Source organism: Martes martes, assembly GCF_963455335.1.
Source record: "Martes martes genome assembly, chromosome: X".
Taxonomy (NCBI): Eukaryota; Metazoa; Chordata; class Mammalia; order Carnivora; family Mustelidae; genus Martes; species Martes martes.
The window spans coordinates 42,031,779-42,320,136 of NC_137897.1; the positions used below are offsets into that span (position 1 = coordinate 42,031,779).

Consider the following 288,358-nt stretch of genomic DNA (forward strand, 5'->3'; position numbering starts at 1 on the left):
CAAAATTTATATTAGCTACCAATCTAATTCCTTATTTATTTTAAAGCTTTTAAGTTTTATGGAGATAAAATTAATAGCTCTATAATTAATTTTTGTTGTATTTTGATTTTGCAACAATAGATAAACATTTATCCTTCAATTGATAGAATTAAAACGCACAGAACATACAATATTTTTCTCCATGTTACATCTAGAATGCTTATCTATGTTTAAAGTGAGTATTAAGATAGTAACAATAAATCCAATGACTTCCCTTGTTCATGTTATTGTCATTGTTATGCTAAGAAGGCAACCAGACCACTTTCTTATACCAAACACAAAAATAAATTCAAAAAGAATTAAAGATCTAAATGTGAGACCTGAAACAATAAAAATCCTAGATGGGAACACAAACAATAACTTCTTTGATATTGGTTGTAGCAACTTCCTTCTAGCTATGTCTCCTGACACAAGGAAAACAAGAGCAAAAATAGAATATTGGGACTATATTAAAATAAAAAGCTTCTGCCCAGTGTAGGAAACAATCAAGAAAACTGAAAAGCACCCTACAGAACGAGAGAAGATATTTGTACATGACATATCTGATAAAGAGTTAGTATTCAAAATCTGTAAACAACTTATCAAGCTCAATAACCAAAAAACAAATAATCCAATTTAAAAATGGGCAGAAGACATGAATAAACATTTCTCCAAAGAAGACATACAGATGGCCAACAGACACATGAAAAGAAGCTCAACATCACTGATCATCAGGGAAATACAAATCAAAGCTACAATGAGACATCGTCTCACCCCTGTCAGAATGGCTAAAATCAACAACACAAGAAACAACAGGTGCTGGCAAGGATGTGGAGAAAGGGGAACCCTCTTGCACTGTTGGTGGGAAGGAAAACTGGTGCAGCCACTGTGGAAAATCATATAAACTTTCCTCAGAAAGTTAAAAATAGAACTACCCTACTATCTGGCAATTGCACTACTAGGTATTTACCGACAGAATACAAAAACATTAGTTCAAAGGTATACATAACCCCCAATGTTTGTAACAGCATAATTTACAATAACCAAATTGTGGAAATAGTCAAATTGTGGAAATAGCGTCCATTGACTGATGAATGTATTTTATATACATATACATATACATAGAACAGAGCCACACACTAGATTTTGAATGTATTTGGGTCTGTTAGAAGAAACTGCCTCCCAAAATTTTAAAGAAAGAAAAAAAATACACACACACACACACACACACACACACACATAGGGGTAAATATGATGGGATGAAATATGACTATAAAGGTGAAAATTTAAAAAATATTTCAAAAAAGGAATTGATAAGATGTTGGTTGAAAAAAGAAAGAAAAAAATTACAAAAATGAGGAGAGAATGTGATCAGGTGGGAGACTAGAACAAATCCATACACTAAATTTAGGGTATATTTTGGTCTGTTAGAAGAACCAGTATCCCGAAATTTTAAAGAAAGAAAAACTTACATATATACAAAAAATAAGGTTAAATACAATGAAAGGATAGAATATGACTGTAAAAATGAAAATTAAAACAGATTTTTAAAAAGAACAGTGTGGAGATTCCTCAGGAAATTAAAAATAGATCTTCCCTATGACCCTGCAATTGCACTGCTGGGTATTTACCCCAAAGATACAGATGTAGTGAAAAGAAGGGCCATCTGTACCCCAATGTTTATAGCAGCAATGGCCACGGTCGCCAAACTGTGGAAAGAACCAAGATGCCCTTCAACGGATGAATGGATAAGGAAGATGTGGTCCATATACACTATGGAGTATTATGCCTCCATCAGAAAGGACGAATACCCAACTTTTGTAGCAACATGGACAGGACTGGAAGAGATTATGCTGAGTGAAATAAGTCAAACAGAGAAAGTCAAGTATCATATGGTTTCACTTATTGGTGGAGCATAACAAATAATATAGAGGACAAGGGTAGATGGAGAGGAGAAGGGAGTTGAGGGAAATTGGAAGGGGAGGTGAACCATGAGAGACTATGGACTCTGAAAAACAACCTGAGGGTTTTGAAGGGGCGGGGTGGGAGGGTGGGGGAACCAGGTGGTGGGTATTAGGGAGGGCACAGATTGCATGGAGCACTGGGTGTGGTGAAAAAACAATGAATACTGTTACGCTGAAAATAAATAAAAAATTAAAAAAAAAAAAAAAAGCATGTGAAGGGAGGGCACAGATTGCATGGAGCACTGGGTGTGGCGAAAAAACAATGAATACTGTTACGCTGAAAATAAATAAAAAATTTAATTTAAAAAAAAATATATGTATATGTATATAAAGCTATATATATAAATATGTATATGTTTATATGTTTTATATCTATATAAAACATATAAAAATATATGTATATAAAACATATAAAATATGTATATATGTATATATGTATATATGTACATATGTATATAAAACTCAGCCATAAAAAGAATGAAATCTTGCAATGACATGGATGGAGCTAGAGAGTATGGTGATAAGTGAGATAAGTCAGTCAAATGCCATGTGATTTCACTCATATGTGGAATTTAGGAAACAAAACAAAGGAGCAAAGGGGGAAGAAAGAGAGAGGGAGGGGAAACAAAGAAACAGACTCTTAACTATAGAGAACAAACAGATTGTTACCAGAGGGGAAGTGGGTACGGGGTTGGGTAAAATAGGTGATTGCAATTAAGGAGTGCCCTTGCTATGATGAGCACTGGGTGTTGTATGGAAGTCTTTAATCACTATATTGTACACCTGAAACTAATATAACACTGTATGTTAACTAACTGGAATTTAAATAAAAACTTAAAAAAAAAGAAAAAGAACATGGGGAGCCTGAGTGTCTTCGGTCAGTTAATCATCTGACTCTTGATTTCAGCTCAGGAAATTATTTTAGGGTCCTCTGCCCCTTTCCCTGCTCATGCATACACACTCTCTCTATCTTTCTAAAATGAAAACAAAAATAAAATATTTTATTAAAAAAGGAGAACGATAAGTCTAAATGACTTCCCTTGTCCATATTATTGTCATTGTTATGCTAATGAATAGCAGACAAGGTGATCACATGATCATTGATCATTACAAGCTTAAGAATGACAGAATTTAAGTTTTTGCTAGATTGTATTATGTGTTCAAAATTATTTCTTCCTGATACTGTAGACAGAGTATACTTCCCCATTGTCCTTGGGATTGCCTAGCCACATGACTAACTTCTGTCAACAGAATGTAAGTAGATGTGATGTACAGTCTCCAGAATGGCCTCAACAATCCTCATCTGCTGGTGTTCATATGCTTGTGCAATTCCTTCCCCTTGAATGTGGCTGGGAATTGTGACATGCTTCTAACTGATAGAATATGGCAAAGGCGTTTGTGATTAAATTACATTATATAAGCTCTAGTCTTGCTTAGCAGATTTACTTTAGAGAGTTTATGCTAACTTCATGAAGTAATCAAAAAGTAGCTACATTGCACTGAACTGCAGGAAGACCTCTAGAAACTACAAGTGGCATCTAGGACTATGGGAAGCTCCTAGAAGCTGAGGGAAACCTATAAGCAATGAGGGTAGCCTTCAGCTATCAGGCAGCAAGTGGCCAGTGAAACCATTAAGCAGAGAACCCAGTTAAGCCATGTCCAGAATCCTGACCCACAGAAAATATGAGATAATAAATATATGTTGTAAGCAACTATGTTTCGGTAATTTGTTAGATAACAATAGATAACTAATATAGTAGACATAATATACCCCAATATCAAAGCAGAAGTTTTAAATATCCTTTTATGTTTTGGTTCTGTATCCCTTGAGCTTTAGACTTCCAACAGGAAAAGAGTGTGCCCAGGAAAGGAGCAGTTTTTTTAGCAAGCATCCTTAAATGAAAAGATTCATGAAGCCACCTGAACCTAGCCAAATTCAAGAAATTTATAGGTAACCATTAGCCCTCATGTAAGATGAACAGGAACTGTTTGTTGCTGTAAGCCACTGCAATTTAATAGTTGTTTGTCGCTGCAAGAAAAGCTAAGTAATTCAAAGTTGAAGAAGATATTTGGTTATTCAGCCTTTAAATATCAAAGCTAAAGCTGAGGAATGATGTCACCAAGTAGGAGACTCCAGCCTCTGTCCTCTCACGAATATCAACAGATTACCTAGCAGTCCATGAATAAAAACAGTTCTCAGAGGCCACAGAAGTCCACTTAAGAAACTTCAGCAACACTGTAGAACCAAAAAGTTGAGAATAACCATACCAAAAAGGAAGGAAAAACAGCTTAATGGAGATATGTGAATTGCCTGACAAAGAATTCAAAATAATTTTTCTAAAGATTCTCAAGAAGCTTTAAGAGAACACAGATAAACAATGTAATGAAATCAGGAAAAATACAAGAACAAAATATGAAGTCCAACAACAACAACAAAAAAAATAAGGAAGATCAAACAGAGATTTTGGAACTGAGGATATAATGACTACACTGAAAAATTCAATAGAGAGCTTCATTATCAGACTGGAGCAATCAGAAGAAAGAATCAATGAGCTTGAAGACAAGATCATCTAAAATTATCCAGTCAGAGGAGGAAAAAGAAAAAAAAGGATCAAAAGGAATGAAAAAAGCCTCTAGGACTTATGGGAAACCATTAAAGGAAACAATCTATGATTCAGTGGAGTCCCAGAAGAAAAGAAGAAAAAATTTGACTTAAAAAAGTAATTGCTGAGAGTTTCCCAAAACTGAAGAAAGATTTGGAAATCAAAGTTCATGACATTAATAGGTAACCCCACAATTTCAATCTAAAACAATCTTCTTTAAGACATATTCTAATAAAATTATCTAAAATTAACTACAGAAGAGATTTTAAAAGAAGCAAGAGAAACAAATCTCATACAAGGGAACCCCCATAAGATTATCAGTAGATTTCTCATCAGAAACCTTGCAAGTCAGGAGAAAGTGAGATGATATATTTAAAGTGCTTAAAGAAAAACTGTCAACCAAGATTATTTTACCCAGCAATGTTGTCCTTCAGAAATGAAGGCAAGTTTTTGTTTCCCCCCCCAAAAAGCTGAGGGAGTTTATCACCACTGGACATGCCTGACAGGAAATGCTAAAAGGAGGTCAAGCTGAAATTAAAGTATGCTAATTAGTAATATGGAAACATAAGAAAGTATACAACACACTCATAAGAGTACGTATATAGTCAGATTTACAATACTTTAATACTGTAATATGGTGGTATATTGACCAATTAACTCTATTATAAATGTTAAAGGATAAAAGTGTCTAAAATAGCTATAATAATTTGTTAACAGCTACATAATATTAAAAGACATTAATTGTAACATTAAAAACATAAAATTTAGGGTAGTAAGAAGGTAGAGTTTTTATATGCAATCAGTGTTAGGTTTTTATCAGCTTAAATAGACTATTAGACCAATAAAATATTTCCAGTAAGCCTCAGGGTAATGACAAAACAAAATCCTATAAGATTTTTTTTAATCCTATACGATTTTAAGCTGATTTTAAGATTAAGGGAAAGGAATCAAAGCATAAGAATATGGAAAACCATCAATTCACAAAGAAAGATAGTAAAATAGAAAAAAAGAACAAAGGAGCTTCAAAACAGCCAGCAAACAATAGTATAGTAATACTATATAACACTATATAGTATATAGTGACTATATAGTAATATAGTCAATAGTAAGTTCTTACCTATCAATAATTACTTTAATATAAATGGATTAAATTTTTCAATCAAAAGTCATAGAGTTCCTGAATGGATAAAAAAATAAACAAGCAAGACCAAACTCTATATTGCCTACAAGAGACTCACTTCATCTACAAGAACAAATGTAGACTCATAGTGAAGGGATGGAAAAAGATATTCCACACAAATGGAAACCAAAAGAGAGCAGAGATAGCTATACTTAGACAAAACAGATTTTAAGTCAAAAATTGTAACAAGAGAAAAAAAAGGTCATAATAGTTAAATAGTAATAAAGATAGATAAGGATAAGGAGGTCAATTCATCAAGAGTATATAACTAAAGTAAATATATATGCACCCAATATTGGAAGACCTAACTATATTAAGCAAGTACTAGCAGATCTGAAGGGAATAATAAACAAAAATACAATAATAGTAGGGACTTCAATACTCCAATTTCAATTGTGAATAGATCAACCAGAGAGAAAAACAATAAAAAAATTGGACTTAAACTATATTTTAGACCAAATGACAGACACACAAACCATTCTTTCCAACAATAGTATATAAATTCTTTCCAAGCATGCATGGAACATTCTCCAGGATAGATCATATGTTAGGTAACAAAACAAATCTTAGAAAATTTAAAAAGATGGAAATCATACTAAGTATCTTTCCTAACCACAATGATACAAAAATAGAAATCCATAAAAAGAAAAAAGGAAATTTCACAAATATGTGGAAATTAAAAAACATTCCTAAACAATCAATTGGTCAAAGATGAAATGAAAAGGTAAATTTTAAAAAATCTTGAAATGACCAACAACAGAAACATAATATATCAAACCTTATGGGATGCAGCAAAAGCAGTGCTAAGAGGAAAGTGTTTAGTGATAAATGCCTACATTGAAAAAAAAGAATGATCTCAAATAAAGAACCTCAAGGAACTAGAAAAACAAACAAACTAAATCCAAAGTTAGCAGAAGTAAGGAGATGACAAAGACTGGAGCAAAAATGAATGAAATTAAGAACAGAAAAACAATAGAAAAGATAAACAAAACCAAGAATAATTTTAAAAATTCAATTAATTAATTAATTAATCAAAAAATATTTTACTTATTTATTTGACAGACAGAGATAACAAGTAGGCAGAGAGGCAGGTAGAGAGAGAGGAAGGGAAGCAGGCTCCCTGCTGAGCAGAGAGCCCAAAGTGGGGCTTGATCCCAGGACCCTGGGATCATGACCTGAGCCGAAGGCAGAGGCTTTAACCCACTGAGCCACCCAGGTGCCCCTTTAATTTAATTTAATTTAATTTAATTTTTTTTCAGTGTTCCAAAACTTAGTGTTCCCTGTAAGTTGCCTTTTAGTTTTGTTGACTGTTTCCTTTTCTGTGCAGAAGCTTTTTGTCTTGATGAGGTCCCAATAGTTCATTTTTCCTTTTGTTTTTATGCCAGTACAATGCTGTCTTGATGATCACAACTTTGTAATAGAGTTTGAACTCAAGCATTGTGATGGTCTCAGCTTTGATTTTCTTCTTTTTTTTTCTTTTTCTAAAAGATTTTATTTATTTATTTGACAGACAGAGATAACAAGTAGGCTGAGAGGCAGGCAGAGAGAGGAAGGGAAACAGGCTCCCTGCTGAGCAGAGAGCCAGATGCGGGGCTCAATCCCAGGACCCTGGGGATCATGACCTGAAGCTGAAGGCAGAGGCTTTAACCCACTGAGTCATCCAGGCGCCCCTGGTTTTCTTTTTCAACACTCCTCTGGCAATTCAGGGTTTTTTCTGGTTCCATACAAACTTTAGGATCGTTTGGTCCAGCTCTGTGAAAAATGTCAGTGTTAGGTGACTGGAACTGTATATTGTCTCTATTCCTTTCTGGTCTATGTTACTTTTAGGCTCTCTCTTTGCTTAGGGGACCCCCTTTCAATATGTCCTGTAGGGCTGGTTTGGTGTTTGCAAATTCTTTGAGTTTTTGTTTGTCCTGGTGCCTTTTTATTTCTCCTATTTTCAATGACAGTCTGGTTGGATATAGTATTCTTGGTTGCATATTTTTCTCATTTAGTGCTCTGAATATACCATGCCAGTCCTTTCTGGCCTGCCAGATCTCTGCTGATAGGTCTGTTGTCAATATAATACTCCTACTATTGTAGGTTACACACCTCTTGTCCTGAGCTGCTTTCAGGATTTTCTTTTTGTCTCTGAGACCTGTAAGTTTTACTATTAGATGACAGATTGTGGACCTATTTTTTATTGATTTTGAGGAGAGGGGTTCTCTGTGCCTCCTGGATTTTGATGCCTGTATCATTTCCCAAATTAGGGAAGTGTTCTGTTGCAATTTTCTGTGATATACCTTCTGTCCTCCTCTCTTCTTTTGGGATCCAAATTATTCTAATATTGTTGCAGTTTATGGTATCATTTATCTCTCAAATTCTCCCCTCATATTCCAGTAGTTGTTTATCTCTCTTTTTCTCAGCTTCTTTATTCTCCATCATTTGGTCTTCTATATCACTAATTCTCTCTTCTGCCTCATTTATGCTAACAGTAAAAACTTCCATTTTTAATTGCACCTCACGAATAGCTTTTTAAAATTTCAACTTGGATAGATTTTAGTTCTTTTACTTCTCCAGATTCTCTAGTATCTTCTATGGTTTTTTCAAGTGCAGCTAGTATATTTATAATCGTCATTCTGAATTCTAGTTCTGACATCTTAGTAAGGTCCATGTTGATTAGTTCCCTAGCAGGTAGTACCGCCTCTTGTGTTTTGTTTTTTTTTTTTTTGAGGTGAGCTTTTCTCCTTTGTGATTTTGTCTAGAGAAGAATAGATGAATAAGAGAACAAAATTCTAAAAGGGTAACAATAATCCTACAAAAATATACACTAAACAAATCAGAAGAGACTGAAACTAGGGGGAAAAGAAAGGAAAAAAAAACATATGAGCAGGCTGGTGAATAGAACAGAGCCACACACTAGATTTTGAATGTATTTGGGTCTGTTAGAAGAAACTGCCTCCCAAAATTTTAAAGAAAGAAAAAAAATACACACACACACACACACACACACACACACACACACATAGGGGTAAATATGATGGGATGAAATATGACTATAAAGGTGAAAATTTAAAAAATATTTCAAAAAAGGAATTGATAAGATGTTGGTTGAAAAAAGAAAGAAAAAAATTACAAAAATGAGGAGAGAATGTGATCAGGTGGGAGACTAGAACAAATCCATACACTAAATTTAGGGTATATTTTGGTCTGTTAGAAGAACCAGTATCCCGAAATTTTAAAGAAAGAAAAACTTACATATATACAAAAAATAAGGTTAAATACAATGAAAGGATAGAATATGACTGTAAAAATGAAAATTAAAACAGATTTTTAAAAAGAACAGTGTGGAGATTCCTCAGGAAATTAAAAATAGATCTTCCCTATGACCCTGCAATTGCACTGCTGGGTATTTACCCCAAAGATACAGATGTAGTGAAAAGAAGGGCCATCTGTACCCCAATGTTTATAGCAGCAATGGCCACGGTCGCCAAACTGTGGAAAGAACCAAGATGCCCTTCAACGGATGAATGGATAAGGAAGATGTGGTCCATATACACTATGGAGTATTATGCCTCCATCAGAAAGGACGAATACCCAACTTTTGTAGCAACATGGACAGGACTGGAAGAGATTATGCTGAGTGAAATAAGTCAAACAGAGAAAGTCAAGTATCATATGGTTTCACTTATTGGTGGAGCATAACAAATAATATAGAGGACAAGGGTAGATGGAGAGGAGAAGGGAGTTGAGGGAAATTGGAAGGGGAGGTGAACCATGAGAGACTATGGACTCTGAAAAACAACCTGAGGGTTTTGAAGGGGCGGGGGTGGGAGGCTGGGGGAACCAGGTGGTGGGTATTAGGGAGGGCACAGATTGCATGGAGCACTGGGTGTGGTGAAAAAACAATGAATACTGTTACGCTGAAAATAAATAAAAAATTTAATTAAAAAAAGGTTATTAATAAGATGTTGGTTAAAATAGGAAAGAGGAAAAATTCAAAAAATAGGATAAGAAAAAAGTAAAGAAAATTAAAAAAATATAACTTTGGAAGACTAAAGAATCATGGGAAAAAAGCCATGAAGTCTGTGTGCTGCATTCCCCTAGTGCTGGAGCTTTTGTGGTTCTCACTGATGGGTAAACTTGGTCTTGGGTGGCTGTTCTTGCTGATCTTCTGGGGGAGGGGCCTGTTGCAGGGATTCTCAAATGTCTTTGCCTGAGGCGGAATTGCACTGCCTTGCCAGGGTCAGGCTGTGTAATCTGTTTGGGTTTGCTCTTGTTAGCTTTTGTTCCCTGAAAGCTTTCCATAGATCTTTGGAGGATGAGAACGAAAATGGCAGCCTCCCAATCTCCAGCCCCAGAGGAGCCAAGAGCTTGGTGGCCCCCCTCTTCAGTGAAAAGCAGCCCTCAGAGAAAAGCAGTCAATCACTCTTGTCTCCCTGGTCTCCAGCCATACTCCATGCTCACCCAGCCTATGACTGAGCATTTTTATCTCTGGCACATGGCTCCGCTTGGGGTCTCCAAACCCAGCAGATTTCTGCACTGTGCTCCTATACTGCTCTTCCTGGTGGAGGAAGGGGTGGTCTCCCTGGGTCTGCCACTTGTGGGGACTCTGTTTGGAGAGTAGTGGCCCGACTGTGCCTGGGATCATGGTTTATGACAACCATGAACTGAGAGTCCACTCCTTGGCTCCGTCTTTGCAGCCGGCTTCCCTGCTCTGCTACCTGGGAGCTCTGCTACACTCAGGCACCCCTGGTCTTTCTGTGACCCTGAGGGCCTGGAGACCACACTGTCCCAGCAAGGATTCTACCCTTCACTTTAGCCACTGGAGTGATGTCCCTCAATGGAGAAGACTTCTAAAAGTTCTGATTTTGTGCTCTGCTGCTCTATCACTTGCCAATAGATGGTTGATGGAGGCTCCCTCCCCTCTTGACCTTTCTTCCTGTATATTGCCTTGGATTCACTTCTCCACACATCCTACCTTCCAGAAAGTGGTCGCTTTTCTGTTCATAGAATTGCTGCTATTCTTTTCTTCTGTTTCCTGTTGAGTATGTAGGTGGTCAGAATGGTTTGATAACTATCTAGCTGAATTCCTGGGACCAGATGAAATTTAGGTCTCCCACTCCTCTGCCATCTTGCTCCTCCCCTGCTTTACACTTATCAAAAATGTGGACAAATCAGGATGCAAATTATTTTTTTCCAGCACTTTAACTTATTCACATTTAACCTAATGCACTTTCAAGTGGAAAGATTTTTCACTCATGGCCTTTTCCCAAATTATTTCCATGGCACAAAATACAACCAATTCAGCACCTGAGAAAATGAGTTCCATTAATTACTCTTTTTTGATAGAAAATCAGTAGCTGGGAATAAAATGGGAATTCAAAACCGTGTAGTTTTACTCAGTTAACAACAGTGAGCAAATCCTGGGTGAAGGGCCATATTTAAGAAACTTAAACAGTTGACAAATAGAGCATCATCTGTTAAGGTATAAACTGCCCAATTAGAGAGAAGCTTTTGCCAGAGCTCTTTAGCCTGTGGTTATGTTTGAACTATGCACAAAATGGGTAATATTTCCATGTTATATGAGTTGTTGTCATTATCAAGATGGAATTCAACCTTTCTGTTTAAACTATCTTTAAATCCAACTTCCTTCAGTGACAGGTTTTGCCATCTTTTTGCTAATTAAAAAAATCCCATTACAAATTCCATTTAGTGAGAAAATAAGAATATGTCTGCTGAAAACTAATGTAAAAATATTTTAGTTATTGTGGTACCAAAAATTACCCTATTGCTAATAGCTGTGGAATCAAGGGAAAATCTGTTTTGCCTTGATGCACTAGAGTAAACAATGATTATATACATGTGTATATTTTTATATATAAAATATTATGTATTTGTGTAAGTCTCTTTTATTAGAACAGAAACTCCATAAAGGTGGGCACTTTGCCTATTTTGTTTACTTCTGAATCTTCTGAGCATAAAACCGTACCTGAAATACTGGTAGAATAAATGAATGGATGGCATTATGCACTTATATCCCTTTTGTTTAGCTGACAAACAAAAATGTTGCTACGTCAAGCCACAGAGGTATTGTAAAAATTAAATAAGAATTTTTGCTAAAAAATTGTATATTCAGACTTTAAAAAGAGTAAAAGTGAAGATATGTGAAAGGTAAGCAACTCAATAATACATTAGTTGACCCCAAATCTAAAGAGGGGTTTGAGAAGAGGATTTCCTTAAACCATTCTCAAATTCAAGCCCAAGTATTTTACAGATGAAATTGTTCTTTCCCTACTCTTATGAATGGGGTATTTTCTTAGGAATGTAGGTGGTCATCTTGCCAGCAGCTAATAGATGATGCTGTTCCCATCAGATGGTAGTGTTGAGATTGCCAAAACTGTCTTCTAAACTGAAACATTTTCCCTGCGAGTCCAAAAAATCTTGACCTGGGGCACAGAAAAGATGGCTGAGGAAGGGAATCACCATTTATTGAGGACCAACCACATGTTCAGCTTTACTAAGGGTCTCATTTGTTTCCTATCTTAGCTTTATAATAATAGTTAATATTCATTGAGTACTTTGTGTTAGGTACTTTACGTGGATTAACTCAATAATTCCTCACACCAACTCAAGGAGGTAAGTATTTTGTCACCTCCAGTTGACAGTAGAGGACATTCAGTCACAGAGAAGTTATATATGCTTAGTCACACAATTTGTAAGTGGTGGAGCCAGTATTCAAACCCAGGTGGTGTGGATTCCAGTGTCCATTTTTAAAAACTGCCTCCCTAGAGGAAAATTATTACCTTTATTATTACAGAGGAGCTACAGTTTTATAAATGAAGTGACTTCCCAAGGTCATATTAACAGAGCTGTCTGACTCCAAAGCTGAGGGCACTTTACTTTTCCTTGTATTGTTTTGGCTTTAATCTCACCTCAGTAAAAATAACAAATCTAGCATCTCACATTTACTGAATACTTACTGAATGGCAGGCACTATCTTCAGTATTTCACATGTACTATCTCATTGAATCTTCATAATAACACTTTAGATGGTGCTTTTACTAGCCCCCTTTTACAGCAAAAGTTGAAAGGGTCAAGTAATTTATAAAGGTGACATAATACGTTGATGGAATCAGGATTTAAAACCTGGTTTATTTGCCTAAAGAGATAAAGTTTTTAACCACTCTGCCTGCCTAGAAAGATTGTTTCTCTTTTCCAATAGGGCCTATCCATCTTATTCTTGCTAAAGTCATGAGACAGAGCTAAGACTACTCTTACTCTTTGTCTTGCTTGGTCTGCTAGGCCTGAAAGGGAAGGATATGATGAAAAATTCCCTCCCAAAATTCAAATGGTGTGACTATTGTACCCTTTGGGCTCAGGCATGAACTACATGCTTACCATCAATTCAGACTTTGTCAAGAAGAATGAGACTGAAAAATAAGCAAAAGTTATTTTTAACACCTTTATTGAGAAATCATATATCATACAACTCACCCATTTAAAGTATACAGTTCAGTGGTTTATGGTACAGTTACAGAGTTGGGCAACCATGATTACAATCTAACTTTAGAATATGTCTGTCACTCCAAAAAGAAACCCCATGCCCATTAGCAACCACTGCTCATTCTCCCCAGCTCTCAAGCCCTTGGCAAGCATTAATCTGCTTTCTGTTTTTATAGATTTGCTTATTCTAGGCTTTACCTATCAATGGAATCAATAATATGTGGTCTTTTGTGACTTATTTCACTCAGCATAATGTTTTCAGGATTCATCCAGGTTGCAGTATGTATCAGTACTTCATCCCTTTTTATGGTTAGACCAAATTTTATCCATTCTTCATTGATGGACATTTAGGTTGTTTTCACTTTTTGGCTATTATAAGTAATGACTCTTTGAACATTTGTGTACATGTGTTTTTTTTTCATGCTATGCTTTATCTTTTTTTAAGTTTTTATTATAATTCCAGTTAGTTAACATACAGTGTTATATTAGTCTCTGGTGTACAATACAGTGATTGAACACTTCGGTACAATACCCAGTGCTCATCCCAGCAAGCGCATTCCTTAATTCCCATCACCTATTTTACCCAACACCCCACCCACTTCCCCTCTGGTAACCATCTGTTTGTTCTCTATAGTTAAGAGTCTGATTTTTGGTTTCCCCTCCCTCTCTCTTGTCCCACCCTTTGCTCATTTGTTTTGTTTCTTAAATTCCACATATGAGTGAAATCACATGGCGTTTGTCTTTCTCTGACTTATTCACTTAGCATTATACTCTCTGGTTCTAGCCATGTCATTGCAAATGGCAAAATTTCATTCTTTTTATGGCAGAGTAATATTCCACTGTATATAGTAAGAACCACTTTACCCATTCATCAATCGAGGGACATCTGGGACATTTCCATATCTTGGCTATTGTAAATAATGCTGCTGTAGACTTCAGGGGGCATGTATACCTTTGAATTAATGTTTTTGTATTCTTTGGATAAATACCTAGTAGTTCAGTTGCTAGATGGTAGGGTAGTTCTATTTTTAACTTTTTGAGGAACCTCCATATGATTTTCCACAGTGGCTGCACCAGTTTTCCTTCCCACCAACAGTGCAAGAGGGTTCCCCTTTCTCCACATCCTTGCCAGCATCTGTTGTTTCTGACAGGGGTGAGGTGATGTCTAATTGTAGCTTTGATTTGTATTTCCCTGATGATCAGTGATGTAGAACATCTTTTCATGTGTCTGTTGGCCATCTGTATGTCTTCTTTGGAGAAATGTCTATTCATGCCTTCTGTCCATTTTTTAATTGGATTATTTGTTTTTTGGGTGTTGAGTTCTATTAAGTCCTTATACATTTTGGATATTAACCCTTTATCAGATATGTCATGTGCAAATATCTTCTCTCACTCTGTAGGTTGCCTTTTAGTTTTTTGATTGTTTCCTTTGCTGAGCAGAAGCTTTTCATTTTGATATACTCCCAATAGGTTTTTTTTTTTTTGCTTTTGTTTCCCTTGTTTTTTTTTTTAAGATTTTATTTATTTATTTGACAGAGAGAGATCACAAGTAGGCAGATAGGCAGACAGTGAGGGGAGGAAGCAGGCTCCCTGCTGAGCAGAGAGCCCGACGTGGGGCTCAATCCCAGGACCCTGAGTTCATGACCGGAGCCGAAGGCGGAGGCTTAACCCACTGAGCCACCCAGGCACCCCTGTTTCCCTTGTTTGAGGAGATATATCTAAAAAAAAAAATTGCTATGGCTCATATCAAAGAGGTTACTGCCTGTGTTGAATGCCTGTTTTTCAATGTGACCACACCATTTTACATTTCACCAGCAATGTATGAGTGTTTCAATTTCTCTGTATTCTCACCAACACTTGTTATTGTCTTTTTGATCATTACCCATCATAGTTTATGAAGTGGTATCTCACTGTTGTTTTATATTTCTTTAATGTTGAGCATCTTATCCTGTGCTTATTGTCCATTGCATATATTCTTTGGAGAAATGTCTATTCTGATCCTTTGCTTATTTTTTACTTATTTTTGTTATTGAGTTGTACCAGTTCTTTATATATTATGGATAAAAGACTAATATTAAATATGTGATATGTGAATAGTTTTCTGATTATGCAGATTATTTTTTCACTTTCTTGGTGATGTTGTTTGCAGCACAGAAGGTTTTAACTTTGATAGACTCTAATTTATTCATATTTTCTTTTGCCACTTGTGCTTTTGGAGTTCTGAGTAATCTTGCCTAACACAATTTCAAGATGATTTACTCCTATGCTTTCTTTTAAGCATTTTGTAAGTTTTTTTGTAAAAGTAATTCTTACATTTAGGCTTATAGTGCTTTAGTTAATTTTTGCGTGTGGTGAAGGGAAGGAGTCCAACTTCATTTTTTTTCTGTGTGGATACCCATTTGTCCCCACATCATTAGTTGAAAAACTATTCTTTCTCTATTTTTTATTGTCTTGGCACATTTACCAAAAATTAACAGATCCTAAATATGAGGGCCTCTTTCTTTTTTTCTTCCAAATATTTTATTTATTTATTTGACAGAGAGAGAAAGAGCACAAGCAGGGGAACAGCAGGTAGAGGGTGATGCAGGGTCCCTGTCAAGCAAGGAGCCTGATATGGGACTCAGTCCTGGGACCCTGGGATCACGACCTGAGCTAAAGACAGACGCTTAAACACCTGAGCCACCCAGGTGCCCCTGAGGTCTTATTTCTGTACTTTAAATAGTAATCTGTTTATTTACATGTCTGTCTTTGTATGTGTACCACACTGTCTTGATTACTGTAGCTTTGTAATAAGTTTCGAAATTGAGAAGTGTGAACTGTCCATCTTTTTTAAGACTGTTATGACTATTTTGGGTTCCTTGCAATTTCATATGAATTTTAAGTTTGACTTTTCAATTTCTGCAGAAAAGACAGCCAGTATTCTTATAAAGATTGGGTGGAATGTGTAGATCAATTTGGGGAATACTGTCATCTAACTACTAGATTTAGATTTTAGTCTAAATAATCTTTTAGATTTTATTTAATTTCTTTCAACGTTTTGTAGTTCCAGTATAAAATTCTTATATTTCTTTTGTTAAATGTATTCCTAAGTGTTCTGTTCTTATTGATGCTATTGTAAATGGAATTGTTTTCTTAATTTTGTTTCCAGATAGTTGATTATTAGTGTGTAGAGATACAAATGATTTTATGTATCAACCATATATCAGGCAGTCTTGTTGAACTCATTTAGGCAGGTAGTTGTGAGCAATATGAGAAGATCAGTAATATTCCTGGGATTACAAAAGAAAAAATTAGATAAATCAGGGCAAGAATAGTAGGTTACTATGCACTGAGCATGTTTATGATAGGTCAATGCTTCTCAAACTTTAATATGCATATAAATTTTCTGGGAATCTAGTTAAAATGCAGACTGTTGTTAGTGGGTTTGGGATGGAGCCAGGATCCTGCCTTTCTAACAACTTCTCAGTAGATAGGTGGTAGCTTTCATTTATTAAGCCACAACTATGCAAGATATACATTATTATTCCCATTTTATACATAAGAAAATAAACTCTAAAATTGAGCATATAACATAGATTCACAGAGTAAGTGGCAAAACCAGGACTTGCAAACTCTTCATGTTAATGTCAAAGCTGAACACTTTCCACTCTATCACACTGGCTATCTGGAATAGGAAGAGATCACTTGGGATAAAAATGATGTATATACTGAGGGAAAGAGTTCAGGGTCAGAGGTGCTGCCTGGAGTGCATTTGGGTCTAAACCTTGAGGTTATCTTGGAGAGTGGATCAGTGAAAACTGTGCTCTTCAGGTTGCTGAGAGGCAAAGTGTGAGACTGGACTATAAGGTAGATGATGACGCTAGTAGACAGAACACATAGCTGGAGGTGGTCTAGAAAGTGCCCCACCTCTCTGTTCAGGCTAGACTCCAGAACTGGACTCTGTACTGCTGAGGTCTACCTTAAGATTACACCTATTGTTGACTCTTCCTGAATTCTAAATTATTTTACTGGGGTTAATGAATAGTATAGCATCAGTGCTATCCCTCAGGGACCAGGGTAAGAGTAGGGATGTGGGTAAGGCTCTGGTCAGATGGTTACATATGAAGGATTATAGATAGGTAACCAAATTCCTTTCCAATATTTTTCAGTATAATATTGGAGAATTTCCATCACCTCAGTCAAAACACTTGAGATAATCTTATTTTTTTTTGTCCTTAGCACCCTTTATTGAAGTATAACCCTTGATGACAATCTGGCAGGCATATCAATGTCAGCCAAGACAGGAGTGGTGGAGGACACAATCGCAGAAACAATTAGGTTCAGAAAAATAATAGCTTCACATGGCATAGATGACCCCCAACAGCTGTACAACAAACACTGGTTCTTTATCTATAGAAATTGCCCTCTGCCCACCCCCCTCTAAATATCTACTAATCTTCAAAGACTATAATACACTGTTAAAGAACTGTTATTGGCATAGACAACTTCTTTGGCAAAGACAGTGGGAGTCACCAAGCTCCAGACAGGAGGAAGTGGCCATAAATGTGCTCAGCTTCCTCCATCTGGGACTTGCTGCTATGGGCAGAGCAGCACCTTCAGGGAGGCTGGGGTTCAGGTTGTGGTTCTGGTGCCCCCAGGGAAGCTTTCTGACACAGGAGGTTAAATGGAAAACAGAGCCTGAACCTGGGCTTGAAAAAGTCTTTTTCATCTTTCATCCTCTTAGCTCCTCTGCATCCAGTCTCTTCCTTTCTGGGGTTTCGTTTTTAGTGTGTCTGTCTCTCTTGGGTTCCCCTTGAGCATTTACCACTAAGCCCTGGCTGAGTCTGCAACTGGTGGGACTCAAGGAGACTCAACTACCCAGAGCCCGGGGTTGGGGTAGGGGAGTAAGAAGGGACAAGTGATAGTAACCCTTGCACAGATTCCTCTCTATCAACCTATTACCCACTGGGGCCTGTGTGAGTATTTGAAGAGAGAGGACAGAAGTCAGGACCAATAACTCTCTTTGGGGAAATCCTCTGGCCCACCTTCCACACGGCTACCCGCCTCAGACCTTGCCAGAGGGCTGAGCTCAGGAAATGAGAACAGGGGAGAGACACTGCATCTCAAATAATACTGGCAGCTCTGAAACACCATCATTCACATCTGTAGCTTGGGGCATTAGTTCCTGTTTAGTAGCAGACTTTTGTCTGCCAAGCTTCACTGCTCAGTATAGTTTTGGGGTTATCTTATTAAGTGCTTTAGAAACCGTCCTTCTGGTGAAAATGAGCATCCTTTTGTTCTGATTCCAACTCTAATCTCAGGTGGGATGAGGGACAGAAATAACATAGTCAATAGTACTTCTAGAGTGATAAATTTAATATACAACCAATCTAACGCTGACTAGGAAAATCCAGAATGTGATCTTTGTGTCCAGGTACTCTTTTCCCTGTGCCTGTGTTCCCAAAAAGCTGTTTTAGCACCCCCCCAAAATCTTAGAATGATGGATTATGTTGGCCTCAAATCCCCCCCCAACATAGGACATCTCAATTTACTCCTTATTTATCCTAGAGCCTGTTTAAGAAAAAAAAAAAAAGATGACAACAGCAGCCTCTATTCATAGCACTCCCCCACCTTCCTCAACCTTGGCTTGGGTAAGCCTAGCCCTTTACAAGCCATCAGCCTTCCTGAATAGAGTAGACTCCTCCACTTGAGGGGAGAATGGCAGGTTGACATTTTAACGGTGGTTCTGACAGCAGCAGTTTACTAAGAGCATACCCAGGGACCCCCTCAGGACACGCAGCTGGCCAAGATTCTTCCATTGTTTCCAAATACAATGAAGAGGAAACGGAAGCTAGAGAGCAGTATTTGTAGCAGCAGCAAAGTTCTCTGGCAAATTCTTTGGCTGAATGAGGCATCCCTGCTGCTACAGTTCACCTCCAAGGACCCTGGGGAACTCAGCAGTAACTAGAAGAGATGTCAGGGCTTTACTGGGCAGGGCTGTGTAACATGAACCAGGGGCTCCAGTGAGCAAGGAACAGGGAATGGAGCAGGATAATAGGCTAGAGCTTGGTCACAGCTCCTTTCCTGCTGTCGCCCACCTGAGGGATTTTCCAATTTTCTAGGACAGGACCTTGGCAACAATAGCAGCGTTCATTGTTTGTGTGCCTAAGATCCTGGCTGGGTCGTAAGTTGCTCTGGGCAGGGGTGGAGGGGTGGGGTTGTGGGTTGTGGGGGTTGGTGAAGGGGTGGCCCTGACTGGAGCTTCTAGCTACCATGAATTTCAGTTCCCAGGGTCAGGCCACAGGCTGGAAAAAGCAAATGTGAGATGGAAGATCTCTTCCTGAGCTCTCTTCTATCCAATTTCTTAGATGGGAGGTGGTAGAGAAATGGGTAAACCTTTAAAACTTAAAGCTGTTGGGGAATGCTAAGCTTATGGTTATCCTGATGTCAAGGAAAGTATAGGGCCAGGCCAGAGTAAGCTGAGTTCAAGGTGAAAACTCCTTTTGTAGACCCTTGTAAACTTCAGGGGAAGAATTCAAGACTTTGGCTCTTGTGGGGTTGGCAGGGGTGAAGAATTAGAGGCTTTGGCTTTTGCTCATCTAACCTTGGTGAAATTCAGGCTGATCTACAGAAAACACCTTCCTTCTGGGATTACTTTTCCCTCTCCGATTCCCCACTTCTCATCTTCTTAGTTAAAAAAAAAATGAAAAAAAAAATCAAAACATAAAAATAAATAAAATCTAAAGGTCATTTAAAATACAACAAAGAATCCCTTACCCCAATAATGGGGTAATATGTATCCAGAAGTCAGCTTTAGTGGAGCTCTTAATGGCCCATAGTGTGAAGACCTTAGGGTAGGCACCTATAACCCCCAGCAATGAAAGGCAGGAAGGGACAGGATGTGGTAGGCCAAAAATCTCAGGACAGGAGGAAGGCCACACTAGCCAGGGCTGAGAGTAGGCCTCCTTCCCCCTCAATCAGCTGCTGGGGAAAGTGGGGATGGAGCTAATTCGTGTAAGCCTAGCTTCTGCAGGGGCACCTAGGGATTTCCAGTCTTTGCTTACATTCTCTTTCATGTAATTTCTTCTTCTGTGCTTCCCACTGTAAAACTTACATGAGGCCCTTAAATTGCTGGTGACTGATACCTTCAAGACATTCAGATCTCTGTGGGAAATGGCTGGGCAATGAATCTTGGGCGGGATGGAGCTACACAGGCAGGTTCTCTCTGAGCCTCGAGAGGCTGATTGTGGTGTGTATGGGTGGTGAGTGCATGATGTCTTTGGAGTCCTGGTACCAAGAAGAATGAAGACATTTTTTGGTTGTGTGTGCAGTGAGTGCTTGCCTATGCAAACCATGGGAAGGAGAGTGTGGTTGTATAATCACACCTTGCTGCAGGCACCTCCTGCTTCTTGCTTCTCCCTAGGGTAGAAGTTTGGGGGCCTCCTCAGGGACTCCTAGCTGGTTGGGGGCATTGCTAGGTGAGGGGCAGTGACAGATGTCCAAGGTAGAGGCTATGGAACAAACTGCTAACTAACTGCTATCTACTTGCTAACAAACTGCTAACAACGGTTGAAAGCACTTCCCATTGTGTCTGGGCAGGGACGGCATGTCAGTCTGCTGGTGGATTAGAAATTGCTGGGCCCCAGGAGTAGGCTCTCCCTGAGACATTTGAGCTGCTCTTCCCCAAGCTTGATCTTCTCCTCCAGCTCTCGCTGTTCGATGATGAGAGCAGATTTCATCTTCACAAAGTGCTGGTAGTCTTGGAGCTGGTCCTGAGGCAGGTAGCGGGAGACCATGCCAAACACCAGCTTCTCCCGGCGGTCCACATGCTCCTTCAGCTCCTTGGCGTCTGCCAACTGCCCTGTCAGCTGCTGCTTCTTCTCTATCAGCACCAACTGAGGAATCAGATAGACCAGTTAAGAGCCATCCCAGTTCCCAGTCGGCTGCCTAACCCGTGGCTCCACCAGGGACGCTGCTGCCAATAGAGCCCCACTCTGTGCTAACTAATCATCCCTAGACTTCCTGCCATGAAGTCCACCTTCATGCAAAAGCCCTTCTTTCCTAGAGCAGGGGGGAGGATGAACACAACAGTGATTCTGGACAGGGCGATGTGCATTCACCCCTTTCCATCCCTAAACGGTCTTTCATCCATAGACCACCACCGGGGTTTGGGTGGGGGAAGGCTCTGACAAAGCCAGCTCATGCCCCTTCCATCCGGAGAACAAAGATCACTGTGACGGTGCTTTCAAAATGGTGTGTGTCTCTGTGTTGGTGTACAGGTGTGAGTGTACATATCTGTGTGTGTACGCATGTGCATATGTGCCTCTTATTGTGGATTCCAATTTGTATCCCAAACCACTTCTGTGTGGAAAGGTAATGCACTTTTGTGTCAGGGATATATGCAGAGTGGCCCAACCTGTGAAACTGATAGACTCCCAATCTCAGCTACTTGGTGAGACCTTGTCCTCCAACTCAGAGGGAAAATGAGGTGAACTTGGTGCTGCTGCTGCTACTACTACTATTACCACCAGCACCACCAATACCACCACAACTATTCCTACTACTACTCTTACTACCACCATCAGTACCAATACTACTATTACTAATGTTATTACCACTAACGCCAATAATACCACCACCACCACCACCACTACCACTACTACTATTCCTACCACTATCACTATCGATACTACTACTACTACTACTACTACTATTACTGGCAGGTAGCACTCATTCAGCTTTTACCCTGTTCCAGGCCCTGTTTTAAGTAATTAATATGGATTATGTTATGTATTTATTTAAGATTTTATTTATTTGAGGGAGGGAGACCACTGAGGGAGAGTGAGAGGGAGAAGCAGGCTTCCAGCTGAGCAGGAGCCCAATGCAGAACTCGATCCCAGGACCCTGGGATCATGACCTGGGCCGAAGGCAGACGCTTAAATGATTGAGCCACCCACATACTCTGGATTATCTAATTCAATTTTTAGAACCCCCTGAGGTATAGGTAGTGTGTTTTTGAAGAGACTGAGACAGAATACAGTTAAGTTGCCCACAGTCACACAGTTAATTTTTGGTAGAGCCAGAATTTCCAGGCACTTAAAAGCCAGTGCCCATACTATGCTTTATTGTCTCTCAGATAAGCCAAACTTGAAAGAGGGAGCCCTGAGAAGGAACAGATAGCATTTCCCCCATCTAACCCCCCAGAGACTCTACCTTCTCCTGGTTGGCCTCTGAATCGATGCTGTTGAGAGCATTCTCCACCCGGGCCAGTCGTCCAGACAGGGACAGCAACAGGTTGACCACTTTGTCCAGGTCCCCGATAAACAAACGGTATTTTTCAAACTCATTGGATTTACAGACCGCTTTTAGGTTGGCTTCCACCTCCTCCCCAAGGGCAGAATTGGCACCGATGTCCTCTAGCAGTCCTCGCTGGGCCTCCCGCAGGACAGAAAGCTTTCTGCTGATGCTCTCAATAAGCTGTATCTAGGAGAAATCAATAGGAGAAGGCAAAGGATGAGAATGGGGACTCACAGAAACTGATCTGTGCCTGTAACCTCTGTTTTGGGATCTCTGAAAGAGATGGTAGACTCTACGTGTCCTCAGAAACAAAGGAAACCCGAAGAAGTCACGAGCAATTCCAGTTTTCTGGACAGGCGTCCTCTCTCCCACCTATTTCTTCAGATCTCGTAGGAATCAGTCACCACCAAATTTCTTGGCATCAGATAAGTGGTACCCATGGGCTAATTCTCAATTGCCAGATGTAACTTAATAAATACTTGCTGAGACCACTTAATAAATAGGAATTGGAATACTTGTGAGAGCACGGGTTGGAAAAGCATTGTCATCAAGTGTTTGCCTTTGGCTTCATTGATTCTCCTTCAATCCACTCAAGTACCTCTTCTGTGCATGGCACTGTGCTGGCTCTTCACCCCCTCTCCGTTTGGCTTTTGAGGCCTTTTCGATAAGACTGTGGGTTCTGAAGTCCCCATAACTAGGTCTGACTTCTAGTTCTGCCCCCTTCCTGGCTGTGTGAACTTGGGCAAATTTCTTCATGGACTTTTACACTCTTGATTGGCAGAATGGGCATAATTGCAGTACCCACCTCATTGAATGAGATAATATGTGCAACGGGCTTAGCAGGGACTAAGTGTTTAATAAAGGCTGGCTGCTATTGGTGTCATTCAGCCTGGCCCCACCCTACCATTCCAATCTCAAGATTCAAGCTTTCAGGATTTGCCCCTCATTCCATCTGCATTTACAACACTCATCCATGCGTTCCTGATTTGCTTTATGCAGTTCTACCTGCTCTCCATCTCTGCCTTCACTTTGGCTAATCCCCTTCTTTCTTCAGAGCCCAGCTTTGCTCCCACCCTCCCTGCAGGAAGCTTCTGCCTCCATAGCCCTTCCTTTCAATGATCTCTTTTTCTGAACTCTCCTGTCTTTCAGAAATAGAACACTAGAGTGTAATTTGAAGTTGTTCATTCCCTGTTTCACATGGGTGCATCTGATCCCTCTTCTACTCATGATAAGTTTCTTTTTTAAAAAGATTTTATTTATTCATTTGAGAGAGAGGAAGAGCATGCATGCGTGCACGACAGCACAAGCACGGGTAGCAGAAGGCAGAGGCAGAGGGAGAGAGAGAAGCAGACTCCCCACTGAGCAGGGAGCCTGATGCTGGGCTCGATCCCAGGACCCTGGGATCATGACCTGAGCCGAAGGCAGACCCTTAAACTGACTGAGCCACCCAGGCGCCCTGATGATAAGTTTCTTAAGAGAAGCACTTCCTGTATCTTCTGATCTGTCTTGCCTCTGGGTGTAACCAGTTCTGGAACTCCACTCACAGGAAGGTAGTATAGTAGAGCAGCCATTTGGAGTCAGAGATGCCTGGATTCCAATTCCACCCCCTCCAAAGTGTGTGACCTTGGGAAAGATACCCAATCTCATGGAGTCCTCTGTTTCCTCATCTGTAAACTGGAGAAGCTTCTCCTCTCCTCTCCTCTCCCTCCCCACCACCATTGTGAGGGTTAAGTGAGATCATAGAAGTAAAATGCTTCGTATTTTGCCTGGCACCTTAAGTGCTCAATACTTGTTTAGTATTGCTGCTGCTGCTGCTGTTGTTATTATTATTATTATTATTATTATTATTATTAATCACGCACTCTGAGCTAGTAGATGCTTGTCTGGTGCACAGTCCTAACAAAAACTGAGCTGCCCCAGGTTGCTCACTGTCTCTGCTCAGCATCGCACTATGGTTAAGGGCATGGATGCTAGTGCCAAACTACTTGAGTTTGAACCCCAGTTCTGCCACAAAGCACCAGTGTAACCTTGAGCAAATCACTCAACCTTTCTGTGCTTCTAATTTCCCCATCTAAAAAATGGGATAACCATAGTACTTACCTCATAGTACTGTTCTGAGAATGAAACGAGTTAATACAGGTCACACACTTAGAACAGTATCTTGTATCTTGTGTATATATATTGACTTACTCTTCAGTGTTTGTTTTATATATATTTATATATATGTGTATATATATATATATGTGTATATATATATATATACTTAGATAGGGAGAGAGAGTGCACACGAGCAGGTGGGGAGGGGCAGAGAGAGAATCTTTTTTTTTTTTTTTTAATTTTTTATTTATTTTCAGCGTAACAGTATTCATTGTTTTTTCACCACACCCAGTGCTCCATGCAATCTGTGCCCTCCCTAGTACCCACCACCTTGTTCCCCCACCCTCCGACCCCGCCCCTTCAAAACCCTCAGGTTGTTTTTCAGAGTCCATAGTCTCTCATGGTTCACCTCCCCTTCCAATTTCCCTCAACTCCCTTCTCCTCTCCATCTACCCTTGTCCTCTATATTATTTGTTATGCTCCACCAATAAGTGAAACCATATGATACTTGACTTTCTCTGTTTGACTTATTTCACTCAGCATAATCTCTTCCAGTCCTGTCCATGTTGCTACAAAAGTTGGGTATTCGTCCTTTCTGATGGAGGCATAATACTCCATAGTGTATATGGACCACATCTTCCTTATCCATTCATCCGTTGAAGGGCATCTTGGTTCTTTCCACAGTTTGGCGACCGTGGCCATTGCTGCTATAAACATTGGGGTACAGATGGCCCTTCTTTTCACTACATCTGTATCTTTGGGGTAAATACCCAGCAGTGCAATTGCAGGGTCATAGGGAAGATCTATTTTTAATTTCCTGAGGAATCTCCACACTGTTCTCCAAAGTGGCTGTACCAGTTTGCATTCCCACCAACAGTGTAAGAGGGTTCCCCTTTCTCCACATCCTCTCCAACACACGTTGTTTCCTGTCTTGCTAATTTTGGCCATTCTAACTGGTGTAAGGTGGTATCTCAATGTGGTTTTGATTTGAATCTCCCTGATGGCTAGTGATGATGAACATTTTTTCATGTGTCTGGTAGCCATTTGTATGTCTTCCTTGGAGAAGTGTCTGTTCATATCTTCTGCCCATTTTTTAATATGATTATCTGTTTTGTGTGTGTTGAGTTTGAGGAGTTCTTTATAGATCCTGGATATCAACCTTTTATCTGTACTGTCATTTGCAAATATCTTCTCCCATTCCGTGGGTTGCCTCTTTGTTTTGATGACTGTTTCTTTTGCTGTGCAGAAGCTTTTTATCTTGATGAAGTCCCAGAAGTTCATCTTTGCCTTTGTTTCCTTCGCCTTTGGAGACATATCTTGAAAGAAGTTGCTATGGCTGATATCAAAGAGGTTACTCCCTATGTTCTCCTCGAGGATTCTGATGGATTCCTGTCTCATGTTGAGGTCTTTTATCCATTTCGAGCTTATCTTTGTGTACGGTGTAAGAGAATGGTCAAGTTTCATTCTTCTACATATAGCTGTCCAGTTTTCCCAGCACCATTTATTGAAGAGACTGTCTTTTTTCCACTGGATATTTTTTCCTGTTTTGTCAAAGATTATTTGACCATAGAGTTGAGGGTCCATATCTGGGCTCTCTACTCTATTCCACTGGTCCATGTGTCTGTTTTTATGCCAGTACCATGCTGTCTTGGTGATCACAGCTTTGTAGTAAAGCTTGAAATCAGGTAACGTGATGCCACCAGTTTTATTTTTGTTTTTCAACATTTCCTTAGCAATTCGGGGTCTCTTCTGATTCCATACAAATTTTAGTATTATTTGCTCCAGCTCTTTGAAAAATACTGGTGGAATTTTGATTGGAATGGCATTAAAAGTATAGATTGCTCTGGGCAGTATAGACATTTTAACGATGTTTATTCTTCCCATCCAAGAGCATGGAATGGTCTTCCATCTTTTTGTGTCTTCTTCAATTTCTTTTAGGAGTGTTCTGTAGTTCCTCGAGTACAGATCTTTAACCTCTTTGGTTAGGTTTATTCCAAGGTATCTTATGGTTTTTGGTGCTATAGTAAATGGAATCGATTCTCTAATTTGCCTTTCTGTATTTTCATTGTTAGTGTATAAGAAAGCCACTGATTTCTGGACATTGACTTTGTATCCTGCTACATTACTGAATTGCTGTATGAGTTCTAGTAGTTTGGAGGTGGAGTCTTTCGGGTTTTCCATATAAAGAATCATGTCATCTGCGAAGAGAGAGAGTTTGACTTCTTCCTTGCCAATCTGGATACCTTTTATTTCTCTTTGTTGTCTGATTGCTGTTGCTAGGACTTCTAATACTATGTTGAACAAGAGTGGTGAGAGTGGGCATCCTTGTCGTGTTCCTGATCTCAATGGGAAGGCTGCAAGCTTTTTCCCATTGAGGATGATATTTGCTGTGGGTTTTTCATAGATAGATTTGATGAAGTTCAGGAATGTTCCCTCTATCCCTATACTTTGAAGCGTTTTAATCAGGAATGGATGCTGGATTTTGTCAAAAGCTTTTTCTGCATCAATGGAGAGGATCATGTGGTTCTTCGCAGAGAGAGAATCTTAAGCAGACTCCACACCCAGCATGTAGTCTGACACAGGGCTCTACCTTATTATGACTCTGAGCTCATGACCTGAGCTGAAATCAATAGCTGAATGCTTGACTGACTGAGCCACCCACACACCCTGCTTCAGGGTTTGTTTTATTATTACTCACACCCAGGCACTGTGGGACCACAGGCTTGTTGTTTTCTAGCATGTGTTCCTTTCTAGTAGTTTATTTAGAAATGTCCAAGGAGAAATGTCCAGGAAATGTCCCAAGAGAGTCTGCTCTGGGTCCAGGGCCTGGTATCTATTTCAGAACCGGTCAGAAGTCAGGAGATCACCATGATCTTAAGACTGAAGCGTCATATGTTTACATGTAGGGAAAATTCTAAAACCCACTGGAATTAGGAATCAATGCTACAAAAGACATGACACAATTAATTAGATGCCAAGATGGTCCCAGTTATATCTCTCCCCTTTGCTTTCCCAAACAAAACTCAATGCCAGGGACAAGGGAGGGCTGGTGGTCAAACGATTAATTTGGAAAATCACCTACCCGTCATAGCTCTTGGGTTCCATCGTTCCATAGATCTGGAAGGATGCAAACGAAGACAGCTCTTTGTTCTTGGCACCTACCTTTGCAACCTGAACTTCAGTCCTGGGGAAAGGGTACTGGATAGAGCTGAGGAATCATCACAGACCCAGCTAGAGCAGGAGTTGCTTTTCTAGGATATTGCAAATTGGTGACCTTCTTTACCTGTCTTCCTCAGACAAAAGCTGTCCTAGCTTCCCCACAATCACTTTGAATCACTACCTGCTATTCCGTGCTTTGCCGTTTCTGGTCATTTTTCTCTTTTCCTGGTCAGACTCTTATTAGCTTTGCTCCTAATAAAAAGGTCCTGAGTAAGCCAGAAGCAGCCTTGCCATGCTCAGGGAACACAGAAGCCAAGGAGGCAGGCATCTGGATCAATACAACTCTGATACCACCATGCTTCCAATTCTTTCCCTGACATTTTGCTTCAGATTTGAAAGTGGTGGGGGGTCTCCTGCAAATGGCCTTGAGCTTTCCTACAGGTCATGTCCTGAATGAGAAGCATGGGCAGAGGAACAATTTCCATTGAGTTCAGATGTTCACAAACTGGTAAATTAGGCCTTTGGGGTTACCATGGAAACCCTATTTGCTTACGAAATAAAATGGGTAAGTGCAGGGAGGGCAAAGTGATTCCAGGAATTTGATTAGAAAACTAGCCTAGCGATGCTTACAGGAAGAACAGGGAGGCTTTGGAGCAAAAACATCATTTCTATCACTTGTTCTACTATTTTTGAGAGATTATGGATTGTTCTTGCAAATAAATACTAACATTTACCAGCCTCTATTTTCTCCTTTTTTTTTTTTTTTTGGCTTAGTCAGTCTATTCCCTCTCCCAGAAAGTGATACAGAGAACACAGTCAATGCCTGCTATTGGTTTGAGCTTGCTGGCAAAAACTGATGTGCCATGGGCAGCAAGTTACTTACAAGGCTGGCTAATTTCAGAGGGACTGCGCGGTAAAGTAGAAAGTGTGACAGTCTTGACTTCAAGTCCTGGATCTACCAGTAGGTCTATAACCCTGGGCAACCTAATCTTCTTAACTGGAAAAAAGGGGATCACTGTCTAGTTGTTTTAGGGATTCTAGAGACACAGTGACAATGATGATGATGATTTCTATTACTATCATTACTCTTATTGGCTGGATCAAAAAGAGACTGGAGTTGCATTTGTGAGGAACCCAAAGAGGCTAATTTGATGTCCATACTGAACGGGGACAACTTGGTACGGGGATGTACCAAGTTCTTCTGGAGAGTGCAGAGGGCAGGTCAACCTCCAATCACACAAATTAAATGCTAAAAATCTAAGACATATTAGAAAACTTCACCTTTTTTTGAGCCAGTTCATGGTCAACTTCTTCCTCTCCCAGGCCAATCTCTGCCATTTCGGGTTGGTCTTTCAGCTTGTTCAACAGTTCTGCCTTGGCCACAGAAATATTGTAATAGGCTGAGTAAGAGGTAGGCATCCCTGGGGCGCCCAGAGGAGGTGAGAAGTGCTGAAATTCTTGTCTGTGGAAACAAAGAATGACCATTTGAACATCTCTGTTGAGAGGCTCCTAAACTTTCTGCTTCTTAATTTCCCCATTTGTGAAAACAGGACCCTGCTTCACCAAGGAGCTATGGAATAAGGAAATGATGGACCAGGAATCACTGTTGAAATGTCAACCAGCCACATGAAGATTACCCAAAAGCCAAGGCAAGGCCAACTTTGAGAACTTAGAAGGCTATTTCTAGGCCCCTGACTTCAACAGGTAGGGGAAATTCTTTAGGGATTATTTGGTTTGGTCAGCGCCCCACTAAGATCCAGAAAGACTAGGAGGCTCCAAAGTTCTGAGCTTCTGATTTTCCATGATTCCCTTCAGTTCATGGCTCTGGCATATAAATCCCCAGGGAGGGAGGAGGTGGCAGGGATATATCTGAGACTTTAGCTATTCATCCTCCAAGACTGTTGGCTTCCCTCCTGCCCAGGCTGCATTGCTGTTCACTCCAGCTCTACCTAGTCTACTTGCTTACAAAGGCACCCCATGGCTTTCCTGGACACTGTCATAATTTATTCTTTCCTGGTGGTGCCACTCCTGATTGACGTGGCCCCTCCGCTGCAGATCACCCACAGCAAAGAGGTCACCCGTGACTTCAGCAGTGGTCACCATGCTGAAGGCTGGGGTTAACACCCCTGCCAGGGACTGGTCACAGGCTACCACATGTCTCATGAGCTCTTCTGAGACTGCCTGTGAGGCAGGCTTTCAGCCTGGGAAGGGATAGCATCTCTCCACTTTGGGCATATCCCCAATGGCCCCAGCCTCCTCCATGGTTGCAGAATGAAATGGGGAAGAATTGTAACCCGTGGCACCCAGGTGCTTGACAAGTGTAGCGGCAGACCCTGTTGTCTTGGGTTCACTGAAGCCCATGGGGCTGAGTTGCTGCTTCTCAGAGCCCCAGCCCACGAAAGAGAACTGCTCCTCAGGGAAGAAGTAGCTCTGGCTCCACGCTGGCTTGGGTTTGGACTCTTCTGCCATCGAGGCTTCTGGTCTAATATGAGGAAGGAAATAAAGAGAAATGCTTTCATGTCAGGTTTCAGTGACAGAAGGGCAAATAATTCTACCCATGGCTTATGCAACAGGGAGGCCCACCCCCACTATATTCTTGGAGCCTACCAGCCACCCCAACCCTCCACCTGTCTGTCACTGACCCTTTGCTAACCTTTAGCTATTTGAAAGGAAAAATAGGAGAAACTCATTAGTCATTTTTGCAGCTACTTGCAGCTCTTAGATAAAGGTCAAAAATAATGGTTAAAAGGCTCCACAGCTATTTACTGATTCATGCTATGCTGCCTCCTAATTCATCACACAAAAGAAACTTGGGCATGCCAATATTCCTCATCCAAGGTATTCATTTTACCTGTGGGTTTTTAAGATAATAACACTAATAAACGAACAACACTAGCTAATATTCAGACATGGCTTACTATGTCTTAGAAGCTGTCCTATGATGTGTTTTTCTGTATGTGAGGTGTGTGTGTGTGTGTGTGTGTGTGTGTCTGTGTGTGTGTACATAGAGATTAAAAATGCTCACAACAACCATTTTACAGATAAGGAACATGAGGCACTGAGGAAGTGGAAGAGGAAAAGTGACTTCCTCAAGGTCACCAAATAGTAAATGACAGACCCAAGATTTAGACTGAGGCGACCTAACTCCACTATGTCACTATGCTATCCTGCCAAAGTGACACTTGACATCATATAAAACCTTGCATGTAAGGAATTTTCTGGCTGGACTAGATCTTTGTTAGCAGACAAGAGAGAACATTCTGGAAGGAATATGAATATATGAACTTAGGGAATTCTTATCTATAAGAAAAAATATTTACGGCATGTGTGAGAGAGTTCAGAGTCAGAAAATGCTGAGAGAAAGTACAGAATTAAGGGGGAAAAAGGGATGTGGCTGCATGTCACTTATATTTCAATAAAACTGGAAATAATTTTTAAGGGATATGCTAATTATAGACTCAGATCGCAGCAGACACAGCCCTGTACCATGTCACAGTGCATCATATTAGGCATTATGTCTTAGTGCTCCTGTCCTCATAATCTCCACGGATAAGGCAGAAGTTACAGGAAATCTAAGAAACATACTCTGCATTTGATAAGGAACACTGAAGCAAAAATCAGATGCCTTCTGCAGAGCACTGAGAGGAAATGCATAGAGCTCAGAAAGTAAACTATACCTGTACTCAAACCAGAGTTAGGAGACTTAACACTTGAAAATTCCACTAACCTGCTTTCATATGTATCCCAGCAATTTGTAACTGAATAGTATGTGGGTTATGGAGATGCTCTGGTTTGACTTGACTGAAATTAGCATGTCTTTTTTTTTTTTTTTTTGCATTTTAGATTCAAAATACGATACATCTACCTATCCCTAAGACTTATCCCTTAAAAAATCTTAAAGCAACTTCCTTCCGGTTAGAACCCTATGCTCTCCCAGGGTCTGGAATATGATCTGGAGGAGTCCAGAGATCCTGGGAGGTTGTAATGGGGACAATGAGCCACACGACCTGCGTTCCGACACCCTGTGATCTTTAGTTCCCCTGTGCCACACTTTTCTCACCTACAAGATGTAGGACACCAATGGTAACTATTTCATAGGCTGGTTGTGAAGATTAAATCCATCAAAACACAAAAGTGCTTAGAACAATGCTTGGCACATAGGAAGTAGGCAAAAAAAAATATTATAACAAGACAGGAAACAACGTGTGTTGGAGAGGATGTGGAGAAAGGGGAACCCTCTTCCACTGTTGGGAATGCAAGTTGGTGCAGCCACTTTGGAAAACAGTGTGGAGATTCCTTAAGAAATTAAAAATAGACCTTCCCTATGACCCTGCAATTGCACTACTGGGTATTTACCCCAAAGATACAGATGTAGTGAAAACAAGGGCCATCTGTACCCCAAAGTTTATAGCAGCAATGGCCACGGTCACCAAACTGTGGAAAGAACCAAGATGCCCTTCAACGGACGAATGCATATGGAAGATGTGGTCCATATATACACTATGGAGTATTATGCCTCCATCAGAAAGGATGAATACTCAACTTTTGTATCAACATGGACGGGACTGGAGGAGATTATGCTGAGTGAAATAAGTCAAGCAGAGAGAGTCAATTATCATATGGTTTCACTTATTTGTGGAGCATAACAAATAACATGGAGGACATGGGGAGATGGAGAGAAGGGAGTTGAGGGAAATTGGAGGGGGAGATGAACCGTGAGAGATTATGGACTCTGAAAAACAATCTGAGGGTTTTGAAGGGGTGGGGGGGGTGGGAAGTTGGACCAGCCTGGTGGTGGGTATTGTGGAGGGCACATATTGCATGGAGCACTGGGAGTGGTGCATAAACAATGAATTCTAGTACACTGAAAAGTAAAAAAATAAAAAATTAAAAAAAATAGTAGCTTTGTTGGGAATAATGCTGTTCCTTAAATCCACACCATTCAAAGAGGCATCTATAACTGATTCTCTGCAACCACAGCTAGCTAAGGCTGTGTGCAAACAGATGTTTCCCCTTGCATCCTATAATCATTAAACAAAATAAATCTCTGGAATGGATTACAAGATCTCTAGTAATAGCAGTTTCCTTCTCTCTGGCCAAGGCACCAAGGTGAATGGAGGTACATAAAAGGAGGAAGGAGTAGGAGGCTGAAAGGGGCAAGTCTGGGGCCTGTAACTATGACCGCTGGGGCCCTCTGCCCTACAGGGGCCCAAAGGCCTCGTAAAGGCCTGGCTGGTTGCAAGAACAGGATCTTTCTGAGAGAGGCTGCCTAGGATGGCAAATGAAGCATAGGTTTTAGAGCATGCAGGTCTAGCTTTGGGATCGGAGTCCGTTAGTCCCTTATTTTCCTCAGCTGTAATTTCTTCATCTGTCAAATGGGAATCATCTGTCAAACGGCCCACAAGGCTATTGGGGGTTAAAGGAAATCATGGGTATAAAACAACGAGCCATGTGTGGCCCACAGCAAATGCTTAATACCCGTTCAGCTATTTGTTTATCTGTTCTGTCTTCTTAAATGTTAAGTGCCTACTCTCTGCTAGGTCACCTTCCCTTCTCCCTGCCGGGACAGGAAGCAACCACTGTCACTTTCCACAAAGCATGTTCTCATCACAATAAGAACACTCTCCAGCTAGATGGACAGCTCGAGAAGCAGCCATGAGGGCTCCAATGAGAGATTCTCATGGTGTCTAGGAGCTAGCTGGGCCCTGTTGCGCTGTGCTTGTTGCCCTGATGCTGGAAAACTCAACTAGGCCCAGATTGCCGGGTAAAGGAGCTGTGGGTGGGTAAGACAGGAAAACAAGGTACTTCTAGTAGCAACAGTGTCTCAGGCCTATTCCATCTGTAAGGGGATTTAAAGAAAGCACTTACAGTATAGACACCTGCCCCGCCGCCGCTCCCCCAGCAGAGTGTGGGCTGAGCTCTCTGCAGGACGCCCGGCAGAGCCGAAGCCAGAGCTCTTCTGCTTTGGAGCTAAGACGACAACCACCAGGCACTGTATGCCATGCTGATGAGCACAGGCACAGGGAGGCAAACAGACACCAGCAGACCTGTGGCCAGACTACCCTCCTGCTTTGGCCTCCCTGCCCACCCCATCAACTGCTGCCTATGGCCCACCGAAGCAAATGCAAAAAGGGAGGGTAACAGGGCGGGGAGTGTTGGAGAAAGTGGAAGAGGCAGCAAAGAGTGACCTTAACTGTTGTAAGGAATGGGCAGGGCATAAAGCACCCAGCCCCAGGAACAACTGGGGGAGGAGTTTCAAAGCCCAGACAGGTCTTGGAGCAGAGGCTGGTCAGGCTGTGAGCAGGCCTCTCCTTCTACAGAGTGAGCAAAAGAAAACGCAGGAAAGAGCCTGAGCCAGGCTTTGGGGAAATGCCAGGAGGCAACAACAGTTTAATGTGTTCTGGCTCAGGGGCCTGACACTGATGCATATCTTAAAGGCAAACTGAGAAATAAGATAGTATTTGGACAGTGATATTTAAGAACCTCAACAACTACCATTTACCAAGCCACCTACTATGAGCTACACACAGGGCTCTCTACTTTATAGAGCTTGTCTTCATCTTAATGACAACCATGTGGAATGGGTATCCTCATGCCCGTTTTCCTGGTGAGAAAAATGTGAGGCTGGGAACAGTTTAATTACTCGGTGAAGCCAATGTCACACAGGTGGTAAACGGTGGAGGTGAAGTTCAAACTCACGCTGCAGCTGTGTTGGGGACCTGTCTTTCATAAGCACTTACTTGGGGGAGTCGGCGATTTCCTTCTCTGATGTCCTCCAAAGCCTACCCGTACTGTAACAGCAAGGGGGCTGAGCCTTCTCAGGTTGAGATCCCAAGTGGCCCCTCACTGGAGGCAGGAAATCGCTGGGGTGGAGACCAGAGGATTCTTGCTCTGCTGGGTGGCTCTGTGAGCTCTGCCTCGAAGCCTCCGAGTGGCCAAAGCCCAGTGGTTGTGGCTGCTCCAGGACCTCTTCAGGATGGAGGGCACCGCTACCAGTGGTTTCTGAACTGAAATACTGGGGGGGCAGCTCCTCCTCCTCCCCTTCCTCCTCCCCCCCTTCCTCCTCTTCCTCCTCTTCCCCCTCTTCTTCCTCCTCTTCCTCCTCCTCTTGTTGCTGCTTCTGTTGTTGCTGCTGCTGCTGGGTTGCCCGGAAAAGCCTGTACTTCTCCCAGTTGGGAGGAGGAGGGCGAGGAGGAGGAAAGGCCTTCTTTCGGGCTCCCAGAGGATCCCGCTGGGTCTCATCAACTTTGGTAAAGAGCTCCCTCCTATGCTGCCCCCAGGACCCAGAGCTCTGCGGCTCCAAGCTGATGTGACTCTCTGAGAAGGCACGACTCCGCAGCGGGCGGGGCATGGAGGCCATGGAGCTTCCCTCCTCATAAGCGGAAGTTTCCTCTGTTTCTTTCGAGGAGTGCTTGAAGTCTCCGAGAAGGTCAAGGGAAGAGATCGCTCGGTAGCTTGACAAGTCCAGTGCTGGGTTCTCAAGGCAAGGACGGAACGGTGTTGCCCAAGACAAGCTAGCCTTGGAATGAGCCATTTCCCTGCAAAACAGTAAAATGGAGAGTGTGTAAAACAAGCAAGAGGCCGATGGCCCCATGTTTTGGATAACATCATTTCTGCGAACTTCAAGATGGCTATAAAACAATGCAAATATACATAGTAAATGCAATCATAATAGTAGTAATACTAGCACTCAGTATTGATAGCTAACTCTTAATCAAGTATGTACTAAATGCCAGGCACTATTTTAAGTGCTTTCTGTGTCCTAGTTAATATTCACAAATGACCCCAGGAGCTAGCTATTATTAGCATCTCAATTTTATAGCCAGGAAAACTGAGGCACGGACAGGTTAAGTAACTTGCTCTGGGTCATAAAGCTGGTAAGTGGTAGAGCTAGGATTTGAACCTGGACAGTCTAGCTCTAAAGACTGGATACACACAGTACCCCACGCTGTAGCACTCCGATTGAATGTGCTGTGTACTGGGACTTACAAGTCTGGTTATCCTGTTATATTGTTTTTGTTTGCTTTGGTTTTAATCATGAAAAATGTTAAATATTTAGAAAATACAGAGATTGCTATAATAAATATTCATGTTCCCACCTACTGCCCAGGATTAGCACATTTTAATACTCTGCCATCTATATTTGATGATTTTTTTAAAAACAAATACATAATACCCTTTGTTTTCACTCCCCACTTCTATTCACCTGCTGCCTCTCCAGATGCATGCTGTATCGTGAATTTGACATGCTTTCTGTTCAAGTTTTTATACTTGTACCAAAAAATATTAAGTAGGCAATTCAAAAATATCTACAATTTGGGGTTTAAAATAGCTCCTTCAAATGCAATTCTAGTCAGAATTCTCAACAGGAATTTTTAACTATAACCTTTTTTTATTAACTTGAAACTTAAAGTAAGATATAATATTGAGAAGTATTTTGCTACAGAAGAAATGGGGGTGAGGGATTAGGTATATTATAAAGCAATTATAATTAAAACAGTGTGTTACTGATTAATAGAACAGAATGGAAACTCCAGAAACACATCGATCTATAAAAACACTGTATTTAATTCACCTTCTATAAGAAGGAGATAAAGAATGATTCCTTAGGAAAATTTTTTTGGAGGGGTGCTTGTGTGGCTCAGTCGGTTGAGCATCTACCTTTGAGTCAGGTCATGATCTCAGAGTCCGAGGATCGAGCCCTGCATTGAACTCCCTGCTCAGTGGAGAGCCTACTTCTCTCTCTGCCTGCTGTTCCCCCTGCTTGTGCTCTCTCTCTCACTCTTGCTCTATCTTAAATAAATAAATAAAATCTTTAAATGAAATACTGTCTTAAAAATTTTTTTTTGAGATAACTGCAGAACAGCAATATTTGGGGCTGCACCCTCTATTATGTACCAAAATAAATTCCAGATTCAAGAGTTAAGGGTGTGTGTGTGTGTGTGTGTGTGTGTGTATTTTAATGTACGTGTTATATGTGTATATATGTATATATATTCTGTTTATAAGAAAAAAAAGTATAAACAGATTAAAAAGACCATCACCTGTGAGGCAAAATGAGATTCTCATCTTATAAGCAATTGAAAAAATATCCAAAGAAAGAAGTCCAGGCTGATTTAAATAAGTATAAAAATATGCATAAAAAGTCAAGCTTCTGTATAATAAAGAGTGACCAAAGACAAAGGACAGCTCTTTAGTCTCAGAGTATAAAGAGTTAAGCCTCTAAACCAGAAGATCTGGTTTCCTGCTGTAGCCTGTGAGCAATCAGCATCATGCTAAGTACTGCCTAGTGACAGGAAATTCCAGAAGTTCAATTAAATCATCAGACAGAATACCCATTCAATAGTCATACTAAAGACTGAGAATATTTCTTTAAAAAATAACCATACACATAACGGTAGCCAAACTCAGAGAGAATGAAGAACCAAATCTCATTCAGTGAACTCATCTCCAGTCCCCATTGTGGCTAGCTCATCACTCACATGCATTAGAAATTCACCTTCACACGTCCATCCACTATCCCTTCTTATTTGGGTCTTTGCCCGCCTATAGTTCCTTAAAAGTTTAAGTTCCTCCTTGTGTGCAAAGTGTTCCATCTGGCATTTTCTCCAGCAGGAAACAAACAAACAAGGTGGTGAGTAGAGAGTAAAAAGTTGACAAATGCTATCAGGCAGAGGACTTTCCTGACCTCCTTATCTAAACCAGAGATGGCTTATCCTTCTTTCTTTTGTGTTCTATCCTTTTTCTATCCTTTTTCTTTTGTGTTCTTTCGCAGAACACACATCCCCACTTAACATTATATCACATACCTACTTTTACCTGTTTATTTCGTGCTCCACTCTCTAACTAAAATGTAAGCCCCATGAGGGTAGGGATCTTATATGTCTCATTTATTTAGTATCTAGTGCCTGGCACACAGTAGGCATTTAATAAATTTTGTTTAATAAATGAATTAATGAATAGAAATATCATATGATCCATAAATTCCATTGGGTACTTACCCAAAGAAAACGAAGACACTAATTTGAAAAGATATCTGCACCTCCATGTTCACTGCAGCTTTATTTAAAATAGCCAAGATATGGAAGCAACCCAAGTGTTGTCAACAGATGAATGGATAAAGAAGATGAATGGATAAAAGATGGTACACACACACACACACACACACACACACACACACAGGGATATTACTCATCCATAAAAGAGGGTGAGATCTTGCCATTTGCAACAATACAGATGGACCTGGAGGGTATCATGCTAAGTGAAATAAGTCAGATAGAGAAAGATAAATACCATATAATCTCACTCATATGTGGAATCTAAAAAACAAAATGAACAAATAAATAAAAAGCAGGAACTGACCCATAAGTGCAGAAAACAGTCTGATGGTAGCCAGACAGGTACACGTCGGGGGAGAGGGGATGGGCGAAAGGGGTGAAGGGGAGTGGGAGATATAGGGCTCCAGTTACACTTGTGAGCACAGAATAATGTATAGACTTCTCAAATCACTATGTTGTATACCTGAAGCTAATGTAACTTTGTGTATCAAGTGTACTTCCATAAAATAAATGGATTCATGCCAAAAATGAAAAAAAAACCCGAACAACCATGATATTCATATCATAACAGAGTAGAATTATTTTTTTAAAGATTTTATTTGTCAGAGAGAGAGAGCACAAGTGGGGTGGAGGGAGAGGACCCACTGAGCAAGAAGCTGGATGTGGGATTTGATCCCAGGACCCCAAGATCATGACCTGAGCTAAAGGCAGACACTTAACACACTGAGCTACCTACAAAGTAGAATTAAAGGCAAAAATCAAATAATAAGACAAAGAGGGGTACTGTAAATTAGTGGTTAGAACACATGATTAAGATCTAACTACCCTAAATCTTTATGTGTCAAACAACATAGCATCAAAATTCATAAAGCAAAGCCATAGGAAATGCAAAGGTAGAAAAGGGAGCAATGAACTATGAGGCTGTTTCAGCTGATGACAGATATGACAGTCAAAACTAAGATAATGGGAACACTTAAATTTTCTATTTTCAAGGGTCCATTGAACGTTTCGTTTTTTTTTTTTTTAAGATTTTATTTATTTATTTGACAGACAGATCACAAGTAGGCAGAGAGGCAGGCAGAGAGAGAGAGGGAAGGAAGCAGGCTCCCCGCTGAGCAGAGAGCCCAATGTGGGACTCGATCCCAGGATTCTGGGATCATGACCTGAGCTGAAGGCAGAGGCTTTAACCCACTGAGCCACCCAGGTGCCCCTGAACTGTTCATTCTTAAATTGACTCCATATTAAGCCCAAAATGAAAGAAGTACAAATAATGGTGCCTAATGACAACATAACAACACAAGAAATTAGTAACAAAAATGAAAGACAAAAGCTTCTAGTACATAGAAAATAAAAGGGAAGAAAATATCCCGCAATATAGTCAAAGAAGGGATCTGATCTGAAGTTGAAGAATACCTAAAAAATTACAATGAAATATCAGAAGCTAGAAAATTTGACTGAATAAAGCAGTGGTCACAGGAAAATCTGTAGTCTTCAATGCTTACATTAGTACATAAGAACAAATTAAGATCAATGAATTAAGCATTGAACAAAAGATGTCAAGAAAACAGCCACAAAAATAAACCTAAGCAAAGCAGAAAGAAAACTAATGGCAGAAATTAATACACTGGAAAACAAGTGATAGAATTAATAATTAAAGCCAAAAGCTACTACTTCAAAAGAAAATATAAAACAATAAACAAGATAAACCACTTGTTAATCTAATTAAAAACCCCAAAAGCACAAAATTAGAAATGGAGAAATAACCACAGTTGCAGAGTTAATGAAAAGAGTAAGAGAATACTTTGCTCTACTCTATGAAAACAAGTTAGAAACTGAGGATGTTTTTCTAGGAAATTAAAAGTTACCAAGACCGATTGCAGAAGAATGGAAATATTTAAATGCACCTGTTATCATAGGAAACTATGTTGATAAATTTGACAAAAAAAAGATAGCACACTCACATGATCTTGTGTTAATTCTACCAACCTTCAAGGGAAAGACAACCTCGATGCTATTTACACTTCCTAGACTCTGGAATCTATTGGGGGAAAAGAAAATAATCCTGCATAATGTCAATACCAAAACCCAACAACTAGAATATACATAAAGACAAACGAGAAACCAGTCTCATCTAAGAACACTATTGCAAAAATGTCACCATTTTTTTGCATTTAAAAATATAAATATTAGGAAATTAGTACATATAAGGGATTTATTAATAAACTACCAACATATACTGAAAGTGCATGCTCCAAATTCCTTCTGAAGAGGGTGCATGATCCAAAAAAGTTGGAAAACACTGGTCTGGGAGAGTTGTTTCTAATCAAAATGGCTCTTGAGTGAAATTACCCAGAGTGGTTGTTGAAAATGCAAATTGGTGAGCCTCCCCCCCAGAAATTGGGAATTAGTACCTCTGTGGTGATGCCTGGGAATCTGCATTTTTAACAACTGACCCCAAAGGATTCTAATACAAGTGGTTCTGGGACCATACTATGGAAACAAGGGTCCAGGGTGAAAATGATGGGAGGGCTACAGTTTGGGATGGAGTTTGGGGGACAGAGTTCTTTGTTCCAGTTAGGTTTGCTTCCCATCTATTCAGCCTGTCTTCCACCCATCACCACACAGCTTCCCACCTTCTTTCCCTGCCTCTCTCGCTTCTCTGCCTTCATCTCCAGTCTAGCTGCATTATGAAATGCAGGTGATGACAGCAAGGTCTCCAAAGGCCCTCCCTGGGCGGATGTCCTGCAACTGGGGTGACAAGAGTACTCAAATTTACCACACTTTCCTCTTCCCTCACCAGAGCACAGGAAAGGCAAGGCAAGAGAGTAGAGTGGAAAGAACCCAGTGTCAGAAAGACTTGGGTCTGCATTCAAGTAAAAATGTAGAATCGGGCTCCATAACCCAAAAGCTGCATGACCTTGCAGGCAGCATTTAATTTATCTCAGTTTCAGGAAAATATTTATCTTACAACACCGTTGTGAGGATAACCTGTATAAAAAGGACCTAGCAGCAATGCTGGGTACATGGAAAGGTGATTAATAATGACAGATGACAGAACTATGTTTATTGTTAGAACAGAGTCCCTTACTCAGAGCCACTGCATATGGTTGTGCCAGTTGTGCAGTGTACAACCTTCACTGCTGTATGCTTTGGCCTTGCTCCTTGTTCTCACCAAAGGAGTTGGACTGTACTGTCCCCTAGTTAATATTCAGCTCTGCTCAACACCCAAGAAACCGGGAGATCTCGGGTCTCAGCTCAGCCACCTGGGTACCTAGCTAGGAGGCCCAAGCTAACCAAGGATTTTAACTCTGGGCTCATTTACTCACTCTGCTCATTTCCTTAAAAGGGACAGATAATTAAAAAAACAAAAAAACAAAAAAAACCCAAAAAAAACCAAGTTGAGGTTTCAGAGCAGTGTGAAAATCAAAAGGATTCGATATTCTAAGTTGCCTTGTTCAGGTACTAACCACTTATGTCAGCCTTACAGGATTTACCTATAGGTGGACAACTCCAGAATCAGTTGGAAGAAACAAACACGCCCTTCTAGATATTTGATGTCCTAATTCATGGCACTGTAACCTTACCTGGGGGCATTGTGCTCTGACAAGGCAACCTGGAAATTGCTATTCTCTGCAACACTCCTAATTTTATTTCAGTTTTTATGATTTTTTAAAGAAACATTTTTTTTTTTTTAGATTTTATTTATTTGACAGAGAGAAAGAGCACGAGCAGGGAGAGAGGCAGGCAGAGGGAGAAGAAGCTGGCTCCCCATTGAGTAAGGAGTTTGATGTGGGGTTTGATCCCAGGACCCTGGGATCATGACCTGAGCCTAAGGCAGATGCTTAACTGACTGAGCCACTCAGGCCCCCCATCAATCCCAATTTTAAAGTACTACCTCTCCCCACTTACATGGCCTGTGTAGGGCCAGCCTGAGCCTTGCAGAATCACTTGTATCAGGGGAGAAGAAGTGGGCATGACTCCGCAAAGAGAAAGGAGAACCTTCAATGGGATCAGCTGTGTCAGTGTGTGTGCAAGTCCTTCCACGCAGCAATTGAATATTTTACTGTCCAAGGTGGCCAGATCAAAGGGGGAGCAAAACTGACACAGTCCCTTCCTTGAGGCACTACAGCTGAAGCAACCTGAGGAATGGAAGGCTTCCACTGAAGTGTGTCAGGCTCAAATGAAGGTTACTGGCTTCCTAACAGTCCTATTTTCCAAGGGCTCAAGCTGTCTATATGCACAGAAATCTACAACTCTACTTTGGGACCAAGTGGAGTGGATGGAGTAAAGGATAAGGAGTTTCATTAAGGGAGATGAGCTATGGTTTCTTACTTCCTAGTGTGTATTAGGCACTGCTTTATGCACTTTCGTGTATGTATTTCTATTAATCTTCACATCAACCCATCAAAGTTGGTGCCATCATTGCCAGTGGACATGTAAGAATCCTGAAACTTAAAAGGGGGTAATTCAGGGGTGCCTGGGTGGCTCAGTCGGTAAAGTGTCCGCCTTCAGTTCAGGTCATGATTCTAGAGTCCTGGGAATCCAGCCCCATGTCATTGGGCTCCCTGCTGAGCAGGAAGTCTGCTTCTCTCTCCCTCTGCTCCCCCCGCCACTGCTTGCACTCTCTCTCTCTCAAATAAATAAATAACATCTTTTGGAAAAGCAGAGGTGGTAAATCACTTTCCCAGCTAGTAAGAAGCCCTTGTATCTAGGCTGGAACTTGCCTTATCTGACCCCAATGGGCAATCCCACTAGAGCGAGGACTCCTAAAGTGAGTCAAAAGGTACTCACACTGCAGTCGTCCCCAGGTGTCCATGGAGACATTAGCTCTTTGCATGGAAGCATGAAACCTAAGTGTAAGAAAGGGCTTTGTTGACACCAGTAAGAAGACTACATCTCAAAAACAAAAGCGAATTGCCTGCCAAGTCCTGGGCTGTTGTTCTCTTTTCCTCTTGGCACAGGTTACATTTTCTTCTGATGAATAGATTTTCTCCTTTTGTTAATATATATATATTTCTTGGCCCAATAGTGATTGAAAATGAAAACTAATATTTGCAGAGGATGAAAAAAAAATCTTCTCCTGCCTCTTCCTCCACTTTTCTGAAGTTTTCTTGTTTGGAAATTTTACTTTTAAACTCACCACAATAGCTTAGTATTCCAGGATCTCAGCAGCAAGGGTGCACATGTCCAGCCCCTCTCCCCTTTCCCTTTTCTCAGCAGCCAAAAGATAAGACTGCTCCAAGAGAAACAGCCACTCCCAGGTTATTGCTGAAGGAAATATTTGCAAGATCCAGGAAGTGAGACACAAGGAGGCTTACATTGGGAGGGGACAAGGGCCCAGAAGGATTGTTGTTGCCACCCTTCCCTGCCTCTGGGTCTACAGAACTTCAAGTAAGGAACAATTAGTCTGGCAATGAAAAATGCAAGAGGCAAGACTTGCCACTGCAGGCTGGTGCCAAGTGTCCTTTGAAGAGATCAGAGAAATCCTTGCTTTATTGGGGCTGTCCTGGGTAAAGCCTTGCTTCCCCTCTCCAATGGCCCCAACTTGGAATTTCCAAGAAGCTCTTCCCATTACTCCTCTGGATTTTACATAGTGTCATGGACATGGCAATAAGGGATGGTAACAATCGGTCTTATGTTTACTGAGAGTCCATCAGGCACAGGGCTGGACAGTTGACAGACCTGCTTTGATTTAACTCTTGAGACAATCTTCTGGAGTGGGTATTCTCTCAGCCGTATTAGAAATGAGGCTCAGGGAGGTTAAACAACTGGAGAACACAAAGGGAATAGTGGCCAAAATTTCCAGCTAAGGTCCATCTGACTCCAACACCCACACTTTTGTCCGCGCAACATGCTGCCTCTTCAGTGTTTGAATACCCTTCTCAAGAGACTTAATAGAAGACATTTTAGGAGTAAATAACACACTGTCAGGGGACCTGGAGGGTCTGACACAAGAATAATTCAGCTGAGGATCGGGCTGGCCAAGGTTATTAAGGCTCTATTTGCTGCTATCCAGAGGTAATGCAACCTGGGCATGCATCAGAACCATATGGAGGGCTTATTAAAACACAGGTTGCTGAGTCCTGTCCTCAGAATTTCTGATTTAGTAGGTCTGGGACAGGGTGGAGAATTGTTATTTCTAACAATTTCCCAGATGATGATGGTACTGCTCGTCCAGGATCACACTTTGGGCTCTACTGCTCTAATCAGTCGTTACCTACCAGGTTCCCAACTCATCGGGGTATCTTAAGAGGTATAAAGCCATTAAAAAAATTCTCAAAACAAAATTCATTTAATTAACTATATACATACCATCCATGTGACAACTGGGATGAAGATTTACAAAATAAAATTATGGGAATACTGGAGTTCCAAAAAGTTCTGGGAATCCTGATGTTATTCAAGGAAATTTGGTGCCCCACCATGGTTAAGCAATGGATGGGTCAGGGAAAGAGAGGATGTGCTGTCTATTTGAGTCCTCATGTATACCAGATATTAATGTAATGACTTTCAAAGACCTAGCATACAATGGGAAAGACTTAATACCAAAGTTATAAAGAACATGATTCTGTCTCAGATGGTTTAAATGGCATTCTTGTTGCTCAATTATCATTGTAGAGTAGTTCTCCTGGCCGCATGTACTTAACATTTAAGCTTTTAAACCTTTGAGAGTAACCCTAAAGATCCACGAAGTGTAGCAACTGGTCATTTTGCAAGGGGTATGTATTTGACTTCCAAAGCATCACAATACTGGTTGATAGGACAAGGTGCCCAGCAAAGGAGGAAGCCTCGTCAACTGCTTGGCACTGCCTGCCATCTCTCAACGCGGTTTGATCGGTCTCTAGTTGCTGACAAGGTACACAGATGCAGTAACCGTGGCAGAGAGAAAATATGCTTCTTTATGAATAATGGCACCAAAGCGCAAACTATCTACAAGCTAGTGTTGGTGATGGAAGTGATGGAACCGTCTTAAGAAAGTGATGATTCGGGGTGCCTGGGTGGCTCAGTGGGTTAAAGCCTCTGCCTTCGGCTCAGGTCATGATCCCAGGGTCCTGGGATCGAGTCCCGTGTTGGGCTCTCTGCTCAGCAGGGAGCCTGCTTCCTCCTCTCTCTCTGCCTGCCTCTCTGCCTGCTTGTGATCTCTGTCTGTCAAATAAATAAATAAAAAAAAAGAAAGTGATGATTCTGAGCTAGATAATACAGTGTTTATTGGTGGGGGTGGGGAGGTGCTATGTTGCAGTGGTAGCGACAGATTTGGAAATTTGAAAAGGTCTAGTGATGTACACCCCTAGGAATGTCAAAGTTCTCACAGACTTAAATATGTAGATGTGCTGGTTGATTGAGAGTTCTAGCAAATAAATTCTAGTTAACAGTGAGATCAAGCATGCCTGGTAAGTAACACTCTCTTATCAGTATGTAGATTTTTCCAAAGCCCTTGATCTCTAACTTGCTGGACCTAAATCAAACCAATCAATCCTCTTCCCTAGATTTCCTTTTTTTTATTATCAATTCCAGCAACTTGACATGTGCCCCCAAAACACCTTGTGTATTCAACTCCAGCTATTTACAGCTTACTAGCTGCCTTTCTGAGTTTTCTTTGTATGTGGCTACTATCAGATTCAACATTCAACATGTGATTTAGGATTTAGCCTTTCTGGGGTTAATATTATTACAAATACTCGTTTCTGTGCAAGACCCAATATTTTAATACCTGTCATTGTTAATAGCTGTATTCTGTTTCCATCATGATGATCTATTTGATGGGTAAATCTTTTCCATGATCATAAATAGCACTACTAAGAACATCTTTAAACAAATCATTTTTTTTTCCTTTTTTAGGTTATTTCCTTCAGGGTCTTCTGGGTCAAAGGGTGTGAACAGTTTTGTAACTCTTGTCACATATTTCTAGGTTATCCTCCAAGAAAACTGAGCCAATTTTATGTTGCTCCCAGGAATGGTTTCCTCACAGCCTTGTCAAGATAGGGTTTTATAATTTGTTGATCATTTCCATTAATTGTTGATAGTTTAAAAAGCAGGTCATGGGGCGCCTGGGTGGCTCAGTGGGTTGAAGCCGCTGCCTTCAGCTCAGGTCATGATCCCAGCGTCCTGGGATCGAGCCCCGCATCGGGCTCTCTGCTCAGCGGGGAGCCTGCTTCCTCCTCTCTCTCTGCCTGCCTCTCTGCCTACTTGTGATCTGTCTGTCAAATAAATAAATAAATAAAATCTTAAAAAAAAAAAAAAGCAGGTCATGATACGTGGGAGTTGTTTCTGCTTACATTTCTTTAATTGCTAGTAAGACTGTACTTTTCCATGCAGTGATTTTACCACCTTGAGTTTCTCACCTGTAAATTGCCTGCTCAGTTTCCTTGCCTTTTTTGAAGCCAAATCTGAAAGCTGACCTTCTATATCTATATCCATTCTTTATATTTTTTGGACAGTCAACTGTTATCAGTGATGCTGACCCCAGACATTTGCCTCATTCTGTTGTTTAGCTTTTTATTATATTTTGTTGTACAAAGGTTTTCCTCCCAACTTTTATATATTTAAAATCATCCATCTTGTCTCTGATGATATCTTCCATTTAACAGACACAAATTTATCTTCTATTCATAGTTGAAACAAATCTGCTATTCCACTGTCTGCTTTCTGGGATTTACTACAGAGTATTCAACATGCTATGGATCTAAGTTAATTATTCTCCATATTGATACCTAAGATTCCAACATTTATTAAAGAAAGAATGATTGCTTTCCCCAGTTCAGGGATGTTTCCAGTGTACTCTATATTCTTAGAATAGCTTAAATCTATTCCTAGAATCTCTTTTTATAAAAAAAAATTCACTGTTTTTGAAAAATTCAACCCCCTATCATACGGTTTTGATAATTGTCACCTTATGACAGGCTTTAAATCTAATAGGGTAAGTCTACAGCCATTGCCTTTTTAAACAAATGTATTATTTGGAATTCTTGCCCACTTATTCTTCCAGATAAATTTCACTAGGATTTTTACAAGTTCTATAAAGCATCCCACCATGACTCTAATCGGTAGTACATCACATCTATACATTAACTTAGGGAGTACTGTAATCATTGCTATATTTAGTCTCTCCAAATTGAAGCAGAGTAGAGCTATGCATTTATTCTGGTCTTTATTTCTCCCATTAGAGTTTTATAATTTTCCTGGAATAAGTTTTGTGAGCCCAGGATTACATTAATACCTAAGTATTTAAATTCACTTTGTCACACTTTTGAAAAATCCTTCCATGCCTCAGAAGACTGCATTCTTCTTGGGTGGCAAAGCCTTCCTGAAAAGTGTACTCTTCCTAATACAATGAAATTCAATTCTGAATTATCCATTTTCTTTCACTCAATCAGCAAATAAGAAATGTGTACTGGATATTCCACACTCTGCTCATGGTGTGGTTTGATAAAAGGAAACAAGAAAGCCCGAGGCAGAGAACTGAAAAACCTGGGTAGTAGTCTAGTTTTGTCACGTACTTGCTTTATAATCCCAGAAGCAAAGGGCTCTGGAATCCAGCGCCTCTTGGACCTTAGGCAAATGACTTTCATCTATCTGTAAGTTCCCTCATCTGTAAAAGTAGGTCAATTAATGGTAACTGTTTTGTGGGGTCATGATAAATCATAAATAATTTATCTGAAATGCTTATAGCAGTGCCTGATACATAATAAACACTTCATAAATGTTAGGTATTATACCTTTTGTTGTTGTTGTTAATAATAGTACAGCACTGCCTCTCCTGAGTCTCATCTTCCTTATCAGTGAAATGGGAAAAATCAAGCTCAACTGCATAGGGTTGTTGTGAGGATTAACTGTAGCCATGTATATAAAAGTGCTCTACACATTCTAAAGCTCTGTGCCAAGTAGAGAAATGGAAAGGATCACAGGAAGCAATCACAGGTACAGAAAACCAAAAGAGATAATCTAGAAAATACTTTCTTTCGGCTTTTAAATACATCACTTATGCATATAGATTTTCCTCCTGGCAGATCTACTCACCACTTTTTTCCCCTCCTGCTAATATTATAATGCATTTGCATTCTCTGCACACAAACCAAATAACAGTGGAGGAGACAACCAAGAGAGTAACTACCTGGAATTAAAATTCATTGCAGGCTTCCAGGCAAAAAGAGTGGCTCAAGAATATACATTTGATTCTCCCACCTACACCCATCATTCCAACTGTGACAGAATTGACATAAGAAATGTTAAAAATGTGGGGGAGGATTGGAAGGGAAGGTGAGCAGAAACTCGTCAAGATTTCTCCTCTTAGGGATACCTGGGTGGCTCAGTGGGTTAAGCCTCAGCCTTCAGCTCAGGTCATGATCTCAGGGTCCTGGGATTGAGCCCTGCATCAGGCTCTCTGCTCAGCAGGGGGCCTGCTTCCCCCTCTCTCTCTGCCTGCCTCTCTGTTCACTTCTGATCTCTCTCTATCCATCAAATAAATAAAACCTTAAAAAAAAGATTTCTCCTCTTAAATGTAATCTCTGCCCTTGACCTTTTCATCTTCCCTGAGGTCATAAAACTGTCATCCATCTTAAGCATCAATACTCTTTTTCTTTCCATTGACCTCTCTTTTCTGTTTTTAAATTTAAACTGGTTTCCCGAATCCTGACCAAACCTGTACTTAAACCCGTGGTTCTCAAAATTAGCTTGCATCAGAATCACTTGGAGGGCTTGTTAAAAACACAGATTGCAAGCCCCATCCTGGGTTTCTGATTCAGTAGGTCTGAGTGGGGCCTGAGGAATTGCATCCCCAACAAGTTCAGAGGTGATACTGAGGTTGCAGGTCCTGGGACCACATTTGGAGAACCATCAACTTAAACATTACTGCTCCCTCTAATTACCACTCCATTTCTCTCCCTCTCACCAGCCAATTTCTTCTTTTAAGATATTTTTAAATGTTCAACTATATTTTTAAAGTTCTTCTTTTAAAATATTTTTCTAATGACACAGTAACACTAACACATAATCATTGTATTAAAATTAATGAAAGGAGAAATGCCTGGGTGGCTCAGTTGGTGAAGTGTCTGCCTTTGGCTCAGGCCATGACCCCGGGATCCTGAATCCAAGCCCCACATTGGGTTCCCTGCTTGGTGGGGAGCCTGCTTCTCCCTCTCCCTCTGCTGCTCCCCCTGCTTGTGCTCTCTCCCTCTTCCAACTCTCTCTCTCTCTCTCACAAATAAATAAATAAATCTTAAAAAATAGAATTAAACTAATGAAAGGAAACTGAAACCTTCCTATGTTGCTTGTGGAAATGTGAAATGGTACAGCCACTTTGAGGAACAGGCTGTTCCTCAGAAAGTTAATAGAATTTCCATATGTCCCCCAAATTCCACCTTTTAAGTATATACCCAAGAGAACTGAAAACATGTCCACACAGAAACTGTACACAAATGGTCAAAACAGCGTTATTCACAATAGTTAAAAAGTGAAATAGTTAAAAATAGTTAAAAAGTGAATAGTTAAATAGTTAAAATAGTTAAAAAGTGAAAACAACCCAAATGTCCTCCAATAGATGGATGGATAAATAGAAAGTGTTATATCCATACAGTAGAATATTATTTGGCAAAGAAAAGACATGAAGTACTGATACATGCTACAACACAATGGACCACTAAAGCATGAGAAATGAAAGAGGCCACACACAGAAGCCTTCATATTGTCTCATTCCACTTGTAGGAAATGTACCGAATAGGCAAATCCACAGGAACCAAAATATGTTTGGCTTGCTTCAGGTTGTGGGTGGGAATGGGGAATGACTGCAAACGGGCACAAGGGATCTTTTTAGGGAGATGGATAGGTCTTAAAATTGGATTATGGTTTATAGGTCTGATCTGGTCCTTTTAAAAACTGAAGACTATTAATATCCCTTCATAAAATATTTTACAGACAAGCACAGTTATTAGGAACATGTGTTCTACACTCACAGACCAGGGACTAAGTGGATATAACTGCTTGCCATATATACTCATGGTCCTAGAAGTCATCAATTGTAGGTAATAAGTAAATACAAAGGTACCTTACTATTATAATATTGTATGGCCTATCATGTTAATCATAATTGTGAGTTTAGGGTGCTTTGTTATCTGACTTTGAAATAGGCCTAAATATTTAAATTAAAAATGTCTGCTTGTGATACCATATTACAACTTTGGATCAGTCAAGTGACCGAACAGAAGTACAAATTAAATTATAGGTTTGATGAGCAAAGCAAGATAAATTTGACTATTTGGAAATTGTTATCAACTATTAACAGTAACTGGTAATTAGACTTCCTCATATCTTTACAAGGAAATTTTTATTTATCTCATAAAGTTGCAAGATACATTTCAAGATTTTCTACCAACAAACGATTTAAGTTGGTTTAGAAACTTACTGATAAAATTAAACTGGTATCTAATCGAAGACTATGCTCAGTTGTTAGCCATTAATATATGTATACACACACACACACACACACACACACACACACACACACACACCTGTATATTCATACATATTCCTACTATTTTTTCAATGGATCTGAATAAGTTAAAGAATATATTGAAATTTAAATATAAGCTATAAAATGACTGATATAATTAGCAGGGTCTTACATATATGAATTTTCTTGAGACTGTGTAATAGAAATAAAATTCAGAAATAAAGGTAAATTATGAAGTTAAAATGGTAAAAAAAAATTGGATTATGGTGATGATTGCACAGTGCTGTAAATTTACCAAAACTCATTGAATTCCACACTAAAAACAGGTGAACTCGTGATGTGTAAAGCTCTGTGTATTTCTTTTCTAGGAATTCCCCTTACAGACCATCATGCTTTGTACTTTCCAGGCCCACCACTTTACTACACTTGTTTTCCTGAGGGTCACTTGCAATTCTAAATTGTCAAAGCCAATAGCGGTCTTCTCCTTACCCTCTGTCATGGTGTACTGGCCACATTGGCTGCTTGCCCCTTCATTTTCCTTTGCTAGGTTTTCTTCCTCATCCTACCCCCTGACTGGCTTATCAACAAACCTCCTCCAAAGAATCCACTTGTCTTCCTCACTAACTTCAAATTTATCATGTCCCAACTCAAATTTATCATCTGCACCAAGCTAGCTCCCCTTTCTCACCTGCCCCAGCTCTGTCAATAACTTTCTCTGGGTCATCTGGAGCTCAGAATTATTCTTGACTTATTTCCTTTCTGTCCCAACTTCTAGTCATCAGTTCTCTGTGCTTTTCCCTCAGAAGGTGTCACTTACTTGTAAGCAAATCATTTGAACAGACAATTCACGTGAGAAACAATGCAAATATTCAATAAACACATGAAAACATTTCAAACTAAAATAATCAAAGGAAGCCAGTGAAATTTATCCTAGGTGCCATTTATACCTATTGCATTAGAAATATTTTCCACAGATGGAAAGATTTTGGGGAAACTAGTATCCTTATATATTGTTAACGTCAGTGTAAAACGGCTCCTGGGGAAACAGTTTGGTGAAATCTATCATGAACAAAAAGAATGTTCATATTGTTTCAACTAGTAATCCCAACTCTGGATAATTGTTTTTAATGAGATAATTCAAAATGACAAAAAGATTATAACTACTCGAAATTTTTCTGCAGCATTACTTTATAATAGCAAGAAATTAGAAACAACCTAATTATCCAACAATTTGAGAATGATTAAGTAAATTACAGCACATTAAGCTGGTGAAATATGCAGCCATTAAAATTCATAACTATTGAACAAGACTGTATATCAACATGAAAAATTGTTTACCAAGTGATGCTTAGTGATGGAAGAAAAAGAAGCAGGACACACAATCACATCTACATAGTTATTATAACTGTGCCAGAAAAAGTCTCTATACCTATAGATAAAAGCTGGTAGGGAAATGAAAACAATCAGAGTATTAGGGTGGTAGGATGAAGGCTACTTTTTCTTCTGTCTTTAATTTCCTGTAATATAGTTCTCCTAATAAACATTTTCTCCCCCAAATATCACACATATTTATCTAGCTCTTCTGCTTTGTTCCTGTTCCCAATCCAGAGCCATACTCATTCATGCCTGGATCATTGACCCTAGCTGCTCTTCTTCAACCTATCTAGGCTGCAAAGGCAGCCCAGTTGCCTCAAGTGCCACATCATTATCACATCACTTACCTTATTGATAACCTTCAATAGCTTCTGTATTTGTGGCCTACCTATCCTGGTCCAAACCTCACTATTCATTCCTTTTCTCTGCTGTTGCTCCTGCTACTGCTCCCCCTTCTTCATCTATATTGTCACAACTACCATTTACCGAAGGTTTACTGCACTGGGTTTTATTCTAAATGCTTTATGCATATTTGTCATTTAATCCTAGCAACAATCAGAGGAAGTAGGTACTCTAACCCCAGTTTACAAATAAGCAAACTGGGGTGCCTGGGTTGCGCAGTCAGTTAAGCATCTGTCTTCAGTTCAGGTCATGATCCCGGGGTCCTGGGATTGAGCCCCTCATCAGGCCCCTTGCTCGGTGGAGAGCCTTCTTCTCCCTCTCCCTCTGCCTGCCACTCCCCTGCTTGTGCTCTCTCTCTTGTTATCTCTCTATGTCAAATAAATAAATAAAAATTAAAAAAAAAAAAAACAAATAAGGAAGCTGATGGGGCAGAGACAGAGCACATATGTGTGAGAGACAGGGAGAGGAAAGGAGGACCAGCCACTTGCCAAGTTCGTACAGCTAGAGAAAATAAGAATCTGGATTTGAACCCAGACAGACTAATTCCAAGGCGAGAACTCTTAAGTTTATTTCTTCAACATACTCTGCTTAGCCCCTCTGGGCCTTTCCTCCTGTAGGTCCCAGTCTTCAGTTTCCTTACCCTCCAAAAAACTTAGAGAACAATTTATCATGTATTGGCCCCATACCACGTGCCGGATGCTTCTTATTTGAACCACTTATTTGACATTTTTCGTCTTATGGCAACTCATCTGAGTTAAGCAAGAGCTGGGTTTCAATCCTGGTTTGTCCCTTTAGTAGCTGTGAGACCTTCACTAAATTACTATAACTTCTCCGAACCTCATGTCCTTTATCCGAGTCAGTGGTTCTCAGGGTGTGACCCCAGGACCAGCAGCGTCAGCATCACCTGGTGGAGCTTGTTAGAAATGTAATTTTTTTTTTGGCTCCTTTCAGAGTTTGGCCATGTGGACATTGCTGCTATGAACACTGGGGTGCATGTGCCCCCTTTTTTTCCACTACATCTCTATCATTGGGGTGGGGAGCTGAGATGCCCTTCAACAGATGAATGGATAAAGATGTGGTCCCTATATACAAAGAAGTATTACTCAGCCATCAGAAAGGATGAATACCCACCATTTACATCAACATGGATGGAACTGGAGGGATTATGCTAAGTGAAATAAGTCAAGCAGAGAAAGGCAATTATCATATGGTTTCACTCATATGTGGAATGTAAGGAATAGCATGGAGGACATTAGGAGACGGAAGCGAAAAATGAAAGGGGTGATATCAGAGGGGGAGATGAACCATGAGAGACTATGGACTCTGGGAATCAAACTGAGGGTTTTGGAGGGGAGGGGGTTGGGGGGATGGGTGAGCCTGGTGGTGGGTATTAAGGAGGGCATGGACTGCATGGAGCACTGGGTGTTATATGCAAACAATGAATCATGGAACAGTACCTCCAAAACTAATGATGTACTGTATGGTGACTAACATAACATAGTAAAATTTAAAAATGAAAATGAAAATGAAAAATGAAAAAAAAGCAAATTTTGAGTTTCACTCCATAAGTACTGGCAGGGGTTGTGGGGGCAGGGGTGGAATCTACCTGTCTGTGTTTTAACAAGCCCTCCAGATGTTTCCAAAGCACATTCAAGTTTGAAAACCACTGCTGTAGTTAGAATAATACCAACCTGACAGAGTGGGGGGGCATATAAAACATAACATAATATGTATAACTTAGCTGGCAGCACATAGGTCGTTTTGTAAGTGGTAATTTATTATTACTGCTACTTAACTTTGTGTGGGTTAGTCTTCCTTTGCTCAAGCTGTGGGTGGACAGGCATTGTGCTTCCTGATGCTCTTTCTCTAACATTCCCTCTGCTTGCCTAGAAAAAGGCAGTACATACACTAGATTTTGAATAAAGTCCTCTTCCTTCACTGACTGATTGGTAAGAGAACCAGTATGGAGAGGCACTGTAGGTTAGTCTAGTGTCTCTATAAGTAGACTACCTGGGTCTAGTCAACTTACCAGACCTGTGGAACTTCAGGCAAATGAATTTACCTGTGTATGCTTCAGTTTCTTCTCTCCATCAAACAGAGAGTCTAATAATAACTATCCCTTAGGGTTATGATGATAAATACAGTTGACTTTTGAACAATGGGGGGCGGGGTAGGGACACCACCCCTCCTCTCCCATGCAGTTGAAAATCCATGTGTAAATTTTGACTTGGCAAAAACTTAACTGTTAATAGGTTACTGTGGATTGGAAGCCTTACTGATAACATGGTTAATTAGCCCATATTTTGTATGTTCTAGGTATTATATGCTATATTCTTATGATAATGTAAGCTAGGGAAAAAGAAGATGTTATTAAGAAAATCATAACAAAAATATATTCATAGTACCGTATTGTGTTCATTGGAAAAAAACCCATGATAAATGGCCTCATGCGATTCAAACCTGTGTCATTCAAGGGTCAGCTGTAAATATCTGTGAAGTGCTTTAAATGGTGCCTATAATACAGCACTGTGCTCAAGAAATGCTAGTTAGCATTATTATTTTTGTGTCATTTCACCCATTCAGTGGTGGAGGAGGCTGTTTCTTCAGTTGGTAAGCCAATGACAAATACCTCTTGACCAAATTCTCTGGGTCAGGCACTATGTTAGGCACAGAGGAGAAGTCTGAGGAGAAGTCTACAGCCAATACCAGGTCTCCTCTCTCGAAGGTTTCAGTCTAATATGGGAAACTCAGCAGACCTACCAGACTGAAATGATCTCTCCAAGGACATGTTAAAAGTCAGATCAGATCAGGGGATCTGATCAGCCATAGAGTCTCATAATATCCCCGCACAGGCCTCAGACTTCTGAGATATGCTGAGGGATCCCTTTGAAAAGTTTCCTTAGGGATCCTACTTGATGTAGTTTTAAGGGGAAAAGCATAAACTTTGGGGCCAGACAAACCTGGGTCCCAATCCTGGCTCCATTGCTAACTAGATGTGGGACCTCAGCTAAGTTACATAATCTCTCTGGACCTCATCTATGAAATGGGTAATAAAATGAACTGTTGTGGAGAATAAATGAGACTGTGAGTTAAAAAGGGTCCAGCCCAGTGACTGACACATTATTCATAAATGTTGGGTTCTTCCCTTTTTTTTTTTATCGCCAACCAGAAAACTGATATGTTTCTCAGTCTTTGGAGTCAAGAGAGAGCTCAAATTATTCCTGAATATCCCACCAAATCACAGGGGATAATGTAGACCCCCTCAGAAAGAACCCTGGGCTCTTCAGGGGTCAAGAGACCCATATTCTAGTCCTCTCCCTTAGTGCCCCCACATAGGTACGGCTAAGGGCATTCTTGCCTATTCCCCCTTCATTTCTAGAGTTTCACTTAAAGAATCAATATTATTTAGGGGTGTCTTGAATAATTTGGCTTGGAGAAGAACTGGCTAAAAGAATATATTAAGGAGTTTCACAAAAAAGAGGGTCCTGCCAGGCTGATGGAGAGCAGCCCAGAGAAAGTAACTGTCCACTCCTTATAGACACCTATGGCAGGCAGGCTCATCTCTGGGGAACATGAGTTTCAGGTGCCAGGTTCCCCACATTACAGGAGCAGACTCTACTCTGGGCATTTTTTTTTCTTTTAAAAGCTTTGCCCAAGAAACTCTTTTCCTTCTAGTCCAAGCCATATGTGCCGTTTGCAAAAATGTCCCTGCCTTCTTCCAGGAATTTTAATCTATTATTAGTACTACCTGCCCCTGGACTTTCAGGAGCAGATCTTAATTAAGTTCCCAGCGAGTACTAGAAAAAGATGATAGCTGAGCCCAAGAAACAAGTGCCTCCCACAACTGAGGCAAAGGCACAGTGGTAGCTGGACAGTCTTACCTCCTCTCTGTTCTCTCCAATTGCCCAATGGCTGCTGGGAAGGTGGGCATCGTTTATGCCTTCTTATCTATATTTCAGCATGATCTGCTCCCACATGTCCTTGTGCCTGGGCAGGCCTGCCGCAGGCCTCTGAGCTGGTGGGCCCAATGTCCTACAATAATGCCTGACTACTCCATGTTCCAAAGTGTCCTAGTGGTCTGTAGCCCAGCTGCCTGGGGGGCAGGCTAGATTACATCTATGGTACCAAGCTCTTGGTATGGACACCAGGCCGGGTTCCTCAAAGGAAACTAAGCAAACACAAGATCTTAGCAATTTCTATAGAAGCCTCAGAGACACCAACTCGCCCCAACTCCCTGAGTGATCACTTACCTCCCTAACTGGCTGGTCTTCCTGTTTCCTGTTATTGGTTTCCATTTGTCCCCAGGAAATTCCTGCAAGGCAAAATTCCGATAAGTGAGGGAACTCTGAGCAGACAGGTATCCAGATGGCCTCAAAAATGTGAAGAGGGCAGGAGCCCGTCCCTGGCCATGCCCCACCCCCCACTGGTTTCTTCTACTCTGGCACAGGGGCTAGAGAAACATGTACCTGGAGGGCTGCCTTTCTTGTAAGGAGGCCTGGTGAAGTGCTGGGGGCATGCAGAGACTAAAGAGAGCACTCGGGTACCTGGACCGTGTGCTCTAGAAACTGCATTTCCCTCTCTTTCTCCACTCCCCTCCCAAACCACCTTATAAACCAGTTTAGCACGTTTGCTGTTTGTTCTGGCCCTTGTGAAGGAGGTCTTTTTGTTTGTTCTGCCGGGTGAACCTGATCACTCCTCTTGCCTCTTCTAACATAGAAAGCATCTTCTTGGAAGCCCTGGCCCTTGAGGGAGCTTTGAGGCCCAAGGCTCCTGCCGCAACCTTCTCCCAGGGTGAGGCAGATGGAGAGGACACGCATACCCCTGTATTGCACGGGCTCTTCCTCCCCCTCCTCCTCCTCCTCCTCCCAGCACCACTGGCAGGGGCCTAGCGGGTTCATCTCTGGGGAGCATAATCGCCATGTGCCACATTCTCCACATTATGGGAGTACACGCTCTACCCTGGGCATTCTATCCTTTTTTTTTTTAAATATTCTATTTATTCATTTGACAGAGAGAGATCACAAGTAGGCAGAGGCAGGCAGAGAGAGGGGGGGGAAGCAGGCTCCCTGCTGAGCAGAGAGCCCGACGCGGGGCTCGATCCCAGGACCCCGAGATCATGACCCGAGCCGAAGGCAGAGGCCTAACCCACTGAGCCACCCAGGCGCCCAGGGCATTCTATCCTTAAGGGCTTTGCCAAAGCAATCCTTTACCCTGTAGCCAAGCTATAGGTGCCATTTGTAAAAAAATGACCTTTCCTTCCTACTCTAGCTCCAAACCTGATGCAAATTTGCCTCTGACATTCTCCCCAGTTTTGCATTCAGCATCCCTCTATCTAGCAACTCAGAGCTTAGCTCTTCAGGAATGCACAATTCTTCCTAAACCTCACTGATCTTCCAAATTCCCTCTTTTTCTAATGCTATTACTGGTCCTGTTCAAAGTTGTATTACCTTTGCCCCAGTAAAACAATAACAAAAATGAAAATTTACTCCCTTTTTGGGGTAAGATATTTGGTGTCAGTCATACCAGCCAAGACACTTATTAGCTGTGTTATATGAGGGAAGTTATGTCACCTCTCTGAACCTCAGCTTCCTATCTGGCAAAGACTGTGCTATCAAGCCTTGCCAGCTTCCCAGGAGTGAGAACAAAGTGGGATGTGCACAGAGGATGCCTAATAGCACTCAGCATGTAGGGGGCTGTAGATGTTAGAAGCCATGGAAAAGACGAGGTTTACAGCCTTCCCAAGACCAGAGTGGTCCCTGCCTGTACCTGTCATGTTAGAGCAGCTCTGACAACTTGTTAGACTTCAGGCTCTGCCTTGACGCCCTTCTGAGATGTCTCTGCCCTCAAAGACACTATTACTCATTCAGTCACAGTGGGAGCCAGGATTTCCTGTCCATGCCCTGTGGAAAATGCTCAGTAAATAGCAGTGGCCAAACCAAACAAAGTCCTGTCCCAATTCACAGCCTCCTTCTCAGCTCCTCAGCATACCACCTTCCTTTTTTTCCCTTGAGCCACTTAGATTGCCATAAATTGCCTGCCCTCTTTGAACCAACAAGGGAGTTATCCCCATGGCTTGTTGCAGATGGGGATGGCCTGCCGCCCCCTTTGGAAGCTGTATGGCCTGAAGGCATCCCACCATGCTGGAGAAGGCCTGGGCTTTTTCTGTCAGCTTATGGAGAGGCAGTATAGCCCAACGAGGAGCTTGGTTTCTGAAGCTAGAGGACATGGATTCAAATCCCACACCTGCCCTTCACTAGCTGGGTGACGTCAGGCCAAGTACCCAGCTGCTCTTTAGCCAACTTCCCCCAGCTATTTCACAGACAGATCATCATAATAACAGGACCTATTTCCTGACTGCTTTGAGGACTAACTTAGTACCTGGTGCACTGTGGCTACTCAAATGTTAGTTACTATGATGATGTCCAAGTTTGGGCTTTGCCACTTATTAGATGGTTGACCACTCTGAGCCTCAGCTTCCCTGGCTATGAAGTGGGGATCCTATTATAGCTTATCTCATACAACTGGTCATTTGAACTGGGGTGTCCTATCCCATACTGTCAGTTTTCCCTCTGTCTGGGGTTTGTATGTATGTGTGGTCAGGTGGCAGGGGTAGAAATGGGCAGGAAGTGGCTCCATGCATCTGAAAGCCTAGTGTCTAAGCAGACCTGCTGAGCTGGTCTAACAGGCACTGGGAGCCCAACGTGTCCCCCCTCCTTCAGAGTACAAAATGAGAGGCATGGTGTGGGCACACCTGCTGCTGCCAACCACTGTAACCTGCAGCTTTCACCTCCTTCCCTTATGGAGTTACTAGCTCTGGGCTGCCACTTCCGCAAGCCATCATCTCCTCTCTCCCAGCTTCAGCCCCCTTTCTCCACTGTCCACCTGCAGGACCTTCTTTCAGCAAGCATTTCAAGCTAAGCGAAAATCTCCCTTGATTTTAGGAGAAAATAACTCACACTTCAAAGATGATTACTATCCAGTAGTCACTGTTCTAAGGGTTTTACACATGTTTCATCATTTAATCCTCATAACCAACTTATGAAGTAGGTATTGTTACCTGTGTTTTTTTTTTTTTTTTCAGATGGAAAGCTGGGGGTTTGAACACAGGCAGTCTGATTCCCGCATCAGTGCCCTTTAACCATTATTTTATATTTCCTCTCCTCTTTGCTTCAACATTTCATTATAAATATTTTCAGGCATACATAAAAGTTGAACAAATTTATACAATTACCCATAAGTCTACCACTTAGATTTAACAATTAATACTTAACTAAAACTACCTCATCCCATCCCTATTCACTCCTCTATGCATCCACCAATCCATCTTACCTTCTCGATGTATTTTAAAGAAAGTGACAACTTTATCCCTAAAATTTGAAAACATGAAGGAAATAGAAAGATTTCTTGACAAATTAGCAATGCTCACTCAAGAAGAAACAGGTGACTGAAATAACCTCTATCTAGTAAAGAAATGGAATTTGTAGTTTAAAATCTTTCCACAAAGAAAACTCCAGGTCCTGATGGCTTTGATGATACATTCTATTAAACACTTAAGGGAGAAATAATACCAATTGTACGCAAACTCTTCTTGAAGATGGAAGAGGAGGGGCCACTTCCCAATGTATTTGGTAAGGCTGGCATATTGACATGAAAACCAGACAAGGACAACATAAGAAAACTCCAGACTAAAATCTCTGATTAACATAAACACAAAAATCCTTAAGAAAATATTTGCAAATCAAATCTAGTAACATATAAAAAAGATACTATGTCATGACCAAGTAGGATTTAATCTGGCAATGCTATCTGGTTCTTATTTCAAAAATCAATCAATTATCATTCACCATATCAGTTGAGTAAAACAGAAAACTATAGGACCATTTCAGTAGATATAGACAAAGTTTTTTTTTAAAGATTTTATTTATTTATTTGACAGAGAGAGAGATCACAAGTAGGCAGAGAGGCAGGCAGAGAGAGAGAGGGAAGTAGGCTCCCTGCTGAGCAGAGAGCCCGATGCGGGGCTCAATCCCAGGACTCTGGGATCATGACCTGAGCCGAAGGCAGAGGCTTTAAACTACTGAGCCTCCCAGGTGCCCTAGATGAAGTGTTTTTAAAAAAATGCAGGATCCATTCCTGATAAAGGTTCTCAGCAAACTAGATATGAAAAGGAACTTCCTCAATCTGCCAAAGGGCATCTACGAAAAATGTATAGCTCACATCAAACTTAATAGAGCAAGATTAGGAACAAAGCAACACTAGCCACACTTACCACTTCTACGAAACAGTGTACTAGAGGTCCTAGATGGTGCAGTAAGGCCCCCCCTTCCCCTAGAAAAGGCATACACAATGGAAATGAAGGTAAAAACCAGCTTCATTTGCAGATAACATGATTGTCTATGTAGAAAATCTTTTAAAACCTACCACAAAGCTACCAGAACTAATAAGTGAGTTTTGCAAGGTTGCAGGGTACAAGGCCAAAATACAGAATTAAATTATATTTCCATATAGCATTAACAGTGAATTTGAACTTGCTATTAAGAAAACAATACTATTTACAATAGCATCAAAACCATGAAATCCTAAGTATAAATAACAAAATACGTGCAACATTTGTATGCTGAACACTGTAAGTTGTGTACATCAATGTAGCTCAAAAATGTCAGCATATGTGTCATTAAATAAGGTTTGCTATTTGTTTATAATGTTTTTAGGCAAAATTTACCTCCAGTGAAATGCACAAGAATGCATACACCTGTGTAACTCAAATGCTTATCAAAATACAGAACGTAATCACCATGTGACAAAGTTCCCTCAGGCCTTTTCCCACTCAGTCTCTGTGGCACCTTCCGTAGGCAGCCACTGTTTTGAACTTGTTTCCCACCGAAGAGTTGTTCTAGAATGTTACATAAAAGGAATAGTATATGCTCTTTTGGTAAGGCTTCTTTCGCCGCTAAGGTTCCCTTTTTCAAAGAACATGTCTATAGAAATTTCATACACTGAGTCATTCATAAGTGTCTGCCTATGCAACAGCAGTTCGACACAGGGAAGCCACAGGGCAGGAATGTGGTAGGGAGTCAGCAAGGACATAGGGGATCCTCTCAGAAATACCCTGGGGGATGGTGGTGGCCTGTGTTGGGGTGGTAGGCTGTAACCAGGGTATAGCAACAACTAGTCTAGCCCTGGGTCTCTGACAAAGATAGGCTGGAGAAGGGCGTAAGATTTATTCTTTAGGAAACCAGAGCGATCAAATCTCTAAAAGCAGAACCCGGGGGACATGTGCAAAGTTTGCAGCTCCAAGGAGTTTGTGAGCAGGAAATGGAAGGGAGTAAGTGCTATTTTCTGTCAGACACTGGGCCTGTTTTGATCCTTACAACTGATCTATGAGGCAGCCATCATGTCTCCCCTCTTTAGAGATGAGGTAATAAGACTTTTCTCAGGATTGGCCATTTTGTGAGGCAAAAATTCCCCTTTATGCCCTTTCAAAATCATGCAATTGCAAGTTTGGGTGGTTGTACAACTTGCTCAAGGTCATTCAGATACCCATTTTCACAGTCCGGATATAAATCCCGGTTCTGTCCATTTTGTAAAGAAAAAAAATTTATTTTCACCTAACTCTCAAGATGGGTTCACTGCAGTTGTGGTGGCTGAGTGGCTCGCCCAGGGTTATGAAGCCACCCTCTGGCAAAGCCAGGGTCTGTACTGTTTCCAGGGATGGTAAGTGTGGTATTTTCCAAAGCTCTCCCTTGCTTTCTCCTCACCAAGAGAGTAAGGAAGCAAACCCATCCAAGAACCAAGGCCTCACCTGCACTGTGGGCTTCCTGGGTTTCCAGGTGGTGCCAGGTGCCAGGCTGCTGTCCTCAGGGCCACTGTGCTGGGGGTTATGATAGCACGCTGCACACCGGATGCACTGGTGGTGGTGGCATCGACAGCTGTAGCAGTTGGGCATCATGTTTCTCTTCCTCAGAGCCGGGCAGAGCTCTCCAGGACAATAAAGGCAAGGGTCATGGACTACGGCTCCCTGGATGCCACAGGAGTAAGAGCAGGTCCTGCGGTACTCAAAATCACTGCAGTGCAGTGGCTTGCAGCACATGGATTGTTCTAGACCTTTGCTTGCAAAACATTCAGAGTAGGTGGGAGTTTCTGACTGAAGGGGTGACAGGGAATGATACGATTGGTCTGGAGCACGATATGGCTGGTCTGCAGAATGGTAGGACTGGTCCATCGGATGGCGCCTCAGTTCCCTGTAGCTGGAGCTCATTGGCTGGAAGTTTTGGTCTATAGGTTTTGGTCTCTGGGTAAAAGTCTTACTGCTGTGAGTGGTTAAACCTGGCAAATGAGATGCAGAGAAGGATTTGCTGCTCTCTTCAAAGAACTTTCTTCTGTCTGCAAAGGGCAAAAGGATGGCTTCCTCCCCAGCTTGGGTAGCAGAAGCCTTCAATTCCTTGCTGTCACCTGGGTTAGGAGGGCCTTCCATGGCTAGTGCCACATGTGGCTGGAGGTTGTGCTCTGGAGACCACCGCCAGTGACCTCCACGAACTCTGCGGTGAACACTTGTTTTCTCAGAGTCTGACAAGGAGGGCTCAGATGATTTCCACCAGGTGTTCAGGCCCACGGAGGGCTGTCCAGGCCTCTGGGCAGGGCTTATTTGTCCCTCCAAGCCTGTCGATTCACGGTTCTCCGGGGCTTGGCTGAGGCACTCTGAAGACTGAGCCCTGAGGATCATGCTCTTGTTGAAGAGCTTATCTCTGGGGCTAGGTGGTTTTTTACATGAGGACAGAAGAGATGAGTTAGAGGCAGGAAGTGGAGTACTTTCTAGGGGCTCCTCGGTCTCCTCTACAGGCTCCTTAGTGTCACACAACTGCGACAAGGGGTTCTTGCTTTTCTGGAGCTGGGCCTTCCTCCTCTGGATTTCATTACGCAGATTGGTAGCAAAACGTTCACTCTTCCGCCGGTTTTGGATTGAGCGGCCCCGGGGCCCTCCATTCCGTCTACCACCCACCCGGCCACACTCCCCTTCTTCAGTGGCCTCTGTGCTGCCAGCTCCTTTAGTGGTTGAAGAACAGTCCCTGGCTTGTTGAACAAGGGAGCCAGAGGCAGACGGCTGCTGGCTGGCTAGGTCAATGCCTGCTCGGCACGCTCTGTTTGGGTCCTGGAAACCTTTCTCTGGAGAGTGTCCATCAGCCTCTCTGTGTGGCGAACTGCTTGGGCTCTGATGCCCTGAACCCAAGGGCCCATCATCCCGTTGCCTGGCCTTTCTTTCTTTGATGGGCTGGTCCTGGGCTCCTCCTGGAGGGGGACATGGACTTATCTTCCCTGTATGGCTGCTATGCAAAGGTGACAGAGTCCACTCATGGCCATCTTGCCCAGCTGGGAGCTCTGTGCCCTTGCTGCCCCTGGCATCAAGGTGCACGTGCTGTAAGTGGGATGCCAGCAGCTGTTCTGGGGCACTGTGGCGATGCCCGGTGAGTCCTGTGAGGTGTGGAGGGCTGCCAAAAGAAGAAGTCTTAGCTAGCTCTGCCGAAGCCTTGTTGAGCGGGCTGGAATCTACGCTGGAAGCTTTATCATACACTTTTGGGAATCCGACAGCTTTGCCTGAGGCCTCCATCAGTAGATGCTCAGAGTCCTGCTGGCTGGATTCAGGAACTTGGCTGAGCTCACAGTTCTGCTGGCCCTCGTTTGCCACTTGGTCTTGCCCACTGAGGCAGCAGAACCTGCTCGGGTTCCTTGGGGATAGCATGGTGTCTAAGCTCACTTTCTCCTTCTGCTGCGAGGAGTCCCCAGGCTCAGATGCCCTGCGCTGCTCTCCATTGAGGAGCTGGGCTCTGGAAGCCTGCAGACTATCTCGCCTCACTGGAGGCTGTGGCGGGCCTCTGGCAGCCTTGGCAGGCCCTGAGTGGTGGGCCTCTTGTGGGCGGGATGACAGCTGGGCGCTGGGAGTCAGGGGTCCCCCGGTGGTACGCCGGCTACCTCCTGAGGTCTCGGCCACACTGGGCCGGCCATTAGGGGCTTTTGTTGGCCCCAGGCCTTGCGTGAGGCAATCTGCAGAGCCCGGCTCCTCTGGCCTGAGGGAAAGGGCGCAGTCAGAGGCATTCGAGCTGGCGGAGAAGGAGCTATAAGCTGAGTCGCGCTGGTTGGGGTACATGTTCTGATCTATGGGCAAGAGGTGGCCCTCGTAGGTAGCTTGGCCTGGTTGCTCCAGGCTCTCCATGCTGCCGATGGAGCTACTTTTCTCAGTGCTGCAGTGGCGGGAGAGTGGGCACCACTGCACACACACGTCACTGCAAGACACAGGGCACACTAGTTAGTCAGGCAAATGACCAGATCCCTTTCCCACCTTGGCCAGCCCTGCCAGGGGAAAAGGCAGAGCAACCCAGAGGCACCAGGCCACAAATAAGAAGGGGATCAGACCACAAAGGAAGGAAGGGAAACAGCGAAAGATATAGACACGGGAGCACCACAGAGATGTGGTAAAAATGGGACACAAGACAACATAAGGGAGCAAGAGAGGGCAAGATCCCAAAGACTAAAAGTGTAAGAACTCCATTGGGGCTTATGTTCTGTTTCCCTGCCGCCAGTGAGTCTAGAATTGCTTTTGGCCTGTCACTATCCTTAGGGAGTCAGCATGTGGCTCTCTGCCAGGACAGACAATCATAGAATATTAGTATCAGAGAGTGGGCTCTAAAGGGTTGATTCAATTTCAGCCAGCACATTTTGTAAATCAGTGGCTGCTGAGTTTGGGTGCATGTCAGGGAGCTCAGGGAGGGCTTGTCCAAACACAGGTTCCTAGGCCCCATCCCCCCCCCAGTGCTACAACTGGGTGCATCCTGAGAATTTGTCCTTCTAACAAGTTCCCAGGTGAGGCTGGTACTCTTTGCTGGTCCAGAGACCACATTACTGAGAACCGCTGGAGTGAAGCAAGCCCTTGCAAAAGGAAGTGATTCTGAGGAGGTGATTTTTCTCATGATCACCCAGCTGTGGCTCATGACCCAGACAGGGCCAGAATTACGGCAACCCCCTGTTCTCTGCTCGATACTAATAAGTCTGACCATTTGCCAAGGGCCTACATTGTGCTAGGCACTTTACAATGTCTCATATCAAAATGAAGGGGAGACATTATTATCCCCACCTTACAGTCAAGAAAATAAGCTTAGCGAGGTAAACTGACTGGCTCATGAAAGTGCTAAAGAGGCAGAGCTGGAATTTGAACCCAAGCCTCTGTGAGTCCAACGTCTTAGCTCTTCTGCTATACTATTTGTTAAATGGGACGAATAAGGGGTGCCTGGGTGGCTCAGTCAGTTAAGCATCTGCCTTTGGCCCAGGTCATGATCGCAGGGTCCTGGGATCAAGCCCTGTGTTGGGTTCCCTGCTCACTGGGGAGTCTGCTTCTCCCTCTGCCCTTCTCCCTGCTCGTGTTCTCTTTCTCTCTCTCTCTCAAATAAATAAAGTCTTAAAAAATGGGACTAATAATAATGTCTGTATCAGAAGATTGCTTTGTGGGTGAAATCAGTTAATAAACGTAAAGCTCTTGTCACAGCCCGGGCACCTAGAAAAGGTTCAGTACGTGGTAGCTGCTGTTCTTTTGCTTTTTGTTTTAACTGCTATTGTTATCAGTGCCCTCTATACCACTAGTGCTGACGTGAGATTTGCCACCTACCCATCCCTTCCTCATCCCCACAGCAAAGCCAAACCAGGGAGACCAAGGAAGGGACGGGGAGCAGACACAATCTTGAATTTTAAGTACCATTTCCCATAAACAAAGCCAAAGTGAGCCAAGTCATGCCAGTAACTCCCTATGACTAGAACCCCAGAGGTCACAGACTGTTCTCAGAAAGGCCACAGTTCAGAAAGCCAGAACTGAGCAGTGGCAGGGGCCCACAAGACCCTCAGATCAGCCTTCCTTAATCCTTGCTCCCTGCTCACCCTTAGCCACTCTGCTCACTTGACCTCTGGGCTAAGAATCCATCGATTCCTTGTTGGCAGGGGAACCTGCCCCCCACCCTACTGCCTTTTCTGCTGCAAATAACCACACCCCTACTCAAACAGGAGTCAAGCTCAGAATATATTTCAGTGTATTCTTCCAGAACAAAACTGCCTCCATCTCTGCGCGGAGCCCTTGTCTTCTGATGCCAAATACAGTCATTGACTGGGGGCAAACTCAGTGCATGGCTTCTCTGAGCCTCAACACCAGAAATTCCTCCTGAGAGGGAAGATCTTGCTGTGGACGGGAAAGGTCAGCTTTGCTCACTCTGAGTTTTTGCAGAAAGAGTTCTCTGTCTCTTCTGGGCTGTTGTTTTCACAACAGGCAATACCAGGCCACTAAACTGAGAGATCCTCATGGCAAGTAGACCCTGTCATTCAGGGAGGTGCCCAGTCTGAAGGCTTTGGCTCTGTGACAGAGCTGATGAACTCTGGATGAGATCACCAGTGAGTCACTGTAGCTAGAGAAGAGGACCAGAACTGAGCTCCGGTTCCCTCCTGCATTAAGAGACTGGGATGGGGGTGTGGGGGGGAATGTGGAAGAATCAAGGGAAAATACATCAAAGGAGCAGCCACTGAAGTAGGATGAGAAGCAGGAGAGTGTGGTGTTTTGCAAGCCACATGAAGTAAGTATTTCAAGGAAATATTTTCTAGAAGGAAAGGGACTGTCCCAAAATCAAAGAGATTTAGCAGTAAGTGGCCAAGGCCTAGAACCCAGGGACTACAGAGTCCCACTCCATTTTCCATTATAGCGCTCTGGACTCTGCAACATCCAACAGGCACTAGAGCAGAAAAGGGGGCATGGCCATGTTGTCTACCCTCCAGCCCATCTTGAGGGGAAGGTTCTAGACTCACCTCGTGTTGCAGCCGGAATGCCAGGACAAGCTGAAGGCTTCAGAAGGGAAATGCATGGTGGTGGCCGCTTCAGGGCATCCCTCCAGCAGCTTGGCCACATGCCATGAGTGCGGCCTACTGACAGGGGCGTTTCTCCTACAGCAAGAAAGGGACAGGAAGTCAGCTTAGGGAACCAGAGCTGAAATCACTTCCCATGCAGCTTCCGCCCCCACCCCCTCTTTCCCTTAAATGAAGTAGAACATCTTGCAAGGAGCTGATATAGGAATCTTAGTGGCCCTCCTCAGCTCCCAGCTTTCAAATTCCCTTCATCCTCAGGGTGAGGTGTGGCTATACAGAATGTTGGCTTCCCTGGGCTGTTTTGCTTGTGGGTGTATCCCAAGCACAAACAACAGTGCCAGACACCACAGTAGATGCTCAGTAAGTGTCTGTGGAAGAAATGAGTATTGCTGCCCAGTAAACACTGAGCTACCCCAAGTTTTCTTGGGGAAAAAAAATCAGTCTGGTCAGTCTTCCCATTTTTTCTAAGAAAAGAAGAGGCAAGTGATTAGAAGTTCAAACAAGTCAACAAGAGGCTGCAAATCCTCCAAATTTCACTTGTTCATTTGATAAGCATTTGTCGTATGTACCAACTGTGCACAGTTCTGGGGATACCAAGATGAATGAAACATGGTCTCTGCCCTTGAGAGCTTACAGATGAGTGAGAGTGAGAGAGCCAATACAAATAAAACCTGGCAAAGGCCCTGAAAGAGAAGGATAAGATGGGGACAGAGGTGAAATGCCTGCATTTGTAGGCAAAGGGGGGGGCAAAGAACCCCAACTCCTGCCAGGGAATATAGCACAGAGTAGTGAAGGTGCAGGGCGAGGCTGACAGAGGAGACTGGCCACTCAGCCTGGCAAGTGTACCTAAAGGGAAACAGGTTGGAGGCCAAGGCCCTGGATGTAATCACAGGATCCGTCTGGTGCTGGAGGCTGCTGCCATACTCTTGCACTGACCAGCTTAGACAAGACCCATTCCTCTCCTCTGGTATATTCCCCATGAAGAGACGTCACCCTTGCAAGTGGGGGCAGAATGACATGTGGAAAGAGCAGAGCACATGAGGGACATGGGTCATGCCAGAAGATTAGGAGAAGACTGATGAGGTAGAGGAGGGAGGGGCAGAAAGCAAGGAAGCAAGCAAGAAAGAGACAGATGTCAGAAGGACCAGGTGGATGATAGAGATAAGAATGAGAGAGGATTGGGGCGCCTGGGTGTCTCACTTGGTTAAGAGTCTGCCTTTGGCTCAGGTCATGATTCTAGGGTCCTGGGATCGAGTGCCACATCGGGCTACCTGCTCAGCAGTGAGTTTGTCTCTCTCTCTTTGTCTACCCTTCTGCCTGCTTGTGCTCTCTCTCTCGAATAAATAAATAAAAATCTCAAAAAAAAAAAAAGAGTGAGAGAGGATACCAAGAAAAATGAATGACAGAAAGGGAGAAAACTGAGATTATAGAGAAATACATAGTAAAGGGAAATGGGTGATAGAGAGAGAGATGAATGACAGAGTAAGAGAAAAGAATGACAAATAAGGAGATGAGAAAGGAGGAGAGAGAGCGGATAGCTTCTTTACTGATTTATGCAGCCATTTACTGTGGCTCCATACTAGACACTGAGGGTACAGAGTTGACTAGGATAAGGGGCCCTGTTTTGAACAATCTTGTTATCTAGTGAGATAAATCAGCTCTCTACCTCCCAGGAGCAGTAGTGGATAGACTTAAACTAGATTCCATCCTAGCTGGGAATGCCCCTCACCCCTGTGGAAACACAGAAAATCCCAGCGGTGAAAGGCTTTAAAGGCCCAAAGCCTAAAAAAGTAGTCCTGAGGAATTCTCCTCAGGCCTTGCTGGGGAAAACGTGGGTTGAGTGGTAACGGGCCAGACACAGACAAGGAGGTGTGAGAGGAAGGGCAAGGGAAGCTGCTTGTCAAAGGTCAGGAACCAGAGCCACAGGTCAGCACTGGCTAAGATTTATGGGCAGGAAAGCCAAGTGAGGCCCCCACTATTAACTATAGTGTTCTATTATGGGTTTCAGAGTACTCAGCAGGGAGGCTCGAGGCACAAGAAGACCTTGGCAGAGGAGGCAGTGGGGTGCCTGTTCCAGAGTCTCATGCACAAAGCCATGACACTAGAAATCTTTCCAGCTACTATTACCTGGTAGTCACTCATTAACAACTGTGTATAAAGCAGATCATGGAAGTAATATGAGCCATGTGTGTGAGTACTATGTACTATGCTTCTAGGCACTGAGGGAGGATACAGTAGAGAACAGGGTACCTTTCTTATTTGGGGCCCTTCTTCTACATCCAGGATTTCTAAAGTTTTTCTGAGTCCAGGGTTTAACATTTGGGTGGTTAGCCTTGATACCACCTTCTCCCCAACCATCCAATCCCTCCCTGAGTTCTACTGAGGTTTCTCTTATATCTTTCTGGCTTCTCTCTCTCCCTCTCTCTCTTTCTCTCTCTCTCATTTTCACTGAGACTATTTCACATAATCACACTTCTCCTCCACAGAACCCGCCACCACCCCCTTCTGGTCTAGTCCAGGCCCTTAACACTTTATATCCATAATAGTGTGTCAGTCTGCCAGCCAGTCTCCCCTTAGTCCACCTCCAGTCACTGCTTTTACTTTTTTAAGATTTTATTTATTTATTTGAGAGGGAGAAAGAGAGAAAGCATGAGTGGGGGAGGGGCAGAGGGAAGGGAGGCAGACTCCCAGCTGAGCAGGGAGCCCAGTGTGGATCTCAATCCCAGGACCCCGGGATCATGACCTGAGCTGAAGGCAGACACTTAACCGACTGGGCCACCCAGGTGCCCCTCCAGTCACTGCTTTTAAGATTACACTGTGTCAAACACTAATTGAATTGTGGCATTCATCTATTCAAGAATCTTTACTGGCTCCCTATTTCTTACCCTGTTCTGCAGCAAATAGAAACTGGATCTGACTTTCAAGGTCGTCTATAAGATAGCTTTACCCATCCAGCCCACTCTCCCATGGCTGTGCTCCAATCATGGCCTGCAACCAATTTTGTGTCTTTGCTGTTGGTTTCCCAATAGAATCTAGCACAGGCTCTGGAGATGGAGCACCTTGGTTTGAATTCCAGCTCCATCACTTAGGAGCTCTGTTGGTTACATAGGTGACTTCACTTCTCAAGAGCTCTTGTTTCTATTACAGTTAAATTGGGATAAAATACCTAATTTGTGCAGTTGTAAAGAACAAATGAGACAGTGCATTTCAGTTGCTTAGAACACAGTCTGGTAAGCCCTCAACCAATTGTAGATATTACTCTAACTGTCTCCTTTTCCTGGGATCCCCCTCTCATTTTGTCAACCTGAATCCCACCTGTTCTTCAAGGTGCTGCTCAAGTACTGTGTCCTCCCGGGTGCTTGTCCTTAGTAATTGAGTCCTCACAATTTAGCCAATAATAATATGATGCTTTTATATTGCTTATCATCATTTCATCCCACCAACTGTATTAGGTCAGTAAGCAAGAAGGCAGACACAAGTAGACAGATCTTTGTTCATATCCTAACTCTATCACTTTGGATGTGTGATTCTACACAAGTCACTTAAGCCATTTGAGCTTCGATTTTCTTATCTGAGAAAGGGAACAATAGTCCTTACCTGGCTAGGTTATTGTGAGGATTAAGGATAATATTCTCAAAGCATCTGAGACACAGCCTGATGCATAACAAGCAGTCAACAAATAATACATAGTCTCTAACAAGGGTTATCAGCTCAGACTTGTCCTTCTCGATGGTTCAAGAGTACTCCCACTGGGTTTATCTACCCAATGTCAAGGTTCTGCTACACCACTCTCTTGCCGCACTTTGAAACATAGCTTGCAAAAGGTCCCTACTCTCTAGAGTTTCTCCAAGAGTAGGAAACAATCCAAAAGGAGACAGAAGCAAGGCAGTAGGGACTTTGGGACCATGGGAAGAAAACCCCAAACAGGAGGAAGAAAAATCCTAGCAGAGGAACTACAGCTAGAACTGGGACCTTTTAGTGCTAGTTTGGGAAAGGAGAGGAAACTATCTATAGGGTGTGATACTTGGTCTAGTATTATTCCTAAACATCCCTATACTTGGAGACAGTCCATACTTACATTCCACTCCTAGCTGTGTGACCTTGGGCAAGTCACTTCCCTGAGTTGTAGATTCTTTATCTGTAAAATGAGGAAGATAACTATTCTTTACTACGAGTTGTAGCCTGGATTAAATGTGATCACATGTGTGAAATCACTTAGCAGAGTGCCTGACATACCATGAACTTAAAAAAAGAAAAAAAAGAACAGGTACCATTTATTGAATACTTAAGCTACGTCAGGCACTAAGCACTTTGTATCCATTGGTTGATTCTGTCCTCACTCCAACCTTATCGGTAAGAGCTATAATTATCCCCACTTTGCAGATGAGGAAACAGAGACACAGAAAGCTGAATTGCTTTGCCAGCTTCAGAAAACTGAAATTGCTTTGCCTTGAGGATGAGGCTTAGAACCTCCAGTCCTTTCTAGGATACCGCATGACCCCTCCTCCCCAAAGAGGGTCCTGTCTCAATGAGCTGGTATATCTGAGGCTCCTCTTGGCTCTTTCCACAAGAAGCAGTCAGAAAAGGAAAGTCCCAGTGGTCCTAGAGTTTAAAACCATACCCCCTTTAGGCAGTGGGGAAGACGGATGAAGAAAAATAAGGAGAGGCAAGAAAATGCCAACCACCAACCATGCAGATCCAGGCCTAGGCATGGAAGGATGACACCAGTGGCCTGCCCTTTCTCCCATGCCTGGCTCAGACACTGTCATTAGTACATACCCGACCATTCATTGTCCCAAAGTTCCTTTCTTAGGAAACAAAGAAAGGGATATTGAAGAAAGAAAGCTGAAGCGGGGAGAGGGGCAGCAGCCATGACTACCCGCAGTACCTACCATGGAAGTTGCCCCTCGTGGGGAGATGGATTAGGAGAAAGCTGGGTATCCAATCAGCTCAGGTGCCCAAGGACCCCTCCAGCCGGACCCCAAGGCTCCTTCCTGCAGGCTGGATCTTCCCTTAGCTGGGACCCATCTGCCTTCCTTTTAAGACCTCCTGAGATGATGGGCCATCAGCCCCAGCTCCTGAGTGTGATCCAAGGACCTCAGGCACAGTCAGGTCCCAGTTCCAAGAACAGAGAGGAGTAGCATTGAAGGCAAGGTATGGTCACCAACCGTTGGACCTAGATGTGGCCACAGCTGTAGGGACCGAAAGCCAGTGTCAGAGAGCAGGACTGAAGGAGTGAAGACGCTGCTCCAGAAACCAGCCAGCACCCTGGTGGCAAAGGGAAGGATGAAAGGCAGTCCCAGCAGCATAAACAGCCCCCCTGTTCCCTACTCCAGCCTCCTCTGGGCCCTGGCCCACCCCCTTCCACAGCTCAGGGGCCAATAAGGAAGCTGGGCCCCCAGCCACTGCTAGAACTCAGGAAAGGAGCAAGGAAATGATGTTTGGGAAAGATAAAGCGAGTGTCTAAAAAGAATTTTTAAAAATACACGTAAGTGAGAGAGAAAAATACCCCAGACACATACACTTAAAAGAATTCCTGTGCTTCCTGAACCAAGCTGACCCCACCCAGCCATCTCCGTAGGTCCGCTGGGCCCCAGAAAAGGGAAGCCCAGATCAGCCAAGGCTAGCAGCCTCCAGGTCCAGAAGAGCAAGTAGGAAGGACTATCGCTTATTTTACATAGCTGGGAGCAAGTGACCTAGAGATTTTCCAAGGGGAAGGTTCCGTTGAGGCAGAAAGACTTATAAACCAGTCTGGGTCATATTTTACAGGGTCTGCACTTCCTATGGGCACCTGAGCCAATCCAGGGAAAACCTCATTTTGCAGCAGGGACACCAACTCCAGAATAGTGGTGCTTGGAGTCAGCATCTCTGGCTCTGCTGTGAATTTGCTCTGACTTCTGACAACTTACTCCTCCTCTCTGAGCTTCTGTTTCCTCTCTGCAAAATAAAATGTTGACTCCATTGAAACAAACGACCCTTCCAGCTAAACATGCTCTGATGTAATAGTCCTGGGCCCCAGGCTGGGGCTTCAGATGACGTCCTCACTGACATGTGTGATAGCCAGAAACCAGAGCAGCCCCACGTGAGTTTCCTGTATATCCCAAGCCCCAAATCAGGCATCAGAGTTTAATTTCTCTCAGGGATTTAGAGTTGGGGGTTTCCCTTTGTAATATTCCTGATCCCCATTCCAGTTTCCCTTGGCCTCTGGTCCGAAGTCCAGCAATTTCTGGCCCAAGAGGGCTTATATGGGTCCCCTCAGGACAAGAAGCATGCCCAGGCTATTCCTCTCTGGGGAAATCGTTCCTGGAGGCCTCTTCCCCTCTCTTCCGTCTGTACCATCTGGGAAAGTCTGGGTTGACTTTTGTCTGCTCCCCAAAAGGCTGGTGCCATCCAAAGAAGCCCATGGGCCACCTTTTGGTAATTAGTACTGTATAGGGAAAGGCTGGGGATTTTATGGGCATATCAATCTGGCTTGGAGTTTCAGCTTCACCACTCACTCCTGGTTTGGCCTTGGGCACGTCACAGGGCTTCCATTTTCTTACCCACCGGCATTCAATAATTGGCACCTGCTGTTAATGTTATCTTCTACCCCAAATAATAACGGGCAAAAGTACTGTCAATAGCAAGAAAAATAACTTTCTCAATCCAAATGAAGATGAAAGAGAAAAGACTAGTTAAAAGAAGGTCCAAAACCAATGGTTACCAGAGGGGAGGTGGGTGAAATAGGAGATCGGGATTCAGGAGTGCACTTGTTGGGATGAGCACCAGGAGTTATATGGAAGCATTGAATGGCTATATAGTACACCTGCAACTAATTTAACACTGTATCTACACTGGAATTGAATACAAAACTTAATAAAAAAATTTTGAGGGGCACCTGGGTGGCTCAGTGGTTTAAGCCTCTGCCTTCGGCTCAGGTCATGGTCTCAGGGTCCTGGGATCGAGCCCCGCGTCGGGCTCTCTGCTCAGCAGGAGCCTGCTTCCCCCTCTCTCTGTCTGCCTCTCTGCCTAGCTCTGATTTCTCTCTGTCAAATAAATAAAATAAAAAAAAAAAAAAAAAAAAAACACGAAAAATATTTTGAAAAAAGAAGGTTCAAAAGCCAAACCTAGTATGTGGCTACTCAGAGCTTCTCAAACTTTAGTGGGCATACTAATAGCCTGGCCATCTTGTTAAAATGCAGATTCTGAGTCAGTAGGTCTAGAGTAGGCTCCAGATTTGATTTTCTCATAAGCTCTACGGTAATGCTGCTGCCAGTGGTGTGATCACCATTCTTTGACAATGCACAATACGGTACCATTAACGGTACACTACAGGATAACCCCTGGTCTGAAAAAGTAGCAGGATAAACAGTCTCTTCTCCTGTCATTACTCAGGCCTCAGTGCCAGGCCTCCCTAATCTTCTGGTCATCAAGTGCCTTTCTCCTTCCACTCAGGAACCCAGCACAAAACAGTGATTCCCTGATGAGGCCTGTTGATCCTCACTTCCTAACAAAATAAAGAAGGAGGAGTTTGATGGCAGTCTGGCCTTTTCAGTACCCAGGTGAGGTTGAGGAAATTATAACGAGAGGTGCAATCATGTTTGTGGGACTTCCTGAGGTAGGGGAGGTGGGGAGGGCAGATGAGCTAGGGAGTGACCAGATGAGGTAAGAGGATGGGCAGGTAGGCACAGATAGCTTATACTTGAAAAATCCATAGGCAAAGGAAGATAAAAGAGGAACACAAGCCATTTGGCCAATTTGGGATTTGGGAAAGAAGCTGGGGGAGGGGTTGGGGGTGAAAGGGGGATCCTCTCCCTTAGCAGGGCTGAGTTCCAGATTACATGACCAAGTATAACCTCCTACGTTTGGGGGAAGGTAAAGATGACTGCTTCCCTTTTTTTTTTTTTAAGATTTCATTTATTTATGTGTCAGAGAGAGGGGAAGAGAGAGAGAGAGAAACAGAGAGAGAGGCAGAGGAAGAAGCAGACTCCCTGCTGAGCAAGGAACCTAATGTGGGACTTGATCCCAGGACCCTGGGATCACGGCCTGAGCTGAAGGCAGATGCTTAACCAACAGAGCCACCGAGGCATCCCAAGATGACTGCTTCTTTTCCAAGCACTCAGAAAATAAGAACTTGGCATGGCTGCAAGAGGAGGATGAGCACATGCAAGTGAAAGTGGCAGATAAGCCAGAAGCTAGCTCCCAGAAGAGCCCTCTGATAAAAACTTCCGAGAGATGAGGAGATGGAGGCAGAAAAATTCTGGAATGAGTGCCCTAGTGGACTGTCACCCCAGTATCTTCTGACAGCACTACCTGTCTCAGAGCCTGGCTCCCAGCAGACCTGTCAAGCAATATGTAGAGGCAAACAGAGAAAGAGAACAATGGCTCTGCCTCAACCCAAGGCAAGAAGGAAAATATGGTCCGTGTTGCTGGGGATTGTGCTTAATCCAAGGTCTGGGCCATAACCTGTTGCAGGCTCTTTCCTCTTTTGAAAGTATTTAGATAAGGAGAAGTACAGAAGAGAGTCCTTAATTAGCTCTGTTTACTTTCTGTGGTTCTTCCAGCCTCTGCCTGAATATCACATTCCACCTGCCCCACACGAAGGAGGCCAAACCCATTCTGGCCAGCTCAGCAGGAAGGGAAGCCTGCACATGGACTGGCGGACAGAACAATGCACAGCTTGTTTATCTGACAAAATAGGGGAAAAGCTGCTTGATCGTCATGGAGGGATACAGAGCTATGAAGGCCCACTCACACCCCACTGTTAGTGGTGGGGGGTGGGGGCTTGCAGCCTGGTGATCCAGAGACCCCTTTTTTTACAGACCAAACCAACAGGAAACATGTATACGTGTGTGTGTATGATTTTAATGACAACTTTGACAACAGTGGCTTTCTTGTCAGTCTGGGGAAGTTATAATTTGGATCACCTGAAATGTGGGTATTTTATGTAGAAGGGGCTTTGGTATTGTTCTGCCTCCCCACCTTCCCCCACCTCCTCCAACTTCCCCTCACTTCTCTGAATATTCAGGTCAAGTACTTTCATATAAATCCACTGAATCCCCCTCTCCACCCTCCATGCTGGGGTCCATCCGTAGGTAAAAGGAAACCCAGGGTAGTGAATAAGAAAAGGGATGCTGTGGTGAAGAGACTCCCTCAAATGCTGTGGTGTGTGTCAGGGGGTGCCTTTTGGCTCTTCATGTAGACAGTGATACTTCATCTGATTTGACCTTCTGTCTTCATGTATCCATTTTTCACATTGAAATCTTTAAAACATGGGGACACCTCTTTTTCTAAAGGCTGGAAAGAGGCAAAATGTGAATGATGCAGGAGAGCCTTCCAAATAATGAGGGGCTAAAAAATGCTTAGTACTTTAGAAACATAGTACTTAGAATTCTCTTTCAGGGTGGGCTGGAGAGCATATTTTAGTTTTTCTATGTATAGTCTAATAAGACATACCCATCATAGACTGTTTATTGTCAGTGATCCTAAAGGCAAGGAGGTTAACAGTGCATATTACACAGCTTCTAAAAGCAAGGGAAGCAAGTCAACAATCTGAATAATGAAAGAGAGTTTTTCTCACTTTGCTGTTACAAAAGCTAAGAGTGCCCCACCAGAGGCCTGACGGAGACTTCTGGAGAGCACACAGAGAAAATGACAACAGGTTCATAGAGCACCATCTTCTGAGTCAGCTTCTGCTGTGATGCCCAATTTCCTAAACCAACACCCACAGTGATAAAGAAGGTAGAGGATCTGTCCTTCAGCTCTGGTTTCTATTAGTAGTATTTGTAGTATCCCGTGGGAAGGAGGTTATGGGAATAATACAAAATTTCCTTTCTTCTCCCTTTAAGCCAAATATCTTCTTCCACTCAAACTCAGTATTAGAGATACCACTTTTCAGGGAGATGATGGAACCCACAGAGGTTTCCCCCAAAGTCAAGTCTCAAAGCCCTCAGAATTACTTCTGGCCACTCTTCGACTCACCCCCACTAGTAAGGACATGAAGCCTTAGGACGATAGCCAACAATAGTGAATACCCCAGTAGAACAAAGAACACCCACACACTCTGCTTTGAGCAAACATGACAATGAGAAAGGGTCAATGTGCAGTGGACCTGGACTACAGTGAGCTAGGTGGACAGTAGTGGGAGATGAGGTTGCAAAAGTGCCAAGGCCAGGTCATTTTCAAAGGCCAAAGTAAGAAGCATACATTTAAATCTCAGTGCAGTGGGAAGCGAGTGGACACTGTTAATGTCCAAATGATCAAAGTTTTATAAAGATCTCACCTGGCTGATGGATTTAGGTAGGACAAGAGTAGAAGCCAGGGAACCAGTTAAAAAGGCTCTTGTAGGTAAGAGATCATGGTGGTTTTTTCTAGGGAAGAAGCAGTAGGGTAGAGAAAAGAAGCTTGATTAGAGATGTCTCAAAGAGGTAGAGCTGGCAGGATTTGTTGATGGATTGAATGCGGAGAGTGAGGGAAAAGGAAGCCATGACATTCGGGTCATCTGGCATCTGTACCTTCTTAGCACAGAATTCATTCCCGAAACTAAGTCATTAGTAGTGCTAAAAAAAAAAAAAAGTTGGCAGTCTTCACCATTCTTTTATTCAAACATTGATGGAGCTTCCATCTACATTTAAGGTGCATGGAAGGGTACTATGGCACATGCCAAAATGAAGACTCAGTTTAAACTGGAGGAGACTGGAGAAGTCATGCCAAGTTTTGCATAAACAAGAGGGGAGAAAGCAGGAATATGCTGAATGAAGAACGTACAGTTTCTATAAGGCACACGGGAAGTAAAATCAAAATGACAGTGAGAATACGGCAGCCCATAAGTGTTAGGGTAAAGCATTTACTTTATATAACCCAAGAGGCAAGAGAGAGGCTTTGGAGGCTCCAGGATAGGACAGCAACATGGTAAAAATCAGTGTGTGGGGAGGGTTATTCTGGTAGCCATGTGTAGGACAAATTATGTGGATAAATAGTGAAAGCATAGAGAAGTAAGCAGGCTGGCACCACACATACGATAAAAGGTAGAACTAGAGCAGGACAGTGCGGGGGGGGCAGCGGAAGGGAAGGCTGGGAGGGAGGACATGAGAATCAAAATCAACAAGGTTGGACTACTAATTAAATATGAAGGAGAGAACGGGGTTAATGTGACCATGAAACACGTGGGAGAGCAGTGGTATCGCTCATCTAAATAGGGAAGTTGGAGCAGGAGCTGGCTTTGGGAGAAATGTTTGATTTTTGACAGGAGTTTGTTTCATAGGCTGTCAAATTATGTAGATAGGCATGCCCAGCAAGAAGCTTAATGTCTGGGCTGCAGTGCTAGAAAGAGATTAGGGCAGGCTATGGACATGCGGTCATTATCCCGAGAGGAGGCAGCTGATGCTGCTGCATTGGATGTAACTGCCCGTGGTAAATGTGTGCAAAGAGGGTAGGTGACAGGTCTCTACAGAACAGCTAGAGTTCAGGTGGGAGAAGAAGAAAAGCTGATCAAAGAGACACAACAATAAAGTCATTTTTCAATGATATTGGCAATATGTATTTTTAAACTAGGTGTCCGCCAAGTGGCAGGACACAGGCGTTCTTACGCATTGCTAGGTAGGAAGGGATATGGGTACACGCTTGCTGCAGGGAAATGCAGTGTAGCAAGAGACATCAAAATGTTCCCACTGTGCTTGCTTCAGCCAACATACACTAAAATTGGAATGATATAGAGATTAGCATGGCCCCTGCAAAGGATGACATGCAAATTTATGAAGTACTCCATTTTTCTCCCCTGGAATTAGAGAACATTGCTGGTTGCATAACTTTGTGAATACACTGACAATCACTGAATGACACACTTGAAAGTAATGAATTTTATGGTATGTGAATTACATCTGTTTTAAAAAATGTTCCTACCCTTTGATCCAGTCTTCCCACTCCTGGGATTCTATCCTAAGAGAGCAATTAGAGATGCACACATTGATTTATGTACATGAAGTGTCATCTACTGCAGGGATATTTATGATGCTAAAAACAGGAATATTCTAAGTGTCTGACATTTAGGAAGAGTTAAGTGAAGTATCGTACATCTACATGAAGGAAAAATAATCTACCATTAAAAACCATGTTTCTCCAGACTACTTAATGATCCTGGAAAAGGCTCACAATATAATGGTAAGCCAAAGAAAAAGTATATAAACCTGTATGTAGTACCAGCCCAATTCAAAAAATATATATGCATGTACCTATATATTCATGTACAATCATACACTTATTAAAAGACTGAAAACAAATACACTAATATCTTCCCAGTAGGCATTTATCTCTATGTGGTGGAATTAAGGGTCATTCTTAATATTTCTTACACCTTCACAAAATTGCAAAGTTGTCTCTCTACACATGCATTATAGCTGAATGAGAAAAGGTTTTCAAAGAAAAAAGACACCATTCTACATGGAGATATCATTTACCCTGACAGTTGTCGGATATAACTTTCTGATACATTTAAGTTAGGAATCTGCAATTATACTTGTCATTTCACTTAACTATTTCAAACATCTAGATTTCGCCCTCAGGTAAATCAGCCTAGAGCCCACCAACTAGCAAAATGCTTCCCCAACAAATGCTTTGCTGCTTGGTAGTGCATTCCTCTGTTTATTTTACTACTAAAACAAAAACAAAAACAAAACCCAACCCTCCCCCAAAACCAAAACCCCCCCAAACTAAAAAAAATCCCCAAACCCCTGCATTTGACAGTTTACCCCAATATTAACACTGGAAACTGTTCTTTGCTGTGAGAGGTGGACAGGGCTGGAAGAATAAGGAGCAAGTTGAAGGGAGACCAGGCAAAGGAAAGGGGTCAAGTCAAGGTCAGCATCATGGCTGTGCCCAGTGAGTTGAAAAATATTACCACTCAAGGTCTTCTTCTTCTTTTTTTTAAAGATTTTATTTATTTTTTCATGAGAGATGGAGAGAGAGAGAGAGGGAGGCAGAGGCTGAGGGAGAAGCAGGCACCCTGTGAAGCAGGGAGCCCAATGTGGGACTGGAATCCCAGGACCCTGGGATCATGACCTGAACTGAAGGCAGCAGCTTAACTGACTGAGCCACCCAGGAGCCCTGCTCAAGGCCTCCTTGGCTATAGTTTCTTCCCAGGTGCCTGATGAACTTGGTTGGACAAAATTTCATGGAGAGGGAACAAGGCACAGGAAAATCTGGTGTGGGGTATGGCAGCAAGTACCATTTGTGAAGACATCTAATTTCTAACATTTGTATACAGTTCACAAGGAACTTTCATACACACCATTCCATTTAAGCCTTACAACCACCTTATAAACTCTACTGCTGGAAAGACGAAACTCAGGCTCAGAGGCGAAATAAATCACACAAAGCTTGAACTCAAGTTCTTCACTTTCAAATTCCTTTGCTTTTTCCCTAAACAGTGGTTCTCAAAGTTTTTCTATAGATCAGCATCAGCATCACTGAGAACTTGTTTAGAAATGAAATTCTGGAGTCCGACTCCAGACCTTCTGGATCAGAAACTCTGGGAATCGGGCCCAGAAGTCTGAATTTTAACAACCTCTCCAAGTGATTCTACTGCACACCCACATTTGAGAGCCATCACTCTAAAGAATGCTACCATGCATTTGAAAACAGATTTTCTAAGGAGGGCATGTATTGCATGGAGCACTGGGTGTTATACGTAAACAATGAATCTTGGAACACTACATTAAAAACTAATGATGTATTGTATGGTGACTAACATGACACAATTAAAAAAAAACAGATTTTCAAGCAGCTTCTTTTATATACTGGCTGCTGGGCACCTGGGTGGCTCAGTCATTTAAGCATCTGCCGTCAGCTCAGGTCATGATTCCAGGGTCTGGGGACTGAGTTCCACATTGGGCTCCCAGCTCAGCAGGGAGTCTGCTTCTCCCTCTATCTTTCCCAACTCCTTGTGGTCTCTCTTTCTCTCACTCAAATAAATAAATAAAATCTTTAAAAATAAATAAATTAATTAAATACTGGCTGCTGGTGCTTTGACTTATGTGGGGTCTTGTCTTCCAAGGCAGCCTGGGAGCCTTTCTTCAACTGTCAGTGGCTGTATATATAGTCGAGGGGGCTGCCTGAATAGAATTTGGGCTCCAGGGGCAGGTGGGAACACATTACTTCATGGTGAGGAAGGTCTCAGAACCAATAGGGCAATTCCCTGCTCACATCATCTCTGTTTGGAGGAGATATGAGCTGGTGAGCCGCTGCTATATATCTACCTCCCTTTCTGAAATTTCTCTCCGTGAAGGCTTTCATATGGTTCCACAATGTCCTGCATGAGCCCCTGGGAAATTTCCTGATCTGATCTATTTACATTTATAAACCTCTAGTTGCTCAAGATTTTCATTTCTTTGGTTTTCATTTTTTAAGAGAGGCTTTTCCAAACAGCAATTTAGAAAAAATGCAAGAATTGAAATAAAATTATTTTCCTTCTGGGGAATATGAATTCCCCTACTCATGCCGCTCAACTTACTCCCTACCCAGTTTCCTCACTGCAGGTAACTGCTTGCTCTCTCTCTCATGCATGCATGCACTCCTGCACTCAGTCATACACATTCCTTCCTCTTGGGATGGAGAATAAACAAATCTGTTATTTTTTTTTAAATTGGACTTGACTTAAATTGGATTTTAAATTTTGTCAAGGTAATGTTTGTAAAATTGAAACAAAACTCATACATAAATATAGATTTAATTCGAAAATACTAAAGCTAAAAGACAGAATCACAGAATGAAAATTTTAAAGTTTTGTTCTTTGTTCTTTGTCCCCAGCATCTTGAATAGTGCTTGCTTGGCTCTCAATAATTGAATGAGTCAATGAATGAATGAATGAATTCGATGCTAGTACCAATGTAAACAGGAAATATGAAAATACAAAAAAAAATATTTCCCTTCCTACCTAGGCATTGAAAAATGTTGGGAGTCCACAAGGATTATGAATGCAGAGCATTCAGGCAAGAGGGCTTTGACACGAGATATATCCTGTGGAACACTGAGAGACAGCAGAACTTTAGGGCATCTTGACCTGCCTAGTACAGAATACATAACGTCTACTAACCTGCAGGTAAAAAATCTACATAAAGGAGGTCATGCTTGAGGTCTGACCTTGAAAGAAGGGTAGGGATCGACTGAGATGAAATGTACTCCTATAGAAGGAATAGCATGTGAAAATCATGGAAATGGGAATTAAAAATGGTGTCCTGAGAGTAGGATGTGAGAGGAGGGGTGGTGAGAGGTAAGGCTAGAGAAGCAGGCTGGGCCAGAACATGGAAGACTAAGTTGCCATGTTAATGAGTTTGGACGTTCCCACAGGCACTGGGTAGTAAGTGCAAGATTTTAAGTATGACAGTGGCAGAACCAGATTTGCATTTTGGAAAGATGTTTCAGTTGACATTTTGTAGGGAGAAAAGAGGCAGGTGGACCACTTGGAAATAAAAGTTACAGTCCAAGTGATCTCTGATTCAGGGACAGAGTGGAGAGGTATATTTGAGAATTATCTTGTCTGGGAGGTAGGACCAATAAATCTTGGTGTCTGATTGGACAGATGTGAGGAGTAAAGAAGAGGAGGGAGTCCAGAATATCTGCCAGATTTCTCACTTCAGCAAATGATTCAGCCTGTCACCAATACAAGCAGAAGAATAGGGAGGAAATCAATCCAATTTTGGACAAGTTGATTTTTAAGTATTTTTTAAAGCAACACTTGCAGAAGGCAAACCATTCAAAGAGTACAAACAGTACAAAAAAAATGAGTCCCCCACACTACTAGGGAAACCACTGTTAACATTTTCTCATTTATCCCCCAGTAGCAGTAAGGTATAGTATTAAAATCATAAGCTCTAGAACCAGACTGGATCTGAATTCATCACTGCTAGCTGTATGGCCTTGAGCTAGTTATTTAACATCTCTGTCTCACTTACATGATCTGTAAAATGGAAATATAAAAATAGAACACCAAAAAAGCATACAAGAATACTGTTCAGAAACTTGATGTTTGTGGTTAAATAGATAATTTCATATCTGTGTGTACTTTTTCACAACTTTTTAAGAACTGGATAGTATTACACCATGCAAATTTTGTTCAGTTTATTTAACCTTTATCCAGTTAATGAATAGTGAGGTTGTGTCTATTTTTTTTTGTTAGTACAAATAATGCTGCAGTGAATATCTCTGTAATCTTTACACACAGATGATTATATCTATTAGATAAAGTGGAATTGTGGTTCACAGAATATGTGAATGTTTGTAATAAAGTCTCCTGAAATCCAAAGAGGTTATGGTAATTTGCACTTCCACCAACAATGTATTACAGCAATGCTTTTCAAACTTTAATGTGCAAACAAATCACCTGGGGATCTCATTAAAATGCAGGTTTTGATTTAGTAGTTCTGGGTTGGAACTGCATTTCTGACAATCTCTGGGTTGATACAGATACTGCTGGCCCAAGTATCACATTTTGAGTAGCAAGGTATATAGCAAGGTGTAAGAGTGCGTTTCTCTGCATGCCTGACAAAAAATAACAAATACTGAATGCTCTGATTTTTGCCATTCTCATAGGTTCATTCATAAGTTGTATCTTAAGGCATAAGTTGTTGCTTAAATAAATCTGTATTTCTTTAATTATGAGTTTTGGTGAGCATCTTTTCACTTGTTTTTATAGACCAACTTTTTTTTTTTTCTCAGTTTCCTGTTTAGGTCCTTTTCTCTCTTTTACAATGATTCGTTGGTATTTTCCTTAGTGATTCTCAGTCTCAAGAGCCCTGTATATATAAAGGGAACAAACTACCCTATCAGATGCAAAATCTCCTTCCCAGGCTTCTGTCTTTAGATTTTGTTTATACACTTATGTTTTGCTGTACATTTGAACTTTGGTGAAGTTGAACTTAAAGAGTTTTCTCCTTGATGGCTTCCTTTGTGTCTTGCTTAGAAAGACCTTTAATATTTCATGATAAAATCATATATTAAAGATTATATACTAAACTATGTCTTTGGATCAATTTCTAGACCTAATTATGGTCCATTGATTTGGCACATGAATATGTGCCAGTTTTAATTAAGCTGTTTTATTTATTGTAGTTTTATAATGTGTTAGAAAGCGACTGGTCCCTTTGTCCCTTATTACTCTTCTTTTTCAGACATTTCCTGACTAATCTTACAGATTTATATTTCCATATGTACTTTAGAATCACCTTGGGCATGCTAGTGTAATGTGCAGTTGAATCCAGAATCTTGGAGTGTGGTCTTCCCTGGATACAGGTATCTGGGAGTTATCAGCAGTACCTGAAGCCTCTCAAGAAAAGTTCATAGAATGAGAAAGAGGGTCTGAGACCAAACTTTAGATTAGTAGTTCTCAAAGTTCAATATTTAGACCAGCAGCACCAGCACTACCTGAGAACTCCTTGGCCCCTGATTAGATCAGAAACTGTGGGGAGATTGCATGGAGCACTGGGTGTGGTGCAAAAACAATGAATTCTGTTACACTGAAAAGAAATTAAAAAAAAAAAAAAAAAAAGAAACTGTGGGGAGGAGGGAGCCAATGTGTTCCTTAACAAATACTCCAGAGAATTCTAGTGCACGCTCAAGTTTGAGGACCACTGTTTTAAGGTATACCAGTAGTTAGGAGACAAATTAAGGAAAAAGAACTGAAAATAAACAGTAGGAAGAAAACCAGGAGAAAGAGATGTTTAATAATCAAAGAGAAGAAATTTCCAGAAAGAAGTATTCAACAGGGCTAGTACTTATTAAGCAACAACTACTTCTTTTTTTTTTTTAAGAGAGTTTGTTTACTTATTTGACAGGCAGAGATCACAAGTAGGTAGAGACGCAGGCAGAGAGAGAGGAAGGGAAGCAGGCTCCCTACTGAGCAGAGAGCCCGATGCGGGGCTCGATCCCAGGACCCTGGGGTCATGACCTGACCCGAAGGCAGAGGCTTTAACCCACTGAGCCACCCAGGCGCCCCTAAGCAACAACTACTTCTAAAGGGCTTTATACATATCATCTCACTTACTCATGTGACTCCATAAGGTTATAGAAATATTTGTACAGATCAGGAAATTGTGATTAAGTAACTTGCTAAAGGTTGGCCAGTTGGTAAATGGTTTGACACCAGTGTTATTATATGTCAGTGGCTACCTTCCTTCTTCTATAGTATACTGCTGAAAAACTCTATTAAAATTTCTCATTGGAAAAGGAGAAGGAAGATGCTCCTTCCCTGTTTTTTCAACCTGGAGGACACTAATGCACCCTGGAACTATACAGAGAAGAGTATTGTGACAGTGGAAGAAGCCAGACTGCAGGGGAAATGGGAAGGAAGAAAGGGAGATAAGGAATATAAGAATACTTTTCAAGAGCCTAAGGAGCTGGGCTGTGAAGGGAAAGAGAATCATTGTTAGAGGAGGATGAAGGTCAAGGGCAGATGATGCTTTCAGGAGAAAGTGACTACCTAAAGATACTTATGTGTAATTGAGACTAGTTTATTTTTTAAAAGATTTTATTTATTTATTTGACACAGAGAGAAAGAAAGCACAAGCGAGGGAAGTGGCAGGCAAAGGGAGAAGCAGACTCCCCACTAAGTAAGGAGTCCGATGTGGGACTCCATCCCAGGACCCCAGGATCATGACCTAAACCAAAGACAAGACACTTAAATGACCGAGCCACCCAGGCATCCCTTGAGACTAGTTTAGATTAGGAATAGCATTCTATGGGTCTAGAGCAATCTTTGGTACTGATCTCTCCCCTAAGCACCACACCAGTTCTACATATGCCCTACAACTGCAGTTGAATCTCTACGTATCTTATCAGTCAACTCAAACTGAAGAGAAAACCAAGGAAAAGCCAAACAAACATTAACATCAAGCCTAACTCTTCCTACTTTAGCTTTTAAAAAATCTTATTTGTTTGCTTTACATCTTTAAAAGTTTGACAGGCTGAAACCTTGTAACTACCATTTACTTCTCTTTTTCTTTAGCCTGTGTACTGAATCAGTCACAAAGTTCTGGCTTTGATATATCTCTCCCATTAACTCTTCTAGTCTACTCTACATAAACAATCACACCACATGGCCACCTTACATTCAGTCCAACCCACACCAATTTCCCACAAACACCAATTTCATTCTTATTCACCTACTCACAATCCTGCAGCAGCTCCCCACTGCCTACTGTATAAAGTTTGCTTTTTCTGGACTTTCCATAGATTTTTCAAATTTTCCTCTTACTGATTAAGTTGGATGGGCTTCCTTAATAGTCTCCAAACCTATGTTTCTCTCCATCCTCTTTTTATGCCTTCCTGTATATCATTCAGGAATTCAGCCAACCTCCTCCTCTTTTTATTTCTAATTTTATTAAATTTTGTTTTATTTTTTTTCAGTGTTCCAAAATTGTTTATGCACCACACCCAGTGCTCCGTGCAATACGTGCCCTCCTTAACACCCACCACCAGGCTCACCTAACCCCCACCTCCTCCCCTCCAAAACCCTCAGTTTGTTTCTCAGAGTCCACAGTCCTGATTTGTCTCTCCCTCTGATTTCCCCCTACTCACTTCTCCTCTCCATCTCCCAATGTCTTCCATGTTATTCCTTATGCTCCACAAGTAAGTGAGACCATATGATAATTGACTCTCTCTGCTTGACTTATTTCACTCAGCATAATCTCCTCCAGTCCTGTCCATTTTGATACAAAAGAAGGGCCATCTGTACCCCAATGTTCATAGCAGCAATGGCCACAGTTGCCAAACTGTGGAAAGAACCAAGATGCCTTTCCACGGATGAGGATAAAGAAGATATGGTCCACATATACAATGGAGTATTATGCCTCCATCAGAAAGGATGAATACCCTCCCCTTCTTTTTAAAATTTTTTGCAAGCTTTTTGTGTTATTCTTGCAATTTTCATAATCACTTGCTGCTGGTGCCACTCATTTTGACAATCATATATTTCCTTGCTCAACCATTTTACCTATGTATGTCTCATCTCCCTTCACTAGAGTTCAGAGCTAGAGCATACTTCTGCTACGACTGCCACCACATTGTTTAACATACTGCTACGTACATGCTAAGCACTCACACTCAAAAATATTTATTAAATCAATGACATTGTATTACAGGAACTTGCTATTTAGAGATATTTGGTGAATTAATGTTTAGAAAATGCCTATTACTTTTAAATTTTCAAATGCCATATTAAAAACTGTACATTCACTGGTGATATACCTGGTATCACGTATTGTTCTAGGCATGTTCTCATGAGGTACCTATTTAATCTTTACCAGATCCCTGTCAGGTGGGAAGTACAGCCCTGAATCACCCGTAAGAACAAGACTATGAGATGGTTAGAGACTTCCCTAGTATTTCCACGATTTCCACTGACTACTGAGTTTACACTTAAAACCCCCAATACCATTGCTCTATTCTTCATAACAGATTCCTTTCTTTCCATTTTTATTTTTACAACAGGGTCCCATGGTTCTTAATTGAATTATAAACATTATTCTTCTAGAGTCTTGGTGTAAGAAAAATTCTAATTAAGAAAATAGGTAAATAATGAGTATATTTATATCTTATATTTATATCTCAAGTTTAGTGTCTAATTACAGTTACTATGAATAATAAGAGAAAGTACCATTGTGTCTCTAAAGTAAATCTGTGCCATAATGCAAAGGGGGATGAGAAGCAGCAGGGTGCTGTATTAACATTCATAATTATGCATCTTATGTACCAAAAATGAATTGTTGTTTGACAGCAAGGGAAAATGACAATCATAAGAATTATGACAAAAACACATAAGGTTAATCAACATATAATTGACTCACAAATATGCACATTTTAGATGTTTTCTTTTATTGGTGTTTATGATTTATTATTTAGAAACACTGCAAACTAATCTACCAGAATATATTTCCCTATTAAAGATGCCTGAAATGAAAACACGCACACATAAAGTGAATTAATTTTTTATGACACACAGTAGCTATATCACTTAAGGGAGATTTTGTTCCACAAATGCAATAACCTACACATAATGAGGTGTTGACTTCTTCAGTGATATTTAGTCTAAAACACACATATACACATACAAACACACATTTTGGGGGCAACTTAAACCTATTGGGAGAAAAACACTAGATTAAAAACTCTTTTCTCAGTATCTCCTAATGCATGCTTTATTAAACACAGCACATCCCAAAGAAACAGGAGGAATGCAGAATACAAATGACAGTATTTTCCCAGTGACTGAGACTGACCCAGCTTCAGGTCAGAAAAGAAGATACCTTCACCCACCAGACAGCTATTGGATGACTTAATGTAAGAAGCCAACAATGATCAGTTCAGTTGCACAGACCCACACCTAGAAACTTAACTCTCACCCTATCTAAGAGCTGATTAACTCACTTTATTCTTCCATTGAGACTAGCAAGCATCCCAGGTCAAGGCAAAGCTAAAGCCCGGGTGACTAAGACTCAATTATCCTCTTAGATCAATTTACACTTGATTTTGCTCTGGGCTCTACTGGGATGCAAGGTTACAACTGAGGATACTACAGGGTGAGGAAAAGGAGAAAGCATGCATGGCCTAAAGGTTTTTCAAGTAATACAAGGATTTCTTGAAGATCTCAATTGAAATACTCAATTAAAGCCTCTGAAGATATTACTGAGACAGAAGCAAAGAAAGTAGGTAGGCAGGAACCAACTGAGGTGTTTAGAAAGCAAACAATATACAGTCAGACAGACCTCGTTATGAGACGGTAGATGTGCCAGTTACCTCATTTCTTTGTACTTCAATCTCTTCATCTGGAATATGGGGATATATTCATGCCAATACCTTATAAGAGAGCTGTCATGATTAGATAACATGATGTACTTGAGAGCTGCTAGCACTGCATCTGACCCATAGTAAGTGCTGAGATAGAGGGACAGAACTGACATTTACAGAGTGTCTATAACATCTGAAAGGAATCACGGTTCTGACTGAACCTCTTCAAATTTAGGTGCGAAGGTACTTTGGTGGAGCCTTTTCACCCGACTCCAAATTCCTAAGGAGAACGCAGTTCATTCCTTACTGGTATTAATATTTTCAAACCAACTATTGGGTAGAGGACTGATATAGCACTATCTCAGTAAACTATTGAACCATGCAAGTCCCAGTGAGTGGAATTCACCAAAACTCAGCAATGTTGATACTGGGATAATAGGTGGGTTCTGGGATCACACACAGAGACAGGATTTGAGTTCCAGCTCTGATGTTTATTAGCTATTTGGCTTTAGACAACTGGCATGTTCATTCTAAGCCTTGGTTTCTTCACATGATCCTACTTTGTAGAACTGTGGTGAGAATGTAAGGTGTTTTCACTATTATATTCTCATGATCACACAAGGTCTCAGGCCAAGGAAGCTGTTCAAATCCTGGGATATAATACACAAGCAACACAGAGCAAATTTCCCTGTCCAGCTGTGGCAAACCAATGGCCACTGCAAGTGATTACCTTGATAAGAAATTGGGAGGGGAGAAGAAATTCTTTTTACTGTGTCATGAAAAGGGCTTTCTAGCAATTCTTCCTCTTTTGGGGTATTCATCATAATAGTGACCCTGAATCACATATAAGAGATCAGCCATACTCTTCACGCATCTTTAAACTTTCCTTTATTAAACACCATGCTTCTCCGAAGAAGTACAGAGTAGGAAAGAATCACGCGCGCGCGCGCGCACACACACACACGCACACAGAGGGAGAGAGAGAAGGAGAGAGAGAGGACGAAGGATACCATAAGAGAAAAGTTTCCTAATCTCATATAAAACTCATGCACCAAAACCAGTTTTTAATTTTTATTCAAAATGTTCCATTCTGTTGGAAGGGCCATGGGTACTTTGAGAAATCAATTCCTGAAGTGCAAAGAGGGACAACTTCAGGTAAGTAACTTCAACTGTGAGTAAATTTAAGTCAAACAAACTTTATGACTGGGAAAAGGAGAACGACAGGTAATGTTCTGCTCTTTCCCTTAGGGAGAAAACCAGCACTGTATAACTTCTCAAAGACTATTCAAAGGCATACATTAACTTTATACTTAACAAAATTGAAGGACATTCTGCACCCTCATTACAGGGGAAAAAAGGGAAGAATATATCTTTGCATGAGCCAAAGACATAATCATTTTTAGCTGAACAAGGATGCTAGAATGGCCAACCAATGCTTTCCCTTTGATTAGTTGGAAAGCAATCAATGCACTCTTGCTAGATTGGAACTTTCACTCAAAATAGAAACTGGCCTGAAGTCCAGAAAGCTGGCAGTTCAGAGACAAATCCCCAGAAGGGATCCTGACACTTGCACTAAGATCCAGGTTTGGCATACTCATCAGGACCTAAGTTTAAGACTAGATCTTGAAGAAACTGTTAAGAAATAAGAACTGGTAAAACATACTGACCATCTTTAGGATTCATACATTTCTTTCATCAGCTAAAAGAAACACCTTTGGTGCTTAAGGTTTACTTAGTTTAGCTGTTTTTAATAAAGACATTAGATTTTTTTAAAAGATTTTATTGATTTATTTGATAGAGAGAGATCAGTAGGCAGAGAGCCAGGCAGAGAGAGATGGAGAAGCAGGCTCCTTGCTTGTGGAGCAGAGAGCCCGATGCGGGGCTCGATCCCAGGACCCTGAGATCATGACCTGAGCCGAAGGCAGAGGCTTAACCCACTGAGCCACCCAGGTGCCCCAAGACATTAGATTTTTCAGAAGAATATTCTGGCAAGGCACAGTTTTAGGTTTACAGTAAAATTAGGAGGAAATTACAGAGATTTCCCATATATCCCCTGACCCCACACATACATACCCCCCCCATTATCTACATCCCCCACCAGAGTAGTACATTATTTACAACTGATGAACTTACATAGATACATCATAATCAACCAAAGCCCACAGTTTACATTAGAGTTCACTCTTGGTCTTGTACTTCCTATGGGTTTGGACAAATGTGTAATGCCATGTATCCACCATGAGAGTATCATACAGAATAGTTTCTCTTCCCTAAAAATCCTCCGTGCTCTGCCTTTTCATCCCTCCCTCCTTCCTCTCTAATGCCTGGCAACCATTGCTCTTTTCACTATCTCCATAGTTTTGCCTTTTTCAGAAAGTCATATAGTTGAAATCATTGAGTATGTAGACTTTTAAGATCAGCTTCTTTCATTTAGTAATACGTGTTTATGGCTCATGGCTTGATAGCTCATTTCTATTTAATGCTGAATAATATTCCATTATCAGGATGCACCATGATTTATTTACTCATTTACTTACTGAAGAATGTCTTGGTTGCTTCCAAGTTTGGGAAAATACAAATAAAGCTGTTATAAACATCTCTGTGCACGTTTTTGTATGGAAACAAGTTTTCACCTCCTTTGGGTAAATACCAAGGAGTGCAATTGCTGGATCACATAGCAAGAGTATATTTAGTTTTATAAGAAACCACCAAGCTGTCTTGCAAAATGGCTGTACCATTTTGAATTCCCACCAGCAATGTATGAGTTTCTGTTGCTCCACATCTTTGCCAGCATTTGGTATTGTCAGTGTTCCAGATTTTGGCTGTTCTAATAAGTGTGTAGTTATATCTCATTGTTTTAATTTGCATTTCCCTGATGACATATGACATGAAGTATCTTTTTTATTTTTAATTTCTAGATCTTTTCTTTTAAAGATTTTATTTATTTATTCGACAGACAGAGATCACAAGTAGGCAGAAAGGCAGGCAGAGAGAGAGGGGGAAGCAGGCTCCCTGCTGAGCAGAGAGCCCGATGTGGGGCTTGATCCCAGGAACCTGAGATCATGACCTGAGCCGAAGGCAGAGGCTTAACCCACTGAGCCACCCAGGCGCCCCTGAAGTATCTTTTCATATGCTTATTTGTCATCTGTATATTTTCTTTGGTGAGTTGTCTGGTCAGGTCTTTGGCTCATTTTTTTAATCAGGTTTTTTTTTTTATTGTTGTGCTTTAAGAATTCTTTGTATATATAGTTTCAAATTCTTTATTTAAATTCAATTTAGTTAACATATACTGTATTATTAGTTTCAGGGGCAGAATTCAGTGACTTATTGGTTACATATAACACCCAGTATATTTTGAATCACAGTCCTTTATCAGACATATCTTTCAGAAATATTTTCTTCTAGTCTGTGTCTTGTCTTCTCATTGTTTTGACAATATCTTTTACAGAGCAGAAATTTTTCATTTAAATTAAGTCTAGCTTATCAATAATTTCTTTCGTGGATCCTGACTTTAGTCCTGTATCTAAAAAGTTATCGCCATACCCAAGGTCATCTAAGTTTACTCCTATGTTATCTTTTAGGAGTTATAAGGTTTTACATTTTACATTTAGGTCTGCAATCCATTCTGAGTTAATTTTTATGAAAGTGTAAGTTTTGTGTCTAGATTCATTTTTTGCGAGACATTTGATTTTTAGTAAAGATATTTAAGTTAAGCATTTAATTTTGAATTTATTAAATATATAAGGAGGTAAGGCTTATGAATCTCAAGATGAGGGATTATAACATAATTGAGACTTATGCTTCTGTGGAAATAGATAAACTTTCCCTTATTCCTCTCACTAAGTACAACTAAAAACCTTGGATATTACATGTAAAACAAGCATACGAAGACTCTCATACAGTTGCCTTTAATACCACTCATTAGGAGAAAATATCTGCAAAACACATGTATGACAAAGGACTAATATCTAGAATATAAAGAAGACTTAAAACTCAAGAGTGAAAAATGAACAATCCAATTAGAAGAGTCTTAATGTAGTAAAGAAGATTTCTATTACATTAAGAAGGTAGAATTGCTAGGGATACAGTGATAAGGTCCTCCTCTCACTATTTTTTTTTTTTTTTTTGCTTACATAGCACAGGTTTGGAGTTGAGAAGCAACAACCTGGAAATGCTAATGTACACAGACAAAATAAGTCCCAATGGAAGCTTGCTCTCTCTATCCTGAGAACCAGGAAAGGGGTGGCCTAGCAAGACAAAAAAATTTTAGGCAATAACTGCTTCACTCCAGTCAAACACCGTAGAAGAACTATGAACCCATCTCCATTCATGTCAACAAAGGCTGAGGGGAGAGCCTAGACTTCTACCCTGGCCAGGCTATAATAAGGTCTTTTCTGACATCACCATGGCCAAGATGATGGCAGAAAAGGCTGAACATGGAGACAAGACTTTCATCCATGATGGGTGGTAACAAGACCTCCCCTATTAACAATGTCGATAGAGGCCATGTGGGGAGCATGGTCAAGTACCCCCACCTCGTGGTAACAAAGAACCACTCCCTCTCGATACTGAGGTGTTGTCAGAGGAAGCCTATGGAGAGTCAGAACTTTCACCACTGCCCAGAAATAGGCACAGGGCATACAGCAAGGAAACATCCTACGTCTCCCAGCAAGGGAAATATCAGTAGTGATTGATAGGACAAAGGAGTCTCCCTCCTCAGATATTAATAAATGCCAAATAGGGAACCTGGACTTCTACCTCCATGTGGCTGTACTGAGGCAGTAACCCCTTTCCCTTGCCAGAGTGGTATTGGAGGAAGGTGGAAAATAGAAATTTTAAATATGACTCCAAGTTTCATAACATAATACTCAAAATTTCTATATTTCAATTGAAAATGACTTGTCATATTAAGAACAAGGAAGACCTCAAACTATAAGAAAAATAGATAATGGAGACCAATATCAAGATGATAGAAATGTTAGAATTAGATGACAAATGAGTCATCATAAAAAAATTTCAATGAGCAACAGCAGACATATATGAAACAAATGAAAAAATACAAATTCTAAGAAAAGAAATAGCAAGCCTTGACAAAGAAATAGAAGATATAAAGAAGAATAAAATGGAATTTTAGAGCTTAAAAATGCAATATAAAAAACTTAAATGAATAATCTCAACAGCAAAATGGAAGGGACATAAGAATCAGTGAACTTAAAGATAGAACAATAAAAATACCTATAGTTACCACTAAAAAATCAATATGAAGAAATATACCTAAAAACTATAGATAAATAAAAATTGAATTCTAATCAATATTTAACTCACAGTAAGGCACACAAAAAAGAAAACAGAGAAATGAAACATAAAAAAGTACATAGAGAAAATAAAATAAAATGTTAGATTTAAGTCCTACCATATCTATAATTACATTAAATAGAAATGGTCTAGATACATCAATTGAAAGAGACTGGCAAAATGCATAAAAACATATGACCCAACTATATACTGTGGAAAGAAATTCACTTCAAATAAAACAATAAAGGCAAGTTGAAAGTAAAAGGATGGGAAAACGTACTATGTAAATACTAATCAAAACAAGGAAGGAATGGCTATTTAATAGCAGATAATGCTGGTTCCAGAATGAGGAAAACTACTGGAGAAAGAGAGCAACACTGCAAAAATGACAAAAGGTTCAATCCACCAAGATGACATAACAATCCTAAATTTGTAAGTATCAAGCAACAGAATTGCAAAATACATGAATAAAAACTGATAGAACTGGAAGGAGAAATACACAAGTCCACAACTATACTTGGAGACTTCAGCACTCCTCTCTTAACAGTTAATAGAATAACTAGACAGAAAACAAACACAGATATAGAAGAATTCAACATTACCATCAACCACAAGATCTAATCTACAATTACAGAATACCTCCCCAATTACAGTAAGATACATATTATTTTCAAGTTCTCATGGAACATATACCATGATAGACTGTATCCTGGTCCATAAAACAAACCTGAACAGATTTTAAAAGAACTGAAATCATGCAAAGTATATTCTCTGAACACAACGAAATCGAACTAGAATAATAGAAAACAAATGGAAACTAAACAACATAGTTCTAATTAATCTATGGACCAAAGAGGCACTCTAGAGAAATTACAAACTACATTAATTAAATGAAAATGAAAACACAACATATCAAAATCTGTGAGACAGAGCTGAAATGGTGTTGAGGAAAATTTATAGCACTAAGTGCTTCTATTTGAAAAGAAGAAAAGGCTCAAAACAATAATCTAAGTTCCCATGGCAAAAAGCAAGGAAAAGAAGTATGAAAGAAACCCAAAGCAAGAAGGCGGCAGGATACGGTAAAAATAAAAGCAAAAATCGTAAAATTGAAAAAAAATATAAAAAAAAAACCAATGGGAAAAAAGCTGATTCTTAGAAAAAGCTAATAAAATTGAAAAACCTCTAGCAAGATGGACAAAGGAAAAAAGAGAGAAGGTATAAGTTACCAATACCAGGAATGAAACAGGGGCTATCACTATAGAATTTTTGGATATCAAAAAGACAATAAAGGAATCTTATGAATAATTTTATATACATAAATTTGACAATTTAGATGATTTGGACCTACTCCTTGAAAACTACAAACTACCACAGCTTACTGAATATAAAATAGATCATTTGAATACTCCTGGAATTATTAGGGAAATTTAATTCATAAATTGAAAATTATCACAAAAGAAACCCCAAGGCTAGATGGTTTTGCTGGAGAAATCTACCAAATACTTAAAGGATTAGCACCCATTCTACACAATATCCTCCAGAAAGTAAAAATGGAAGGAACACGTCTCAATTAATTTTATGAAGCTAGTGTTACCTTGATGTAGAAACCAGACAAAGAGAGTATAAACTACAGACCTCATGAATAATGATACTTTTAATTTAAAAATCCTTAACAAAAATCAGAAAATAGAATTTGGCAATATATAACAAGGGTTATATAATGTGGCCAAGTGAGGTTTATTCCTGTGATGTAAAGCTGGTTCTTTCAAAAATTAGTCAGTGTAATATCATATCAACAGGCTAAAGAAGAAAACTCATACAATCATACAGCGATACAGAAAAAGAATTAAATAAAATCCAACATCTGTCACGATAACAACTCTCAGCATACATGGAATAAAGGGAATTCCATCAACTTGATAAAGAGCATCTACAAAAATCCTACTACTAACATCATTACTTAATGAAAAACTGAATGCTTTTCCCCTAAGATCAGAAACAAGTAAATGGTATCTCCTCTCATGCTCTTATTCAACACAGCACTGGAATTTATAGCCAGCATTATAAGCAAGTAAAAGCAATAAAAACCATTCAGATTGGAAAGGAAGATATAAAATTATCCCTATTTGCAGGTGACATATGTAGAAAATCCCAAGGAATCTAAAAACAAAAACAAACAAAAGAAACTCCAGGAGCTCATAAATTCAGCAAATTTGAAGCATACAAGATCAAGACACAAAAAGCAATCACATTTCTATACACTAACAATGAACGTATGGAAACAAATTTTTAAAAATAACATTTACAATTATTACAAAGTAGATTAAGTACTTAGGTGTAAATCTTACAGAACATGTATTGGATGTGTATGCCGAAAACTACAAAACTGATGAAATAAATCAAAGATCTAAATAGAGAGACACACAGTATTCACGGATTGGAAAACTCAACATAAGAAAGATGCTAATTCTCCCCAAATTCATATTCAGATTTAATGCAATTCCTATTAAAAATCTCATCAGGATTTTTTTGCATGTATTGACACAATTATTCTAGAAAGGTGGAGGAGGAACTAGGAACAAAATAGAAAGTCCATAAATAGAACCAAACAGATATGCTCAATTTACTTCTGATAAAGTTGCAAAACCAATTCAATGGAGGAAAGATAGCCTTTTCAACAAATGATGCTGTAACAATTGGATAACTACTGGCCTAAAATTGAACCTCAATGAAGGTCTCATACACAAAAAAACTCAAAATGGATCATAGATCTATGTAAACATAAAACTACACGTCTTAGAAAAAAATAGGAGAAAATCTTTAGATTCTAGGATTAGGAAAATAACTCTTAAACTTGATGCCAGAACATGATCCATTAAAAGAAAGATTGATAAATTGGATTTAGAGTGTATCATTCATTCTTTATTAACTATTACCACAGACTATTACATACTAGGTGCTGTAACTTTTAAGATGATTACAATGCTGTCCCAGCCTTCAACAAGTTCAAAGTTTAGCAGGAAAAAAAAAGATACCTAAACTGATAGTTATGATGAGATATGGTAAGTTCACAGAGGAGAGACCCATGAGCTGTCATAGGGGAATGAAGAATTGCTTGTAATATATAGTAAGACTCTTTATCACTGAGTAGGGTCTTACCAGGTAAAGGAGAGGGAAACAATTCAAACAAATAAGCATAGAGATCAGTGTGTGTAAGGCAAAGAATTGTGAAAGGATACTGTGTGTTCAGGAAATGGTTAAGATGTTCAAAGAGGCTAAAAGTTCAAGGAGGCTAAAAGAAGACATATATTGAAGTAGATTCAAAAGGATTTGCTCACTGCTTAGATAAAAATGAAATGGGTAGCTAAGATAAAGGAGGGATCAGGTGCTTCTCTAAGTCTTACTTTAGGGAACTAGGACTACTCAATGAGATTGGGAACGAGAAAGAAAGGGGATTCTTATTTTTGGAATGGGGGGGACATATCAAGACATGCTAAGGTTGAGAAGTTGTGTTTCTAGAAAAGATGTCCTTTGAACAACTGGAAATATAGGTTGGTATTCAGAAAACAGTTCTGGGCTAGAGATTAATTGTGAGAGGCATCAGTATTCACGTAGTTGAAGCCATGGCAATAAATTATGTTGCATATTCAAAGGACAGACTGAGAAGCTGGGTGTGTGTGTAAGTGTAAGGGACAAAAAGAAATTGATGGAGCAAAGTCCAATGTTCTTTTTTTGACTGCTTGCCACTCAGCCTTCACAAAAGTAGTTTAGATTCCCCTCAATGCATTAACATTTAGAGAACTCTGGCTTGAATATAATAAAGGGATGAAAGGTTGTAGGTTCATCCATTTCTCAGCGATTGCTGCCAACTCACTTCTCCTCTTCAGTCTCAGCATGGCACCTCTGGGGAGGTAAGGATCTGCTGAGGTCAGTAAAGAAAATTCCATAGTTTTCTTTGATAAATTATCACTGACTACAGAAAGTGATTTGGAGGTCTCTAGAAGACCTCGCTAAAATACCCCTGCTGCAAATGATGCCATTTCTTTTTGTGCTGTCCTTAATGGGGGGGGGGCGGACAACAGACATCATGAATGTGTTTAATACCACAGAATGTGTTTTTTGGTATGGACAACATGAGAAAGTAGATTTTTCAAAAAAATTAAAAATGAAGTGGCTGATAGGAAGTCTTAGGGTTGACAGTGAAAAGGGGATGGATAGGGATGACCATGGGACTTAATTATGGTACTGTAGAAAAGCAAACCTTTTTTTCTAGAGAATTATTTCAATACTTAAAAGCAGTTATTAAGTCATTACTTCCTGTCTTATAAAACAAATATATAAAGAATCCAACACATAGCTTATTTACTTTGCAAGACAAAAATCCTCCATGAACAGTACATTTGTTGTGAAATAAATTAAGTTGGCATTTTTGTTTTTATTTTTTAAACTATCCAGGGCAAGTGGCTATTTCTAAGGGGCTGAAAACTTTCTTCTCTGATCGAATAATCTTGATTCTTTTGCAAAACCTTCACTTGGATGACTTTTCTATCCATTAATCATTTTATAACACTTCCTGGATTGCTCACAAAACTCTGCACCCATCTTTAGCCGTTATGATAAGATCACTTCAACTCTCTGATCAAAAACTGTGTTTAAATATTGTTCAAAAAAGCCCTTGAAGAAAACATTTCAGAGAAAAAAAGTATCAGACAGTGTTGCTAAAGGAGGTAAACTACCTTGGGATATTAATTAAGTCCAGTTATTGTGTTCAAATTAAACTGGTGTCTCCTAACTAGAGTTTAAAAAAGCAGCAAAGTGGAAGGAAGAAAAGAAATACAGAAAGAGAAAAATAGAAACTATCTCCTGCTTAAAGAAAGAGAGAAAAGAGATTTTTATTTCTTTAATGAATCTAATCTTTTCCCTGTAAATTCTGTCTGGTGTGGAAGGACAAAAAAATGATAGAAGGAAATCTGGAAGCAAGGAGGTTGAAAAAGTAAATTTGGAATTTCTCACTGGTTAGCTCCAATGGCTGAGGCTGGGGAAACAGCTTATCTGTAGCCAACATAGTGTGAATTACAGTTAATCTCTGAGAGAGGCAGAGTGGGTGTTTTGGAAACTGAGTGAATCCCCAGGATGAGAACATGTTGCCAAAGAGCTTTTTTATTTTGTTTGCATTAAGATTTGGGTTAGTTGATAAAAAGCCAAGTGAAAGTGTATCATACCTGGTAACGTCTTAGCTGTTTGTTGTTTTTTAAAAATTGCTCTAAAATTGGCCTCTGCGGTGTTAGTTACTGTTAACCTCAGCTGTTTTAACATCAATAGGTATTGTTATTTTAAGAGAAAAGGCATAATTTTTCTCTTCTCCCAATGTTGTTAAACATAAACAGAAAGTCTGACTTGTCTGTAGAGATTAAGTCTAGAAAAATAAAGGGGAAAGACAGGTAATACTTCTCAAGATGTTAAATTTCAAATATCTTATCTATATTCTCTCATTTCATCCCCAGAAGAACCTACGGAAAAGGTGAGAAAACTGACTCAGAGGTATTAAGGAACATGTTTAATCTGTCAGTCCACTGCTTGGATTATATTGGTATTCTATATTTTCTTCCCAAGGTGTCATTCATTCATTAATCAGCTGTTTGTTCATCAAGTACTATATTCCAGGCTCTTGAGTCATGTCCTGAAATCAGTGGTGAACCACACAAGGTCCTATCTTTAGGGAGTTTTACTTGTTTCTGACCAATCCTTCAACTTTCAGGTCAGTTTGAGTCTTCTCCAATCTGTTGGATTCCCAGTCCACATTCTGCCATCTGCCTAATCAATGGGCATTCTGAAATTTATATCCTTGTGGTCAATGTAAGTATGATTCACCCAACAGGAGGAAAACAAAATGTTCAACCAGACTTTTCTCTGACACAATCAACCAAATTAGTGTAGGAAAAAGCTATTAGGTCATATCCAGTCCAACCCTTCGGGAACTGAGCAAAACTGCCCCTTGTATAATGCCACATTATTTCTCAACTACATTGTCCTGCCTAATTGTAAATAATTATAAATGACTCAGTGTCAAGGTTTCCACTACTTCCTTTCAAAGTTTAGCCCACACTTCAGTACTTTTCAGTGTCAAGATGGTTTCTCTGATAGTCAGCCTAAAAAGACCTTGTCTTGATTTCATCTAATTATGTTCTCATCTACCCTAATTCCCAGTCTATGAAATCTTCATTTGTTGTTGTATTTATACCCTTCAAATATAGCTACATGGGTATCATACCCAATTCCCTCCCATCTCTAAGAGTCAGTTGGGTGACTCAAGATAAATTTGGCAGAGGAAACTCTGCAACCCCACCACAACATGAAGCCACCTCAGTATGTCCTTCTCTATGCAGAGAATGCCATCTACAGATGGTTCCCAACTTACAATGGTTCAACTTATGATTTTTTGAATTTATGATGGCGTGAACACAATACATACTCTGTAAACTTTGAATTTTGAGTTTTCACCTTTTCCTGGGTTAGCGATATACAGTATGATACTCTTCATGATGCTGGGCAGTGACAGTGAAGCAGTTCCCAGTCAGCCATGAAATTATGATGGTATTAAACCAATACACTTACAACCATTCTGTACCCATACAACTATTTTGTTTTTTCCACTTTTAGTACAGTATTCAATAAATTGTAAGCTATTCAATACTTTATTGTAAAATGGGCTTTGTGTTAGAAAATTTTGCCCACCTGTAGGCTAATGCAAGTATTCTGAGCATGTTTAAGGTAGGCTGGGCTAAACTATGATGTTTGGTAGGTTAGGTTTATTAAATGCATTTTCAACTTAGAATATTTTCAATTTATGATGGGTTTATCAAGACATAGCTCCATCATAAGCTGAGGAAGGTCAGTAATTTCTTACAGTTCTGGGGTCAGATCTTCCAGGTTTCTACCTATGCACTGGGCAGTGGTGTGAGTGTCCAGAGACCACAGATTACATTTGAACTACCTTCTTTGTCATTTCCATTCTTTTATTCCTCTAGGGTACAGAAGAACCTCTTCAGCTATTTTTTCCTCCAACTATATGTTTTGAGGATAGAACAGATCCAATTTCTCAAAAGAACATCTTGTTGACTCTGAGTGCAGAATTCATTTATTTACTCATATACCCAACTTTTATTGAAAACTAGCAGTGTCATACCCTGAACAAGTTGCTAGGTAAACCATGTGAATCCAACATATTCTTTCTCAAGGAATTTGCAGTCTAATAAAGGAGACAAATAAATCCTTCTCTTCAACTTATACCCCACCTCCTTTTCTAAAGATTATTGTGTTCATATGCAGTTCCTTACCTCCCATTTAACATTCACTGAAAGTGTTTTAATGAAGCCTCTCTGCCAACATCAACCAACAACCTAATTAGCAAACTGAATAGCGTCTTCTCAATATTCATACAACTTGAATGCAGGAACATTTAACAGTATTGATTAATGTCCTGCTCCTTCTTGACATCTTGCCCCTGCCCTTGGTTTTCATGACACCACTCTTTCATATGGCCCCTCCTACATCTCTTACTGCCTTTCCCCCCCTCTTTTATACCCCCTTTCTCCTCTCACTCTCAGCTGATGGCTTCCCTTACATTTGGTTAAAAAAGACAAGCACTGAGAACACCCTTATCTTTCCATTGTACATCATAAACATACTTTGTCTTACCTCTTCTTAATATATATAAAATATCCTTTTTTTAAAAAAAAATCAAAGTTCAATCTCCAACATTTGCTCTAACCTCCCCAAGGAAAGTGCTGGTAAAATTATCCCTTCTTTTCTAAACCATCAGTTTCTCCCTCACTACTGGGTTATCCTATTAGCAGTCAGATAATTAATTTACATTATTTAAAAGAAAATATCCCTTTCTTGATCCCAATTACCCTCCAGGTAATACTCCACTTTTCTTTATCCATTCACAGCTAAATGCCTAAAAAGACTTACTATCTTCACTTCTTCACTTCCCATTCTTTCATGAAACAATCCATTCAGGCTTTTGTCTCCAACATTTTATTGTCAAGGTTACCAATGACCTCTATGTTGCTAAAATCAATAGTCAATTTTCAGAATTACTGTCTCATCAACATTTGACACTGTTGACTACTCCCTTTTTCTTGAATCAGTTTCTTCACTTGGGCTGTGGAACACCACTCTCTTTTCATTTTCCTCCTGCCACACTGGTTACTTCTCAGTTTATTTTTCTGGCTGCTCTTTATCTGTACTATCTCTAAATCCTGAGCTCAGTCCAAGAATTTCTCCTCTTAGCCATCTACATTCAACTCATTAGACATTTCTTCTAGTCTCAAAGTTTTAATTCACAGAGGGTGGCTTCAAAATTTATATACTTAATATTGAATTATTTTCTGAACTTTAGACTCAGCTATAATTTCTTTCTTTTTTATTTTTTATTTTTTTTTGTAAGAGAGAGAGGCAGAGGGAGAGAGAGAGGTAGGGGGCAGAGGGAGAGGGAGAGGGAGAATATTAAGCAGGCTCCTTGCTGAGCACAGAGTCCAACATGGGGCTTGATCTCACAACCCTGTGATCTGAGATCATGATCAGAGTCAAAATCGAGTCAAATGCTTAACCGACTGAGCCACTCAGGCACCCCTCAGCTGTAATTTCTTACTAAACATTAGTATGTAGCTGCCCAATGAATGTCTCAAACTTTACATGTACAAAAGCAAGCTATGTATTTCTTACTTCTTCCCAACACTCATTAAACTTGTTCCTCTCCCGTCTTTCTCACCCCAGTAACTGGCCCCATTCAGTTATTCAGGCCCAAACCAAGGAAATTTTTATTCCTTGCCTACCCACTCCATACCATAACTCTTCCCAACTCACACTGAATCCATTAACAAGTCCTTCAAAACAAATCCCATATCCAAGTACTTTTCACTACCTCCACTACTAAAACCGAAGACCTAACCTATAACCACCTCTTGCTTGAATTATTGCAATTAGCCGTCTAACAAATTTCCCTGCTTTTCTCTATGCCCCCTATAGTCTATTTCCCATACAGCAACCAGGATGTTCATCTCAAAATCCAAAACAAATACCATTGTGCTGCTTAGAATACCTTCCCTCTGCAATTAGAATAAATTTGGACTTTTTTTTTAAGATTTTATTTATTTATTTGACAGACAGAGATCACAAGTAGGCAGAGAGGCAGGCAGAGAGAGAGGAGGAAGCAGGCTCCCCGCCAAGCAGAGAGCCCGATGCGGGGCTCGATCCCAGGACTCTGGGATCATGACCTGAGCCGAAGGCAGAGGCTTTAACCCACTGAGCCACCCAGGCGCCCCTAAATTTGAACTTCTTACCAGAGCTTATAAGGTCCTATATGACTGTGTTCTTGACTACCTCTTCATCTGCTTTTATGCTTCTTTTTGCTTACTACAATCTAGTTTCAGTAGCTTTCTTTTTTTTTTTTAAAGATTTTATTTATTTGACAGACAGAGATCACAATTAGGCAGAGAGGCAGGCAGAGAGAGAGAGGGAAGCAGGCTCCCCGCTGAGCAGAGAGCGTGATGTGGGGCTCGATCCTAGACCCTAGGATCATGACCTGAGCCGAAGGCAGAGGCTTTAACCCACTGAGCCACCCAGGCACCCAGTAGCTTTCTTTCTGATCCTTGAATATATCAGGTATTTTCCCATTTAATGGCCTTTATACTTAATTGCCTTTTGTCTGAAATGCTCTTCCTCTCAGATATTTATATGGCTACCTTTCTCTCATCATTTAATTCTTACTTCAAATATCCTCAGAGGGACCTTTAGCCAGTTCAGGGAAGGCCCCTCTGAAGGTCCCCACATACCCATATTCAGCCATTTTATATACTTTTTTTTTTCATTTTATATACTCTTATACTGCTTTGTTTTTCTTCATAACACCTATCACTAATATTATATGTTTCCTTGCTTGTGATTATGGTCAACTTCCTCTATCTCCATTAGAATATTAGCTCCAGGGGCACCTGGGTGGCTCAGTGGGTTAAAGCCTCTGCCTTCGGCTCAGGTCATGATCCCAGGGTCCTGGGATCAAGCCCCGCATCGGGCTCTCTGCTCGGTGGGAAGCGTGCTTCCTCCTCTCTCTCTCTCTCTCTGTCTGCCTCTCTGCCTACTTGTGATCTCTGTCAAATAAATAAATAAAATCTTAAAAAAAAAAAAGAGTATCAGCTCCATGAGGCAAAGGACTGTTTTGTTCACTGCTATATCCTCAGTTCCCACAAAAGTACCTAGCACTGAGTATGGCCCTAGTAAATATTTGTAGAAGGAAGGAAGGGAGGAAGGGAGGGAGGGAGGAAGGAAGGAAGGAAGGAAGGTTTCTTCTCCCTTAGTTCTTAAATATATGCTCCCCAAGATCTTGCTTCTGTCCTCTTTCCTTCCTTCTATACTAACCTTTTTGGAAGATCCTCCCCCAAACTCTGCTCCATGACTGCAATTACCATCTATCCAAATAACTCCCAGTCTAATTATTTAGTTCTTGTTTCTTCCCTGTACCCAAGAATTACAGTTACAATTGCCTGTGGACATTTCTATTCAGAGGTCTTACAGACACTTAAAACTCCCCATGTCTAAAATGAAACTCATTATTTTCCTTCCTTCTGATATAACATATACAAAATACTGAGTCAAATGCTCAGTACCTAATAGGCACTCAGTAAGTGCTAGTTCTTATAACTCCATCTAGTCTATTAAGTAAGAAATTTTGGACTCATCTTTGACTCATACTTATTTCCTTTATTGAACCCAATACCCCCGGTATTCTCAGCTTTTAATCCTCACTACAGTAACACTGATTGCCCTTGCCTGGCACACATTCATTCAATTCAATTAGCTATTCAATGAGTTTTGAGCTTGTAACCCTGTTAGGCACAATGATGGCTATGCAAGAGATATAAGGATAAATAACACATGGACACTGACCAAAATTTACAGGGGGAAACAGACGGATAACAGGCTGTTACAATAGCATAGTCAGTTCTAGATAGAAGAAATTAGATGATGTTGTTTAGGAGAGGAAAATTTAATGCAGCCCAAGGATGAAAGAGCTAAAGAAAAGTCTTTGAAGTGGTAAATTCTTGGTCAACTCTTGAGTGTTGAGTAAGAGCTAAATAAAGAAGAGGGAGCAGTGGTCATTCCAGGAATAAGGAGTGGAATGTGAAAAGACACAGAGATATGAAAGATGATGTTACTGTTGGTGGGAAAGCAAGCTGGTGTAGCCGTTCTGGAAAACAGTATGGAGGTTTCTCAAAAAGTTAAAAATAGAACTACCCTATGGCCCAGCAATTGTGCTACTAGGTATTTATCCAAAAGATACAAAAATAACTATTTGAAGGGGCACACACATCCCAATGTTCAATACAGCAAGGTTCACAATAGCCAAAATAGGGAAAGAGCCCAGATGTCCATGAATGGATAAAGAATATGTGATATGTATATGTGTATGTATGTATGTGTGTGTGTATATATATATATACATATATATATGTGTGTGTGTATATATATGTGTGTATATATATATACACACACACACACATACATACACATACATACATATAATTATATATAATATTCCCATGTATACATAGGAATATTATTCAGCCATCAAAAAGAATGAAATCTTGCCATTTGCAACAACATGGATGGACCTAGAGGATATTAGGCTAAACGAAATAAGTCAGTTAGAGGAAAACAAATAGCATATGATTTCACTCATATGTGGAATTTAAGAAACAAATAGATGAACATAAGGGAAGGGCAGGAAAAATAAAATAAGATAAAAACAGAGAGGGTGGCAAACCATAAGAGACTCTATAGTTAAGAGAAGAAACTGAGGGTTGCTGGAGGTGGATGGGAGAATGGGGAAATTGGGTGAGGCAACTAATGAATCACTAAATTCTATCTCTGATAATACAGTATGTGTTACCTAAATTGAGTTTAAATTTAAAAAAAATTTAAAAAAGAAACATGACGTTATAGTTAGGAAAGTACATGGAGTTGAATATGGCTGTAGTGTACAGTGGGAGCTTGTGTGGTGATAAATAAGAATTATATTCTAAAGGGCCTTTTGTTCAACCAAATTAGAGTTTGGATTTTTATCCTGAACACAATAGGGAAACTTGAAGGTTTTGGTGAGCAAGGGTTTCATGACTAGATTTACATTTAAAAAAAGGATTCCAGGGGCTCTTGGGTGGCTCAATGGGTTAAAGCCTCTGGGGGCACCTGGGTGGCTCAATGGGTTAAGCCTCTGCCTTCGGCTTAGGTCATGGTCTCAGGGTTCTGGGATCGAGTCCCGCATCAGGCTCTCTGCTCAGCGGGGAGCCTGCTTTCCTCTCTTTCTCTCTCTGCCTGCCTCTCTGCCTACTTGTGATCTCTGTCTGTCAAATAAATAAATAAATCTTTAAAAAAATTCTTAAAAGCCTCTGCCTTCAGCTCAGGTCATGATCCCAGTGTCCTAGGATCGAGACCCGCATCAGGCTCTCTGCTCAGCAGGGAGACTGCTTCCCCATCTATCTCTACCTGCCTCTCTGCCTGCTTGTGATCTCTGTCTGTCAAATAAATAAATAAAATCTTTAAAAAAATTAAAAAAAATTTAAAAAGGATTCTGTTTGCAGAGTGGAGAAAAAATTCAAGTAGGGAACATGGCAAGACTGGAGGTAGATAAACTAGTTGGGAGGCTACTCTAGTGAACAAACAAAAGAGAAGAAATTTGAGAAATGGTCAGTAGGTAAAAATTGCTAAGACTTGATCAATAGAAACAGAAGTGAATAGTTTAAAAGACTGAGTTCATTGTGAACTATTTACTTATACAGAGGTACCCAGGAGGAGAATCAGGTGTTGGAGGTAGAGGTTTATGAATTTAATATGTATGTGTGGAGATCATGAGATAACTATAGGGGCATTTAAATGGGGAAGTTCAGACAGAAGTGGGATATATGGGAAAATAGTGTGGGATGACATGAGATTTAGAAATCTTACTTGCTAAATAAAATCATGATAATAAAATTACTCAGACTGTGTAGTGTGAAAAGAGTAGAGAACATTCTGCTGAATTTTGAGTACATCTAATGAAGAGATAAACTCTTTTAATAGTTTCAGAAAGATAGTTTCAGCAAGATAAGGATAAAAAAGTAATTTAGACCCATCTATACAGGGTATTCAATGTTGGAATGAAGTTCTTGGACTTAATTCTAGAGGCAATTGGGGCCTTTTTTTTTTTTTTTAAATAAAGGGAATGATATGACCCAGGCTAAGTACAATCAAGATCTCGTAATTCATGAAGTTTATCCAGAGCACAATTACTGCTGATTGAAATGAATACAGAGATGTGCTTTAAGGAGATTCATTTGGCAGAATTGCAGAGAATGGAGTGGAGGGCATCCAGACAAGAGGTAATGAGTCCCTGGCAGTAGCGGGAAGAAGGCAAAGGAGACAGATGAGATGGATAATAGAAACACTGCAGAAGGAGCTCAGAATGGTTTTGAAGACTGGGATATAAGAGGGAATTGAAGAGGATTCTACATTTGTGAGCTTGACTTATAAGGATGGGAAATATACCATGGGAAGAAACAGAGATATCAGAGAGGGAGTTTGGTTGAGGGGTAATGCAGTTTGGAATGAAAGTTTGCTGCTTAGGAAGAAAATAAAGCTAGACAGAGCGATCTCGCATTCTCCTGTATACAGGAAAGGTGAAACCCTTGGAAGTGGATCAATTCATAAAGGAAGAGTTGGCAGAAGAAAAAGATAAGGTAAAGGATAGAATCATGAATGTACTTTGGGGTATAAGAAGGAAATTTCCCTCAAGTGCAGGAAGGCTTCCTAGAGGAGGTAGCAAATGTGAGACACCCCAGAAACAGAGGAAAGAATCCTTGACTGGTAAACAGAAGCTGCTGGTTTAGTCCTACCTCTATCACTTCCAAGCTGTGTGGGCTTAGAAAAGTCCATTTTTGTCCTGGCCCTGAAGATTTTTCCACCTATAAAGTGGGGTCTCTGAGTACAATGATTATAGAGACCCCCTTAGTTCTGACATTACATTTTCTTTTTCAACTTGACTTCAATGTATGGCCAGTCTTTGGTTTGGCAGAGAGTGATGGAAAACTTTCTACATCAAGGAAAATACAGAAAAGGCAAAGAGGCAGATTTAAGAAATGAGAAGTAAACTAATTTGGAACTAGTTGTTTTTCACACCTTGAGATACCCAACCTAACAATTATTCTGATTGCAATTATTAAGGTGCTAAATGATTGATAATAATATCTAATCTATGTTGTCAAAAGTGCTAGCCATTAAAAGGAAATTTGTTTAATTAAGTTTTAGCCAGTATTGTACTCCCTGTTAAAATAAGTACTGAAGAGTAAGTATTGCCTTTCTTTTATTTATTCAGGAAAATGAAAAGAAGAGTTACCAAATAACTACTTTTTATTTTGGGTACTTTCATATATTGGACTAAAAAGCAATTTCCATGAGGGCAAGATCTTCTTTTTTAAAATCTGTTGTATTAACTTCTGTATCACCAATACCTGGAATAGTGCTTAACACATAGTTGGAACTCAAATATTCATTGTATGACTTGGAAAAAATATATAAAATCTTACTTAATTCTTACAACAAACTTACAAAAGAAGCATTCGTATTCTCATTGTAAAGTTGGGAAATTCTGCCTAGATGGAAAAGAATGTCTAAAAGAGGTTCTATAAACTCAAAGTCTCATAGCTAGTAGGGTAGTACCGGGTCAAATAAAATACACTATAAGCTTTGTATGGGCAGGGAATAGATCAGTCTTATTCTCCACGGCATTCCCAGCAGCCAGTTAGTTCAGTTATATAGTTTACAGTAGCACTCAACAAATATCTTTTAATGGGAAGAAGCAAGTAAGCAAGCAAGCAAGCACATACTGATGTGAACACAACTAACACTCATTTTGCCTATACAAACCACACTGTCACCTGAATTCAAAAGAAAAGTACAGCATAGGGAATATAGTCAATAATATTGTAATAACATTGTATGGTGGCAGATGGTAATTACATTTATTGTAATGATAAGCACATTCTATATGTGATAATGTACAGAAGTGTTAATTCACTGTGTTGTACACTCCAAACTACCATTGTATGTCAACTACATTTCAATAAAGAAAACAATACTACAATCTCAAAAATTCACCAGTCTTCCTTGTGTGTTTGTTGGTTTAAACATTCTGTGATTTTTTATTCTTTCTCACTTATAGATTGTGATGGTTTTCTTTCAGTCTTTTTAGCCTTTATATACAGTCTCAAGGTCTTCTTTTTGGAGGATGTTTATACCAGGAGCCAGCAAACTTTTTCTGTAAAGGGCCAGGTAGTAAATATTTTAAGGTTTGAGGGCCATATTGTCTGTGTTGCAACAACTCAACCTTGTTATAGTGGTATAAAAGCAGAAACAGACAACATGTAAAAGGATGAGCATGCCTGTGTTTCAATAAAACTTTATTTACAAAAACAGATAGAAGGCTGGATCTTGCTTTAGAATATTACTTTGATTCCTCCATCTCTTGCTTTTCCAGGACTTCTCTAAAACTTCAACTAAATCACACACACACACACACACACATACACACACACACACAAAAGAATATGTCTCTCTCACAATGAACACAGAAATTAATTTTTTATAGAACATAAAACTGTCAACTATGAAACTCCTCCTATCCCTGAAATATACATATATTTTTATATTTTTAATTTAAATTTTTAATTATTTCAGTATTATTTTTAATTTTAATATGATTTTAAATTTATAATAATTTGACTTGTACCACACATTTTTATTTGTACACACTGAGAAGTGATCATCACAATAACTCTAGTTACCATTTATCACCATATAAATTTACAAAAGTTTTTTCTTCTTGTGATGAGAACATTTAAGATTTATTCTCTTAGCAACGTTCAAATATGCAACACAATATTATTGCCTGTGGTCACCATGCAAAGCATTATATCCTCATGACTTAGTGATTTTATATAACTAGAATATTGTACCTCTTGACCCTCTTTACTTATTTTGCCCAACCCCCAGGCACCACGATTTTGTTCTCTGTGCCTATGAGTTGTTGTTTATTCATTTATTTTGTTTTTTAGATTCCACATCTAAGTAAAATCATATAGTATTTGTCTTTCTCTGTCTTATTTAACTTAGCAAAATACCCTCAGGGTCTCTCCATGTTGTTGCAGATGGCAAGATTTCATTATTTTTTATGGATGAGTAGTATTCTATTATATATACATGTTATATATGTATATAAACATGCTATATATATAAAACATCTTCTTTTCCATTCATTCATTGATGGACACTTAAGTTGTTTCTGTATGTTGACTATTATAAATAATGCTGCAATAAGCAAAGGGGTGAATGTATATTTTCAAATTAGTGTTTTTGTTTTCCTTAGGTAAGTACCCAGAAGTGGAGTTCCTGAAACATATGGTAGTTATATTTTAAATTTTTTGAGAAACCTCTATGCTCAGACAAGATGGCGGGGAAGTAGGAGGAGGCGCCTTTTCAACCTGCACCCTAAAGTGAGCTGATTACCTACCAAAGAACTCCGATCACCCATGAAATCAGCCTGAGATCAGAATTATACACGTCTGGATCTCTACGGGGGCCAGAAGACGCCAGTGGGCAGGTAAAGTGGAGTGGGAACGTCGGACTGATATCGGAAGATAAACAAAAGGGGGAGGGAGCCACCAGAGGCGACCGACTGGAAAATAATACCCCAATACGAGAGTGCCCGGCATCTGGGGACCAGCATTAACTTGGAGTCTTGTTGAAAGCACTCAAAAGAGCAAAGACTCGAGCGGGGAAATTGTGGGAATCGGGGCGGATAGGGATAGGGGCTTAAGTCCCCAGACCCAGGGCAGCATCCCCTGGTGCTGAGCCGGAGAGTGCGGCGGAGAAACCTGGTCTTTGTCCCGGAGCCGCCAGTGCGCCCGAGAACGGGTGGAGTCCGGCTCCCGTGAGGGGCTGGGAGCCACACCAGACGGCAGAACGCGCACCTTACTGGAGATGCGCGCGTGCCTCAACCTCCCCTGAGAGAGGTGCACGCCCAGCCTGGTGTTCTGGGACCCACGCGGCGATACACCCACGCGGCCATAGAGCCGATAGAGCTGGAGGCGCCGCGCCCCAAACCATCCCCTGGGAGAGGTGCGCACAAGCACTGAGCTCTCAGCCCCAGCCAGCGGGAAAATCTCAGTGTGCGATCGCTGCTTGGAACCTCTCTGGCGGTCTGGAGCTGCCCAGACAGCCACAGCTGCCTTGGTTTTGCGTACAAGCAGGAGATCCTGCGTCCCCAGGGACCGTGACTCAGAACCTGCTCTGCCAGCGGCCCAGCGGCTGCAGCACCTGCAGGGGAGCAGACTGAGGCTTCTCTCTGAGAGGGAGGTTGGGGTGCAGTTTTCTTTCCTCTAAACCTCCAAAAACCATCAAAAGCTGTCAAGGCGAGAGAAAAGAAGTGAACAAACATAAAAACCTCCAGAGAACAAAAACCTGAAAAAAAACGTTTTTCTCAGAGCCCACCCCCTTGAGGGGGTCGGGAGGACTTAACTCAGGGAACATCATTGACTGAAAACCCACGTGGCAGCCCCCTCCCCCAGAAAACAAATCAGGAAAAAAAAAAAAAAAGACTACAAGAGAACAACCACCACTACTTCATAGATACAACTTTTATTTTTAATTCTTTCCCACTATTCTGGTTCATTTTTTTTCTTTTTTTATATAGATAATTTTTTAACCTATTTACCATCACAGTGAGATGTCCAGTACATCAAATTCCATGATAAACTTCTAACCTGAATTTTTTGATACATACACATGTGTTTTTCTTTTGCTTTTCTATTTTCTTAATTTTTAAAAAAAATTTTTAATTTAGTTTAGTCCAGTTTATTCCTTTTTTATTTTTATTTTCTAATATTCATATAGAGTTAAACTTCAAGGTAATCCCCTTTCTCCAAGCAATGCTACCCCTATAGGTGAACCAATTTTTAATCCCCCTTTTTCTTAGGAAAGTTGAGTCCTTTAACAAAGATATCAAGATACATCCAGGAAGAATCAAAATAACCTTCCTCGCCCACACCGAGAATCTATAACCATGCTCCCATCTTTTTCTTCTGCCAGTGTCTCTGTGTATTTATGTTTGTCCGGATAGTATATAAATCTTATACATGGGGTTCTTCTTGACGAGGCTCCTCCTTTTTTTTGCTTATATATATATATATTTTCTCTCGTCATATACTTTTATCAGTCTTTTTGTTTGTCTGTTTTTGTTTGTATATGTCATAAACCTTACCCTGGGGCCCATTTGGGCTGAACCTTCACTTTTATCTTCCCTTTTTTTCCTGTCTCTCTCTCTCCCTCTTTTTTCTTTTTCTTTTCTTTTTTCTCTCATTTGGGTGGGGAATCCTGAGTGCTCAGAAGCGTTCCAGGGTGCACCTTGACTGCACCACGGTCAATACATCCAGCTACATCTGTCCAGTCATCTCTCACCAAAATGACTAGGAGGAGGAATCCCCAACAGAAGAAAAATACAGAGGATGGGCCTTCTGCAACAGAGCTAACGGCTATCAACATAGACAATATGTCAGAAAGAGAATTCAGGCTAACAATTATCCAGGCAATAGCTAGGTTGGAGAAAGCCATGGATGACCAAACAGAATTGATTAGGGCAGAATTGAAAGCGACCAGAGAGGAGGTTCATAATGTTAGGGCAGAGCTGAAGGCCACCAGGGATGAGGTTCACAACGCTCTCAATGAGTTCCAATCTAATCTAAATTCTCTAAAAGCTAGGGTAACTGAGACAGAAGATAGAATTAGTGATCTGGAGGACAAACAAATAGAGAGAAAGGATCAGGAGGAAGCCTGGAACAAACAGCTTAGAAGCCACGAAAACAGAATCAGGGAAATAAATGATGCCATGAAACGTTCCAACGTCAGAATTATTGGAATCCCTGAAGGGGAGGAGAAAGAAAGAAGTCTAGAAGATATAGTGGAACAAGTTTTTCATGAAAATTTTCCCAATCTTGCGAATGGAACAAGTGTTCATGTACTAGAAGTAGAAAGGTCCCCCCCAAGATTATAAATTCAAAAAAAACATCCAGGCACCTCATAGTAAAATTGAGGAATCATAATTGTAGATACAATCTCTTGAAAGCCGCTAGGACAAAGAAGCTCCTTACATACAGAGGAAAGCCCATCAGAATAACGTCAGACCTGTCCACAGAGACCTGGCAAGCCAGAAAGGGCTGGCAAGATATATTCAGGGCACTAAATGAGAAGAACATGCAGCCAAGAATACTTTATCCAGCAAGACTGACATTCAAAATGGATGGAGAGATAAAGAGTTTCCAAGACCGGCAAGGCTTGAAAGACTATGCAACCACCAAGCCGACACTGCAGGAAATATTAAGGGGGGTTCTATAAAAGAGGAAAAATCCTAAGAATAGCATTGAACAGAAATATAGAGACAATCAACAGAAAGAAAGACTTCAAAGATAACACAATGTCAATAAAAACGTATCTCTCAATAATCACTCTCAATGTGAATGGCCTAAATGCACCCATAAAACGACACAGGGTTGCAGATTGGATAAAACGACAGGACCCATCCATATGTTGTCTACAAGAGACCCATTTTGAACCTAAAGATACACCCAGACTGAAAGTGAAGGGATGGAGAAGCATCTTTCACGCCAATGGGCCTCAAAAGAAGGCCGGGGTAGCGATTCTCATCTCAGATAAATTAGATTTTAAACTAAAGACGGTAGTCAGGGATACAGAAGGACACTACATCATTCTTAAAGGGACTATCCACCAAGATGATCTAACAATTGTAAATATCTATGCCCCCAATATGGGAGCAGCCAATTACATAAGAAAACTATTAATCAAGATAAAGAGTCATATTGATATGAATACATTAATAGTAGGAGATCTTAACACGCCTCTCAGAAATAGACAGATCATCGAAGCAGAAAATCAATAAAGAAATAAGAGCATTGAATGATACATTGGACCAGATGGACCTCATAGATATATACAGAACATTCCACCCTAAAACAACAGAATACTCATTCTTCTCAAGTGCACATGGAACCTTCTCCAGAATAGACCACATACTGGGTCACAAATCAGGGCTCAACCGATACCAAAAGACTGAGATTATTCCCTGCATATTCTCAGATCACAATGCTTTGAAACTGGAGCTCAATCACAAGGAAAAGTTCAGAAGGAACTCAAATACCTGGAAGCTAAAGACCACCTTGCTTAAGAATGCTTGGATCAACCAGGAGATCAAAGAAGAACTTAAACAATTTATGGAAACCAATGAGAACGAAGACACTTCACTCCAAAACCTATGGGATACAGCAAAGGCGGTCCTAAGGGGGAAATTCATAGCCATCCAAGCCTCCCTCAAAAAAATTGAAAAATCCAGAATACACCAGCTGTCTCTACACCTTAAAGAACTGGAGAATCAACAACAAATCAAACCAACTCCACACGTAAGAAGGGAAATAATCAAGATTAGAGCAGAGATCAACGAGGTAGAAACCAGAGATACAGTAGAACGTATCAACGAAACTAGAAGCTGGTTTTTTGAAAGAATCAATAAGATCGATAAACCATTGGCCACACTAATCCAAAAGAAAAGAGAGAAAGCCCAAATTAATAAAATTATGAATGAAAAGGGAGAGATCACAACTAACACCAAGGAAGTAGAAACAATCATCAGAAGCTATTATCAACAGTTATATGCCAATAAGCTAAGCAACCTAGATGAAATGGATGCATTCCTGGAAAACTATAAACTCCCAAAATTGAACCAGGAAGAAATTGACAACCTGAATAGACCGATATCTAGTAACGAGATTGAAGCAGTGATCAAAAACCTCCCAAAAAACAAGAGCCCAGGACCTGACGGATTCCCTGGGGAATTCTATCAAACTTTCAAAGAAGAAATAATACCTATTCTCCTGAAGCTGTTTCAAAAAATTGAAGCAGAAGGAAAACTTCCAGACTCTTTTTATGAAGCCAGCATTACCCTGATCCCCAAACCAGGCAAAGACCCTACCAAAAAGGAGAATTTCAGACCGATATCACTGATGAATATGGATGCTAAGATTCTCAACAAGATCCTAGCAAACAGGATCCAACAGCACATTAAAAAGATTAACCACCATGACCAGGTAGGATTCATCCCTGGGTTACAAGGATGGTTCAACATTCGCAAATCAATCAATGTGATAGAACAAATCAATAAGAGAAGAGAGAAGAACCACATGATCCTCTCCATTGATGCAGAAAAAGCTTTTGACAAAATCCAGCATCCGTTCCTGATTAAAACGCTTCAAAGTATAGGGATAGAGGGAACATTCCTGAACTTCATCAAATCTATCTATGAAAAACCCACAGCAAATATCATCCTCAATGGGAAAAAGCTTGCAGCCTTCCCGTTGAGATCAGGAACACGACAAGGATGCCCACTCTCACCACTCTTGTTCAACATAGTATTAGAAGTCCTAGCAACAGCTATCAGACAACAAAGAGAAATAAAAGGTATCCAGATTGGCAAGGAAGAAGTCAAACTCTCTCTCTTCGCAGATGACATGATTCTTTATATGGAAAACCCGAAAGACTCCACCTCCAAACTACTAGAACTCATACAGCAATTCAGTAATGTAGCAGGATACAAAGTCAATGTCCAGAAATCAGTGGCTTTCTTATACACTAACAATGAAAATACAGAAAGGCAAATTAGAGAATCGATTCCATTTACTATAGCACCAAAAACCATAAGATACCTCGGAATAAACCTAACCAAAGAGGTTAAAGATCTGTACTCGAGGAACTACAGAACACTCCTAAAAGAAATTGAAGAAGACACAAAAAGATGGAAGACCATTCCATGCTCTTGGATGGGAAGAATAAACATCGTTAAAATGTCTATACTGCCCAGAGCAATCTATACTTTTAATGCCATTCCAATCAAAATTCCACCAGTATTTTTCAAAGAGCTGGAGCGAATAATACTAAAATTTGTATGGAATCAGAAGAGACCCCGAATTGCTAAGGAAATGTTGAAAAACAAAAATAAAACTGGTGGCATCACGTTACCTGATTTCAAGCTTTACTACAAAGCTGTGATCACCAAGACAGCATGGTACTGGCATAAAAACAGACACATGGACCAGTGGAACAGAGTAGAGAGCCCAGATATGGACCCTCAACTCTATGGTCAAATAATCTTCCACAAAAGAGGAAAAAATATCCAGTGGAAAAAAGACAGTCTCTTCAATAAATGGTGCTGGGAAAACTGGACAGCTATATGTAGAAGAATGAAACTTGACCATTCTCTTACACCGTACACAAAGATAAACTCGAAATGGATAAAAGACCTCAACGTGAGACAGGAATCCATCAGAATCCTCGAGGAGAACATAGGGAGTAACCTCTTTGATATCAGCCACAGCAACTTCTTTCAAGATATGTCTCCAAAGGCGAAGGAAACAAAGGCAAAGATGAACTTCTGGGACTTCATCAAGATAAAAAGCTTCTGCACAGCAAAAGAAACAGTCATCAAAACAAAGAGGCAACCCACGGAATGGGAGAAGATATTTGCAAATGACAGTACAGATAAAAGGTTGATATCCAGGATCTATAAAGAACTCCTCAAACTCAACACACACAAAACAGATAATCATATTAAAAAATGGGCAGAAGATATGAACAGACACTTCTCCAAGGAAGACATACAAATGGCTACCAGACACATGAAAAAATGTTCATCATCACTAGCCATCAGGGAGATTCAAATCAAAACCACATTGAGATACCACCTTACACCAGTTAGAATGGCCAAAATTAGCAAGACAGGAAACAACGTGTGTTGGAGAGGATGTGGAGAAAGGGGAACCCTCTTCCACTGTTGGTGGGAATGCAAACTGGTGCAGCCACTTTGGAGAACAGTGTGGAGATTCCTCAGGAAATTAAAAATAGATCTTCCCTATGACCCTGCAATTGCACTGCTGGGTATTTACCCCAAAGATACAGATGTAGTGAAAAGAAGGGCCATCTGTACCCCAATGTTTATAGCAGCAATGGCCACGGTCGCCAAACTGTGGAAAGAACCAAGATGCCCTTCAACGGATGAATGGATAAGGAAGATGTGGTCCATATACACTATGGAGTATTATGCCTCCATCAGAAAGGACGAATACCCAACTTTTGTAGCAACATGGACAGGACTGGAAGAGATTATGCTGAGTGAAATAAGTCAAGCAGAGAAAGTCAAGTATCATATGGTTTCACTTATTGGTGGAGCATAACAAATAATATAGAGGACAAGGGTAGATGGAGAGGAAAAGGGAGTTGAGGGAAATTGGAAGGGGAGGTGAACCATGAGAGACTATGGACTCTGAAAAACAACCTGAGGGTTTTGAAGGGGCGGGGTGGGAGGGTGGGGGAACCAGGTGGTGGGTATTAGGGAGGGCACAGATTGCATGGAGCACTGGGTGTGGTGAAAAAACAATGAATACTGTTACGCTAAAAATAAATAAAAAATTAAAAAAAAAAAAAAGAAACCTCTATGCTGTTTTCTATAGTGGCTGTACCAATTTACATTTTCATTAAAAGTGAACTGGAATTCCTTTTCTCCACATTCTCACCAACACTTGTTATTTCTTGCCTCTTGATAATAGTCATTCTAACAGGTGTGAGGTGATATCTATTTGTGGCTTTCATTTGTATTTTCCTAATGATTAGTGATGTTGAGCAAATTTTCATGTGCCTGTCAGCCATCTGTATGTCTTCTTTGGAAAAATGTCTATTCAGATCCTCAGTCCATTTTTTAAAAATTAGAATCTTCTTTTGCTATTTAGTTGTATGAGTTATTTGTATGTGTTAGATATAAATCCCTTATCAGATATATAACTTGCAAATATTTTCTCCCATTCGGTAAGTTACCTTTTCATTTTGTTGATGGTTTCCTTTGCTGTGCAAAATATTTTTAGTTTGATGTTATCCCACTTATTTATATTTGCTTTTGTTGTCTTTGCTTTTGGATTTAGACCTAAAAGATCAAGGCAAAGACTGATGTCAAGGAGATTACCCCCTATATTTTCTTCTAGGACTTTTATGGTTTAAATTTGAGTCTTTAATCCATTTTGAGTTAATTTTTGCATATGGTGCAAGATAGTAGTCTAGTTTCATTCTTTTGCATGTGGATGTCCAATTTTCTCAGCATCATTTATTAAAGAGACTGTCTTTTCCCCATTGTATATTCTTGGCTCCTTTGTCAAAAGTTGATTTACCATATATATGTGGGTTTATTTCTGGGCTCTCTGTTCTGTTCTATTGATCCATGTCTCTGTTTCTATGGTAGGACCATACTGTTTTGATTACTATAGCTTTGTAATATATTTTAAAATTGAGGCCTATGATGCCTTTAGCTATGTTCTTGTTTCTCACTATTGTTTTGGCTATTCAGGGTCTTTTGTGTTTCCATGGACTTTTAGGATATTTTTTTCTATTTATGGAAAAAATCATTGGAATTTTGATAGGATTATACTGCATTTATATATTTCCTTGGGTAAATGGACATCTTAACAATGTTAATTATTCCAATCTACAAGCATGGAATTTCTTTCCATTCACTTGGGTCTTCTTAGATTTCTTTCATCAATGTATTATCATTTTTAGTGTGTAGTTCATTCACCTCCTAGGTTAACTTTATTCCTAGGTATTTTTTTCTTTCTGGTGTAATTGTAAATGAGATGTTTTCTTTCTTCTTCTGATAGTTCAATGTCAGTGGATAGAAATGCAACCACTTTTTTTTTAAGATTTTTAATTATTTATTTAACAGACAGAGATCACAAGTAGACAGAGAAGCAGGCAGATAGAGAGGGGGAAGCAGACTCCCTGCTGAGCAAAGAGCCCGATGTGGGGCTCGATCCCAGGACCCTGGGATCATGACCTGAGCTGAAGGCAGAGGCTTTAACTCACTGAGCCACCCAGGCGCCCCGCAACCAATTTTTTATATGTTGGTTTTGTACCCTGTAACTTTGCTGAATTCATTTATTAGTTCCAACAGTTTTTTGGTGGTGTCTTTAGGGATTGCTATACATTATTTTATGTTTTCCACAAATAGTGGCAGTTTTACTTTTTCCTTCCCAATTTAGATGCCTTTTATTTCCTTTTCTTGCCATATTGTTCTAGTTAAGACTTCCAAAACAGGCATGTCTCATTTTATCGTCCTTTGCTTTATTATGCTTCATGGATATTGGGTGTGGTTTTTTTTTTTTTTGTTACAAATTGAAGGTTTATGGTAACTCTGTGTTGAGCTGGATTATTGGTGTCATTTTTCCAATAACACTTGCTCACTTCATGTTTCTGGGTCACAATTTGGTAATTCTTACAATATTTCAAACATTTTCATTAGTATTATATTTATTATAGTAATTGTGATCAGTGATCTTTAATGTTACTATTATAATTGTTTTGAGATACCATGAACTGTGCCCATATAAGAGGCAAACTTAATCAGTAAATGTGCATTCTGATTGCTTCATCAACCAGCTATTCCCCTCTCTCCTTCTCTTTGGAACTCCCTATTCCTTGACACACAACTATATTGAAATTAGGTCAATTAATAACCATACAATGACTTCTAAGTGTTCAAGTAAAAGGAAGAATCATATGTCTCTCACTTTAAATCAAAAGCTAGAAATGGCTAAGCTTAATGAGAAAGCCATATCAAAAGCTGAGATAGGCCAAAATTTAGACCAAGTTTTGAATGCCAAGGAAGTTATAGGAAGTTAAAAATGTTATTCAAGTGAACAAACAAACGATAAGAAAGCAAAAGTCTTGGGAGGAGTCAAGATGGCGGAGAAGTAGCAGGCTGAGACGACATCAGGTAGCAGGAGATCAGCTAGATAGCTTATCAAACCATTGCAAACACCTACAAATCCAACAGGAGATCGAGGGGAAGAAGAACAGCAATTCTAGAAACAGAAAATCGACCACTTTCTGAAAGGTAGGACCGGTGGAGAAGTGAATCCAAAGCGATGGAAAGATAGACGGAGGGGGCGGGGGGTGGTGTCCGGCAAGCACAGAGCAACAGAGCACTAAATCAGGACTTTTAAAAGTCTGCTCCACTGAGGGACATCGCTCCAGAGGCTAAACCGGGGTGAAGCCCACGCAGGGCCAGTGTGGCCCTAGGTCCTGCAGGGTCACAGAAGGATCGGGGGTGTCTGAGTGTCACAGAGCTCGCGGGTATTGGCCAGGGGAAGCCGGCTACAGAGACAGAGCCCAGGAGTGAGCTCTCAGCTCGGGGTCACCTTGAACGGGTCGCAGCCTGGGTGAGCTCGGAGCACAGCTAGAGGCCAGGGAGACGGGAGTGACTGGGCTCTTTTCTCTGAGGGCGCACTGAGGAGTGGGGCCCCGAGCTCTCGGCTCCTTCGGTCCGGAGACTGGGAGACCGCCATTTTCATTCCCGTCCTCCGGAACTCTACGGAAAACGTTCAGGGAACAAAAGCTCCTGAAAGCAAACCCGAGCGGATTACTTAGCCCGGCCCCTGGTAAGGGCAGTGCAATTCCACCTCGGGCAGACACTTGAGAATCACTACAGCAGGCCCCTCCCCCAGAAGATCAACAAGAAATCCAGCCAAGACCAAGTTCACCTACCAAGGACAGCAGCAGAATTCCAGAGGAAGAGAAAGCAAAGCACGGCTTTCTCCCCATGATTCTTTAGTCTTGCAGTTAATTTAAAATTTTTTTTAATTTTATTTTTTATTCTTCTGCTAATTTTTTTTAACTTTTACCCTTTTCTTTTTTAACGTTTTTTAACTAGTTTATCTAATATATATATATTTTTTTTTTTCTTTTTTATATTTTTTCTTTATTTGTTTTCTTTTTTACTTTTTTTTTTCTGAACTTCTTTTTATCCCCTTTCTCCCCCCGCCCCACGATTTGGGGTCACTTCTGATTTGGTTAAAGTGCATTTTCCTGGGGTCTTTGCCACCCTTTCAGTATTTTATTTGCTCCTTCATATACTCTTATCTGGACAAAATGACAAGGCAGAAAAACTCACCACAAAAAAAAGAACAAGAGGCAGTACCGAAGGCTAGGGACCTAATCAATACAGACATTGGTAATATGTCAGATCTAGAGTTCAGAATGATGATTCTCAAGGTTCTAGCCGGGCTCGAAAAAGGCATGGAAGATATTAGAGAAACCCTCTCTGGAAAGAGAAAGCAAAAGTCTTATTGTTAATATGCAGAAAGTTTTAGTGGTCTAGATAGAAGATCAAACCAGCCACAACATCCTCTCAAGACAAAGCCTAATCTAGAACAAGACCCTGACTCTCTTCAGTTCTATGAAGGCTGATAAAGGTGAGGAAGCTGAAGAAGAAAAGTTTGAAGCTAACAGAGGTTGGTTCATGAGGTTTAAGGAAAGAAGCCATCTCTATAATATTAAAGTTCAAGGTCAAGCAGCAAGTGCTGGTGTAGAAGCTATACCAAACTATCCAGAATATCCAGCTAATTAATGAAAGTGGCCACGATAAAAAACAGATTTTCGATGTAGATGTAAAGGCCTTATTTTGGAAGAAGATGCCATCTAAGGTTGAGGAGGAGTTAAGATGGCAGAGTAGCAGAGGAGCCTTGAGCTTGTCTCATTTCTCAAACATAGCTAGATCAACATTAAATCACCTTGAACAACTAGGAAATTGATCTGAGGACTGAAAAAACTATCTGCACAATTAGAGGAAGAGAACATGGCAGATATGAGGTTAGGAGATACGAATTAGTAGAGAGAAAAGCCATGGTGCCACCAGGGGAAGGGAGCCCTTTCTACAGAGAAGTCAGGGAGAGAAAGAGAGAGTGGGAGAGAGAGCAGTGCATATGGTTTTCAGAAGACACTGTGGTGTGGGATCCCCTGGGTCACACTGGGAGACAATACTCCCCTTCCTGGGGTACATTTGGAAGAGGGTATTTTGCCTTTCCAAGGACACAAGGCCTGCTGGGCACAACTGAGTGGCCAGTCAACAGCAGGGGACAGAGTGCAGATAACCTGGTTGCAGCTTTTTGCTGTGCTTCATCATAGACTCCAGGCACCTACAAAGGCATGCAACTGCTTTTCTGGGACATAATAGTACAGCGAGTAGTGCTGTAAGGCTCTCCTCCAGGAAAGGGGAATGGGTAAATGCCTTGCTGGGTCCTTTAAAATTTGGAGTTTTGATTCCAAACTACCAGCCAGAGACAAAACACAGGAGAACTGTGGTGCCAGGTGTGCCAATAGCCTGTGCATAGACAGGTTAAGGGCAGTGATGTGATGAAAGCCCAGGACACAGGAAAAAAGTTCAATTTTTTGTGAGGTCCTCCTGAACAGCAGCAGCCAAGAATTCCCCTCCCTGGGGATGAGAGAGTGGGGTAATGCCATTTTCTACCACCGCTACCACCACCACCCCCTCCCATCCACACACCAACACTACCACCACCACCCCACTCTCCCATCCACACACCACCACTACCACCACCACCCTACACTCCCATCCACACACCAACAGAGAGAAACTGAGCACCTCTAGTGGAAGCTGGAGTCGCTTTCACCAAACCCAGCCCCCCTGTACCAGTCAGGGGCATCTTTACCATGGCAGGACTGACTGTGAGCAAGTGCAATGGGCCTCTCCCTCAGAAGACCAACACAGGTCTCCTGCATGTATTAACTCTATTGATCATAGAGTGTTCCAAAGCATCAGCTTCAGTTCTGGTGGAAATAGAACCAGGCTTTTTAAATTTTTTTTTTATATTTTTAAAATTATTTTTTATTTTATTTTATTTTTTTGTTGTGAAGGGAGAGGAAGAGAGGTAATATTAATCTTAAGCAGGCTCCATACACAGCATGGAGCCTGACATGGAGCTTGTTCTCACAACCCTGAGATCATAACTTAAGCCAAAATCAAGAGCCAGATGTTTAAGTGAACCATCCAGGCACCCCTTTTGTTTTATATATGCGTATGTATGTGTGTGTGTGTGTGTATGTGTGTGTGTGTATATATATATATATATATATATATATATATATATATATCTGAATCAGACGTATAGTTTTTTGTTGGTTTGTTGGTTTATTTGTTTCCTTTTCTCATTTTTTGGATTAGCTTTCTTCTTTTCTCTTTCTTTTTCTTTGGAATCAGGCTTTTACTTTTTTGTTTGTCAGTTTATTTGCTTTTTTTGCTCTTTTTCCTTTTTTCATTTCTTGGATCAGACATTTTTTTAATCTGGCTTATCTTAAAAAATGAATTAAAACACATCTAGTTAAAGGTCCAAGCACCCCACTGCAAGCAAGGAGGAACTCTGCAGAGGACTGACCTGTGGGAAAAAACAGCCGAACACAACAGCAGAGTGCACACAACACACACCAGAAACACTACCTGATGTGCCAGGCCCTGAACAGTTTATGGCCCTTTCTTAATATAGTACTACTCTCAGGAGCAGGAAACATAATAAGCTTTTATAATACACAAAAGACAGAAACGTAGACATAATGACAAGCTGGAGGAATTCTCCCCAAAAGAAAGCTCAAGAAGAAATTACAGCCAGGGATTTGCTCAAAACAGATAAACAATATATCTGAACAATAGTTTAGAACAACATTCATAAGAATATAAGCTGGGCTTGAAAGAACCATAAAGAACACCAGAGAAACCCAGGCTGCAGAGATAAAAGACCCAAAAACTAATCAGACCAAAATAAAAAATGTTGTAACTCAGATGTAAAACCTGTTGGATGTAATCACAATGAGGATGGAAGAAGCAGAGGATCAAATAAATGATACAGAAGATAAAATTATGGAAAATAATGAAGCTGAAAAGAAGAGGGAAAGAAAATGATTAGAGCATGAATATAGACTTAGGGAACTCAGCAATTTCACAAAATACAATAATATCCATACCACAGAAGTCCCAGAAGAAGAGATGGAAAAAGGGGTAGAAGGTTTATTTGAACAAATTATAGCTGAGAACTTCTCTAATCTGGGGAAGGAAACAGGCATTCAAGTCCAAGAGACACAGGGAACTCCCCTCCAAATCAACAGAAACAGGTCAACACCAAGACATATCATAGTGAAACTTGCAAAATACAAAGTCAGGAGAGAATTCTGAAAGCAGCTACAGACAAAATATCCTTAACCTACAAGGGTAGACACTTACGGTTAGCAGCAGACCTGTCCATAGAAACTTATCAGGCCAGAAAGCTGTGGCATGACATATTCAACATGCTGAACAGGAAAAATATGCATCCAAGAATACTTTATCCATCTACTCTGTCATTCAGAGTAGAAGAGGAGATAAAGTTTCCAAGACAAGCGAAAACTAAAGGAACTCGTGAAAACTAAACCATATCTGTAAGAAATATTGAGGACACTAGAGCAGGAAGAGCCCAAAAAAGCAACAGACTAGAAAGGAACAGAAGCAATCCATAGGAACAGCAACTTTACAGGTAATACAATGGCACTAAATTCATATCTACAAATAATTACTCTGAATGTAAATGGACTCAATGCTCCAGTCAAAAGACATAGGGTATCAGAATGAATTAAAAAACAAACAAGAACCATTGATATGCTACTTACAAGAGAATCATTGTAGACCTAAACATACCTCCAGATTGAAAGTGAGGGCATGAAGAACCATGTAACATATTAACTGACATCAAAAGACAGTTGGAGTAGCCATACTTGTATCAGGCAAACTGATTTTAAATGAAAAACTGTAATAAGAGTTGAAGATAGACACTATATCATAATAAAGGGGTCTATCCAACAAGAAGATCTAGCGATTGTAAATATTTATGTTCCCAGCTTGGGAGCAGCCAAATATATAAACCAATTAATAACAATCTTAAAGAAACTCATTGATATTCATCTAATAATAGTAGGGGACTACAATACCTTGCTCACAGCAATGGACAGATCATCAAAGCAGAAGATCAACAAGGAAAGAAGAGCTTTGAATGACATACTGGACCAGAAAGACTTAACAGATCTATTCAGAGTATTTTATTCTAAAGCAGCAGAATACACATTTTTTGAGTACATATGGAAAACTGACCAGAATAGATCACATACTGGGTCACAAATCAGCCCTCGAAGTATAAAAAGATTGAGATCATACCATGCATATTTTCAGACCACAAGGCTATGAAACCTGAAGTCAACCACAAGGAAAAATTTGGAAAGACCACAAATATAAGAAGGTAAAAGAACATCCTACTAAAGAATGAATGGGTTAACCAGGAGATTAAAGAAGAAAGTTAAAAAAATACATGGAAGGAAATGAAAATGAAAGCACAACAGTCTAAAACCTTTGGGATGCAGCAAAGGTGGTTATAAGACGGAAGTATATAGCAATACAGGCTTTTCTCAAGAAACAAGAAAAGTCTCAAAAATACAAACTAACCATACACCTAAAGGAGTGGAAAAAGAACAGTAAATAAGGCATAAAGCCAGAAAAGAAGGGAAATAATAAAGATTAGAGCAGAAATAAATGACACATACATTAAAAAAAAAACCCAGTAGAACATATCAATGAAATTAGGAGCTCGTTCTTCAAAAGAATTAACAAAATTGATAAATGCCTAGCCAAACTTATCAAAAAGAAAAGAAAAAGGACCCAAATAAATATAAATCATGAATGAAAGAGAAGAGATAACAACCAATATCAAGGAAATACATTTATAAGAGAATATTATGAGCAATCTTGTGCCCACAAATTCGTCAATCTGGAAGAAATTGGTAAATTCCTAGAAACATGTAAACTACCAAAACTGAAACAGGAAGAAAGAGAGAGTGTGAACAGACCCATAACCAACAAGGATGTTGCAGCAGTAATCAAAAATCCCCCAACAAACAAGAATTTGGGAGAATTACAGACCAATATTCCAGATAACATGGTTGCAAAAATTCTCAACAAGATACTAGCTAATTGTATCCAACAGTACATTAAAAAGATTTTTCATCATGATCAAGTGGGATTTATTCCTGGGCTGCAGGTGTGGTTCAATATCCACAAATCAACCAATGTGATACACCACATTAATAAAAAAAAGGATAAGAACCATATAATCCTCTGAACGGCTGTAGAAAAAGCATATGACAAAATACAGCATCCTTTCTTTATAAAGACCCTCAAGAACAAAGGAATAGAAGGAACATACCTCAACATCATAAAGGCCACATATAAAAGACATAGCAAATATCATCCTCAATGGGGAAAACTGAGAGCATTTCCCCTAAGGTTAGGAACGCAACAGTGATGTCCACTTTCACCACTATTGTTCACCATAGTACTGGAAGTCCTAGCCTCAGCAACCAGACAACAAAAAGATATAAAAGGCATCCAAATCGGCAAGGAAGAAGTCAAAATTTCACTCTTTGCAGACAACATTTCTATGTAGAAAACCTGAAAAAGTCCACCAAAAAGTTGCTGGAACTGATACATGAATTCAGCAAAGTCACAGGATATAAAAACAATATATAGAAATCTGTTGCATTTCCATACAATAATAATGATGCACCAGAAAGAGAAATCAAGGTATCAATCCCATTTATAATTGAAACCTCCCAAAAAAGATACATAGGAATAAACTTAACAAAAGAGGTAAAAGATCTATATGCTGAAAAATATAGAACATTTACGAAAGAAATAGAAGACACAAAAAATTGGAAAAACATTCCATGCTCATAGATTAGAAGAACAAACATTGTTCAAATGTCTATACTAACCAAAGTACATTCAATGCAATCCCTATCAAAATACTGCCAACATTTTTCACAGAGCTAGAAAAAACAATCTTAAAATTTGTATGGAACTAGAAAAGACTTCAAATAGCCAAAGTAATGTTGAAAAAGAAAAACAAAGTGGGAGACATCACAATTCCAGATTGCAAGCTTTATTAACAAAGCTGTAGTAATCAAGACAGTATGGTATTGGCACAAAAATAGACAGATCAATGGAACAGAATAGAGAACACAGAAATAGACCTACAACTATACAGTCAACTAATCTTAAACAAAACAGGAAAGAATATCCAATGGAAAACAGTCTTTTCAACAAATGATGTTGGGAAAACTGGTAACGTGAACAAAAATGAAACTGGACTGCTTTCTTACACCATACACAAAAGTAAATTCAAATTGGGTGAAAGAACTAAATGTGAGACAGGAAACCATCAAAATCCTAGAGGAGAAAACAGGCAACAAACTCTTTGTCCGTGGCTGCAGCAACTTCTTACTAGACACATCTCTGGAGGCAAAGAAAAAAAGGCAAAAATGAAGTATTAGGGCTTCATCAAGATAAAAGGTTCTGCACAGTGAAGGAATTAATCAATAAAACTAAAAGGCAACTGATGGACTGAAAGATGATATTTGCAAATGACACATCAGATAAAGGGCTAGTATCCAGAATCCATAAGGAACTCAATAAAATCAACACCCAAAAAATAAATAATCCAGTTAAGAATTGAGCAGAAGGCATGAATAGACACTTTTCCAAAGAAGATGTCCAAATGGCTAACAGACACCTGAAAAGATGCTCAACATCACTCATCATCAGGGAAATACCAATTAAAACCATAATGAGATACCACCTCATAGCTCAGAATAACTAAAATTAACAACTCAGAAAACAACAGATGTTGGTGAGGATGCGTAGAAAGGGGAGAACTCTTGCACTGTTCGTGGGAATGCAAACTTGTGCAGCTACTCTGGAAAACAGTATGGAGTTTCCTCCAAAAGTTAAAAATTGAATTACCCCATGACCCCACAATTGCACTACTAGTATTTACCCAAAGTATACATAAATGCTGATTTGAAGGGGCATATGCACCCCGATGTTTATAGCAGCAGTAACAACAATAGCCAAATTATGGAAAGAGACAAAATGTCCATCAATGGATGAATGGATAAAGAAGATGTAGTGTATATATAAAAGGGAATATTACTCAGCCATCAAAAATGAAATTTTGCCATTTGCAGTGATGTAGATGGAACTAGTATATTAGGTTAAATGAAATAAGTCAGTCAGAGAAATACAAATACCATATGATTTCACTCACATGTGGAATTTAAGAAACAAAATAGATGAACATAGGTAAAGGAATAGAAAAATAAAATCAGATAAAATATAACTAAGAGTCTCTGTTATAGAGAACAAAGTAGGGGTTGCTGGAGGAGAGAAGGGTGGAAGGATATGCTAAATGGGTGGTGGCCATTAAGGAGGGCACTTGTTGGGATGAACACTGGGTGTTATATGTAAGTGATGAACTACTAAATTTTATTCCTGAAACCAATACTTCACTGTATGTTAACTAGCTTGATTTAAACAACAACAAAAAGAAAGATGACATCTAGGACTTTCATGGCTAGATAGATGTCACTGTCTGGCTTCACAGGTTCAAAGGACAGGCTAACTCTCTTGCTAGGCATTGCTGGTGACTTTATGTTAAAGCCAATGTTCATTTACTTTTCTGAAAATCCTAGGGCCCCTAAGAATTGTTATATCTAGGCTGCCTGTGATCTATAAATGGAAAAATAAAGCCTGGATGTCAGTACATCTGTTTACAATACGACTTAATGAATATTTTAAGCCCACTGTTAAGATGAGATGAGAAAAAAGAAGAAAAGATTCCTTTTAAAAATATTACTGCTAATAAGCAGTAATAAGGACAATGTAAGGATAATGCACCTGGTCACCAAAGAGCTCTGATAAACATGTAAATGAGATTGTTATCTTCATGCTTGCTCACACAATATCCATTTTATAGCCCATGAATTAAGGAGTGATTTCAACTTTCAAGTTTTATTATTTAAGAGATACATTTTGTAAGACTATAGCTGTCATAGATAGTGATTCCTCTAATGGATCTGGGCAAATAAATTGAGAGCTCTCTGGAAAATATTCACCATTTTAGATATTATTAAGGACATTCATGATTGATGGGAAGAGGTCAGAATGTCAACATGAACAGGAGTTTGGAAGAAGTTGATTCCAACCCTCATGGATGACTTTGAGGGGGGTCAAGACTTACGTGGAGGAATTAACAGCAGATGTGGTACAAATAACAAAAGAGCTAGAATTTGAAGTGGAGCTTGGAGATGTTGAGTGAATTGGTATGATCTCATGATAAATCTTGAATGGATAAGGATTTGATTTTTATGGATGAACAAATAAAGTGGTTTCTTGAGATGAAATCTACTCCTGGTGAAGATACTATTAAGATTGTTGAAAAGACAAAAAATGTTTAGAATATTACATAAATCTAATTGATAATGCAGCAGCAGTTTGAGAGGACTGGTTCCAATTTTGAAAGAAATTTTGTGGGTAAAATGTTATCAAACCCATCTCATGCTACAAATAGATCATTCCTGAGAAGAAGAGTCAATAGATACGGTATACTTCACCGTTATTTTATTTTAAAAAACTGTCACAGCCACCCCAGCCTTCAGCGACCAACACCCTAATCAGTCAGCAGGCATCAACATTGAGGCAAGACTCTACCAGCAAAAATATTTCAACTCATTGAAAGCTCAGATGATAATTAGCATTTTTTTTTAAATTTTTTATTTATTTTCAGCGTAACAGTATTCATTGTTTTTTCACCACACCCAGTGCTCCATGCAATCTGCGCCCTCCCCAATACCCACCACCTGGTTCCCCCACCCTCCCACCCCGCCCCTTCAAAACCCTCAGGTTGTTTTTCAGAGTCCATAGTCTCTCATGGTTCACCTCCCCTTCCAATTTCCCTCAACTCCCTTCTCCTCTCCATCTACCCTTGTCCTCTATATTATTTGTTATGCTCCACCAATAAGTGAAACCATATGATACTTGACTTTCTCTGCTTGACTTATTTCACTCAGCATAATCTCTTCCAGTCCTGTCCATGTTGCTACAAAAGTTGGGTATTCGTCCTTTCTGATGGAGGCATAATACTCCATAGTGTATATGGACCACATCTTCCTTATCCATTCATCCGTTGAAGGGCATCTTGGTTCTTTCCACAGTTTGGCGACCGTGGCCATTGCTGCTATAAACATTGGGGTACAGATGGCCCTTCTTTTCACTACATCTGTATCTTTGGGGTAAATACCCAGCAGTGCAATTGCAGGGTCATAGGGAAGATCTATTTTTAATTTCCTGAGGAATCTCCACACTGTTCTCCAAAGTGGCTGCACCAGTTTGCATTCCCACCAACAGTGGAAGAGGGTTCCCCTTTCTCCACATCCTCTCCAACACACGTTGTTTCCTGTCTTGCTAATTTTGGCCATTCTAACTGGTGTAAGGTGGTATCTCAATGTGGTTTTGATTTGAATCTCCCTGATGGCTAGTGATGATGAACATTTTTTCATGTGTCTGGTAGCCATTTGTATGTCTTCATTGGAGAAGTGTCTGTTCATATCTTCTGCCCATTTTTTGATATGATTATCTGTTTTGTGTCTGTTGAGTTTGAGGAGTTCTTTATAGATCCTGGATATCAACCTTTTATCTGTACTGTCATTTGCAAATATCTTCTCCCATTCCGTGGGTTGCCTCTTTGTTTTGATGACTGTTTCTTTTGCTGTGCAGAAGCTTTTTATCTTGATGAAGTCCCAGAAGTTCATCTTTGCCTTTGTTTCCTTCGCCTTTGGAGACATATCTTGAAAGAAGTTGCTATGGCTGATATCAAAGAGGTTACTCCCTATGTTCTCCTCGAGGATTCTGATGGATTCCTGTCTCATGTTGAGGTCTTTTATCCATTTCGAGTTTATCTTTGTGTACGGTGTAAGAGAATGGTCAAGTTTCATTCTTCTACATATAGCTGTCCAGTTTTCCCAGCACCATTTATTGAAGAGACTGTCTTTTTTCCACTGGATATTTTTTAGCAATAATGTATTTTTAATTAAGGTATGTACATCATTTTAGATATAATGCTGTTGTACACTCCAGATAGGCTATAGTGTAGTATAAACATAATTTTTATATGCACTGGAAAACCAAAAAAAATTCATTTGTCTTGACTTATTTGCATTGTTGTAGTGTCCTCAAAACTGCATATTTCTGAGGGATACCTGTATTATGTTGAATAAAATTGTCAAGAGTGGGCATCCTTGTCTTGATCCTTTCAGCTTTTCACCATTAAGAATGATGTTAGCTGTGGGCTTGTAGTATATAGCTTTCATTATGTTGAGCTATGTTCCTTTTAAACCCACTTTGTTGAGAGTTTTTATTATAAATGGATGTCAAATCTTATCAAATGCTTTTCCTGCATCTATTGAGATGATCATATAATTTTTACCCTTCACGTTGTTAATGTGGTTTATTACATTGATTGATTTTCAGATTTGCTGAACTATCCTTGCATCCCTAGAATAAATCCCACTTGATCATGGTGTATGATTGTTTTAATGTATTGTTGAATTTGGTTTGCTAATATTTTGTTGTGAATTGAGGCATTGATCTTTATCAGGAATATTAGCCTGTAATTTTTTTTTTTTTAAAGATTTTATTTATTTATTTGACAGAGAGAGATCACAAGTAGGCAGAGAGGCAGGCAGAGAGAGTGAGAGGGAAGCAGGCTCCCTGCTGAGCAGAGAGCCCCATGCGGGACTCGATCCCAGGACCCTGAGATCATGACCTGAGCCGAAGGCAGCAGCTTAAACCACTGAGCCACCCAGGCGCCCTAGCCTGTAATTTTAATGTGTGTGTGTGTGTGTGTGTGTGCTGTCCTTGTCTGGTTTGGGTATCAGGGTAATGCTGCCTCATAAAATGAGTTTGAATGCATTCCCTCCTTTAAAAATTTTTGGAAGAGTCTGAGTAAGATAGGTATTGAATCTTCTTTAAATGTTTGGTATAATTCACCACTGAAGCCATCTGGTCCTGGAGTTTGTTTGTTGGGAGGTTTTTTATAACTGTTTCAATCTCCTTAACCAGTCTCTTCAGATTTTGTATTTCTTCATGATTCAATCTTGGTAGATTGTGTTTCTAGGGACTTACCCATTTCTTCTAGTTTGTTCAATTTGTTGATGTCTAATTGTTCATTGTAGTCTCTTATGAACCTTTGTATTTCTGTGGTATAAAATGTAACTTAACCCTTTTTATTTCTGATTTTATTTATGTGAGTCCTCCTTTTTTTCTTAGTCTAGCTAAAGGTTTGTCAATTTTGTTTGTCTTTTCAAAGAATGAACTCTGTTTTATTGATCTTCCTTAGTGTATTTTTAGTCTTTATTTCCCCTCTGATCTTTATTATTCCCTTCCTTCTCCTAACTTTAGCTTTTATTTGTTCTTCTTTTTTCTAGTTGCTTTAGGTGTAATGTTAGATTATCTGAGATTTTTCTTGTTTCTTGAGGTAGGCCTATATCTCTATGAATTTCCCTTACAACTGCTTTTGTTGCATCCCATAGATTTTTCTATGTTGCATTTCCATTTCATTTGTCTTAAGATTTTTTTTTAATTTCTCCTTTGATTCTTTCGTTGACCCATTGGTTGTTCAATAACACATTAATATACATATGCTTATGGTTTTTCTAGTTTTCTTCTCGTAATTGATTTCTGGTTTCATACCATTGTTATTAGAAGAGATGCTTGATAGGATTTCAATCTTAAATTTATTGAGACTTTTTAAAAAAGGTGTATTTATTAATTTTAGAGAGAGAGAGCACACAAATGGGGGAGGGGCAGAGGGAAAGAGAGAATCTCAAGCAGCACCCCCACCCCAGCCCAGAGCCTGACGTGGGTTTTAATCTTACAACCCTAAGATCATGACCTGAGCCAAAATCAAGAATTGGACACTTAACTGACTGAGCCACCCAGACACCCCAGACTTGTCTTGTTTAATGATTTTAGTTATTTATTTATTTTGAGAGAGAGAGTACAAATATGCAAGCTAGGGGAGAGGTGGGAAGGGGAGAGGTAGAGAGAGAATCTTGAGCAAATATATTTATCTTTATCAATGAGATTTTTACTTGCATACATTGTCTTGTTAATAATTATTAGTACCCTCTTTTTCAGCTTAAAGAAGTCCCTTTAACCTTTCTTATAAGGCCAATTTAGTGGTAATGAACTCCCTTAGCTTTTACTTGTCTGGAAAACTCTTTACCTCTCCTTCAATTCTCTATGATAAACTTACTGGATAGAATATTGGTGGTTGGAAGTTTTGTTATTTTTTTTTTTCCTTTCAGCACTTTGAATATATCATGCCACTGTCTTCTGGTCTGCAAATTTTCTGCTGAAATATCTGTTTATGGTCTTACAGGGGTTCTACTGTGTGTTAAAGTATTGTTTTTTTCTTGCTGCTTTTAAGATTCTCTCTTTAACTTTTGAAATTTTCATTATATTGTGTCTTGGTGTGGATATTTTTGAGTTCATTTTATTTGAAACTCTCTGGGCTCTCTGTATCTGGATGTTTACTTCCTTCTCTGAGTTGAGGTCTTCAGCCATTATTTGTTCAAATAAGTTTTCTGCCCTTTTCTCTCTCTCTTCTCCTTCCAGAACTCCTATAATGTAAATGTTATTCTGCTTGATGTTGCCCTGTAAGTCCTTTAAACAGTCTTCGCTTTCTAAAATTCTTTTTTTTTTTCACTGTTCTGTCTGGGTGAGTTCCACTGTCCTGTTTTCCAGATCACTGATACTTTCTTCTGCTCCATCTAGTCTGCCATTTAACTCCTCTAGCATACTCTTCAATTCAGTTATTGTATTCTTCAGCTCTTTTCATATATTTTCTATCTCTTTGTTGAAGTTCTCCCTGTATGCATCCATTCTTCTCCCAAGTTTGGTGAACATTTTTATGACCATTACTCTAAGTTCTTTATCAAGTAAATTACTTATCTCTGTTATATTAAGGTTTCTTTTTGAGGTTTTTATCTTATTCTTTTATTGGGAACATATTTTCCTATTTCTTAATTTGTTCAACTCTCTGTTTATTTCTATGTATTAGGTGAGAAAGCTACATCTCTCAGCCTTAGAAGAGTGGCCAGTATAGATGATGAACCTTATCATTTAACTTTGCCCTTGGTTTGGCTATCTCTGGAATATTTGTGATTATTTAAGTAGCCTGATTTATTTTTTATAGTTGAGGGTATACCAGATGTTGAGGGTATACCAAGACCTGTCATCTTAATCAGCACCTAGTTTTGGGCTGATTGGAGGCTAGCCCCTCAGGCAGCAGGTTTCAAAGTATGCAAATATATATAGTCATGTGGGACTGTGGTCATAATCCCTGCTGACCTCCTGTCCCAGCACTGTGGAGGTCTTCCCTAGGTAACAGATGCAAAAAATCAAGGCTCTGAACAAGGTATAAGTGCCTTTCTGGAGGGTACCAGCAAACTGGTACTGCCAAGCTTAGCCTGCCAAGATTGCTTCAGTCCTTTTGGGCCTACAGATGCAAGGCTCCTGCATGAGATCCAGGAGATCAAGTAGTATCTCCTGTGTGGACCACAAGTGCCCACAGTTTAGCAAGGCAGAGCAAGACTGCAGGGCCAGTCCATGCTCACTGGCTTTAGTGGAACAGTGGGAAATCACAGAGCTGGATCATGCCCACTGGCTTTTGTGAGGCAGCATATCCCTGGTATATTAATACATGACAGAATACTTACAGTTTTATTGAGTTTTAACAGTTTTAACCCCTTCTTTGTCCACCCTCATGCAAAGTCTCTTCACTTTTGAAATAAAATTTAATTGTAGATGGCATGTGTATAATGGCAACAACAGAGTAAAGTCAACTAGGGAAGCTGGCAGATAGCCAAAATATGGTAGTTCCTTTTCATATTCATGTTGGTCTAAGATCTGTACATCAGGTTTGCAGGATAAAAATTATTTTTTTTTCTGATCAGTGTGCTTAGAGTTGATCAGTTACTGAAAAACAGAGTCACAAATGAGCATACTCATAAAAGACTGAATGCAATCTCATCTGCCAATCTAGGTAACCTGGAGTAATGTAACTACCAAGTGGACCAGTTACTCATATTCTCTATTTTCCTGTATCAGATGTGTAAATAAAAAATTCTGAATCTTTCCAATAGGCCAAACATCTAGTAGGTGCTAGGGATATCATGATGCACACAAAGCAGCCCCTTCCCTCATGCTTCTGGTCTAAGAGCTGGAAAACAACTTTTGGGATTTTCAGGTCATACAGTTTCTGTCAGAACTATTAAATTGTACTGTTGTGTGAAAGCAGCCATAGACAGTACATAAATAGGCATAATTTTGTTCCAATAGAACTTTATGGACACTGAAATTTGACTTTCATATAATTTTCACATGTCATGAAGTACTATTTTTCTTTTGCTTTTTCCCTTCCCGACCACTTAAAATATATATTTTTAAAAACATACATAGCTTGCAAGCCATTCAAAAACCAGTGGTGGGCTAGATTTAGCCCATGAGCTAAAGTTTTCCAACCCCTGTCTAGTCTAATGCAGAAGATAAATACAGAAACAAATTATTTCTATACAGTGTGATAAAAGCTAGAGTTCTATGGTTCTGTGGGAACCAGAGGAAGGCCATCTATCTTAACCCAAGGCATCAAAGAAAGTATCTTTATAAACATCAATCCCAGAGCTGAGTCTTAAAGAATGTTAATATGAAGGCATTAACTAAGCAAAGAAAGGGAAAACTGTTACAAGTAGAAAGCAAAGAATGAACAGTCACAGAATTGATAAACAGCATGAAATTCTTGGGCAATGGTATTATTCTAGCACAAAATATAAGGAATGCCAGATGAAGTTGTAGGTAAGGGTAGGGATGAAGTTATAATATGTCTTATTTACCATGCCTCTGGGCAATGAAGGCCACTGACAAGTTTTCAGCAGGGGAGTGATATAATTGAATCTGTATTTCAGATTTATCTCTGTGGCAACACTTTGGCAGATAGATCTGAGAGAGCTGAAAGGCTACTGAAATAGTCCAGGGGTGCGGTGATGAGGGCCTGAACCAGGCAAAAGCAGTAGAAATGGAGAGAAGAGGATAAATTCTAGAAGTGTCTAAAAGGTAAAATTAACATGGCTTAACAAGGAGAGCAAGAAGTAAAAAATGATTCAGGTTTCTCACTTGAACGGCTAGGTGGATGAAAGTACCACCCAGTGCTACTGGAAAGTGAGAGAGTTTTATAAGCTAGATAAAGAATTCAGATTTATATATATTGCTTGCATTTACTGTTGAGTTTTCCTATGGAGGTTTTTACCAGGCCACTGTACATACGAATTTTGGGGACAAATTAGAACTAGAGATAAAGTTAGGAGCACAGATGTAGTAATTAAAACTATGAATGAGTGTAGTTGCTCAGATTCAGCACATAGAATAAGGAGAGTCATAGGCAATGGTGATTAAAGGAGACTGAAAGAATAGGAGAAAATATTTAAGGCCTTGATGATATTAAACAGTAGCTGTAAAGAGAATGGAGTATGAGAAAGTTAAAAGAAGAAGAGGTTGCCGTAAGAGAGGTGAATTTAGTCTTTCACAACGGATTCCTGAAAATTAATCCGTAATGCCTCGAGGAACAGTCTGTCGGATATTGGTATCAGAATGATGCTAGTTTCAAAATCAATGTGAATAATTCTGCAGGATTTTCAATTCTATAACAATATGGATATTCCTAGAAAATTTGAAGGAACTCACTGATAAAAAACATCTGGCCCTAAAGTATTTTAGGAAGTTCTCTTCGATAATTGTTTTCAGTGTTTCTACGGTTATAGGCCCATTTTGTTTTAAACTTCTTACTAATGCACAGTGTTTAACATTTTATTAGATATTTCAAATTTGCTGAGGTTTTCAAATTTATTAAGGTATAATTATAGTAGTTTCCCATAATTTAAAAAAGTTCTTTGTATTTGTTGTTCTATTCCATTTATCATTTAAATTTTATTTATAATTTATCTTTGTTTTCTTAATTAAATTTGCTAGAGGCTTATCTACTTAATTTATCTCCCTATAAAAACAATATACCCCTTGGCTTCATATTATATTGGATTCTTAACCATGTAATTTCATTCTTCATTTTTAATAATGAAATATTTAAGGTTATGAATTTACTTCTGAATATTGCTCTCAAAGTTTTGAAAAAATTGTGATCTCATTTTTGTTATTTTTTATTAGTCTGCTAGTGTTTCTTTTGGTTAATACTTGCATATAAATGTGTTTTGAAATACTAAAGCAGTGGAAGACTTTTGTTCAAATTTGTAGAAGTTTTACATTATCATCAGAGAACAGGGCAAGCCTGATTTCTACTTCTAACAGTATGCAAAGATTTTCTTTGTGGCATACCATATGATCATTTAAAAAATGTTCTCTGAATATTTGAAAGAGGGTTTATTCACTGTCAATCAAATATAATTTTTGTTATTAATTAAATCTGATGAATTGTGTTTTTTAAATATTCTAAGTACTTATTTTCTTGGTCTACTTTATCTGTCATATTTAAATTGTATGAGACTTCCACATAGACATTTCTATAGTTGTTCTTCTTTGTATTACAGTCTTTCCTTCAAATATTTGCATGTAAAAAATGTTTCATGAATATAATATCCTTAAAATAATTTGTATGTTCTATCAATATAAAATAAATCTTGTGGGACCAACAAGACTGTATGGTTATCGTTCCTGTTTCGTTTTGTTTCCAAATAGATAAGTGACATGACCAGATGCCTTATCTAGAGAATAGATTGATCAGAAGGAGGTGAGACGAGAAGATGAGAATCCAGTGAAAACACTCTTACAATAGTCCAGGTAAGAAATCATGAGCAATCGGATGAAGACAAAGGCTGCAGAGAGGTGTATAGCAAGTAGAATGACTAAGACTTGGAATTACTTAGATTGAAGAGGGTTGGGGCAAGAGTTGAGAGTTAACACCTAGATTTCTGACTTGGTTGACCATGATCTAAAAGGCAATATAGGAGAAAGAGCTGGCGTGGCTTTTCAGACTAGGCCATTTTCTAAAGTTCTTCTTTCTCATTATATTCATCCCGAAGGACTGGAGTCCAGACCTAAACCTCAGTGCTGAAACCAAAGTCTACCTTAGTACGAAACACTAGGCCAAATATTAAATTTCAGGGGATCACATTTCATTTATGTGCTAAGAGCTCCTTCATAAATTTGAGGAACCATTTGGACAAAAAAAGAGGCAATAAATGCCTGATAATACCATTCCTGGGGTAATCCATACACGAAGGTTAACTTTTCCACAAGAGGGCAGCATCACCTAATAAATTATGTCATTGAGGGCCTCCGCCAATAGGTGCTGGAGGAGGTTGAAAGGGTAGACAGGGAGCCATAGGACCTGCCACACCATGAAAACCAAAGGGCCCTACTATCTCCAAAGCCATAATTACAGCTACTCCTAAGTGACTCGTAAGGGCAAATGTTGCTACAGAGGGAACAAAGAGAACATGGTGTTCACCAAGGGAGGATGAGTAGGAGACAGCCTGATGATACTCATTCTTATGACTGGCTCAGAAGCCACCAGAGATGGTGTGTACATTCCCTCCAAGTGCTACTATCTCTGTATAACCGGTATCTCCCAGGGATCTTTATTTCATGTTGAGAGCTTTGTCACCCCAATGGTTTCTCTGCAAATCCGGTGCTGTGAAGATCAGGCTGCAAAGTACACTACAGTTCTGATGTTCTCCTTGTTTAATAATGTTTGGTTACGGGGCACCTGGGTGGCTCAGTGGGTTAAAGCCTCTGCCTTCGGCTCAGGTCATGATCCCAGGGTCCTGGGATCGAGCCCCACATCGGGCTCTCTGCTCTGCGGGGAGCCTGCTTCCCCGTCTCTCTCTGCCTTCCTCTCTGCCTACTTGTGATCTCTTTGTCAAATAAATAAAATAAAATAAAAAAATAAAATAATGTTTGGTTACTCCAATTGTGCTTCTCTTATACCCCAGGGAAAGGAATAGGAATGAAATTCCTTGAGACCTCATAAGTGAAAGGCATTTTAGATACATTGCCTCATTTAATCATCCCAACAATGCCATTATATAGGAATAGAACTAGGCAGTGCCATAAATGGGTCTATCTGAATCTAAAGCAAAAACGACCAAGCTACCTCTCCAAGAAGCCTTATTTAAAACCTAAATTACAACTGATTCAAGATTGAGTCAGTGGCAATGTATCTATTGTATAAGGAATTACTTATCATGTTACTTCCTATTCAGGTTCATGAACAGGGATGGCTTAACCTTAGGTGCCAGCAGGTAATCCAATAAATTAATGGGATCCTATGTAACCTCACCCTTACTAACTTAAAACTCTTTCCCCCTTATATATGCTCTCAAGATAAATCATTTGGATATAGAGCATGAGAATGGCAGAAGAATTAAGGATGGCTTCTGTGTTTTTGGTTTTGTTGACTGAATGCATGGTGGTCCCAGGCACTGAGATGAGGAGCTTGGGAGAAAAAAGCTGACATGTTAGGTTTTGAGCATGTTGTGCTTGAAATGGTTCTGAGACATCTAAGTATAAATGTCCAGTGGGAAGTTGACTATAGGAGACTGAGACTTAAGAGATATAGTCATAGATACATGTAAATGATAATTGAAACTCTGGACCTGAATGAGGTTTTCCATGGTATATTAATGACATTAGAAAGAGTGGAACTAGGGAAAACACCAACACATAAGGGATGATCAGAGAAAGAGCAGGTAGTAAAGGAACATGGTTTTTAAAAATGAACAGAAAGGTAGGAAAGTAACAAGAAAATGGGGCATCTTGGAAGCAAGAAAGGCGAGTTTCACAAAGGAGAACATAATCCAGAGCAACAATGGCAAATGCCATATACTACTCACACATGATAAAGACTGAAAACAACCCATCGACTTCACCAATTAAGAAGTAATAGTAGCTTTTGACAGAATAGTTTCAGTGGGGTTCTGAAGGTCAAATTCAGACTGTAGTGGGTAGAAAGCTAAATTGAGGATGAAGACAGTGATTATAGACTCTCCTTTTGAGAGACTGAGTATGAACAAAAGGAGAAAGATGGGGCAGTAGCCAGAGGGGGAGGGAAGTAGGATTATGGGAAGATGCTTTAAAAATATTTTTTCTAGTAAAAATTAATTAAGATGGTGAAGCTCAGGTTCGAGTATAGGATAAAGGAAACAAATAGAAGGGAGAAGTACAAGCTCCAATAACACAGAGCAAAGATACAGCAGCAAAATGGAAGAAGCCATATGGAAAGCTTACCAATAAGCAAATGTGTAATGGCAGCAGGGCAACTGCGCCCAAATATGTCCTTACCTTCCTTCTGCTTTGGCCACTCCACTTATCTGGAATGCCTTTCTCCTCCTGATGGCTTATTTGTCCAATTCTACCCACCCTTTAGCTCAAACTCCACTTCCTCTATGAACTCTTACCATACCAATCTCTTCTGATGTACTCTCTCTTTCTTTTGAATTCTAATAGCAATTTCTGTCCGAACAATCCATTGAACAAGCCTTTAGCCTATGAAATCCCCTATATTGTTTTTTTTTCAAAAAGGTATTGCTAACTTGTCACACGTGTGTCTTTTCTCCCCCATTTGGCTGTATTCTTCTCAAGGGCAGGGTTTCTATCTTAGAGTTTGCCAGTTTCCAGAATGCCTACTATAGCTGATAGTAGTAAGGTCTCTTTAAATCTTGTGGTTGATTTAAATAAAAACTTGAAAAAAATAAATCTGTGGTGGAACAGAGGCAGCCTGTCATGAAGGAGACAGAAAACACCAGGTTAAGTATGCCCTTGGTGTATATGGAATCATTTACTTCTCTCGGTAGCAAATAAGGAGACTGAGTCTTGCAGACCTAAAATAAATTTAACCAGGGTGCAGAGGTACTATGTAGCAGTGTCAGGATTTGAACCAAGGACCTTTTCTCTTATGCCATTCTGCTTCAGTTGTCTGCAAAATTCTGTTTATGTGAGACACCTCTTTCTTTGATGATGTTTAGATAGAGACATACCTCTCTTGAGGTTTTAGTACCAACCAAGCAGTTTCAGTGGCCACTATTCCTTATAGCAGCAAATCTCCCTGTACCTTACCTCCTGACAATCAGCTTGAGGATCCGGAAGGAGCCTTTGATGAGGATGAGGGCCTCCTGGCGGGAGCCATACAATGGAGTGCCATTGATATTCACCAGCTCATCACCAGTCCTCATCTTCTGGGACAAGGCTGCCTTGCCCCCATCTTCAATCTGTGTTGCAGAGAACAAAACAGAAAGCAGGTGGTGAGATGCCTCCTTACCCAAAATTCTACTTCCTGGTTCCTCCCAACGTCAGAGCCATAAGCAGTACTGGGGGATGGCTCCAGGAGGCTCCAGGAAACAGCTAAGAAGCTGGTCACAGGCTAGTATTTACCTTGGGCAAACACTTAAGGAAGGAAGCAATACCAAAATAATGGAATCTCTGCTCTGGAGGAATCCACATCCATCTGGTGAGACAAGAATTTCTAAATGAGAATGATGTTTGGAAGGAACATGACAGTGTCCGCTGAAGTAGCAGCGTGGCATAGCAAACTGTGAACACAAATTAGAGCCAGAAGAGCTAGGCTCCAGCAAAATGACCTTTAGCAAGTCCTTTCCCATCTTTGGGCAGCCTTTGAAGCCTGGTAAAGTTAAGTTTGAATCTTGGTTCTAGTACTTCCTATTTGAGTGACCTTGAGCAAGTTACCTAACATTTTTGTGTCTCAGTCACCTGATGGGGAAAAGTATGTACCTCACAGGGTCGTCAGCATAGGGAATATCTGAGAACATTTAAGTCCTCAATTAATGTAAGCTCTGATGATTATACCAAGGGAGGGGACTCTGAAAACCTTGAGCATCCAGCTCAATATTCTGTAAGTGGAATTGCATATTCAAAAGATACAACGGATGTACAACAATGTAACTGATCACTTATCTATGTCTCTTCAACAAGTGCCTAGTACAGTGCTTCTAGGATATGGAACACAGAGGGCATTCACCAAAATCTGGAAACATAGGTGTTCACGGGACCATCACAGCCTACAGAATTTCCACTGACCAGGGCAATCTTGGCAAGAAGGTAGTCAGGCTGGAGGGCATAGAAAGCAAAGGCAGAAATAATAGCAGAAATAAAAGGCAGAAATAAAAGCAAAGCAGAATGTCCCCCATGGGTCCTTGATTATGGTTACTTTTATATATAACATTCATTGTACCACAAAGGTGAGTTCTACCTAATAGGACATCAACTCCATCCGTGGTGGCAGGAGTCATCTCATTAATCTCATCTCATCTCATCTCCATTAATCATTCCTCAAATTTTTAGTGAATTTCTAGTATGCACAGGACAGCATACTAAAAGCTAGAGATAAAGAAATGAACAAAGGATGCATAGCTCTCAGCCTCAAGGTTAGGTTACTGTCTGAAGTTCATATGTCCACAGAGATGGTTATATTTAAAAAAAGGTCCACCCCACTGATGGACTCAGGAAGAGATGTTTGTTTTTCCCTAGGGGCAAGGAAGGTGAGGATGATTAAACCATAGAATCTTTAGGGAAAGAAAGATTCTAAGTGAGGCAACCAAAGGCTGGTCTTTGCTGTGGATGTTTTTATATTTCTACTCTTCTTCTAATTTTTTTCTCAGTCTTTCATAGAATCCCTCCAATCTATCCCTCACCATGAAAGTTAGAATATTGCTGAGCCTTAGGTTGGCTAGTTCATATGCAATTTGGCAGTTGAGACCTCCTGAGTGCAGAGAAAAATGTTAATTCAGGATTTTAAAAATCCCATCAAATAAATTGAAATTCTAAGTTAAATCACAGACTATTATTAAATTTATTGTTGCTAACCCAACAGTTTTTTTTTAAATTAACCTTTGTCTGACAAATCATAGGTTAGCCAAGTGACATTGAATATATATACCTTTGTTCCTGTACCTGGGCCACCACTCAAGATAAAACAAGCCAATATTGGTAAAAGGGGAAAAACTCTCAGCAAATAAATTAAGATCACATTCTAATTTCCATTGTCATTATCATTATTACTTCACAGTCACTGCTGCCTGCTGCCAAAAAAAAAAAAAAAAGGCAAAGTGCTGTACTTGAATTTCAGAAGTTCTATTTGAATGACTCATTGCTTTGGCATCCACAGAGGGCCCTCAGCATCAGGCAGGACTTTCAACAGGGATCAGCCATCTAAAAGGGCTTAACAAAGAGAAGAACAAAGACTAACAAAGAGCCACAAATAGGAGCCCAACTAATGAGTGCTAATAGATTTTCCTGTTGATGTACATTAGTCTTAATTCACTCTACCCATTTTTTATTCATACAACTCAATTATCCATATTACTGTTACCAATAGCAAGTCTCCCCTTGAATATGTGTTGATATTAAGTACCATCTCAAGTTAATTAAGCACTTTGTTACATCGACTAGATTTCTGTTTATTCTAGTCCAGAAAATGAAAGAGGGGAACCTTTTAAAAAAAATGATTATTGCTGCCGCAAAAGCTTAAGCATTTTGCATTCCGAACTGCCATCTGGGCTTTCACGGAGTCCTTGCAGGGACTCTTTCCTGGACTACAGCCTCAAGCTGACTATGAATGCCCCTTTTCTTTCTTTCTTCCTTTTTTAAAAAAAAGATTTTATTTATTTATTGAGAGAGAGAGAGAGAGAGCACATGTGCACGGGGAAGGGCAGAGATGGAGGGAGACTCTCCAACAGACGCCCTGCCAATATGGAGCTGGATACTGGGAGTCTGATCCCACAACCATGAGATCATGACCTGAGCCAAAACCAAGAGTCAGACGCTTAACTGACTGAGCCACCCAGGTACCCCACATGCCCCTTTTCTGTTTCCTGCCCCCTCTCAGTCATTAGCAGCCTCCTCCTCAGGACAGATGTGTTGAGTGTAATAATACCATTTAGCACAAGTACAAGAATTTGCAGACAAAAAAGAAGTAAATTATGGGCACCTGGCACAGTCCCAGAGTCCAGATGGGTCCAGATCAGGAAATGAAACTCCATTTGATTTGGACTATACTCCAAACTAGTCCTTTCCCAGACCCAGGGCATTTACTGAGCTATGCAACTGATTCCTTCTTCCTTCTCCTGACTTTTTAATGTTTTTAAAAATTATTGTTCACTAGTCTTTCTGGCACTCCACCTCTAGATTCCAGCATGTCTTCATTTATTGTTTTGTTTCCTGATTGCCAGTTCTCCAGGTCAGCGGCTCAACCACACATTTGTTTATAAAGAAGATAAAGCAGCTGCTCACTTTCCTATCAAGGCAAAGGAATGGAAAGGAGAGGAAGGAAGAAAGGAAGGGAAGGAGAGAGGGAGGGAGGGAAGAAGATGTATGTATTCTTTTATAAAATGTTTTCTTTCCCCTTTCCGCTGCCCCATGTACAAGTCTGGCTGAGGCCCAGGAAAGGTGTCAGTCAACAAACTTGTTGAGAATAACATGCCTTGCTTGATGGGCTGTGTATCATCATTTGATGCTGTCCATTCAGAAAGGCTGATCAACTTTCCAGCTCTTACTGAATCAGACTTTTAGGGTGGCTTTCTTGTTTCATTTCAAGTGTTGTGAATTCTCAGATTGTACCCAGACACATTGGAATGTCAGTATAAACACACATCCCAAAGCCCAATGTAAATAATAGTTAACTTATGTGTCATTTATTTTATCCAAGTGATTGCTGAGCTAAGCAGTGAGTGGCCCAAGTAATTGAAAATGGATTGCATAAAGGTCATATAATCAAAAGCCAGCTGGTGTCTGGAAAATTGGGAAGAGCTGATTGACCTTGGGTAAGTCCCTTTCCCCTCTTGTGGCTTCTTTTACCCTTACTGGTTAAAGGCAGGGGGTCAGACTAGATGATCTCTGAGGGCCTTGGAGCTCTGACATTCAGTGACCTGTGAACAGTTAACAAAATCATGCATTATCCTTCTGCTGACACAGGTAATCCTGGCTTTTTGCCCCATTATACTTTGTCTTCACCCATTTCTCACTCCTTGAAAACTGGCTAATTAACATCCATCTCTCATTTCCCTGTGGTATTTATCCATTGTTTTGGAGTGGTCCGTCAAGCCTGGAACACTTAAAAAAGCACAGTTGGGACATGGAGAGAAAGAGATTCCTGAAGCCCCATTTTGTGCTAATGAGCTAGCAATTTGGAAATTTTTGATGGATCTCCAATGAAGCATGAAGTACTCTGATAGCTGTCAACAAAGTGACAAGCTGGCCCCTTTAGAGTAAAGGCAAAGAAAAATGGACTTAACAACACTTACTGGCTTTTTAGTAGTAGCTTTTATTTAGTCCAATATTAGCAGATACTTGCTTGGGGCTTTTGAATAATCTTGGAAGATATGAGAGAGTGAGGGAAATAAGGTTTAGCCTGAAAAAAAAATGTAGTCAGCAGGAGAAACAGCATCTGCAGCAATAACCAACAGGTATCGAAAGCTTATTATAAGAGTGTAAGAGCCGCATTAAAAATCAATGGCATGATTGTGAATACCTCAGCTTGCTACAAGATATTTGTTGGAAAAACAGGCATTGACTGAAACTTTCCTGGCCGGTTCTAAGAGCCTCTGGCCAAATTACCAGCCCAAACGCCTACCTTGACCAGCTTGTCTATAGACTAAGAAGGCAAACAACAGCGTTAATTGTTTAAATTGATTTAATTTTTTGTAAATAGACAAGGCCCACCTGGAATAGTAGTTGTATTGCTTAGAAAACAGAACAGCCTCTGAATGTCTTCTTAACACCCTTTAAAAGATTTTCAAGTTTTGGGGCACCTGGGTGGCTCAGTGGGTTAAGCCTTGCCTTCGGCTCAGGTTATGATCTCAAGGTCCTGGGATCAAGCCCGCATCTGGCTCTCTGCTCAGCAGGGAGCCTGCTTCCCCCTCTCTCTGCCTGCCTGCTTGTGATCTTTCACTTTCTCTCTGTCAAATAAATAAATAAAATCTAAAAAAAAATTTTCAAGTTTTTAGTAACATTCTTGATCCCTCTTCAGCAATTTGGTCTTTCTGGGGAATCAACTGAGAGAACATGCAGAGAGGGAGATAAGCTGGATTTAAGAAGTCTGACTATGAGGAAGGAGGATCACCAAATAGTAGATAAAGTCTCTGCTTATTCTGAAACTTAGTTGAAATCTTCAGCAGACCATAGGTTGGGGACTGTCAATTTCTGACCTGCCCTCTCTCCCATATTGGTATGCCTTAGAATCTAATGCTAGAAGAGATTAATCAGGGTGCCCTGTACAGGGAAGACTGAGGCTTTGAAATTTCTACAGTCTCTTCACTGTGGCCCTGAACAGTCTGATGCCAGGCTGCAGACACACTGCCTGCCCTAACTTCTCTGTTTGAGCAACTCTCTCCCTTCAAAATCCCTCTCAAATTTCCAAAGTCATCTAGATTAGAAAAACAAGAAACTCTGCTATTCCTCATCTTCCTTACATTACCCAAAGCAAATCAGAAAACAAAACCTGACTCGTAAACAAGACTCCAAAAACAACCGCCAGTTAAAAAGATGTAAGTGGGCCTGGTTCTATGTGGTAATCCCTGTATGTAGATAGTTTGAGGAGGTGGACACCAAGGGAAGAGGTACTCTTTCCTCTACCAGCTAAGAAACAGATGCCCTGATCCTACATAGGGCTGCCCCGGAGTGTCAAGTTCAGTGGATCAGGCCCATGGTTTCCCCTGATCTTGGACCAGTGGAACTCTATTATGCTCCAAAGCATGACCTATCCCTACAGGCAGCGCCTTCTTCCTTAATCACCTATCCTTATAGACAGCTGCTTAATCACCATGTAATTAACTAATCCTCACAACAAAGGTCCTCTAAGCACCAAATCATTAAATTTCCCTAAGGATTAGCCCAAGTCAAATGCTAAGCATCTTTGCCAAAAACTCAGGCCAGAGTCAAGCTCAGTTCTAGGAATTTGGTGATGAGGAAAGGAGTAGAGTCAAAAGCACTGTATCTTATATCAGCAACCGAAAGCGAGTTAGCATCAGTGACTCCTACCAAGTCAGATCATCCTGTTGTCTCCTTAAATTAGGTAACGGGGAACAAACATCACTATGCAAGAGTAACAAACATCACTATGCAAGAGTAAGCTCAGGCTTACTGTGGTCTTATCCACACTTTCTCAACTCTAGCCATTTATTTACACTGAAGTCTTTTGCTGATATTAATATTATCAGTGTTCATTAAAAATGTCAGCTTTTGGTGGTTTAGAACAATGGTCTCCAGAGAAGGATGTATATATATCCCAGGCTATACACAAGATGATCCACTGAAAGGGGAGATATTTGAACTTCTGTTTATATTTACATTTATCCAAAATAATTTAAAAGTCAAGCATTATTAATATTTAATATTGGTAGTAGTAAATTATAACATTCAGAAATAAAATTATGTGTACTGGGGACACATACTCAGAACATTTTTGCTGGTGTAAATTTTTACTAAAACATTTATCCAAATCATAGACTTAAATGGGAGGGCTAAAACCAAAAGACCTTTGAGGAAAACATGAGAATATCTTTGTGACCTTGAGGTGGGCAAAGATTTCTTTTTAAAAATTTTTAAATTTTTATTTAAATTCAATTAATTAATATATAATGTATTATTAGTTTCAGAAGTAGAGGTCAGTGATTCATCAGTCTTATAACTGCTGTAAACCAGTACCCATTACATTATGTGCCCTCCTTAATGTCCAGTTACCCCATCCTCCGACCCCCTCCCCTCCAGCAACCCTCAGTTTGTTTCCTGTGATTAAGAATCTCTTATGGTTTGTCTCCCTCTCTGATTTTGTCTTGTTTTATTTTTTCTTCTCTTCCCCTATGATCCTCTGTTTTGTTTCTTAAATTCCACACACAAGTGAGATCATATGATAATCGTCTTTTTGTGATTGACTTATTTCGCATAGCATAATACCCTCTAGTTCCAACCACATTGCTGCAAATGGCAAGATTTCAGTTTTTTGATGGCTGAGTAGTATTCCATTGTGCGTGTGTGTGTGTGTGTATAGACACACACATGTTTTATATATATGTGTATACACACACACACACACACACACTGTATTACCACATAGAACTAGGCATATATATGTATGCCACATCTTCTTTATCCATTCATCTGTCAATGGACATCTGGGCTCTTTCCATAGTTTGGCTATTGTGGACATTGCTGCTATAAACACTGGGGTGCAGTTGCCCCTTCAGATCACTACATTTTATCTTTGGGGTAAATACCTAGTAGTGCAATTGTTGAGTTATAGGGTAGTTCTATTTTCAACTTCTTGAGGAACCTCCACGCTGTTTTCCAGAGTGGCTATATCAGCTTGCATTCCCTCCAACGGTGTAAGAGGGGTCCCCTTTCTACGTATCCTTGCCAACTTCTGTCATTTCCTAACTTGCTAATTTTAGCCATTCTGACCAGTGTGAGGTGGTATCTCATTGTGTGGGCAAAGATTTCTCAGACAGGATGCAAAAAAGCAATAACCATAAAAGAAAGAGTGCTATATTGGAGTTCATCAAAATAAAGAATATATTATATTCATCAAATGTCACTGGAAGTGAAAAGGCAAGTCACAGACTAGGAAAAAAATATTCATTATACATATATCTGACAAAGGATTTGTATCGAGAATATGAAAAGAACTACAAATCAATAAGAAAAACACAACCAATTAACAATTAGCAAAAGACTTGAACAGGTACTTCACTACAGATAGCCAAATGCCCAGTAGACACATGAAAAGGTGCTCAATATAATTTTTCATCAGAAAAATGGAATTTAAAATCACAGTAAAATATCAGTACACATCCACTAGAACACCTAAAAAGACTGAAAATACCATGTTACTGGCAGGAACATATAACATTTGAACTCTACATTGCTGTTGGGAGCATAAAATTGTACAGCTACTGTAGAACTCTGCATAGCCTCTGTCAAACCCAGAAATTCTACATTTAGGAGAAAGAAGTGTAGTTGTCCACAAGAAGATGTGATAGGATATTTTTTGGATTTATTTTTTATATTGTTTATATATTTATATTCTTTTTTTTTTATTTTTAGCTTTCTTCATTATAGGCAAAAAAAAAAAAAATAGGAACAACTCCAATGTCCATCAAAACACACAGATTACAAGAGCTTGGGAAGATGGTGGAGTAGGAAGACCCCAGGCTGATCTCATCTCACATTTACAACAAGATATCATATGCATCCAAGTCAATAATCAGGAGAGTGAGCTGAAGACTAGCAGAACAAACTCCACAATGAAATATAGAGAAGCAGCAGCATCTGAAAAATTAGGAAGGTCAGAAAGGCAGAGGAGGCTGTCTGCAGGAAGGAGGGAGCTGTGTGAAAGGAGAAGGAGAGAAATGGGCACCTGCACCAGGGAGCTCACATGGGGAAGACTAATCCCCATAACATTTGCCTTTAAAAACCAGAGGGGCTGAATTCTGTGAGTTTGCAAAACCAGGGGAACTTGGAGCCTGGAGCTTTAATGGTCAACTGACTCAGCACTAGGCTAGCCAGGAGGGCCAATGATAGCTGGGTTGCCAACCTAAAGACACAGCAGCCTATGTGGAAAAGCAACAGAAAAACAGCAGTTTCCAAAAGTGTTGGGGGCAAATGGGAGACAGATCTCTTCCTATTGATTTTAGGGCATGTTGGGAACTTCTCTGAAAATGGGTAAGTTGGCAGGTGGGATTTTCTTCCCCTACTCCCCAGCCTAAACACAGAGCCAGATGTAGGAGGGAGGGCTGCACAGACACTTGTAGCCTGGGCTCATGGCAATTTTGTTAAATGCTGTGCACATGCCACACCCAGCTGCAGGGTATACAGTGGCCACTGCATGCCCTGCCAAGCCTTTGCACCATGCCCAGCCACATGCCCCCAGCCACCATCACACACCACACCCACCTTCAGCCCCCAGACACAACAGTACTTCAGGGGATCTGGCATAGGACTAGAGGACCAACATAAATTTTACTAACAAGGCTGCCCCACTCCCGAGCTCCCTGGACTGCATGCTCCCCCCACCAAGAGCTGGCCTGCCTGGATCCCACTAACACCAAGGTGAGCAAGCAAAGCCCACAATAGGCACAGAGTTAGTGCAAAAGACTGCACTGAAATGAAAAGTGACTCAGACACAAGAGCAGGGTGTAAGCAACATACATAAGATATTCTCCTGAAGTGCCAGGTTCTGGTGGACAAGGGATACTGCAATGCATGGCACTCCAGGACTCTTCTTCATAAAGTCACCACTTTAAAAAGCAGGAGAGTGGGCTGATGTTCTTAACACAGAGAAAGAGACACAGAGAGGCAGACAAAATGAGAAGACAGAAAAATTTATCCCAAATGAAAGAACAGAAAAGGGCAACAGCCAGAGATCTGTGCAAAACAAATATAAGTAACATGCCTGCCTGATAGAGACTTTAAAACAACAATCATAAGGATACTCACTGCACTTGAGAAGGGAGTGGAAGATGTGAGAGAAACCCTTAACACAGAGATAAGGAATAATATAACAGAGGTAAAGGACTCAAAAAACAAAATGAGAAACAGGCTTGATATAGCAAGATATATATCTTATATATATATCTCATATATATATATATCTTGAATAGCAAGATGGAAGAAGCAGAGGAAGGAATTAGTGACCTAGAATATAGTAATGGGAAAGAAATCAAGTTGAACAAAAGTGAGAAAAAAAGAACTACACAAAATAAGAATAGACTCAGGGAATTCAATGACTCCATCAAACATAATGGCATCCATATTATAGGAGTAGAAGAAAGAAGAAAGAAGAAGAAGAAGAAGGGGAAGAATAGAGAAGGCAGCAGAAAATTTATTTGAAGAAATAATAGCTGAAAACTTCTGTAATCTGGGGAAGGAAACAGATATCCAGATCCAGAAGGCACAGAAAACTCCCTTCAAAATCATCTAAGCAGAGGATCAACGAGGAAACAAGGCTTTGAATGACACATGGGAACAGATGAACTTAACAGATATATTCAGAACATTTCATCCTAAAGCAGCAGAATACACATTCTTTTTAAATGTACATGCAATATTCTCCAGAAGAGATCACATATTAGGCCATAATCCAGCCTCAACAAATTCAAGAAGACTGAAGTCATACCATGTACCTTTTCTGACCACAATGCTATAAAACTAGAAGTCAACCACAAGAAAAAATCTGGAAAGACCACAAATACATGGAGGTTAAATAACATGCTACAAAACAATGACTAGGTCAACCAGGAAATCAGAAAAAATTAAAAAAGTACATAGAAAATAATGAAAATGAAAACACACAGTCTACAACCTCTGGGATAGAGTAAAAGCAGTTCTAAAATGGAAGTTTATAGCAATACAGGCTTATATCAAGAAGCAAGAAAAGTCTCAAACAACAACCTAACCTTACACCTAAAGGATCTAGAAAAAGAACAACAAACAAAACCTAAAACCAGCAGAATGTAGGAAATAACAAAGATTAGAGCAGCAATAAATGGTACAGAATCTAAAAGAACCTCAATAGAGCAGATCAATGAAACCAGGGGCTGATTCTTTGAAAAAAATTGATAAAATTGATAAACCCTTATCCAGACTTACCAAGAAATAAAGAGAAAGACTCAAATAGATAAAATCACAAATGAGAAAGGAGAAATAACAACCAACACCACAGAAATATAGTTAACCATTAGAGAATGGTATGAAAAATGTATGCCAACAAATTGGACAACCTAGAGAAAATTTATAAATACCAAGAAACATGTAAACTACCAAAATGAATCAGGAAGAAATAGAAAATTTGAACAGACTGATAACCAGCAAAGAAATTGAATCAGTAATCAAAAATCTCCCAAAAAACAGAAATCCTGGACCAGATGGCAAATTCTACCAAACATTTAAAGAAGATTTAATACCTATTCTTCTCAAACTATTCCAAAAAATAGAAAAGGAAAGGTAAACTTCTAAATTCATTCTATGAGATCAAGCAGTACCCTGATACCAACATCAGATAAAGACACCGCTACCAAAGAAAACTACAGGCCAATATCCCTGATAAATACAGATGCAAAAAATCTCAACAAAATAATAGCAAACCAAATTAAACAATATACTACAAAAATCACTCATCAAAATCAAATGGGTTTTGTTTCTCGGTTGCAGGTGTGGTTCAATATTCACAAATCACTCAACATGATAAATCACACTAAAAAGAGAAAGGATGACGTCTCCATATGATTATTTCAATAGACATAGAAAAAGCATTTGACAAAGTAAAACATCCATTCATGATAAAAACCCTCAAAAAAGTAGGTTTAGAGGGAACATATCTCAACATAATAAAGCTCATATATGAAAACCCCACAGCTAACATTATCCTCAACGGGGAAATACTGAGAGCTTTTCCCTTAATGTCAGGAATAAGGCAAGGATGTCCACTCTAACTACTTTTATTCAACATAGTTCTGGAAGTCCTAGCCACAGCAATCAAACAACAAAAAGAAATAAAAGGGATCCAAATTGGTAAGATTATAGAAACCCCAAAAGATTCCACCAAAAAACTGCTAGAACTGATAAATTAATTCAGTAAAGTAACAGGATATAAAATGAATATATAGAAATCTATTGTGTTTCTAAACACTACTAGTAAATAAGTAGATAGACAAATTAAGAAAGCAATCCCATTGACAACTGTGCCAAAAATAATAAGACACCTAGGAATAAACCTAACCAAAGAAGTGAAACTCTGAAAACTATAAAATGCTAATGAAAGAAATTGAAGAAGACACAAAGAAATAGAAAGACATTCCATGTTCATGGATTGGAAGAACAAATATTGTTGGGATGTCTATACTACTGAAAGCAATCTACACATTCAATGTAATCCCAATCAAAATACTAACAGCATTTTTCACGGAACTAGAACAAACAATCCTAAAATTTGTGTGGAACCACAAAGAACCTGAAAAGTCAAAAAACCTTGAAAAAGAAAAAAACAAACTTGGAGGCATCACAATTCCAGACTCCAGTTTATATTACAAAGCTGTATTAATCAAAACAGTGTGGTATTGGCACAAAAAACAGGCACATAGATCAATGGAACAAAATAGAGAGCCCAGAAAAGAACTCACAACTACATGGCCAATTAATCTTCAACAAAGCAGGAAATAATATCCAGTGGGAAAAAGTCTTTTCAACAAATGGTCTTAGGAAAACTGGACAGCAACATGCAAAAGAATGAAACTGAACCCCTTTCTTACACCATCCACAAAAATAAATTCAAAATGAATTAAAGACCTTCAAGTGAGACCTGAAAACATAAAAATCCTAAAAGAGAACAGAGGCAGTAACTTCTTTCACATTGTCCCCAGCAACTTCTTTTTAGATAGGTCTCCTGAGGCAAGGGAAACAAAAGCAAATATAAATTATTGGGACTCATCAATATAAAAAGCTTCTTCACAGTGAAGGAAACAATCAGCAAAACTAAAAGACAACCTAGAGAATGGGAGCAGATATTTGCAAATGACATATCTGATAAAGGGTTAGTATCCAAAGTATACAAAGTACTTATGAAACTTGACACCCAAAAAACAAATAATCCAATTGTAAAATAGGCAGAAGAAATGAACAGACATTTTTCCAAAGAAGATATACATATGACTAACAGAAACATGTAAAGTTGTTCTTTGTCACTTCTCATGAGGGAAATAGAAATCAAAACTACAATGAGATATCACTTTACACCTATCATAATAGCTAAAATCAATAATGCAAGAAACAACGGGTGTTGGCAAGGATGTGGCGAGGAAAGAATATTCATGCGCTGGGGTGCCTGGGTGGCTCAGTTGGTTGAGCAACTGCCTTCGGCTCAGGTCATGATCCTGGACTTCCAGGATCGAGTCCCGCATCGGGCTCCCAGCTCCTTGGGGAGTCTGCTTCTCCCTCTGACCTTCTCCTCTCTCATGCTCTCTCTCACTCATTCTCTCTCAAATAAATAAATAAAATATTTTTAAAAAAAAGAATATTCATGCGCTGTTGGTCGGAATGTAAACTGGTGCAGCCACTCTGGAAAGCAGTGTGGAGTTTCCCGAAAACATTAAAATTAGAACTACCTTATGCTTCAGCAATTGCACTACTGGGCATTTACCCAAAGACTACAAGAACACTAATTCAGAGGGATATGTGCACCCCTACATTTACAGCCATATAATATTATAATATTGGCTATTATAATAGCCAAGAAATGGAAGTAGCTCCTGTGTCCATTGATGGATGAACGGATAAAGAAGATGCGATACATATATGTATATATTCATATACATATATATATGAATATTACTCAGCCATGAAAAAGAATGAAATCTTGCCACTTGCAATGACATGGTTGGAGCTAGAGAGTATAATGCTACATGAAGTAAATCAGTCAAAGACAAATGCCATGCGATTTCACTCATACGTGGAATTTAAGAAACAAAACAAATGAGAAAAGGTAAAAACAGAAGTGAAAGAGAGACAAGTCAAGAAACAGACTCTTAATTATAGAAAATAAACTGATGTTACCTGAGGAGAGGGGGGTGGGGTGGTGGGTGAAATAGGTGGTGGGGATTAAGGACACACCTGTATTGATGAACCCAAGGTGATGTATGGGACTGTTGAATCACTATATTGTACACCTGAAACTAATATAACACTCTGTTAATTAACTGGAATGAAAATAAAAACTTAAAAAAACCCACACATATACAGAATGGCACACTACACAGCAATTAAGAAGAACAAGGTATTCATATATGCAGGAGATTGGATGAATCTCAAAAATATTATGCTGAGTGAAAGAGAGCAGACATACTGTGTGATTCCATTTTACATGTAGGTCAAGAACAGATAAAGCTAATCTATGTTGATAAAACTCAACATATTGGTGCTCTCTGGAGTGGGTATACTAAATGTGAAGGCACATGAGTGTTATTGTCAGCGGTGCTGGAAATGTTTTACATATTGATCTCGGTGCTGATTACCTGAAACTACACGTATCTAAAAATTCATTGAGATTTGTGCATTTTACTGTGTGTGTGTGTGTGTGTGTGTGTATGCACGTGTGTATGTTAGTCCTTAACTTAAGACTTTCAAAGATAAGGACCACTAGATTACAGATTATATTTCTGAGGTACAGACAAACAACCAGGCACTGTTTTCACATACTCATAGCTTTAATCAAGGCAGAGCATTTCACTTCAAAGGGTAATCCTTCACAATAGGGCTATAATTTATGAATGTCCCCATCGTTCCTCTCTGCTTTGAGACACTGTTCATCAAGTGAATGATTTCAGTAGGAAATGAAAATGAAGACAAAGATTTCACTCTTTTTATCTGCCAACTGGTTAAGGTGAAGTTTTTTTTTTTTTTTAATCACCAACTAATTTCTATCTTGACATATCATAAAAAAGGAATCAATATCTTATCTAATCTTGGAGCCATCTACTTCTGCTCTGCCTGTGTATCCCTGATATGCCTCTTGCTTGTGCCCTCAGAGTTCCTAATACCCACTCTAAGAAGCAGAACTTCTGATCAGGCCATGGCCACACCAGGTATTTCTTCTTCTGGCATCAATCATTACTGCCTCCTATTGGATTGCCTATGCTTCTTGGCTGTCTACTAAACAATGAATTCCAGTGGCACAAGTGAGCAAAGAACCTTGCAAAGCTGATGTAGTTGAGAGTTAGGGAGGACTCGGTGCAAGAAAGTAGAGGAAAGGTTATGGTAGTACATTAAAGATTTTGTTCCTGACTTCTGGAAGCAGTTGACAGTGATGGGATTTACTGTATACAACCATGATATAAGCTTCCTTGTATAGGGTTAAAACAGTCTAAGACAAACCAGAAAGCCCAGAGGATGCCCCCAGCATTCAGACAGCATGGTGTGCAAATCTAGTGTGTGAGCTTACATGGCTGGAAAGACCGAGAGTCTTTTTCATACCCCCTAATATAAAACTGCTGGAAATAGGATATATGAACTTATTGGCATTTATGAACTGTGCATGAATGCATGTAAGAAATGCCCCAATTAAAAGAAAAAATGGGCATTAAACTCCACCAGATTACTAGAGAGAGATGGAAATAATTCTACTTGGATTAACATAATCTTTATTTCTCCAACATCAACCATTGTTGATGTTAAAACTATTCAAGTTGATCCAAAGCATCTTTTTCACTTTACAGCTGAATGTGAATAAGTTAGATACAGCCTTTCAGCCCAAGAGGATGTGATTAACTATCTGGAATCTGAACCATCCCAAAGCCAGGTTCACTCAATAACTCATTGCTGGTTCCCTGAAGCCATTTATTTATAACCCATTATGCAAAAAGCCAAAGACAGTTTCTAAAGAGTGCACATATCCAACATTAGTCATTTCTGACTGGAAAAAGACCAAAGGACTAACACCCTTCAGGACAAAAGGCTGCCTCTGGAAAATACTCAGCCTGCTCTACTGTCTGGAAACCCCTTGTCCAGCTTACCCGCGTGCCCTCTACCAGATGTGGACAAAGGGAAAAGGAGCTTGCTTTCTATTTTTCACTGCCCCTGCATTCTGCTCCCAGACATTGTTTGCCTCTGCCCAGGCCTCCTTTCTCCAGCAGTGATTTTAATCTTTGGTCTTCGCTTAGCCCTCTGAACAGTGTTAGATGAAGAAGGGGGAAGAGGGGCATTTAATTTCCTCCCATGCTTCTGCATAACTGCTATTAAAGCAACCTATTCCCACAGAAAGATTCTACCAAGGTATATATGTATGTTGCAAAGGCAATAATAATAATATGCTTTACTGACCCTAGGACAGATCCAATTTTAAATTAAACTGGCACGCTTGCTGCTGCTTTCACATAGTGCTGCAAATCTGGGAACAAATAAGTCATCACACTGTTCTGTTCCAAGCTACTGTCCTGTTCACATGGTGACTGAGAAGTGACATATACCTATCTCTTTCCCGCTCAGCAGGATGTGTCAAATAACACAGAGCAAAACCATGTTTCTACCGTTGAAAAAAAAAGGCGGGGGGAGAGAAAATACATTCAATTGTTTGTGTGTTCGTGTTGGGTAGAGACTTTCCCATCAGAGTGCATTTCCCTTTGCAACGGCAGGATTAGTTGGAGAAGCAAATGAAGCAGGAAATGGTGGGCATTTGGATTCAAGATCTGGGAAATCAATAAGGGTAGAGCAGTATAGAAGCCCTTCTCCTGGTAGCAGGCTTGCTTTTCAGGTTGTGACTGGACGAAAAGAAAGAACCTGAGTTTTAAATTATTATTTGAGTACATCTGACATCCACTGTTACATTAGTTTTGGGTGTACAACATGGTGCATTCGACGACTCTGTATGGTGTGCTGTGCTCACAAGTGTATCTAACCATACAATGCTATTAAATAGCACTATGTTCCCTATGCTGTGCCTTTTATTCCCATCATTTATTCATTCCATAGCTAGAAGACTATACCTCCCATTCCCCTTCACCCATTTTGCCCAACCCCCCACCCCCTCCTCTCTGGCAGATCTTTGGCTCCTGTCCCTGCTCATTCCCACTTCCTAATCTTAAACACAAGGATAGAGCCCTGCACCTTCTCCTGTAATGGTTGACACCTTCTGACAGCAGACTCCACAAACCTTGGCACTGAGAACTTTCCTCATAGCCAAGGTCATTCTGGTGCCTTCCCTCCTCCCTCCAGACTTCCTGCCTCTCTCCCTAACTGCCTCTCCTGTGTACACACTCCCTTCCATCCACACTTCTTTCTCCCCCAGGCATCTGAGCTTGTTTTGTCTGTCTTAGCCTCTCCTCCACCCCCCATCAGTGCCTCTTCCTGGGTTTCTTATGGACAAACCTCAAGCACCCCTATCATTAACATCTGGCACTTATGTTCACTAATTAAATCAGACAAGGAGACCAAGGAATGATTCTTACAACGTAAATAGCAGAAGATTAGAAGCGCTACACAATTTGGCCATGTCTGCCTTTTTGGCCTCATTTCCTACACACCGCAGTCATACTGAAATTTCTGTTCTTCAGAGAGGTCAAACCCACCCTCATCTAGGACCTTTGCCCTTGCTGTTCTTTGCTGAGAACATTTTTTGTCTAGGTCCTTATGTAGCTCCTTTCATCATGCAAGTGTCAGCTCAAATGCTACCTCCTCAGAGACACTTTCCCTGAGATAAAGTAGACTCCTCTCTTTCCCCAACCCTGATCCCCATCATTCTCCACCACATTATTTTATTCTCTTCATAGAAGTTATCATTTTGTATTATCACATTTGTTTCTGTATATATTTACTTTCTGTCAGGATGCTTACATTATAGTAGTAAAGACAATCACACTATCTTTCTAAAATATTCTTCTTTTTAAATTATTTTTATACACATATAATGTATTATTTGCCCCAGGGGTACAGGTCTGTGAATCATCAGGCTTACACACTTCACAGCATTCACCATATCTTTTTATAGCTCTGTTGCTGTCGCCTTAGAAAACAAATGTCTCTATTGAACACATAGTAGTTGCTCAAGAAATATTTTTTAAAAGGAGAATTAAAAGACTTTTAGGCTATCATCCTACTCATTTGCTGGATGCTGGATAAGGAACATTTTCACTTCACTGATCATACAGCTTTGGTTCATGGATGGTATGTAACTCGCCCAAGATAAAGAATGTATTAGGTTTAAGATATTTTCTTCTGTGTGGATGTGACAAAACATTTTTGTTTCCCATGGGTATACTGCTACTCATGAACCTTAAGTAGCAATGCAGAGTTCTGGTTAAAGAGGCACTTTTTTTTTTTTTTTAAGAGAGAGAGAGAGAGAGCGCACATGAGAGTGCAAGCAAGCTGGGTGGGAGGAGAGGCAGAGGGAGGGGGAGAGAGAGAATCTTAAGCAAAATCCATACCTAGCACAGAGCCTGACACAGGGCTTGATCTCACGACCATGAGATCATGACCTGAGCCAAAATCAAAAGTTTGATGCTTAATCAACTGAGCCACTCAGGCACCCCAAATCTCCAAGCTTTTTAAAAAGCATTATTATTATTGGCTCAGAATATTCCAAATTAATTATGCTTTGTGCTAACTATCTCCTGTTTGTGGTGAATGCCCAGAGGTGATTGTTAGACTCTTAATGCAGTGGGAGGAATGAAGCTTTTAAGTAAACTTAAGTGCATGGTAACAATACGTTGTATCCATCCATATATGACTCCTTCTTTTTAACATTCTCAGCCTAAGGACGTTAATTTAAAACACGCACACAAGCCCTCACAAACAGACCATGAACACTGGGAGATTTAACTGCTCCCAGCATCTGGGAATTCAAAGTAACATCTACTCCACCTTCCTGTGTACAGACATTACAACAGGCCCTTTCAGTCCACCATCCCCGAGAATTTTAAGAGCAAATCCAGACGATGGGTTTAAACCAGATTCTAATTTGATTTAGTGCTTAGTTAACCAATTCCCTCAAAACCCTAAAAAGGTGTATGGCGGCAGGGGGTGGGGGGCGCTCAACAACGTCTGAATGAGAGTTTGCCCTAACCCGACTTCATGTGACTATAGTTCCTTAAAGGCCATTTGTTCAGTGTAGTTTAGTGTTTATCCCTTCACAAGGCTTTTCATATAAACAAATTCACAAGTCAGGAAAGAAAAAACCCTTTGTCAAGGCACGTTTTCAGATTTGGGGCTTGGAAAATACAGCCACCGTGATATGACTAAAAAAGTTTAAGTAACTGTAGCGTATGCATTTGGCACTAATGGACAATAAGTGATAGGGAAGTTTTGTCAGGTTTGATTCAGATTACGTGTGGCTGCTGTGAATTATATGGAATTACACAGAGTTTAATGGTTCTCTGGCAATTTGCCTTGGCTCAGTACCAAGGCAGCTAATGCTTCAATCAAACTGCTTTCCCCACCCCCACCCCAAGACAATTTCTGTTCCTATGTCTTGAGTGTATCTGTGATGAAGCCTTCAATGACATCCTCACACAAATGCCAACTTTTTTTTTCTTCTTCTCTGTCACTTTCTCTTCCTTCTTTATGGCTGGGTACATTAACTGCTCCTGTAGCTTTGCTGAGACAAGCTGCCTGGCTAGACTTTGTGAAGAGCTTTTACGGTTTGATTAAAAAGGAGGAGCCAACAGTAAGAAGATGAGGACAAGACAAATAGGAGTTGGCCCTATCCCTTTCCTCTGCAGTGCCATTAGCTAGATCTATTTCACCCTGATTGGACTGGATCTTAGACCCACCCAGCAGCATGACGTAAGATAGCACCTCTCCCACGAAATGCAAACGGTTCAGGAATACATCCCACCAAAGGCAGGTAACCCACCTGACGAAGAGAATCCCATCACATGGCAAGTGACCTCCTCTCTTTAGGAACCCAAATGGCACCAAGCCTGGGATTCTGCCACAGATCGCTGGCATCCCTTTCACAGAGTTGGTACAGTGGACAAAGGCCGAGTGCACAAACAAAAGCCAGACAAGTCCTCGGCAAACTTGCAAAACTGGCATGTACAACTCCAAGGTGCAATCATCCTGTAGATTGCAAACATTCTGGGTCCAGTTCCTCTCATGGATCCCTTGTCACCCCTGTACCCCACCCTCTGAAGTTCACCAGGAGCTTCAGCCCTGGCACCTCCTGCTTTTCAGCTAAGGTGATTCCTAGCCTCCGTGTCCAGCTGATTCTAAAGTCACATTTACCAGCCTTACTAAGGAGAAAGCTCATTTTAAAGAGACTAGCTGCCATAGAACCAGCAGGAGGGAAGGGCAGAAACCACAGGATTCCTACTCTGCACTGATTGCCGCTAACTCATTTCAGCTGCTAAGGGGAGGCCCTGTTGGGGGAGCCGGGAGAGGAAATGGGTTCCATGTACAGTCCACTTTAAATTGTTCACAATTGTGTGCTCAAAAATAGTCTCTACTAAACATCTAGCACGTCCATTAGCACAAGTCATAAAGCTTTAGGCTTTGCTGCACTGTTGGCCCAAACTGCCTAAGTTGTTTCCCTATGGCAAAGATCATTAAATGGTTGGCAAGTCAGATACACACAGGAAGGGAAAAGGAGCTCCAAGGATGGTTAAACCTGGGCCCAGGAAGGATGGTTTAATAGGACTTTTATGCACATAAAGAACATAGAGGACAAGGACCAGCTGTTCTTAATTTTGATTGAAAGCAGAGCAAGAGGGAAAGAAACTGAAATTGCAATGTGAGAGACTGATGTTAGCAAGAAGGAAGAACTTCCTGCCAGAGAAGGTAGGTAAATACTAGACTGAGTGGCTGGTCAGTAATGGTTGTGGAATTTCCTTCTTTGGAGTGGCTCTTCTGTCTGGGCTATTTCTGTGTGGTCCTTCCAGAGCATGAGAGTGGGGGTAGGGAGGGGGAGGAAGAAAGAAAGGCAGCCAGAGGTCCAATTCAGTCCTTCCCAGCACTCAGACTCTCGTATTTGTAATGTTCAAGGATCTATAGCTGGCATCACTGAGGCTATAGAAAAAAAAGAAGAAAAGGAACAGGCAGCTTGTTGCTCATCTCAAATGTTTAGATTTACCCCAACTCTCTAGCCCTCTCCAAGAGACAAGCTTTTGTCCTGGTCCCCACAATCTCAAGAAAGAAAGTGAAGACTTGTGTTTGGCTCCCTAGGGCCATGCATATGGGAACAATATTTTCTGAATCCAAATGCAGGACATGGTCTGACAATTCTATTTATGGGGACAAAAGGACAGAATATGTGAAATTAGAGCTGTCCCAGGAAATATGGGACGTATGGTCTCCATAGCTACATATTATCTCTTTCTAAGGGTCCTGACACAGGAGGGAGTTAATTAAAACTGTGTCATGTGGTTTGGGGCCTGGGTTCTTTCCTTGTCTGTGGCAAGATCAGTTAGAACTATGAGAAAACCAGGGTCATAATAAACCCAGCACAAATTCTTGCTGTGCAGGCTGGAGAAAATGGTAGTGTATTTATCCTCCCTAGTATCCCCCAACTCTAACACTTAGCAGCAGCAGGCACATGTTACACAGGGGGTGTCTATTCTCACTCACTCAACTATAAATAATGCCATAAGGTTATAGAGGGGAAGCAATGTGGTCTTGGGCAAGGGATCCTATTCATTCATTCATTTGTTCATTTGTTCAAGCAGTCGTTCTCAAAAGTGTGGTCCCTAAACCAGCAACATCTCCAGGGAGCTTGTTAGAAATGCAAATTTCCAGGACTCACTCTAGGTCTAATGAGTCACAAACTCTGGGGGTGCTCCCCAGCGATCTGTGTTTTAATCCACTGGGGGTGGTTGTGATAAATTTTATTTTTTAAAAATATTTATTTATTTATTTATTTGAGAGAGAGAGAGAGAGAGTGAAAGACAGAGATAGCGAGAGAGAGCACAAATGGGGAGGAAAGGAAGAAGCAGACTCCATGCTGAGCAGGGAGACCAATGTGGGGCTCCATCTCGGGACCCTGGGATCATGACCTGAGCCGAAGACAGACATTTAACCGACTGAGTCACCCAGGCGCCCTGTGATAAACTTTAAATTGTGAAAATCCCTAGATAAGAAGTCCAAGTGGCAATGCTCACACTGCGAACCAGCAGCGGTACCATTAACCCAAAGGACCAAGGCCTCAGGCATTTTTGGTAGGCCCATCAGTATCTCTGCCAATTCAACCTATAATGCCTCTCACATTACCCAAATCATGGAATAGCCAAATTCTTACTACATATCAAATTACTCGAAACCTGGGTTTCCAGAAGGTAACATAGCTTATCTGGTCCAATATGCCTTTTTCAAATAGGCCAAAGGCCCTTTGGGTTATCCATATCCTACTCAAGCACACATACACTCCTTTGAATGTTCTGTGTATATTTTAGCTCTTAGCCCCAATCTGGGTTTCAATGAATTGACTGGAGCTCACTTTGAGGTCCAAGCTGGAAACATTTTATGTTTAGCAGCAATATTTTTATTTTTAGGCAAACACAAATGAAAGAGTCCCTGCTGAAAAGAGCAGCCATTAATGCTAGCATTTATTCATTTACTGACATTAAATTACAATAAAATAAAACAAATTCATGGTTTCACCTCAGTTTAAACTGATAAAGTTAATTGCTGTAATCAACAGGCAACCCTTCACAAATGTTTGCTTGAAAGGAGAAGAAATGCTTTCAGGTGAAATTGATCAAAGTGAAGGGCCCTAAGGACCAGAGCTTGTTAAGTGCCACCTGGTCCCCTCCCTGTCCCCCAGCATCAGTCTATGAAGGAAAAGCTATCTCAACACAGCTTCCCAGTTAGAATCATTGACATCTAGCTGCCGAAAGAGCTGCTGGTTAAATTAGGGAAGTGGCACAGCGTTTAAGAACAACATATATGAGCGGAATTTCTGGGTTGATGGTCATGTTCTATATATTGATAGCGGCTTCGAATATACGGGTGCAGGGTGTGTCAGAATTCACCCTAAGAAATACACTGAAGAGGGGCGCCTGGGTGGCTCAGTGGTTTAAAGCCTCTGCCTTCGGCTCAGGTCATGATCCCAGGGTCCTGGGATTGAGCCCCGAATCAGGCTCTCTGCTCATCGGGGAGCCTGCTTCTTCCTCTCTCTCTGCCTGCCTCCCTGCCTACTTGTGATCTCTGTCTGTCAAATAAATAATAAAATCTTTTAAAAAAAAGAAATACACTGAAGATCTGTAAAATTCGTTGTATGTACATTTTACCTCAAAAGAAAAGAATCGTAAAACACAGTAGTGGTATGCATGCTGGTATGCATGCATGATGTCAGTTTGCTTTGAAATATATCAGAAAACAATAGGGACTGATGGATAGAGAGAGGGAATCAGTAAAGGAATAGATAATGTGATAAAGCAAATATAGTAAAATGTTAATAGTAGTGTCTAAATAATGGGTATATGAGTGTTTAATGTAAAATTCTTTAAATGTTCCTGTATGTTTGAAAACTTTTGTTACAAAATATCAGAAACACAAACAGGCAAGAAAAATGCTACTGGATTTAACTGTCTGAAAGATCTCTCATTAATTTGTTCATTCCACAGACAATATACATGAACTGAGACTCTTATGTGCTAGGCACTAGTTCAAATCCTGACACTGCCATTTAGTGGTATTAACCTTGGGCATGTCACCCCGCCACTCTGAAACTTGCTTCCTTATCTGTTAAATGGGGAGAATAATAACACCTTCCTCAGAGTGGTGAATTGTTGGAATTACCTTTAAATTGCTGAGCTCTTAATGAGAGCTATATTGAGGAGGGAGCTCTCAATGAAGTGTGTCTTATTCCTCACTCCCTTGGAAATCCTTTCATGGCAACTTCAACTTAATTGCTGGGCACTTTTTTTTCTTGAAAATTGTTTGCAGCTTGGGCCAAGACCTTAGATTATGGTGTTTGTATAGGACTCAAATGTTTTTAATGATTTGCCTGACATTCAACCATGTTTTGGTTTGTAAACTCCCTCCATGTTTTGGTTTGTAAATCCCTTTTGCAAACAAATAAACAAAAAAGCTGGAAAGCAACTTTTTCCTTTGAAGGGAGTATAAAGCAAAATTTAAGAAAAAAATAGTGATGTTGGAATGTGGTCTAAGGTAGTTCTGCCACACCCATTTGAACCCGTGGTCAAAATGCCTGATAGTTAGCTCACTTGCTCATCATCTCCCACAGCTCTGGCATCTTTTGCAGTTCCTGGATGAGTCCCAAAAGAAAAGGAGCCCTACCATTTTGGAGAATATGCACATCCCTTGTTGGTTTCCATTTATTTTCTGGGAGGATTCTCTCAGCACTCTTCCAATTAATGCAGATCACATCATTCACTAATTGGTATGCAAGAAGGGAAGCATTCCATTTTTCAAGGCCAGGCCCATGCAAGTGTTTGCCTCTGGCCTTTTTAAGTCCCCTAGCTGGTTTGGGGCAACAGGGGGATGGCTCTGTCCCCCAGGAAAACACTGTCAAACTTTGGACCCTGGGATGCAACCTGAGAACAGGCAGGTAGTTGGGTACCTCTGGAGGTAATAAAGCCCAGAGTCTGCCAAAGAGCAGAAATTTGGGCCTGAGAAGCTGTCCAGGAGGGTGCTTTATGAGGCTGCTGAACAGCAATGCTCTTCACAGCCCAGGAAACCATGCACCAAAAGTGCAGCAGACTTTCTAGTGGTCAAATCCAATCAGACTCCAATTAAGACATTTTAAGAGGCAGCTGTGGGCAGCAAAGATCTCCACAGAAGAGTGATCAGAAAGCCCTTTCATTAATTCATTCATTCCACCAACAATATACATGAGCTGTGACTCCACTACATGCTAGGCACTAGTTCAAATTCTAGTTATACTACGTAGTATCAGTATGACTTTGGGCAAAGCACTATCACTGGGACTCAACACCTAACCCTGAGGTTTGGTTCAAGGGTCAGATCCTACAGACTTGATGTACCCCATCGTCACAGCGCCACCAGCAGGGATTACACAGTTCAGGGAACTGATGAGGTCAGTGAAAACAGCACTTGAAGAAACTACAAGGTTGCTTTATATTTGAAGTATATTTTGTTGTTTTAAAAATGCACACAAACCCTTTATAAATATAGTTTTAAAGTATGTTCAGATGGCAGGGTATGATGGGGGACTGTAATTTTTAATTGTAGGATACGTGAAACTCTACGGTCCTAAGTAATCTTTTTTTTTTTAAAGATTTTATTTATTTATTTGACAGACAGAGATCACAAGTAGGCAGAGAGGCAGGCAGAGAAAGAGGGGGAAGCAGGCTCCCCACTGAGCAAGGAGCCTGATGTGGGGGCTCAATCTCAGGACCCTGAGATCATGACCTGAGCCGAAGGCAGAGGACACTTGAGCCACCCAGGTGTCCCATGGTCCTAAGTAATCTTTTCTGCAAAAGTGATAAACATGCCCCAACCAGTTATCAGGAGCTTAGTCTTCTGCAGTTGCCAGAGGATGTGCTAAGGAAGATCATGAAGGCCCTAGAAGATACTGTTCTGCTAGCGAGGGTCAATGTTCAGTGACCATTTGAGACCCAATTATGCACGGAGATGCTCAGATTTCAGACTGTAGATGTGGATTGGAAGCTCTGGGGAGTGTGTGTGGGTTAACCACAACATATGGAGAGGAAGGACAAAAGAATTCATCACCCCATTGTTTACTCATTGTTTTTTACAGACTCTACTCCATCATTTTTTTTCTAAAGTACAAGGTGAAAAGGTTGTTTGGAGGTCCTGCTATCCATGTATCTATGGCATATGGTACACTTCTTATCTTCTTATTGCTTTATAAGTTCCTGACACTACCCCATCCCTTCCTAATATAGCCTGGATAGGTCAGTAACTCCTGTGTACTCCCAAAGTACTCTGTATACACCTCTACTGTTCCATGCACTTACCACATTGTATTGAAGCTGTGTGTTCACAGACCTGTCTCCTGCTCTCCTGGTGGCTCCCTGAGGGCAGAGACTAGGTCTTTTCTCATATCTGTATCTCCAGCACCTATGGGTGCATAATAGATGTTTGTTGAACTGTTTAGTGGAAATTGAGGTTATTTTTAAATTTTAATTCCAGTTAGTTTACAGTGTTATATTAGTTTTAGGTGTACAAGACAGTGATTCCACAATTCCATACATCACTGAGTGCTCATCACGACAAGTGCCTTCCTCAATCCCCATCGCCTAGCTCACCCATTTCCCCCACCCACATCCCCTCTGGTAACCATGAGTGTGTTCTCTATGGTTAAGAGTCCATTTCTTGGTTTGTCCCTCTCTTTCCCCCCTCCCTTTGTTCATTTGTTTTGTTTCTTAAATTCTATGTATGAGTGAAATCATATGGTATTTGTATTTCTTTGACTAACTTATTTCACTTAACATTTTACTCTCCGGCTCCATCCATATCATTCCAAATGGCAAGATTTCATTCTTTTTAATGACTGAGTAATATTCTAATATATATATATATATATATATATATATATATATATATATAAAATCTTCCTTATCCATTCATCCATCGATGGATACTTGAGTTGCTTCCATATGTTCGCTGTTGTAAATAATGCTACTATAAGCACAGGGGTCTGTATGTATCCCTTTGAATTGGTGTTTTTGTATTTTGGGGGTACATGTCAATAGTATGATTGCTGGATCATAGGGTCGTTCTGTTTTTAACTTTTTGAGGAACCTTCATACTATTTTCCAGAGTGCCTCCCCCAGTTTGTATTCCCACCCATATGTAAGAGGAGGAACTTGAGGTCATTAACTAGGTTTGATTTTATCCTTGTAATCTAAGTGCCTTGCATACGGTAGGTGTTCCATGTACATCTTCTCTGATGATAGTAATTTTAAAAGGTCTCAAAGGTATATGGCACTTTATACAGCTTACCAAATGCTTTCTCATTAAGTCATATGATCCCCACTGCAAGCCTGTTAGGGAGCAAGTCAGATACTATAACGATTGTCATTTGACACATGAGGGAACTGGCTCAAAGCAGTTAATGGAGTTGTATAAGGCCACACTGTTAATAAGAACTCAGTGGGTACTATGAATCTACCCTATTGTTCTTCAGTGCTCATGTTTCTCTATTATCTATAGAGACAGAACTGGGCATATTTGACACCAATGTGGTTTCCTGGACTTACTAGTTATTAGATTCTTCTCTCTCCTGCTAGATGAGAACAAGGTAACTATTTGTCCTGGTATCTGTTGACAGTCATGGGCAGCTGAATCTACCAACCTCTCCCTGGACTGCCTTTCATGTGAGATAATTTCCGTTTAGAGTCAGACTTTCATTTACTTGCAGCCTAAGTCATGCCTGATGTATGAGGCCTGCTTCCCAAGGAAGACTGCGTTCTTTGAAACCATAGCTTAGCCATTCTTCCAGTCTGGCCTTCTTGACAGAACTCACAACTTGGCTGGCTATCGTTGACTCTTCTCATGGGGATAGGAAAGATGGAAAGGTTGTCAGAGAGGTTCCTGAAACAAAAGTTAGCTTGTTGCTCAAGGGACCACCAGTTATGAGCCATGTTAATGAGGCAGAAGCTGGCAACCAAATCAAGAGAGATGTAACGTATATTCCCCACCCCAGCTCCACAAGCCAGTGTCTCTCCTGGCAGTGCTGGAGAAGAAGGGGCAAGAACATTTACATTACTGCCAACAGATAGATAGTCCTCATGTCCCCTTAGAGAGACACTAAGCCAACATCTCCCCAGAAGGCAGCTGTCTACAATTACTCACATTAGGGCAACAGTTTTCACCCCCAAATCCCAAAGGGTTTTATAGCACTGTGGGTAAGGAAAAGTTCCAGAGACATGACTTTATGTCTCAGTTTTATTAAGCATTCATTGTGTGGTTGAGACACACTCTTGAAATATTTCCATCTCCCCAGTAATATAATGGAAATAGTACTTTCTCTCTCTTTTAAGGATACTGGAAATGTGACTGGCATTCATGGGGTATGTATGAAGACCAGAAAAGTGCCTTGAACCAGCTTCAGGTCTGGACCCTAGAATAGTTTATAAGATTACAAACAGAATGGTCCCATCTACTAGTATTCTCTGTGTTAAGAAATGAACATTGAGATTTTTGTTCACTTACATGTTGGGTCCTGAGCTGGGCTTTGGGACTACATTGATAAGGGAGCCACAGTCTCTGCCCTCAAGGAGTTTCCAGTATAGTGAGAGAGACAGGTGTATAAATTCAGACATGAAATATGAGAATTTCAGTGTTCTTGACATCTGTAGGGAGAACTTGTTAAAGATGAGACCAGAATGGTGAGCTGGGATGAGATGAACAATGAATGCAGAGGTAATCCTCAAAATATCTACAAAACCCAAACAGCAGGAGCACTAACCAAGCAGAATGGATGCAGGTCAACCCATGGAATAGTGTCCTCCAGGTTCCCTGCTGTGCTGGGCACTATTGCTTTAGTTTCTGGGTCCTGAGGAGATAAAAAAAGGTCTAGAAGTGGGGAACAGGGCAGCAGAATGGGTCTTGAAGGGACTCAGAGGAGCAGCTGGTATCAAAGTATTCTGCAATTTTAACAAGATGTGTGGCTGCTTCAGTGTCATGTGAATGAGCATGAATATTACCCTTGGTGTCCAGGAGCTCAGGAATCCCATGTGTGTTGGAAAGAACACGTGGTAGATGGACTGGATGGGAATAGCATGAAGTCAGGGAGATAAGTAGAAAGGCTTTGCAGTACACCAAGGAAGATAGATAATAGGGCTTAATGCAGTGGCAACAGGGCATGTCATTTCTATAAGAGGCCCAAAGGTGCTTACACAAATCCCCATCTCTACTTATCACCTTTGTTCCTAATACTCCTCTAGTCTTCTCGCTGTCATGGTTCCACTATCCTAGCCCCATGCAACTTTACACACACACACACACACACACACACACACGTGTGTACTTGTATGACTGATCCTATTTTAAGTATGCACACTGAACTAGTGGCTGGCAGGCTATAATTATGGCAGCCAAGAGTCCTGCCAAGAAAAATTCATTCAAATACTGAGGTCATCCTATTTCCAGCTGCAGGAGAGTGACTATAGTATAAACACCTGCCTTCAGAATAACAACCTATGTTGTGGATAGTTCTCCCTACTTTTCCAAGCAGTCACACAATTATCTCATTTGCTTTCTTAACAATGGTCCTAGGAGGTGGGTAAGATTGGTATTATTTAGTTACAATGTATAGCTGGGGAAACTGAGGTTCAGAGAGAAGGACTTGCCCAACATCACTCTCGATTAGTCAGTGGCAGCACTAGAACTAAGATGCTTTCTGCCTCTTAGTCTCGTGTTCCTCTCAAACTTCCATATGGTCTCCTTCAGAATAATTCCAGATCATTCTTATTTCCACCTCCTGCACATGAATACTCATTCAATCCATTCTTTTAAAAGAAGGTTTTAATTTTAAATGATCTCTACACCTGATATGGGACTCGAACTCACAACCCTGAGATCAAGAGTTGCATGTTCACCGACTGAGCCAGCCAAGCACCCCTCATTCAATCCATTCTAATGGACATTTCTAAGAAAATACTGCAGATGATTCCAATCCTATCCTTCAAAGCCTTGTTCTGGTCTCAGCATCCCCTCCAGGAAATTTACCTTGGGACTCCAGTTCAGTTACCTCAACCACTTCTCCTTTAATATTTAGTCTGTATTATTGCCTTAGTGCTTTCTTTATTCTCTCCTGTTGTGTTCTGATTATTCCATCTGTGACTTCTGCTTCCCTGGTTTTTCTTCTTTCTGCCTAGCACAACACTTGGCACACAAGGGAACACTCAGCAAAGTGTTGTTAATTGTCGACTTGATCCAATAAAGTCTTACTCTGGCATCAGAATGCCTGAAATTCCCAGCTCACAAGAAAGCACTCTCAATGCGTGTGTGTGTTTGTGTGTGTGTGTCCATGTACAACTCATCCAGTGACCCTGAGGGTAACTAAATCAATGCTGTCAAAGTGCAGCATCAGCACATAGTTATTTTACATTCCAGTAGGAACTGAAGCAAGGAAACTTTTCCCCTTAATTTTTAAGAAATAAATACTGCTCTGGTTCCAAATAGTGTATTTTTGACATCTTGTGTACATTTCTGAAATAGAGTCCAGATGAGAAACCAGCTCATGTGCATGTCCATCCCAATCTGAGAATGGTAGATTCCTACTCACAGATATTTTCATTTCTGAAATCCCAATTACAGGAAAAAAAAGACTAGGGAGCCTGTTGTAGGAAAGATCGAGGCCAACATGAGAGTGACTTACTAGACAATCTCTCTGAGGCTTGGGGGCAAGACTAGGGCATGAGGAAGAGAAGAAAGAGGTGCTAAAATTTCATCCCACCTCCCTCCTACCTGCCCATACAGATTTATGGACTCTAAGGAATATGAATGGGAAGGCAGCTGATAGCTGGTCCCAGGAAGGAAGGATACTTGCAGAAGACCCTTTAGACATGGGTATGGCCAAAGGCAGGGGAAGCCCAAGAACACAAATAGATAAAGCATGTCCCAGAGAACACCACCCACTGGATTGCTAGGTGAGAAAAGCCTCCTTAGAGTCCCAACTAGGGATAAAGGAATCATTTTTCTATTTCTTTTACAACATGCAACATGACCTAAGTACCTAACATGTACCAGGCACTATGCTTGGCACTTATCGACGTGACCTCTTTTGCCCTGTTGCGAATCATATTCCCATTTTACAGATGAGGAAACTGAAGCTCAGAGAGAGATTAAGTCCTTTACCCATTATCACACAGTCTGGCTGACTCCCTAATCTGGGCTCTTTCCATTGTACCACTTTGCCTTTCGGAGGTATGTTCATAGAGCTCTGGCAATAAGAAGTCAGCATGAAAGTCATGAAAACTCTCCCCAGCAAGCCTAAGGTTTCAAAGAAGCACTTGCTCTTAAATGATACGTGGGACATATCTTAACGGAGAAAAAGAGGAAACTATTCATTACTGGCTGAAGGAACAGCAGATCCAAAGGGGCTGATGCAGACAAGAAAAAAGCAGCTCAGGATTATGGTAAATAGTTTGGGGGAGGTTACCTTAGGATGAAGACAGGTGATGGAACATGAGGCCAGTTTATATGGGGTCTCATATATCATATTAAGAATTGTGGGTTTTCTCCTGAAGAAGATGAGAGACTAGATGGGAGCAGAGATCAGATCTCTGGTTTGGAAAGAGCACTGTGGCAGCCACATGGGCAGACAGTTCAGGAAAGGCACTCCTGGCTGCAGGGAGACCGAGTTGGACAAGTATGGCAATAGTGGAGGCCAGGGTCAGGGTGGTGAAGCAAATGGAGGCCCAGCTCAGGAAATGTTGTCTCCAGAGAAGTCACGGCAAGTCAGCCTCAGTTTAACTTCAAAGCTGAGATTCCAGGCTTCACCACATCTACCCCCACAGCCCTTAAACACCGCCTGTGTTGCTCTGGCCTCAAGGCTAGTAACAAGTCTTGCTTTGTCCTTTGGGGTCTCCCCATTTGTCGCCATCTTCTAAGCTAGCGGCTTTGTAGCTCCCCTGGGCCCAGCCTAGCCCAGCTGGCTGGTGAGGGGGGAGAGAAGTCAGGTAGGCTCCAAGCAGAAAGGACCCTGATTAGCACATGTTTCACATTCCCCACATTGCATGGCAATTCAAAGCCAAATCCTATAGGATTGTTTTCTTAAAGATTGGGGATGGGTTTGGAGTTTCTTCTCTTTCTTTTTCTTCCTCCTCTTCTTTTTTTCCCCCTTATTAAGTGTGTTTCTGGACTGCAGCTAATTCCTCTGTCCTTGAGTTAAGCAATAGCAGAGGGGGAGAGAAAATGAAGGTTTGCAGCAATGCAGAAAAGATGTTTCTATAATAGGCCAGAGGAGGAAGGGAAATCCAGGGTGGGGGCTCACAGCAGTGTTCCAGGAAGGCCAGGGAATGTGGCTGTTGCAGGGGCAGGGCTACAGCTAGGGCAAGTGTATAGAAGTCAGGCAAAAGCCTACTTAAATGAAGTGGCCCCTGACACCCTGGCCAGCGCCAGCCCTTGGCTCTACTACAATCAGCACTCAGATTGACTTTGCTCTGGTTATCAGCAGGGGCCATAGTGTCAGCACAACCCTAAGGTATGGGCTCTCCCCGGTGAATGAGGAAATTAAAGGCCTGAAATAAATATACCAAAAGCACTTCACAGGTAAAGGCAGCCAACAATGCACTCCTGGGAAGCCCAGACTCCCAATGATCAGGAAGGTCTTACAACCACACCCCCCCCAGGGTTCCCTCATTATATATCTGTACAGTTCTGGAATAGAGCCCAAATGAAAAACCTGGCCATGTGTATGTCTATCCCAGTCTGAGAACAGGAGATTCCTACTCACAGTTTCAGTTTTGAAATTCCGATTATAGAAAAAAGACTAGGGGAGCAGGTTTATTTCCTATCTTGCTCCCTTTCCATCATTTCCTATGTACATATACATATAGGTACACAGATATAAGTCTTGTGACAACGTGTAGCATTTAGGGAAACATTTATAATCTTTTAGTTAGCAGCTTTATTGAGATATAATTTACACACCATACAATTATACCATAAAATTCATCAACTTTAAGTGCAATTCCATGGTTTTTGGTGCATTTATAGAATTGTGCAACCATCACCACATCTAATTTTAGAACATGTCCATCACTCTCCTAAAACTTTGAGTCCATATACCGTCTGTGTTCCCACTCCCAGCCCTAGGCAACCACTAATCACTTTCTGTTGGTATAGATTTGCCTTTCTTATAAATGGAATCATAAAACATATGGTCTTTTATGTCTGGTTTCTTTCCCTTGGCATAATGTTTTCAAGGTTTATCCATGTTGTGGCATGTATCAGCACTTAAATTTGCTTTATGGACAAATAGTTCACCATTTTATGGATATATCATATTGTGTTTATCCATTCACTAGCTGATGGATATTTGGGACATTTCTGCATTTGTGCTATTAGGAATCACACTGCTATGAACATTCATGTACAAGTTTTTGTGTGGACAGTGTTTTCATTTCTTTTTGGGTAGATATCTAACAGTAGAATTGCTGGATCATATGGTAATAAACCACAGATGTAGGGGTTTATTGCTGGACTCTCAATTCTACTGCATTTATTTATAGATGCCTTCCCTTATGCCAATACTACATTGTCTTGATTATTGTGGCTTTGTATTAAATTTGAATTTAAGAGGAGTGAGTCTTCCAACTTTGTTCTTTTTCAAGATTGTTTTGGTTAAAGAAAGTACATGTAATTTAGTATGGATTTCAGAATTAACGTTAAAGGCATATGAATGAATGAAATGAATTTTTTCATATCTATCTATCCATCTATCATCTATCAATCATCTATTTAAAGTAAGTTATACACCCAGTGTGGGGCTTGAACTCACAACCTTGAGATCAAGAGTCACATGCTCTACTGACCAAGCCAGCCAGGTGCCCACATTCATTGATATTTGAATGCTAAACCAGCCTTGCATTCCTGTTTATTTATATATTAAAACATATATTTTTTAAATGTTGCAAACCCAAGAATTTAGTATTATAATGATTGCTTTGTAATCCATTGTCTTTTGAAGAATCTAAGACAAAGAAGGAGAAAATATATGCAATGATTTCTGTATTAACGTTCTTATTTACCATTTCCATTATTTTTCATTTCTTCCTGTGCATGAAGTTACTCTCTGGTGTCATTTCCTTGCTCTAATCTAACTTTTTTCCCCTTTTCTGCCTTGTGCTATTATTGTCATACTATAGATATATTATGTTATTGCTTTTTAAAAATATTTTAATTTTTAGAGAAACTTTAGGATCACAGCAAAATTGATAGAAAATTATTACTTCCCATATATTCCTTGCCTGAACATTCATAGCCTCCCCATTATTTGCATCCCTCCAGAGTGGTACATTTGTTACAACTGATGAAACCACACTGATATATCAAAATCACCCAAAGTCCATAGTATACATTAGGGTTCAATCTTAGTGTTGAGTTCTATGAGTTGGACAAATGTATAATGGCATTTATCCATCATTATAATATCACAAAGAATATTTTCACTGCCCCCAAATCCTCTATGCTCTGATTATTCATCCCAACCTCAGTCACCCCAAGCCCCTGGCAACCACAGATCTTTTTACTGTGTCCATAGTTTTGCCTTTCATATAGTTGGCCTCATATAGCATGTAGCCTTTTCAGATTGGCTACTTTCACTTAATTAATATGCATTTAAGGTTCCTCCATGTCTTTTCATGGATGGATAGCTCCTTTCTTTTTAGTGTTGAATGATAATCCATTATCTGGATATACCACAGTTTATTTATCCCTTGACCTACTGAAGGACATCTTGGTTGCTTCCAAGTTTTGATAATTATGAGTAAGGCTACTTTAAAGATCTGTATGCATGCTTTTATGTGGACATAAGTTTTCAGCACCTTTGGGTAAATACCAATGAGTGCAACTGCTGGATCATATGGTTAAGAGTATATTTACTTTTGTAAGGAAATGCCAAACTATGTTGCAAAATATCTGTACCATTTTGCATTCCCACAAACAATAAATAAGAGCTCCTGTTGCTCCACATCCTTGACAACATTTGGTGTTGTTAGTGTTCTGGATTTGGATCATTCTAATAGGTGTGCTGTGGTATCTCATTGTTGTTTTACTTTCATTTCTCTGATAACATATGATGTAGAACATCTTTTCATATGTTTCTATGTCATCTGTATATCTTCTTTGGTGAGATGTCAAGATCCTTGGCCCATTTTTAAGCTAAGTTGTTTTCTTATTGTTGAGTTTTAAGATTCTTTGTGTATTTTGAATAACAGTCCTTTATCAGATATATCCTTGCAAGTATCTTCTCCTAGTCTGTGGCTTGTCTTCTCATTGTCTTGATAATGTCTCACAGAGCAGAAGTTTTTAACTTTAAAGGAGTCCAGCTTATCAACTATTTCTTTCATGAATCATGCCTTTGGTGCTATATCTAAAAACTTACTGCCTTACCCAAAGTCATCTAGGTTTTCTCCTATGTTATTTCTCAGAAGTTTTATAGCTTTACATCTTATATTTAGGTTTATGATATATTTTGAGTCAATTTTTGCAGAATTTAAATTCTGTTTAAGGTCTAGATTCATTTTATTATTATTATTATTATTTTTTGCATGTGGCTGTCCAATTGTTCCAACACCATTTGTTAAAAAGATTATATTTTTTCCATTGTATTGTCTTTACTCCAGTTTCAAAGATCTATTTCTAGGCTCTCCATTTCTGTTTCATTGATCTAATTGTCCACTCTTTTGCCCTTACCACACTGTTTTGATTAGTAGCTTTATAGTAAGTCTTAAAGTTAGATTGTGTCAGACCTCCCAACTTTGTTCTTCCTCAACATTGTGTTGGCTATTTCAGGGTCTTTGGCCTCTTCACATAATCTTTCAAATTAGTTTGTCAATATCCACAGAATAACTTCCTGGGATTTTGATTAGGATTGCTCTGAATCTATAAATTAGATAGGAACAAATTGACATCTTCACAATATTGAGTTTTTCTATGAAAACGGAATATCTATCCATTTATTTAACTCTTCTTTGATTTCTTTCATCAGAGGTTTTGCAGTTTTCCTCATATGGCTCTTATACATATTTTGTTTTGATCTATACCTAAGTATTTCATTTGGGGAGGTGCTAACATAAGTGGTATTGTGTTTTTAATTTCAAGTCCCATTTGTTCATTACTGGTATTCAGTAAAGTAATTGACTTTTCTATATTCACGTTGTATCCTGCAACTTTGCTATAATCATTTATTATAGTTTTGTCAATTCTTTCAAATTTTCTACATAGATCATGTCCTTTGCTGACAAAGATGTTTTTTCTTTCTCCCACCCCAAAATGTATACTTTCATTGTCTTAAGGCATCACCTAGGACTTCCAGTGAAATTTTGAAAAGAAGTGGTGAGAGGGAACATCCTTGCATTGTTCCTGATCTCAGTGGAAAAGTTTTCACCATTAAATATGTTGTTAGTACTATTGCTTTTTAAATAAACTTTTATTTTAGAAAGAGTTTTAGATCTATAGACAAATTGAAAACAGAGTACAGAGATTTCCCATATACTCCCACACAATGTCTCCTATTATTAACATATTACATTAATATGACACAATTAGCTAATATTGATGCATTATTATTAAGTAAAGTCCATACTATTCAGATTTCTCTAGTTTTTACTGAATGTCCTTTGTCTGTCGCAGGATGCCATCCAGGACATGACATTACATTTAACTGGTACACACCTTTAAGCTCTTCTTTCCTTTGACTCCTTTCCCTGTTTTTGATGACCTTGACAGTTTTGAGGAGTACTTTTTACTCATTTTGTAGAATGTCCCTTTGTGGGTATTTGTCTAATGTTTTTCTCATGATTAGACCAGGGTTATAGGTTTTTGAGGGAAAAATCAAGAAGTGAAATTCCCTTTCATCACATCATATCAGGGGACATACTGTCAACATGACTTATCACTGTTGATGTTAACCTTCATCACCTGGCTAAGGTAGTGTGTGTCAGCTTTCCTCACTGTAAATTATTATTTTTACCCTTTCCAAACTGTATTTTCTCAAAGAAGCCACTATGCACAGATCTTACTTAAGAGTGGGAGATTAAATTCCATGTACCTGAAGGAAGAGTAGCAACATAAATTATTTGGAATTCTTCTGCATGAAAGAATTGTCTATTCTCCCTGTTTATGTTTATCTCAATCATTTATTTCTACCAGTATAAACTCATGGATATTCATTTTATACCTAGGGATACAGTTCATTACTACTTAATTGTTACTGTTTTATGCTTAAGTTATTCTAGCTTTGGCCATTGGGACCTCTTTCAGTTGACTACGGTATCCCTTTGACATATCTCCTTCATTGTGAGTGGGGTTTTTTGTTTGTTTGGTTTTTGTTTTTGTTTTTGTTTTTAGCCAGCGCTTCCTTACTTTCTGGAACTACAAGATTTTCCAGGCTCATCTTACATATTTTTTTTTTTGCCACATTCTAGGATCAGCCATTTCTCCAAGGATTCTCCAGTTCCTTTTATTGGAGAATAGTATAAGCTCTGGGTGATAGTGTGTACATCACTGTTTCAGTATGCTATTGTTTTTAAAAATCAGCTAAGAGGGAAAAGGAATATGTAATTATACTGCCTTTTATAGTTATTATTACTTTAGCAGGGCTTTTTTTGCATGGATTCAAATTGCTTCCCAATGTTGGTTGCTTTTAGCCTGAAGGATTTCTTTTAGTTTTTCTTATAAAGCAAGTCTGCAATATACAAATTCTCCCTATCTTGGTTAACGAGTAACATCTTTATTTCTCCTACATTTTTGAAAGTTATTTTTTCCAGAGATAGCATTATTGGTTAATTTTTATCAATTTGAATATGTCATCTCCCAGTCTCAGGATATCCATGGTTTCTGATGACATGTCAGTTTTCTTTTTTCTTTTTCCTTTCTTTTTTTTAAGATAAGGCTTATTTACTGTAAAAACAATTTTCAAACTTACTGGGGTTGCTTTTTATGATGGGTCATTTTTTTCTTGCTTACAAGAATTTCTCTTTGGCTTTACATTCAACATTTTGACTGTATCTCTAGGTATGGATCTGTTTAGTTTATCCTACTTGGAGCTCACTGAACTTCTTGGATGTTTAGATAAACATATTTTATAATAATTGGGACCATTTAAGCCATCATTTCTTTGAATAATGTTTCTGTCCCTTTCTCTGCTCTTCTTCTGATATTTCCGTTACACATATGTTAGTCAGCTTAATTGTGTTCCACGTGTGTCTGTTTATTTTTCTTCACTTTTTTAATTTTCTCTTCTTTAGAATGTATACTTCCTATCGATTTGTCTTCCAATTCAGTAATTCTATCTTCTACCATATCAAGTATATTGTTGACCCTTTCTTATTAATTTTTCATTTAGGTTATTATACTTTTCAAATCTAGAATTTCCATGTGTTTTTTAAAATATGTTCTATCTTTTCATTTGATATTCTTTATCATTGTCATCATACTTTTCTTTAAATCATAAAACATGATTTTCTTTAGTTCTTTGAATATCTTTATAAAAACTGCTTATAAATCCTTATCTGACAAGTACAACATCTGGGCTCCCTCAAAAATAATTTCTACTGCCTGATTTATTTCTTTTCCATGGTCACACTTTCCTGTTCTTTGTCTTTTTAAGTTTTTTTTTGTTTGTTCGACAAGGCTCATCATTGTTGCAAACTAGATATTTTAAATATTCTGTAGAATCTCTGGATTCTGTTTACCCACCTGGAGGTCCTGTTGCTGTTTGTTCTGCTTTATTCTGCTTCATTTGTTTAGGGACTTTCCTGGAGTAATTCTCTCTGAAGTCTAGTTTCTCTGCAGTGCAGTCTCTGACATCATGCTCTTTTTCCCCCTAGTTTTATTTTTAAGTTTGGTTTTCTAGGAATCACCTCTGGTTCAGCATAGTTAGTGTTTATCCTGTGATTAAACAGGGTTTTTTCTTAAGCTCCTAGATCTAGTAAGGTTTCTACCCTTTCCCAGTATATCTTTGTATGGCTTGGGGAATGCCTTCACAGTTCCAGGAGTTTTTGATTCTACCCTGCATTTAAACAGACTTTAGCAGTTCACAAATAACATTTTTAATGCATGTGTATAGCCTTCCCAATCTACTAGGGATGAATTTGATCTTAGCAGGGCTCCTCTTGATGGTTTCTTTCCCTAGGTCTCTCAGAAATATCTTGCTGGTCTGCTCTTTTCTGTCTGCTATTACTATCTAATTACTTTTATGATTTTCACTACAATGATCTCTATGGTTTTCAACAACACCTTTAGGAATGAGTTCCTTCATACTCTGTTCTATTAAAAAAAAAAAACCCTATAGGCTGTGCCACTATCCGGGAGCTAGATGGGGAGAGGGTGATATGACAGCCTGCTTCTTCTGGAGTGGCACCACTGTCCTCTGAACCCTTGAAATCCTTGTCTGACAATTACATCTGGGCCCTGGCCCTGGGAGAGAGAAATTGGGAGCTCCCAGTCTTCTCTAAATACCGCTCACCTTTCTAGGATATAGACTTCATCTTAGGGGTAGGAGCTTGACAAAGGATGGGAGCCTTCAATCTACTTGGCCATGCCTACCCAGAATAAATCTACAACACAAACTAGAGGGTGGAATAAGAGTCACCAGCAGTCTTCCCATCTTGAAGTGTAACTATAGCCCTACAACCTGGAGCTAGTAAAAAGGAGAACCTCTGTTGTTTTGGGGTTTTATGGGGGGGGTTGCACCCACCTGAAATAAACCTGCAGTATAAAGCTAGGTGAGGAGTAGGAGCAAGTCATGGCTTAAATGCCACTGATGCCAATTGTTCTTACCAAGATTCCATAAATTTTCTTGAATGAGTGACTTTCAATTTGTTGCATGCTCTTAAACCAATTTCCAGATATTTTAAATGGTGGTTTTTGATAGCTTTTTTTATGGTTATTTAATTGATGAGAGGGTCTGGTAAGCTCCTCTCACAACCATTCCAGAAATCAGTCACAATTATCTATCTTAATTCAACACATACTTAGCAAGCACCTACTGTGTATCAGGTGTTATGTGCACTGGGTTTGTTTTAAGTAATACCTTTATTAAAGTACTGTTGGCATACATTAAACTGCGTATATTTAAAGTATACAATTTGATGAGCTTTGACACATGTATGTACCAATACCATAATCAAGACAGTGTACATATACATTAACCCCCAAAGCTTATTTCTGCCCTTTGTACTGCCACATACCTTTCCCTCTTTCACTTCCTCAGGCAACCATTGATCATTTTTCTATCACTACAGGTTAGCTTTTATGCCTATTTTTAATTTACAAAGATAGTTGGTGATAAAGTTTATCCTTCACTAAGGAAACCATCTCAGTCAGATTGCTCTTTTCTTGTGAACAGAAAATTTTAGGGATTTTCTTTTGGTTTCTAGGTCAAGATTCCTCAACAGGAAACAAATATTCCAGCCACCTCCTTCCCCTCAAAAGGGAGCCTTGGTGACTAGCTCACCAGATTCATGAATATATATTTATAGATATCTTAAAAAGGCAGCAGCATTTCACTCTTGTTTGCATTGGTAAGTCCAAGTTTTTGCTGAACTCCCCAGGGTTCTAATCTCACTCTCTTTGTCCATATACCACCAAGGGTTATTAAGCAATCTAGTGTATATTCATTGCCCTTCAGGAAAATGATTATAAACTTCTAGCAGAATCTGAAGGACCCATAGTGATTCAGTTTCTACATGAACCCAGGAATTAAATCCACAAATCATGGACATGATATTACTTCTTTCACTCTCCAACAGGTAAATGATACTGTAGCTCCAAGTGCTTAGCTGCTATTAACTGGAATTGACTGTAAGAGCAATGATTTATTGCTTGCCTGCCATGTGCCAAGCACTGTGTTAAGTAGTACAGGATTGTTAACCTCACTTATAATACTAACAATAAGTCCTCAAGATTGATATGATTCTTTCCCATTTTACATAAAAGAAAGCTGAGGTAACGTGAGGTTAGGGGACTTGTCTTAGATCATACAACTAGGGAACGGCAGAAATGACATCCAAAGTTAGATCTAACACCAAGATTACCCTCTGTTAATTCTACCATAATGTCTGATTGCCAAGCTTCAGGACTTCCCTCCACATCCCGAAATCCTGTCATAGAAGAGAACTCCAATAACATGGCCTTTTATCAGTGAGGCACTGAGTTCCATTTTGGTCTCTGTATTTTTATTGATTTTATGCAAACCTTCATCATCCTTTCAGAGGATTAAAAACATCAATTCAAATAAATTTTCCTCCTCAGAAAAAGAAAAGAAAAAGACAAGACCAGACCACAGGAATCATATCTAGAAAATCTGTGAACAAATTCAGATTCAGGCTGTGATTTTGACTGTTTTTCATGACAGTGAACAACACATACTGGATTATATCCCAAGCATCCATGATTAGCACCCTGAGATCTTATGATACTAAAAAGTTCTTAACAATAACTATCCATGGGGTATGAATTCTAACTCAGCTGTGCTGTCAGAAATTGGCAAAGATACTTACCGCAATATTTTTACAAGGTCTACTTTACAAAATTGGAGTCAGTCTGCCAGTTTGTGTAATATCTCATGCAAGATTGCCATTCTCTAAAGGGCTAAAAAGAAATTAATTGGAACAGAGCTACTTGGCTAAATCCAGAAAATTCGAGTTCAAAGCAGTTACTGATTCTTCCAGTAGAGGGCAGTGGTGGGCAAGGCAAGGATGGAAGAAAGTGAAGAAAGGGACATTAAATTCTGTTACACACCCACTAAGTGCTCAGGCCCAGGGCTTAATGCCTTATAGACAGTATCTAATGAATCCTGACAATGATCCTATGAAGAAAGGATATGTATCACTATTTTAGTCTCAAAGAGGTTAAATGAATTGAACACAGATCTGGTGCCCTCCAATTCAACCTCACCATGCTGTTTCATGAGAAGTACTTTTTCCAGAGTCACAAAACTTGAGAACCTATACTGATGAACTAAAAGAGCAAGTTCACCCAAGACATAGTAGGTCCCACATATGATGGGATACTAAATATACGGACTGGCTGAAACAATGGGAAGCATTTAACAAGGATAACATGTAACACATTATAAACTTTGAAGCCAGTGACAAGATGGAAATTATCCAGAAGTGGTTCAAAGGACTGGAAAACTGACATATGGGAAACTGTTAAGGGACCTGAAGAAGATTAGACCAAGGTGCCTGGCACTAGGAAGGTGCTCATAAATTTAAACAAAAACAAAAACAAAAAACAAAAGAACTACCCTGAATATAAAAAATGCCATTAAGAATCCAAAGGGCAGTTGGCTATTAAGAAGGTACGGGCTATTTTGTATGGATGGCTCCAAAGGCTAGGCATTGGACCAGTTGGAGGCAGATTTTAGTTCCTTAAAAGCAATAATCTTCTAAAATACAGAAAAAGTTCTCTAGAAGGCAGCAACTCAAAGCTGGCATGAGTCTTTGTGAAATTAGGTTATGAAGATAACCTCCAGGAACCCTTTCAACTCTAGGATGTTCAGATTTTGAGCTGGTCAGGATTCCTAGAATGGCTCTTTGACCCTTGTCAAGTCAAGGCCTTAACGTTTCCCCAGAAGGAACTAGTTGGTTCACAACCCTTAGGAGCCAAAGCATTCAGACTCTTAGAAGAACTCTACTAAGAGAACTTGTCCACGGATCTCCTTAAAAATTAATTACAGGAGAAATTCCGAGACTGCCTCACAAGAGGGAACCAGTGATGTTCCCCTGGAATCTGGGCATTGGACCAATTCACTTTAGCCTACAAATGTGTATTTTTCTCAAAGAAACAAACAAAAAAAGGTCAAAATTTTAATCATTTCAATAAACAAGAGGTCCCCGAAATACATATACAAGGATATGATACCAAATCAAGCCTAATGATGATGGAATCTAGAAACATGTAACCCCAGCTGAATCTAAATAAATAATTCAATTACTCAATTAGAATTTACCTGGTTTAGCCTGCTGTATGCCAGTCTCTGTTCTGGCTAATGGAGATAATAGGGATAAGATATAATTTCTACCTCTGAAAGGGTCACAGCCTAACAGAAATGTGTCCTCATAGGTAATTTATTCCCTCGTATGAGTAATGCCAGAATAGAGATCTATACAAAAGGCTGTGGGACCACAGAAAGGGTAAGGTGGGAATGAGGGAAAGATATACAGATATATCATTTGAGCAGGGCCTTGAAGAAGGTTAAAGAAAGGATCGTGAGGAATGGACATTCTAACAAAGGGTACAACATATGCAAAGACAAAAAAATGGGAAGATCTTGGCATATTCGAAGAAGATAGGTTTTCAGATATGAACTGGTTAGGGTATGGGATGTGTAAGGATGTGGTGAATCAACTTCTTGGTATTCTTGCTACCGGGAGATTCTCTCTAAAATTAGCCTTTCAGCCAGCTTACCAATTGCTGATACAATGACCTGCCTTCCACTGCTGATCCCAGACTGGCCCACCAGAAATCTGGTTGTTAGAAGACAGACCTCTATCATCTATCTCTTGAAGGTTATCAAAGCCAGTGCATTAATACTGGACAACAGAGATGCTTCTGGAGAACTCTAAGTTGGTCATAAGTTAACAAAGAAAGTACTTGGCAAGCCATTATAACATCATTTCGTATGATATTCCATATTTAACACTCTTTTTTTGAAAATTGAATTTTTTACTGAAGTATAGTTGACATACAATGTTACATTAGTTTCAGGTGTGTGACACAGTGATTCAACAACTCTATATATTATGCTATGTTTATCACAAGTGTAGCTGTCTTGCTCAGTAGAAGTGGGATGAAATTTTAAGACCTGCCTTCACTATCTTCACCCAAGTTTTCATAAAAACATACATATAGAAGAATGTATTTTTGGAAGCATGATAATTAAACATGTCTTTATTCATTTCTAACAAGATGGTTGTTTTTAATAAGACTTATGAGGTGATAGTAGAATGCTGTCACTCCATCTGAAATCAAGGACTCCAGGTTAAACATAGTTGAGAATACATATGGACCCATGTGGTTCCACCACTCTGATCAACTGTGAAATTGTTGCTCCTAGGGTGATGTGACAATATAACAAAAGAATAATGGAGCTTTTATATTCTAGAACTATCAGGCATTGAATCTTCAGTTATAGCTCCCGAGGGAACAACAGAGAACTACTATTTCTCCACCCACCAGCAGAAATAAGACCTAGTCTTACCCAAAGGTTGTCTATCACTATGGCAAAATAATATCAGCTAAAGAGTTAATGATACTCTGTATATCAAGAAAAGTTGGGATTCATTGTTAGATTCTCGTACAGGTTTGTTTCTGCAATAATTTGACGGAAAGTTACCATAGTCATTTTCTTTAGCAACACTGGGCTACCTTGTTTATAGCTCCCTGTCCACTTTTCCTACTACCCAAGATATTAACCAACACTATCAGGGAAATATGAAGTCTTCCCTGACTGACCTAAGCGCTGTTCCTAATCATGTCAAGTGTATGTTGTTTCTACTTCAGTTATTGGAGTTCAATTATAATTAACATGGTACCTTCTTTCCTCTTGATTGTTTCTTGAAAACAGAAGTCATGTCTCCCTGGCTAAACAGTAAGATTTAAGACAGCAGTGCAGGGCAGTAGGAAGAATGGACCTTGGAATAAGGCATATCTAGGTTTGAGTACTGTCCTCACTAGCTATAAATCATATATGTTCTGTGGGTCTTAGTCCCCTCATCTATAAGGTGTAAAATATCCCATCTACCCCACAAGATGGCCTTAAGAATATGTAAAGTGGGGGCACCTGTGTGGCTCAGCGGGTTAAGCCTCTGCCTTCGGCTCAGGTCATGATCTCAGGGTCCTGGGATCAAGCCCCACATTGGGCTCTCTGCTCAGCGGGGAGCTGCTTCCCCCTCTCTCTCTGCCTGCCACTCTGCCTACTTGTGATCTCTGTCGAATAAATAAACAAAATCTTAAAAAAAAATAAAAGAAAAAGAATATGTAAAGTGCTTGGCACATCTCTGTAAATGAAAGTTACCTTCTTCTTCCCTCTCTACTATCCCTACATCTGGTAAGATAATACAGAATGCTCAGTAAATCTTGACTAAACACAGAGGATAAACATTTTATTTCATGCTTTTTGTGCCCAATATTACAAGGATTCCTTGTCCTGATCTCCCTCCAGCTTTAAACCCAGGTTTAGTTACTGCTGGCTGCACATGGTTCTTCAAGAAGCAAACTAAACCCTCTGGGAAATGTGGTTTATAAGCACTTCCTATTCTGATAGAGCAGACAGGGTAAGTCTTACTCACACCTAAATCCTAAGGAATGTGCCTTTTTTCTTCTATTTTGATGTGCTGGCTGAGAGCCACATCTTCTCCCTGGGGAAAACAGACAACAATCTCTGATTGTGTCTGTTTTAGGGCAGCAAGATGGCCACCTGTCTTACTTTTCAGGTGATTAACCCCATTAGCCAGAGTGCCTTTACAAGCAGTCTGAGAAAATGCCTAATGTAGCTTAAGGGCTGCTGCAAAGAATCCCTCCTAAAAGGTACTGCTTTCCCATCACTCCTTCCCTTTCTACACCAAAGGTTAAAAAAAAAGAAACCTGCTGGGGCACCTGGGTGCCTCAATGGGCTGAGCATCTGACTCTATTCTGGATCAGGTCTTGATCTCATGGTTGTGAATTCCAGTCCTGTGCTGGGCTCCATGCTGGGCATGGAGCTTACTTAAAGGGGGGGAAAAAAAGGAAAAAAAAAAGAAATTTGCCTTCTCCAAGGGTCCTCTTTAAAAACCCATTTCTAAATCTCTAATCAAGGAGGGCTTAAGACAACTCTAACAGTCTGTTATATGAGAAAATAGATTTACAACACTGTCTTTCAAAGAAGAACCCAATTTCAGTTTTGAATCCTCCTTTGTGATAGACAGCCCCTGCAACTACAGGGAGAGTCCATCACTGGAAATTGTCGGGTAAGCTCAGGGTCCCAATTCAGGCTCCATTAACTTCTTTCTCCTTAGAGGACACAAACTAGGAAGAATTTTTCTTCCCTTGCTTATTTCTAGATAATACTTTTGGAGCTGTGAACTCATCCATCTATCCGTTACTTAGAAAGTTGAGCCATGATAGCACACACATAGCCTCCCACACAGTCATACACCCTCAAAGAGTCACTGTGTGACTTCTTACCCTCATACATACAGTTACACACCCCTACAGAGCACAGAAGAAAGCCAGGGAGCCTCTGGGGGATGGAATGTCCTGGGAGAAGAGATTCAGCAATGGAAGGGTAGAGAGAAAAAAGAGAGAATTCTCAGGCCAGTAGTTAGTTCTTTGCTGGTCTTTCCCCTTGATCACTCAAAAGACGGGAGGGACAGGTACCTTTCCTTTGATGACCCTGAAGTCCTTATCTTAAATCGCTTCCTGCCTCTCAGTTCATGGCCACCTTGCAGACTTCTGTGACTTCCCTGCCTTGGAAAATGTTTGCAGAATCAAAATGATGTTCTGATTTAAGAGAATTACTCTCCCAGAAGCAGTGGAAGAGACTTTGAAGGCACTTAAAAGATAGTTAATGTTACATGGGGTTTTAACCTCCTGATTTGCAGCCCATGTAGGTAATAATTGAAAGAACAGATTTCTGCTAAACAAATTATCAAACACATTCCAGCTGATGTGCCTTTCCTCATCACTTCACAGAAAGGTCTTAATACATTTCAGTATCCATGAGAGCAAGGCCTAGCACTGAGCTGTCCAGTACAGTAGCTACCCATGAGCCATTTGTGACTATTGAGCACTTAAGTTACTAGTCCAAAGTGAGATGTGTTTGTAAGTTCAGTATATACACCAGATTTCAAAGACTTAATATTAAAGAAAAGAGGTAAAATATCACATTAGTAATTTTTTAAATGATTACATGTTGGAAAAATGTTAACGTTTTTGATATATTGGGTTAAATAAAATATATTATTAAAATTTATCTCACCTGTTTATTTTCACCTTTTTAATACTATTCCTTGAACATTTACAATGGCATATATGTAGCTCTCATCATATTTCTTTTGGATAGCACTAGCCTAGCACCTTTCCTGCCACATAGTTGACATACTACAAATGTTTGTTGAAGGTACAAAAGAATAACAACAACAGTTAAAGGATAAGAACCTTAACAGAGGTATCAAGAATGACTGCTTCAGCCCTGGGTTTAACCTGGTCCCTTTCCACCTCTTTCTGGGTCTCCAAGCCAAAGATGGGGAATCTGTGCTTCTGGACTCCTTATATGACACTTGAAAGTCCCTTTTACTAGCATTAAGTATATTTGGCATGTTTGAAAGAACATTCTTGAAAGGAAAGGCTGTATTCATGTGGCCTTGACTCACCTGACAGAAGGGAAGCATTTTGGGGGCGGGTAGCATTTCAAGTACTGAAAGCAAAAAGAAAACCTTTGGTAATTGGGTATAATAAAGTTTATAAAACCATTTCTTGAGATTTCATTCATCTTCTGGGACTAAATAAGACACTCTTACCCCAGAGAACTTGCTGGAGCATTTGAGAAGAAGAAGGATGGTTATTTAATGACCCCTGGTAGCTCCAAATCACCAGACAATCATAGTTATGGGGAAGAGGGGAAATGGTGTTAGAAAATAGAAATGTTTTTCAAGGCATTTCAACAAAGCAAGATTCCCCTTTCCCTTAAGAAGATCTAAGTGTCTGGCATACAGTAGAGCTTGGGACTTAACAAATGTTCCCTGAAACAATGAATAAGTAGTAACACAGAAAAGGAGACAATGTAGTATAGTAGAACAAGTGCAAGATTAATAGTTGGGAAAAACTGGGCTTGATTACTGGGTCTTCCTAATACTAGCTGTGCAGCCTTGGGCAACCTACTTAACTCTTCAGGTCTCACTTTCCTCATCTGTGAAAGGGACCTAATTCAATGTCTATTTCATAAGGTCATTATGAGGTTGGGTTAATGGATGTGAAGCACTTCTCTCTCTACCTGGCACACAGTAACCCTCAATAATTGGTAGCTATACCACTCAAAGACAGTGAAAAGGGCTTCCCAAAGCAATGCTACACATCTCATCACCCAAATGACATCATTTGTCTTTACATAATTGCTAATGGTATCCTTAGCTGGAAAAAATGTGAGAAGCTTCAGTGTTGGTCTCTTAGGGATCTGTGACAAAACTTGGTTTCATGCAGTAACTAAGTCAGGAAAAGAGCTACAGGCCTGGAGGCAAATCATCTCTTCATCCATCTATTCATCCATCCAACTTATTGCGTGTCAAAGCACTAGTCTAGACAACAGGGATATAACAATGAACAAAACAAAGACTCCTGCTGTTATGGAGTTTTATTCCTAGTAAAAAATAGGCATAGACCTCTCTCTCTTCAGAGACTTGCTTCAATCATTTACACCCCTTGACTTGGTTTGGAAACAACGGCCTCCACGGACAGCACTGACCTCTCAAACGGACAGTTCTAGGTTTTGCTTGAGGCCCAAAAGGAATGTGCTGCTTCAGCAGCTCTTCCACATCCCCAGAAATGTCCGGAATTCCTAGCCATTCAATTCAGTCCCTCCGTAGACTCAAATCAATTAAAAAGTCTAGAAGTTCTCTGCCCAACATCAAGCATTGGTCTTCACTGCTTTCCTTGCCTGATGCTCACAGAGAGATTACCTCAACATCCTCTAGCAAGCCCAGTGCACTATCAGTGATGTCCTTATACCAAATACTCAGAAGGTGAACAATATCCAGAGCACTGCTCTAGGAAATATCATGGTTCAATGAAAGTAGCATCAGATTTGACATCCCAACAATCAGGATTCAAATCCTAGCTCCTGGGAAATGGCTATCTTCTACACGGGTTTATGAAAAAGACTATTTAAAGAGCATGGTGCCTAGCACAGAGTTGTTACTATAAAAGCATTTGTTCTCTTCTTCCTAAAGTCCCTCCAACCAAGTTGGGTTGTAACTCAGGGATAGTATGAAAGCTATTCTGATGGGGATTAGGACTAAACAATTGCCTCTCAGTAAAGGGTTCAAACTGGCTAGCTTCCCAACTCTGCATTCAGAAATATCACATTAGTAACTTGAAACTGGCTATGGTGGGAGTATAGCCACTATGGAAATCACAAATACTACAAATCAGGTTTTATTTATATAATCTTCCATGCAGAGCAAGGGCCTGCATGCCAGTGCCTTAAACCCAAAGACACAAAGACAACTCGGGACAAAGAGAAGGCAATTATACATTTGTCACTTTTTTTTTTTAGACTTATTTATTTGAGAGAGAGAGAGAGAGTGCACAGGGAGGGGTGGGGGAGAGGGAGAGAGAGAGAATCTCAAGCAGATTCCCACTGAATGCATAGACCAATGCAGGGCTTGGTCTTTGCAGGGCTTGATCCCAAGACCCTGAGGCCATGACCTGAGCTAAAATCAAGAATCAGATGCTTAACTGACTGAGCCACCCAGGGACCCCATTTGTCACTTTTAAATAGAGACCTATTAGTTGAGCAAAAATTACCATGAAATATATAGCTATTGTACTGACTTCTATACGAATATTTTACGTGACACAGTAAAAATTCTTATTGCTCCCCAAGTGTAAGGATCAGCAACATAAGCTACCACACGTACCACTACAGGGTCAAGTACATAGCAGGTGCTCAGTAAATGTCTGTCAAATGCACAAACCCAAGAGAAAATATTTGCCACACTTACCAAAGAGATAGAACCAGTAGTTTGAGAAAAACACTCAGGATTTGGAAATGAAATAACTCTCAGGAGAAAAAGGCTTTAGGAAAAAAGTGAGAACACAAACCAGAATGCTGGGGGACAAAAAAGTTTCTGAAGGCTGATTAGGTTCAAGGCAAGTGAAACGATGGAGCACAAAATCCAAAGGAAGAGGTCTATGGTAGGGTACAGAAAGAATACATGGGGGAAATTAACAAATAGAACAAGGTCCTGAAAAGGTAACAGGAATTTGAGAGTTATACTTTATCTGGGAATAGACATTATAATTTAATTTGTTTTTGTGATCTTATTCTTTATTTTTTAAAATTTTAAAGAAGATTTTATTTATTTATTTGACAGAGAGAGACACAGTGAGAGAGGGACCACAAGCAGGAGTAGTGGGAGAGGGAGAAGCAGGCTTCCCACCGAGCAGGGAGCCCGATGTGGGACTGATCCCAGGATCCTGGCATCATGACCTGACCCGAAGGCAGACGCTTAACAACTGAGCCACCCAGGCGCACCGATCTTATTCTTTATAAAACCATCCAAATTATTATCTTAACCCACTGCATTTTAACAGCTTTGTTGGTATGTAATTTACATATTATAAATTTACCCATTTAAAATGTACAATTTAATGAATGTTAGCATATTCTCAGAGTTGTGCACCACTCCAATCTAATTTTAGAACATGTCTGTCACCCTAAAAAATCCTTATGGCATTTACAGTCGATCTCCATTCCCATACCTAGCCCCAGTCAACCGCCATTCACTTTGTCTCTATAGACATGCTTAAAATAAAAAAAATACATTTCATAAAAACAGAATCATCCAGCATGTGGCCTTTTGTCTGGTTTCTTTCATTCAGCATAATGTGTTGGATGTTTATTCTCATAGTAATATATAATGGTGCTTCATTTCTTTCCATTGCCGAACAACATTCCATTGTATAGATATACCACATTTTATGTATCTATTCATCATCGGATGGACATTTGGGATGTTTCTGTTTGGGGGCTAGTATGAATAATGATGTGTGGTCATTCGTGTACAAGTAAAGATGTTATGATCATTCGTGTTCAAGTTTATGATCATTTGGGAGCTAATATGAATAATGATATTAGATCATTCATGTACAAGGATATATTTTGATTTCTCTTGGGTGGATAGATACGAAGAAGTGGAATTGCTAAGTCACATGGTAATTCCGTATTTAACATCTTGTGGAACTGCCAAACTATTTTCCAAAAATTGCACCATGTGCTCGCTTTGGCAGCGCATATACTAAAATTGGAACAAAAATTGCACCATTTGTACCCCCAGTATATGGAAGTATTCCTATTTCTCCACATCCTCACCAACACTTGTTATTGTCTTTTTAAAAATTAATATAGCCATTCTAGTGAATGAAAAATGTTATCTCATTGTGGTTTTGATTTTCATTGTCCTAATGACTAATGATGTTGAGTATCCATGTGCTTATTAAGCTATTTGTATATATTCTTCAGAAAAATATTTGTTCAAATTCTTATCATATTTTTTAATGGGTAATTCTTCTTTTTAGTATTGGTTGGGAGAGGTCTTTATATATTCTGAATCCAAATACTTTATAAGGTAAATGATTTATAGGTATATTCTCCCAGAGTTGGGGTGACATTTCACTTTCAGGGTAGTACCTTTTAAAGTAAAAAATTTAATTCTGATTAAATCCAGTTTATCATTTCTTTATCACTTGTGCTTTTGGTATCATGTCTAAAAACCTTTGTGTAACCTAAGATCATGAAAATTTACTCCTATGTTTTCTTCAAAGAGTTTTATACTTTAAGCTCTTATACTTAGGCCTATTATACATTTTGAATTAATTTTTTGTGTATGGTATGTCAAGGACCAAATTTATTATTTTTGCATGTGATATCCTATTAGCGAAACACTATTTGGCTAAACACCAATCTTAGTCAATCCTATTGACTAACCCCTATTATTTAAACCCAATTTCTTTCCCTTTGAACTTTCTTGGTAATTTGGTCAAAAATCAATTGATCATAAATGTAAAGGCTTATTTCTGGCATCTCAGCTGGTCTCCATTTATCTCTATGTTTACCACTATGCCAGTACAATGTTGAAAAAAAACTGGTGACAGCAAATATCCTTGTCTTGTTCCCATCTTAAAGAAAAAAAATCAGTATTTCCCTATTAAGTATGATGTTACCTGTAGGTATTCACAGATTCCCTTTATTAGCTTGAAGAGTTCTTTTCTTTTCCAAATTTGTTAAGGTTTATTTTTTTTTTATTACAAATGGGTGTTGGATTTTGTCAAATGCTTTTCCTGCATCTATTGAGTTGATCGTGCTCTTTTTGTACTTTATTCTACTAACACAATGTTCACATTGATTTTTTTATGTTAATTCAGCCTTGTATTTCTAGGGTGATTCCCACTTGATCATGATATGTAATCCTTTTAATGCAGTTAGATTCAGTTTGCAAATATCTTGTCCTGGATTTTTACATCTATGTTCATAAAGAATATTGGTCTCTATTTTCTTCTCTTGTGGTAACTTTGGCTTTGGTATCAATGCAAAACTTGTAGAATACACTGAAATTTGTTCCCTCCTCTATTTTCTAGAAGAGTTCATGAAGGATTGGTACTCTTTTTTAAGTAGAGCTGGTAAAATTGACTGGTAGAATTCACCAGTGAAGCTCTCTAGATTGAGGCTTTTCTTTTTGAAAAGATTTTTAAATACTAATCTAATCTCTTTATTTGTTAAGAATCTTTTCAAATTTTCTATTTCTTCTAAGTTATCTAATTTGTTGGCATACAGCTGTTCATAGTTTTCCCTTCTGATTTTTTAGTCAGTTTTAGTCAGTTCTTTTCTGTAAGTTCAATAGTGATATTGCCTGAAGTGATATTCCCTCGACAGTTTTGATACAAGTAATGTAGGTCTTCTTTTTCTCAATCAGTATATTTAAGGTTTTGTCAATTGTTACGGGCTGAATTATGTCCACCCACAATTCATTCATTGGAGCTCTAATTCCCAGTACTTCACAATGTGACTGAATTTAGAGGTAAGGTCTTTAAAGAGGTGATTAAGTTAAAATAATGCCATTAGAGTGAACTAGTGAGCAAGCTAATCCGATCTGACTGGTGTCCTTATAAGAGTAGGAAATTTGAACACAAAAAGAGAAACTAGATACATACATGTGCACCAAGGAAAGACCATGTGAGGACATAGTAAGAAGAAGGCCATCTGAAAGCCAAAGAGAGAAGTCTCAGTGAAAACCAAACCTGTCAACACCTAGATCTTTGACTTCTAGCCTTCAGAACTGTGACATAATAAATTTCTGTTGTTTATGCCACCTAGTGTATGGAATTTCATTATGACGGCCCTAGCAAACTAAAACACCATTTAAAAAAATATTTTCAAAGAACCAATTATTGGTCTTGATTCTCCATGTCATTTTCCTGTTTTCTATTTCACTTTATTTCCACCCTAATCTTTATTATTTCTTTCCTTCTGCTTTCTTTGCATTTACTTTGCTCTTAATTTCCTAATTTCTAAAGGTGGAAGGTTAGGTTATTGATTTTTAGCTTTTTCTTCTTTTTAATATAGGTATTTATAACTCTAAATTTCCATCTAAGTATGATTTTAGCCACATCCCATAAGTTTTGATATGCTATTTTCATTTTTATTCATTTCATTGTCTTATCTAATTTCCTCTGTGATTTATTCTATGACCTGTTGGTTATATAAGTGTGCTGTTTAATTTACACACATTTTTTAATTTCCCAGAATTTCATGTGTTGTTGGTTTCTAAATTGTGGTCTGTGAATGTACTTTGTATTATTTCTATTAAGTGTCTTGAGACTTTTAAGTGTTTTATGGCCTAGCATATGATCTACCTTCTGGAAATGTTCCATATGCGCTTGAGAAGGATGTACATTCTGCTCTTGTGTAGAGTGGCCTGCAAATGTCTGTTAGGTCTAGTTGGTTTGCATAGTTATTCAAGTCCTATATTTATTGATTTCTAAGTATTTCATGCATTATTGAAAGTAAGATTTGGAAGTCCCCAACTATTATTAACTGGGGGCTATTTTTCTATTTCTGTCTTCAGTTCTGTTTTTGCTTCATGTATTTTTGGGTCCTGTCATTAAGTGCATTTGTCTTTTATAGTTGTTATATCTTCCTGATGAATTGACCCTTTAATCATTATAAAATATCCCTTTTTATCTGTAGTCACTTTTTTGTTTAATATGTATTTTGTCTGATATTTAGTATAGCAACTCCTGCTGTATTCTTTTTTTTTCTCCTGATTGCAGCTTACATGATTTATATTTTTTCATCATTTTACTCATAACCTATTTGGATTTTGAATATGGGCAGCATACAGTTAGATTTAAGTTTTTTTTTTTTAAACCAGTCTGTGAACTTCTGCCTTTTCATTGGATTTAGTTCATTCACATCTCAGGACCCTGTGATCATGACCTGAGCCAAAATCAAGAGTTGGATGCTCAACTGACTGAATCACCCAGGCATCCCAGAAATTACATTATTTTATAGTTACTACATAATTACCTTTATCAGCACTGTTTTTTTCATGTAAATTTGAATTGCTGTGTGGTGACATTTCCTTTCTGCCTGAAGAACGTCCTTTAATATTTTTTGTAAGGCAAGTCTGTTATCAATGAATTATCTTAATCTTTGTTTATCAGAGAATGTCAAATAAAATTTTATCTACATTTTTTCCATTTTATTTTATTTTATTTTATTTCTTTTCAGTGTTCCAAAATTCATTGTTTAAAGAAAGTTTTGTTGGATATAGGATTCTTATTTGATTTTTTTGCCCCTTAAGCATTTTGAATGTCATCCCTCTACCTCTGGTCTCCATTTTTTTTTCTGATGAGAAGTCAGCTATTGATCTTATTAGGATTCACCAGTGAGTCATTTTTTTCTCTTGCTGCTCCTATTATTTTCCCTTTGGCTTTCAACATTTTAACTGATATGTCTACATGTATCTCTTGAAGGTTTTTGTAGGTATAGATTAATGTTTTTCATCATGTTTTGGAAGTTCTAACCCATTATATCTTTTTTCCTGCTCCACTGACTTCTTCTGGTACTTTCATCATGTATATGTTGGTGTGCTTAATAATGTCCATCCCATAGGTTTGGGGGGGCTCTGTTCATTTTCTTCTGTTCTTCAAAGTGTATAATCTCTAATTACTTATCATCAAATTCACTGACTTTCTTTTTCCAGCCTAATTCTGGTGCTGAGCCCTTCTAGAGAATTTTTCATAAGTTATTATACTTTTAAACTCCAGAATTTTCATTTCATTTCTCCTTAAATGTAATTTCTATCCTTTCCCGGATAGTCTCTCTTTGATGACTCACTGTTACGTCTTCCTTTCATCATTTTTAAAAATTGGCTCCTTTAGTTCTTTAAGAACATTTATAATAGCTATTTTGAAGTGTTTGTCTCCTAAGTTTATCATGTGCCCCCCCAAAAGTAGTCTCTATTGCCTGTTTTTTTCCTATACAATGGTCACATTATTTCTTTGTATCTGTTGTAATATTTTGTTGAAAACTGGACATTTTAGATAATATTTTGTAGGAGCTCTAGACTCTGATTAGTTCCACTACCACCATGGACCTTGTTGTCTGGTGGCCTGCCTGAATTAAGTTTCTGAAGACCATTTCCTCTGCCTTGTACCTATGATGTTACTACTCAGTTTTTCTGTTAACTATGTCAGAGTGGCTCCTAGGTTAGTATAACAATAACAATAACAGCTAGTGATTGGTCAGAGATTCTGCTTATGCCCCTTCAGTTGGTAAAGCCTCAAAACTTGATGCTGAATCTCTGTGTGGCTTGGGGAATGCTTTGAAGTGAGCTCTATGTTCAAGCAGTGACTAGTAGCTCTGAAATGCCACTCTGGTTTCTCTTCAGTGAATGCTGTGTAGTATACATTCACAGCCTTCCTGATCTCCAGGTATAAGTATGATCTTAACAGGGCTCTTATTATCTCTCTCTCTCTCTCTCTCTCTCTCTGATTCTGTTAAGCTTCTGACTGGTCTGCCATTTCATCTGTTGCTCCTAGTTTCATGGAACTATTAGCCTTCTATGAGTTGCTCAACATCAAGATCTCTACTGTTTTTGACAACGCCTTCAGGAATGAGTTCCGCTGTGCTCTGTTCCAAATAAGGTCAGCTCCCTCATCAAAGATGCTGAGCTGCCAATCCTCCCATCTTGCCTAACCTCCTAAGCAGAATCTCTGTACTACTTCACTGGAATGAGGGTGTGGTGGTGGCCTGAATTTCCCTGCATGATACCTTCACTCTATAAGCAAGAACTAGAAGGTGAGAATGGTAGCCCCCATCTTCTTGGTAGGTCTCTCTTGGTATGTAACTTCTACCCTACACACAGGATCTGGGGGAGGCTGGTAGCCTGGTGTCTTCCAACTTGTTTTTTCTGGCGTGGAACCTCTCACCTAACACATGGGAACTGGAAGGGAACCCCAGTCTTCTTGTCCATGTCAGCCCAGCCCAAAATAAAGTTACTAAAACCTGAAACTGAGAGTGTGGGAAGAGAGATGCTGATAGACTGTTCCCTCCCCACACCCCCTGGGGTGAAACCACAGCACTGTAACTGGGAGCTAGAGGTAAAGAGAGCTCCATATTCCTAGCTATACCTGCCCAGAGTAAAGCATCCATAGCATGGGGCCAGGCAGAAGTGAGAACCAGACTCCCATTGTTCTTTCTGAGACTTAGTAGATTTCTTTGAATAAACACTTTACAATATACTGAATTCCCCTAGGTCAATTTCCAGAGGCTTTAACTGGTTATTTTTGGTAATCATCACCAGTTAAGTAGTTATTTCACTGGGAAGAGGGTCTGTCAAGCTCCTCACAGAGCCTCTCTGGAAGTCCTGCTCTCAAACTATTAATTTTTAAAAACCTCTGATTAAGATTTTCTTGGCCTCTGGGAGACAATCCATTTTAAAATTTGCAGATGGCATGTGTCCACTTACCAATGTTTTAATTTCTACACTGTAGTCTTTATGCCTACAACAAGAAAGAAAACATTTCACAAATTCACTAAGTATATGTTCATGTGAACAAGCTGCATTCAAATTAATTTTGTATCTCATGCCTCCTGGCCCTTCATTTTTCCAGAAGGTGGGGATGAGCTATTTTCCCATATCTGAATCTTCTTGATAGCTGGATTTTAATTCTTCAACAACTAGAATCATTTTAGCCGTTGTGATACAGTCACATGAAAATGTCTCCTAAATAACTTAGACAAGAGGCAGGCACTACCAGAACCTACTCCTGACACAGAATGAAAAATTGCAGAAAAAGAACTAGCTGTAATACATGAAAGAGATCACAAATCCTGTCAATGATAGAGCAGAATCAGACATACTGGTAGACACTATAAAGAGTAGACTTGATACTGCCAAGGAGCCTAAATATCAAAAATGGTACACACAGTGACCTTGTTCACATTTCAGAAAATAGTCTGGCAAACAGATAACAACCTTCCAGATGAAATGGACTGACCTAGAAAAACACTCTGATTATGGCACTCTCATATTGCTAAACCTTCTCCATACCAAAAAGAGGAAGAATCAATACCTCCTCTTGACATTTAAGATCTACCCAAAACTGTCCCCACCTTTCCTTTCCTGTCTCAATATCTACTATTCTCTAACTTTCGCCAAAGAAATCCATTTCCCTTTGTACTACCTCCTTCTGGTATATTTCCTTTAGCAGCCCCTGCTCTTGCTAGTCTGAGAGCTCCCCGAGGTCAGGATTAGGATTAGGTCTTGTTACTCTTTATCCCCAGCACACAGGGCAAGGCAGAATAGATATTCAGTAGGTGTTTTTTCTTTTCTTTTCTTTTTTCTTTCTTTCTTCTTCTACTTCTTCTTCTTTTTTTTGAATGAATGAAATCCTACTATCTGAGCCCTTCTTAAATGTTAACTATCTTGAGGGCCTTTCCTTATCTCAGGTAGAATCTCTCACTCTCTTGAATTCTTACAGCTTCTTCCCCCTTTTTAAAAATTATTTATTTATTTATTTATTTGAGAGAGAGCGAGGAAGTGTGTGTGTGTGTGCAAGCAGTGAGGAGAAGCAGCGGGAAGGAGAAGGAGAAAGAGAATCTTAAGCAGACTCTGTGTTGAGTGCAGAGCCTGATGGAGGACTTGATCCCACAACCCTGAGGTCATGACCTGAGCCAAAATCAAGGGTCAGGCACTTAACCAAGTGAGCCACCCTTCTTGCTTTTAAACTCTGTAACAATACCTATCATAGTCTTCCTTGTACTTATTTTTTAAAAGACTTTATGTATTTATTTGTCAGAGAGAGTGAGCACAGGCAGACAGAGTGGCAAGCAGAAGCAGAGGGAGAAGCAGGCTCCCCGCTGAGCAAGGAGCCCGATGTGAGACTCGATCCCAGGACGCTGGGATCAAGACCCGAGCCAAAGGCAGCTGCTTAACCAATTGAGCCACCCAGGCGTCCCTGTACTTTGTTATAATTATTTAAATATCTTCTTTATTACTACCACTGCCACCCTTCCCATCCTCAGAGAAAGAGGGAAAGCAAGAAATGGACACAGGATCATACACTTGGAGAGCATGGGCTTTGCCTCATTAAAAAAAAAAAAAAAACAACAACAACTTTCTTGTGGTACTTAGCACAATGTTTAGCACATAGAAGGAGTTCAAAAAATATTTTGCCAAATTGAATTGCTAAAACATTTGGATATCAGTGTGGAGACTGTACTTTAGATCCATACCTCATACCATACACTTCAATAAATTCCAGATGGGTCCAAGAATTAAACACAAAAAAGAAAAAACACCCTGAGGGAGTGGAGAGGACAGAATCACATATTTGTCCCAGCTGTGGAGGAGTGGTAAATTTCTGAATATTGAAAAATGAAAGAAACATCACAGACAGGATAGATGGATCTGAATACATAAATGTGAAAAAGAACAATTTTGCATAGTGAAATGTAATAAAGCACACATAAAAATGAAAGCAATAAAATTAGAAAAATATGTGACAAATACAAAGGACAAAGTTGGACTATCCAAAGTATAAGGAATGGATAAAAATATAAAAGTTCAATGGATTTTACTTAATAATGCTCAAAGTAAGTGAAGAAGGAAATGGAGAGCAAATTAGGACATTAAGAAATGTAAAGCCTCGTCAAATAAAAACTAAAACAAATGACTAGTATACTTACATACCCATTAAACTAGCAAAATATTAGAAACGACAACATTTAGTGCTGCAGGACTGTGAGAAAATAAACGTACTTACACAGTTTAATCTTCTGGGAGTACAATCTGGCAACATATAACAACAGCTATAAATCAGCTCATACATTTTGACCTGGTTATCATACTTTTGGTAAAATACCAGAAAGCAATAACCCTAAACAGAATAAAGGCAATTTGTACAGAAACCATTCACTACATCACTTTTTATAAGAGTGAAAATTTTTAAATAACTTAAATCTCCAATAGTAACAGGACGGCTAAGCAAAATCTGGCATAACAATACTACAGAAAACCACAATCTTTTATTTTTGTGTGGAAGGCTATCTACCTATTCCATCCTGCCAGGTCTTTCTTTTTGTGGTCTCTCCATCTCAGGTGTATAGTATACAACTGTCACTGTGCCTATTTCTAGGGTAAACTACCTCTTTGAAATCCATGCAACTTGCCACCCCCAATTCTAATTTACCCCTTGTATTCTGCTATAACTGAAGGAATACAGGTTTCCTGTTATCTGAAAGTAGACTATTCCTTTGAAACCTTCCATAAGCCAAAATGGTGTAAAGGAAAGAACCACTTATTATTAATTTATAGTTGACCCTTGAACAACATGGGTTTGAACTGCATGGGTCCCCTTATAGGCAGATTTTTTTCAATAAATATAGCATAGTACTGTAAATATATTTTCTCTTCCTTATGATTTTAACATTTCCTTTCCTCTAGCTTACTTTATTGTAAGAATACAATACAGAATACATGTAACATGAAAAATACGTGTTGATTATTTATGTTACCAGTTAGGCTTCCACTCAACAGTGGGCTGTTAAGAAGTTTTCAGGCAGTCCAAGTTATACACATATTTTTAACTGCGTGGGGATTGGCACCCCAACCCCCACATTGTTAAGGGGCAGATGTATATGGAAAACTGTTTTGGTGTTCCTAGACCCAAAACATAACCTCTCTTAGGCTTTTCTGATACCTTAGGACATGTTTTGCTAATGGATGCACAAAACAAGTCGAGATAAAGCACAGATGCTCAGAGACACAGTTCAACACTGTGAAGCTGATGCTGAAATGCTGAGTGTATGTAGTTCCTGGGAGGGGAGCTTAGTTGGGCCACTGTTGCTGCCTCTGTAATAACTTGCTGCAAAACAAACACTGAACACTATTTTCACTTTCCACCGTTTTTGTAAAAGCAAAAATCCTCTTCAGATTTCTTTTGACTAGTGAAAATGGGTATTAACATAGATCTTTCATAAAACCATGGTGGCATAGTGTGAGCTTTTGAAAAGTGAGGGAATGCTTACAACAGGCTCCCATTATATTAAGGACCAGTGGATCTCCTTAAAGTCAAGCAAGGAGGGCCTCTTCTCCATACCATGGGCTTTGTGGCAGCGGTTTCAAAATCTTAAAGCCCTAGTTTTTAAACTTATTCCTGGAATCCAGGATGTGTTCTGAGTTTCTGAATAAGTGAAGCATTACTGAAAATGATTTTGCCTTAATTATAGGCCCTTAGTAAAACTACATTTCATGAACACTTTTTTTTGAACAAAGCTCTTCTAGCTCAAACTACAAGTATTTTCATATGAAAACACCTCTCATCTGCAAAGATAGCCTTAAACTCTGTAGATTAAAAGTCTTCACCTGTCAGAATAGCTAACATCAAAAACACAAGAAACAAGAAGTGTTGGAGAGAATGTGCAGAAAAAAGAACCGTCATGCACTGTGGGTGGGAATGCAAACAGGTGCAGCCACTGTGGAAGACAGTATGGAGTTTCCTCAAAAGGTTAAAAACAGAACCACCCTGTGAGCCAGTAATGGCACTACTGGGTATTTACCCATAGGATACAAAAACACTAATTCAAAGGGATACATGCACCCCTGTGTTTACTGCAGCATTATTTACAATAGCCAATGTATTAAAGCAGTCCCCATGTCCACTGACAGATGAATGGATAAAGAGGATAAAGAATGGATAAATGGATTGTGTATATATATATGTGAGATGGACTATTATTCATCTATAAAAAGAAGAAATGTCATTTGCATCGACATGGTTGGAGCTAGATAGTATAATGCTAAGCAAAATAAGTTAGAGAAAGAAAAATACCATATGATTTCATTCATATGTGGAATTTAAGAAACAAAACAAATGAGGAAAGGAGAAAAACAGAGAGAAAAAGACAAACCAAGAAACCGGCTCTTAACTATAGAGAACAAACTGCTAGTTATCAGAGGGGAAGGGGACAAGGGAGATGGGTGAAACAGGTGATAGGGATTAAGGAGTGCACTTGTCATGATGAGTAATGGGTGTGTATGGAAATGCTGAATCACTATATTGTACACCTGAAACTAACATAATGCTATGTTAACTATACTGGCATGAAAATTAAAAAGTAAGTCTTAAGAATATATATGGTCATGTTATGATTAAAGAGAAACTTGGGGACTAGTAATAGCAAATTCAATCATTAGAGTCATGCGTATATGCCCGGTATCAACTAAAATACATTTATTTAAGCTTAGGCTTCTTTGGTTTATTACAGCTTACTACTACCTTGAAATAATAGAAATGAATTTCACAAATATGTAAAACATAGGGGTGCTTGTCAAGCACCTAATCTCAAATATTTCTCATCAAGGACCCAATCTCAAACTTTTTTTTTTTAAATGTCACTACTCTGTAAGTTACAGGTTTTAGTTAAAGTCATACATGATTAGCCTTCAAATCTGAAATCAAGGCATGGCCCCAATACAGACCCTAACATGAACATATTAGAGCCTTTTTGTGAAAGACATGGATGCCAGCTTTATCAAAGAAGTCAGTAGACACATTAAAAGCAATTCTACATAAACAGAAATAGAATGCTTTTGAGTGGGAAAAGGGATTGCTGGCAATGTTAAAAGAGAATGACTTCTTCGTTTTGAGCAGCATAACTGATAAAACAAGACACTTAGAAGAAATTCAAGGTATGAAAACCTGTCTGGGATGATACGAAGATTTAAAAAAGTGAAGTATTTCACACCTTGGGTCTGTTCCCTGGGTGGGACTAGGGATGTTAATTCTGTTTGTATAATGTTGGAAACAGTAATCCTAATAGTTCTGAGAGGAATCCCTGAATGGGAGCCATTCTTTGATCTTGGTCATTCTGCAGACTGCTTTATTTCTGTGAAAACAGGGTTAGTGAATCTATAAATCTTTTTCTCTACCTAGGAACATGAACTGCTTAGTACTTTGGTCAGCTGCAATTACTGTGTACACTCTTAATTCAGCTTCAATGGTGTCCAAAGAGTCCCATATGTTGAGCATCTGAAATAAAAACTGTAATTCAGGTTGATGGACAGGAAAGGAAGGAAGAGCTCAAAGAACCACAATCTCAAAGCCCACTTTCAGAATCCAAATCTACTGATGTCTATCACCAACACTCTGATGCACATTTAGGTGACTTAGGTTGGCAGGTTGATAGATTTTATTACCAAAGTTTGATTTCTCGAACTCTTAGGACACTGGAAGAGAGTATGTGGACAGCAATCATAATGGTAGTAGACCAGGAAGGTGAGATCTGCAGGAGATATTGGCTGAGCCATTTCGTAAGTGTATCAGAAGGGAATGATTTCAATTATCATCACACAATGAGCCAAATGATCTGTCTTACCCAGGCCTCACTATGCTCCCCCTTCCAAGACAAAGAGGAAGGAAGGAAAGAAGAGAGAGAGAGGGAAAGGAGGGAGGCACGGCGAGGAACATAACAATGAAGTCAAAACGAGGATTAACAATTGTAAGAAATAAAGGTTACTTTTGCATAACATGAAAATATAAAAGGTCAGTGTTCAGGAAATGTTAACACACTAGCTCAGTTACTCTCAGTTCATAGGCCTGAGTCATTAGGCTGAAGCAGGCCCAGGGAATAGCACCATAGCTTTGTCGCTTGCACTTTTATGAGGCATATCTGTGCTGGTGGCAGCTAGCAGACTGGCAGGGCTGCAAACTGGCATGCCCTCAGATCATAAACTAATTATGGCACAATTATTCACTTGTTCTAGCCATTCTGCCAATTACTTCATGAGTGCAGAGGGCGGGACCCTTGTCTAAGGCCAACTCGGGAAACAAGACCTCCCGGGCTTAAGCCTTCCTTCCTAGGGAGTTCTGTGGGACTCTGTAGGGCCATCAATAGACAGTCTTACTAAGCCTAGTAGTCTATCCTTCTGCCTTAATAGTCTATTCACTGTTTGTTAGGCATCTGTGTTGTATGAGACCCCGAGAGGAAATGCAAAAATATGAAAGAATGTATCTTCAAAGAGCTTAGAGTCTAGAGAGTGTGGGGAACATCAGAAGCATTCAAAACCTTCGTTGTCTTAAGCCTACCTGTCCATCTCAAACCCCACATTTTCCTGAACAGAAGAGGTCTTTGGAATCTAGAACCTCCACTTGTCATTTGGGTCCACTCCATATACTCTAGGGGAAAAATAAAAGAAGATAGTTTCTTCCAGAATCAGTGTAATCTTCCAACTTCTCCCCAACAATGGGGAATAAGCTTCTCTGTTCCCTAGCCCCACAATTCAATTAAGGGCTCACCAAGGTCTGCTCGTCTAAAGAAGGCCAGTAACTCCCGTCCAGCACAATACCTCTCTTGCATACCCATAAATGCATGTGAACACATGAAAAGGTATTGTACACAGGTCTGCTTACTGAGTCCAAAGAGAAAGTAAACAGGTTAGGGAGGGGTGGTGAAAGTTCACAGCTCAGTGAGCTGGAGACCTGGCGAGAAAGGAAGAGGATGGAGTCCAAAATGCTCACAGGATCAGCTCTTTCAAAAGAGCGGCATCCACAGAGCCAGCAGGGACAAGCGATTAGCTGGGATCGGAGAGCATGGATTTGCAAAGAGAACTCAGGAAACAGTCTGAGGATCAATAGGCCCCATCAGTATGCCAGTGATTTAATAACGCTATAGTCAAGGCCCCAGAATAAATCATTTCCATGTTCATTACTGCTCATGGCAAACATCAACCCAAATCAGGCTTAGACATACAAAGAACCCAAGCTCTCTGAAAGGTATCATGGAAAACATTCCTACGAGGAGCACCCTTTATAAGATGGAGCCAGGCCAAGCAAATAGGTGTCTGCTCCCCTCCATGGTCACATATTCTCCTGTTGCCTTTCACCCTGGTACAGGCCCCCACAGTCTGTGTGCATTCCCACACCTGGCCCCACCTTCTAGCAGGGGCCAAGAGCATCATTCCTGGACGAGTGCCTAGCCTTTGAAGTCAGAGAGAATTCAGGCTGTTGGATGAGGAGATCCAGATTCAAGACTTCTCAACACACACGTCCCCCTACTCAACAATGCTTATAATAAAGTTACACTCAAGAGGTACTCTGGCTGCTTAGAAAAACAGGATGCCACAGGAGTGTGTGGGTAAGTTGGGCTCTCTAGGCTGGTCTGAGCTCTGTGGAATGTCAGGCTCGCTGAACAGTTGAAGGTGTGACCAAGGTACCCTTAGGCTGGGTACTGACATACCAGTTTTGCCATAGAAAAGTATTTCTCCTCAACACCTGTGCCCCCAATACCCACACATATACACAAAGTAGCTAGGCCCTCAGGCTTGGTTCTCAAGAGCATAGCAGAACAACTCAGGGCAGAAGCAGCTTCAGAGAACTTATGCTTCTCTAATCAAGTGTTTTCCTAGAATTTGAGGCTGGCTAAGAATAGGTCTTAATATACGGCTGGAAGCAGCCATATTTAAAAGCAATGGTTTCACTTCAAGATGACAAGAGCCCTTCTTCATTTTGACAGTTTGGGGAGGGAGTGAAGACATAGCTCCTTTAGAATAGACAGCAACTACCCACTTATGGGTGCATGTTGATAGAGGTATATTTCATGTTCATATAGGTATATTTCATGGGGAGAAACCAAGCCTTCTCCCTTCTCCTAGTCCTTAAGTCGGCCATGCCTCTAACAATTAACAACCACAGTGCAATAACTCATACTTACACAGCACTTGACAGTGGCAAAGCTTCTTCCCATTCAATAAAGGTTAATTCAGTGCGTGCTGTAATTAATGAGTGGCATGATTTTAAAGTGTACTCCCTCGAGGTGCCTGGGAGGCTCAGTAAAGCGACTGACTCTTGGTTTCAGCTCAGGTTCTGATTTCAGGGTCATGAGATCAAGCCCCGCATCAGACTCTGTGCTTAGCACAGAGGGACTCTCTCTCCTTCTCAGTCTGCCCCTTCCTCCTGCTCTCTCTCTCATAAACAAATCTTCTAAAAAGTTAAAAAATAAAGTATAATTCCCTTTGACATAGTAATTCTTTTATAAATAGCTCTTAATAAAATTAGACAAGTGTGTAAAGCTATATGTATATAAATGGCTACTGTAGCACTGTTTATAATAGCAAATCTTTAGAAGCAAATTAAATTAATATGGTACTAGTTAAAATATTTATAGTATTTGTATAGTCATAAAGTATGATACTATGAGGACATTAAAATGGTTACATAGATCTGAAAAGATTTCTACCTTGTATTGCTAGGTATAAAAAAGTGGACTATGAAATAATACATATCATAAGACCGCATTTTTTTTATTTTTAAAAATTTATTTTTATGAGCATGAGTGAGTATGAATGGGGGGAGGGGCAGAAGGCACAGCAGATCCCCACTGAGCAGGGAGTCTGATGCAGGACTCGAACCCAGGACACTGGGCTCATGACCTGAGCCAAAGTCAGATGCTTAACCAACTGAGCCACCCAGGCACCCTCATACGACCTCATTTTTAATATGTGTGTATCAACATGGGAAAATAAAGTGTGAGATATGCATACATCTAATTATTAATGCTGGTTATCTCTAGGTAGTAGGCATGCAGGAAGTCATCATTTCCTTCTCTAAACTTTTAGGTATCGTCCAAGTTGATATTAAAACAACAAACAGTATTGCTTTTGAGGACATGAAAAGCAATAAAACTATGTTCATTTTGAAAAGGAAAGGAGATATGGTATGTAACAACAACAGTAACTAACATTTATTGAGCAATTATTATATACCATGGCTTTAAGCACACTTATCATATTTTAGCCCTCATAACAACACCAAGAGGTATTCAATATTGTCCCCCATCTTACAGATGAGAGGAGACTGAGGCTCAGAGAGTTTAAGGGACTTCCCAAAGACACATAGCTAGGAGTGACAAAACTAGGGTTTGAACTAAGGTTTCTCTTGACTAAATCTCATGCTCTTCTTTGCTGCCCTATCACCTTCCTTCTCAAGGGCCATTCTCCCTTGAAGTGCTCAGTGTACCAAAGCCAGCTGTTATACTTCTGAGTACTTATGCCAGAGAGATCCCATTTAGAGTACAACCGTTTCCAACTCAGAGCAAAATTTCAAAGGATATGCAGAACCATCAAAACCTAATACCAAAAGCCCAGGGCAAACAGCAACAGCCCAAACTGGAGCCAGGTCCCTAAAATTTCACAAAGGAGAAGAGTCCTTGTTCGATGACAGCCCTTGCTGCCTCCATCCATGTATTCCTTCACAGAGTACCTATCATGTGCCAGGAACTGTTGGGGTACAATGATGAATAAGGCAGACTCCCAGCCTTCAGAATTACTTGAGGACAAGTTCCAGTGAAATGCGACCAGTGACCAAGGGGCCACAGCAGGAAACTTGGAAAGACAGGAAGCAGGTGGCCAAATCCTTCTTTACTACACTTTAAAAGAATAGTATGTATATGGATTCAATTACCCCAAACCAGCAAGTGTTATTGAGCAATGACTATGTACCAGGTCTTGTGTTAGGTGTTGTCAAATTTCTTATTAACAGTACTATTATTACTACTAGAAAAATAGCAGCTAACATTTTATTAAGTCCCTACTGGTAAGTGGCAGGAACTGGGCTAAGTGCTTTATTTATAATATAAACTTTCACAGCCATGATTCTATTAACTTGGATTAGGGCAGAAGTTTATATGAAAACAAAATGGAATGAATCCAACAAACAAAGCTTTTAGAATTCTCCACAGATCTTTCATTCATCATTAGAAATTTGTTGGTCATCTTAGAGTGGTTTGAATATCCAGACAACTGAACAAAACACTTTCCATTTATTCCTTTCTTATTTTTAATTTTGGCTGGACACAACAAACATTTATTATCTCTCAGTTTCTGTGGGTCAAGAATCCAGACATGGCTTAGCTGGAATCTTTGCAAGGCTGTAATCAAGGTTTTAGTCAGGGCTGGAGTCTCATCTCACACTCAACTGGAGAAGGAGCTGCTTCCAAGCTCACAGGACTGTTGATATTTTTACTTACTCATGTTAATAAACTAACATCTGACTTGGGGAGAAGTAAAAGGAGATATATTGGTAGCAGCCAAAGTCTCTTCAAGGTGCAAGAAATGAGGAGAATACCCTAGTCCAGGCTAGGAGAGGCAGTAGAGGATGTGGTATTGCAAAAGCCAGGCAGAGATTCCAGTCAGAAAACAAAGGCACAATAAACCAATTTGCACTTAACCATGGACCCAATACAATCATATTGGCTTTATTATTTAAAGCTTCTTACAATAGCCCTGAGACCTAAATATGATGGTCATTTAACAAAGGAGGGAATGGAGACACAGGGAATTTTTTCACAGAAATTGCTCGGGGGCACCTGGCTAGGAGAGAAAACTTCCAGGCTTTGAACCCAGATGTCCACAGCTCCACAACTTGTAGTCTTTCAACTCAGACTGCTGCTTGACCAGGGCCAGCCCCATACAGCTAAAGGACCAAGCCGGCAAGATCAGTGATGGGAGGAGGGAGAGGCAGCAGCAACTTTCCCTTGGAAGCCTAGTATCAGGAAAAAAAGCTTCTTTTCTGAAGTAGGGCCAATAAAAATTGAATTCCTAGGCTTCTTTAAAGTCCTACCTATTCTGTTGTTTCTAAACACAACTATAAATAACATATGTGTGTCTGTGTATGTAACCATGTGTGTAACACATGGTTATCTTTAGAAACAGAATAGGGTAGGGGTATAGAAAGATATATATACACATACATACATATTTAATTACATATGTATATTTTCACATTTTATTTAAATAATGTTTAATAATATTAATAGTAATAATAGGTAGTACTTATTACCAAGTAATAAGCATTACTGTGTGCCAGGCACAGGATTAAGCACTTAGTGGCTTAGATCATTTCTTTGCATCGGAAAATCTACATATAAATATTATCATTGATTCACAGGTGAAAAATTAGGCTCAAAGAGATACAGTAACTTGCCTGAAGTCACACAAGAAATGAAGGACAGAATTTCACTTCATCTCTGCTTCTGAATTCATACTGCATTGCCTTTCTACTTCTCCATGGATACCACAGAAAATATAGATCGGCAAAAAGAGGGGGGTGGAATCACTCACAAATCAGTAACATATCTTCCTTCTCTACAGACTTTTAAGCTGCTGTTTTGATTCACTCGGTTCATTAATTATCCCACGTGTGTCTGACCTCTCTTCCCAAAGAGGTGATAAGGCCCTTGCAGGCAGGAAGTTGGACTTCTCTTTTGTTCTCCCCATCATCTCACCCCAACTTCCATCCAGAGCGCAATGGATAGTTAGTTATACCTGTTGCTGATGAACCAGCATGAGGAGACCCAAGATCAAGGATGATAACAGAATGCTGCAGAATTTTCCAAAACATGACTTCCTGAACCTGCGGGCCCAGCAAGAGTTCACTATGTAATCTAAGACAATTAGAGATACTTGGGTAACATCCTCAAACCCCAGACCAACCTAATCTTTTATCAAGCATTCAATCAACAGATTGTAAATTTGTAAGCAGATTTCTAAAAGAGCTGATACATCTTTAGGTAAATTATCAGATGCCTGGACAAAGATGTATGTACAAAGATGCTTTCTACAATGTTATTTACAATAGCAAAAACCTGAAAACCTAAATGGCCAGTTACATGGAAGTAGTAAATTAAATTGCCATGCATCCATATGGGGGCTATTATTATACAGTAATTTAAAATGAACTTTTGAAAACATTTCTAATGACAAGGACAAAGAAACATAATAAGTGAAAGAATCTGAGGGAAGGATACAGACAATATGGCCATGTAGTAGGATTTCAAATATGTATTACTTGTATAATCAAAATATATTACTCTGTTAAAAAAATCAATTTATAAAAACAAGATAATTACAACCCTTTTCACAGTGTCTTTTCTCTTGCAATTAGCTTTGCCTTTTCTCAGACATGGTTTAAGCTGCTGCCACATTATCTCAGTTTCATTTGTAAAGTGGGGGTGAAAGTAACTACTAATCTCCCGAAGTTGCTGTGTTGATAAAATGAGTTAATGGATGTGGAAGTGATTTTTTTTCAAACATTAGAGTACTATTAACTTCTGAGCTATTATTGAGGAGATCCTAAGTGTGTTGAATTTTTTGGTGATTTGCAGAAACCAATCTCTTTCGGAGCCAGGGCTTCCTGTCCATTTCCACTGGCATAATCACACTCCAGGCATTTACCACCTCATTGCCTGAATTTCCACACCAGTCTCAGAGCTGGACCTCCTCCAGTCTCTGCCCCACTCTGCCCACTCTCCACAAGGCAAGAGGAATCACCTTTCTGAACACATTAATCCTTTCCTCAGGCTCCCACAGAGATTCCGAAGTACTCTTTACCTACTACTACAGTTGTCTTTAAACCAATTCTTCTAGGCCATTCTCCAACTATAATCCCAGTCCCCATACAGTCAGTCAGCTTTAAAGTCTTCAATACATCTTTGGTTAACTAGCAAGCACTGTATTACATGGTAGACCTTCACAGGGCCATACCCTTCTACTCAAAGTGTGGTCTCTTGACCAGAATCATCAGACTTTTCCCTGGGATTTTGTTAGACAGGCAGAACCTCTGGCTCCAGCCAGACCTATTTAATTAATGTCTGCATTGATTAAAGTTATCAAGAGTATTCCCAGGTGATTTGTATCCACGGTAATGTTTGAGAAACCCTGGTCTCGATGGCGTTAAATCTATCAAGGTAAATCAAAGTGTTGACAACTGTAACTGACAGATTTATTTACTTTTTCTAAGCTCTTCTAAGCCTGTTTCTAAGCCTCTCTAATTTCTTTGTCCAGCTCCTCCCCTAGATGGTAAGATCATTAAAAAGTAGTAACTTACATTTTTCTCTTCCTTTGCCTCAACTTCTACCACCCAGAAGTCCCCCAGTAAGTGTTCATCAACTAAAAATAGTTTTAAAAGCCATATTTTAAAGTCCATGATCAAATTTATTTCACGTAACAGAGGGGTTAAGAATATGGACAGCCTGCGATTACAAACCAGGATTTGCCACTTCCCAGCTGAGTAAACTTGGCCACTTTTCTTAACCCACTGAGCCACCCAGGCGCCCCACCTTGGCCACTTTTCTTAACCTCTATGTGCCTCAAATTCCTCATCTGTGAAACGGAGATTACAATAGATATTTAAAAGGTTTTTGCAGAGTACCTGGGTGACTCAGTAGGTTGAGCATCTGACTTAATTTCAGCTCAGGTCATGATCTCAGGGTTGTGAGACAGAGCCCCACCTTGGGCTCTATGCTGAGCCTGGAGCCTACTTAAGATTCTCTCTCTGCACTCATTGGACAGTACTGCAACCCCAAGAAAAGGAGAGCTGTAAATTGTGTAAGACTGATGAATCACAGACCTGTACCCCTGAAACAAATAATACATTATATGTTAGTAAAATAAAAAATTCTCTCTCTGCCTCCCCCACCTCTCTCCCTCTCTCTGAAAAATTAAATAAAGTAAAAGGCTTTCACAAGAATTAAATGAGCAACATGATAGGAAGCTTTAAACAGCATCTGGCACAGTTACCCCTATATAAATTTTAGGTATTATATATATTTCCTTAGAAGATCATCATGGTAACTATTTCAAAATTTAGGCCTTTAATAATCATGACTAGTGAATTATTTCCCTGAGGGACTATGTTCTGGGAATTTAACAGGCATAGTCTTACTGACTTCTCACAAGACTTCAGTGAGATTGATGGTAGTCTTATTTTAGAGAAGGCAAAGCTTACACAGCTACACTTGAACTCAGGTCCAAAGGATTTCACAGCCCATGTTCTCCAGTGTTTATAAGCAGGAGGCTTTATAGGCAATAGAGAAAAGAAACAGTTGATGGTTTTTAAAAAAAAAAAAACAGTACAGAATGAGGTTAAAGTTGGTGGATTGACTATTTTGGTTCTTGATTTTGGAAAAGAAGGATCTAGCTTTGTAAGAGTTCATAAGCTCACTGATCCAAACAATTAGTGTTGTAGATATTGCATTCAGTGACCTAAACATGAAGCATAGTTTTGTGGAGGATAAGCCAAAGGTAATAATCTGGGCCTCTGGGATGTTTCCTTCAGTATTCCAGGCCAAGAAATGGTTAATGGCAACTTCTCTGCACCCCGGACAGGAATTTGGTACAGACATTCCTATGCTGGAATCAGGGAGTCTGGAACACACAGGAAGAAGAGAGGCCCACAGTATACTTCCAGCACTACTCTCCTGGACATTGCTACCCCTGGTTCTTCTTTCTTGCTCTAGGGATTCCCCCAGTCACCATCATCATCACCACTGACACCACCATCCATTAAAGCAAACCACACACTGCTCTAAAGAGATGTCACAGGGAGGGGCGCCTGGGGGACTTAGTCGGTTAAACATCTGCCTTCGGCTCAGGTCAGGATCCCAGGGTCCTGGGACTGAGCCCCACATCATTGGGCTCCCTGTTCAGCAGGGAATCTGCTTCTCCCTCTCCTGTGCCCCCCACCAGCTCCTGCTTTTTGTCTCTCATTCAAATAAATAAATAAAATCTTTAAATAAAAAGAGAGAGACGTCTCAGGGAGATAATGTCTGGGATTGGGGGCAGAGCTAGGAAAAGAATATAATGTTCCCTCCCTGCTGAGAAGACTGAAAAGGAGATGGGGTAAGTGGTGGCTTTTGGGAATCTTCCAAACTCATAGCAAGCAGTAGCAGCAACACCCTGTGAAGAGAAAAGGCCCTGGAGCCGGAGGCATAGCTCTGGGGCTCCCGGTATGGTGTCCGGCACATGGGGAAGGACCTCTTCGCATGGCTGTTAAATAATAAATCCCTTGGATAAGAAAGTATACAAAAGAGTCCTGAGGCAGCCCCATGTATAGCAAGGGCAGGAAAACAGACACTGAATTCTCTGTACATGAAGATGAGAGACTATTTGGCCATCTAAATGAATAAGACAATTTTAAAAAGCCAACCAGAAAGTAGGCAGAGACCCAGAATCAATCATATGGTATACCAAACAAAGGGTAAGACAGGAAGAAGAAACAATGATTGAATTGCAACCTTAAAGAATGCTGCAGTTGCAAATGAGTCGGTGACGGCAGTGATAAGATCCAACTGGAAAACTCAAAGGTAAAGAGTCAGAAAAACAAACAAAATTGAGTTCTCTCTGTAAAGGACATTATGAAAAGAGCTATTAATGAAACACGTAACATCTAAGCACTGCATAAGATCCCCACGCTGAGGGAACAAATGGGAACCTGGGCTCTACTTACCAAGCCTGGTGCCTCTCTGCAGGGCTGGATGCACCTGAAGAAAGGAGAGTCTCTTTGTAAATGGCATAAAGCACCATCTGGACTAGCAGAAGCTCAGAAGTCTGTGTCCGTGGGGACTTTCTTATTGATAAATATCATGATTATACAGACATACTAATATGTTAACTCCAAATAGATCCAGCAATTTCACGCCAACTCTCTGATGTCTTTAAAAACATAAAGCCAACAAATGAGCACAGAGGGGAAAAAAGAGAGAGAGGCAAACCAAGAAACAGACTCCTAACCACAGAGAACAAATTGCTGGTTATCAGAGGGAAGGCGGTGGAGGTGGAGTGGGGGTGGGGCGAAATGGGCAAAACAGGTGATGGGGATTAGGAGTGCACTTGTTCTGATGAGCATGGGGTATGTATGGAGGTGTTGAATCACTATATTGTGCACCCGAAATTAATATCACACTGTGTTAACTAAGTGAAATTTAGGTAAAAACTTTAAAAAATAAAAATCAACAAAAACATAAAGCTGGATAAGAGTTTTACTTAATTGCCTAACACAGTTAAGATTCACATAGGTAGTTAAAATTATTTTTTAATCTAAAATAAGTGAAATTTAGGTAAAAACTTTAAAAAATAAAAATCAACAAAAACATAAAGCTGGATAAGAGTTTTACTTAATTGCCTAACACAGTTAAGATTCACATAGGTAGTTAAAATTATTTTTTAATCTAAAAGGAAACCACCACCATCACAACTTAAAAATATTTTGTCATGCCCCCTATTGTACTCTCAGAAAGAAAAGAAAGGTTGGGATCAGAATTTTGAAGACTGAAAGTGGTCCTTAATGTTCTTAGTGTCTTCACCTTACAAACGGTGGAAATAAGACCCAGAGAATGATAGCAAATTGTCCAAATTAACAGAGCCTGGAAGGAATAATCTCAACTGTACACTGTAGGGAATCTTGTTTTACATGACCTAAAAATCTGGTGAGGGTGGGGTGGGACGGGATAAAGTTTCCTGAAGTCCTGGACCATGCATGTTCTCCGTTTCCAGTTCTCTACTTGAGATTAATTGAATAAACCTCTCAGATAGTCACTTTGCCAAACCAAGCAGCCCCCAAACAAATAAACAAACAAACGGGCCGAGAAGGAAATAACCTAGATTTCAAAAATGGAAGCCTTACACATAACAGCTGGCAAACCATGTTTAGTGAATGCATATGTAGTTTGGGGGAAAGTTAGGAGACAGACAGGGGCTTACCTGTGTAGGTGAAAAGCACTGGGGGCAATTTAAATAGCCAGGCTACTTGGATTCCCCTTGTCTCCACACAGTAAAATCTCAAATCAAATCAAACTTATGCCTGGACACATTCCTCCTTCCCTCATTTCCACACCCACCCTACCCCCTCCAACTATCGAGTTAATTTGAAATGACCTGGGTACGTTCTCTACTCTGGCACAAGAGTTATCAAATTATACCAAGTTAAGCTGCAAAAATTTCCTTCATTTTATATCTTTAGATTCTAAATCAGACCAGGATTATAAGAGAAGGCAAACTTGAAAGGACAGTTTGGTATAGGCGTCTTATCTTCATTTTTCCAAACCAAAATCCTTATTTTGCTCCACCCCTGGTCATGTAAATAGAGCTGAAGCCCCCTGCAGGTTGGGGGTAAGCAGGGAATACTGGCAGGCACCTCTATAAATATGCATATATTTCCAGTGAGTGCTCTTGGTTAGAAGAGCAGAGATGGGAGTGCAACGGTGGGTGGGGAGTTTGGACACTCTCAGGAAGGCTTTTGTCTGACACTGGCTACACATACTTGCATGCCAGGAGACCAAGAGACCTCCCAGCTACTCCAGATACAGACTCAACAAGGACAAGATAATTTTTTTTCTTTAGTATTGGGTTCAGCCTCGGGAATGTGCATGCCAAGCTATCATCTCTGAACAAGGAAAGGGAACTGGAAATCACTGTAGACTGTCTCCTAAAGACACCAGTTTAGTTTGCAGTTTTAGTGAAAATAATAATTGATGTAGGTCTGTCAGGAGCAGAATAAAAAAGAAGATGCTCCCTTCCCTCACTCCCTCGCCTCATCCTGTCCCCAATTCATTCTTCTTTGTTTGCCTTCATGTGGAATACTGTGTGCGGGTCTGGTCACTACATCTCAGGGACAATAGCATCAAGCTACAGTAGGTCCAGAAAAAGGCTTAACAATGATAAATTTACAACAAATAAAACGAGGTCTTATTCATACATCATACAATTCAAACTTCATACAATTAATATACCGATAAAACACATTGCTCCTCAAAGTTTAGAACAGCTGACAATATAAATGTGGGTTTTTTTTTTTAGGTTTGGATAAATTCATTGATGACAGATATTAAAAAGGAAATTAATATTTGGAGGGTGTCCCTTACTATGGACGTTGACTTTGTGAAATAGGAGGAGGACCCAAAAGATGAGCACTTAGGGGCCATATAAACTATCAAGTCCTATACTAGTAACGTTATTTACATTACCTTATTGAGTCCTCACAATAACCCTATGAGCAGGTACTCTTGTGATCCCCTAATCTATTAGTGATGAGGAAATGCAGGTTTAAGCGAAGTTACATAACACATCTGAACCTACACACTGCTGGTTAAAACCAGGTTTGGATACGAATTGGAAAGGAAGTGAAGTCATCTTTATTCATAGACTGTATGATCAGCTAGGTGAAAAATTCTAAGGAATCTACATAGAGGCTACTAGAACTACTAAGTGAGATCGGTATGGTTGCAAGACCCAAAACCAATAGACATAAATCAATCATATTTTTATAGACTAGCGATCAACAATCAGAAAGTGAAATTTTAAAATATAAACCATTATGAAAGCATCAAAAATATGAAATGCTTAGGGATAAAATTGACCAGAGATGACTAAGAAGCTGTAGAGTGAAAGTACAAAACATGGCTGAGATAAACTAAAGAAGATCTAAATAAATAGAAATATATACCTTCTTCTTAGATAAGAAAAGTCAGTACTGTTAAGGTGTTAACGCTCCCCAAATTGATCTACAGACACAGCATAACCTCAATCAAAATCCCAGCAGGCTTTTTAAATAGAAATTGACAAGTTGATTCTAGACATTATATGAAAATTCAGACAACTAAGAATAGCCAAAATGCTTTAGAAAAAGAACAAAGTTGGAGGCCTTACCTTACTTGATCTCAAGACATTATAAAGATACAGTAATCACAGCAATGAGCTTTTGGCATAAAGATAAATATATAGGTCAATGATATATAACAGAGTTTTCAAAAATAGACCCATGTGTATAGGGTCAATTGAATTTTGACAAAGGTGTCAAAGCAATTAAGTGAAAACAGGATAGTCTTTTCAACAAACAGTGCTGGGACAATTGAATGTTCATATGCAAAACAGACAAATAAAAAAAATAAAAGTAAACAAACAAACAAAAAAACCCTTGGCCCTTACCTCATACAACATACAAAAATTGACCCAAAATGGATCCTAGACCCAAATGCAAGGGTTAAAACTATATAACTTCCAGAAGAATAAATAGGAGAAAAATCATAGGCAAAGATTTCTTTAAAAGGACCCCAAAGGATCAAACTATAAAATCAAAGAAATCATTACATTGGGTTTCATAAAAATTAAAAGCTTTTACTTTTCAAAAGAGATTGCTAAGAAATGGAAAGACAAGCCCAGACTGGGAGAAAATATCTGCAAATCACATACCCGACAAGGGACTTGTATCTAGAATATACAAAGAACTCTTTTTTTTTAAAGATTTTATTTATTTATTTGACAGACAGAGATCACAAGTAGGCAGAGAGGCAGGCAGAGAGAGAGAGAGGGGAAAGCAGGCTCCCTGCTGAGCAGAGAGCCCGATGCAGGGCTCGATCCCAGGACCCTGGGATCATGACCCGAGCCGAAGGCAGAGGCTTTAACCCACTGAGCCACCCAGGTGCCCTTAGAATATACAAAGAACTCTTATACCTCAATATTAAAAGAGAAAAACAAATAAAAATGGACAAAATATTTAAATAAATACTTCACTAAATTAGATAATATGTATGGCAAATAAGCACATGAAAAGGTACTCTACATCACTAGTCATCAGAAAAATATAAACTAAATAGCACAAAAATTACCAATACAGACCTACTAGGATGGCTGAAATTTTTAAAAAACTGACCATACTAAGTATTGGTGAGGATGGGGAGGAAAGAAATGTGTTATACTGCTGGTGTAAGATATTTACAACCACTTTAGAAAATAATTTGGCAGCTTTTAAAAATGATCAAGATATACCTACCATTGGACCCAGTCATTTCACTTGTAGATTTAACCAAGAAAAATGAAAGTATATGTTCACACACAGACTTATACATGAATGTTTATAGCAGTTTTATTCATAATAACCAGAAACAATCCAAATGTTAAATAATAACCGAACAGATAAGCAAACTTGGTACATCCATGCAATGGAATATCACTCAGCAATAAAAAGGAACAAACTGTTGGTACATGAAGAGCATGAACAAATGTAAAAATATATATGTTGAAAGAAAGATATAATGATACTATATTGTTATATATGTAATATCATGTTATTCTGTTGATATAAAATTCTAGAAAATGCAAACTAATCTATAGCAATAGAAAAGCAGATATATCAGTGGTTTACCTGGGGATTGTAAGGGTGAATTATAAAGAGGTACAAAGAAGTTTTTGGGAGTGATGGATATGTTTATTATCTTTATTGTGATGATGGTTTCACAGGCATCATCAAAACTCATCAAATTGCATTTGCAGCTATATGTGTATAATTTGTGTATAGTTTATTATATACATCAATTATACTTCAGTAAAGCTATAAAATATCAAATTAATTCAACTTTGCCTCACCACCATAGTGAATATGCATGTAAAACAGGGACTGATTTCCCAAGCAAATAAAAATCAGTATTCCTATTTTGTAGTCAAACTTTATACCATATGCACAGTTCATTCTGGAAAAAGAGACTAAATAATGATTCCCAGACCTTTCTAATCCAAAAGATTGTTAGTAAAAACAATAAGGGGTCATGAAGGCTGCACACTAATGTATATTGCAGTAACGGGTATCCCCCTCCTGTAGAACAGATTTCAGGTGTTAGCTGAAAGAAAAAAGAGGGGTTATTAACTCTGCCTTTATGAGATGATGAAATTAAGGCAGGGCTACTTGGTAATAAGATTTTCAATAGTTAAAAACTAGCCTACTAGGCTTGGTTTTTTTAAATTCATTTAAGAAGACATAACCATTATTCAAGAACATAGAAGAAGAAAAAAATAGGACGTGTGGTTCCCATATGGTTCAGTAATAATCACAACCAGTCTATAACTCCCTTAGAGTCTGATGAAATATATGAAGGGAGAAAAAAGGGGGCCCAGTGAAAGGTGTATGGGATGGAGGGGGGGTTGACAAAGATATTATGGGGCCAGAGAGAGATCAAGAGCACATTTTTACTCCACAAAACCAACTTAGAGACCCTTAGGTAGGTGGCTTATACTCATGTAAAATACCAGCCAATCCATCAACAGATTTTTTTAAAGTACCCACTAGTGATTTATAGTTAATGCCTAGTGAACTGGAACACTGCAACTGGAACTACTTAAATTTTTCTGACTTCTGAAATGTAATTAAATTGGTACACACAGGGAATTAGCAACAGTATCATGATCCTTTGGAGAACAATGTGTTACCCATTGAATTAGTCTGTCTGGGTAGTAAATCATGTTCTTGTCTAACATGCTAAGATAAGCATATCTCACTCAACCAGAGAGCTTCGAAACTTCAGATGGAAATCATTTACAAAATACAAATGGGAAACCACAGTCACTACCAAAAGAAGGAGGAAATAGAAGAGAGAAAGGAGAGAGAAAGGAAGAGGGACAATTTCTATAGGGTGTAGCATTTTAAAAGGTCTTTCTTAGCACAGAAGACTAGGAACACTTCTATTCCAAAAGAACCACCCCCAACCACCCAAGCACCACCACCACCACCACCTGTCTTTCTGTCTGTCTGTCTCTCTCTCTTTCTCTCTCTTTCTCTCTCTCTCTCTCTCTCACACACACACACAAACACACACACACACACTCACAATCTCTAGTTCAAGTGGTAAGGTATTTATCCATCTATCTATGTAAGTAAGCAAAATTCATATTTATAAAGGCTATAAATATTAAGGGCAAGGGAGAGGCAAAATGGGAAGTAATAATAAGCATTAAGCTAAAAGCTTTTCCTCTAAGATCAGGAACATGATGAGGAAGCCTACTCTGGAGAATTTTATTCAACATAGCACTGGAACTCCTAGCCAGAGTTAGTGGACAAGAAAAAGAAATATAAGGCATCCAAATTGGAAATGAAGTAAAATTGTCTCTATTGCAAATGACATGATCATATATATATAATATATATATATAAAATCATATATACATGATCATATATGGTCATATATGAAATCATATATATATGTGGAGAGAGAGAGCTATCACAGATATAATATGTATATATATACCACACAGATTTTACACACACACACAGGAATATTATTAAGCCATAAAAAGAAGGAAATCTTGCCATTTGTGACAACATGGATGACCCTGGAGGACATTATGTTAAATGAAATAAACCAGACACAGAAAGACAAATACTGTGTGGTATTAATTATATGTATAATCTAAAAAAATTTAAAAAAGGAAAGAAAGTTGAACTCATAAAAACAAAGAATAGAATGATGGTCATTGATGGAGCAGGGAAAATGGGGAGATGGTGGTCAAAGGTTGGAATTTTTCAGTCACACGATGACTAAATTCTGAGGAGCTAATATACAGCATAGTGACTATAGTTAATAATACTATATTATACATTTGACATTTGCCAAGTAGAGAAAAGTATACATATATCAAATCAACACACTGTACAAGGTAAATATGTACAATTTTACTTGTCAATCATATCTCAATAAAGCTGGGGGAAAGCATAAAGGGGTTTTTCTTAGCATAGAAGATGAGGAATCTTTCCATTCGCAAAGAACCACCTAGCTCCAAACATCCAATCACCCCCCACAACCACTACCACCAACTTCCCCACCCTCACACACACCCTCAGACACACACACAAATTCACAATCTTTAAATTAAATGGTGAAATATCTATCCATCCATCCATTGATATAAGAAAACAAAATTTATACCAGTTTTTAGAGAGCATAGCAATACATGCTAAGGGCAAGAGAAAGGGAAGATGAGAAGTAATAAATATTAAGGCAGTCAGACTGGGAATAGAGGCTCTAATAAAATTTCTCCTTCATTTTTTTGTTGTTTCTCATTCAGCTCCTGATTTAAGTATATACATATATTTGTATATTTAAAAATAAATTTATACATGCATAAATATTATTTATTAAAAATACAATTACACTTAAATATATAACTATACATGATTATAATATATAATAAATATAAAGTAATAAGTATATAATGCTTATATAATGTATACAATATATAAATTATATTGTATGGATAGCAATGGTTGAACTGTTTGGTTTTTGTCCCTGTCAACTGATGGTACCCAGATACAAAAGGGCAAACCACAGGGTAATGGTAGAAAAGAATTTTAGAGCCTAGGAGAGAACCCAGATTCAGAAAGAAAAGATTCATGCAAACTCAAAATATGAAAAGAAATCTACTTTGTGAGAGGTCTAAAAACAAGTTCACAGTAGTCATTAGAAAGAACATGACAAGTTCTAGAGGAGAGGTGGAGAAAACTGTCAGGATTCTGTAAAGTAATGGAAAAAATGGAAGGACAGAAGACAGGGTAGGATGGAAGCAGAAAGAAGTACAATTTGTGATGGGCCTCAATGAATAGGCAGGATTTAGTCAGGTAGATAGGACTACAAGGTGTTAAGGGAAGATGATAAAGCTAGGAAACTGAGTTGTCACATTTGGGGCTGATAGTATATGGCAGGGATCATGGACATAGGCTCTTGAGACATCTTTTCTGGATTAAAATCCTAGCACTATCCTGTACTAGCTATAAGACTCTGAGTAAATCATTTGGATTTCCATATGCCTCATTTTCTTCCTCTGTAAAAATGGGGAAGAACAATAGAAACTTATACAGTTTCTGTGTAGATTAAATAAGGAAATACCAATGTCCACAATAGCCAAACTATGGAAAGAGCCTAGATGTCCATCAACAGATGAATGGATAAAGAAGATGTAATACACACACACACACACACACACACACACACACACACACGAATAATATGCAGCCATCAAAAAGATAAAATAGTGCTATTAGCAACAACATGGATGGAACTAGAGGGTATTATACTAAGCGAAATAAGTCTATCAGGGAAAGACAATTACCATATGATCTCTCCTATATGAAGAATTTGAGAGGCAGGGAGGGGGTTCATGGGTGGAAGGGAGGAAAAATGAAACAAGATGAAACTAGTGCGGGAAACAAACCATAAGAGACTCTTAATCTCAGGAAACAAACTAAGGGTTGCTGGGGGGTGGGTGGGAGGGATAGAGAGGCTAGGTATTGGACGTTGGGGAGGGTATGTGCTATGGTGAGTGCTGTGAATTGTGTAAGACTGATGATTCACAGACCTGTAACCCTGAAACAAATAATACATTATATGTTAATAAAAAATAAATAAATTTTAAAAATAAGGGAATACCATATAAAATGCCTTAGAACAGTGTCTGACAGCCAGTAAGTGCTCAATAAATGTTAGATATTTTTTATCTGGACGACATGCAAAGGAAATATCCAGGATTTAAGGCTGGAAGAGAAGGTAGGAGCCATATTAGGAAGTTGAGGGGTTGGTACTTAAATCGACATGAAGGAAGTTTTGAATAACAGAGTGTCACAAAGGCAGACAAATTGGTGTTAGTTTCTGGCAGATTTATAACAACTCTAGCTACCTGGCAATGCAAAGGGCTGGCTTGTGAGAGAGTTACTACCATCGATGGAAGGGTCCAAGCACAGCTTGGTCAACCAAATTCAAGGGTGTCATAAATGGCAGTCAAGCAGTAGGTCAGTGTTGACCAAACTTAATGGCCTCTGAGATTCCTTTCAACTATAAGTTGATTTAGGAGAAAGGAACTAGGAAAGACTTATGCAAGGCACTACTAGGAGCATGGAGCCATAGCAACTATTCAAATAAGGGAGGGCAGTGCAGAGGTGGCAATGGTGGGAGGTGGGAAAACACTGTTTAGGAAGATTGCTGGTGCAGAATGTCAGAGCTGGAAAGGACTGCGGAAATCAACTAGTTGGTCCAGCTTCCTCATTGTACAGACAGGGAAACTGAAATTTTCAGAGTGGGGAAACAACTTATAGGGTAAATTTTAAAAGGGTTAGCCCGGAGGCAGGGAAGCTAGCCAGGAATCCAAAATTACAGAAATAAAGTAATATGAGATTTGAGAAGGGTGGAAGTAGCAGGAATTGAAAGGAAGGGGGTGGACACGAGAGCTATTCTAAAAAAACGCTACAGGGGTGGTAATTGATTGGATATAGGGGATGAATAAGCAGCGACTCCAAGATTTCAATGCTAGTTTAGTGGGAGGCAGAAGGCTAAGAACAGAGCCTGTTTGTCAGAGGGAAGATAACAAGTTCCATTTTAGATATATTGGGGTTTGAGATTTAAAAGTAAGGAACAATAATTCAAGTAGACACTGTCCATCAGAGAGTTGAAGAGCCTAGAGCTCTGATGGAAAGGTTAAGGCAATAGATTTGGTAGTGATGAGATCTCATCAGTGCTCTTTTTTGAGGGAAACAGAAGAGAGAGGGAGAGGGAGACTGGAGAAAGGCAAAGAAAGCAAGCAGGGGGCTGTCCTCTGAGCCTTGAGGGATACCCACAAGATGGTGATGGGAGAGGCAGTTGAGTCACAAAGAAGAACAGAGAAACAGTGAGCGAGGGTAGAGAAACAAGAGAGTTCAGTGCCACAGAAGACATGCTGGCCACAGGGCTTGGAGAACACCAGAGTGGTACCTTGGAAAAAATGCCAATGACTAGCAATACTAAAGATTGGTTAAATAAATCAACAATATCACTGTTAAAAAATGAAACAGCCTTGTACATACTGACAAAGAAAGATCTCCAGTATATAAGCAAAAAAAAAAAAAAGTGACGAGCAGAAGATTGTTTTAATATGTGCCAAAATCAAGATAAAGAATCCATATCAGATTTGTTCGTGTGTATTAGAGATACTCTGTAAAGATGCATTTAAAAAATAACCTAAGCACAGTAGGGGGTGGTGAATCCTGGGCCTATGAAGGACAATGAAGAGCAGGACACTGTTCTCCACCTTTTCACACTAACTGGCTTTTGAATCACAGGACTAGGCTATTTAACATTCAATGTGAAATATAGAACGACTGTGTAAAGAAGACAAGGAGGATGACAACAATGAAAAGGCCAGTAAATGTGGCCTTCACAAAGACCTCAGTGGAAGCCAGATTGGAGAAGATCAAGGAATACACAGCCTGTGAGGAAACAGAAACACTGAGTGTACATGTATACAAGCATATGCTACACACTTCTATATATAATGCACGAGCTAACCTTGGGAGGGTAAACAAGGAGTTGATAACAGTGGTTGCCCCCAGGGGAGAGAAATTAGGGATTAAGAAACACTTGCCCACCTATGTAATTTTAATTTTGTTCCATGAACATTTATAACCTATCCCCCAAAATAACAATTTAAACAAATAAACTGTGTTAGGAAGAGGGAAGGAGGGAAGGGAGGGAGGAAAGAAGGAAGGAAAGAAAGAAGAAAGGCCCGCCACTGCTCACTTCACAAAATTTAGTGACAATGAGGGCAGGTTAAGACAGATAGGTTTTGTAGGGGCCAAGAGGATCAGGTTGGATTTTTTGTTTATCACTTCCCCCCATCCAAGTATAAGAGTCAACAGGGACATTGGGAAGAACAAGCACTCTAAAATGTGATAAACCAGAGGTGACTGGGTGGCTCAGTCGGTTTAGCGCCTGCCTTCAGCTCAGGTCATGACCCCAGGGTCCCGGGATTGAGCCCCACAGGGGTCCTTGCTCAGCAGAGAGCCTGCTTCACCCTCTGCCTGCTGCTCTCCCTGCGTGTGCTCTCTCTATCAAATAAATAAAATCTTCAAAAAATAATAAAATGGATAAACTGAATTTTGAATACCAGCTCTACCACCTACTGGTCCCATTAATTTTAGAAAGTTATTGAACCCTCAGCCTTGATTTCTGCATCTTAGAATAGGGACACTACTAAGTACAGCTCATATATTAAACTATGTAATCCTGAGTCTAATCCAACATGAGGGTTAGGGGCACTGAACCCCTGTACAATCAAAAATCTATGTATAACTTTTGACACCCTCAAAACTATTAACAGCTTACTGTTGACTGGAAGCCTTTCAATAACATAAACAGAAAATGAACATATATTTTGTATATTATGTATATTATATATTGCATTCTTACAATAAAGTAAGCTAGAGAAAAGAATATGTCATTAAGAAAATCATAAGAGAAAAATACATTTACAGTACTGTATATATATTTATTGAAAAAAAATACTCATATAAGTGGTCCCACACAGTTCAAGCCCATTTTGTTCAAGAGTCAGCTGTATTTAACAAGCTTCCTAGGAAAGCTTGGGAATGAGTGGGATTTTCTCTAACGCTCTGGCACAAAGAACATGGTCACAGGAATAGTCAATATTGGTATAAAAAAGAGAACATGAGAGGTGCCTGGGTGGCTCAGTCAGTTGAACGTATGACTCTTGATTTTAGCTCAGGTCATGATCTCAGGGTGGTGAAATCAAACCCCGTGTTGGGCTCTGTGCTCAGCACTGAGTCCGCTTGAGATTCTCTCTCTCCCTCTTCTTCTGCCCCTCCCTCCCTATGCTCTCTGCTCTCTCTCTCTCTCAAAAATAATAAGTAAGTCTTTAAAAGAAAGAAACACGAGGCACAAAAAGAGGATTTTGAAATAAAATTCCAAAGTATAATGAGACAAGCTTGGGATCTGGGGTCATGTAGAACTGGCTTCAAATCACAGCTCTACCATTTACTAGCTCTGTTACTTTGAGAATGTTTTTTGGCCCTTCAGAGACTTTTTTTTTTAGTCTCCTGTAAAATAGGAATACTATCACATTAGTGATGAAAAGATTAGAGATTATGCATCTAAAACTCCCAGAACATAATTGGCACTTAGTTATGGTGACTTTGATGGTCCCCAGTCCAGAGTTGAGTCTCCCAAGCACACAAAAACAGCAATGCCAATTTCCTACTGTGCACTTCCATTCCCTTGTCCCTTCGAACCAGCACTCAAAAAAATAAAAGCACTTCAGTTATCCCTTTGATTTTTCAAGCACCTATGAGGTCCCCCAAAGAATTCCCTCCTGCCCTTTGAACTTTTAATTCATTCTCAAATGATTTACTGGCTGCCTGGCCTCCAAATGACCATACTAGCAGTCATGTCCTTCCTCTCTGAAGCTCTGTCCCCTTGATAACAACAGCGCCCCTGATGGGGTTTACTATTCCCACACTCTAGGAGCATGCTTCCAAAACAAAACTTTCAGCTTTGGAAGGATCTTAACGGAAAGAGCAGTAAGAAGCGAGCTAACATTCTCTGCTTCTTCCACCAATGCCTGTGAAGGCTGAATCATTGCCTCTAAAACTTTCTCAGACTGTGTGTATTCCCTTCAGGTTTACTACGTTCCTGATAAGGACAAACACTTCCTGGGTTCCCCTTGAGCACTGTTCCTCGAGTTGGTTCCAGTGATTCAAACTCTGCAGCAGTAGTCTGGACTGGAACAAACTAAGAGAAGGCCCCATAGTGTGTATTTTAAACTGTCACAGTATTGCCACTATGAGTTTCAGTCTGTTCCCTTTAGTGCCCTGACATGACCTAATTGACTTCCACAGAGACAGTTAGCCACCAATTAGATTAGACTCCATTAACAAGGAGAACAGAGATGGTTCTTCTGGGCCCTTTTCAGCATTCTCAGATTTGAATAAAATAGTGAGAAAAGGAATGTCATGGTCAAATAATGAGGACACTTAAGGCACTGGGTATAAATACCAGACGATGACTCACATCCAAGGCCAGTCAGACAGAACACGTTAGGGCTTGATTAAGCAAAAGTGGAAAGACACACACACACACACACACACACACACACACACAGAGTATGTTCACATAAAGCTACCTCCTTTGGGATGAAGCAGTGAAGCATTTGAGACAGACAGAAGACTCACACTCTGCTTTCCCCAAACACATAGCAACAGGAGGGGTGGCTGCTGTTCTCATAGTTTCAAAACAACACTTCCCAACAGCAAGGGGAATGCTGTGATCATCAGTCAGCAGGCCTCTCTCACATGCAAGCCTCAGGAACATAACTCACACACAAGACCTGCAGCAGCAAGAAATCCAACTGTTGCAGACCAAACTCTAAGCAGCTCAGAGACCAGCAGGTAACCACCCCCAACCCCCACTGCCATGAGCATCCCTCACATCCAATGCTGCATCAGGATTCTCTCTCAACTCCCACCTGCACTACCACTTCCTTCTGTGCGTTCCTTCTATCCCTAACTCACATACAATGTGTGTGTGTCATTCAAGGCTCACCCTGTTTACTAGGTGTCACCGAAGTCATCTCCTCTTTTGAATTTGGAATTGGAAGGGGAAAGGTGAAAATGACCAGTTATTGAATACAAAATTCTTGCTTGACTCTTCCAGCGAAACCATTATGGAAAGACTATTTTGTGCTCTGTGCTGAGGATGATGATGATGAAGATACAGAAGATATAACCTTTGTCCTCTAGAAGATTTTGGTCCAGCAAGCCAGACACAGAGCAGCCAAAGTACCCATAGATTTCTACTGGAAAATCAGAACTCCAGCATTCCAAAGAGGGAGAGATGACTTCTAACAGGAGCAGACTAAGATGATGCCCTTGCAGCTGAGAGCTAGGGCTTGAAGGTTAAGCCCAACTGGAAGGGGCAGAGATGAGGAGAGAAAAGCCAAGGCACTCAAGAAACATCAGGATGGGGAATTTGGAAGCCAGAGTTTCCCCAGTGTGTCTAGGGGGACAGAGAGGAAACTATCCTGCCTGAAAACCTGGGTCCCAGAAGGAATGTTACAAGTAAGACTAGAGCCAGATGGAGAATGGTCCATACATGAAGCTAAAGCAGTTCGGGCTCTATTTTACAGGTAGCAGGGAACCATTAAATAACTTTAAGTGGGGGAGGGGAATAATCAAAGGGAGGGAAACCGCTAGGGAGGCCACTACAGTAGTATAGTTGTTCTAGAAGGACACTTCTTCCTGCCTGTCCCAGCTCTTGCAAGATCCTCCTTCAAAGCTGCCCTCTGTCTGAGCTCACTATTTCAGAGCTCATTACTATGCATCTCTTTCAAGCTGGGTGAGATATGAATGACATTTCTTATTCTGAATGAGATTCCTAATGTTGTACTGAAGTTGGGTCAGGGATTGGAGTAGAAGTAAAAAGTCGAAGCTTCATTCATCTAGATCTTCCAGTTTAGAAGAAAGGGACTATAATACATCATTTCCATTCCTGTAATAGCATTGCGTGGCTTGGCCCCTGGGGTCACTGGTCTCTTGTAAGATCCCAACAGCAAATGGGGGTAGGGAGAGAGGAAGAGGGAGACAGAGAGAGAGGCAGGAGAGAACTGCCAACATAGGGCAAAACCTGATTGTCAAGTGCTTTTCTGGGGCCTGTTCCAGATCACTGTCACTTATAGGCTTAGACTAGAGCTCAGCCCTAAATTAGGACTCCAGCCTAGAAGCCAGGATGGGAGGTGGAAGGGCCCCACCTGGGTCTTACCAGTGGGAATTAACTCTCCCTGATCCTTAATTCTTTTGGCTTTTATTAGTGGCTGGAAGGGGAGAGGGATGTAACCTGAACCCTAATGCAGCTGAGAAGGGCTAAGAGCCAAAAAAACCCTCCTTAAGCAGATACAGTATGTGCAGGGCCTGGGCAGGTTTCAGAACACTGAACATTTCTCCAGCCAAAGGCACAGGAAAATATGAAAATACATATTTAACCCTTTACATCCAGAGGGGGAGAGTATCATCTTCCTACTAGGACTCACGCCACAGAAAGAAGTTAGCAAGCTGGCTCTTGTAAAAGCCAGAGCACTCAGATAGCCTTTTTCAGAAAAATACCCCCAGCAGCTAGATACTCAAGTCAACTTCAAATATAAATTATAAGCTATTTCACCTAGACAGAAGAGTTAGGTAAAGGAACCCAGGTGCCCATTGGCCCTTAGCAGGAAGTGAGTTCCTTCTACAAGGAGGGAGGGAAGAAGGGAGTGAAAAGACCAGGTTCTGCAGCACAGGCATCTTGACCACATTCTGGCTTTTAGTTCTTCACCATGCAGAAAAGTGGGTAACACTACACAAAAGTAGTGGATCTAGAAAGAACATCTCAGAAGGATGGGGGCAGAAGACAGATGGGTAGGCCCACCTGCACACAAAATTAACCTTTCCTGGTAACTTCATTAAAGTATAACATGGCATCAGGGCTAAGGTTTGGGTCAGATAATCACTCCAAATTTGCAGAAGTCTCTTAATAATAAAGTGGCATTTTCCAGCCAGATTTGCAGTAAATGAGTTTTTGAAGCAACACTCCATTTCCTCCTTATTTTTAAAAAGATTTTATTTATTTATTTGTCAGAGAGAGAGGGAGAGCCAGCAAACATGTAATCAGGGGGAGCGGCAGGCAGAGGGAGAAGCAGACTCCCTGCAGAGCAGGGATCCCGATGAGGGACTCAATCTGAGGACCCTGGGATCATGACCTGAGCCAAAGGCAGACCCTTAACCAACTGAGCCACTCAGGTATCCCTGTCTTCCTTATTTTAACATATCAGGATGAAATATGGTAAGGATGCCACTGAAGGCAGTCTAATCATACTTGGAAGCTTAACAATGCTTTTTCAAAGGTCACATTTAAAGACCAATACACTATAGAGATATTAAGAATGATAATATTCATAGGTTAATAATACTACTCTATGCAGAATATAAAACTGCTAACAACAAAAATGCAATCCAGACTTGAAACTCTAGCGGTTTGAGGTTTGCTTTACTCTGCCTCAACATTCTGTTTTTCATATAGAGAAAACAATCCTTAAACATCTTGGCAAAAGTCAACTGATGTTTTTTAACTGCCTCAAACCTTTTAACATTTCAAGCTTCATGTCTGAAGTTTGGCGTTTTGACAGTTTCATCTATTTTTTGTCTGTTTGATTTGTGGACATTCCCATCACTTGAAAGTCCAAAGTTAGACAGAAGGAACTTCGGCCAGTAACACCTCAGGTGACCAGGCATCCTGCAGATTGGAGGAGATAAGACAAAGCCACCACCAGAAAAGCCCATTAAATAACAATGCAGGCCTGTTCCAATGTCTGTTGGAGCATGGGCTTGTCTGGCAATTAACTAATTTCCAGAACAATCAGCAGATTGGTAAATTGTCTATGTTAACCATCACATTCCTAAAATAATGATTTGCTGTTTCAAATGATCAGGGGCCTTAAATAAACAAATCCCTTTTTTTTTTTTTCTCCAAACAGTCCATGGAACTTCTTAACTGGCCAGGCCTACAGATGCCTGAGTCTCAGAAGACCCAAAACTGAATGAAAACTGATTGGCCTTCCTAATCCCCATCACCACTTTGAAACTTCTGGCTTAGTTATACTGGATTCATCTCTGACCCCCACCTCTCTTTCATTTCTTCAGATCCAAGTGGTGTGTATTACCACTAACCTCTGGCAACTTGCTAGTGTATAACAACAGCACATTACTAAGACGGCTGATGGCCTTGAAATGCCCCTCCGTATCGTTCGGTTTTGGTTTCTTCAAGTGAGTGCTTGGGTGTCTGGTCCTCTGCCAGGTGCTTTACCTTTAAGACATTAACGCTGATCCTCCAAAAACAAAAACAAAAACAAAAACATCTATTCTATAACCCAGTTTCCTGGGTTCTTCAGAAGAGTTGGCTCAAGTCCATTCATCTTTACATTCTACCAATCTGCAACAGTCAAGCAGATCCCCATTGACTCATTTATCTCACCACACAAACAGTATGACATTGGGCAAGTTAACTAACCTGACTATGCCTCATTTTTCTCATCTCTAGAATGATAGTGATAAGAGTTCCTAAGTGTTAAATTGGAAAGCCACTGTCTGGCCCAGGTACGCACCATGAAAGTATTTGTTAGAAAACAAATAAAAATGACCTTTATGGAGCTCTGTGCTGGTTTCATAGGCTGCAGAAAGACTAGTCTAGTTCCTAGAACAAACACTCAATAAATTTAATGAACAAGTGAACAGGTGAATAAATGACCAAACTCACACCCTGTACTTGGGTAGCTCACGCTGTTAGTCCACCGTGGGATGAGAAAACTGACCTCAGTCTCTCCTGTGTCTTTAGGACATGCAGCAGTGTCTTTAGCATACTAACTGGGATGAATGCTTTTCTTTCTTCCTAACCTACCTAAATTCTATCTATCTCTCAAGGCCTATCCCCAATTCTTCTTCCTTCTTCTATAAAGCTCCCTGACCACATCAGCTCCCAGTGAAATCTCTTTCCACTGAATGAATGTTGTTCTTAGATCCTATCCCATTCACCACTTAAAGGTTTTTGTTTCCTGAGCTTGCAATAGTGGTTCTCCTCAACAAAACTGTCACTTCCAGGGAACAGGTCTTCTGTGGTGGCTATCTCTTGTATTCTCTAGTTTAGAGTTAGGCACTTCACAAAGTATTCAACAAATATGTGTTGATTGGTTGGCTGATTGATTGATTGGAGGCTTAGCTGAGAGCTCTTAGGTAGGAGCCAAACAAGGTTTAGCATAGACTTTCAAATTGTTGCCTGTTTAGACATTAGCCAGAAATCAGGTCTGGTCTTCCAACTTCTGGCAGCAGAAGACATCCCATTAAAAGTGTCCTGCCACTTTGCATCTTCCCAAAGATTCCACAGCTGCATACAATTCTTTTTTTAAGTTCAAAATTCTCTTAAGAGAATTTTTGTTTAATAAGAGACAACTGTGGAATGCTTTTTCTTTCTTAAATCACATACACATCTAGTGTTTATATGAGATAAAGGATAAAATCCATCTCCCTCCCTCTTGGAAAGAAAAAGTGCATGTATTATCATTTTCATTTTGCAAAAGAGGAAATTGAGACGCAGGGGGCAATGACTCACCCAAGAACACAACAACTGAGTGACGAAGCGAAGGCTGAACTCCAGGCCTTCTGAATACAAGACTGTACCCCTTACCCTGATTTGAGATTTAAAACGAAACAAAACAGAATCCTTCCTTTCAGACTGATCCCCAAGGGGCATGTACTGGTAATGTTGGTTTTGGCACAAAATTATATTTCTCTCATTTCTTTCTCCCTCCCTTTCTCTCTACCTCTCTCCTCCATCCCCGCTCATTTTTCTCTTTCTTTTCTATTTAATTTCTCTATTTCATTTCTTTCCCCAACCCCCAGCTTCATATTCTTATCTAGTTCTTTTTTTTTCTTTCTCTTTCATTCATTCATCTATGTATACTTCCCCGCCATCTTGTCTCCCCTCCTCATTCATCTATGTAAACATGGTATTATGGAAAGAATATGGGATTTGGAGTCAAACAGATATAAATTTCAATGCCAGCTTTTCCACTTCTGGTATGTCTTAGACTCTATTATTTCACTTCCCCGAGCCTCAGTCCCCTCATCTGCACAGTGGAGACATCAGTATCTACCCCAAAGAGTTACTGCAGAAATTAAATGGGAAAACATGTGAAACACCTAGAAGCAGCAGGATTTGTGACACAGTGCATCTATCACCTCTCCCAGTACACCATGTCTAGGCCTCGACTGCCCTTTGGGTTCAAGAGGTTACTAAGATCCTACCAAACTATAGGGCCTTCACCCAGTGAGGCACATGCATGCCAGTGGAGTTTCCAGGGCCTCGCCTGGTCCACTTTGCAGCCTGTTGTCTTGATACTCCTTGATTGCAAACTCAAACTCGTGCAGAGCTCCAAACTCTCAGTCAAGCCCTCCAAAGAACATGAGAATCAAGACCTTGTTACTCTCCCCTGAGGCTCCAACATGTCATCACTCACCCTCTCAGTCAGAGAAGATGCCATCAAATGCTGCCTACCTGCAGTAGTTTTCACAGGAGCTTTTACTTAACAGCAAACACAAGCAAAAAGAAATGGAAAACAGCAAGTCAGCTCAACAAAGACACGGCTTTAGCTTGTCATCTTCTCATAAGCAAAGATGGGGCTGCAGCCATGAGATTCTAACCCCTTTCCAGAATAACTAGTTGAACCAGCTTTACTCCCAGGTCTACCTTGTATCACCCCCAACCCCAACCCCAAAAGAAAAAAAAATCCATTTCTGATGGACCGTGAAAGGCAGTATAGGAGAACCATTCAAAATTTCCCTGCCAGAGGCTCAGGAAGAGAGCCGAGCATACAGCTGGGATTCTGCTAAGTGGCATGAGGGTGGGGGCCAGAAGACACCACAAAGGGTCTGTCCATCACTGGGCTTAACCCTTGATCTTGTCAAATGAGTCCCACTTCTCACATTCCTCACAGATGTAACATTAAAAGACTTGAGTGAAAGTTAACAGACCATGCCTCATGCCATCCCTAAGAATATACCAGGAAACAGCCACTTCTGGGAAGATAGGAAGTAGTAGTGTGGAGAAATGCCGTGCACTGTAACGATTGCCTGCTGTCGGTTGCCATGCACACTTCCACAGCCCAGACCAGGCAAACATCCTGGAGCCCTTCACAACCCTTCAATAAAGCAGAGGCTTGCCCCACAGAGTCTGAGAAGAAACAGGAGGGTACAGAGAGGTGAAACAGCATAGCAAGATTACTCTGCAAGTGGATGAAAAAGTATCAGGAAGGCAGCAAAGGGCCCGTCCTCTTCTGCAACAGGATAGAGAGAGACACAGGGTGAGAATCTATCCCTCTGATCCAGCTATCAATTTGCTAAGTGTCTTCAAACTTTATCAAACTTAACTCTATGAGCTTCTCTTACCCCCATTCCCCCTCCCCACCGGAAGCATGGCTGAGCCAAGAGGGACAAAGTTGGTGCAACCGACTAGAAGGGCCCTCTGTGACCAAAGGAGAAAAGAGGTTGGGTTTTGGAGAGAGGGCAGAGCAGCCAGTGAATGAACAAAGAGGCAATGGCACTTGAATGAGCCAGTCCAAAATGTAGGCCTCAAGCAACTGGTGCTGATGGGCGGGGGCTGGGAAGCAAAGACTGGACAGGAAAGAAGGGCAGCCTGGATGCCCAGAAAATGTGTCTGCTGCTACTAGGCAGTGCTCATTCTGTGACCCAGTACAGTCATAGACTTGTGCTGAATGAGGAGGGAGTGGAGGTGAAGTCAAAGGGGAGGGGCTAGTCACTTTGAGAAACCAAGTCATCTCGATCTTTGCAAGTTTGGTGCCCAACCAGGATGGCTATGCGCCCAAGTAAACATGCCAGTGTGATGTGAGGAAGAACGGATCATCACTTGCAAAACTAATGCCTAAGACAATCTTTCCACTTGGCCTGTTTACACTGGATGTGGCAAAGGGGTGTAAGGAGACGAAACTCTACCCCATCCCAGTCACTGGAACACGATCTTTAGCCAGGAAAAGGAAAGATCTCAACTTTTTTATTAGTGACTTAATTGAAGTCTGTCTGAAGAGAATTTTTCAGGAAAGCACCAGGAGACAAAAACACTGGCTGCATGGAAATTGAGTGAAAGTGATCTAGGTATCAACATAAGCAATCGCTGTTTGCAAGGTAACCGGTAAGCCTGGGGCTCAATTTTGGAGAAAAATTGAACCATATATACACTGTGTACACACACCGCATCTCAGCATCAGGAATAGGAACACACTGATAGGAGTAGAAACCCCAAACCCACCCAGGTCTGTGTAACAGAGATTGTGGAGCACTTGCCCCTAACTTATGAATAAATTGTTCTCCAAGAACCCTTTTCGTGAATAAACAGCTTGGAGCTTTGGATAGTTTCCTATAGGCAGAATACTGGAATAGAGCTTAATCCTCATTATTCTGGAAGGATGAGAGGCCTGGAGAAGAGACAATGGAAGGCTAGGAAACATGTCTTTCTGACACAGTGTTTTTGATAGTGGCTAAATTCACAGCAGTTCTGGAGAGGCCAATTTAAAGATTTTATTTATTTATTTGTCAGAGGACAGAGAGAGAGAGAAAGAGAGAGAGAGAGAGAGAAGGGAGAAGCAAGGGGAATGGCAGGCGGAGGAGAAGCAGGCTCCCCACTGAGCAAGGAGCCCAATGTGGGGCTCGATCCCAGGACCCTGGGATCATGACCTGAGCTGAAGGCAGATGCTTAACCGACTGAGCCACCCAGGTGCCCCTGGAGAGGCTTATTTAATACATGGGGTATGACTGATGAAATTACATTGATAATATAGTCCCAGATCAGGGCTTTAGGAGCAAGAAAAAATATTTGCCCAACTTAGATGACAAACTGGTAGATGTGAGAGGCCTGCAGAGACAAGGCTGTGGGTGCAAGGCCTCCAGCAGAAGTGACTCTTATGGGTATTCCAGGTATAGACAGAAGACCTCAGAACCCAGGGATGGCAGCAACAGCAGGAGTTTAGCACTCCATGCCAGTGGTGATGTGCAGGGAGATGAATATCTGTCAAGGGGTTGGGACACACACTGCTGTATCTAAATTCCTCCATAAGGGCTCTGTAAGTTGGCGACTATGTCACACAGTCAGCATCTTCAATCTTAGAGACACCGATTTTTCTAAGAAGAAGAAAATTCAGGGCAGAGAGGTTACTCCTACAAATTCCAAGCCAAAAGCTGATAAAAAATAAAATAAATCTGATCTTCTCAAGTTCTGATTTTGACACTCTTCATTAAACTCTACTTCTTCTATGATACAACTTCCTTCTCTGTAACTTTTTATATAAACATCTATGTTCCTTGAGATCAGAGCTTGTATCTTCTCTCATCTTGCTTAGAACACTTCTTTCAACACTAGCCTGGGCTAGGCATGGGGCTGGGGTAACTCTAAAGAAACAATAAGAGATGAAATATGTCCTTCCCAAATCTATTACATGGCTGTCTCAGATGTCTAGGTAGAGGTCTTTGGCAGGTAAGGCCTAGCAGCAACAAAGTACTTCCATTAAAAGGTTCTGCTTGGGGGCACCTGGGTGGCTCAGTGGTTTAAGCCTCTGCCTTCGGCTCAGGTCATGATCTCAGGGTTCTGGGATCGAGCCCCACATCGGGCTCTCTGCTCAGCAGGAGCCTGCTTCCCCCTCTCTCTGTCTGCCTCTCTGCCTAGCTCTGATTTCTCTCTGTCAAATAAATAAAATCTTAAAAAAAAAAAAAAAGAAAAAAGGTTCTGCTTGACACAGGGTCTTTGTATGGCATGGATATACCAGAAAGAGCCAAAGTGATCTTCAGCTGTATTTTTTTTTTTTTTTAAGGATCCAACTCAACCTTGGTCAGACTCTTCTAACTTACTGTATTCAGCTGCGGGCTCCATAACTCAAGAGGAACAGGGACAGGCTGGAGTGCATCCAGAGTGGGAGGAGGAAATGGGAGAAGAGGCTGGATCTCAGATGCCAGTAAGGAATAGCTGAAATTGCTAGGGCTCTTCAGCCTAAAAAAGTGAGACAAGTCTGTGTCTTTGGACCCGAGACAAAAAGAAAGCATTCTTGTTTTGTGTGGTCCCAGAAGGTAGGGCTAGGACCCCTGGATAGAAGGTAGAGGGATGATGATTGCCACTCAACATATGAAAAATTGTCTACAGTCAACTGGCTAAGAAGAGAGTGAACTCCCCACATGAGCACAAGACAACAAACTCAGAGTTACTAGACTGAAGGCTAATGGACTGGTTAAGATTAAGACCTGGGGACCCCCAAAAGGCCCTCTTGACTCTGAGAATCTATGATTCTAGACCTCCTCCAAGAATAGCATTGGATTAGCAGCCCTGAGTCAAGGCTGTCCTTTGGTACTTAATGGGGGTGGGAAAACAATTCACTTTCCTCAGATGGGTTAGCATCTTTTCCACCCTGGTTATGAAGAAGCCTAACTAAAAAACTGTGATGGTCCCTCTAGATAAACCACTCCACAAACTCCAGTCTCAAGCCTGAGTCTCTCTTTTCTCTTAAAAAAAAATTCCTGGGAGGGGGTTGGGGAGAGCAAAAGGGGAAATCATTTTAAAAAATTTTTTCAAGGGACAACGCTCAAGTGTCTTCCAGCTGGAGTTGAATTATTTTCTTTGTCTGAGGTTTTGGAATGGGAAAATCCTCTAACAGGCTTGGCCTTTTTCACTTTAGGGAGCACATGTGTGGATCTCAATAGGGTACCAGGTGTTTTATGACAGCCCAGCAGGTCCCGAAATAGTGTGTAACCAAAGCTCAACCAAGGGTTACCAGACATACCACCTGTCCTTCTTGCTCTACCTCCCTCCAAACTTCTTCGTATCTTCCTGGAGGGATTCCTCCTCCAGGTCTCCAAATGCCTTCTACTCTCTGGGACAGTTGGGGTAGTGAGACCCTAGATACCTTTGCTGATTCTAGAGGCAGATGAGGGGGGCACTAGTGTAAGTACCTAGGCTGGACTAAGCTCCCAAGAAGCACACCCCATGAAGGTCCCTTTGTTAACGTCAAGCTCTGGTCTGGGGTGGGCCTAGCCTGTAACACAACTATGAAGGCTTCATAGGAACTACTGGTTCTCATATACCATTACCTCTGCAGCCAGCAAGAACTCTAACTCGCAAATTTACTGCCAGCCACAAGACGGCCTCAATCTGACTTAACCCATGTCCTCTTGAAACCTCAACTGCCTCTTTGTGTGCTTCTTCTAGAAATAAGGTCACAGTGGGGATGGGGAGGGGGGTGGGAGGGAACTAAAAACAACGTAAAGAGCGTGTCCTGCCATCTTCCTAGGCTTAAGATGGCAAACAGTATGAGAGTTTTCCCAATTCATTCTCACGTCATCTTTAATAATAAAGATGGGACAGGTATGCCCACACCCATTTAGCAAATAGGCATTTGGGTCTAGAGAGGGTAAAATGATATAGCAACAGCAATGCACAGCAAGTGGAGAAGGTGAAGTTTCCTTCTCCTCCAAGCTACTCTCCCATCCCACTCTACTTTGTTCTGGGGCAGTCCGGAACAAGGCCCCCACTTGCTTCACTGTGCCTGAGGGAGAATGCCGCCAAAAAATGGGCCAGGAATAAGGCAAATATGTAGGATAAGACTGTCTTCTCCTCCCCAATTTTTCTCCTTCTCCTGGATCCCCACTGATCTCCACCCCCATTTATCCCCCACCCTCAGCCAACCTCAGACACATTTCCAAGGACTCACAATGAGTATAGAAACTTCATGCTATGGTCAGTAACTCTGTATCTGTCCGTCGGTCCATCTGTCTGTCTCTCTCTCTACTTCTGTCTCTCTCTCTCTCTCTCTCTCACACACACACACACACACACACACACGCATCACAGGAGGATACAATTTGAATCTCTGAGTCCTCTGAGAAGCTCTATTTGATGCAGAATCATTGCTGCCAGAACCTTGGAAAGGTCACCCATCCCTATAGAATATCTTTTCCAGTACAGGGAGCCAACTTCATGGATGACTGTCTACACTGTAGAGGGGGACCCCTAGGTAACAAACCAGATAAATATGATTAGAAGGGAATCTCCACTTTATCCAAACAGGATTCCTGGGCCAATGAGGTAGTATAAGATGCTAACCTAAGGAATTAATAACACCAAGTTCATGGGCCCAAGTCCCTTGTGGGTTATGTTTCTTTGGAAACATCACAATGTACAGGGAAATCATAAGCCATCCCTTAACACTTGGGATAATCAATAGCAGGTTTATTTTTTTTAAACATTTTGTCTTTCTTTCTCACTGAATTGTGAGAAGACTACACCAGTCTCCTAAAACTTGGGCAGCTGAATTTCCTACATTCAAGGAACTCACAGGAGCCAGTAGGAATCAACCATTTCCCAACCTGATCATTTCCTGATCCAAAGGTTCTCCCATGACAAATACGAGGTAGCCTTTTACATTCTCTGTGATCTTTCCCCACTAATCACCCTTTCTCAAATCCATCCACTCCTGAGATGTCTCCACAAGCTATCTCTAAGCATGTTTTTTTCCATGACACCAAAGGAGGTCCTCCAGCATTTCCCACCATGATTCTTGCAGCTTACCTCTTTCTCTGCCTGACCTGAGATCCTCACAGTGATTTGGAAGCACTAAAATAGTCCTCTCCTCCTCCCTGACTTCAGCAAGGAGTGTCTGCAATCCAGTTCCTCACCTACTGTAGAACCACAGGCTGGTGTGGAAAGAGTCACTGGGAGAGCTGTCAAGACTAGATACACCCCTGAATGGTACTGCCCCATGGCCCTTCACAAACTGCAGTACTACCAGAAGAATCAAGAAACTCCCCAAGTGGTAGAAAATATGATAGACTTGGAGCCTACCCCTGATTCACTGTATGGCAGACCTAGACAAGCCACTCAGTGCATCACGGCCGCAGTTTTTCCATCCATTTCTCCACAACCTTCCCTGACCGTCTCCCAGGGTGACTGGAAGAGGCTAATGAAATAAGGGATATGGAAACACCATATAAATAGTAACACTGTATGCAAATGGAACAAAGCCTCATCTTCATTCCACAACCCTTCTGAGAAAAGGGCCAGAGCTAGCATCAAAGATTGCCAGCTGGGCTGTCATAGTCTTACTTAAAGACCACCCACTTGAACCTCGTAATAGACATGAGGACACCTAAGCCCACGGAGAGCAAGTGATGCACTCAGGATCCCAAAGCTAATGAGTGGCAGAGCAGGGGCTAGAATCCAAGGTTCCAATCTGCCAATACAATTCTCTTTCTACGGCCTTCCATCCCATCTGCATGTGTGTGCAGACCGATGTTATTTTCGAGAAGAAAACTGTATTGTTCTGAAGCAAGAGGAAACAAAACTAAGTCAGAAAAACAAAAAAGGGACTAATGAACTATGCCACACAGTGTCTTGGCAAGAAAAAAATACAGGCAATCACTGCACTTAAAAAAAAAATACTATGGCCCCTTTACACAATGTTGGGGCTAACTAGGTTATATACAACTGGCTTTTACTGCAAGGTGCCAGGCTGTTTGGGAGGAATAGGATAAATGATTTTACCCCCTGCATACCTAAATGTGTGTAATAATGAGTTTTCATATAATAGGGGTCAACTGTATGTTCAGCGGAAAGGGAATCATTAAAAGGCACCCTGCCTCTCAACACACGAGTCACTTCCTCAACAGCTTGGCCAAGGAAACCCTCATCTACCCTCAAATAATCCCCCAGCCAGACCACAAATTGCTGGCTGCCCCATACTTAGTAACACCCCCTGCTATGCTCAGCACGGGCTCACAAAACAATCCAGGGCCATAGCAGTAAGCACTCTCTGGGGCGCTTCTCAGGATGGCTCAGCCCTGGGCAGAGGTGAAAAATGACCTCTCCAAGACAGGCTGTCCAAGCAGACTGGAAATTCTGTGGGTGGTGTAAGGAGAAAAAGAAAGGGAGGAACTGCCAGACCGTGGACGAGTACATAGCCCATTCCGACCTTGGTGGAAAGAGGGAAGAGAGGAGACTGATTAGAAGAAATTCCTGAAGGTCAGGATTCTCGCCTCCCCAAAATGGTTGTTTGAGAGTGTTGCTGTTTTCTTTGGTTTTTCAAAAAAAAAGCTTATTAACTCCCTGCAGAGAATATTGGAGGGAGAGTGCCTTAAGAGGGGACATGACAATGGGTGACAAAGGCATCTCAAGGTGCTTCCAAATACATGACCACTGTGGGGAAGGGAGAGCCGGATGAAAATAGGGGCTGGTTATTGGTGTTCAGGAGGCCAAAGACCCCAGGTTTCCTCGACAGCTCCTCAAAGTTTTCCCTCAGGTACCTGAGACTGCTCAAGCTGACTGGTACACCCCGTGGCAATACCTCAGGTGTCCTAAGAGTGTGGGCCCCAAGGCCTGAAGGACCTCCCCACTACAAGTTAACTAGTACCTCCACTACAAGGGGAGATGGCAGCACAGGTTACTGAGGCATGTGGTAGGGCACTGGCCACCCCCTGCTGAGATGTGACCTCCCTTACAAAGCCCAAAAAATAGTGACATTTGTTCCCTGCTGAGAAGCCACATATTTCTATCTCCAGCCCAAACCCACGTCTACAACCTCAACTGCAATTTGAGTGGGTTGGAAGGGGAAGAGTTTTTCAGATTTGAGCATTTAAGAGAAACAAAAACAAAACACACAAACACAAAAAACGGGATAAAGTTCGTCAAGTTCCTTCCCTTGCCAATCTGGCGTCTCAAGGTGAATGGCCCTACAAATCTCTCTTCCCGGTAACAGCCCTCGCGGCCCCCACAGCCCCCACAGCCCCTCACCCCTACCGGGGATGGCTCCTTCGCGGGGAGGTGGAGGGGGTTCTGGAGCACTCAGGAGAGCTTCTCTCCCCTGTCCTCCGCAGCAACTTGGCTTCCAGCAGATCACAACCTCCTAAAACAAACAAACCCTGGCGGCGGCGGCGGCAGCTCCAGCACAGCTGCGCTCCATGGCGCAAAAGTTTCCTCCACACTTCTCAACGTGCAGGAAATCTCGCCAGCGCTGAAGCAGGACTCCGGAGGGAGGGAAAGGCCGAGCCGAACCGGCAGGAGCAACGTCCGGCTGCTGAATGGATGTGCGCGCGTCCGGCCGTGGGAAGTGAGGCTGACGAAAGCCACCAGTGCCTCATCTCCGTTCCCACACCAGACCCTCGCCCTGCAACCTGCCCCGGCGGGACGACCCGCTGGTTGGCGGAGGGGCCAACGCCGCTAAGAGAGCTGCCAAGTGGCGCTGCCCGTCCCCCAGGGGCGCGGGAACTTCCAAGGAGAAACCCCCACCAGCCACCACTTCCTCCAGCTCAAACTGAGGGGAGCAACCGCCCCGACGTGGGGGAGCAAAAAACTGCCCCCAGAGCCTCCCGAGTGTGTGCGCGCAGGGCTCTTAGCCCCGGGCCAGCAATGCTCCCATCCCGTGCTCCCGCCACCCGTCAGGGGTGTCTGCGCCCGGGCTGGCGGCAAGACCCCTCTGTTCCGCTAATGCTCCACAGGAGGGCTTTCACTCCCAGCCCCAAGTTTCGAAGTTGATTTGAGGGCCGCGTCCCGCGGCAGCCTGCGCACCCGCTAGTCCATTCAAAGTTGGGCACCGCTGGGACAGAGGCGCCAGTTCTTACCTTAGACACCGTGAGCGGTTCGCAGTGTTCCAGACCCCCCTTAAGGGTGAAGCCCCAGGGCGCCCCCCCTTGCAGCTGCACAGGGACGTACTGGAAGGACCCAGGCCGGTTCTCCATCCTCGGCTCGACTCAGGCGCCGCGGGGCTCCTTTTCCGCGGGGGCTACGTTGCCTCCGCCCCCAGCAGCTCCGCCACCATCGCCCTCCAGCTCTACGCCACCCCGCACCGCCCTGCTCCGCCTACTCTGCCGGCTGGAGACGCTCGGGCAGTGGGCGAGCGCGAGGAGGAAATGACACGGAGCTGGAGAAAGGGGGAGAGAGGGAGGGGGTAAGGAGAAGGAAAAAAAAGAAAAGAAAAGAAAGAAGGAGAGGCGGAGGGATAGCGCGTAATGGACAAGAAAACGGAGCAATGGGGAGGGGCAGTCAGTGGGACCTCGCCTATAGGATCGCTGGGGAGCGGGCGCGAGGCAAGGCCTCACATCAATTGTTACATTGTTTCATTCAAGCTGCTCCCCCCACTTTGGTCCTCCTCCTTTCGGCCGGGTTCTCCGCCCCTCCAGCCAGCCGAGGAGGGAGGTGAAAGTCGTTAGTGTGGATAGCCCGCGTGGCCGAGTGGGCTGAAACGCTGGCTTCCCGATTAGCGCGTTCATGTTTCTCTGACTGCCTTTTTCTTCTGAAGGTCCCCAAACCGGGTCCTGGGAGGGTTATAAGGCTGCTAATTTGTGGACTTTGCCTAGAGGGATGGAAAGTGGAGTAAGCAAGCCAGCGAACACAGTGGGGCTGTGTGTGTAGGCTGCTCAGTGTGTATGCACTAGGTGTGTGGGGTCATTATGAAACATTGCCCCGGAGCATAGTTTAAATAAAGAAGCACTTTGAGGATGCCCCCTGCCTGGGCTTAGCCGCACCCTGGCTCAGCGCTGGCGTCTGTGGGTAGCACTGTGCTTGTGTATGTTCCAATCTGGAGTTCCTGGCACGGCCTTGCACTTGCCCCACTGAGATGACCAAGCCAGGAATCAGCAAACTGCTAGCAGACTAGTAGTATTGTTTCCACTCCTAAACAAACCTACAGGAAAGAGCATCCATTGATAAGCTGGCCAATTTACAGTGTTGTGCCTTTTGGAAGAATCAGCTTTCAGACAGGATCCAGAACATTTCTGCTCATCTGTTCATGCTCCAGGCTGTAGTTTTTGAGCTGGGCGTTTAGAACAGACCACACACACACACACACACACACACACAAACACCCACAGATTCAAAAAGTGAATCTGTTATTAAATCTTATGCTGATTTCTCAGTCTTGACCCAGACAAGTTCCCTACTCTCCCTGAGGTATTGTCTCTAGAGCCACGTGCAGGCAGTACGTTTTTCAAAGGGCCTCACTCTAGCAGGGAAAGTTTTGACAACTCCATTGTGACACAAGGGGCTCTGTGCCTCTTGCCTGTTCTGTCTCTTGCCCTCTTCCTGTAGAGCTTGTTCCTCATCACCAAAGGACACACTGTGGCTCCCTGCCTTCTAGAGTCGGCTTTCTGTGGACAAGGTTTCCACTCTTCACTACTCTTCCCTCACCTGTCAGACTCTTCCCCTTGTCTGCTGTGTACCCTGGCAGGCCAATGAAACTTCTCTCATAGGCCTCCCTCCCTCCCTCCCCCAATCTTTTCTTCTCAGCCTTCTAAACTGTCTGCATGATATGATGCTGACCTGACTATTCTTTAATAAAACTGCAATTTGGATGTTTATAGCCTCCCTTTTTAAAGTCCTTAGAGATGATTCACAGAAGAAACCGGCTTCAATCTTTTAGACTTCTAGCCTACAAAAACCATTTCGATCATGGTCACTGTTTTGCATTTCCCCTCCTAGAAAGCAGAAAACTTGAGAAAATGGCATCTCAATTTCTTGACTCTTAGTTTTGTGTCAAACTATGACATTCATTTACTCGGTCCCATCTTGAAACTGAATTGAAACTTTGATTTTTTTTTCTTTTTGTGATAAGATTCTAATCTTCATGATTATTGCTTGGTGGAACTCAGCAATTCATGAAACTGAATTGAAACTTTGATTTTTTTTTTCTTTTTGTGATAAGATTCTAATCTTCATGATTATTGCTTGGTGGAACTCAGCATGTTTCAGTCTTAACATATTGAAATCTGCAAAGCTCAGTTCACAGAATAGGTAGTCATCACTCAAGGTCTACTAGAATTATGTGTCTAGACTAGAGGAAGAAGTTTGGAAGCAGGAGACACATATATGAGTCCTGGCCTTGTCACTAACTAGATGGGTGACCTTGGGCAAATCACTGAACTATTTTTAGTCTCATTTTCTTCATTTGTAAACTTCAGCTAGTAAACCCTGACCTATCCACCTCCCGGGCCTGTTGAAGGCTAAAATGAAATAATACATATGAAAACACTATGTCTTCTTGCACTCTTCATTTTATCCTTTTTATTATTACTGCAGAAGAACATAAATTACCTAGCCCCTGGTGCAAAGAGCACATAAATAGACATTTTGAACATCAGATGGCTAGATAATGTTGCTTCTTTACTGATAAAAATCACTGCTAGTAGCAGGGATCTTATTCTTCCTTCCAGTTAGTGGGAGCATGATTATGTGGTAGAAAGGGTACTGGGTAGAATTTGAGATGCCTAGTTTCTAAGCTGGTTCTGCTGTTAAATTGCTGTGTGAAATTAAAAAGATCACACCCCATCTCTGTAAATTGAAGGGCTTGAGCTACTTGATTTCTTAAGTTTCTCTACAGTTGGCAAATTCTGTGACTACGTCCCAGCAAAGGGTTAAAAAGAGCATATGTGCAAACAAAGACTTGATGGTGGAGATGAAACAAGTGAAAATAAGTCTATGGAGAAGAATCCAGGGATGTTTTTCTGTGTGTGGGCGTGTGTGCACACATGGTGTGTCCAACCAACAGATAATGAAAGCACTCTAATGTATGTTAAATTGCCTGTGGAAAAAAAGGTGGAAAGTCCAGTAGGCAGGCAAAAATAGGAAACTGTATTATAAGAGAAGGGTGGTGATTGATAATACACATTTGGATTATAGTTGAAGCCATTTGGAGCCAATTAGAAAAGGGGAATTTAGATGGAATCTTGCATTATGCTAATATTTAAAAGTCAAGAAGGATCACAAAGGATCTAAAAAGGAGCAGACAGAAGAGGTGGGCAAAAGGCCAATCAGCAGAAACAGGGAGAGAAATTAAAAACAAGTTGTTTACTTCCCCCTTATTAAAAAAAATCCTCACAAGTCTTTTCTTCATTAGAAATCTATTGACCAGTTTATCTTTTTGGAAGGAAGAAGACTAAAATAGCAGTCCTTCCCTGATTTTTTTTTTTTAACTTCCTTAGCTCCATCTTTTGTAAACTCAAATTTGAATACAATTTCCCTCATAAGAAGTGCCTCTAAGTCCTTTCTGAACTAATGATTCTTTTGAGCTTCTAGTGAAATCTATACATTCCCTCCCTTAGAGAGCTACACATCATCATGCAATGTTATATTCAGTTTGGGCTGAGACTTATAGACCATAGCTTCAGAATCCTTGCTCTAATAAAATATAAAAATTTTTTATTGTGGTAAAAAAAGAACCCACATAACATGAAATCTACCCTCTTCACAAATTTTATTTATTTATTTATTTTCTCTTAACGAATTTGTTAAGTGTTCAGTATGGTATTGCTAAGTAAACTGCACAATGTTGTACAGTGAATCTCTAGAACATTTTCATCTTGCATGACTGAAACTTTATACCCACTGATTAGCAACACCCATTTCCACCTCTCCCCAGCCCCTGGCAACCACCATTCTACTTTCTTTTTCTTTCTTTCTTTTTTTTTTTTTTTTGACTTTTACAAACTGTTTATTTTCTGTCAACCTTATTTCCATTTTGTTTGCGTTTGTGGAAGAGCAGCTTAAGACCACTCAGTGGTTGTACCTACCCATTCAGTGGCCCGAGCAGTGGGCGCTCCAGTCTTCAGAGGGAACTGCTGAACAGGCACAGAGGGCACCTGCACGACTTCAGACCAGTCTGCAACTTCAGGCTGAGTAGCCGTGAACTCAGGAGCTGGAGCCGTCCATTCACCCTGGAGTTCTTCCTTGGTCACAGCCTTTTCAGCAGCCGCCTGCTCTTCCTTTTCAGTCTCTTCAGGATCTCTGTAGAAGTAGAGATCAGGCATGACCTCCCACGGGAGTTCACGGGAAATGGTGCCACGCACGCGCAGAACTTCCCTGGCCAGCATCCACCACATCAGACCCACTAAGTGAGCTCCCTTGTTGTTGCAAGGGATGACAATGTCCACATAGCGCAGAGGAGAGCCTGTGTTACACAGAGCAATGGTCGGCAGGTTAACATAAGATGCCTCTGTGAGAGGCTGGTGGTCAGCCCTGGGATCAGTAACCACCAGGAGTCTAGGCTCTCAGAAGGCTGCATGGATCTGGTTAGTGAATGTTCCAGGAGTGAAGTGGCTGGAATAGGAGCGGCTCCAGTAGCAGCAGCAAATTTCAGCACAGCTCGCTGGCCAGTATTCCTGGACGATATGACACTAACATCAGCTGGGTTTTTCAATGGCAACAATGGCACGAGCTGCTAGCAGAAGTTTCTCCCAGGTTCTCCTCAGATTTATGGTGTAGATACCATCACTTTTCCTTCTGTAGGTGTACTCTTCCATCTGGAAGTCAAGGTTGGTGCCACCTAAATGGGTTCCTGCTGCAAGGAATTTGAGGACATCCTCCTCCTTCATTTGCAGGACATCAAATGCTCGGGACATTGTGAAAGTTTCCTGTTAAGTTACGATGGGAACGCAAAACAACGCTGTATGGACCCTTCCCTAGGTAGCGCGGAAAGCACATTCTGCTTTCTACTTCTATGAATTTGACTACTTTAGATACCTCATATAAAAGGAATCTTGCAGTATTTGTCCTTTTGTGACTAGCTTATTTCACTTAGCCTAATGTTCTCAAGGTTCCTCCATATTGTAGCTTATGACAGTATCTCCTTTCCTTTAAAAGGTTGAATAATATTCTATTGTATGTACATACCACATTTTCTTTAGGCATTTATCAATCAGTGGGCATTTAGGTTGTTTCCACCTTTTGGCTATTGTGACTAATGATTCAGTGAACACAGTAGTGCAAATATCTCAACATCCTCTCTTAAATTCTTTTGAATAAATACCCACATGTGGGATTGCTGGCTCATTTGGTAGTTCTGTTATTAATTTTTTCAAGAAACTTCATACTGTTTTCCATAGTGCCTACCCATTTTTACATTCTCACCAGCAGTCCACAAAGATTACAATTTCGTCACTTCTTTACCAACACTCGTTGATATAGTTATCTTTTTTTAATAGTGTCCATCGTAACAGGTGTGATGTGATATGCATTTCATTTCCCTGATGATTAGTGATATTGAACTTCTTTTCATATACTTGTTAGATATTTGTATGTGTTCTTTGGATAACCATCTATTCAAATCCTTTGCACATTTTTTAGTCAAGTAATTTTTTTTTTAATTTTTTTGGTTTTTTTTTCTCTTGAGTTGCAGAAGTTCTTTATATATTTGGGATATTAAGCCCTTATAAGACATATGCATTGCAAAAATTTTCTCTCATTCTGTAGGATGCTTATCTTTTTGTTCTTTTTATTTGTTTATTTTGCAGTGCAGAAGCTTTTTATTTGATGTAGTCTCAATTGTTTACTTTTGCTTTCCTTGCCTATGTTTTTGGTGTCATATCCAAGAAATCATTACCAAGACCAATGTCAAGAAGATTTTCCCCATGTTTTCTTCTAGGAATGTTTTGGTTTCAAGTCATACATTTAAGTCTTTCATCCATTTTGAGGTCATTTTTGTGGGTGGTATAAGATAGGGGTCCAAGTTTCATCCTTTTGCATGTGGATATCCAATTTTCCCAACAGCGTTTATTAAGGAGACTATCTTTTCCCCATTGTGTATTCTTGGTGCCCTTGTTAAAGATTTGTTGACCACATATGCTTGGATTTATTTTCTGGGGTTTCTATTCTATTCCGTTGATTTATGTGTCTGTTTTTATGCCAGTATTACACTGTTTTGATTACTATAGCTTTGTAATACACTTTGAAATTAGGAAATGTAAATGCCTCCAGCTTTGCCCCTCTTTCTCAAGATTGTGTGAACTATTCAAGGTCTTGTGTAGTTCCATACAAATTTTAGGGTTGTTTTTTTCTCTTTCTGTGAAAAAAAGTCATTGGAATTTTGATACAGATTGCATTGAATCTATAGATTGGGTTATACAGACATAACATGTATTTATTTAAAGAGCTCACATATATTATTGAAATAATGTTTCAACAGAAAATGTAACAATATTCAGTCAGTGAGTTTAATTTGCCCCAGATTGGGAGAACAACTGCTAAATGCTAAGCATTCTACAAGGCACTTTCCATACAGTATTGGCAATGATTACAAAGACCCTGCAAAGTAGGTATTTTTAACTGTTTTCCAAATGAGAGTTGAGTGAGTTTCCAGCTAAGCCAGGAAGTGGTAAAACCAGGATTACAAGGCAAGGAGGCCAGAGAAGCATCCTGTGATAAGTTGATTAATCATGTCTCTGTTGTATTTTTCTCTTTCGCAAGGGAGGCAAGTGATTGAAGTCCTCCATTCTGCTCTCTTCATGTTCCTACTTGGGAATACTTCAGCTGGAATAACTCATTTGGTCTGTTTCTTCACCCCTGGGGGAGTTAGAAATTCTGTCTAGCCAAGTGAGAAGAGTATGAGGAAGTTTATTATTACTGCCTATATATTCCCTGTCCACCAATCCAACTTTTAACAGTAAAAAACAGATATTTTTCATCTCTGCCTCTCTGTTTCCTGTGTTTCTGTTTGTTCTGAACTTGTTCTGAGTAGATGAAGTAGGTGTTACTTCTACATAGTTTGTGTGTCCTCTGTCCACTTATATATTCCATACTGTCTCTTGAATATCTATATGGGCCTATTTCTGTCTTTTTAAAGAATTTATTTATTTATTTATTTATTTAGATGAGCACGAGCAGGGGGAGGGGCAGAAGGAGAGGGACAAGCAGACTCCCCACTGAGTGGGGTTCCCTGCTGACATGAGGCTCAATCCCAGGAATCTAAGATCATGACCTGAGGTGGAATCAGATGCTTAACCAACTAAGCCACACAGGCACCCCTATATGGACCTATTAACACAGCACTGATTGAATAGGAATCTCTCTGTGTGCACATCTGTCTCCAAAGAAGACATCCAGCTGGTCAACAGACAGATAAAAAGTCATTTGACATCACTCATCATCAGAGAAATGCAAATTAAAACCACAATGAAATAACACCTCACACTTGTCAGATTGGCTAAAATAAAAAACTCAAGAAACAAGTGTTGGCAAGGTTGTTGAGGAAAAGGAACTTCCCTCATAGTTGGTGGGAATGCAAACTGGTGCAGCCACTGAGGAAAACAGTATGGAGTTTTCTCAGGAAGTTAAAAATAGAACTACCATATGTTCCATTAATTCCACTACTGGGTTTTAACTCAAAAAGTATATGCACTCCTGTGTTTATTGCAGCATTATTTACAAGAGCCAAATTACGGAAGCAGTCCTAGTGGTGTCCACTGATAGATGAATGGATAAAGAAGATGTGACACAGACACACACAGACTGGAATATTACTCAGCCATAAAAAAATGAAATCTTGCCATTTGTAACAACATGGATGGAGCTAAAGAGTATAATGTTAAGTGAAGTAAGTCAGAGAAAAATAACTACCACATGATTTCACTCATATGTGGAATTTAAGGGGGAAAAATGAACAAAAGAAAAAAAGAGGAAGAGAAACCAAGAAACAGACTCTTAACTCTAGAGAACAAACAGATGGTTACCAGAGGGGAGGTGGGTGAGGGGATGGGTAAAATAGGTGATGGGCATTAAGGAGTGCACTGGTCATGATGAGCACGAGACAATGTATAGAATTGTTGAAGCACTATCTTGTACATCTGAAACTAATATAACATTGTATGTTAACTAAATGGAATTAAAATAAGAAAAATAAAATAAAATAAAACAAGGTGGGAAAAAAATTTTTAAAGGAAGTATGTGTGGGTATTAGGCCCAAGCTTTGTATGATCCTGAAGGGAGTTTGACCTGAACATCTTCAGGAAAGAGAGGGCAAGAGAATGAAGAACATGCTTGAATTTGGCTTTGAGGCCATCTTTCCATAGTTATCACAATGATTGTTGCCCTTCTCTCCTTGAAGCAGGTTCTACCTGGAAAGGCTGCTATAATCCCATTTCTTTACCTTTTCTTCCATCTGGAGCCACAGACTTCCCTCTTCCTGTACGTATACTAGAAGTCACCATTTAAGAAACCATTTCTGTTCTGGCTCAAGATTGTTTACAGATTATTTACTGACTAGGGAAATTCTCATTTGTCATGGGCAAATTATCACATTAGAGAAATCTAACCTGTGTTTTGTAATTGTTACCTAGTGTTTCATGGCATGTACTCAATCAGTTTTTATCAAGTCATCTTCTTTATTTTATCGTGGCTTTGGGAAGAATAAGGTAAGAGAGTAAAAGTCATCATTTTATAGGTGAAACCAAAGACAAAATAGATCCATTGCTTTACTAATCATTCATCCATGTTTCCCTGGAAAATCAAATGTTGGTGCACCCTGGACCAGGTGACCCACAGGCAAAAGGGGACCCAGAGCATTTTTTTTAATGAAACAGATTTTGTCATAAATAATATCAAGAGTTGTCCATTTTTCATCTCATCAATTACATCTGCTAGACTACTCTTGGATTTCTGTGGCTCCACTCCCTTTCTTTCTCCATTTATCTCCACCCTGAACAACAATTACCCTGGCTTTTCTGAATGTTTCTCACAGAGGAGAGATCTGGGGCAATGATAATTATCAGTGGAGAGGGAAACAGAGTCTAATGTTTCAGTTATTATTCATATACAGATTACATGAAAACAACAGCAAGTTCCTCCCTCCAGCTTAGCTATATATCTAAGGGTATGTTGTGGGAGTACAACAAAGGACGATTTTAAGTAGACTATCTTACTAAAGAGTTTGATTCCTGCAGAATTTTGCCTAGGGCTAGGGAAAGACTTTATGGCTAAGGCCTGCTTCTTTTGTGTTAAAGCCACTATAGCATTCATATACAAAATGCTATAGCTGTAAACTATTTTAGTTAAATAAATCCTTCTAAGTACATGATACTAAAGAAATATGGGATTTTAGTTTTTCCTTGGGTAACTTTATAAAGATTCCTCCTTATTGCCAAGGTATCCCACTTGGATCATGCTATGCTTTTATCCACTAAGAAAAAATATCAGTTGTCTCATGGGATCTCAGAATCCTGGCTTGGTCTTTTCTTTGAGAATATAGAGTAGAACCTCTTTATCCTTAAGCTGACAAATCTGGACAGCTTGTGTGTGTGTGTGTGTGTGTCCAAAACAGGCTGCCATCTGTGGTGGTTGGTGCTCTCTGGGAAGACTTGTTGGAGCAGGAGTTGGTTTGTTTGTGTTCTAAGTTCACATTAATGTCAGCCTAATTGGAAAACCTCAATTTGCCATTGGAAAATCAGTCATGTGGTACAGGTTCAGCTGGGCTGTAATGAATGTTTGCCATTGCTCTAGAGGAGTTTCAGCTAGGGACTGATTCCTTCATATCAAAAATGTGAAAATCAGGTGAACTATTGAGACCTAATATGTGGGCTTGAATGTGGCCCTTTCTTGGGACCCAACTTGGACAGAGGCCACTCCTTGCTTTGAGTTGTGGGTAAGCCAATCTGTTCTACTTCTCGAATGCTGTTTTCTGTGAGCCACATTGCTCCTTGGTCATTAATAAAATAATATTTTTGGTACACATTAAGCTCTTACCTCACTCCTCCATCTGTGGAAGGAAAAAAATCATATGCCAGCCTTTTTGCTTTCAGAAAGTTTCCATCATTTTGCTCTCCTATAGAGGCAGAGGCAGTACATCAGTTCAGTGTGCGTTTGAGCAAAACAAAGGTCTCACTACACTTTTGATTAAGCTCTGGAGAAGTACACAGCAGACACTGAAAATACAGATTTAGATATGTTTATTTTCTTTCTTTAATACTTTATTTTTACTTCAGAATAAGTAGCAATGAGGCCCATTTATGAAATATTAGCTAAAGAGGAAACCATCTTGCTTTGGCTTGAATCTAAAATGACCTAGCCCAAAGAGGAAAGAACTACCTTTGTCCAGGAGTATCAGATGGGCTTTGGAAAAGGATTCATTTCTACAGCTACTTTGTTTGGGGGAGATAGTCTCAGGTAGGTGTACATGTGCCTAGATGTGTACACACACAACCCTCCACTCATATAGATACATGAACAAAGCCACACAAAAGAACCAATGTTCAAATTTGGGAATGCCCAGCTCCTTTCTCTGAGGGTCTGGCAGCTCAGGTTGCTGAAGAAAGAGTATTCTGGAACAACTCTTAGGAACCTGACAGTTACTTGATGTTCTAATGCATAGGGCACTTATAGTGTTTTGTCTTTCACTGGTTTAGATTAAACTCCGGAAACCTAGGCATCAAACTTAACTCCCTCTTTCTTCTCACATCACTGACATCCACTCAGTCACAAAGACCTGTCATTTCTAGTCCTAAAATAGCTCTCTAATCCATCCACTCTCTCCATGTTTACTGCCACTCCACCATCATCTCACACCTAGACCACTAGAGCAGCTTCGTAACTGTGCTCTCTGGTGCCTGCAGTTCTGCCCAGATGCCTCCAATTCATTCTCTGCTTTGCAGTACTTTGCAGCCAGGGCACTCTTTCTAAAGCCCAAACTCAATGTCACTCCTCTAACTTAATTTTTGTCAATAATTTACTGAATAAAATCTAAGTCCCTTGACTAAGATCCTTATGTGGCTCTGGCCTACATAGCTGGCTCTCTTCTCCTATGCCACCCCAACCCTGTCCCAACCTCCCCCCCCGACACACACTTACATCTCTAGAGATACCAAATTGTGGACAGTTATTCCAAGTGAAACCTATTCCCTTGTACTACGCTTTTCCACAAACTTTTCTTCCTACCTGGGAGACCCTCCATTTCATCCTTGTCCATTTCACAAATCCCTGCTCTTTCTTCAAGTCAGTTCAAAAGTTTTACTTATAGAAGAAATGTTCCTTGATACCCCAAGCTATTATTTCTTGATGTTCCCACAGCCCTCTTCACATCACACCATTGTGGCCCTGATCATATGTGATCATAATTATCTCCTCTCCTGGGCTAGATGTTCCTTGAAGGCATAAACCATGTCTAATTCTTCAATTTTCTCCCCAGTGTTTGGCATGGGGCATGGACAAAGTTGATATTCAGTCATCACTGACATGTGACCCTGGGCCTGAAGGACCAAAGGCATTTTTGGTCCTATGAGAAGGAATTTTCTGGTTGGTCCCTTGATATGTCTCCTTTTTAATTGAGGCATAACTGACATGTAACATTGTATTTGTTTCAGGTGTACAATATAATGATTGAGACTCTTTATATCAGTGAGAAATGATTGCCACAATAAATCTAGTTACCATCCACCACCATACATAGTTACAGAATTTTTTTTCTTATAATAAGAACTTTAAGGATTTTACTCTTAGTATATATGCAATACATTATTATCAGCTATAGTCACCATGCTGTACATTACATCCTCGTGAGTATTTATTTTATAACTAGAGATTTGTACCTTTGATTTCTTCCACCCATTTCATTCAACCCACTTCACCTCTTCTCTGGAAAGCATCTGGATATATCTTTCAGTCATGGAATGGATGATAAGGATTGCCTTCCCTAGAGCAGCCAGCAACTAGGACACCACGAAGAGGCTCCTTGAATGATTCAGAACCAAAAGGAACACTGAGATAGACCAAATTCCAAGCCCAGAAAGCTTTACATTGATTCTGTTTATTGGTACATGTTACTGAAGAACTAATAACAAGAAGAGGAAAAAAAATGTAAAAAATGTGGCTGCACTATAGACAAGGGATATATGGAATACCAATTGCCATCTTCTTAACATAGCATTCCAGATGTGCCAAAACTGACCCCTGTCCTGCTCTCCAACTTTGCTTCTCCCCCCTCTCTTACTCTACCCTCTGGCCATAACAAACCCTATCTCCACGACCCTCATTTTGTGGTATATCCCACCTCCTCCCTAATTTTATTCATACCATCTCTCTACCTAGCTTACATTTGCCTTTGCTTTAGGCAACTTCTACCAACACTTTAAGACTTAACCGAGGACTTACTTCTTCCAGGAAGCCTTCCTCAACTAACCAACATGCACTTACACAACACACACACACACACACACACACACACACACACACACACATCTAGATATGTGTCTGTATAAATCAGGACGCTTGCTCGCAAGTAACAGAAATACAGCACAAATAAACTTAAGCCAAAAAAAGGTTATTGATACTAATTGAAAAGCACAGCAGTCATTTTAGGCATAGTTAGATCAGGTGCTCAAATAATGTCATCAGCAATCTGTTTCTGTCTCTTAGTTCTGATCTTCTTTATGTTGACTTGGTTCTCCAGTAGACTTTCCCTACACAGTGGCCAAGATAGCCATAAAGAGCTAGATTTGCATTTTGTCACTTAGCAACTCCAGTGGAAAAACAGACCCATTTTCTCAATAGTCCCAGCAAAACCTAGAGAATTAAGTCCATTCCTGAATGAGTAACAATGACCAGAGAAGGAGAATTTTCCAGTTAGCCAGGTGTATTAGGGCTCCCCAGAGAAACAGAGAGATGAGAAGTCCCAGGTTCTATCTGCTGCCTGCAAGCTGGAGAACCAGGAAACTGGTGGTATAATTCAGTCTAAGCCAGAAGGTCTGAGAACCAGGAGCACTGATGTCTAAAGACAGGAGTAAATAGTGATATCCCAGCTCAAGTCAAAAGCAAATTTGCCCTTCCTCTGCCTTTTTGTTTTATTCAAACCCTCAACAGGTTGGTTGATAACCACAGGCACTAGTGAGGGTGATCTTTTTTATTCAGTCTATTGATAAAAATGCTAATCTCTTCCAGAGACGCCCTCACAGACACACACAGATATAATGTTTTACCAGATATTTGGGCATCAAGTTGACATGTAAAATGTGTGATGTACCCATCTAGGTGGGATAAGATCTGTTACCAGAAGAAGACATTTGAGGCAGCAAAAGCACTATACGTCCACACTTAGTTTTCCTCTTATGTTCTTCTATGTTTCTCTCCCTTTCAATGCTTCTGGTCAGATAGTATCATTTGTATTTGTTTATATGTATCTCTTCCTCTAGACTATGAGTTCTCATGTCTATCTCTGTATTGCTAAAGATTGCATGGGGGCTTGGTTTCTAGGAAGTATTCTCAATCAATGAAGGATAAATGAATGGCCTTGCTGTGTATTTTGAAAAGATGATTAAATTACATGGAGCTATACTGAAGGCTAATCCAGGCAAATAGTTTAATTTGATAATTAGACAAATTAATAACATAAGTCTAATTTATTTGATTAAATGCACAATTATTACTGGGTTGTGGTAAAGAGGCATAGTGAACAGTTCATTCACCATTCCTAAATTATATAATAAATGCTTTTCTAAGGCACTGTGCTAGAGGCTATGATTAGCCTCTCCCTATTAATTAACCCTTTAACATTAATGAGAGTCAGTAGTGTGTAGTGATCATATATGTGGGCTCTAGGGCCCTGGATTAAATAAAATCCTAGTGCTTGCATTTACTAGTTAAGTGCCCTTAGCTAGTTAGTTAACCATTGCGCCTAGTTTCTTCTTCTATCAAATAGGAATAGAACCTACCATAGAGGGTTATTGTGAAGAATAAATGTAGAAATGAATGTAAAGAGTTGAGAAGAGTACCTAGAACATTTTTAAGTGCTTAATAAGTGTTAGTTCATAATCAGGTATTAACAGAATCTTCTCTCCACCTAAATATTGCTTTACTCATTATGCTTGACCTAAGGTAAGACTCTAGGTTAGGGATTTAAAATTGAGCCTAAATACAACTTCTGGGCTTCAAGAAAGGAAAATAGGACAGAATAGAAGTTTCTCTCAGCCCTGGCAGAATTATATTTGGACATAGAAAAGAGGACGTTGGCTTTCTTAGTGTGAAATTACCATTTCCCAGTGAGCCACTAGTCCAAGCTTAATGGATATAGAGAAGGAAGAAGTGTTCTTTTCTGTTGGGGAAAAAGTGGTGTTCCACCAGGTGGTTCCTGGTGTACCACAAGGTCTAGGAGATAAGTCTTAAATCCCAACATCGCCACTGTATGTGGCTCACTAGGAGAAATCAGAGCATAAGCAAACAGTTTGGGTGGCTCAAAAGGGTTTGCTAGCAACATATACAAGTTCTAAGTGAGCTCTTTGATTTAATGAAGAGAGAATGTTTTGTGGCCAGCAAACCTGGGTTAAAAATCCAAGTTCTCCTATTTATTGACTATGGCATGTTGGGAAATAATAATAATCACACCTCAGACCTTTGAGGGCTCACTATGTGTCAGTAACTATGCAAAGCACCTTGTATATATTGTTTTCTTCAATCCTTACAAACAACCTTATGAGGTAGATTCTTCTATTACTGTCTTCTTCTTTTTGACTATTTTGGAAATACTTATTTTTAATTAAAAGAATAATAGAAAATCCTTGTAAAAGAAATATAAACTGTACAGAAATCTTTATATCCCCACACAACCCCACCCCAAAGTAAATGTGAAAACTTTTTGTTCTATATCATTTCCAGACCTGTTTTTATGAATACACAAACATATATAGATATCTGTCTTGAGAAAAAAAGAAACAGTCCATAAGTACTCTTCTACAATTTGCTTTTTTGATTTTGTGATACATCATGGATATCTTCTCATGTCAGTACATTTGGATCTATCTTATACTTTTTAATGGGTATGGAGTATTCCATTATTTGGCTGTACAATAATTTAATAACTATCCCGTATTGATGGACATTTAGGTTTCCAGTTATTTATACTGTAAACAATGCTGCAACACTTTTAAACTTACATTTTAGGATAATTTTATGCATATTGCTTTAAGATAGGATAAATTTATAAAGATATAATAATACTGGGTCACAAATACACACACTTAATATTTTGATCAAGGCTGTCAAATTGCTTTGCCAAAAGTCCATCATTCTTTTTATATTTTTGAGTAACATTTATTAAAATATAATGAATTGCTGAAGAACAACTTTCCTATGTTGTTCAGGATAGCTACCTAGTTTTCCAGTGGACCTTAAATAATTATTAATAAAGTAACATTGCTATCACCTTGATTAAGCTTTCAAAGGAATGAATGTAGAAGTAAAGTTTTGAATTTTTAAGGTTATTTTATTTTTATTTTTAATGATTCAACAATTCTTTACATTACTCATAGTTCATCATGATAAGGATACTATTAATCCCCTTTACATATTTTACCTGTTCCCGCTACCGATCTGCCCTCTGGTAACCAGTACTACTTCTTGGTTTTAATTAATCTGACTACAAATTAGTTTCTTTATGAGGGAGGTACCACCAGGTTAATTACAGAATAAAGGAAACTCTGATGCCAATGGTCTTTTCAGTTCATCCTCAAACTGTGATTCTGTCTTCTATGTCCTGATTATGTCTTCTATGTCCTGATTACATGTGCCACGTACTAGGTCTCCCAACACTGCTGATGTTTCTCCCCACTCTCCATATCTTCACAACTGGACCTGCCAGGCTGGCCATATTTCCACTTATCATCTCATTATGGAAAAATGGATCTGAAATGAACTGAAAAGCCAGCCTGTTGGGAAACCTTCATGTACCCGAATACCCCTTAAGAGATTTTATTTTATTTTTTGTTATTATAAGTACTATTTTTATTGAGGTTCAATTGACATACAATATTATATTAGTTTCAGATGTACAACACTGTGATTTGACATTCATATACATTGTGAAATGATCATTGCAATAAATCTAGTTATTATCTGTCAACATAAAAAGTTAATACAATATTATTGAGTGTATTCCCCATGTTGTACATTACATCCCCATGACATTTATTTTGTAACTGGAAGTTTGTATTTCTTGATTCCTTTCACTCAACCCCCCTCCTTTCTGGCAACTACCAACCTGTTCTCTGTATTTGTGAGTCGGGATTTTGTTTCGTTTTGTTTGTTTGTTTCATTTTCTGGATTTCACGTATAAGTGAAATCACATGGTATTTGTCTTTTTTTGTCTGACATTTCACTTAGCATAATGCTGTCAAGGTCCATCCCTATTGTTGCAAATGACAACATTTTATTCTTTTTTTTGGACGTGTAGTATTCCATTGTGTATGTGTGTGTGTGTATATATATATATCTTTATTGTGTATATGTATATATATATATAATTTCTTTAATCATTTATCCACTGATGGACACTGAGGTTGCTTCCATATCTTGGTTATTGTAAATAATGGCACAATGAACATAGGGGAGCATATATCTTTCAAATTAGTGTTTTCCTTTTCTTCAGATAGATATTGAGTAGTGGAGTCGGTGGATCATATGGTAGTTCTATTTTTTTCATTTTTTACATTGAAGTATAATTGACATACAATGTTATATTAGTTTCAGGTGTATAGCATATTGATTTGACAATTCTATACACTATTTTTAAAGATTTTATTTATTTGAGAGAGAGAGTGCACACACAAGTTGGGGGGAAGTGTAGAGGGAGAGGGAGAATCAGACTCCCCACTGAGCAGGGATTCCCTAGTGTGGGGCTCAATCCCAGGACCCTGGAATTATGGCCTGAGCTGAAGAAAGATGTTTAACTGACTGAGCCACCCAGGCACTCCTATAAATTATTTTTAATTTTTTGGAGAACTTCCATACTTTTATCTACTTTATTTATAATATAAATATATTCACCAATTTACATTCCCACAAACAGTGTGCATGAAGATTCCCTTTTCCCCACATCCTCACCCAACATTTGTTATTTCTTGTGTTTTTATTTTAGCCATTCTGCAGGTGTAAAGTGATACCTCATTGTGGTTTTAACCTACATTTCTCTGATGATGAGTGATGTTAAGCATCTTTTCATGTACTTGCTGGCCATCTGTTCCTCTTCTTTGGAAAAATGTCTTTCAGATCCTCTGCCCACTTTTTAATCAAATAGTTTTTTATTTTTTCTATTGTTATTGAGTTACATGAGATCTTTATATATTTTGGATATTAAGCCCTGAAAGGGATTTTAAACTGTGGCCAGTAATTTTGTTCCTTATTTGTAACTTTTATTTTACTGCCATCTTCACAAAATCTTGAGTATGTATCTAATCATAGAAACAATAAAGATTAAGACTAAATTTAAAACATGGAAAGAAAAATAACAACTAAAAAAATCTGTCTGCTAGTGATGAGCTTGCACTCTTACAACTGCAATACAAATAGGTCTGATCCCTTGAGAAAACAGTTTGGTAATTTGCATCAAGAGCCATAATTATGTTCCTGCCCTTTGACACTACAATGCCTCTCCTGGAATTCTATCCTAAAGACAGACTTCAGCAGAAGGAAAACAAAAGTCTATAGACACAGAGATTGTCAGTTCAGTATTACTTTAACTAATGAGAAACTAGAAATAATTTTAATGCTGAACAACTTGATATATACTAGGGTCCACTAATAAATGAAACAGGAATGATAAAAGGTTCAATTCATCATGTTAAATGAGCAAAGCAAAATTCAAAATAGTTACAACCAGGTAAAATTGTCTTAATATGGACACAACCTAAAAAGGACTATAGAAAATGAAAATTCTTGCATTAGGATAGTAGGCCATATTATAGTTTCTACCTTCCCACTTCAATGTGATTATTGATTTTAGAAGTTTTAACATGTGTTTGGTCTGGGGGTGAGATGTGGGAAGGAGTTGAAGAAAGAAGTTTAAATGCCAGCCCTCTTAACTGTATTTCCTAATCATTACCTTACAAGTAAAGCCAACCAAGAAAACAAATTAACTTTGTCTTTAAATAAAAAGATATAGAGCACCCACACCTACTCATCCTATCCAATATGTGTACTCACATGCTTCCACTCCTCAGCCTTTCCTTTCCTTTTCTACTGTGGCACACAGCAGGGCATAAAAGCAAACACACTCAAAAAAGAAAGAAAAAAACAGCAAACACACTCTTATTTCCATCCCAAATTGGCCACTATCAGCTGTGTGACCTTAAGCATCTTACTTTAACTTGTTCAAAGCTTGGTTTGTTCATTTGAATAATGGGGCTAAGAATGATATTTAAATTTTCAAATGGTATGAGAATTAAACAAATTAAGGTATACAAAGTGCTTAACACAGTACTTGGTATGATGTAAATGCTCAATAAACACTAGCTTCTGGCAACAAAATTGGGACAATACTAGCACCTACCTCATAAGGTTTATAGCGATGAAATGGAAAGATAAATCTCAAGCCCCTGGCCTAACAGATGTTAAATGTCATCATCAAAAATTGTTGCACTGGGCAGTCTCATCCAGTAACAAATTACTAGATGATAGAGAGGGTATTTAATGTTCATTGTGATCTCAAGTAGACTTTTACTTGGAGAGAAATACCTGTTAAAATTCCTTCTAAGCAAGCAGTATGCATCTTGGTGATCTGAAGGACAAGGGGAGCCTGAGATGGTGACTCAGCAGGAAAACATGAGCAGAATAAAGATGAAGCTTTTTTCAAAACCATGAAGAAACCAGAAAGTAAACAGGATGATTAATGCAGATTGTACAAATTCATGGGGCAGTTCTCAAAGGAGTATGCTAAGAGGTCAGAAACAAGTCAGATAGAAAACCTTAAAAGCAAACTAAGGGGAGTTGAGTAGAAGTGGGGGGTGTGATATGAGCTGAGATAAAAGGCTAATAATAATAGCTAATCTATACTTAGAATTTATAGTGTTAGGGATTGTGCTAAGCAATTCATGTGCATTAGATTATTTTTGTCTTCCTTATCATCTTATGAGATAAATTTTTATTATTACCTCCATGTTATAGTCTGGACCCAGGTATGCCTGACTAAAAACTTTTAATTATACCAAACCTCAAAAAAGTATCTTCTGGAAGTAAGCCATCAAATCCTGTTGAGAGTGTCCAAAATTTAATTCATGATCTTTTTCCAGGGAATCCATTCTTTGTTCTATACTTCTCATTATAGCACTACCATTAACCCAAGACAGAAACTTGGAGGCCATTCTTGAGTTTTCATTCTTGACTGAATTAGCCATTGAGCCCTTCCAGTTTTACTTTTTAAGTACTTTGTTTTGTTTTGTTTGTTTGTTTGTTTTTACTTCCTAAATACTTTTAAATCCATCTTTTCCTCTCTACTTCCTACAGTCCTTGCTTTCATCTCCTCTCCTACATGGACTTTTCTAGTTTTCTAGTATTTTCCTATCTGGATTCCCTGCATCTAGGTTTGACTTCCTTGTAATCAATTCTACAAACTGCAGCCAGCGTGATCTCTTTTCTTTACTTTCTCTTTTGTACAAAGTAATCCTTCAAAAAATGCAAATCTGACCATGTAATTTCCCTATCCCAAACTTCCAGTTGTTCCATTGTCTTCCTCAGTTGTCCTCTGAGTTATATTCATGACCTGACTCTCCATGTCCTCCTTAATCATGCCTACTTTCCTGGCTTCCTCTCCTGCCACTCTATACCCACTGAACTTCATATAGTTCCTTCTTAATTCACCTCACTAGACAATGGCTTCATGACTTTGCTTCGATAATTCCTTCTGCCAAATTCACCCTTTTCAACTCCTTTCCTCTGAGACTTTGAGTCTCAGGTTAGGCATCAGTACCTCCATAAAGGCTTTTCTGACCATTAACTGTACTAAGTCTTGTCTACCCTCTGCCCTGCTCACCCTATGTCTGACCACTTACTACAAATATTGAAATGATCCTTGTGGCTATGGATTATGCCCTATTCACCATTATACACCTCAAACCTAGTGCATCCCTAATCCATAATTTGGTTTTCATATATGCCTTTGAACTGTTGCAAGCACTTGAATTCTGTAACAAAGTAATATGCTTGAAGTATATAATGCATTGATAAATGAGGAGGGTAGGCACTTTCAATGTATAATCTCATTTAGTTCTCACAACAACCCTGTAAGATTAGTATTAATGTTTCTGTTTTACAGGTGAGGAAATTGAAATTCCTTGTCACCCACATAGAGAATGGCAGCGATTTTGAGGAAATCATGAATTTGTTGAGCCCATAGATTCAAAGATGATTGATTCAGAGATCAGGGTCACAAAGTCTAAGGATGCAACAAAAATATAAGCCCAATAAAATACAAGTTAATAAGTGAATCTCTGACAATTTAAAATAAATAGAAAGACTATATACTCTCTCTCCGGGAAAGACTATATACTCCCACTTTCTACAAATAAAGTCAGTTTTGCAACTTGAATAGCTAATTTTATATCTGCTGTTCTAAAAGAATCTGGGGGCTTGTGAGGACTTCCAGAGGAATATTATGAGTCAAGGCCATTAAAACAATGGCACAATTTTTGCAGACAAGCCCCTAAGGATTTTCAGAGAAAAGTTTGTGGTATAGAGAATTAGGGTGCCAGCTATATGACCAGAGTTCTGACACCCTGTGATCTTTAGTTCCCCTATGCCACACTTTTCTCACCTACGAGATGTAGGACACTAATGGTATCTATTTCATAGGCTGGTTGTGAAGATTAAATCCATCAACACACAAAAGTGCTTAGAACAATGCTTGGCACATAGGAAGTAGGCAAAAAAAATATTATAACAAGACAGGAAACAATGTGTGTTGGAGAGGATGTGGAGAAAGGGGAACCCTCTTACACTGTTGGTGGGAATGCAAGTTGGTGCAGCCACTTTGGAAAACAGTGTGGGGATTCCTTAAGAAATTAAAAATAGAGTCACCCTATGATCCTGCAATTGCACTACTGGGTATTTACCCCAAAGATACAGATGTAGTGAAAAGAAGGGCCATCTGTACCCCAATGTTCATAGCAGCAATGGCCACGGTCGCCAAACTGTGGAAAGAGCAAAGATGCCCTTCAACAAACAGAGGAATGGGTAAAGAAGATATGGTCCATATATACAATGGAGTATTATGCCTCCCTCAGAAAGGATGAATACCCAACTTTTGTATCAACATGGACGGGACTGGAAGAGATTATGTTGAGTGAAATAAGTTAAGCAGAGAGAGTCAATTATCATACACTTTCACTTACTTGTGGAGCATAAGGAATAACACGGAGGACATTGGGAGATGGAGAGAAGAAGTGAATTGGGGGAATTGGAGGGGGGAGAAAAACCATGAGAGACTGTGGACTCTGAGAAACAAACTGAGGGTTTTGGAGGGGAGTGGGGTAGGAGGATGGGTGAGCCTGGTGGTGGGTATTAAGGAGGGCACATATTGCTTAGAGCACTGGGTGAGGTGCATAAGCAATGAATGTTGGAACACTGAAAAAAATTAAATTAAAAAAAGGGGGTGGGGGGAGATGAGAACCAAGCACGTTGCAAAAGGTCTTGTAAGGCTACCTCCAGCCAGGGTCTGAAATTTAACCATTGTGTCAGAAATTGCCCAGATCTCAATACAGATGACATACCTCTAGAATTTTTAAATTCTACCTCAAATTTTGGTTTCTGTAGTCCAAGCTTAAGCTTCAGCTCCCTCCAGCCTGTTGAAGACTTACTTTCAAGTTTCTTACCTATTTTAGTCTAGATAAATTAGGAAGAGAGAAAAACACATTTAGGACAGGCAGCACTGTTCCTATGTGTTCTTGAAACTCTTTTTATTGCCTCAGAGGGGAAGAGTTTCCTGAAGTTTAGCAAGAGATGATCTAAAAGTAAGATTTTTGTGTCAGCCCTCCCCAGAAGAAAAATACCTGGCATTAGTAACATACTTTATACCTTATTGAGTGATATTCACTTATACTAGGACATTTTAACTATTACAATCATCTTACACAAGGAAATGGTGGCTCAGCAAAGACATGTAGACAGTTGAAGGTCACACAGGTATAAAATGGTAGAATTTGCTTTGTGAGTCTTAAGTAATAGCAAATCCCAACCTTCTACATGTTTTTTTAAAAAATCTTTTTAAATTTTAAATTATTTTAAAGATTTCTATTTATTTCTTTGGGGCAGGACAGAGGGAGAGTGGAAACAGACTCCCTGCTGAGTGCAGAGCCCCATGTGGTGCTCAATCTCACAACCCTGAAATCATGACCTGAGCAAAAATCAAGAGTCAGAAGCTTAACTAACTGAGTCACCCAGGCATCCTTACATCCTATCTTTTATTAGACATCTCCACTTGGATGTCCTACAGGCTCTTCAAACTCACCATGGTGAAAACTCAGCTCATCATTTCCATCCCCTACCACCTAAATCTTGCCCTTTCTCCATTCCTTATCTCAGAGGCTGGAGCCTTTATCCATTCTGGTGTTCAATTCAGGCATCTGGGAGTTAACCTCAACTTCTACTCCCGTGATGACTCTTGAATATGTTCCTTCCTCAATAACACTCTGCCTCACTACCCTATCCCAGATTCTAATCTCCTCTCATCTGAACTGATGCAATGGACTCTTCATTGGTTTTCTCACCTCTATTCTTACCCTGCTTCATTCTCCAAGCCAGAAAGACCTTTCTAAAACAAACTAAATCAAGTCATTAAAAATTCTTAATAACTTCCCATTACCTTTAGGTTAAAGTATGAATTCCTTAGCTTGGCATCACATCCTCTCTCCTTTCTCCCTACATTCCTTGACATAAACCCTGTATTCTATTGACAGAAACTTTTAATTTCCTGAAAGCTATATGAACTGAGCTCATATTTATTTGACACCAATTATGTGTCAGGTCATAGCTAGCCTAAACGTACCATCTCTTACAATTTAATCATCAGTAACTAAGCGATGTGGTAGATAATGTCATCATTCCCATGTAACAGATAAGGAAACTGATACAGGGAGAGTGTAATGAATTTATACAAGGTCATGTAATTAATAAGTGGCAGATTTGAGATTTGAGCCTATGAAGTCTAGTTCCAGAGTCTGTGTTCTTGACTATTATCTTACCTCTTTTATTTCTTTCTGTCTGCCAAGAATATCCTTCCCCCCTTCTTATTGTCCATCGGGCTAACCGATTTAAGGTTTAACTCAAGAATCTTCCCTGGGAAATGTTCCCTGACCTCTCCACATTGCTTTGCTACCTCTTATCCCCACTCCTGGCTGAATAAGATATGTCTCTTCTGGCTTCTCCTAGAACCTGTGCATTTCCGTAGTTATAGCATTTGGCACATACTTTACATGTCTATTCATGAACTTTTTGAGGGCAAGAAGCTTGCTTTAGTTACCTTTTATCACCTTTTATACATCCCAGCATGTATGTAACACAGTGCTTGGCACACAGTAAATATTTGTTGAGAAATTATTCTCCTCTTGGAAGATCTCCCACAAATAATTTGGATGAGTTCACATTTGCCAAAACATGCAAATCCACAGGTGACATCCTTCACTATTCTGAAGCCCTGAGAACCTCCACAAAACTAAGCAAGGAAGGCTTCTTAAGGATGGGATGGATCATAAGCTATATTTTAATTTTATTTAATTTTATTTTTTTTCAGTGTTCCAAAATTCATTGTTTATGCACTTCACCCAGTGTTCCATGCAATACGTGCTCTCCTTAACACCCAACACCAGGTTCACCCAACCCCCCACCCGCCTCCCCTCCAAAACCCTCAAGTTTGTTTCTCAGAGTCCACAGTCTCTCATGGTTCATCTCCACCTCCAATTTCCTCCAACTCACTTCTCCTCTCCATCTCCCAATGTCCTCCATGTGATTCCTTATGTTATATTTTAAAAAAATGTTTTATTTGGATATATTTTCAAAATTATAGAAAAGTTGTAAGAATAAGAACAGTACAAAGAATACTCATTTACCCTTTACTCAGATTCATCTATTGCTGTTTTTACCATTTGCTCTATCATTTGCTTACTCGTTCATTCTATCTATATGTATGTATGTATGTGTATATCTGTCTATCTACCATCTATTTAACTATCTATACAGTTGACCTTTGAACAATCTGGGTTTGAACTGCATGGGTCCACTTACACATGGATTTTTTTTTAAGGTAAGTACAGTACAGTACTGTAAATGTATTTTCTCTTCCTTACTATTTTCTTAATAATGTTTTCTTCTCACTAGCTTACTTTATTGTAATAAAGGAATTCATTATGTAATATGTATAACATATTAAATAGGGGTTAATTGACTATGTTATTGGTGAGACTTCCAGTCAACTGTAGGCTATTAGTAATTAAGTTTTGGGGGAGTCAAAAGTTGTACTCGGACTTTTGACTGTGCAGTGGGTTGGGGCTTGATGCTCCTAGCCCTGTGTTGTTCAAATGTCAACTGTACATATATCATAGTTGACTTTCCTGAACCATTTGAGAATATGCATATATCATGGTCCCTTTCCTCATAAATACTTCAGTATTCTCTTACATATCCACAGTAAAGCTATCAACATCATTAAATTTAATATTGATATGATACTTCAATATCCTCTACTTTCCATATTTTATATATGGAACATTCCATATTCCATCTATGGCAATTGACCATCCTTTTTAGCATGTTTGTTTGTTTCTGCCAGTAGAGAATCCAGTCCAGGATCAGGTATTGAATTTAGTTGATATGTATTTTTACTCTCTTTTTATCTAGAACATTTCCATGGCATTTTTTTTTGTATTTTATGACGTTGGCATTTTTGAAGAATATAGTCTTCTTTTCTCCATTTTATGCTTTAAAAAAAGTATAATGTCTCTCCCTGTATTTGCCTGATTTTCCCTCGTGGATATTCAGGATATATATATTCCAGGCTAGAACACCACAGAGATGATACTATGTCCTCTTTAGGGAATCACGTATGAAGGCAGATAATATCCATCTGCCCCTTCATTGGTCATATCAATTTTAATCACCCAGTTAAGATGTTGCCCAATACTTTCACTGTACAGTTACTATTTTATCTCTTGAAATCTGTGGAAAGACACACTAAAAGCCTGCAAATAACCTGCTTCTGATTAAAAATGTCCGTAGATTTAGTATCCATTGATCCCTGCCTGAGCCAATCTTTACCATGATAATTGCAAAATGATGATTTTTCCAGCTCTGGTACATTCTCCACATATACCAGTCAGTCCTCAGTATTCTACTATAAACACGAGCTCTCCCTTCTCCTCCTTTATTTATATATCTGTTATTACTATTAGCTCATAGATTCCTATTTTTTAATATATTTTTTATTTAAATTAATTAATTAACATGTAACATATTATTGGTTTCAGAGGTACAGGTCAGTGATTCATCAGCCTTATATAATACCCAGTGTTCATTACATTCCATGCTCTCCTAAATGTCAATCACCCAGTTACCCCACCCTGCTAACTCTCTTCCCCTCCAGCAACCTTCAATTTGTTTCCTATGATTGCAGTCTCTTATGGTTTGTCTTCCTCTCTGGTGTCATCTTGTTTTATTTTTCCCTCCCTTGTCCTATAATCCTGTTTTGTTTCTTAAAATCTCCATATCAGTGAGATCATATGATAATATTCTTTCTCTGAGTTATTTTGCTTAGCATAATACCCCTATTTCCATTCATGTTGTTATGAATGGCAAAATTTCATTTTTTGTGGCTGTGTAATATTTCTCTCTCTCTCTCTCTCTCTCTGTGTGTGTGTGTGTGTGTGTATTTCTTTATCTTCTTTATCAATTCTTCTGTCAATGGACATCTGGGCTCTTTCCATAGTTTGGCTGTTGTGGACATTGATGCTATAAACATTGGGATGCAGGTGCCCCTTCAGATCACTACATTTGTATCTTTGGGGTAAATGCCTAGTAGTATAATTGCTGGGTCATAGCATAAGTCTATTTTCAACTTTTTGAGGAACCTCCATACTGTTTTCCAGAGTGGCTGCATTGCATTACCACCAACAGTGTAGGAGGGGTCCTCTTTCTCCACACCCTCACCAACATCTGTAATTTTCTGACTTGTTAATTTTAGCCATTCTGACCAATGTGAGGTGGTATCTCATTGTGGTTTTGATTTTTATTTCCCTGATGCTGAGTTATGCTGAGCATTTTTTCATGTGTTTATTGGTCATTTGGATGTCTTCTTTGGAGAAATGTCTGTTCATGTTTTCTGCCCATTTCTTGATTGGATTATTTGTTCTTTGAGTGTTCAGTTTGATATATTTTTTATAGATTTTGGATACTAGCCCTTTGTTATGTAATTTGCAAGTATCCTCTCCCATTCTGTCAGTTGTCTTTTGGTTTTGTTGACTATTTCCTTTGCTGTGCAAAAGCTTTTGATCTTGATGAAATCCCAATATTTCATTTTTGCCTTTGTTTCCCTTGCCTTTGGAGATGTTTCTAGGGAGAAGTTGTTATGGTCGAGGTTGAAGAGGCTGCTGCCTGTGTTCTTCTCTAGGATTTTGGTGGATTCCTGTACAACATTTAGGTCTTTCATCCATGTTAAGTTTATCTTTCTGTATGGTGTAAGGAAATGGTCCAGTTTCATTGTTCTACATGTGGCTGTCCAATCTTCTCAACACTATTTGTTGAAAAGACTGTCCTTTTTCCATTAGCTATTCTTTCCTGCTTTGTCAAAGATTAGTTGACCATAGATTTGAGGTCCATTTCTGGGTTGTCTATTTTGTTCCATTGACTTATGTGTCTGTTTTTGCACCAGTTACATACTGTCTTGATGACTATAGCTTTGTTTTTGTGGTTTTTTTAAAATTTTTTTTTCTGTGCTCCAAAATTCTTTGTTTGCAATGACTATAGCTTTGTGATAGAACTTGAAGTCTGGAATTCTGATGCCCCCAGTTTTGGTTTTCTTTTTCAACATTCCTTTGGCTACTTGGGGTCTTTCTTGGTCCCATAAAAATTTTAGGATTATTTGTTCCAGCCCTGTGAAAAAAAAAAAGTTGATGGTATTTTGATAGGTATTACATTAAATGTGTAGATTGCTCTAGGTAGCATAGACATTTTAACAATATTTTTTCTTCCAATCTGTGAGCATGGAATGTTTTTATATTGCTTTGTGTCTTCCGCACTTTCTCTCATAAGTGTTTTATATTTTTTTGAATACAGATCTTTTGCCTCTTTGGTTAGATTTACTCCTAGGTATCTTATGGTTTGGGGTGCAATTGTAAATGGGATCAACCCCTTAATGTCTCTTTCTACTGTCTCATTGTTAATGTACAGAAGTGCAACTGATTTTTTTGTGCATTGCTTTTATATCCTGTGACTCTGTTGAATTCTTGTGTATGAGTTCTAGCGATTGTGGGGCGGAGTCTTTTGGATTTTTCACATTGAATATCATGTCATCTGCAAAGAGTGAGAGCTTGACTTCTTTGCTGATTTGGAGGCCTTTTGTTTTCTGGCAATGTTACAGACCTTAGGGGAAAAGCTCTCAGTTTTTCCCCACTGAGAATGATATTCACTGTTGGCTTTTCATATATGACTTCTATGATATTGAGGTATGTTCCCTCTATCCCTACACTGTGAAGAGTTTTAATCAAGAAAGGATGCTGTATGGGGCACCTGGGTGGCTCAGTGGGTTAAAGCCTCTGCTTTCGGCTCAGGTCGTGATCTCAGCATCCTGGGATCGAGCCCCGCATTGGGCTCTCTGCTCAGCATGGAGCCTGCTTCCTCCTCTCTCTCTGCCTGCTTCTCTGCCTACTTGTGATCTCTGTCAAATAAATAAATAAAATCTTTAAAAAAAAAAAAGAAAGGATGCTGTACTTTGTCAAATGCTTTTTCTGCATCTAATTAGAGGATCATATGGTTCTTGTCCATTCTATTATTTATGTAGTGTACCACATTGATTGATTTGTGGATGTTGAACCACCCTTGCAGTCCAGGAATATATCCCACTTGGTCGTGGTGAATAATCCTTTTAATGTGCTGTTGGATCCTGTTGGCTAGTATTTTGGTGAGAATTTGTGCATCTGTGTTCCTCAGGGATATTGGCCTGTAATTCTCCTTTTTGGTGGGGTCTTTGGTTTTGCAATCAAGGTAATGCTGGCCTCGTAGAAAGAGTTTGGAAGTTTTCCTTCCATTTCAATTTTTTGAAACAGCTTCAGAAGAATAGATATTAGTTCTTCTTTAAATGGTTGGTAGAATTCCCCTGGGAAGCCATCTGGCCATGGGCTCTTGTATGTTGGGAGATTTTTGATTACTGTTTCAATTTCCTTGCTGGTTATGGGTCTGTTCAGGTTTTCTATTTCTTCCTGGTTCAGTTTGGTAGTTTATAAGTCTCTAGGAATGCATCTATTTCTTCCAGATTGCCTAATTTGTTGGCACATTGCTGCTTATAATATGTTTTTATTTTTTCAGTGTTGGTTGTGATCGCTCTTCTTTCATTCATAATTGTATTTATGTAGGTCCTTTCTCTTTTCTTTTTGATAAGTATGGCCATGGTTTTATCAACTTTATTAATTATTTCAAAGAACCAACTTCTAGTTTTGTTGATTCTTTCTACTGTTCTTTTGGTTTCTATGTCATTGATTTCTGCTCTAATCTTTATTATTTCTCTTCTCGCCATGGATTTAGGCTTTATTTGCCATTCTTTCTCCAGCTCCTTTAGGTGTAAGGTTAAGTTGTTTATTTGAGAACTTTCTTGTTTCTTGAGAAAGGCTTGTATTGCTATATACTTCCCTCTTAGGACCACCTTTGCTGCATCCTATAGATTTTGAACAGTTATATTTTCATTTGTTTCCATGAATTTTTTAAACTCTTCTTTAATTTCCTGGTTGACTTTAATGAATGTAAATGGGCTAAATGCTCCAATCAAAAGACACATGGTATCAGATTGGATAAAAAACAAGACACATTGATATGCTGTCTGCAAGAGATTAAATTTAGACCCAAAGACACCTCCAGACTTAAAGTGAGGGGTGGAGACCCATTTATCATGTTAATGGACATCAAAAGAAAGCTGGGGTGGCAATTATTGTAACATACAAATTAGATTTTAAACCAAAGACTGTAAAAAGAGATGAGGAAGGACACTTTAAGTCCGGAGGTGTCTTTGGGTCTAAAATGAATCTCTTGCAGACAGCATATCAATGTGTCTTGCTTTTATCCAATCTGATACTGTGTGTCTTTTGATTGGAGCATTTAGCCCATTTACATTCACTTCTTCTGGGATCCCAATTATTCTAATATTGTTCTACTTTATGGTATCACTTGTTTCTCAAAATCTTCCCTCATGATCCAGTAGTTGTTTATCTCTCTTTTTCTCAGCTTTTTTCTTCTCTATCATTTGGTCCTCTATATCACTAATTCTCTCTTCTGCCTCATTTATCTTAGCAGATAGGGCCTCCATTTTTTATTGCATCTCATTAAGTCACCTTTTTGAATTTGACTTGGTTAGATTTTAGTTCTTTTATTTCTCCAGAAAAGGATTCTCTAGCATCTTCTATGCTTTTTTTCAAGTGTATCTAGTACCTTTATAATCGTTACTCTGAACTCTGGTTCTGACATCTTACTTATGTCCATACTGATTAGGTCCATGGCCATCACTACTGCCTCTTGTTCTTTTTTGAGATCAGTTTTTCTGTCTTTTCTGCCCAGAAAAGAATATATGAATATGAGAACAAAATACTAAAATGGCAACAATGACACCAGAGAAATATACCTTAAGTAAGTCAGAAGAGACCTGAAACCAGGAAAAAAAAAAGAAGAGAATATAATCAAACAGGTGAGCAGAATAAAGCAATACACTAGATTCTGTGTGTATTTTGGTCTGTTTTTTAGAGAACTGGATCCCAAAATGGTAAAGAAAGAAAAGCTTATATATGTATAAAAATAAAATTAAATGGAAGGGGAGATGAACCATGAGAGACTATGGACTCTGAAAAACAATCTGAGGGTTTTGAAGGGGCAGGAGGTGGGAGGTTGGGGGAGCCAGGTGGTGGGTATTATGGAGGGCAAAAATTGCATGGAGCACTGGGTGTGGTGCATAAACAATGAATTCTGTTATGCTGAAAATAAATAAATAAATAAATAAGAATAATAAATAAATAAATAAGTAAAAATTACATTAGATTAAATGCAATGAAAGGGTAGAATATAACTGTAAAAATGGAAATTAAAAGACAAGAAAAAACAAAAAAGAAAAAAAAAACAACATCAACAATAAAAAAAGGAAGAGATAAAAACAGACAGGTGAACAGAATAGAGCAATACACTCTCTCCTGAGTCTATTTTGGTCTGTTTGTTAGAAGATACTACATCTGAAAATTGCAATGAAAGAAAGACTTATATATACAAAAGTAAAAGTAAATACATTGAAAGGATAGAATGCAACTGTAGAGATGAAAGTTTAAAAAGCTTTTAACAAAACAAACAAAACAAAAAAAGGAAGAAGAAGAAAAAAACCCAAACCAACAAAAAAGAGAATATGATCAGACAGGTGAATAGGACATAGCCATACACTGGATTTTGGGTGTATTTTGGTCTGTTAGAAGAAACTGCGTCTCAAAATTGTAAGGATAGAAAACACATATATACAAAGATAAGATTAAATAGAATGAAGGGATAAAATGTAGCTGTGAAAATGAAAAAAAGATTGAAAAAGAGAGTTGATAAAATAAGAAATTGACAGGACCCCTGGGTGGCTCAGTGGGTTAAGCCTCTGCCTTCAGCTCAGGTCATGATCTCAGGGTCCTGGGATCGAGCCCCACATCAGGATCTCTGCTCAGCAGGCAGCCTGCTTTCCCCTCTCTGCCTGCCTCTCTGCCTGCTTATGATCTCTCTCTCTCTGTCAAATAAAGAAAATATTTTAAAAAGACAAGAAACTGGCTGAAAAAAGGAAAGAAAATTTTAAAAAATCCTCAGGTCTCTGGCCTGAGCCAAAAGCTCAGGGCCCCATTACTCAGTGAGCCCTCAGAGAGAAGCAGTCAATCACTCCTGTCTCCCTGGTCTCAGCTGCACTCCATGTTCACCCAGCCTGTGACCTAGCATTTCTAGTTCAGGCACATGACCCTTTTCGAGTCACCAAACCCTGCAGACTCCTCTGATGCTTTCCCACATCACTCCTCCCAGGGGAGGAAGGGGCAAGTGTCTCATGTTTCTTGCTTTTGGGCCCCTGCTAGGAGAGCAGTTGCCTGCCTGTAGTGTATTGCAACCCTGAGATGAGAACCCACTCCTGGGTTCACTCTTTGCAGCCAGCTTCCCTGCTCCAATGCCTGGGACCTCTGTCATACTGAAGCACCCCCAGTCTTCCTGTGAACCCAAGGATCCTGAGACCACACTGTCCCAGCTAGGGTTCTGCTCCTGATTAGCCATCTGTGTGATGTCCCTTACCAGAGCAGACTTTTAAAAGTTCTGATTTTGTGCTTCACTGCTATATCACTTGCTGGTAGCCGGTTTATGGAGACTCCCTCTCCCCGAGGTTTATCTTCCCACATATCACCTTGTCATATTCATTCACCATTCCCATATGTCACCTATATCATATTCACTTCTCCACACCTCATACCTTGCAGAAAGTGGTCGCTTTTCTTTTTCTTTTACTTTTTTTTCTATAAGATTTTATTTTTATTTATTTGACACAGACCTAGAGAAAGAGAGAAAGCACACACAAACAGGGAGAGTGGCAGGCAGAGGGAGAGGGAGAACAGACACCCTGCTGAGCTGGGAGCCTGATGTGGGGCTCAATCCCAGGACCCTGGGATCATGACCAGAACTGAAGGCAGAAGATTAACCAACTGAGTCAGCCAAGCATCCTAGTGGCTGCTTCTATTTATAGAGTTGCAGCTATTCTTTTCTTAGATCTCTGGTTAAGTTCACAGGTGTTCAGAATGATTTGATAGTTATCTAGCTGAATTCCTGGAATCAGATGAAATTATAGTCTCCTATTCCTCCATCTTGGACTTTGAAGCCCTCATGGATTCCTATTTTTCATCAATGGTTTATAATTCATTACTGTCCTTAATTATATAGAGGCTTAAATTGTTTTATATTTGGACAATGGGAACCCCCCCAATCTAGTTCCTGTGTTCCTGTGATACATTCTATCTTTTTTTTTTTTTTTTTTAGCATTTCCTTACTTTCTGGAATAATAAGATGTTTCAGGCTCATCTTGTACTTATATTCTTCTATCTGTATAATCGTCCATTTCCCCCCAAAGAGCTCTGACTTCTTTTAGTGGGAAATGATATTAGAGATGAAGTTTTGGGCACTAGGTTGAGTTGAATGAAAGAACCATGGAAGCTGGCCAGATGGACAAGGGCTTTCCTAGCCATGAGGAAAAGAGGATAACAGGGGTTAGAAAATGTTCTCAAGGGTATGTTAGGCTACCATGGCAAACATTGTAGGTTGTTCACATGACAGCCCCATATGCTCACCCTTTATGTTAAAGAAAAAAATTAGAGTTGTTCTTTGCCTGACCTTGGGAGATGAATCTTTATTGGTTTAAGCTAATCATGGCAGTCCCATTCTCATTTGCCTAGTGAGGCTAATTGGTGAATATGTGACCAGTTCTGGTTAATGAGACCTTAGGGAAAATCTGTTGTGGTATTCCTGAAAAAGATCGCACATTCTGATGAAAGCTGCAGGCCTGGGAAGAAAACAGCCTCTTTGTCCCATTCCTCTTTTTTGCTGCCTAGAATGTCATTGTTTGAGGATGTGATGTTTAGTGCAGTAGCAGTCATTAGTTCAATAAATATTTATGGAGTGCATTCTATGTGCCAGGCAATGTTCTAGGTATTGGGGATACCAGAGTAAACAAAACAGATTAAAGTCTCTGCCTTCATGGAGTTTACATTCTAATGTGGGAGAGAGGAAACAAAGTATATCATATGCCAGATGGTGATAAATGATAGGGAAAAAATGAAGTAGAGAAAGAAGAGAGGGAATGCCAGAGGTGAGTTTGTAATTTTTAATAGGGTTATCAGGGACAGTCCAATTGAAAAAGAGCTATTTGAGAAAAATGGCATGCTTCATGAATTCAATTATTTTCATACAAGGGCAATGGTAATTTTCTCTATTTTGTTTCAGTTTTAAGGAATATGTGCTGTTGAAGAAAAGAGAGACATTACTAGACACCTAGGATGATAGAGTATAAAGATGGAGAGAGCTTGGGTCTTTGATGACATTATTGAACTGTTGAATTAAGTAACTTTGGGACTGACTTGCTTCCATACTTCTTATTACTTGAGATCATGAAATCTCTTTATTGTCTAAGAGACAATTAATGAGACATCTGTAGTCACAGCCTAAAGCACTGTAACCAATACAGTGGTCATTAAGTAAGTTTGCTTGACTGGCTCAGAAAGCAGAGAAAGGACAAGTTTTGTGATTTCAGGTGTGCAAGATTTGGAAGATGGCAGTACTAGAGTTGTAAAAAAAAATCATCATTTTGCAACCATCATAGTTAAGATTTATTTAGACAAAGATCAATGGACACAAATCTGGGGGACATTTTAATGAGGAAAAGATTATAGATTGGTTAGAAGGTCAATGTTAAAGACTGAATGTTACCAGGGGTCCCAGGATGGGACTTACCAATCTGGAAAGTTGAAGATGACCATAAGGACATAAAATTGGGAAGAGTAATGGTACTAGAAGAAGGAAAATTATTTGGGAGGCAGGGAAAGCACATTAAGCAAGAAAGAACAGCCTTTGGCATAAAAGTCCTGGGTTGCAGCTCTAGTTCTGATGGTTGTTGACTGGGGGACTTTTGATGAGTGGCTTCATCTCTGAGCTTCAGTCCGCTTGTCTATAAAATGTGGGTGATGATGCCTGCCTTAAGGTAAATGTTGGAGGATTAAATCAGGTAATTTATATGAAAGTTTCCTGGCATATATCAGGTTTTTAATAAGTATTATGGCTTGGTAAACCACATCAGTATAGCATAGTGGGTATACATGTGGGCTCTGAATTTGGTCTGCCTCAGTTCAAAACTGTGTTCAGCCACTTCCCAGCCAGGTGGCTTGGACAAGTTAAAGAATCCCTGGGTTTCAGTTTCTTCAACATTAAATAGTGATCATAGTGATGTCTGCCTTAGTAGTTACATTAAATTAGATTCTACACTTAAATGTGAGAAATGAAACCATAAAACAGAAGTAGAAAACATAGATAGTAATTTCTTTGACATCAGCTATAGAAACATTTTTCTAGATGTCTCCTCAGGAAAGGGAAACTAAACCAAAATTAAACTATTGGGTCTACACCAAAATAAAAAGCTTTTACACACCAAACGAAACCATCAACAAAAGAAAAAGGTAGCCTACCGTCTGGAAGAAGATATATACAAATGATAGATCCAACAAGAGATTAATATCCCGAATATATAAAGAACTTATGTAACTCAACACCAAAACAAAAACAAAAACAAGAACAAAACAACAAATAGTCCAATTATAAAATAAGCAGAAAACCTGAATAGACATTTTTCCAAAGAGGACATGCAGATGGCCAACAGACACATGAAAAGATGCTCAACATCACTAATCATCAGGGAAATGCAAATTAAAACCACAATGAGATATCACTTTACACCTGCAAAGCAGCTGAAATCAGAAACACAAGGCATAACATGTGCTGGTGACGATGTGGAGAAAAAGGAACACTTATGCATTGTTGGTGGGAATGCAAGCTGGTGCAGCTACCATGGAAAATAGTATGACGATTCCTCAAAAAAATTAAAAATAAAATTACCATATAATCCAGTAATTCCACTACTGAACATTTATCCAAAAAACCATTAATTTGAAAATATATATATACATCCTTATGTTATTTGCAATAAACAAGATGGGGAAGCAACCTAAGTGTCCATCCACAGATGAATAAATAATGAAGATGTGAAATATATATACAATGAAATATTATTCAGCCATAAAAAGAATGAGATCTTGCCATTTGCAACAACATGGATGGACCTAGAGGGTATAGTGCTAAGAGAAATAAGTCAGTCAGAAAAGGAAAAATACCACATGATTTCAAATATATGTGGAATTTAAGAAACAAACAAACAGTGGGAGGGGGGAAGACAAACAAAAAAACCAGACCATTAAATACAGAGAAGAAAATGGTGGTTGCCAGAAGGTAGGTCAGTGGAGCAATGAATGAAATAGATAAAGGGGATTAAGATTGCACTTATCTTGATAAGCACTGAGAAGTGTATAGAATTGTTGAATTGTATACCTGAAACTAATATAACACTGTATTTTTATAACACTTGGATAAAATATATTTCTTTCAATTTTAAAATAAATAAATACTTCCAGTACTATGTTGAATAAAAATGATGACTGGACACCCTTGTCTTGTTCCTGACCTTAGGGGAAAAGCTCTCAGTTTGCAAATGACATATCCAATAAAGGGTTAGTGTTCAAAATATACAAAGAAATTATTAAAACTCAACACCCCCAAAACAAATAATCCAATTAAAAATGGGCAGAAGACATGAACAGACATTTCTCCAAAGAAGACATCCAGATGGCCAACAGACACATGAAAAGATGATCATCATTACTTATCATCAGGGAAATGCAAATCAAAAGTATAATGGGATATCACCTCACACCTGTCAGAATGGCTAAAATCAACATCACAAGAAACAACGTGTGTTGGCAAGGATGTGAAGGAGGAACCCTCTCACACTGTGGGTGGGAATGCAAACTGGTGCAAACTCCACTTTGGAAAACAATATAGAATTTCCTCAGAAGTTAAAAATAGAAATACCCTAAGATCCAGTAATCACTCTCTGAGTATTTATCCAAAGAATACAGGAACATAATTCAAAGGAGCACATTTACTCCTATGTTTATCGTAGCATTGTTTATGATAGCTAAAATATGGAAGCAGCTCAAGCAGCCATCCATTGATGAATAGATAAAGAAAAGTGGTATATAAATGGAATACTATGCACCCATGAAAAATGAAATATTGCCATTTGCAATGACGTGGGTGGAACTAGAGGGTATTATGTTAAGCAAAATAAGTGAATCAGAGAAGGACAATTATCATATGATCTCTCTGATATGAGGAATTTGAGAGGCAGGGTGGGAGGTTGTGGGGGGGAAGGGAGGGAAAAATGAAACAAGATGGGACTGGGGAGGGAGAAAAACCATAAGAGACTCTTAATCTCAGGAAAAAAGCTGAGGGATCCTGGGAGTGGGAGGGAGTGATAGGGTTAGCAGGGTTATAGACATTGGGAAGGGTATGTGCTATGGTGAGTGCTGTGAATTGTGTAAGACTGATGATTCACACAGCTATACCCCTGAAGCAAATAATACATTATATATTAGTAAAAATAAAAATAAAAGGGGCATATACACAATGGAATATTATTCAACCATAAAAAGAATGAAATCTTCCCATTTGCATTGACATGGATGGAGCCAGAGTATAATGCTAAGTGAAATAAGTCAGTCAGAGAAAGAGAAACACCATATGATTTCACTCATATGTGGAATTTAAGAAAAAAACTAAATGAGCAAAGGAATGAGAGAGAGAGATCAAGAAATAGACTCTTGGGGCACCTGGGTAGCTCAGTCATTAAGTGTCTGCCTGAGGCTCAGGTCATGATCCCAGAGTACTGGCATTGAGCCCTGCATCATTCTCTCTGCTCAGCGGGAAGACTGCTTCTCCCTCTCCCACTTCCCCTGCCTGTGTTCCCTCTTTTGCTGTCTCTCTCTCTCTCTCTCTCTGTCAAATAAATAAATAAGATTTTTTAAAAAAGATTAGAAAAAAAGAAATAGACTCTTTATAATAGAGAACAAACTGATGGTTACCAGAGGGGAGGTGGGTGGGGGTGATATAGGTGATGGGGATTAAGGAGGGCACTTGTGATGAGCACTGGGTGTTGTATGGAAGTGTTGAATCAATATATTGTACATCTAAAACTAATATGTTAACTAATTGAAATTAAAATAATTGAAATAACTAATTGAAATTAAAATGAAAAAGAAAGAAATTAAAATAAGTAAGATAAATAAGACTATATGTAAAGTGCTTAGAATAGTGTCAGGTTGAGTAAGTGCTCAGAAAATGTTAACTGGTATTATTAAATGTGACAGATATTTCAAGGAGGATTACTGCTTTATGAAAAAAGGTGTAATCTACTGTACTAAGAACTGTCAGAGGAACAATAACAGTAATTAACAAATCCCAATTTATATATTTTTTAAAAATCTTTTCTGTCCTTCATCAGGAGCTCTTAAAATACATTATTAATCTTTATGACACTAAATCCACTTTTTTACAAAAAGCTTAAGTGTCTACCTCAGGTTATGATGTTGAGAATTAGAACCAGCCCTTCAGTGACTCTTCTTCCTGATCTAAAATTCTCTGTATTTCTTCTTTATATATAGAGCACTAAAATTCTTCCAAATACGGCTTCTCACCATTTAAGTGCTTTACCACAGGTCTCATTTCCCCTCTCTCAAACAAAAGACTTGAGATTTAATTAAGGGTAATATTAAAAAAACATTTAACCATCTTTTGTCTCAGCAGGAAGTGGGTCTGGAATATTCCTTGAATGTCAGACATTTCCCCATAGTTGCTGGATCATAAGGAGGTGTGGCAGGAGTCTTGCGGAGAGGGAGGTTGGAGTGGCCAGGACCAAAGCTGTACTTGAGAGGCTTTGGGGAAATGGCTATTTACAAACCAGCACAAAGGTATGTTAATATTTTAACTGCAGAATTGTAATCACAGTGCATACCAGCTGTATATCAGTCCTGGGCTTAGAAGAGCTCTTAGCCAACTACTTGGTGTTTACCCCGACACTTCCATAGAGAATTCTTAAATTCCTTGAGATCTTCCTGTCAGCTGTAATTAGGCCTAGAGCCAATACTATAGCATTGCAAAGAGGTGATTAAAATAAGTCTCTAAAATCTTCCACCATCAGCCTTGAAGACAACCAAGACAATCTTGATAACACCAGCAATATTGGAGTCTTGACGAAATTGCAAATCAGGTGATATCTATCTTGTTGGTTTTGTCCTGAGTCATGCTCTTCCTTTGCTACTGTATTTATACTTAAAACCAAGAGGGGATTTAGTGGAAAAAGGAATACAACTTACTAGCGTGGTGGCGTTAAGCTAGAGGTCTTCAACTATATTTTTCAAGTGGTATGTACCCTGTAGTTTGAGAATGGCCAAAGAGTAAGGTGCATCCTCTCAGCTGCTCACATTTCTCCAGTGTTGGCTGCCAAGGGCAGACAGTGCCGAGTCCCCCCTGTTCTTCCACTTTAAAGGTTACACTTTAGATTCAGGGAGCTTGGCAGGGAACCCAGTGTGAAGTTGGGATCTTGACTACTGCAGGAGAAACAGCCCATGTGTCCTTGGGAAGCAGAGGTTCCAGTCTCCCATCCTGAACTTCTAAGGTTCCCCTTTGCCACCCAGGAAACAGGTGGGGCTAAAGTTCAGCTGCCCAAGGTGCCTGGAGTTCACCTGTCCTACTTCACTAGCCGTTCTCCATCCAGGCTCTCACCAGACTCAGGCTAGAAAGGTTTTCAGATCACCTGCTCCCACCTTCTCTACCTGGTGCAAGACTCCCCTCCTCAGCCTTCCAAGGGATCCTCACCCAACCTCCCAGTGAACTGGGAGAGACCTGGAAGCTCTCTGCCTCAGCAGGCTCAGGATTCCACTTGGCAACATGTTCTTCCTGCTGGTGAGCCAGACCTGCTCCTCTGTAACTTCCTCCTGCACACCCACATTCTGCCCTCAGGACAACCAGCCAGACAAAACTCCTCCTTATTCTTGGGAATGTCCTGCACATATTTGAACACAGCTATCTCTGCCATTCTGGCTAGAAGCCTAAGCAGGCTTCTCTTTCCCAAGATACCCTCATTTATTTCAGTCACTCTTCACCAATGCCAAAGGAGACCATACACACACGCACACACACGTGTGTGCATGTGCATGTGTATGTATGTATATAGTTTCTATTTGTTTTTTATTTCAATTCTCTCTCTCTCACACCCAGAGCTCAGTTACGATCAAGTCCTTTCCCTGAGTCTGCCACACTAAAAGCTAGAAGTGGCAATTCAAACTGTAAAGTTTTTTGTTTGTTTGTTTGTTTGTTCTCTTTTTAATGCTTATCTTGGTGCCTGAGTGAGGCAGCTAATTATCCAGCTTGGGCAACTTGGATGTGATTTACACTTGCGAAATTTTGGCCAAATTACTGTGTCCCTCTAAGTCTCAGTTTCCCCATGTGTATAATGGTTTTCTTTCTGGTACTAGAATATTTTACATTCTATGCCAGAGCTTGTAGAACATAATGACAGAATTAAACCTTACTAATCATGATTTTTTTCTAGAAATCTCAATGTGATGTTAATAGGTAAGGCTGTGCATTTACCACAAGGAACGCAGTAATTGGTTCATCCTTGCTAACACTTAGCTAACAAGATGTTGTTTGTGTCATGTTATGCCATTTGCTTTTGTCATTATATTTATTCTTAATTTTGCACATTTCATGGTTATCATTTTTTGCATTTTAACTCTAATTCCCAAAAATGTATTAATGGCTCAAATTGGTTTGTTCAAGTACAAAAGCAATGATGAAAAATCATAGCAACTCAAGGAAACACTAAAAACGTAGTGAACTTGACTTCAGAATACATTTAGAATGTGAAGATATATGCATTAGGACAAGTAAATCTGGAAAATATGATGATTTAATGTAGCAGATAAAATGTCTTTTAGTTTACAATGCTACTTTCTCATGATTAGAAGGATTATTATGTGGCTTTTAAAAAAACTTAAAATATATATATATATATATTTAGAATTTATTTATTTATTTGACAGAGAGAGATCACAAGTAGGCAGAGAGGCAGGCAGAGAGAGAGGGAGAAGCAGGCTCCCTGCTGAACAGAAACCCGGATGCAGGGCTTAATCCCAGGACCCTGGGATCATGACCCGAGCCGAAGGCAGAGGCTTTAACCCACTAAGCCACCCAGGTGCCCATATGTGGCTTTTAAAAAAAAAAAAAGATTTTATTTATTTATTTGACAGAGATCACAATTAGGCAGAGAGGCAGGCAGAGAGAGGAGGAAGCAGGCTCCCTGCTGAGCAGAGAGCCCAATGCGGGGCTTGATCCCAGGACCCTGGGATCATGAACTGAGCCAAAGGCAGAGGCTTTAACCCACTGAGTCACCCAGGTGCCCCCCATATGTGGCTTTTTAAAAATATATTTTATTTATTTATTTGACAGAGAAAGATGCAGTGAGAGAGGTAACACAAGCAGGGGGAGTGGGAGAGGGAGAAGCAGGCTTCCCGCTGAGCAGGGAGCCTGATGTAGGGCTCAATCCCAGGACCCTGGGATCATGACCTGAGCAAAAGGCAGCCACTTAATGACTGAGCCACCCAGGTGGCCCAATATGTGGCTTTTTTATGACCAAAAATATTTTCTGCTAATGTAGCAGCAGGAATTAGTAAAGAGTAATTAAAATGATGAATACTTGAACACTGACTTTTATTGTGTGGATATCATAGCCTGTTACGAAACTTTATCCAATGATGCTACCATAGCTTTCATGTCATTTTAATGGAAAACACAGCCCCCCCACCAGCAACCAGTCAGATGTGTTCAGAAAAAGCAGAAAATAATGTTTTCCAATACTAAATTGATGAGTATTATTACTAATAAGAGATAGGAAACCCAAACCACAATGGCATTAACAAAATTACATGTATTCTAACATATGCACCACTTCTGACACTATTTCTAAAAACTTATAATGCTAACCACAAAGTTTATGGTGACTGTTATATTCATAAAACTTTAGAATGAATGTTTGGCACTATTCCTTTATCCCTATCCTATGTTCATTGTATCATTGGATTGCACAGTGGAAGAACAAATTCTAATATGTGAATATGCTGTGGGATATTTTCATTGGCATTACTGATAAGTATATTCAAGAAAACTGCTAGTGAAATTCTGTTTCATTTATCGCTGAGAAACCAGCCTTCAAGAGATGATAATATTCATTTACTTAAAGATCAGTTTCTGATGTGTGATAAAGACTGAAAAAAATAAGGCTAAAATTAGTGTTAACAAAGCAGAAGCTATGCATGCAACAAGAAAGGATGCTGCAACCACATGAATGAAAGAAGCTGTACCTGAATGTCAAGGTATATTAAAAGGAACATTAGTGGTCAAAAATCTGCCTCTTGATTTTGATTCAGTGTTGAAGAGTTAAGATTGGGAGTATGATAACATAGCTTCCATTGAGTGTTCATCTTTTCATGATGTTAAAGAAATGAGAAGTAAGTACAAGCCTATTTTTCCATACTGGTTTATGAAGCCTCTCAACAGGAAATATATTTTCCCAAGTTTTTTGAGGGATGAAGTATAAAGCATCTCTTCATGACTGTGGTAACAGCAATGACTGTTTGAGTTATTTCAACTGAATTGCTCAAGTGGTATATCTCAGCAACGTATTTCATATTTTGAAAAGACTGAACATATCAATTCAGGGCTTAAATATTACCATTTTATGATATCAGGATTTCTTTATATGACTTAAATGTGATACAAATGGTTCAGTCACTGAGTTTGATGTAGTGATTTTCTTCACTCATTGGAGAAAAACATCTGGCATATTTTAAAATCACATCCAAATGCTGTAATGAAATGTGAAAAAATACCTTTCAGAACTGAAAGCAACCAAAGAAAGGATTTGATCCATTTGCTAGTATCTTCCAAGTTGAAATAGTCACACTTTCAGCTTGCAACTGTGAAATGCTTATCATCTTCATCCATCATGTCTGATGGATGAAGTTTAATGTAGTTTTTAGTTAGAAATAATTTCATGATTTTTAGGTTAATATTTATTCTAATATGAATATTCAAAAGTATCTGCCAGAACCACCAAATACTTGCTGTCATTCCCAACAAATCTAATTTGTGAATCAGATTTTTTTCTTTTAGTAAAAATAGAAGCATGAAAAGGAACCAAAGGGATATCAGGCCTGACCTACAAATCCAACATTATTTAGCTAGATATAAGTGTCTTGGTGAAATATTGCAAATAAATTATTGTTGTCTCACTATAATGAAATGATTATTACTGATTTTGGAAATCTGGTTTCCCTGTTTTAGTTAAAGTTTGTAATGGATGTGTGTGTGTGTGTGTGTGCGTGTGTGTGTATAAAACACTAACCTATATGAATTGGAAGCTGGGAAAAATTTCCAACCTAAACATCTCTCCTATGCACGAATTTCTATCATCAGAGTTTTCGTTTTTTCATCAAGTGAAAAATCCCATTGACGGCTAGTACAATAAGCGTCTATCAGTTATCAATGCCTATGATGGATGAATATACTAGATCTTTTCCATGAAATTGATAGATGAGAACAAATTTTGATAGATAAAAATGTGGGGTGGGGAAGACAGACCCCTGAGAATAGAATTAGAACCATCATCTAAGAAGCTGTGAAAAAATATTGATACTTAGACAATCCACTGGGGAGAAAAAAACCTCCCCACATAATTCCATCATTCAACCAGGGTTGAGAACCCCTGGTTTATAGACCTCTGGCCAATTTTTTTAAATTGGTGGCTGTGGGGGAGGGATCTGATCCCGGGCTCCTGACAAGGCTGTAAAGAGGAGGGGCACTGGGCAGCAGAGAAGGAAAGATGCTGGAAAAAGAAGATGGCACTAATAAAAGAGAATAGGAAAATACTCCACTCCAAATCTGCTAGAACTTGTACAGGAATTCAGTAAAGTGTCAGGATATAAAATCAATGCACAGAAATCAGTTGCATTTCTTTACACTAAAAACAAGACAGAAGAAAGAGAAATTAAGGAGTCAATTCCATTTACAATCGCACCCAAAACCATAAGATACCTAGGAACAAACCTAACCAAAGAGGCAAAGAATCTGTACTCAGAAAACTGTAAAGGACTCATGAAAGAAATTGAGGAAGACACAAAGAAATGGAAAAATGTTCCATGCTTATGGATTGGAAGAACAAATATTGTGAAAATGTCTATGCTACCTAAAGCAATCTACGCATTTAATGCAATCCCTATCAAAATCCCATCCATTTTTTCAAAGAAATGGAACAAATAATCCTAAAATTTGTATGGAACCAGAAAAAACCTTGAATAAGCAGAGGAGTGTTCAAAAAGAAAGCCAAAGTTAGTGGCATCACAATTCCAGACTTCAAGCTCTGTTACAAAGCTGTCATCATCAAGACAGTATGGTACTGGAACAAAAACAGACACATAGATCAATGGAACAGAAGAGAGAGCCCAGAAATAGACCCTCAACTCTATGGTCAACTAATCTTCGACAAAGCAGGAAAGAACGTCCAGTGGAATAAAGACAGTCTCTTCAACAAATGGTGTTGCGAAAATTGGACAGCCACAGGCAGAAAAATGAAACTGGACCATTCCCTTACACCACATATGAAAATAGACTCAAAATGGATAAAGGACCTCAATGTGAGAAAGGAATCCATCAAAATCCTTGAGGAGAACACAGGCAGCAACCTCTTCGACCTCAGCCGCAGCAACTTCTTCCCAGGAACATTGCCAAAGGCAAGGGAAGCAAGGGCAAAAATGAACTATTGGGATTTCATCAAGATCAAAAGCTTCTGCACAGCAAAGAAGAATGGCTAAAATTAACAAGTCAGGAAATGACAGATGCTGGCCATGATGTGGAGAAAGGGGAACCCTCCTACACTGTTGGTGGGAATGCAAGCTGGTGCAACCACTCTGGAGAATAGCATGGAGGGTCCTCAAAAATTTGAAAATAGAGCTACCCTAAGACCCAGCAATCACACTACTGGGTATTTACCATAAAGATACAAATGTAGTGATCTGAAGGGGCACGTGCACCCGAATGTTTACAGCAGCAATGTCCACAATAGCCAAACTATGGACAGAACCTAGATGTCCATCAATAGATGAATGGATAAAGAAGAAGTGGTATATATACACAATGGAATACTATGCAGCCATCAAAAGAAATGAAATCTTGCCATTTGCGATGACGTGGATGGAACTAGAGGGTATTATGCTTAGTGAAATAAGTCAATCAGAGAAAGACAACTATCATATGATCTCCCTGATATGAGGAAGTTTAGAGCCAACATGGGGGGGGTTGGGGGGTAGGAAAAGAATAAATGAAACAAGATGGGATCAGGAGGGAGACAAACCATAAGAGACTCTTAATCTCACAAAACAAACTGAGGGTTGCCGGGGGTAGGGGGTAGGGAGAGGGTGGTTGTGTTATGAACATTGGGGAGGGTATGTGCTATTGTGAGTGCTGTGAAGTGTGTAAACCTGGTGATTCACAGACCTGTACCCCTGGGGCTAATAATACTTTATATGTTAATAATAAAATTAAAAAAAAGAATAGGAAAGGCCTTGTAATATAACTAATTTAATTATCAGTTCAAATTTTATTTAAATTGTTAAGATGGAACACATATGGTTTCTTTCCATTTTCTGGAGCACTTTGTAAGTATGTCCATTGTTAAGGGGTTTGTAGGAGGAACTAGCTAAGAATCTTAGTACTAACCTTAGCAATGTATGTAAGCAACTCTTCTAGAGGCACTCCTGTGGAAGGGTGGAATGTAGAATGAATTCTAATAAGGAAGAAGGGGAAAATGACAAACCAGAAAAAAACTGCTCAGGCAAAACAGCTATAAAACTGTATAACTGGGCTAAGCCTAGCAAGTGGGGCATTTGATCTTGCTCAAGGAAAGGAAGAAAGAAGAAATGTTAGGGGACAGAGATCACCACTAGTCTTTCTCCTGCCCCCTTGCCTCTACTTAACATGTTTTTTCAGGCTGAGAGAGGGACAGATGAAATAGGAAGACAAGTTGACCTGACTGGTGAAATGAAGGCTGAAAAGACTTTTATGTTGAATAAGGGGTACAGGCCAAACTGCCAGGAAAAGCTTTCCATTCCAAAGTATCGTAAGGAAAAGGAATTAAGAACAAGAGAAAGGGGAGCATCAGGGTGGCTCAGTTGGTTAAAAGGCTGTCTTTGGCTCAGGTCATGATCCCAGTGCCCTGGGATCCAGGGTCTTGGGATTGAGTCCTGCACTGAGCTCCCTGCCTTGGCGGGGAGCCTGCTTCTCCCTCTCCTGCTCCCCCTGCTTGTGCACTCTCCCTCCCTCTCTCTTTCTCTCCCTCAAATAAATAAATAAAATCTCTCAAAAAAAAAAAAGAACAAGAGAAAGGGAGCATATATGTCTAATTTTATCTAATAATTTTGTTTAAAAACATCCTTAAATCATTAGCTTTTAAAAGGAAATATTTATTTGAAGTTCTTTTAAGATTGGTCATATGTTTGATATAAGGTGGTGGGGGTGGGGTAGTTAATTGTGCTTTGAAATCTCAAGAACCTGAGTTCAAAATCCTATGGAAGACACATGCCTTTCTACTTATTCTTTGATAGTGTATATAGACCACCCTCTCTCCCAGACTAGCCTCTCCAGGTGGAGAGACAGTTTTTAAAGCAGCATGGTGTAGCAGAAAGCCTATGAGACATGGGCATCACACACTCCTGGCTTCAAACTCCAGGTCTACTATCGTGATCTTGGACAAGGATCTTTGCTTTTTATTGATTCACAATTTCCTCATTTGTAAAATGGGAAAATAACTGTGTCCATTTGTCAGGTTTTTTTTGGAGGATTACATGAAATGATTTATGTAGTATGTTAAGCATGTTATAGATGCACATATAATTACAATACCAGGTTGAGCTGTATTGCCTCTTTTTTTTTTAAAAAAAAAGATTGTATTTATTTATGTCAGAGAGAGAAAGCACAATCAAGGAGAGCGACAGGCAGAGCAGACAGAGGAGGCAGAGCAGGCAGAGGGAGAAACAGTCTCCCTGCTGAGCAAGGAGTCCAATGTGGAACTCAATCCCAGGACCCTGAGATTATGACCTGAGCTGAAGGTAGACACCCAAATGACTGAGCCACCCAGGTGTCCCTGTATTGCCTCTTTGTTCTCAGTACTGAAAATGACCTGTGAAGGTGGAACCCAAGATTAAGGAAGACCAAAAATATTATGTTAAAATGGGGAACCAATATGTCCAATTCACTGCAGAGACAATTTGAGTTTGCAAAGGTGAAACTTTCTTGGCAGACTATAATTGATACCACTCTTTTCTTGCATGCATAAAATCTGAATCAGTGTCTAGGCACTCCAAGTACATTTTCCATATTTGAGTAAAAGGAGAGTCTTTATGGATGGAAACTTTACAAAGAAGGCCAAAGTGTTGATAGACCAAATTTCTGAGAGCCCAAATTTCTCAGCATGGTTCTATAAGCATTACCTCAGTCCAGAGATTTTCAGTGGATGGTCTCAACAGAATGAGGTGTTTTGCTCATAGGCTCAATGTCAATTATAAAGACAATTTTTGGGGCTGAATAATACTCCTATATATATATACATATATATATATATACACACACATACACACACACACATATATATATATACACATATATAGATAGATAGATATATCACATCTGCTCACATCTTCTTTATTATTCAGCCTAAAAAAGAGTCAAACCATGCCATTTGCAATGTGGATGGAGCTATAGAGTATAATGCTAAGTGAAGTAAGTCAGTCCGAGAAAGACAAATACCATATGATTTCACTCATGTGGAATTTAAGAAATAAAACAAATAAACAAAGGAAAAAAATGAGACAGAGAGAGACAAAGCAAGAAAGCCTTTTAATTATAGAGAATAATCTGATAGTTACCAGAAGGGTTGTGGGTAGGGGTGAAGAGTGAAATGGGTGATAGGGATTAAGCAGTGCACTTGTGATAGGCACCAGGTGTTGTATGGAAGTGTTGCATCACTATAGTGTACACCTGAAACTAATATAACACTGTATGTCAACTAACTAGAATTTAAATAAAAAATAAAATAATTTTCAGCAAGAAGCAGATTTATGCAATTAATTGGAGATATTCTGTTTTGAAGCTATCCAGTATTTTAAAACTACAAAGTATAGGGGCCCATGGGTGGCTCAGTCAGTTAAGCATCTGCCTTCAGCTCAGGTCATGATCCCAAGGGCCTGGGATCCAGTCTCACATCAGGCTCCTTGCTCATTGGAGACCCTGCTTCTCCTTCTGCCTCTGCCTGCCACTCCCCCTGCTTGTGCGTGCTAACTCTTGCTTTCCCTCTCTGATAAATAAATAAAATCTTAAATAAAATAAAACTACCAAGTATAGTTTCTTCTCTGGGTACCCCAGGAAACCAGTGTTTACTGTCCTAGTGTCCAGCACTCATCC

The 288,358-nt window shown here is 39.9% G+C and overlaps 1 protein-coding gene and 1 pseudogene across 2 annotated transcripts; both read right to left on the reverse strand.

Moving 5' to 3' along the window:
- Positions 1-17,465: 17,465 nt before the first annotated feature.
- SHROOM4 (shroom family member 4) lies at positions 17,466-241,116 on the reverse strand (the record flags this gene model as incomplete). Its single annotated transcript, XM_080795280.1, has 9 exons — positions 17,466-21,124; positions 22,443-22,712; positions 29,064-29,244; positions 34,523-35,320; positions 56,312-56,373; positions 61,864-64,339; positions 66,894-67,028; positions 141,082-141,233; positions 241,000-241,116. 9 exons carry the CDS (start codon positions 241,114-241,116, stop codon positions 20,855-20,857), a joined length of 4,461 nt encoding a protein of 1,486 aa, XP_080651406.1. The 3' UTR covers positions 17,466-20,854.
- A 3,829-nt stretch (positions 241,117-244,945) lies between these two features.
- On the reverse strand, positions 244,946-245,769 carry LOC308337354 (small ribosomal subunit protein uS2-like; annotated as a pseudogene). Its single transcript has one exon. The product of its transcript is annotated as a small ribosomal subunit protein uS2-like (transcript).
- Between the last annotated feature and the right edge of the window lie 42,589 nt (positions 245,770-288,358).